The sequence below is a fragment of the Bufo bufo genome, chromosome 1 (assembly GCF_905171765.1).
Source record: "Bufo bufo chromosome 1, aBufBuf1.1, whole genome shotgun sequence".
NCBI classification, from domain to species: Eukaryota; Metazoa; Chordata; class Amphibia; order Anura; family Bufonidae; genus Bufo; species Bufo bufo.
In genome coordinates, this window is record NC_053389.1 from 814,360,847 (window position 1) to 814,649,204 (window position 288,358).

The following is a 288,358-nucleotide window of genomic DNA, read 5'->3' on the forward strand; positions in this document are numbered from 1 at the left end:
GCTTACAGTCATTTTCTACACCTAGATTCCATCTATAATTATTTGACCAATAGCCTTCCATTCAAAGGAGTCAATAAGGACAAGGACAAATCTTATGGTAGGTCTAATAGAGCAGTAGATGAAAAGTTGGGGGATTCAAGACCAAAATCCATGAATGGTGAACGGACATATTATGATTTTTTAAAATATAAATGTTACTTATTTCCATATATACATTGACAAAAAGTAAAGTATCATCTATATGAGGGTACATTCACAATTGTGGTTGCCAGATCCAGGAGGCGGTTCTGGAGTTTACTGGATCAAGCATTGCCAGATTCTAGTATTACCGCTGGATCTCTCTTGACTATAATGGGATGCAGTGGTAATACTCACACTTTCTGGATTAAATACCGGGTTTCAGATGGACAAATACAGCTGCATGAAGTGGCTTTTGTCTGACTGATAGCCATCCTTTATCCCCAAATGGGCTACAGGAAAATTCTGCTGGATTTAAACCGTAACTGTAAAAATACCTAGACAAGAATAATTATTACCTCCTATACCCCCTACCCACCCTTTCCTGCAAGCAAGAAGAAGCAAGGAGTAGCCGTGTAGCCCCAACCAGGAGTGGAGGCTCTTTCTTCAGTCTGCAGACTTGAAAAAGGAGTCTTATTACTCCGAAACACGTTGTCATCACTCTCGAAATAAAATCAAATGCCCCTATTACATGTTACTGTGGTTGTGATTTTGGGCCAAAGAGGTGTCTGCATTACGCGGGTCATCACTTGCCTGCATACCCCGTTTATTAACCTACATCCCTCCAAAGGGTTGGCAACCCCTTGAAGTGAGGATTGGACAACATCAGAAGCACCGACCACTCTCCACATATACTCCTACACTAGTGTTGTGGCTACTGTACGTTTGCACAACATAAAAAGGTGAGCTTAACCATTTTAGATTGCGTCTATTAGCTGATGCATATCACCCTATGAGCGGCTTTCCCCTCTTGTTTTTTCCAAAATCGCTGCAAGCAAGAAGGGAAACAATAATTGATATAAATCCTGGGGAGCCATGTTTTTTAACCATGAGTCTCAAAGTAGCATAAAAAGATTATAGTTGTCTTTTAAACTATAAACTTTCAAAATGTATGGCCCAAAATATATCTTTGTTTCCCAAAGTTCTGGGAGAATTACTGGAAAGCCAATGTTGGACTATGACATGTCGTACAATAACAAGAGGGCTACATACGAATAGGGTGGAAAATTTACCCATAGATAATAGGAAAAATAATTTCTCCTAAGAGACATAGTGTAGTATGGAGTCATATGGAACTGCTACCTGAAATGTCTCCTCTAAGTACGTAATAACATGTGAGATGGTGCCATCTTTTTCAGGTCTGAAAAAGTTTGGACATATATTTTTCGCAGTTTCCAAAAAATATATCTGAATAATATGGTCGGTGTAAAAGTATAAATTAAATCATTCTTTGATCACTGTCTGAAGAGATTGTTGGAATATACAGTCAGGTCCATAAATATTGGGACATCAAAACAATTCTAACATTTTTGGCTCTATACACCACCACAATGGATTTGAAATGAAACTAACAAGATGTGCTTTAACTACAGACTGTCAGCTTTAATTTGAGGGTATTTACATCCAAATCAGGTGAACGGTGCAGGAATTACAACAGTTTGCATATGTGCCTCCCACTTTTTGAGGGACCAAAAGTAATGGGACAGAATAATAATCATAGCTCAAACTTTTACTTTTTATTACTTGGTTGCAAATCCTTTGCAGTCAATTACAGCTTGAAGTATGAAACGCATAGACATCACCAGACGATGGGTTTCATCACTGGTGATGCTCTGCCAGGCCTCTACTGCAACTGTCTTCAGTTCCTGCTTGTTCTTGGGGCATTTTCCCTTCAGTTTTGTCTTCAGCAAGTGAAATGCATGCTCAATCGGATTCAGGTCAGGTGATTGACTTGGCCATTGCATAACATTCCACTTCTTTCCCTTAAAAAAACTCTTTGGTTGCTTTTGCAGTATGCTTTGGGTCATTGTCCATCTGCACTGTGAAGTGCCGTCCAATGAGTTCTGAAGCATTTGGCTGAATATGAGCAGATAATATTGCCCGAAACACTTCAGAATTCATCCTGCTGCTTTTGTCAGCAGTCACATCATCAATAAATACAAGAGAACCAGTTCCATTGGCAGCCATACATGCCCACACCATGACACTACCACCACCATGCTTCACTGATGAGGTGGTATGCTTAGCATCATGAGCAGTTCCTTTCCTTCTCTATACTCTTCTCTTCCCACCACTCTGGTACAAGTTGATCTTGGTCTCATCTGTCCATAGGATGTTGTTCCAGAACTGTGAAGGCTTTTTTAGATGTTGTTTGGCAAACTCTAATCTGACCTTCCTGTTTTTGAGGCTTACCAATGGTTTACATCTTGTGGTGAACCCTCTGTATTCACTCTGGTGAATTCTTCTCTTGATTGTTGACTTTGACACACATACACCTACCTCCTGGAGAGTGTTCTTGATCTGGCCAACTGTTCACCAGGGAAAGAATTCTTCGGTCATCCACCACAGTTGTTTTCCGTGGTCTTCCGGGTCTTTTGGTGTTGCTGAGCTCACCGGTGCGTTCCTTCTTTTTAAGAATGTACCAAACAGTTGTTTTGGCCACGCCTAATGTTTTTGCTATCTCTCTGATGGGTTTGTTGTGTTTTTTTCAGCCTAATGAAGTCTTGCTTCACTGATAGTGACAGCTCTTTGGATCTCATCTTGAGAGTTGACAGCAACAGATTCCAAATGCAAATAGCAGACTGGAAATGACCTCTGGACCTTTTATCTGCTCATTGTAATTGGGATAATGAGGGAATAACACACACCTGGCCATGGAACAGCTGAGAAGCCAATTGTCCCATTACTTTTGGTCCCTTAACAAGTGGGAGGCACATAGGCAAACTGTTGTATTTCCTACATCGTTCACCTGATTTGGATGTAAATACCCTCAAATTAAAGCTGAAAGTCTGCAGTTAAAGCAAATCTTGTTTGTTTCATTTCAAATCCATTGTGCTGGTGTATAGAGCCAAAAAGGTTAGAATTGTGTAGATGTCCCAATATTTATGGACCTGACTGTAATTATAGATTTTCCTCTAATTAGACTGAGTTGGTTCTCCCAAATCCTTCCTCCATTTCTATGTGACTTAATGAGACAGGACCAAAAAAATTTCTTGTATAAAAATCTGGATAGGATTCCCTGATCATTTTTATGGTCATTTATAAGGTCTAGCATCGGTCTGGGTTCGATGACTACACAGCATATACCATACAAAATCGTTGTCAGATAAATTAATTTCTTCATTAATCCTAGGGAACTCTATTATTTTAGCATTATGTAAAATTGCTAAATTTAAATTATGTGATATTTGAAATCTGTACAACTCCAGTGATCTACTCAGAAATTAAAATTCTGGTTGGAATCTAGTTCCTTAAAAAGTAGACAACAGCAAAGTGGGCAGAGATTAAAGGATAACTGTCACATTTAGACCCTAATTTCAATTTTCATATATGTAGTTACTAATAACATGATATTCCCGAATCAATAACTATTAGACTTACTTACCCCATATTTAATAAGATTCAGCCCTTAGCAACCAGTCTGCATAAAACTGCAATTTCACTATTCTTTTAAGATGGCCGCCACTGCCCTCACCCTGAGGCTAATCCCGCCTGCCCTCATTACCCTCATTACCCACAATGCATTGAGCTCCTCTCATGCACTAGCTTCTGCACCTCAACCAATCATTGCTCTCCCCACTTATACACGCCCTCCTCCTCCTTCTATCACATACACTTTAGGAAGTGGCTGGATTGTAGAGCCTCCATTTAGCTTGGACACAGAAAGCTGGAGCGTGCCTGCTGCAGCCTGGCTCTCTATGAATGAAACCCAGGCTGCTGCATAGTATTTCCTATGGAGCCTAACCTGTAATAGGCTCCATAGGAAATATGTGATTTTCTCATATATTCCAATGCTATTGCATTGGAATGTATGAGAATAGCAATCTAATGATTGCATGTTATAGTTCCCTATGGGAACTATACAAAAGTGTAAAAAAAAATGTTTAAAAAAAAAAAAAACATATAAAAGTTCAAATCAACCCCCTTTTGCCAAAATGAAAAAATAAAAATACACATCATGGGTGTCGCAATGTGCGAAAACGCCCATACTATAAAAATATGAAAAAAATTCCCCATACGGTAAACAGAAAACCGGAAAAAAAGTGTCCAAATGGCCGATTCGCCCTTTTTGGATGCTTCATTTCCTCAAAAAAAGTTTAATAAAATGTGATCAATAAGTTATACACACCCCAGAATGGCATCAATGAAAAAAATCAGATAGCAAAAAGTACAGCTCCGTACACATAATTACAAAAAAGTTATAGGGGTCATAATATGGCAACTATAAAGTAAAAGAGATTTTTTCACACTTTTGATTTTTTTTGTGTGCCAGTAAAATGTGCCCCCATAGATGCCCCCCAATCATGTGCCAGTAACAATAGCCCCCCTCAAATGTGCCAGTAACAATAGCCCCCCAAAAGTGCCAGTAACCAGAGCCCTCCCAAATGTTTGCATTGAACTGTGTACACAGATGGTACAGTATATATGGAACTTAAAGGGTTTCTACCACCACATTTTGACCTAATTAGCTGTCAGACACTAGTGATCTGCTAGTGTCTGCTGTACCTAACCATGCTATTGTAATTGCTTTCTCTGCAGCGGTTACCCTAAAAAAACGTAGTTTTATTGGTATGCAAATGAGCCTCTAGGTGCTATGGGGGCATCTTTTCAGCACCTAGAGGCTCCGTCCGCTCACCATTTCTGCCGCCCAGCGCGCTCCAGCCCGCCCTTCCGCTCTAGATTGACAGCCTACTCGCGCCTGCGCTGTGTGCTTCTGTATTCGGCGCAGGCACAGTGACTGTTGGACTGCTCCCTGCGCCGTAATCGGCGCAGGTGCAGTGAAGATGCCGGCGCAGGGAGACAGTCACTGCGCCTGCGCCGAATACAGAAGCACACGGAGCAGGCGCGAGAATTCGGCCGAGATGGAGAGAAGTAGGCTGTCAATCTAGAGGAGAGGGGCGGGCTGGAGCGCGCTGGGCGGCAGAAATGGTGAGTGGACGGAGCCTCTAGGTGCTGAAAAGACGCCCCCATAGCACCTAGAGGCTCATTTGCATACCAATAAAACTATGTTTTTTTAGGGTAACCGCTGCAGAGAAAGGAATTACAATAGCCTGGTTAGGTACAGCAGACACTAGCAGATCGCTAGTGTCTGACAGCTAAATAGGTGAAAATGTGGTGGTAGAAACCCTTTAAGTTCCATATATACTGTACCATCTGTGTACACAGTTCAATGCAAACATTTGGGAGGGCTCTGGTTACTGGCACTTTTGGGGGGCTATTGTTACTGGCACATGATTGGGGGGCATCTATGGGGGCACGTTTTACTGGCACACAAAAAAAAAATCAAAAGTGGGAAAAAATCTCTTTTACTTTATAGTTGCCATATTATGACCCCTATAACTTTTTTGTAATTATGTGTACGGAGCTGTGTGGGGGCTCATTTTTTGCTATCTGATTTTTTCATTGATACCATTCTGGGGTGTGTATAACTTATTGATCACCTTTTATTAAACTTTTTTTGAGGAAATGAAGCATCCAAAAATGGCGAATCGGCCATTTGGACACTTTCTTCCGGTTTTATGTTTACCGTATGAGGAATTTTTTTCATATTTTTATAGTATGGGCGTTTTCGCACATTGCGACACCCATGATGTGTATTTGTATTTTTTCATTTTGGCAAAAGGGGGTTGATTTGAACTTTTATATGTTTTTTTTTTTTTTTGTTATCCCCTCCCCTTTGCCTTCCCCCTTTAAAACATCTCGCCGCTCCATGCGCCCCCCCGCAAGCTGAGCACTCGTGCTTAAACTTGCACTTTGCCCCGAACTTGCATCCTCCCTCATTAAACAGGAAGCACAGCCCCTTTGCGGATGCTGTTGCAAAACCTGATTGGCCTCCTCCCCCCACCTCCACCCGAAAGGACTGTCCCCCTCTAACCGGCGCCGTAACTTTTAACCACAACGCAATATCTTTGTGGTCCCACCGGATCCCTTGCCGCACCGCCTTGCGCTGCCGGAACTGCTCATCGTAGCGCAGCCAAGCCAGCCCCCCATACACCCGATGGTTCCCCCTATCGCGTCCAAGTAACAAAAAAGAGCGGAACAACATTCCGGCACTTTCTCCCCTATAACACTGCCAGGATCGCAAACGCCTGCAACCAGTTTGCAAACGTGCACGGTATTAATCGATGTTTCCGCTTTTCCTACTCCTCTCTTTTCCCCTCATCCTTCCTTACCCTATCAAGATTAAACTTCTCAAGAGGGAGCAGGGAAAAAATATCCACATACTCCCCCTTCCAAATCCGATCCCTCACCTCCTGTTTCAGATGGGCCCCCAGCGGCCCCTCAAAGCAAACATAAACCTCACCTTTAGCCCGGTCATCTAACCGCGACTCCCCCACCTCCCCAACACCGCCAGCCTGATTCTGCACTGACACGCTGGAAGCCCGCACGTCCACTACTGTACCCCCCCGCTCTGTACCCCACTGGGACCCCCCAACGCCCCCCAAACCAGCAGCGGTGACAGGCCCCCGGCCCCCCAGCTAGCTGCCAGACCCGCCAAACCCCCCAGCAACTGCCCTAAACCTCTGCTCAAATCAAGGTGGGCCACCCCACCGCCACCCCCACCCCCTGCCAAACTAGCCCCCAACTGTACTAATGGTCCCCAAGGTGTCTCACCTGGCTGCGTGGGTGCTGTGACCCCACCAGCCGCAGGTCCTGCATCCAGACGAGCTGATCTCTGCGCCGATCCTCCAGGGGCATCTTCCTCCAGGCGTCGCACCCCTCCATTAGCCGTGGATCCACTGCTGCTGACAATCTCTTCCAGGAGGGCCAGCCCCTCCCCCTCTGCTCTGCTGTAAGTCACCGCCGGGAGCCTGCTGCCTCCTGCCGCGTGGCCTGCAGCAGCTCCGCCATGCTCTCCACCGCTCCCACGCTGAGAGGCCCCAGTCCCCTCTCCATGGACTGGGCCTGCCGTACCGGGTCCCGCCTCCACACGCCGACCGTCACGCCGGGCAGGCCTGGCACAGCCTGCAGCAGAGCTCCGCCGCTGAGCAGGATTCCTCCCACGCCTGGGCGTCCGGGGAGGCACAGGTACCGACGGCCCCAGGCGTGAAGGGTCCCTTCTCCTTTTCTCGTGACTAAGGCGCGCCGGCGGTACGGACCGCCGCGGCCGGGACGTCTGAGGCAGAGACAAAGCGGGAGCCTCTGCCACCCCCTGCAGCAGCTCCTGGACCCGACCTTGCAGCCAGTCCTCACCCTTCTCGGCTGCCGCTGCTCGAAGCTGTTCGATAATAACCTCCATGATGCGTTCGGATGGCGGTCAGTACACATCAAAATGGCCCCTCTCTCCTGCCTCGCTCCCCCTTTTAACCCCTCTGGCTCCCCCCTACTAAATCCAACCCACCAATCCCTAACTATCCACAAGGAGGGGTCTCCTTAAACCACCCCCTCTCATGCTCGCCTCCCCCTAGGCTGCGCCCTAAGTCCGGCTCCTTCTTTTCTCCTTTTCCATTTTTTCCTTTCCTTAATGTAGTTACATTTGGAAAATAATATATTTTAATATTTTTAACTGCAGTCCTCCTTCTTCAATACTTTCTTCAAAGCAATATGAAAAGTAGTGATGATCGAGCACCAAAGTATTCGGGTGTTAGCCCGAACACATTGCTATATTGGTGTGCTCGGCCGATCACCCGAGTATAATGGAAGTCAATGGGAGACAACCGGGCACCCCCTGCTCTGAAAAGGGGAGGGTGCCTGGTCCATTGGATGAGGTCAGAAAGTGACAAACACCACCGAAATGGATCGGAGACACCATGGGGACGATGTCTGGATGCATCTTGGACTCCCAGGTCGCTGCTGGGAACCATGTTGTCCGAGATGTATGCCACTTTTACAGACTGACAAAAATATGCACAAAACCCCCAAAAAAATGAAAAATGACATGAAAAATTGTTAGGAAACATTCTTTCCTGTATATTCAATTGTATATAAAGTGCAAGTGCTGCCAAAAATTACCAGGAAGAGGCACTCCGATACAACCTGTAAATCACATAAAGGAGGGCCTTATTCACATTGTGGTACAATTGTTCAGGTAGTGGGACTCCTACACTCATAAAGCCTATGCACTAAGTGAAAGGGCTGCCAAAAATTACAAGGAACCGGCACTACAATACATCCTTTGTTACACATAAAGGAGGGCATCATACGCACCCTTGAAAAATTATGATTGATTGCCTGCTGGTGACCCTCAAAAACATTTGGAGCAGGGGCCTGCTGATCTGACCATCTAAAACATTAGGGGCGAGGGCCTGCTGCCGCTTTGGTGACTCTAGATAACCTGGGGCCAATCGCACATCCCCGTGATGGCGTCGATCCATTCGGATGTCTGGCCTATCAACTTTCGATGTTATTGTCAGCGCAAACCATGGTGACTATGGCCAATGGGAAATCAGGGTTTGATTCCGGAGAGGGAGCCTGAGAAATGGCTATGGCTACCACATCCAAGCAAGGCATCATGCGCGCATATTACCTATTAGGTATAATTTGGTGAGGGCCTGCAGGTGAGTTGACCCTGTAAAAGATTTTAGGTGCGGGTCTGCAGGTGAGCTGACCCTGTAAAAGATTTTAGGTGCGGGCCTGCAGGTGAGCTGACCTTGTAAAATATTTTAGGTGCGGACCTGCAGGTGAGCTTACCCTGTAAAAGATTTTAGGTGCGGGCCTGCTGGTGAGCTGACCCTGTAAAACATTGTAGTTGAGGGCCTGCTGGTGAGCTGACACTGTAAAACATTACATGCGAGGGCCTGCTGGTGAGCTGACCCTCTAAAAAATTATATACGATGGCCTGCAGCTGAGCTGACCCTGTACAACATTATATGTGAAGGGCATAAATGTGAGGGCATTATATGCGACGAATAAGCATGTTGATATGATGAAAGAGGAGGATTAGGTTGAGAAAAGGAAGATTCAACCATATACCCTTGTTTGTGGTGGAAGGGGTGCATGGGAATACAGTGTATTCAGTACATTATGAACAACACATTTAAAGTGCCTTTATGTTCATAAGCTTTCCTCTAGTGGAGTCGAGAAGTCATCGTCAGCATTTTCAGTTGACAGGGGAATACGCTTATCTGTTATAATGCCACCAGCAGCACTAAATACCCGCTCAGACAAAATGCTGGCGGCAGGGCAGGCCAGCACCTCCAAGGCGTAGAGCGCCAGTTCGTGCCACGTGTCCAGCTTGCACACCAAGAAGTTGTAAGGCACTAAGGGATCATTGAGGACGCTGACACGGTCTGATATGTACTCCTTCACCATCTTGCAAAATTTTCCCTCCTTGTGACACTAGGCCGCGCATCAGGGTGAGGGTGCTGGCGGGGTGTCATGAAACTGTCCCAGGCTTTGGAGAGTGTTGTCCTACCTCTGTTGGAACTGCTGTGTGTTCCCCTTGTCTCCCCTTCTCAAGTGGCCAAGGAAGTACGGACTCTGCCGCCAGCGTTGTCAGCTGGAAATTTTTGGAGCAATTTTTCAACAAGGATCTTCTGGTATTGCACCGTTTTGCTCGTCCTCTCCACCAGAGGAATGAGAGATGAGAAGTTCTCTTTGTAGCGGGGGTCGAGAAGGGTGAACAACCAGTAATCCGTGCTGTCTAAAATGCGTATAACGCGCGGATCGCTGGAAAGGCAGCTTAACATGAAGTCAGCCATGTGTGCCAGAGTCCCAACAGGCAAGACTTCGCTGTCATCATCAGGAGGATCACTCTCAATCTCCTCATCCTCTTCTGCCCACGCACGCTGAACAGATGGAATTAAACTTCCATGGGTACTACCCTCTGTAGCGGAGGCAACCGTCTCCTGCTCCTCCTCTTCATCGTCTAGTTCGTGCTGAGAAGACAAAGCTGTCGATTACTTTCGGAAATGTGCACACACGCGGCGCACCTTCACCAGTAGCTCAGGCAAATTGGGGTAGGTTTTGAGAAACCGCTGAGCCACTAAGTTTAAGACGTGGGCTAGGCATGGGATGTGTGTGAGCTTGCTGAGCTCCAAAGCCGCCACCAAGTTACGGCCATTATCAGACACAACCATGACTGGTTCTAGGTTGAATTGCGAGAGCCACAGCTCAGTTTGGTATCTTATCCCCTGCCACAGCTCTGCGGCGGTGTGCTGTTTGTCCCCTAAGCATATCAGCTTCAGCACAGCCTGTTGCCGCTTCCCCACTGCAGTGCAACACTGCTTCCAACTACCGACTGATGACTGACTGGTGCTGCACGCTGATAATTCAGAGGTGGAAGTAGAGGAGGAGGCAGAGGAGGAGAAGTGGGGGTTGGAGCTACTTACATAGGTGCTGGCGGAAACCCTGATCGACGTAGCGCCCGCAATCCTAGGCGTCGGTAGCACCTGTGCCATCCCAGGGTACGACTCGCTCCCGGCCTCTACAACATTCACCCAGTGTGCCGTCAGGGAAATGTAGCGTGCGTCCCTGGCCGAATGCACTTGTCCATGTGTCCGTGGTTAAATGGACCTTCCCAGTAACTGCGTTGGTCAGAGCTTGTGTGATGCTACGGAACACATGTTGGTGTAAGGCTGGCACTGCACACCTTGAAAAATAGTGGCGCCTGGGGACTGCATAACGCTGGACGGCTGCCGACATGAGGCTGCAGAAGGCCTCAGTGTCCACAAGCCTAAATGGCTGCGCATTTAGTGCTGTGGCCTGTGGGTGGGTGGCTGGGTATTTGCCCTTGCGTTCAAATGCCTGGGGTAAGGACATTTGTACGCTGCGCTGGGACACGGAAGTGGATGTGTTCACTGACGGCGCTTGTGAAGGTCCAGGTGCAGGACGGGAGGCATCCGGGCCTGTGCCTTCGATAGGGGATTGGCCAGCACGTAACACAGGGGAAGAGTAGGCAGTGGTGTGACCCGCAGACACAGATTGTGGACCCAGGCGATTGGCCCACCTATTGGGGTGCTTTGATGCCATGTGGCGGATCATGCTGGTGGTGGTGAGGTTGCTAGTGTTCACGCCCCGGCTCATTTTTGTATGGCACAGGATGCAAATTACAATTATTTTGTCGTCCGCACTTTCCACAAAAAAGCGCCATACTGCGGAACACATACCCCTTGGCAAGGGAGATTTCCGCAAGGGGGTGCTTTATAGGAACAGTTGCGGGCCTGTTTGGTGTGGCCTGCCTTCTCCCTTTTGCCACCCCACTGCCTCTTCCAGCCCGGTCCTGCAGATCCCTATCCCTCTGTACTGCTATCCTCGCTCGGCTTTCCACCTTCCCAGGTAGAGCCAGTGACTTCATCGTCCACCACCTCCTTTTCCACTTCTTCACTCTGCTTATCCCTTATGACTTGTTGAACTAACCACAACCTCAGTGATTGACAACTGTGTCTCATCCTCTTCCTCAACCTCTTGAGACAGTAATTGCTGTTGAGTTATTGGCAACTGTGTCTCATCATCATCCACCTCATTAAACAGCAATTGCCGTTCCCCACCGTCATCTTCTTATGACTGTCGATGCTCAAGAGTTTGGGAATACAGGCACAAGATCTGTCCCACTTCAAGCGTGCTTGGCGAGAGGGCCAAATCAAGGAATGCGAGGAAAAGAGGTCCTCGGAATATCCGAGTGTGGGATCACTTGTTTCGCCAGACTCTCAATGGTGGGAGGAAGGAGTATCAAGATCTGCGCTGCCCTGCAAACTGGGACATGAAGGCTGCGGAAAAAGTGCACTGGATGTCACTGATATTTTAGGGATGCGCACACTTTACACAGGAGATGTGGTGCGGATAATTTAACCGTCCGAAGCGAACACCGTCTCTGGAAAAAGTGCACTGGATGTCACTGATATTTTAGGGATGCGCACACTTTACAAAGGAGATGTGGCGCGGATAATTTAACTGTCCGCAGCGGACACCGTCTACGGAAAAAGTACACTGGATATCACTGATATTTTAGGGATGCGCACACTTTACACAGGAGATGTGGCACGGATAATTTAACTGTCTGCAGCGGACACCGTCTACGGAAAACGTACACTGGATGTCACTGATTGTTTTACGGATGCGCACACTTTACACAGGAGATGTGGTGCGGATAACTTGAATGTCCGCGGCGGACACCGTCTGCGGAAAAAGTACACTGGATGTCACTGATATTTTAGGGATGCGCACACTTTACACAGGAGATAGATGTGGCGCTGATAATTTAACTGTCCGCAGTGGCCTATTAGACGCTATTTAGCGCAGGATGCTGTCACACACAATAGTCCTTAAAAGGATTTTTGGGTTTATGAAAAGTTTTTCTAATAAAAATCTTTCAATAACACTCCCTACACTCTGTCCCTTCCTATGCACAGCTCTCCCTAAGGCCTCATGCACACGGCCGTGTTCCGCGAGTGTATCACATAGCAACCAATGACGCTGTGCGCTCCTGCTGTCATAAGGAATCCAGGCCGGGTTACAACGGACCGCTCTCGGCCGCGGAACATGGCCGTGTGCATGAGGCCTAAGACTGAGCAATTTAGCGCAAGTTGCGCTACAAACATATATTACTGCTATCACACACACAATAATCCTTTAAAGGACTTTTGGATCTCTGTAAAGTTTTTGTAATATAAATCTTCCAATAACACTCCCTACACTGTCTGTCCCTTCCTATGCTCAGCTCTCCCTGACTAAGACTGAGCCGAACACGTGTCATCTTTATAGCACCTGATTATAGTTGAGCGAACCCGAACTGTAAAGTTCGGGTTCGTACGGAACTTTAGGGTTTTCGGCACCCGGACCCAAATCCGAACATTTACGTAAAAGTTCGGGTTCGGTATTCGGCGATTTTTATGGCGCTTTTTCAAAGGTTGTAAAGCAGCCAATCAACAAGCGTCATACTACTTGCCCCAAAAGGCCATCACAGCCATGCCTACTATTGGCATGGCTGTGATTGGCCAACTGCAGCATGTGACCCAGCCTCTATTTAAGCTGGAGTCACCTAGCGCCGCCTGTCACTCTGCTCGGATTAGTGTAGGGAGAGGCTGCAGCTGCTGTGAGGGAGAGATCAGGGAGAAATCTTATCAAGAACTGGTTTATGTACTCAGCGATCTACAGAAAAAGTGTTTTGTGGGTGCAGGGACAATTTTTTTAAGCCTGCCCTGAGCCAACTACTGCTGAAAACTAACTTTTTTTCTTCAGTTAGTCAATATCAATACATAATCGGCAGCCATTTTATGCAACGATAGTGCACCAGCATAGGCTATCTGCAAGTCCAGAAATACAGCTTTGGCATACTGGGGTGAAAAAACCCTCTAATATACTGCATATCTGGGATTAGACAAGCATAAGTGACTGTCACATTTAGGACAGAAATACAGCTTATTGGTTAGGGCGGAAAAAACCCTCTAATATACTGCACATCTGGGATTACACATGCATAAATCACTGTCACATTTAGGACAGAAATACAGCTTTTTGGTTAGGGTAAAAAAAACTCTAAATATATTGCACATCTGTGATTACACGTGCATAAGTCACTGTCACATTTAGGCCATAAATACGGCTTTGGCATACTGGGGTGAAAAAAGGCTCTGATATACTGCACATCTGGGATTACACGTGCATAAGTGACTGTCACATTTAGGACAGAAATACAGCTTTTTGGTTACTGGGGTGAAAAAACCCTCTAATATACTGCACATCTGTGATTACACGTGCATAAGTCGCTCTCACATTTAGGACAGAAATACAGCTTTTTGGTTACTGGGGTGAAAAAAACCTCTAATATACTGCACATCTGTGATTACACGTGCATAAGTCACTGTCACATTTAGGACAGAAATACAGCTTTTTGGTTAGGGTGAAAAAACCCTCTAATATACTGCACATCTGTGATTACACGTGCATAAGTCACTGTCACATTTAGGCCATAAATACAGCTTTGGCATACTGGGGTGAAAAAACCCTCTAATATACTGCACATCTGGGATTAGACATGCATAAGTGACTGTCACATTTAGGCCATAAATACAGCTTTTTGGTTACTGGGGTGAAAAAACCCTCTGATATACTGCACATCTGTGATTACACGTGCATAAGTCACTGTCACATTTAGGACAGAAATACAGCTTTTTGGTTAGGGTGAAAAAACCCTCTAATATACTGCACATCTGGGATAAGACGTGTATAAGTGAGTGTCACATTTAGGCCACAAATACCGCTGTCATATAGAGTTAAAAAAAAAATATATAGAGTGCAATACCCTACATCAGGGTTTATATTGGCGGTTAATTATTTTTAACATACTTAACCACTTTTTACTTTGCTTTGTGAACACTAACTATGAGGCAAACATCTAATAAGGGACGCGGTCATGGTCGTGGGGAAGGTGTTGGTGGAGCCTCTGGTGCAGGGAGAGGACGTGGCCGTTCTGCGACAGCTACACGTCCTACTAAACCTGGTATCTCGGGTCCCAATAGCCGCCAGAATCTACAGCGATATTTGGTCGGTCCTAATGCCGTTTTAAGAAAAGTAAGGCTTGAGCAAGTACAGGTGCTAGTCAATTGGGTGGCCGACAGTGGATCCAGCACGTTCACATTATCTCCCACCCAGTCTTCTGCAGAAAGCGCACAGGTGGCGCCTGAAACCCATGCCCATCAGTCTGTCACATCACCCCCGTGCATATCAGGGAACCTGTCTGAGCCTCAAGTCATGCAGCAGTCTCTTATGCTGTTTGAAGTCTCTGCTGGCAGGGTTTCCCAAGGGCATCCACCTAGCCCTTCCGCAGGGGTGGAAGACATAGAATGCACTGATGCACAACCACTTATGTTTCCTGATGAGGACATGGGAATACCACCTCAGCACGTCTCTGATGATGACGAAACACAGGTGCCAACTGCTGCGTCTTTCTGCAGTGTGCAGACTGAACAGGAGGTCAGGGAGGAAGACTGGGTGATAGACGATGCAGGGGACGATGAGGTCATAGACCCCACATGGAATGAAGGTCGTGCCACTGACTTTCAGAGGAAGAGGCAGTGGTGAGACCGAGCCAACAGCGTAGCAAAAGAGGGAGCAGGGGGCAAAAGCAGAACACCCGCCGCCAAGAGAGTTCGCCTGCTACTGGCCACCGCCACCTGAAACCGAGCACCCCAAAGGCAGCTTCAAGGAGTTCCCTGGCGTGGAAGTTCTTCAAACAATGTGTGACGACAAGACCCGAGTGGTTTGCACGCTGTGCCATCAGAGCCTGAAGCGAGGCATTAACGTTCTGAACCTTAGCACAACCTGCATGACCAGGCATCTACATGCAAGACACGGGCTGCAGTGGAGTAAGCACCTTCAAAACCAAGAAAGGGCTCAGGCCCCTCCTGCTCCTTCTTCTGCTGCTGCCTCGGCCTCTTCCTCGGCCTCTGGAGGAACGTTGCCACCTGCCGCCCAGCAAACAGAGGATGTGCCACCAACAACACCACCTCCGTCACCAAGCATCTCCACCATGTAACACGGAAGCGTTCAGCTCTCCATCTCACAAACCTTTGCAAGAAAGCGTAAATTCCCACGTAGCTACCCTCGATCCCTTGCCCTGAATGCCAGCATTTCTAAACTGCTGGCCTTTGAAATGCTGTCATTCAGGCTGGTGGAGGCGGACAGCTTCAAACAGCTCATGTCGCTTGCTGTCCCACAGTACGTCGCTCCCAGCCGCCCCCTACTTCTCCAGGAGAGCCGTGCCCTCCCTGCACAACCAAGTATCGGATAAAATCAGGTGTGCACTGCGCAACGTCATCTGTGGCAAGGTCCACCTAACCACAGATACGTGGACCAGTAAGCACGGCCAGGGACGCTAAATCTCCCTAACTGCACACTGGGTAAATGTAGTGGCGGCTGGGCCCCAGGCGGAGAGCTGTTTGGTGCACGTACTTCCGCCGCCAAGGATCGCAGGGCATCATTCTTTGCCTCCTGTTCCTACTCGGCTTCCTCCTCCTCTTCTACCACCTCCTCATCCGGTCAGCGACAGACCTTCACCACCAACTTCAGCACAGCCAGGGGTAAACGTCAGCAGGCCATTCTGAAACTGATGTGTTTGGGGGACAGGCCCCACACCGCGCAGGAGTTGTGGCGGGGTATAGAACAACAGACCGACAAGTGGTTGCTGCCAGTGGGCCTCAAGCCCGGCCTGGTGGTGTGCGATAATGGGCGAAATCTCGTTGCAGCTCTGGGACACACATCCCTTGCCTGGCGCATGTGCTGAATTTGGTGGTGCAGAAATTCATTCACAACTACCCCGACATGTCTGAGCTGCTGTCTGTGCGTTCCTCCGGCGTTCTCATCCTGCCACCGCTCCGCTGTCTGCGCTACAGTGTAACTTCGGCCTTTCAGCTCACCGCCTCATATGCGACGTGCCCACCAGGTGGAACTCCACCTTGCATATGCTGGAGAGACTGTGTGAGCAGCAGCAGGCCATAGTGGAGTTTCAGCTGCAGCACGCACGGGTCAGTCGCACTGCGGAACAGCACCACTTCACCACCAATGACTGGGCCTCCATGCGAGACCTGTGTGCCCTGTTGCGCTGTTTCGAGTACTCCACCAACATGGCCAGTGGCGATGACGCCGTTATCAGCGTTACAATACCACTTCTATGTCTCCTTGAGAAAACACTTAGGGCGATGATGGAAGAGGATGTGGCCCAGGACGAGGAGGAGGAAGAGGGGTCATCGCTAACACTTTCAGGCCAGTCTTTTAGAAGTGGCTCAGAAAGAGGATTTTTGCAACAGCAGAGGCCAGGTACAAATTTGGCCAGCAAGGGCCCACTACTGGAGGAGGAGGAGGATGGGGATGAAGCATGTTCACAGCGGGGTGGTATCCAACGCAGTTCGGGCCCATCACTGGTGCGTGGCTGGGGGGATACGGAAGACGCAGAGGATACGCCTCCCACAGAGGACAGCTTGTCCTTACCTCTGGGCAGCCTGGCACACATGAGCGACTACATGCTGCAGTGCCTGCGCAACGACTGCAGAGTTGCCCTCATTTTAACGTGTGCTGACTACTGGGTGGCCACCCTGCTGGATCCCCGTTACAAAGACAATGTGCCGTCCTTAATTCCCTCACTGGAGCGTGATCGGAAGATGCGCGACTACAGGCGCACGCTAGTAGACGCGCTCCTGAGAGCATTCCCGACTGACGCCGGGGGACAAGTGGAAGAAAAAGGCGAAGGCAGGGGAGGAGAGAGAGGTCGTCAACGCAGCTGTGTCAGCGCCAGCACCTCAGAAGGCAGGGTTAGCATGGCCGACATGTGGAAAAGCTTTGTCACCTCGCCGTAACAACCGGCCCCAACTGCTGATATGGAGCGTGTTAGCAGGAGGCAGCATTTGAACAACATGGTGGAACAGTACCTGTGCAAACGACTACACGTACTGACTGATGGTTGTGCTCCATTCAACTTCTGGGTCTCCAAATTGTCCACATGGCCAGAGCTTGCCCTGTATGCCTTGGAGGTGCTGGCCTGCCCTGCAGCCAGTGTACTCTCTGAACGTGTATTTAGCACGGCAGGAGGCGTCATTACAGACAGACGCAGCCGCATGTCTACAGCCAACATGGACAAGCTCACGTTCATTAAAATGAACCAGGCTTGGATCCCACAAGACTTGTCTGTACCTTGTGCAGAATAGACATTTATACCACCATCAAAAATACATTCTTGTACTCCAGTGCAATGATTCTTTGTTTTCTTTTTTTTTATTTGTCCCAATATTTTGGGGGCTACCTACCCCAATAAAAAAAAAAAAAAAAACATTGTTGGCTACCTCCTCCTCCTCCATTGCTGCCTCCACCTACAACACCACATTCACCGCCTCCTCAACCTCCGACTCCATATCCACCTCCTTCTCTGAGTTGCAGGTTAATAATTTGTAATTTTTAGTTATTTTATTTCATTTTAAGTTATTTCCCTATCCACATTTGTTTGCAGAGCAGTTGCCATGCTCTTAAGCACATTTTACTGCCTTTTACATCCCTCTAGCCTTTTCAAGGACTATTTTAGAGCCATTTTAATTTAAAAAGTGCCAATTTTAGTGCCCTAAATTGAAAAAATTCTTATTTTCAATTGTCGGGTGACATTTTACCATTTTTGGCGTATACAAACGACTGCTGTGCCTGGGTGACAGGGGCCTAAATCTCTCAAAATCCTCTGTTGTATTGCTGGGTGACATGAACCCCCTTTTGCCGTGAATGAACCCCTGCTCTGCATTGCTGACAGGGGCCTAAATCTCTCAAAATCCTCTGTTGTATTGCTGGGTGACATGATCCCCCTTTTGCCGTGAATGAACCCCTGCTCTGCATTGCTGACAGGGGCCCTAAATCTCTCAAAATCCTCTGTTGTATTGCTGGGTGACATGAACCCCCTTTTGTCGTGAATGAACCCCTGCTCTGCATTGCTGACAGGGGCCTAAATCTCTCAAAATCCTCTGTTGTATTGCTGGGTGACATGAACCCCCTTTTGCCGTGAATGAACCCCTGCTCTGCATTGCTGACAGGGGCCTAAATCTCTCAAAATCCTCTGTTGTATTGCTGGGTGACATGATCCCCTTTTGCCGTGAATGAACCCCTGCTCTGCATTGCTGACAGGGGCCCTAAATCTCTCAAAATCCTCTGTTGTATTGCTGGGTGACATGAACCCCCTTTTGTCGTGAATGAACCCCTGCTCTGCATTGCTGACAGGGGCCTAAATCTCTCAAAATCCTCTGTTGTATTGCTGGGTGACATGAACCCCCTTTTGCCGTGAATGAACCCCTGCTCTGCATTGCTGACAGGGAACTAAATTTAGTGAAAACATCTGTTACTGATCGGAAGATGCGCGACTACAAGCGCACGCTGATGATGGCATTCCCACCTGACAGCGGGGGCACAGTGGAAGCAAAGGCGAAGGCAGAGGAGGAGGAAGAGGTCACCAACGCAGCTGGGGCACTGCCAGCACCTGAGAAGGCAGGAATAGAATGGCCAAAATGTGGAAAAGCTTTGTCAGCCTTGGAGGTGCTGACCTGCCCTGCAGCCAGTGTATAGTGTGAACGTGTGTTTAGCACGGCAGAGAGCATTATCACAGGCAGCAGCCAATGTGGACAAGCTTACGTTTATTAAAATGAACCAGGCATGGATCCCACAGGACTTGTCCGGACCTTGTGCAGAATAGACATTTATACCAGCCTCAACCATCCATTCTTGTACTCAAGTGCACTTATTCTTTGTTTTATTTTGTTATATGTCCCAATATTTTGGGGGATACCCCAATTTAAAAATAAAAAATAACACAAATCAGTGTTGGCTCCCTATTTCTCCTTCACCGCCGCTTCCACCTACACCGCCACGTCAACCTACACCGCCACATACACCCATCCACCGCCTCCTCAACCTCCTACTCCTAGATCCAGATTGTTATTTTTAATTTTTCTGTATTTTATGTTATTTTAAGTCATTTCCCTTTCAACATTTGCTTGTAGAACAGTTGTCATGCTCTTAAGCACATTTTGATGACTTTTGCAGCCCTCTAGCCCTTTCCAGGACTATGTTAGAGCCATTTTAGTGCCCAAAAGTTTGGGTCCCCATTGACTTCAATGGGGTTCGGGTTCGGGGTCAAGTTCGGGTCAAGTTCGGGTCCCGAACCCGAACTTTTTTTTCAAGTTTGGCCGAACCTGCCGAACCCGAACATCCAGGTGTCCGCTCAACTCTACACCTGATAACGCTTTCCGGCCAGCCAATCACTGTAATGCCAGTAACCAACATGGCTACGGCATTACGGTGCCTGCCTATACCTCCCTGCACTTTTATTGCTGGGAGGAGACTCAAGCATTGCGCTTGAGCACATGCGGTACTTGGCCGAGTACCGCCATGTGCCAAGCATCGAGATGTTCGAGCCGAACAGGTGTTCGGCCGAGCATGCTTGATCATCACTAATGACCACACTTGTATACCTAGTCTATGGATGGGAGCACACTACTATACATTATGATAAGTTGCTAATTTTGCCTCAGCGTTTGGTAACTGTTTATCTAGAAGAGACCAGATTTTCTAGTATCGCAGTTGTCCAGCAAGAAAATAAAGATAAAATTAGGTAAAGATATATCCCCACTGTGGATGACATAAAGTACTTATGATGACATAAAGTACTAAGGGATAAAGTAAATGGAAAGGGAATTAGCAAACTTTTTATGCACCTTAGCCATGTCAAGCCTATTTTATTCCTTGACCTCAGAATTCACAGTAAAACAGTACCAAACATGAGGAACACTCAAGTATTTATCCACGCTTTAGCAGGAGAATCGTTTTAACAAAGTTTATTCAGCCAGTCATAGAAAGGGGTAAAGTAACAGTACCAAACATGAGGAACTCTTACTTATTTATACATACTTTGGAAGGAGAATTGTTATAATAATGTTTATTTGGCCAGCCACAGAAAGTAACAAAGTACTCCAAATATGAAATTTAACTCACCAGTAATCAAAAAGAGGATATACATTCAGGCAGTCTACAAGGTCTTATACCAAGAATACACCAAGATATACTGTAAATACATAAATATATTTGAAATGGGGAAACCACAGGCAGACCCCATAGTGTATCTGGTCAAAAGACATTCCATAGAGACATTATATTTGATTTTGTCTAGTTTATTCCAAGGTCAGAGTATAGACCAAATATGTCAATAAAAGTGATGGCACTGGGGATGGTGTTCTCCAACTGGGACATGAATAAAACAAGATCATTAACATACAGGGAGTGCAGAATTATTAGGCAAATGAGTATTTTGACCACATCATCCTCTTTATGCATGTTGTCTTACTCCAAGCTGTATAGGCTCGAAAGCCTACTAACAATTAAGCATATTAGGTGATGTGCATCTCTGTAATGAGAAGGGGTGTGGTCTAATGACATCAACACCCTATATTAGGTGTGCATAATTTAGGCAACTTCCTTTCCTTTGGCAAAATGGGTCAAAAGAAGGACTTGAGAGGCTCAGAAAAGTCAAAAATAGGGAGATATCTTGCAGAGGGATGCAGCACTCTTAAAATTGCAAAGCTTCTGAAGCGTGATCATCGAACAATCAAGCGTTTCATTCAAAATAGTCAACAGGGTCGCAATAAGCGTGTGGAAAAACCAAGGTGCAAAATAACTGCCCATGAACTGAGAAAAGTCAAGCGTGCAGCTGGCAAGATGCCACTTGCCACCAGTTTGGCCATATTTCAGAGCTGCAACATCACTGGAGTGCCCAAAAGCACAAGGTGTGCAATACTCAGAGACATGGCCAAGGTAAGAAAGGCTGAAAGACGACCACCACTAAACAAGACACACAAGCTGAAACGTCAAGACTGGGCCAAGAAATATCTCAAGACTGATTTTTCTAAGGTTTTATGGACTGATGAAGTGAGAGTGAGTCTTGATGGGCGAGATGGATGGGCCCGTGGCTGGATTGGTAAAGGGCAGAGAGCTCCAGTCCGACTCAGACGCCAGCAAGGTGGAGGTGGAGTACTGGTTTGGGCTGGTATCATCAAAGATGAGCTTGTGGGGCCTTTTCGGGTTGAGGATGGAGTCAAGCTCAACTCCCAGTCCTACTGCCAGTTTCTGGAAGACACCTTCTTCAAGCAGTGGTACAGGAAGAAGTCTGCATCCTTCAAGAAAAAGGATTTTCATGCAGGACAATGCTCCATCACACGCGTCCAAGTACTCCACAGCGTGGCTGGCAAGAAAGGGTATAAAAGAAGAAAATCTAATGACATGGCCTCCTTGTTCACCTGATCTGAACCCCATTGAGAACCTGTGGTCCATCATCAAATGTGAGATTTACAAGGAGGGAAAACAGTACACCTCTCTGAACAGTGTCTGGGAGGCTGTGGTTGCTGCTGCACGCAATGTTGATGGTGAACAGATCAAAACACTGACAGAATCCATGGATGGCAGGCTTTTGAGTGTCCTTGCAAAAAAAAGGTGGCTATATTGGTCACTGATTTGTTTTTGTTTTGTTTTTGAATGTCAGAAATGTATATTTGTGAATGTTGAGATGTTATATTGGTTTCACTGGTAAAAATAAATAATTGAAATGGGTATATATTTGTTTTTTGTTAAGTTGCCTAATACTTATGCACAGTAATAGTCACCTGCACACACAGATATCCCCCTAAAATAGCTAAAACTAAAAACAAACTAAAAACTACTTCCAAAAATATTCAGCTTTGATATTAATGAGTTTTTTGGGTTCATTGAGAACATGGTTGTTGTTCAATAATAAAATTAATCCTCAAAAATACAACTTGCCTAATAATTCTGCACTCCCTGTATATCTGAACCTTTTTTGCCTATTCCCAATCAAAATGCCCTCGTAACTCAGATTTCACTGAAGCTTAAAGTTCTATAGCTATAGCTAATAGTAATGGAAAAAGAGAATACCCTTGGTAACTATGGCCAATCAATGGAGCTAAAATCCTTAGCAGCATCAAAGGCCTATGTCTGCTACTTTTTGTGGAATCGCCTGAACCTATCTGATATTTTCTGAAGTCAACTTCTCAGGCATGAAACCTGATTGGTCAAGATGTATAACATGTAAGATACATTTATACAACCTAAAATTTTGTAGTAAATGTTAACTAAGGAATGACTCACAACTGATTGGATCTTTATCTGACTATAAAACAACCAATATTGTGGAATTATAGAGAGACGGCTTGCAGTGTGCACCTAGTGAATGCCTCCTTATACATGTCTAGTACCCCAGACCTAGAGTTAGTACAATTTGTATATTGTTTATATTGTTGTGTAATATGTATTTTATTGTTTGCTTCTGGCCATAGTTCGCAACAAGCAATGGTTGGCAAAGGCTGGCAAGGACAAATGCTAACCACCCTGTTCCTCCCCTCATGGTAAAAGTAGGCTTGGCCTGATCCCTACCAAAAGAGGGAGTTCCTGTCCAGAAAGAGAGAAGTGATGAAGCCACCTGCTGAGCTCCTGCTCCTGAAAACAATTTTCCAAAGAGCACCAAACTGATTACCTCTAATAGAGCCTTGAGATGAACTGCTACAATCAGCACTAGAGACACCGCTGGTAGTTGTGTGATTACAGTCAAGCCACCCATCACCAAACCACCACTAGGCCAGTATAACCTCAGTGCTGTAATGCCATAAACCAACTTGCCTCCATATCCTTACTGGTCCCAGAGAAGATTTTCACTTAAAGCTTGCTGCTTCTTTATGTATTTAAAGTTCTACGTTACACTTAGTAAAAAATACTTTGCTACTTTTAACTCTGGCCTCATTCTTCAGTACTATATTTCCACTGCACCCATCCCCAGGAACCAACAGCCTGAGGGAGTACACTGTGACACAACACTTCATCAGGGCCACTACCACTCCTAGGTCGTTGCACATACATTTCAGAGGGTCCACTAAGATATTTGCACATTTAGAGTAAGCCTGTAACGGGATACCATCAGGGCCTGGGGAATTTCCTCTAGCAAGAGCTGAAAAAGCCTCCGCAATTTCCTCAGAGGTAATAGAAGCATCTAACACAAATACATCCTCCAGAGACGGTAAACAAAAATCGACATCAGGGAAAAAATCATTAATATCATATGAATTAGCTTTGTTTTTATTTTATCATTAGCTTGAAGGCTATATTTATACATGGATGATAATGATCAGTCATTCCAATACTACAGACTTGTAGAAGTCTTGAGTTGCTTTCATTTTGCTCCCTTCTTATTTATGCTGGCAGAAGTCTGAGGCTGAGACGTCATTAAGAGATAGCACTCTGCTTGGTCTTTCATTGCACAGCAGTGGGGAAAGGCCCCAGCTGTAGTTGGTTGCCACACAGAAAAAGCAACGAGCCTGAGACCTAGTTTGTGACACTGATGAGAAGACAATGGCTGATCTCGTAGGACACATGAAAAAACAATATAAAGACATTTTTTCATTACTTTGACCTAATATCTTTGGATCCTCTCTTTATTACGCTGTAGGGAATGGACAAGAGAAATCAGTCAACAATCACAGAATTTCTCCTCTTGGGATTTGGAAACCTCAATAACTTCAAGATTTTAGTTTTTACTTTGTGTTTGATCATCCACATCATGGCTTTGACAGCAAATGCCCTGGTAATTGTCCTGGTTGGGGTTACAAAGAGCCTCCACTCCCCCATGTACTTCTTCCTCAGCCAGTTGTCCTTGTCTGAGATCCTGTTCACCAGTAACATTGTGCCCAACATGTTATGGCTGATACTGAAGGGAAGGGGAAAAGTATCAGTTGCCCGGTGTTTATCTCAGCTTTACTTATTAGCTGTTCCAACCATTGCCCAGTGCTTGCTATTGGCGGCCATGTCCTTTGATCGACATGCAGCCATCTGCAGACCATTGAGCTATACAACCATTATGACCTACACCCATCAACTTCAGATGGTCACCTCCTGCTGGTTGTTGGGCTTCAGTTTGGCCCTTAGTGTATGCATTTTATTAAGCAAATTAACATTTTGTGGTCATTACACTATTAACCACTTCTACTGTGACATTGCTCCTGTTCTACAATTGTCCTGCTCCAGTACTTCTTCTGTAGAACTGGTCATCACTGCGTTGACGTTTCCCGTCCTTTTATCACCATTCATGTTTATCATAGTCACCTACATTTCCATCATTCAGACCATCCTCAAGATTCCCACCAGCAGTGGAAAACATAAAGCCTTCTCCACGTGCAGCTCCCACCTGATCATTGTGTGCATGTACTACGGGACACTGTCATCCATTTATATCTTCCCACCAAGAGATAATTCCATAAATTTGAACAAAGGTCTATCTGTTCTATACACACTGGTGACTCCATTGTTTAACCCTTTAATCTACAGCTTGAGAAACCAGGACATTAGAGGCGCCATTTTTAAATATATTCAATATTTGAGGCTGTGAAAAGTAATACTCACTCAGGGATATGAATTAGAAATGAGCGAACCTGTTGAGAGTTGGCTTCAATTTTGGTTTTGTTTCAAAGATTGACAGCAGAAAAAGACCACCTGGTCCATCTAGTCTGCCCTTATATTATTTCTTTTTTATCCTGGGATAGACATGTGTTTATCCCAGGCATGTGTTGATTCACTTACTTTAGATTTCCCAACAACATTTGCTGGACGTTTGTTCCAAGCTTCAACCACTCTTTTAGTAAAATAATGTTTCTTGACATTGTCCCTGATCTAACTGCCAGCTAATTTCAGATTGTGCCCCTAATTGTGTTTAGCTTTTTTAGTGAGAATGTTTCCCTCCTGAACCTTGTTTCAAGTTGTTGAATTTTTCAAAAAGTTCTGTTCAGACCCGAATCGTTTCTACCCGAAACAAATTAGCTTCAATTGCCCAGAAAATTGGTATATAACTCCCTCTAGTCTCCTTGGACCTTTTAGAGAGATGTTTTTGTTAATTTTTTATGCATTTTTCCCCCCCCCCCCCCAAGCTCTGGAACGCATTGACAGCAATAGTAAATGATGTCTGAATGACACTGACATACATAGCTATAGATAAACGCATGTTTGATAGAATTAACTAACAGTGTGTTTAAAAACACATCACGTTGTCATGTGTTATGCTTTTCCATATTCCAAACTTCCAAAAATTGTCCCTTATTGGGGGCAGATGGTGTTTAAACACACACTGTTATGGAAAAAACAACAGTGGCTTGTTGAGGGACCAAACATCCAAACATGCTTTAACTGTGGCCGAATGAGACTGGTCAAGAAAAAAAGACAAAGAGCATACGGTGCCAGTTGGAGCCACTGTTGTAGTCTGCCTGCCTAGAAGTCCATGGGGTCAGGGAACAGGGTACGCGCTGGAGAAAGGCCAGAGTCCAGGTAGGCGTTGAGGCGGTAGGTCTCCGTTTGCTGATTTGCCTCAGCCTGGCACGGCACGTGAAAAAACCCTTCCATGATCATGATATTGAGGAGACTGAACTGGCTGCTACTGCTTCTGCTACTCTTGGCAGTGAAGATGCTGGGAGGTGGGTGACTCTGTAGAGCTGGAAAAAGGAGAGGGCAGTGAAGACAGAGAAGGAGGAGGAGCAGTAGGAATACTGTGTCCCCAGACTCCAAGGCACGGTGACTCAGAAGTGAGCTCTATGTCATCCTGCCATGACCGAGCAGAGGCGTGAGCCATTCATCCTCTTTGACCTCAATAATAATGTTGTGCCTTTCGGAAGCCAGGAGTAACTGTGGCCTACTAATACTACTCGTGGCTAGCTGGTGCTGCTGCTACCCACTTTCTGGCTCTGGAAGGGCCTGGGTGATTTTTTTCGAACTCTTCCATATTCCAAACATCTTATTATAAGGTCTAATGAAAGCTCACAATTTTCCTAAATGAAAAGTCATGAGTTTGGTACACAGTCACTCAAATTATAGAACATTTATAGCAATATTGCAAATAAGTTTTATGTAATTTACAGACAGAAGCGCAATTAAGTGTCCTCACCCCCCGATGCTGATAATAATTTCTGTCTACTGTATTATTTGCATTTAAACACATAGGTAAAAAAAGACCTTTCTTTAGGGTGTACTTGTAATGCAATTATTACCCACCACCGCCACCAATATAATGATGCAGGAAAGGCTGGTGAGATTTCTGTCTGTGTTTTTTTGTGCTTAAAAAACGCACATTCTAAAAAAGACCGTTGTTTACTATTAAGACACACGTTGCAAACCTGTAATGCAGTTAATCTATCACACTACAACACCAATATAACGATGCAGGAAGGGCCAGTAAGATTTCTGTGTACTGCGTTATTTGCGTTTAAAAACACAGGTTCAAAAGAGACCTTTCTTTACTGTTAATATAGTAAACATGTTGCAAACTTATAATGCGATTATAGCCCCCACCACCACCACCAATATAATGATGCAGGAAGAGCAATAATATTTCTTTCTATTGTATTATTTGTGTTTAATTTCACTGAAATAAAAATGGTGGAATTATTGTAAAATGCTTCTGTTATAATGCAATGCGCTGGAAAAAAAATGGTCAATTGCTTTTGCCAGAATGCTATTGGGGTGCTGTGCTGGCAATAAGCCTATATAGAAACTTTAAGTTTTGAAATAAAAAACTGCTGTCTCTCTGTTTAAGTGAAAAACAAACAAACATGTTTTCTTGGTGGCTAGCTTTGTAATGCAAAACTGCTAGGATGAGGTTCTGCACCAACTGTATTATTAAGCACTGACTGTTCCTCATCCAGCCACTCACTCCCTCAAGCTTTCCCTGATCAAAGTCCCTAATATTTTACACAATTATTTATTTCTATTCTTTCCTTAGACTGTCTTTGTTATGCTAGAATAGAGGCTTGTTTGTGACTCTGTATATTGTGTGAGATTGTTTTCTGTCAGACACTGCATACTTCCATCCAGCGGCCATTTTGTTTCTCCTAATGATTGCTCCCCAGACAAAATAAGCCATTATAACTAAGTAAGGTATTTGGGAATATATTTATAATGAAGGAATATTTAAGTATTTTCATTTTCTTAATTCCCGGAGAACCCATTTAACAGCTCAACACAGAATTACGTTCCTTGCCTGCTGCCCCGCTGATTGGCTGATACAGGCTCTTCCCCACCACTTCCTCCATGGGTCATGTGAGCATCCTTCTTCTTCCTTCCTTGTGGTTTTTCCCACCAATATGTGCAGTGAAATGGCGCTGTGTGCCATTTTACTGAATTCGTCCGAAGAAAACCTAAAATGCTTCAGGTTTGTTTGGGGGACAAATTTTAGTGAAATTCATAACGAACCCAGTTTGTTACGAATCAGCTCGCCGTATACGGAACCATTAATTTCAATGGTTCCGCAAAAAAAAAAATAACGACTGTACTCCATATACATGTCCTATTATTGCCCGCAAATCACGTTCCATGGCTCCATTCAAGTCAAAGGGTCTGCAAAAAAAAAACAGAACACATACGGAATGTTCTCCGTATGTCTTCCATATCCATTCCGTTTTTGCGGAACCATCTATTGATAATTTTATGCCCAGCCCAATTTTTTCTATGTAGTTACTGTATACTGTATATGCCATATGGAAAAACAGAACGGAAAAATGGAATGTAACCGGAAACACTACTGAAACAAAAGACGGAAAAACTGATCCGTTAAAAACGGACCGCAAAACACTGAAAATGCCATACGGTTGTGTGAACAAGCCTTTTATGTCAAGAATGCTTTTATGCTCCTTGCCAATTTGCTTTAATTTCTACCAAATGTTTAACTAGGTGGGGAATGCAATAAATCAGGCATGCTCAACCTGCGGCCCTCCAGCTGTTGCAAAACTACAACTCCCAGCATGCCCGAACAGCTACAGCAGGGCATTGTGGGAGTTGTAGTTTTAAAACAGCTGGAGGGCCGTAGGTTGAGCATGCCTGCAATAAATATTTTCCTTATTTGTAGACATTTGTTGAACAATTACATGCATTTTTTTTTTTTTTACTTTTGGTATTTTTCTTTTGTTTGAAGCTCCAGTGCATATTTTTATGTGTGACAAGTGTATTATGCAGTCAAATGGGCCTTCTTCTTTATTATATTTGTATTGTTATATGATATTTTTTTATGTCAAGACATCTAGCTAGGAGTAGTGCATACTGTAATTAGAGAGTCAATTAGAACAAACTCAGACGAGGCTACAGCTTGTGGGACCAATAGGTGATGACAAGTGATTTACTAATTGTGATTAAACACAGAGAAATCACATACAGAATAATAAAAAGTAAATAAACATCACAAGCCTATAGGTAGAGATTAGTGTTGAGCGAACTTCTGTTTTAAGTTCGGCGTCTAAAGTTCGGCTTCCGGTTAGCGGAGAATCCCAATATGGATTCCGAATTCCGTTGTGGTCCGTGGTAGCGAAATCAATAATGGCCGATTATTGATTCCGCTACCACGGACCACAACGGAATTCGGAATCCATATCGGGATTCTCCGCTAACCGGAAGCCGAACTTTAGACGCCGAACTTAAAACAGAAGTTCGCTCAACACTAGTAGAGATCCAATCGGTCATGCTATGACACATGGCTGTCTACCATGTTATAATGACCGACACCCCAGGGTGTACAAGAGATTGGGCAAATCCATACTTACAGTGCTGCCCATAATTATTCATAGCCCTGGCAAATTTTGACTTAAAGTTACTTTTATTCAACCAGCAAGTAATTTTTTGACGGGAAATGACATAGGTGTCTCCCAAAAGATAATAAGATGATGTACAAGAGGCATTATTGTGGAAAAAAAAACATTTCTCAGCTTTTATTTACATTTAAGCAAAAAGTGTCCAGTCCAAAAATATTCATACCCTTCTCAATAATCAATAGAAAAGACTTTATTGGCTATTACAGCAATCCAACGCTTCCTATAATTGCAGATCAGCTTTTTGCATGTCTCCACAGGTATTTTTGCCCATTCATCTTTAGCAATGAGCTCCAAATCTTTCAGGATGGAGGGTCTTCTTGCCATCACCCTGATCTTTAGCTCCCTCCACAGATTCTCAATTGGATTCAAGTCTGGACTCCAAAACGTTAATGTTATTGTCTGCTAACCACTTCTTCACCACTTTTGCTGTGTGTTTTGGGTCATTGTCATGCTGAAATGTCCACTGGTGCCCAAGGCCAAGTTTCTCTGCAGACTGCCTGATGTTGTCGTTGAGAATCCTCATGTATTGCTCTATTTTCATGGTGCCATTTACTGTGATTAGGTTCCCTGGTCCATTGGCTGAAAAACACTCACAAAGCATTAGGTTCCCACCACCATGTTTAACAGTGGGGATGGTGTTCTTTTTGCCAAATGAAGGAAACATCATTGTGACCAAACAATTCAATTTTTGTTTCATCTGACCATAACACAGAAGACCAGAAGTCTTCTTCTTTGTCCACATGAGCTTTTGCAAAGGCCAAGCGAGATTTTGTGTGCCTGGTCTGCATCCGTGGAACCCAGTAGTGTGCAGTGTCAGTTGGATTGTCTGCCTTGAGACATTGCCACCAGCAGAGCCCAGATTCACCAGGATGGCCTTGGTGGTGATCCTTGGATTCTTTTAACCTCTCTAACTATCCTCCTGGCCATCACAGGTGTCACTTTTGGCTTCCGACCACGTCCTCTGAGATTTTCCACAGTGCGGAACATCTTGTATTTTTTGCTCAAATGTAAATAAAAGCTGAGAAATGTTTGTTTTTTTCCACAATAATGCCTCTTGTACTTCGTCTTATTATCTTTTGGGAAACACCTACGTCATTTCCCGTCAAAAAAAAATTACTTGCTGGTTGAATAAAAGTAACTTTAAGTCTGAATAATTATGAGCAGCACTGTACATCCTATCTAGGATGAGGTTCCAAGTGGAGTCCCCTGAATGTATGTGTGCAAACCAGAGTTATTCCCATCTGCCTCTTCCAGTGTGCATCACGCATGTCTCTGAGATCACTCAGGAATCGTTAATTTCTAACGATAATTTGTTTTCCCTTAGTCCTAACAGCAGCACAGATGGGGTTAACCACCCCCAATGGACTGGTAGGACCGGCGGAATTTTAATGAGCCCAAGTAATGATTAAACACTTAAACCTCCCCTATGAAGGAGGGAATCACCTCCAGCACATTGTGTTATAGCAAGAAAAAAATAGTCTTACTAGGGTGGAAAATTTGTGTGCTGCTGTTAGGACTAAGGGAAAACAAATTATCGTTAGAAATTAATGATTCCCTTACGTCCTACCAGCAGCACAGATGGAGAGATAGCAAGAAGATCCCCTAGGGAGGGCCATCATGGCTGGCAGAACTAAGAATAGTCTGCCCAAAGGCAGAGTACTCAGCTAATCTGGCATCTAGTCTATAATGGGAGATGAATGTTGATTCAGAGCTCCAGGAGGCAAATTTACAAATCATGTCGAGCGGAAGAAGACCCCTCTCGGCAAAAGAAGTAGCTACAGCCCTCGTAGAATGGGCTTTTACAAACCCCGGAGGGTCTAGAGATTGGGAAACAAAAGGATTCCCCATTAGCCTCCTTAATCCATCGACTGATGGATGGTTTAGACGCTTTACGGCCTTTAAACTTACCGGCAAACAGGATTAGAAGATTTTTATCTTTCCTGAACTCCTTGATCTATCCACATAGATCCGGAGGCATCTCAAGACATCCAAATGATGTATAGCAGGTTCCTCGGAGGAGGTAGAAGGTCTAGAAAGAACCGGGAGGGATATCACCTGGTTGATATTCTGGAAAGAAGGAACCTTAGGCCTAAAGTACGGCAGAAATCTTAAAAGGACCCGGTCTTGCAAAAAAATGGTATAGGGCTCGTGCGCTGATAGAGCTTGAAGCTCAGAGACCCTCTTGGCCGAAGTCACAGCAAGAAGAAAAAACAAGTTTTCATGTGACAAACTTGAAATCTACCTCCTCCAAAGGCTCAAAGGGGGGAGATGCTAACCCCCTGAGAACTACTGATAAATCTCATTGAGGGATGGGTTTCAGTACTGTAGGCTTTAATCTTTCAGCTCCTTTAAGGAACCGTTTAATGAGCGGGTCCTGCGAAAAAGACTTGTTGAAACAAGCTGGAATGGCTGAAACTTGACCCCTCAAGGTAGATGGAGCAAGGCCTTTGTCACGGCCATCTTGCAGAAACTGAAGGATGATAGGGAGGGGCAGATCTGCAGACACCACCTCCTTTGAGGAACACCAAGAAGAGAATATCCTCATAATCTGTGAGTAGGCTCTCTTAGTAGAGTCTTAGTAGAGTCTGCTCTTGAATGAGACTCCGTTCTCAGGACCGACTCTGAAAGCCCTTCTATTCTGGGAAGGGACTGATCAACCTCCAGGCTGTCAGGTTGAACCTGTGCAGATCTGGGCAGAGGTGAGTGTCCTGGGGGGAGCCTCCAATAATGTCCCCGACTCATCTGAATGAGCTGGGTAAACCAGGATCTCTTGGGCCAAAACGGTATGATGGCTATTACCGAGGCCTGATCCTGACGAATTTTCATCAATACCCTCGGTATCATGGAAAAGGGAGGGAAGATGTAAGCCAGCCTGAACCTCCAGGATATTGACAGAACATCTATCGCCAGGGGGTTGTCCTCCCTGTAAAGGGAGCAAAACCTCTCCACCTTGGCGTTGAACCTTGTTGCCATAAGATCCACCTCTGGCATTTCACACTTGAGGACTATCTGCTTGAATATCTCCGGATGTAAAGACCACTCCACCGTTGGAAGACCGCGGCTCAACCGATCCGCTATCATATTGAGGGAGCCTCGAATGTGGATCGCAGATAAGTGTGAAAGGTTCAATTCTGCCCAATCCAGAATCACCCCGATCTCTGATGTGAGGGTAAGTGATCTTGTGCCTCCCTGCTTGTTGATGTAAAGTACCGCAGTCATATTGTCTGACTGGACTTTCACCGCTTTGCCCCGGATCTGAGGGGCAAAGTGAAGGAGGGCTAGCCGGATAGCTTGAATCTCGCGGAGATTTAATGAGAGGAGCCGCTCCTAAGGAGACCAGGATCTGTGCACTGGAGAATCGTCTAGATGAGCACCTCAGCCTACTTGGGACGCATCTGTTGTCAATATGACCCAGGTTGGCTGGGACATAGACTTCCCGTCTAAAAGATGGCTCCACCATCTGAGGGAATGCCGAGTTTGCCAAGACAGGGAGCACAGGGAGCACAGGGAGTTCAGCCCGGCGGGGCTGCCATTCCATTTGGAGAGAACCTCCGACTGCAGCGGCCGGAGGTGCCATAAATCCCAAGGGACTGCTTACGCAGACGCTGACATGAGCCCCAACATCTTCATGAGAGTCCAAATTGGAACTCGCCAAGGCACGGATAGGAATTCTGCCATGTTCTGTATTCGGGATCTTCTTTCTGGAGTCAACAGGAGAGATCTCCCAACGGAGTCGATTATGAAGCCTAAATATCTTACTGAAGTCGACGGGCTCACGTTCGACTTCTGCCAGTTGATGATCCACCTTAGGCGGAACAGAAAGGAAATCGCTATATGAAGATGGTGGGTCAGGACCACAAAGGAAGAGGCTTTTAAAAGCCAATTGTCCAGATAAGGAATGATGGTCAGTCCTTGGAGTGCTATCCGCCACCACAGAAACTACCACCTTGGTGAAAGTGTGAGGGGCAGAAGAAATGCCGAAGGGAAGGGCAAGGAACTGAAGGTGTCTGGTGACACCTGACACCTGGACCGCAATCCTGAGATATTTCCTGGAAGCAGGATGAATCAGGATGTGCAAATATGCATCCTTGAGGTCCAGGGTTGCCGTCACATCTCCAGGATTGAGAACGTGAACCACTGACCTGATGGTTTCCATACGGAACCTTACTTTCCTTACGTATCGATTGAAGAATCTCAAATCGATAATCATCCGGAGATCCCCTGACGCCTTGGGAACCAGAAACACTGGTGAGTAAATCCCTAAGCCCCGTTCCCCTGCCGGAACCTCCTCCAGAGCCCCCTTGTGGATGTAATGCTGAATGTAAGCCTCCAGAACCGACTGCCTTGCGGCCTGTGGAAGTTTGGTTCTGATGAACCTGTCCGGAGATAGAGAAAGAAGATTGATTGAGTACCCCTCTGATATGACATTCAGGATCCAGGGATCCGAAATCTCTCGGATCCAGATGTCCTTGAAGTGGGAGAGTTGACCTTCGATGGGAAGATGAGGCAGGGGAGTAGGGAAGTCTTCTGGCAGGGTGGCAGGAGTCACGGGAGTCATCCAAGAGCCTTGAGGAGGCCCGTAGTCAGGAGGTGGATTTTTTATCCTTGGCTCCTTCACGAGAGCGCCTCGAACCTCTTCGCTGTGCTCCCCAGTCCCTCCGGGCTCTTGACTGCTGGTCAGACCTACCACCATGGTTTTGTCTGCCCTGCCCCCGAAAGGACTGTTGGGGAAGACTCTTCCCCTTTTAATCTGACAGGTCTTCCATAATCTTATCCAACTCTGAGTCGAACAAACGGTTGGGCTCAAAGGGAAGGCTACATGGAATTGTCAGCGACCCAAGGCTTAAGCCACAAAGGCCTGCGAGCCGCTGACACCAGGGCTATGGTTTTGGCCGCCAACTTCAGCTGTTGTTGCGCTGTATCAGACAGTAAATTCATCGCCAGGTTGACAGTCTTGAAAGCCGCCAGAATGTCGTCCTGAGACACCTTCTGATCCACATCCATCTGGATCTGGTTTAATCAAGACCGGAGGAAGGTAGAAACTTCTGTAGCAGCGATGGCCGTAGACGCTGCAGCTGCCGTATAACCTCTCCTGAGTGTGCACTCTGCTCTCCTGTCAAGGGGATCCTGCAGACTCGACCCATCGTCCGCAGGAACCAGAGTGCGCTTGGACAGTTTGGAAATCGCCATGTCCGCCTTGGGAATGGAACCCCACGATTCCACCAAGGGTTTAGCCATCGGAAACATGGTTCTGAATCTTTTGTTAGAATCTGACCCCTTTGGGGTTTCTTCCACTCTGTGCGCATGACAGAGAGGAGGGTCTCATCCGCTTTAAAGACACGAAGTGCCAAACTAGCGGGATCAGAGGGCTCCCCCAGGTCAACATCATGGTCCCCCGACCTGATGGACTTAAGTAACTTTTGCGTCTTATCAGGAGGAAAGAAGCATGAAGTAAGCTCCTCCTCATCCGAGGAGGAGGAACTCAAGAAGACTACGGACGGTCTCTCTACTGGAGCCGAAGACTCCATAGGAGTCTGAGTAGGAAGCCTCTCATCCAACAGGCTTATAACCCCTTTGATGGATCCATCAACATAGGTCTTTACCCACTGATACATATCCTGCATCGTAGGTTCGGTGGAAGGTTGAACCCTCTGACGGCAGCCGTCACACCTGGAGTAGGGACAGCTATCCTCCAAAAGCGCGCTACAATCATAGCACGAAGAATGTTTCCGCTTGCAAACCACCTTTCTGCCATTCGAATCCCGTGGAGGCTTTTTTTTTTCTTAAAGTCAACAGAACAAGGGATTCCCAACCAGTCTCCCAAGCTGGTTCCTACCAAGCCCCAAGCTGCTTATCTTCTGCGATCTGACGAGTGCAGGTAAATTCAGCTTAGAATAACCGTTGACCGACCTCACTGCGGGAAAAAAGAAAAAAAGGATAAGTAAAACATTTGTAAACAACCAATAAATGTTTCAGGAGAAAGGTAAAAGAAAAGGCAGACTGGAGGATAGCTGAAAATGAGAACCAGAAATAAGGCACCAACAAGTGGAGGAACACCTGCTTATGGGACTCTGGGAGCTAGCTTAAAAAGCATGTGCAGCCAGAGAACGACCTGGTTCACAATGTTTCCTTAAATAGGGGAGGGAGTGGGCTAAGAGCCGAGTCCCCGCCCCCAGAGGAGAAAACACATAACAGTAAATAAAAAGGTTTCCCCCCAGGATGGAATACAATAATGACGCGAAATCGCGTCGCAAGGAAAAAATTCCGGAAATGACGTCAGATTCAGAACATCGCGGCTCCCAGTGGCCGCAATTGGAAAAGGACCGAGGACGCCGAAAAACGCACCGCAGCGAAGCACCGCAGCGAAGCACCGCTGCGCAGCGCCGGCAGCAGGTAAGCTGCCGGACAAGCCATAGTAGTAAAAGCGGAGGCAAAGCCCGCAAATAACATGAAAAAAAGATTCCCCCCTAAGAGAGGGGGAATCACCCCCTAGTCCACTTGTCCGGAGGACAGAAAAAAACACAATGGGCTGGAGGTGATTCCCTCCTTTATAGGGGAGGTTTAAGTGTTTAATTATTACTTGGGCTCATTAAAATTCCGCCGGTCCTACCAGTGCATGGGGGGTGGTTAACCCCATCTGTGCTGCTGGTAGGACGTAAGGGAATGTGTTCTTATCAGCACAATGGGGAATGGGTATTTCTCTAACCCACTACATTACAAGGGAATTACAAGGGAAACTTTATTATACAGAATATTGCAAGTAATATAAAAGAGACAAAATTGAAGGCGACAGAACCAATCAGTACTTAAAAGTACCCTTAGAATTGAGCCATAAATTGTTAAACAGATCATACGTGTTTAAAAATAATTTCTACTTCTCTCTATAACTGCTAATCTGTATTGTAATTTAGGATGTTACTACAGATTGCCCTTAATAAATGGATAATATATCAAAATGTAATTTTCTTCAGGAAGTATCTAACTTTTTAACTGTAAAAACAAATATCTGTAATCTAAAGGTCATGTGTGCATGTAGAATTCTAGTCTCATTTAAATAGATTTGGTTTATGTAGTGCACTAATATATTTATACACAGTTTTTTTATATACTGTTACCAAGTTCTGCTTAGAGATAACTCCTAAAAGCGTCATGTAATTGGATGAATTACAATCCTACACTACAAGGGAAAGAATTTTCATTATAAATAAAGAGAAAGCTTCTGTGGGCATCTCAGAAGACCTCAGTACATATTGCCAGGCATCCTTGTCATGTTTTATCTGGCCAGGACTATTCTCTTGCCCCTAAAGGGAAACTCAAGATTTTGACCTCACAGAGAATAGGTCAGGTCCCTTATTTAGGAATTATATATCTAAATTCTACCATGACAATGGCCACAGCATAAAAATCACACCACCAGTATGCTTACGCTACTGAGCACTCTCCCTATAGTTTATAAAAAGATATACCTGAGAAGCCAGGAGGAGAGATGAAGGAGAGAGGTAGAGATAGGTGGGAGATAGATACATAGAGCCAGCAAACTTCTGCTTGTAGCCAGCTAGCAAGTGGAGGTACCGTATTTTTTGCCCCATAAGACGCACTTTCCCCCCCCAAAAGTGGGGGGAAAGTGCCCCTGCGTCTTATGGGGCGAATGCTGGCAATTTACATTGCAGTCTGCGATGCTGCAGCATTGCAGACTGCGATGTATTAGTGAGTAGGGAGGAGGGACTGTAGTAGGCGGGGAGAGCGGCGGGGCAGTGCAGGCACTGTACTCTGGCCCCGCCGCTCAGTATGTACTGTATTATACGTAGTTTTTATCATCATATTTAAACTGAATAATGATGCGCTCCCCCTGCGTACCGTACTTACCGGTACACATGTCACGCTCATGTAGTAAGCACTTGCAGCTAGCAGGCAGGCCAGGCGGCCGTAACTCACTAAGGTCACGTGCCTGCTCTGCCTACTTTATGAATTAAGCAGGCGGAGCAGACACGTGACCTCCGTGAGTTACGGCCGCCGGCCTGCCTGCTAGCTGCTAGTGCTTACTACAGGAGCGTGACATGTGTACCGGTAAGTACAGTACGCAGGGGGAGCGCATAATTATTCAGTTTAGATATGATGATTAACGCTACGTATAATACAGTACATACTGAGCGGCGGGGCCAGAGTACAGTGCCTGCACTGCCCCGCCGCTCTCCCCGTCTACTACAGCCCCTCCCTAGGAATCTGTGGATGGGATAATGATAGGGGGGGTCTGTGGATGGCATTATGATGGGGGGATCTGTGGATGGGACTGTTATGGGGGATCTGTGGATGACACATAGAGCAGTGTCATCCACAGATCCACCACCCCATAACAGTGCCATCCACAGATCCCCCCATCATGCCATCCACAGATCCCCCCCACCATCATAATGCCATCCACAGACCCCCCCATCATGCCATCCACAGCTCCCCCCCATAACAGTGCCATCCACAGATCCCCCACATAACAGTGCCATCATCCACAGATCCCCCATAATAGTGTCATGCACAGACCGCCATTAGTTCAAACCCACCAAAAGCACACCTTTTGGTTAAAAATGTTTTTTTATTATTATTTTCCTCCTCAAAAACCTAAGTGCGTCTTATGGGCCGGTGCGTCTTATAGGGCGAAAAATACGGTACGTGGCGCTTGCCATTTGGTGCACAACCTCAGGGCCTAGACAAGGCAGACAAAAGCAACTGGGCACTGCAGTGGAGAAGGTAGCTAGTCCATAAGGGTAGTCATTTTGCCATCTTTCCTCTGCAATCTGAAGCAGCATGAGACATGTAAAGAAGACAAGTCTGTGATAAAAAAAGGAGCCAGTCTGCAACTGAAATTCCCATTAGTGAGATGCAAGGAGAGCAAGACCACAGCCTGATAGCTCTTGTGCACCTTGTGCTGAACTGTTCCTTGAAAATAAAAAGCTGTAAAATCCATCTTCATTGATGTCCTGCTATAGTAGACTTCAGCCAGAGTTTTCACACCCAGACAATTTGGCTGTTGGCTCTTGTAGAGGCTGTTTGTTTGCCGTTTATTGCCACCAATTAAGCCTGTGCCCTTTCTGAGGGTCCTAAATAGTAACATAGTAACATAGTTTATAAAGCTGAAAAAAGCCCTCTGTCCATCCAGTTCAGTCTATTATCCTGCAAGTTGATCCAGAGGAAAGCAAAAAAACAAAACTGTGAGGTAGAAGCCAATTTTGCTCACTTTAGGGGAAAAAAGATTCCTTCCCAACTCCAATCAGGCATCAGAATAATCAGTTATTACTTTAGTTGCCCTCCTCTGAACCCTCTCCAGCTCTGCTATATCTGCTTTGTTCACAGGAGCCCAGAACTGTACACAGTACTCCATGTGTGTATTAAGTAATGATGTGTAAAGTGGCAGGACTATGTTCTCATCACTGGCATCTATGCCCCTTTTGATGCAACCCATTATCTTATTGGCCTTGGCAGCAGTTGCCTAACACTGATTTCTGCAGCTTAGTTAGCTGTTTATAAAAATTCCTAGATTTTTTCCATGTCAGTGTTACCCATTTAGTATATACGGGTGACTTCCAATGTGCATTACCTTACATGTCAGTGTTAAGCCTCATCTGACACTTCTCTGCCCAAGCCTCCAATCTATCCAGATCCCTCTGTAGCAGTATACTGTCCTCTGTAGTATAAATATATATATATATATTTATACTACAAACTGTCCTCTTGTCCTCTGTAGTATATATATATATATATATATATATCCACTATACTGCCCTTTGTATATATACAGTATACTGTACTCTGTAGTATGTGTGTGTGTGTGTGTGTGTATATATATATATATATATATACACTCACCTAAAGAATTATTAGGAACACCTGTTCTATTTCTCATTAATGCAATTATCTAGTCAACCAATCACATGGCAGTTGCTTCAATGCATTTAGGGGGGTGCTCCTGGTCAAGACAATCTCCTGAACTCCAAACTGAATGTCAGAATGGGAAAGAAAGGTGATTTAAGCAATTTTGAGCGTGGCATGGTGGTTGGTGCCAGACGGGCCGGTCTGAGTATTTCACAATCTGCTCAGTTACTGGGATTTTCACGCACAACCATTTCTAGGGTTTACAAAGAATGGTGTGAAAAGGGAAAAACATCCAGTATGCGGCAGTCCTGTGGGCGAAAATGCCTTGTGGATGCTAGAGGTCAGAGGAGAATGGGCCGACTGATTCAAGCTGATAGAAGAGCAACGTTGACCGAAATAACCACTCGTTACAACCGAGGTATGCAGCAAAGCATTTGTGAAGCCACAACATGCACAACCTTGAGGCGGATGGGTTACAACAGCAGAAGACCCCACCGGGTACCACTCATCTCCACTACAAATAGGAAAAAGAGGCTACAATTTGCACGAGCTCACCAAAATTGGACTGTTGAAGACTGGAAAAATGTTGCCTGGTCTGATGAGTCTCAATTTCTGTTGAGACATTCAAATGGTACAGTCTGAATTTGGCGTAAACAGAATGAGAACATGTATCCATCCTCTGATGGCTACTTCCAGCAGGATAATGCACCATGTCACAAAGCTCGAATCATTTCAAATTGGTTTCTTGAACATGACAATGAGTTCACTGTACTAAAATGGCCGCCACAGTCACCAGATCTCAACCCAATAGAGCATCTTTGGGATGTGGTGGAACGGAAGCTTCGTGCCCTGGATGTGCATCCCTCAAATCTCCATCAACTGCAAGATGCTATCCTATCAATATGGGCCAACATTTCTAAAGAATGCTATCAGCACCTTGTTGAATCAATGCTACGTAGAATTAAGGCAGTTATGAAGGCAAAAGGGGGTCCAACACCGTATTAGTATGGTGTTCCTAATAATTCTTTAGGTGAGTGTATATATATATATATATATATATACACTTCTCAAAAAAATAAAGGGAACACTTAAACAACACAATGTAACTCCAAGTCAATCACACTTCTGTGAAATCAAACTGTCCACTTAGGAAGCAACACTGAGTGACAATCAATTTCACATGCTGTTGTGCAAATGGGATAGACAACAGGTGGAAATTATAGCCAATTAGCAAGACACCCCCAATAAAGGAGTGGTTCTGCAGGTGGTGACTACAGACAACTTCTCAGTTCCTATGCTTCCTGGCTGATGTTTTGGTCACTTTTGAATGCTGGCGGTGCTTTCACTCTAGTGGTAGCATGAGACGGAGTCTACAACCCACACAAGTGGCTCAGGTAGTGCAGCTTATCCAGGATGGCACATCAATGCGAGCTGTGGCAAGAAGGTTTGCTGTGTCTGTCAGCGTAGTGTCCAGAGCATGGAGGCGCTACCAAGAGACAGGCCAGTACATCAGGAGACGTGGAGGAGGCCGTAGGAGGGCAACAACCCAGCAGCAGGACCGCTACCTCCGCCTTTGTGCAAGGAGGAACAGGAGGAGCACTGCCAGAGCCCTGCAAAATGACCTCCAGCAGACCACAAATGTGCATGTGTCTGCTCAAACGGTCAGAAACAGACTCCATGAGGGTGATATGAGGGCCCGATGTCCACAGGTGGGGGTTGTGCTTACAGCTAAACACTGTGCAGGATGTTTGGCATTTGCCAGAGAACACCAAGATTGGCAAATTCGCCACTGGTGCCCTGTGCACTTCACAGATGAAAGCAGGTTCGCACTGAGCACATGTGACAGACGTGACAGAGTCTGTAGACACCATGGAGAACGTTCTGCTGCCTGCAACATCCTCCAGCATGACCGGTTTGGCATTGGGTCAGTAATGGTGTGGGGTGGCATTTCTTTGGAGGCCGCACAGCCCTCCATGTGCTCGCCAGAGGTAGCCTGACTGCCATTAGGTACCGAGATGAGATCCTCAGACCCCTTGTGAGACCATGTGCTGGTGCGGTTGGCCCTGGGTTCCCCCTAATGCAAGACAATGCTAGACCTCATGTGGCTGATGTGTTTCAGCAGTTCCTGCAAGACGAAGGCATTGATGCTATGGACTGGCCCGCCCGTTCCCCAGACCTGAATCCAATTGAGCACATCTGGGACATCATGTCTCGCTCTATCCACCAACGTCACGTTGCACCACAGACTGTCCAGGAGTTGGCACATGCTTTAGTCCAGGTCTGGGAGGAGATCCCTCAGGAGACCGTCTGCCACCTCATCAGGAGCATGAACAGGCGTTGAAGGGAGGTCATACAGGCACGTGGAGGCCACACACACTACTGAGCCTCATTTTGAATTGTTTTAAGGACATTACATCAAAGTTGGATCAGCCTGTAGTGTGTTTTTCCACTTTAATTTTGAGTGTGACTCCAAATCCAGACCTCCATGGGTTGAAAAATTTGAATTCCATTTTTTTATTTTTGTGTGATTTTGTTGTCAGCACATTCAACTATGTAAAGAACAAAGTATTTCAGAAGAATATTTAATTAATTCAGATCTAGGATGTGTTATTTTTGTGTTCCCTTTATTTTTTTGAGCAGTGTATATATACACTCACCTAAAGAATTATTAGGAACACCATACTAATTCAGTGTTGGACCCCCTTTTGCCTTCAGAACTGCCTTAATTCTAAGTGGCATTGATTCAACAAGGTGCTGATAGCATTCTTTAGAAATGTTGGCCTATATTGATAGGATAGCATCTTGCAGTTGATGGAGATTTAAGGGATGCACATCCAGGGCACGAAGCTCCCGTTCCACCACATCCCAAAGATGCTCTATTGGGTTGAGATCTGGTGACTGTGGCGGCCATTTTAGTACAGTGAACTCATTGTCATGTTCAAGAAACCAATTTGAAATGATTCGAGCTTTGTGACATGGTGCATTATCCTGCTGGAAGTAGCCATTAGAGGATGGATACATGTTCTCATTCTGTTTACGCCAAATTCGGACTCTACCATTTGAATGTCTCAACAGAAATCAAGACTCATCAGACCAGGCAACATTTTTCCAGTCTTCAACAGTCCAATTTTGGTGAGCTCGTGCAAATTGTAGCCTCTTTTTCCTATTTGTAGTGGAGATGAGTGGTACCCGGTGGGGTCTTCTGCTGTTGTAGCCCATCTGCCTCAAGGTTGTGCATGTTGTGGCTTCACAAATGCTTTGCTGCATACCTCGGTTGTAACGAGTGGTTATTTCAGTCAACGTTGCTCTTCTATCAGCTTGAATCAGTCGGCCCATTCTCCTCTGACCTCTAGCATCCACAAGGAATTTTTGCCCACAGGACTGCCGCATACTGGATGTTTTTCCCTTTTCCCACCATTCTTTGTAAACCCTAGAAATGGTTGTGCGTGAAAATCCCAGTAACTGAGCAGATTGTGAAATACTCAGACCGGCCCGTCTGGCACCAACAACCATGCCACGCTCAAAATTGCCTAAATCACCTTTCTTTCCCATTCTGACATTCAGTTTGGAGTTCAGGAGATTGTCTTGACCAGGACCACCCCCCTAAATGCATTGAAGCAACTGCCATGGGATTGGTTGACTAGATAATTGCATTAATGAGAAATAGAACAGGTGTTCCTAATAATTCTTTAGGTGAGTGTATATATATACACTTCCGTGTTAATTACTTTACACAGTTTAGTATCATATGCAAAAAAAAATTATTTTACTGTGCAAGCCTTCTACAAGATCATTAATAAATATATTGAAGATAATAGTGCCCACTACTGACCCCTGTGGTACCCCACTAGTGACAGTGACCCCTTCAATACTGACCCAATGTGGTACCCCACTAGTGACAGTGACTCATTCAATACTGACCCAATGTGGTACCCCACTAGTGACAGTGACTCCTTCAATACTGACCCCTGTGGTACCCCACTAGTGACAGTGACTCCTTCAATACTGACCTAATGTGGTACCCCACTAGTGACAGTGACCCAATCTGAGTGTGTACCATTAATAACCACCCTCTGTTTTCTATCACTGAGACACTTACTTACCCACATACAGACATTTTCTCCCAGTCCAAGCATTCTCATGTTATATACAAATCTTTTATGTGGTACAGTATCAAATGCTTTGGAGAACATCCAATGATTCACCGCGGTTAAGTCTAGAACTTACCTCCTCATAGAAACTGATTAAATTAGTTTGACATGACCGATCCCTCATGAAGCCATGCTGATATAGCATTATTTGCTTATTTTTATTGAGGTACTCCAAGATAGCATCTCTTAGAAAACATTCAAACACTTAACCCATGACAAATGTTAAACTTACTGGCCTATAGTTTCCAGGCTCTGTTTTTGGACCCTTTTTGGATATTGGCATCACATTTGCTATGCGCCAATCCTGTGGAACATTCCCTGTCAATCTGTTAAATATCATAAATAAGAGTCTGGCTATGATATTACCTAATTCTCTTAGGATACGGGGGTGTATGCCATCTGGTCCCGGCGATTTGTCTATTTTAATCTTTTTAAGATGCCGCTGTACTTCTTCCTGGGTCAGACAGGGCACTTTCTTTATGTTCATTGCACCATGTGAGACTGTAGCCAAACTGGTTGCCTCATCAACCACTAAGCCTTTTGCTTCCTTCGAGAAAACGATAACCATCAAGCATGTGGCCACATGAGTCCAGCAGTTGTTCATGTGTGCCCAACTGCTTCCTTCCACATTCCTTGAATGGGAGGCCACGTACAGATGTAGCAGAGTTAACACACAAACTCTTAACTCAAATTTCTTAACTCATTGCGTTATCTTGAAACAAAAGATATTGAAAAGCAATTGAAGGTGTTTGCTTAACGCATTTAGTTTAGATAACACATCTCAGAAAGCATGTGTGTTAACTCTACTACATCTGTACACTACTCACGGACTTGAATAATCCTGACCCCCTTACAAACTAAGGGGCCACCACCCTATATCAGATAAAAAAAACAGTATGGAACAATATAAACAAGCTTACTTCACAGTCATGAGATAATTAACATTTGTAGAATAAAAACAAAACCACTAATGAGTCTACCGAGAATATCTAGAGCCATGAAGACTCCTGGGATGGCTTTGTTTTATTATATAAAATGGCTTCATTTCAGTAATTGAAAACAACACCTCTGCTGTTCAGTACTACAGGTAAGGTAAGGTGCTGCATGGTTTACACTCAATTTCTACACCCAGATATCATCTATAGTTGTACACTATGACCAACAAGCTTTCATTCAAAAGAGTTAATGTGAACATGGCCAGATCTGATGAGAGGTCTAATGGAGCAACAGATGAACAGCTGGGGGAATTTAAGACCAGAAAGAAACCCTATATGCATAATGTAAAAGGTCATATTCTGGATTTGCCTTGTATTTGTCTGTAAGACATCTATTGAAATCAATGGGCCCCTACTATACTGTTCTTACAGTGGTATATGGAGATTTAAAAAAAGTTGTGTTACGTGCCACAAGATGCTGTGTTACAGAGGTGTGCTCCTCTAAAATCATTGCTACTATGGTACAATGCAGTGGCATGCATATGCACCATAGGATGGTACAAGATGTGCCTATGGATAAAGGGTATGTCTCATCGGAAACAGTGAATGCAGCTCAGGGTACCCCAATGCAAGCAGTGGATTTTGTCTATTTTATCAGGGGTGACTTTGTCCAGAAATGTAGTATTACATGGATGCCTTTCAGATGAAATGACAACCATGCAATACAGTTTGCAGTATATATAGAAGCATGTAATAACAGGGGCATACATACATCTATATACAGTATATATACTCTGGGATGCGGTTTTGAACAATACAGTGGGATGCGAAAGTTTGGGCAACCTTGTTAATCGTCATGATTTTCCTGTATAAATCTTTGGTTGTTACGATAAAAAATGTCAGTTAAATATATCATATAGGAGACACACACAGTGATATTTGAGAAGTGAAATGAAGTTTATTGGATTTACAGAAAGTGTGCTATAATTGTTTAAACAAAATTAGGCAGGTGCATACATTTGGGCACTGTTGTCATTTTATTGATTCCAAAACCTTTAGAACTAATTATTGGAACTCAAATTGGCTTGGTAAGCTCAGTGACCCCTGACCTACATACACAGGTGAATCCAATTATGAGAAAGAGTATTTAAGGGGGTCAATTGTAAGTTTCCCTCCTCTTTTAATTTTCTCTGAAGAGTAGCAACATGGGGGTCTCAAAACAACTCTCAAATGACCTGAAGACAAAGATTGTTCACCATCATTGTTTAGGGGAAGGATACAGAGAGCCGTCTCAGAGATTTCCGCTGTCTGTTTCCACAGTTAGGAACATATTGAAGAAATGGAAGACCACAGGCTCAGTTCAAGTTAAGGCTCGAAGTGGCAGACCAAGAAAAATCTCGGATAGACAGAAGCGACGAATGGTGAGAACAGTCAGAGTCAACCCACAGACCAGCACCAAAGACCTACAACATCATCTTGCTGCAGATGGAGTCACTGTGCATCGTTCAACCATTCGGCGCACTTTACACCAGGAGATGCTGTATGCGAGAGTGATGCAGAGGAAGCCTTTTCTCCGCCCACAGCACAAAAAGTGCCGCTTGAGGTGGGCTAAAGCACATTTGGACAAGCCAGCTTCATTTTGGAATAAGGTGCTGTGGACTGATGAAACTAAAATTTTGTTATTTGGCCATAACAAGGGGCGTTATGCATGGAGGAAAAAGAACACCGCATTCCAAGAAAAACACCTGCTACCTACAGTAAAATATGGTGGTGGTTCCATCATGCTGTGGGGCTGTGTGGCCAGTGCAGGGACTGGGAATCTTGTCAAAGTTGAGGGACGCATGGATTCCACTCAGTATCAGCAGATTCTGGAGACCAATGTCCAGGAATCAGTGACAAAGCTGAAGCTGCGCCGGGGCTGGATCTTTCAACAAGACAACGACCCTAAACACTGCTCAAAATCCACTAAGGCATTTATGCAGATGAACAAGTACAATGTTCTGGAATGGCCACCTCAGTCCCCAGACCTGAATATAATTGAAAATCTGTGGAGTGACTTAAAGAGAGCTGTCCATGCTCGGAAGCCATCAAACCTGAATGAACTAAAGATGCTTTGTAAAGAGGAATGGTCCAAAATACCTTCAACCAGAATCCAGACTCTCATTGGATCCTACAGGAAGAGTATAGAGGCTGTAATTTCTGAAAAAGAAGGATCTACTAAATATTAATTTCATTTCTTTTTTGTGGTGCCCAAATTTATGCACCTGCCTAATTTTGTTTAAACAATTATAGCACACTTTCTGTAAATCCAATAAACTTCATTTCACTTCTCAGATATCACTGTGTGTGTCTCCTATATGATAGATTTAACTGACATTTTTTATCGTAACAACCAACTATTTATACAGGAAAATCATGACGATTAACAAGGTTGCCCAAACTTTCGCATCCCACTGTATATATATGGGAGGAGATCCCTCAGGAGACCGTACGCCACCTCATCAGGAGCATGCGCAGGTGTTGTAGGGAGGTCATACAGACACGTGGAGGCCACACACACTACTGAGCCTCATTTTGACTTGTTTTAAGGACATTACATCAAAGTTGGATCAGCCTGTAGTGTGTTTTTCCACTTTAATTTTGAGTATGACTCCAAATCCAGACCTCCATGGGTTGAAAAATTTGATTTCCATTTTTTTTATTTTTGTGTGATTTTGTTGTCAGCACATTCAACTATGTAAAGAACTAAGTATTTCAGAAGAATATTTAATTAATTCAGATCTAGGATGTGTTATTTTTGTGTTCCCTTTATTTTTTTGAGCAGTGTATATATATATATCAAATATACAAATACATATATATACACAGTACAGATGTGTGCAGTATAAGGGGCATATACACATCTCTCTCTCTCTCTCTCTATATATATATATATATATATATATATATATCTATCATCACAGACCTGGGCCCATACTGGCCATACAGGGCCAATATACATATATATATATATTTAAATCTCACCCTTCCCTCTACAATCCCCCTGTTGTCGAGAACACAACAATAAATTGGTAATAGTTCAGGAAGGACTGAAGTATAATCTAGCCCTTAGGTACCTAGACATCACCCATCGCGGCTAACACCTCCGACCTTCCCTTCACCATAACCCAACGTCTCTACCCATAGAATGCACTGTCGTCTTCTCTCTGGCAACTGTCAGTGTCGATCTTCAGGTTTCAGCCACATACACTGTCGTCTTTTATGGGTCAGACTCTGGGATGGCTTCACCCTCACCATCTCTCCAGGTAGCAACCGTGGAATAGCCTTCTTTATAGGCACGACTTCCATCTGACTCTTCTCCTTTCATTCAGGTATCAGCTGCTCCCACTGTCATATTGGTCAGACTCTGGGATGGCTTCACTCTCACTGTCACCTTCTTTCTGGGGTACGGTCAACCGGGGAATGGCCTCCTTTTAGCATAGGCACGACTTTCGTCTGACACTTCTTCTTTCATCTTGATTGAAGAATCTATCGCTGAGGAGGTTCTCCCATGGATAGATACATAGGTCTTTACAAGGCAGGTCAGAATTTCTGGAGTAAGAGGTGATGTCCTAGTACCTAAATTCTAACTGCGGGAAAGAACACCGCACTATCTGACATTCAGTCCAACCCTTACGAACTTCCCCGTTCTTGGGGTTAAAGTGGCAAATAAACTTGTAAAGGAGGGGGCCTGTCCCTAGGGGATCTACTCTTTTTCCCATTTACACAAAACAGATCACATTCCTCCCCCTCCCAACACCACCAAATTAAATTTAGTGTGTGTACCCATAGAGACTCATGCAACCAGGCATTACTCTCTACACATCCAAAGGCACAGGTAGATCACAGACCTACGTGTCAATGGGAAACGACTATAGGATGCAAATGTGTGCACAGCCATATTCTAACTCACTGCTGTAAGTTGGGCGAGTTTCCCTGAGTATAGACTGTCACACATTTGCACGTAGAGTGTCTATGGGTACAAAAATTGACAAACATACAAATAATCAATATATGCACACAGTACTATGGGGTTCCAGGATGGCATAGATTATACATCCTGAACCCTCATAGGATACAAAGTATGTCCTTAAGATTTCTAGCTTCAGGACTTTGTTGGAGTTATGTCCTGAGCCTCCTCCTCCGGTTAGCTCTGTAAAGTTCTGTCTGGTTCTGGTGTGATTGGTGATCAAGTCCCTTGACCCTCCGGATAACCAGAACCAGGACAACTAACACCGGGTGTATCAAGAGATTGAACTCTCCCATCCGAACACCTCCAAGTCTTTCTCCAAAGCATGGGAGATCCCCTTTATCTTCTTAGTTCTCCGTCTCTTGAAGATCTCTGAGTGGAAGCGGGCTGACTGCCAAAACCTAGTGGGATCCTCTGGAGCCTCACAAGAGTGTCAGGGCAGATAGCAAGTCTCTTCTGTGGCGTCCGCTGGGTTTTTCCTTCTGCTCCATAGTAAACATACCTAAGACAGAAGAAAATACCAGGCACTCCTGTGGGATTTCTCCCCTCACGGTGCAATTAATTGACAAATACCATCACTAATACCTTTGACCCATAAGTAGAGAAAGGCATTGGGCTGACCTTCATCTAACAGGACCCCTCATTATCCTAACACGGGTGTGTGAACATCCAACTATCAGAGGATTGCGTCCTCTGCTACACATCCCTCTGCACCAACAGATAAGGATGACCACCCTAGGGGAGCTGTGGATGAAGCATCATCTTTTTCTTGATGGCACGGTATCCCTGTCTACTCATATGTAATAAGGCTGATTTCCCCCTGTCATCCTGTCTTGTGGAGGCCAGCAGAATCCATGGCATAAGTCATGCCCTGGCTCTTCAGGACTCCACAACACAAAAAACACAGGCTACACTCTGCTGCCAATCACTCTGTGTCCAATGTCAATCAGAGCTGTCTTACCTGATCGGACCAGAAAGTAAGTGCACAGTGCAACATCACTGATGTTGTCTGTCCGCCCCAGTCCCCAGTATAACAGAGCCCTACCGAAAACCTTGAGCAAAACAGTGTTACCTGTATCAATCAGAGACCTTGGTTGCTCGTCGTGATCCAATGTCACCTGTACCGCAAACCAACAACTTTCGCAGTCCACAGTATAACACAGTTCTACTCAAAGGGGACACAAGAATAAATCAAAAACAGCAGCGACTGGACTCACAGCGGGGAATGTAAACTACAAAATCAGCAGGGTGAAACACATTTGTAAACAAGGACTACCGCCATCAACATAAAGAAAAACACACAGTAGATAACAAAAACACATAACATGGACATACACGGGGAACAAATGGTGTAACAAATAGTACAGGGGTGTCAAATATTTCCTAGCCTAGATTGGCCATTCTGACCCCTCAGCACCTGGTGAGGCGTATGCCGCTGAGAGGTAACCCCTTTATGGCCAAGCTGACTAGACCCCACTGTACGATTTTCTTTACTAAGATCCCATTACTGGACACATTGCAATTACTTCCGCAAGGGCAATTACTTGCGCATGTCCTTTGTTCCCACACCTGAAGCACCTGACTTGGCTTTCTGTCCTGTGTGTTTTATAAAGGATAAAATAAGGCTGCACTAAAGTGTCAGACCATAGAACAGTGGTGCTCACAGCTGTATAGACTCAGCCACTATACAAAAAGAAAGCAAAATATATATACAACAATCTGGGCATTCACTAATTCTTGGAACCAGACAATATAATTTATTATACAGTACAATAAACGAAATAAAACTGATAAAAACCTCATGAGAGCAAAAATCCAGAATTCGCATATGGACCGATTACAGTCTGTAAATCTTATATAAAATTGTCCCGTGCAAGGATTAAGTCTCCATATAGTCTCTTGAAGGAGGAACTAAAATCCAACTTATCTTATAGTTTGAAAACAAAGTCTCATAGCAAGTGTGCGGCGTCCCGCTACACAGGCGCAATTTTGTCCACTTAAACAGGTTGCATCCAAAGTCACATCTCACAGCAACGTTCTTACAGGGGTATCATATTCATATGCCGTTTATGTGCCGTTTCTCCTAAGAAATGTGAAGGCTCTCATTTATCCAGGTCATGGTATATCTGTAAAGAATAAATCAAGGCAACTGGACGTACTGTAGATTTCTTGAAAACGTTTCACTCGTTCTTCCAACGAGCTTTCTCAATTCTGAGTGACTGTACAAGAATTCTCTGGGAATAAATATGTAACTGAATCAACATCTGGTAATTATACCCAGCATAGGGTCAGAGGTAGAGTTGAGCGAACATCTGGATGTTCGGGTTTGAGAAGTTCGGCCGAACTTCCCGGAAATGTTCGGGTTCGGGATCTGAACCCGACCCGAACTTCGTCCCGAACCCGAACCAATTGAAGTCAATGGGGACCCGAACTTTTCGGCACTAAAAAGGCTGTAAAACAGCCCAGGAAAGAGCTAGAGGGCTGCAAAAGGCAGCAACATGTAGGTAAATCCCCTGCAAACAAATGTGGATAGGGAAATGAATTAAAATAAAAATAAAAAAAATAAAAATTAACCAATATCAATTGGACAGAGGTCCCATAGCAGAGAATCTGGCTTCACGTCAGCAGAGAATCAGTCTCTTCATGCCACAGCAGAGAATCTGGCTTCATGTCAGCAGAGAATCAGTCTTCATGTCATAGCAGAGAATCAGGCTTCACGTCACCCACCACTGGAACAGGCCACTGTCACATATTTAGGCCCAGGCACCCAGGCAGAGGAGAGAGGTCCCGTAACAGAGAATCTGGCTTCATGTCAGCAGAGAATCAGTCTTCATGTCATAGCAGAGAATCAGGCTTCACGTCACCCACCACTGGAACAGGCCACTGTCACATATTTAGGCCCAGGCACCCAGGCAGAGGAGAGAGGTCCCGTAACAGAGAATCTGGCTTCATGTCAGCACAGAATCAGTCTTCATGTTATAGCAGAGAATCAGGCTTCACGTCACCCACCACTGGAACAGGCCACTGTCACATATTTAGGCCCAGGCACCCAGGCAGAGGAGAGGTCCCGTAACAGAGAATCTGGCTTCATGTCAGCACAGAATCAGTCTTCATGTCATAGCAGAGAATCAGGCTTCACGTCACCCACCACTGGAACAGGCCACTGTCACATATTTAGGCCCAGGCACCCAGGCAGAGGAGAGAGGTCCCGTAACAGAGAATCTGGCTTTATGTCAGCAGAGAATCAGTCTTCATGTCATAGCAGAGAATCAGGCTTCACGTCACCCACCACTGGAACAGGCCACTGTCACATATTTAGGCCCCGGCACCCAGACAGAGGAGAGAGGTCCGGTAACAGAGAATCTGGCTTCATGTCAGCAGAGAATCAGTCTTCATGTCATAGCAGAGAATCAGGCTTCACGTCACCCACCACTGGAACAGGCCACTGTCACATATTTAGGCCCCGGCACCCAGACAGAGGAGAGAGGTCCGGTAACAGAGAATCTGGCTTCATGTCAGCAGAGAATCAGTCTTCATGTCATAGCAGAGAATCAGGCTTCACGTCACCCACCACTGGAACAGGCCACTGTCACATATTTAGGCCCAGGCACCCAGGCAGAGGAGAGAGGTCCCGTAACAGAGAATCTGGCTTCATGTCAGCACAGAATCAGTCTTCATGTTATAGCAGAGAATCAGGCTTCACGTTACCCACCACTGAACAGGCCACTGTCACATATTTAGGCCCAGGCACCCAGGCAGAGGAGAGAGGTCCCGTAACAGAGAATCTGGCTTCATGTCAGCACAGAATGAGTCTTCATGTTATAGCAGAGAATCAGGCTCCGCGTCACCCACCACTGGAACAGGCCACTGTCACATATTTAGGCCCCGGCACCCAGACAGAGGAGAGGTTCATTCAACTTTGGGTTGCCCCGCAATATAATGGTAAAATGAAAATAAAAATAGGATTGAATGAGGAAGTGCCCTGGAGTACAATAATATATTGTTAAGGGGAGGTAGTTAATGTCTAATCTGCACAAGGGATGGACAGGTCCTGTGGGATCCATGTCTGGTTCATTTTTTGAAGGTCAGCTTGTCCACATTGGCTGTAGACAGGCGGCTGCGTTTGTCTGTAATGACGCCCCCTGCCGTGCTGAATACACGTTCAGACAAAACACTGGCCGCCGGGCAGGCCAGCACCTCCAAGGCATAAAAGGCTAGCTCTGGCCACGTGGACAATTTGGAGACCTAGAAGTTGAATGGGGCCGAACCATCAGTCAGTACGTGGAGGGGTGTGCACAGGTACTGTTCCACCATGTTATTGAAATGTTGCCTCCTGCTAACACGTTCCGTATCAGGTGGTGGTGCAGTTAGCTGTGGCGTGGTGACAAAACTTTTCCACATCTCTGCCATGCTAACCCTGCCCTCAGAGGAGCTGGCCGTGACACAGCTGCGTTGGTGACCTATTGCTCCTCCTCTGCCTTCGCCTTGGGCTTCCACTGGTTCCCCTGTGACATTTGGGAATGCTCTTAGTAGCGCGTCTACCAACGTGCGCTAGTACTCGCGCATCTTCCTATCACGCTCCAGTGTAGGAAGTAAGGTGGGCACATTGTCTTTGTACCGGGGATCCAGCAGGGTGGCAACCCAGTAGTCCGCACACGTTAAAATGTGGGCAACTCTCCTGTCGTTGCGCAGGCACTGCAGCATGTAGTCGCTCATGTGTGCCAGGCTGCCCAGAGGTAATGACAAGCTGTCCTCTGTGGGAGGCGTATCGTCATCGTCCTGTGTTTCCCCCCAGCCACGCACCAGTGATGGGCCCGAGCTGCGTTGGGTGCCACCCCGCTGTGAACATGCTTCATCCTCATCCTCCTTCACCTCCTCCTCATCCTCGTCCTCCTCGTCCTCCAGTAGTGGGCCCTGTCTGGCCACATTTGTACCTGGCCTCTGCTGTTGCAAAAAACCTCCCTCTGAGTCACTTCGAAGAGACTGGCCTGAAAGTGCTAAAAATGACCCCTCTTCCTCCTCTTCCTCCTGGGCCACCTCCTCTTCCATCATCGCCCTAAGTGTTTTCTCAAGGAGGCATAGAAGTGGGATAGTTACGCTGAAAATGGCGTTATCGGCACTGGCCATGTTGGTGGAGTACTCAAAACAGCGCAACAGGGCACACAGGTCTCGCATGGAGGCCCAGTCATTGGTGGTGAAGTGGGGCTGATCAGCAGTGCGACTGACCCGTGCGTGCTGCAGCTGAAACTCCACTATGGCCTGCTGCTGATCGCACAGTCTGTCCAGCATGTGCAAGGTGGAGTTCTACCTGGTGGGCACGTCGCATATGAGGCGGTGAGCGGGAAGGCCGAATTTACGCTGTAGCGCAGACAGGCGAGCAGCGGCAGGGTGTGAACGCCGGAAGCGCGAACAGACGGCGCGCACTTTATGCAGCAGCTCTAACATGTCGGGGTAGTTGTGAATGAACTTCTGCACCACCAAATTCAGCACATGCGCCAGGCAAGGGATGTGCGTCAAACCGGCTAGTCCCAGAGCTGCAATGAGATTTCGCCCATTATCGCACACCACCAGGCCGGGCTTGAGGCTCACCGGCAGCAACCATTCGTCGGTCTGTTGTTCTATACCCCGCCACAACTCCTGTGCGGTGTGGGGCCTGTCCCCCAAACATATGAGTTTCAGAATGGCCTGCTGACGTTTACCCCGGGCTGTGCTGAAGTTGGTGGTGAAGGTGTGTGGCTGACTGGATGAGCAGGTGGAAGAAGAGGAGGAGGAAGCTGAGTAGGAGGAGGAGGAGACAGGAGGCAAAGAATGTTGCCCTGCGATCCTTGGCGGCGGAAGGACGTGCGCCAAACAGCTCTCCGCCTGGGGCCCAGCCGCCACTACATTTACCCAGTGTGCAGTTAGGGAGATATAGCGTCCCTGGCCGTGCTTACTGGTCCACGTATCTGTGGTTAGGTGGACCTTGCCACAGATGGCGTTGCGCAGTGCACACTTGATTTTATCGGATACTTGGTTGTGCAGGGAAGGCACGGCTCTCTTGGAGAAGTAGTGCCGGCTGGGAACAACATACTGTGGGACAGCAAGCGACATGAGCTGTTTGAAGCTGTCTGTGTCCACCAGCCTGAATGACAGCATTTCATAGGCCAGTAGTTTAGAAATGCTGGCATTCAGGGTCAGGGATCGAGGGTGGCTAGGTGGGAATTTACACTTTCTCTCAAATGTTTGTGAGATGGAGAGCTGAACACTGCCGTGTGACATGGTTGAGATGCTTGGTGACGCAGGTGGTGGTGTTTGTGGTACATCCCATGTTTGCTCGGCGGCAAGTGCCAACGTCCCTCCAGAGGCGGAGGAAGAGGCCGAGGCGGCAGCAGCAGCAGAAGAGGCCGAGGCGGCAGCAGAAGAGGTAGCAGGGGGAGCCTGAGTGACTTCCTTGTTTTTAAGGTGTTTACTCCACTGCAGTTCATGCTTTGCATGCAGGTGCCTGGTCATGCAGGTTGTGCTAAGGTTCAGAACGTTAATGCCTCGCTTCAGGCTCTGATGGCACAGCGTGCAAACCACTCGGGTCTTGTCGTCAGCACATTGTTTGAAGAAGTGCCATGCCAGGGAACTCCTTGAAGCTGCCTTTGGGGTGCTCGTCCCAGATGGCGGCGGTCAGTAGCAGGCGGAGTCTCTTGGCGGCGGGTGTTCTGCTTTTGCCCACTGCTCCCTCTTTTGCTACGCTGTTGGCTCGGTCTCACCACTGCCTCTTCCTCCGAACTGTGAAAGTCAGTGGCACGACCTTCATTCCATGTGGGGTCAGGGACCTCATCGTCCCCTGCATCGTCTTCCACCCAGTCTTGATCCCTGACCTCCTGTTCAGTCTGTACACTGCAGAAAGACGCAGCAGTTGGCACCTGTGTTTCGTCATCATCAGAGACGTGCTGAGGTGGTATTCCCATGTCCTCATCATCAGGAAACATAAGTGGTTGTGCGTTAGTGCATTCTATCTCTTCCACCCCTGGGGAAGGGCTAGGTGGATGCCCTTGGGAAACCCTGGAAGCAGAGTCTTCAAACAGCATAAGAGACTGCTGCATAACTTGAGGCTCAGACAGTTTCCCTGATTTGCATGGGGGTGATGTGACAGACTGATGGGCTTGGTTTTCATGCGCCATCTGTGCGCTTTCTGCAGAAGACTGGGTGGGAGATAATGTGAACGTGCTGGATCCACTGTCGGCCACCCAATTGACTAATGCCTGTACCTGCTCAGGCCTTACCATCCTTAGAACGGCATTGGGCCCCACCAAATATCCCTGTAAATTCTGGCAGCTACTGGGACCTGAGGTAGTTGGTACACTAGGACGTGTGGCTGTGGCAGAACGGCCACGTCCTCTCCCAGCACCAGAGGGTCCACTAACACCACCACGACCATGTCCACGTCCGCGTCCCTTACTAGATGTTTTCCTCATTGTTCCCGTTCACCACAATAAGAAAAATATTATTCGGGCCAATGTATTGAATTAAAATTCAGGCCTTTTTTTACAGACACCTAACACTGTCTGGCTATCTATTTAGGTACCGTATTACACTAATACAGGCACAGCAGTAACGACAGATTTAGCTGAATATAAATGTGAGGCCTATTTTTTAGGCGCTGTGTGACAGGTATACGTTTAATCACAGAATTAGACTTGTATCTGCACTGTAGCGTGTGTGTTAAGTTTTTCAGAATGACACTATCAGCACCTTGAATCTAATCTACCCTTTTTGGGATAGATTTAAAGTAGGCCTGATACAGCAGAAACCACTAATTTTGAGAATTGTAAATTTGGGAATTGTTTTTCAACCCAGAACAAAAACTGTGCTTTTACGGTCACTACAAATACCTTGACCAGCTAAAACAGTACAGATTTGGATGAATATAAATGTCAGGCCTATTTTTTAGGCGCTGGGTGACAGGCTCAACTTGCCTCTGATGTAGTATATGGCCAAAAAATAACCACACTATTGATGGTTAAATGCACTTGATGAAAGCTTGACCCTGATGTAGGATATAGCAAAAAATAACCACACTATTGATGGTTAAATGGACTTGGTGGTAGCTTGTGCTGGCGCACCACAAGCCACAAAATGGCCGCCGATCACCCCAGAAAAAAGTGACTGAAAAACGCTCTGGGCAGCCTAAAAACACTGAGCAATTGAATAGCAGCACTTCAATGATCCACAGCTGTAGATCGATCACAGAATGAAGTCTTTTGGAGGAGTTAATCTGCCTAATCTCGCCCTAACGTCGCAGCAGCAACCTCTCCCTACGCTTGTATCAGCAGAGTGACGTGCAGCGCTACGTGACCCAAGCTTATATAGAGGCTGGGTCACATGCTGCACTGGCCAATCACAGCCATGCCAATAGTAGGCCTGGCTGTGATGGCCTCTTGGGGCAAGTAGTATGACGCTTGTTGATTGGCTGCTTTGCAGCCTTTCAAAAAGCGCCAAGAAAGCACCGAACACCGAACTTTTACGAAAATGTTCGGGTTCGGGTCAGTGTCATGGACACCCCAAAATTCGGTACGAACCCGAACTATACAGTTCGGGTTCGCTCATCCCTAGTCAGAGGTCATTATACCCAGCATTGGGTAAAAGGTGTTGATTCCATTATCCTAATTGGATACAACAGGTTTAAGTGGACAAAATTGCGCCTGTGTAGCAGGACGCCGCACACTTGCTATGAGACTTTGTTTTCAAACTATAAGATAAGTTGGATTTTAGTTCCCCCTTCAAGAGACTATATGGAGACTTAATCCTTGCACGGGACAATTTTATATAAGATTTACAGACTGTAATTGGTGCATTTGCGAATTCTGGATTTTTGATCTTATGTCTTTTTTATCAGTTTTATTTTGTTTATTGTATAATAAATTAAATAGTCTGGTTCCAAATATTAGTGAGTGCCCAGCTTGTTGTATATATATTTTCCTGTCTGTTTTGTGTCTTCCTGATTCGCAGAGTTTCACTATATGACCTAAGCCAGCACATGCAAAACATCTGATGTTTGCCCTGCATGGCTTAGGTCCGTCTACATTGCAGTCGTGCTCCCTTCTCCTGAACTGTTCCACCCTCAGGGACGCACTCTTCACAATATTTATTTTTCCCAAAGTCAGGGAAAAATCTCTTTTAGTCTGGCTTGGATTTTGGGAGATTTGGCCTGTCACAGACTAATCTTTCCCCTTTTTGCTCTGCACAGGGCAAAATTTTTGGAGATACCATTTTTGAATTTTTTTTTATGACCTGTTGCATGCCAGACATTAGCTGGGATCTTACAGCAACCTCATCCTTCAATTCGTCTACCGTCACTTCAGTAGAGGCAGTCCGTTCCTTGAAGGCCTTGATCTCAGCATAGGACTGAGTCAACTGAGCCTCAATCTCCTCCTCCTGTTTCTGCAACTCTACCAACTGTGACTCTATACTAGCCACCCGCGTATCTCGGTCAACGGTAGACTGTACATTCTCTGCCAGCTATGCCCGCAATGCTGAAACCTGGTTGGAATTACTGACACAGCACTGGCAATGAATGGTCGGAGGAATTGTCTCCATTGACGGAGACACAAGTGCAACTTGCTTTGGCTTGCAGATGCTAACCTCAAATGTATACACAAGTTTGGCTAGCATCCGAAGCCGTTTGGTGGCCTTGTTCAACACCATCCGTTTGTTAACACATAGCTTGTCGTAACTACAAGCCTGTGCCAACAAATCGGTACACAGCATTTCTGCTGACTTGTAAGTGGTGGGGAGGATGGGATTAAATGTACTGTGTCTTGCTAAGTGCTGTAGAGTGGAGTCCATACTTGCGATTTGTTGAGATGCCATCTTTTCTGGAGCTGACTTTTCCTGTCCTTGGATTGCTGCGTGGAGGAGGTCCTCTAGTACCCAGAACACCTTCTCCTGACCAGCCAAATGTCTTCTGTTCAGCTCTAATTCCACATGTGTTAATTCATAGTTTTGATGCCTTCAGTGTGAATCTACAATTTTCATAGTCCTGAAAATAAAGAAAACTCTTTGAATGAGAAGGTGTGTCCAAACTTTTGGTCTGTACTGTATATATATATATATATATACAGTCAGGTCCATAAATATTGGGATATCGACACAATTCTAACACTTTTGGCTCTATACACCACCACAATGGATTTGAAATGAAACGAACAAGATGTGCTTTACCTGCAGACTATCAGCTTTAATTTGAGGGTATTTACACCCAAATCAGGTGAACGGTGTAGAATTTACAACAGTTTGCATATGTGCCTCCCACTTGTTAAGGGACCAAAAGTAATGGGAAAGAATAATAATCATAAATCAAACTTTCAATTTTTAATACTTGGTTGCAAATCCTTTGCAATCAATTACAGCCTGAAGTCTAGAACACATAGACATAACCAGACGCTGGGTTTCATCCCTGGTGATACTCTGCCAGGCCTCTACTGCAACTGTCTTCAGTTCCTGCTTGTTCTTGGGGAATTTTCCCTTCAGTTTTGTCTTTAGCAAGTGAAATGCATGCTCAATCGGATTCAGGTCAGGTGATTGACTTGGCCATTGCATAACATTCCATTTCTTTCCCTTAAAAAACTCTTTGTTTTTTTTTTGCAATATGCTTTGGGTCATTGTCCATCTGCACTGTGAAGCGCCGTCCAATGAGTTCTGAAGCATTTGGCTGAATATGAGCAGATACTGCCCGAAACATTTCAGAATTTATCCTGCTGCTTTTGTCAGCAGTCACATCATCAATAAATACAAGAGAACCAGTTCCATTGGCAGCCATACATGCCCACGCCATGACACTACCACCACAATGATTCACTGATGAGGTGGTATGCTTAGGATCATGAGCAGTTCCTTTCCTTCTCCATACTCTTCTCTTCCCATCACTCAACATCACCAAGTTGATCTTGGTCTCATCTGTCCATAGGATGTTGTTCCAGAACTGTGAAGGCTTTTTTAGATGTCATTTGGCAAACTCTAATCTGGCCTTCCTGTTTTTGAGGCTCACCAATGGTTTACATCTTGTAGTGAACCCTCTGTATTCACTCTGGTCAAGTCTTCTCTTGATTGTTGACTTTGACACACATACACCTACCTGCTGGAGAGTGTTCTTAATCTGGCCAACTGTTGTGAAGGGTGTTTTCTTCACCAGGGAAAGAATTCTTCGATCATCCACCACAGTTGTTTTCTGTGGTCTTCGGGGTCTTTTGGTGTTGCTGAGCTCACCGGTGCGTTCCTTTTTTTTAAGAATGTTCCAAACAGTTGTTTTGGCCACGCCTAATGTTTTTGCTATCTCTCTGATGGGTTTGTTGTGTTTTTTCAGCCTAATGATGGCTTGCTTCACTGATAGTGACAGCTATTTGGATTTTATCTTAAGAGTTGACAGCAACAGATTACAAATGCAAATAGCACACTTGAAATAAACTCTGGACCTTTTATCTGCTCATTGAAATTGAGATAATGAGGGAATAATACACACCTGGCCATGAAACAGCTGAGAAGCCAATTGTCCTATTACTTTTGGTCCCTTAAAAAGTGGGAGGCACATATGCAAACTGTTGTAATTCCTGCACCGTTCACCTGATTTGGATGTAAATACCCTCAAATTAAAGCTGACAGTCTGCAGTTAACGCACATCTTGTTCATTTCATTTCAAATCCATTGTGGTGGTGTATAGAGCCAAAAATGTTAGAATTGTGTTAGAATTGGCCTATACAGTGTCTTGCCCCCCCCCCCTTGACTTTGTTCATATTTTGGTGGCACACAACCTGGAATTAACATGGATTGTTTGAGGATTTGCATTATTTAATTTACAGAACATGCCGACAACTTTGAAGATGTTTTTATTGTATTTATTGTGTCTCTTGGCAGGTTTGCTGTTGTGCCATGTTCTTTCCATTTGGTTATGATAGATTTGATGGTGCTCCTGGGGATCATCAAAGATTTGGATATTTTTTATAACCTAACCCTGACTTGTACTTCTCAACAACATTGTCCCTTACTTGTTTGGAGAGTTCCTTGGTCTTCATGGCAGTGTTTGGTTAGTGACGCCTCTTGCTTAGGTGTTGCAGTCTTTGGGGCTTTTCAAAAAGGGTGTGTATATGTAATGACAGATCATGTGACACTTAGATTGCAGAAAGGTGACATCATTTCACTAATTATGTGACTTCTGAAGGTAATTGGTTGCACCAGAGCTTTTTATGGGCTTCCTAACAAAGGTGGTGAATACATACGCACATGCCAATTTTCTGTTTTCTATTTCTAAACAATAGTTTTATTTATATATTTTTCTCATTTCACTTCACCGACTTAGACTATTGTGTTCTGATCCATCACATAAAATTCAGATTAACAAAACATTGAACTTAAGGCTGTAATGTAACAAAATACGAAAAAAGTCAACGAGGTGAATACTTTTGCAAGGCACTGTATATATATCCAAAGACCTGGGCCCATACTGGCTATACAGGACCAATATATATATATATATATATATATATATACAGTACAGACCAAAAGTTTGGACACACCTTCTCATTCAAAGAGTTTTCTTTATTTTTATGACTATGAAAATTGTAGATTCACACTGAAGGCATCAAAACTATGAATTAACACATGTGGAATTATATACATAACAAACAAGTGTGAAACAACTGAAAATATGTCATATTCTAGGTTCTTCAAAGTAGCCACCTTTTGCTTTGATTACTGCTTTGCACACTCTTGGCATTCTTTTGATGAGCTTCAAGAGGTAGTCCCCTGAAATGGTTTTCACTTCACAGGTGTGCCTTGTCAGGTTTAATAAGTGGGATTTCTTGCCTTATAAATGGGGTTGGGACCATCAGTTGCGTTGAGGAGAAGTCAGGTGGATACACAGCTGATAGTCCTACTGAATAGACTGTTAGAATTTGTATTATGGCAAGAAAAAAGCAGCTAAGTAAAGAAAAACAAGTGGCCATCATTACTTTAAGAAATGAAGGTCAGTCAGTCAGCCGAAAAATTGGGAAAACTTTGAAAGTAAGGGCTATTTGACCATGAAGGAGAGTGATAGGGTGCTGCGCCAGATGACCTGGCCTCCACAGTCACCGGACTTGAACCCAATCGAGATGGTTTGGGGTGAGCTGGACCGCAGAGTGAAGGCAAAAGGGCCAACAAGTGCTAAGCATCTCTGGGAACTCCTTCAAGACAATTTTCAGTTGTTTCACACTTGTTTGTTTTGTATATAATTCCACATGTGTTAATTCATAGTTTTGATGCCTTCATAGTCATGAAAATAAAGAAAACTCTTTGAATCAGAAGGTGTGTCCAAACTTTTGGTCTGTACTGTATATATATATATATTAGAAATAAATACATATATATATATATACAAATCTCACCCTTCCCTCTACAAAAGTGAATAAGGACTGATACTATACACACAATGATAGATCACAATAAGGCCATTTTGGATGGACACCAGAGCCCTGGAGTGCTCATGGTCACACAAAGGGCCCATTAATCTTGGACTGTAACTTCTTGCTGGAGCAGACTGTCAAGAAGAGAATCAGCTGCTTCCTTTCTGTAGGACAGGAAAGAATTAGAGGTTAAGTTAGAGAACCGGGTGAAAATAAGGTCAAGTGTGTGTACCTCTTTGTGGTTGACTGTAGGGGGCCATTGTGAGAGTTCAAAGAAGAAAATATAGATGTTTGAAAGAAGCAGAATTATGTGTGTCAATAGTAATGATGTAGTCCTCCCGTAATGGTGGTGGAAACTGGGTTGAAAGGAACTGTAAGAGCCAGATGCAGAAGTCATCAATAAAGGTGGTGGCAGAGACAACAATAGCCATTTGGAGGGTGGAGGGAAAGTGAATGTGGAAAGAGTGAACTTAAAAAGAGGGCAGGGTGAGAAAGTGTGAAGTTGACTTGAAGGAGAATTTGTCTGATAGGAGGCCAACACCTAGTAATGTTATGGAGGCACTGTGTCATTGATATGAGTGACTTCTGTCAATGTTAAGGAGATAATGCGGTACTGCACTGTTATGGCGACAACGTCAATGACACTGTTACAATGCCATTAAGACTATCTTTGTTATGGGAATACTGTGGTACGGTAATATTACAAGAAATGTGTGTTTGACACTCTTATGGGGCAACATAGCAACCGGTCTCCATGACTGTGAAGGTCTAATTGATGTAGTATAAAACTTTTAACAAGTGGTGGCTATAGTCCTTCCCTACTTTCAAATGTTACTATAGCCAAAGAAATTTGCATACGACTTGAGGATGTGTGGATTGGAAGATTTTCTTTTTCCACTCTTATTATTTGCTCTCACAGATATAATTACACGTGGTTGGCAATGCCTGGTTAATCCAACACTACAGACTTGTAGAAGTATTGTGTTACTTTTCTCCTGCTGTCGGAGGCTGAGGTGAGGGCTGCAATAAAACAGTGAGCTCTGCCTGGTCTTCTAATGCAAACACAGCAGTTGGGAAGGGCTCCTCTTGTAGTCAGTTGTCTTACTAAAGAAAAAGAAGCCTGAAACTACAGTAGACTTTTGGCATTTGAGTTGGAGGAAGAGACAGTGTCTGTTCTTCTGGGATATATAAAAAACTATATTATGATTTTTTCCATTTCTTTGGACTAATATATTTTCAGCTTGCTAATTGTTCTGCTCCGTAGGGGAATGAACAAGATGAACCAATCAACAATCACAGAATTTCTCCTCTTGGGGTTTGGAAACCTCCACAACTCCAAGATTTTTGTATTTACTTTGTGTTTGATCGGCCACATCATGGCTTTGGCAGCAAATGCAATGGTAATTCTCCTGGTTGGGGTCACCAAGAGCCTCCACTCCCCTATGTACTTCTTCCTCAGCCAGTTGTCCTTGTCTGAGATCCTGTTCACCAGTAACATTGTGCCCACCATGTTATGGCTGATACTAAAGGAAAGGGGTAAAGTATCGATTGTCTGGTGTTTATCTCAGTTCTATTTAATGGGTGTTCCAACCATTGCCCAGTGCTTGTTGTTGGGGGCCATGTCCTTTGATCGATATGTGGCGATCTGTAGACCATTACACTATGCCACCATTATGACCTTTATCCATCAGCTGCAGATGGTCACCTCCTGCTGGTTGTTTGGCTTCAGCTTGACCCTTTGTGTATACATTTTATTAAGCAAGTTAACATTTTGTGGCCCTAACACCATCAATCACTTCTACTGTGATGTTGCTCCTCTTCTACAATTGTCCTGCTCCAGTACATCTTATATAGAACTGGCCACCGCTGTGTTGACATTTCCCATCCTTTTGTCACCATTCATGTTTATCATAGTCACCTACATTTCAATTATTCGTGCCATCCTCAAGATTCCTTCCAGCAGTGGAAAACATAAAGCCTTCTCCACCTGCAGCTCCCACCTGATCATCGTGTGCATGTACTACGGGACACTGTCATCCATTTATATCTTCCCACCAAGAAATAATTCCATAAATCTGAACAAAGGTCTATCTGTTCTATACACACTGGTGACTCCATTGCTTAACCCCTTAATCTACAGTTTAAGAAACCAGGACATTAGAGGTGCCATTTTTAAGCATATTCAATATTTGAGGCTATGAAAAGAGTCCATAGCCCTGCTCTTAATGCAGAGAACCATTTCCTATATTGATATCTAAATCACTTTTTGTAATTAGAGAACACTTTCTTTCCACTTATTAGTCTAGTCTCCTGTCTTGGAACCTTTATTATCTGTCCTACATCCTTTTTAAAATGTGAAACCCAAAATTGCATCCCGTTCCCTGCAATCTGCCCGTCTAAAGGTGCAGCCAATCACCCAATGAATGAGCGAAATGCTCGTTCATCGGGTGAAACTGTCCTTCCTGTAGGCACGTAAATTATTGTTTGAACAGCACTCTGCTGCCCAGGAACAATGCCGCTGGATGAGGAGAAGCAATCGCAGTACCGATCCCTTGTCCTCATAACGTGGCAATGATCGCTGTTTGTAGATGGAAGGAACGCCATCTTCCCGATAATTGGAAATTTATCACAGTGTCACATGCAGGATAATAAATCCTGCACACCTTTAGACTGTCTTCTCTAACTTTACACCATCTATTTATACTGTCTATTTTGCTTACTTTGCTGCAGAATTTTGTGCCAGAATTTGCATTCCTCTTAAGCCATGGCCCATTTCCCACTTATCTGGTGCCTTTCTACGAAGCAATGCCCCCTTGCTCAAGGTGCATATGAGGTATAAACCTTTTGGACTTGGTCTTATAGGGAAGGGGCCCTTGTGGCACCATAAACCTGTGACCTTGTGCATGAATCCTGTAACCTGAATCTATCCCGTTCCCTGTAACCATGTACCTGGGTGTGGATCCTGTAGCCCAATATGGAGGACGAACCCTATTCCTGTGCGTTATGCATGTGTCCATTAGATAGAAAGTATTCTGATACTGTTTACTAAACTTCACCTTCAGCATTGCAAAGATTAAACCCTTCTGTGGCTCTGTGTGCAGGCACTAGGCTGTTTCTAGTGTGTTCATTAGCTGTTTGTCCCACTCTTTGTCTTAGTGTCATTGTTCTTTCCTGTGTGTTAATCTGTTGTCTGTCTCGTCTGTTCCTGACGGCAGCCTGGCTGGTCTTCTGCCACTCCTAGCCCAGCCACAGTTGTTCCTGGTCAAATCTGCAGCATCCTATCCCAAGAGTTGTGAATACTGCAAAGTGCAAAAATATTATTGTCATCTCATACAATATATGTATTTACTGTGTAAGCACATGGTAATTATATGCCATATCTCTTCACCACAACTGGATGGGGCTGGTGTCAGTGTGTAGTTCAGACAGTGTAGTGTTAGAGGAAGCATAAAGATGTGAAGCTGACATCTTAGCTCATCCCGGATCTGGTACTACCCAGGGATGAGCCATAACATCGCCAAAGCAGACCAGATGTAAAAGAGGTGTAGAGAAAGGCCTGCAGAGGTGACCAGTCTTACAAAGGTCTTATTTTACTCTATGGCACCCGTGTTCAAAAGAAGCCTCTGGTGCCTAAGAACACAACACACAGTTTGGCGCACCTGTATGTACCGCCACATCCCAAAGTGGAAACATGGTTAGCAACCTGTCAAATAATGTAGCAGAAGAGTATGCTTGCCACACAGGGGAACTCCCTTATTGGTTGCGAGATATTGTTTAAAATAAAGTAACACCATCTGGAAGCTGAAGTACAAGTCAGGTAGCAAAGTGCAGAGTAAGGAATATTGATTCAACTACATTAAAGAGACACTATTTTAGCCTAAGATTATCTGTGCAGCCGTGAGATCTGTAGCATCTGAGGAGACTGCATTCTATGTAATATCAGCTGGGCAATTACAAGTAAGACCTGTCCTAAATTTGAATTCTTCAGTAAAGAAACCATTCTGTTGCACCACTGTCATTGCTTCCTGCCCTACATTTGCACCACAAGGTGCAGGCCTCATGGCTACAGGGACCCTGCCTCGCACTGTAAAACCATTAACATCAAGGGCACCTCGACTGCCATCAGGCAGGAGAACACCAGAACCAACCAGAGTGTGCCCCAAAGGGAACAACCAATGCATCCTTCCCATCACTGTACGCCAGCACAGGGAGCTTCAGAACAGTGAGTATAACTACTGCACTCATCCGGCCACCCACAATGTTTGAAGACTGTTCCTGATGAAATTTTATTTAAGTAAAGCTGCTGTTCAACTATATACAAGGTCTGGACTTAATCATTTCTTCAAATCCCTCATTTATACACCCTATTTGTCTGCTTCGGAGCCAACACCTGGGGTCCAGCCGTATCCAGGTAGGAGCACCGTGACACACTACATTATAGGCCACCCTATACCACTCAGCCATTCCTACAACTGTACCCCTGTTCCACATCTAGTTCGGCCCTGGAAGGCGGCCCGTTGCACATTCATATCTTATGTTACTCTATGCTGAGTCAGAATTGTTGCTTATCATCTGTACCATCAGCTTTCAATAAAGTATCACAGAACCATAAGGCCTCATGAACATGGCCATTGCATTCACTTGACTGGGTCCGCAATCCGGAAGATACAGTGCAGAACGGAGGCACGAATCAGAAGCCCACTGAAGCACTACAGAGTGCTTCCGTGGGTTTTCTGTCCGTGCCTCTGCACCACAAAAAAGTAGTGCATGCACTATTTTTTTGCTGTGTAGCCTGTCGGATGCAGATCGCAGACCCCATTTAAGTTTAAGGGTCTGCAGATGGCGGTCACACAGCCAGTGCCCATGCGCAAATTGTGGTCAGTAGCATGGGCGCGGCCAACACACGTGTGCATGAGGCCTAACAGATGTGCAAAGTTGTGTCATAAATGTGCCAAATTTTGGAGCAATTTGTTTCAGAATTCAGGTACAGCCACCATAATAAATGTGAACCTCTGAGCCTCATATTGTGATGTATCCTCAAAGATTGTGCCTTTACTGTAGGCGTGCACCTCCTTGAGAGAAATAAAGATAGCTTAAGTAGTTCACCTCTTCTTGTCTTTGCACCATTTTTGTCAAGATATCTATTACATTCTGCACCAGCATAACAAACCCACCACCACCTTACTTACAGTAAGAAGGGCCATATTAAAAGAAGGCCAAAAAAGGTAAATGATAATAATCTTTATATAGCACCACCATATTCAGCAGCGCTTTACAAGTCAGAGGGTTCATGTACAAATCAAAAGACATCACAAAATTACAGGATAATGAACATTTAAAACACTAGGAGTGAGGGCCCTGGTCGCAAGAGCTTACAGTCTTTAAGAGAATGGAGGTCACACAAAAGTTAAAGTTGCTTGTTTTACACAGTGATCCAGCCACCTATGTATAATGTAAATAGAGTTGTGCAGGCCGAGCTGTATGAGCCAGTGCATTTGGTGTGGAGATTAGTGTCAGAAGATGGCGTTTAGTAAAGAATAAGGGTTGGGGGGGGGGGGGGATAAATAGTGAAGAGTCAGATTACTGAACATGATAAGCCTGTCTGTGTTTTTAAGGCACATTTGAAGCTAAGGAAGTTGGGAGTTAACCTGATTTCTGGGAAGTGTGTTCCAGAAAGCAGGTGCAGCTCAAGAAAAGACTTGAAGACGGGAGTGAGGGGTTCAAATTATGGAGGATGTTAATCTTAGATCATCGGCAAAATGGAGAGCGCAAGTAGGGTGGTAGATGGAAATAAGGGGGAGATGTATGGAGGTCCAGCACTGTGGAGAGCTTTGTGGGTGAGGGTGAGAAGTTTGAACTGTAGTCTTCGGTGGACAGATAGATGAGCCTGGCTGCTGTATTTAGGACAGACTGAAGTGGGAAGAGTTTAGTGAGGGGAAGACCAATCAGTAAAGAATTACAGTAGTCAAGTCGAGAATAAATCAAAGCAACCACAATAGTTTTGCCCTTTTCCACCATGAGAAAAGGGCAGATTTTGGACATGTTCTTGAGGTGCAGAAGACAAGAGCGTGCAAGTAATTTAATATGAGGAACAAAGGAAAGATCTGAGTCTAACATAACTCCATGACAAAGGGCATGCTGTCCAGGAATTATGATATCACAGACCAAATTAAAATGTCAAGTTTTTAGGTAGATTAGTAGATGGGGGAAAGACAAGAAGTTCAGTTTTTGAGAGGTTTAGTTTCATATAGAGAGAGGACAGAATGTTAGAGATGGCTGCCTCTCCAGACAGTCACTTGTGTTTTGTAGTAAAGCACGGGTTATGTCAGGAGATGAGGTGTATATTTGGGTGTCACCAGCATAGAGATGGTACTGAAAGCCAAATCTATTGATAGTCTTTGAGGCTGTGTAGAGAGAAGAGAGGAGAGGACCTATAACTGAGCCACGAGGAACCTCAACATGGAAAGGATGAGGAGAACAATTATTGCCAGTGAATAATACACTAAAGCAGCCAAGTTTGTGGTCTACCATATCGAATGCTGCAGAAGGATCAAGAAGAATCAGTAGAGAATAGTTGCCATTCCTTTTTGCTTTCAGAAGATCATTAGACACTTAGGTAAGGGCAGTTTCTGTAGAGTGGAGGGGGCGAGAACCAGATGGCAAGTGGTCAAGAAGAAAGATAGCTTATTAAAGATAAATGGGAGATTAGAAACATGTCAACTAGTAGCACTGGTTGGGTCAAGAGATGTTTTATTAGTAGTGGGGTAAGGGTACTTTCACACTTGCGGCAGAGGATTCCGGCAGGCATTTCCGTCGCAGGAACTGCCTGCCGGATCCGGCAATCTGGATGCAAACGGCTGCATTTGTGAGACGGATCCGGATGCGGATCCATCTCACAAATGCATTGCAATACTGCATCCATCTTTCCGGATTTTCATCCGGAAAAACGGATCCAGTATTTTTTTTTTCACAGATTTAATGGTCTGCACATGCGCGGACGGAAAGAACGGATACGTTTTGCCATAACACTTGGGACTGGATCCGGCATTAATGCATTTCAATGGAAAGTAATGCCAGATCCGACATTCCGGCAATTGTTCAGGATTTTTGGCCGGAGAGAAAACTGCAGCATGCTGCGGTATTTTCTCCGGCCCAAAAACGTAAGAGGGACTAAACTGATGCATCCTGATGCATACTGAACAGAATGCTCTCCATTCAGAATGCATTAGGATAAAACAAATAAGTTTTTTTCTGGTATTGAGCCCCTAGGATGGAACTCAATACCGGAAAACAAAAACGCTAGTGTGAAAGTACCCTACTAACAGAATATTTGAACGAATTCTTCATCAGGAAGGTTGTATTGTAATTGAAACTTCTTCATCCAGGGTGGTTTTGAGGGTATGGTTGTAATAACTGACAACTAGATCTGGACAAAGAAGGGAAGAGATCAGGGGCAGAGATAAATGTAGGGTCTCGCTAAGTTTCTGGGGGTTAATGATGTGTAAGTTTCTCATGAGAAGAGTGAGAGATATTTATTGTAAAGTAAAGAAGATTGCGGTCAGAGAGCATGAAGGATGAGTTGACAAAGTCAGAGATTGAGCAGCAGAGTAAGAAGACTAGATCAAGGGTATTGCCATCTGAAACAGCGGCTGCTGTGTGCCGCTGTTCCCCTGCTTACTGCCGCAGTCCCGGGCACCGTGTTCAGTGGTGATCTGCTGCCAGGGTTTCCTTTCAGCCCTGGCCACAGCATGCTTGCTGCTTGTTTCATGCAGCATTTCCTTAAGAGCCGGCGCGCATCACTTCCTGTGTTTTATGGGTTAGATCATGTGACCTCGCCAACCAATCCTAGTCCTCCTGCACATTCCCAGATGCCTCAGTGTCAAGGTCCTGGTGTCCAGCTAAGGTTCCTGATATCCGCTTGTGTTTCTGTGTTCCTGACTCATACTTGTGTTCCTGGACTCTGCTACCTGTTTGATCCCTGCCTGTTTGCCTTGACTCTCCTGTTGCCGATCCGGATTACCTGACCTGTACATGTGCCACCTGTCCTGACCTATTGCCTGTCTGACTTCACCTCTGCCTCATCCTTCGGTCCTGCACTGTTGCTCATGGTAACGACTCAGGCTGTACCTCTGGCACCTTTCTCAGGTACCTCCTGGTCCGCCTGGACCAGCTGCCTCGTGTGCATCTTCCTCCTCAAGAGGTAGCGACCTGGTGTTACCCCCGGGAAAGTCTATCCCCACCATCAGGGGTACTGTGAAGATCGAGGGGTTCACTTAGACAACGCCCTTAGAGGAGGTAGGACACCATCTTTGTGCATAATAGTAGAGAATTGCGGCACACAGTCTCTTTTATCTGCAGTTAATGATATTTATTGGTATTACATCACATAAAGTTCATGATCCAGTTATGTCATAGGATATTTACAGTGATCACATTCAATAGATATAGCGACCATCTTTGTGCATGAGTTGTGAGAGGCTGAGAGAGGAGGTTATATAAAAAAAGTAAGAGGCTGATGGGGAGATAGGATTGTCAATGGGGATATTAAAATCACTCAAAATAACAGCAAAAGCGATCCAGAAACTGGAGGGGGGGGGGGGGGGCTAATTTTGGCTAAATGTTGCCTGTAGCTAATAGCAGGAGAATAGAAACTGACAGCAGATGACTGAATTATTTGTGAGGTTGTTTCTTATGCTGCACCACGGAGGAAAATGGGTCAGGGTGTTGTACAGTTGTGTTCAAAATAATAGCAGTCAGACATCACTAACCTGATCAATCTCTGTTTTTGGTAGAAATTATATTTCTACATGGCAAATAATTTAGTAGCAGGTGTAGTAGAGTAATAGAAATCCAACAGACCCAACAGTCATGACATGCATGCTGCTAATTCTGTGTAATTGAATCACTAATTGAAAAGGGCATGTTCAAAATAATAGCAGTGTGGAGTTCAATGAGTGAGGTCGTTCATTCTTTGAAAAACAGGTGGCAATTGCCCTTATTTAAGGAAGGAAGGCAGCAATTGTTGTACATGCTGGTTAGAGTGCAGTTCTCTCTGAAATTCTGAGTTGATCGGAGAGGGGAAAACATATAAAGAAGTGCAGAAAATGATAGGCTTCTCAGCTAAAATGATCGCAAATGCTTTAAAATCGCAAGGAAGAAAGTGAAAAACTACCATTCAAATTGATAGAACAGCCAAAATTGCAAAGGTCTAAAGTTACCTGTGAGTACTGTTACAATTAGAAGACGCCTATGTGAAGGCAAGCTATCTGCAAGAAGCCCCCGCAAAGTCCCACTCCTGAAAAAAAAAGACATGTGCTGAAGAGGTTACAATTTGCCAAAGAGCACATTCACTGACCTAAAGAAACATTTTGTGGACTGACGAAAGTAAGATTGTTCTTTTTGGGTCTAGTGGCCGGAGACAGTTTGTCAGACGACCCCCAAACACTGAATTCAACCCACAGTACTCTGTGAAGAAAGTGAAACATGGTGGCTCAAGCATCATGATATGGGGATGTTTCTCATACTACAGTGTTGGGCCTATTTATCGCATACCAAGGATCATGGATCAGTTTGAATACATGAGAATACTTGAAGAGGTCATGCTGCCTTATGCTGAAGAGGAAATGCCCTTGAAATGGGTGTTCCAACAAGACAACGACCCCAAACACCCCATTAACAGGCAACATCTTGGTTCTAGACCAACAAGATTGATGTTATGGAGTGGTCAGCCCAATACCCGGTTATTAATCCAATAGAAAACTTGTGGGGTGACATAAAAAATGCAGTTTCTGAGGCAAAACCAAGAAATAGAGAAGAACTGTAGTTCAATCATCCTGGGCTGGAATACCTGTTCACAGGGGCCAGAAGTTGGTTGACTCCATGCAACACAGATGTCCAGCAGTTCTCAGAAACAGTGGTTATACAACTAAATGTTAGTTAAGCGATTCAAAGGAAAGCAAAATCTTCAAACATTTTTCAGTTTATATAGTGAATGTTTGAGTTTGTAAAGAAGAATACAAACACTGCTATTTTTTGAACAGTCTAATATTCACTTTTCTTAAATTTTTTAGAGGAACAACACAAATTTGATATATTTTTCTTGAGAAGGTTATTGGTTATTCTTCGGGCCCTCCAACCCCCTCTAATTTCACCACAGTGCCACCTTCCCCCAAAGAAACACACACAGCCACTGTTCGGAATAAATCGGCCACAGCAGCCATTTTATTAATAAATTCAAATATACACTCACCTAAAGAATTATTAGGAACACCATACCAATACGGTGTTGGACCCCCTTTTGCCTTCAGAACTGCCTTAATTCTACGTGGCATTGACAACAAGGTGCTGATAGCATTCTTTAGAAATGTTGGCCCATATTGATAGGATAGCATCTTGCAGTTGATGGAGATTTGAGGGATGCACATCCAGGGCACGAAGCTCCCGTTCCACCACATCCCAAAGTACAGTGAACTCATTGTCATGTTCAAGAAACCAATTTGAAATGATTCGAACTTTGTGACATGGTGCATTATCCTGCTGGAAGTAGCCATCAGAGGATGGATACATGTTCTCATTCTGTTTACGCCAAATTCGGACTCTACCATTTGAATGTCTCAACAGAAATCGAGACTCAGACCAGGCAACATTTTTCCAGTCTTCAACAGTTCAATTTTGGTGAGCTCGTGCAAATTGTAGCCTCTTTTTCCTATTTGTAGTGGAGATGAGTGGTACCCGGTGGGGTCTTCTGCTGTTGTAGCCCATCCGCCTCAAGGTTGTGCGTGTTGTGGCTACACAAATGCTTTGCTGCATACCTCGGTTGTAACGAGTGGTTATTTCAGTCAACGTTGCTCTTCTATCAGCTTGAATCAGTCGGCCCATTCTCCTCTGACCTCTAGCATCCACAAGGCATTTTTGCCCACAGGACTGCCGCATACTGGATGTTTTTCTCTTTTCACACCATTCTTTGTAAACCCTAGAAATGGTTGTGCGTGAAAATCCCAGTAACTGAGCAGATTGTGAAATACTCAGAACGGCCCGTCTGGCACCAACAACCATGCCACGCTCAAAATTGCTTAAATCACCTTTCTTTCCCATTCTGACATTCAGTTTGGAGTTCAGGAGATTGTCTTGACCAGGACCACATCCCTAAATGCATTGAAGCAACTGCCATGTGATTGGTTGACTAGATAATTGCATTAATGAGAAATAGAACAGGTGTTCCTAATAATTCTTTAGGTGAGTGTATAACATAAATAACGTTAATAACATTAAACCTGACGAGGGAGGTCGTAGAAATTTAACCTCCATAAACAACCACTATGGCGATTCCATCTTGCCTCTAGCCGTCTAACACCAGCTCGGAGACACCAACTGATGGACGCCTCTCCGAACCAACCAGGTGCTCCAACTATGAGTCCAGCCCCCATTGAGGCCCTCCCATTCACCCATACCATCCTGTACCACCAGCTTCTAGGACCTCCCACCGCCAACAACGCGCAGCTTGACTTTACCCCACTCAAGCTTGCGCATTCCTCCACAACCTCAACGCCCTCTCAATACCCCCTTGCAAACCCAGTGACCATAAATCAATGCCGACTGCGTTAAGGTGTACCCCATCCGTTCTCCAAAACCCACCACTGCCAGCCTCCAACTCAGGATGCCTCACTACCACTGCACCATTTCTTGCACAGAACCGCCCTATCGCCCTATTTAACTTAATCCTGCCTTATTTAACCGCTCCACCGATCCCGCCGTGACTTCCTCGGCACAATATCTGACCACACCATTATCAGGGCCGGGAAAAGGGACCACAAACGCAGAAGATCAAATTTAATGTATCTTATCAGTTCTCTACAGGGCCTAACTCCCAAATCATTGCCCCCAACATGTAATACTAGGATGTCGGGAGCCCGGTCCAAACGCGCATAACGATGCACTTCCTGCAACACAGAACCCCACAACTTACCTCTACGCCCGAGCCACCTGATTACCACGATGTCCCACTCAAACCCCAATTGCCGCCCGTTCGGCCGCACATCAGCTCTCAGCGCCCGCCAAAACACAAATGAATGACCTAAAATCCAAACAAGCACCACCGCGGTCCCTGAAACACAAAAACAAACAACACATATTAATCACAAAAACCCCTACCCCTCACATAACTCCCAACCTCACATATGATCTAAAACGGGCCGATTCCCACCTACAGATGTACCATGGTTAGCACTCCCACTGTTAACTCAAATTAACTCATTTCATTATCTTGAGACAAAAGCCATTGAAAAGCAATTGAAGGTGTTTGCTTAGATTAGATAACCAAACTCAGAAATCTCAGAAAAAAGTGCTAACCATGTTACATCGGTACCAATCCTTTTGATCACCTCGTCACTCATACCTAATCTAGACGCCTCCGTGGCCGCCCCGATCCGAAAGGAATGACCCGTAAAATCCCCAGAGTCCATTTCCAAAGCTCTCAAGCACTTTTTAAACACTGCATTCGGGACAAGAATGACCCATCCTCGTGTAAGAGAAGGGGGCCTCCCACAAAACTCGAACCCGACCTGTACTCTCTTAGGCACTTGACCGGACATAACAGGCACCCAAGAACCTCAAACAATGTAGCATTGCAACTCCTACCATCCCTGTCCGTTTTGGAAAACCGAATACGAACCACCACCCTGTCCATTGTAGCGGGATTAGCTCACAGGACCGCCGTCTCCTGGGATAGACGGGCGCTATAGGCACATAAAACACAGTCCAGTCCAAGCAAGTATGGTGCAACTGGCCTCAGCCAGTTTTATTGATTTTTGCAGAAAAAGAATTAAACAAAACAGTTCAAAACAAATGAAATACCTGGCCGTCTGGCCACTACTTCTAAACAGGCAGTAGTCCCTAACTACATGAAACTGAGCCTTGTGCCCAGCTCCATCAACAAAACACACTGTTGTTTTTCACTCACCCAGCAGGGTTCTTCCCAGGAGCAGAGAGATCAGCTAGTAAGCTGTTTGCCCTTTTATAGCACACTCAGGTTCCAAGGTGATTAGCCACAGTTAGGCTACTTTCACACTTGCGGCAGAGAGATCCGGCAAGCAGTTCCGTCGCCGGAACTGCCTGCCGGATCAGGCAAAATGTATGCTAACTGATGGCATTAGTAAGACTGATCAGGATCCTGATCAGTCTTAAAAATGCCTGATCAGTCGAAAAAATGCATTGAAATGCCGGATCCGTCTTTCCGGTGTCATCCGGCAAAAACGGATCCGGCATTTATTTTTTCACCTTTTTTTCAGTCTGCGCATGCGCATACCGGAAGGACGGATCCGGCATTCCGGTATTCTGAATGTCGGATCCGGCACTAATACATTCCTATGGGAAAAAATGCCTGATCCGGCATTCAGGCAAGTCTTCAGTTTTTTTAGCCGGAGATAAAACCGTAGCATGCTACGGTTTTCTCTTTTGCCTGATCAGTCAAAACGACTGAACTGAAGACATACTGATGCAAACTGAACGGATTACTCTCCATTCAGAATGCATGGGGACATACCTGATCAGTTCTTTTCCGGTATAGAGCCCCTGTGACGGAACTCTATGCCGGAAAAGAACAACGCAAGTGTGAAAGTAGCCTTACCCTGAATACCTGGAGTGGCTAATTGGAGCAGGGACCCACCCAACTCTCCCTGCTCCAAGCAGCCAGGCCCTTCTAACCAGGTTTTATAACAAAACCCTTGCAAAGAGAAAATCTAGTTTTCCTTGCTGTCAATTCCCTGGCTACTTTTTTAGAACGTATAGGAGAGGAACCTAGGTGAAATGTAGACTCCTTCTACCACTTTCCCCCTGGTCCTGTCACATATCCTCCCCCCCTGTTTCGACCTTGGGGTAGGAACAATCTGTGCCCTTAAACAGTACATCCTGGACAGGGCATCGGCGTTTCCAAGCTGACGCCCGGGCCTATGTTCAACTGTAAAACTATAATCTTGAAGAGACATGAACCATCGGGTCACTCGCCTGTTTTTCTCACGGTTTTGGCACATCCATCCATGGTCAGTTACCAGTTTGAATGTTCTCCCTACCAAATAATACCTGAGAGCTTCTATGGCCCACTTAACTGCCAAACACTCCTTTTCTACAATGGAGTATTTCTTTTCATGTTCATTTAACTTTTTACTCAAGTACACTACAGGATGCTCTTCCCCAGCCCTTTCTTGCGACAACACAGCCCCTATACCAACATCCGAGGCATCTGTTTGCACAATGAACTCCTTTTTAAAATCTGGTGTGACTAACACTGGGTGGGCACATAGAGCCTGCTTCAGGTTCTGAAAGGCCTGTTCCGCTTCTGTGGTCCATTTGACTATGGTTGAATCCTTCCCTTTTGTAAGGTCTGTTAAAGGGCTCGCAATGCTGGCAAAATTTTCAATAAAACGCCTATAATAACCAGTTAAACCTAGGAATGCTCTGACTTGTTTTTTGTTCAAAGGCCTTGACCAGCTCTGGATGGCTTCCACTTTGTTTATTTGAGGTTTTATAACTCCTCGCCCAATCATGTACCCCAAGTACTTTGCCTCTTCTTGCCCAATGGCACATTTTTTTGGATTCGCTGTCAACCCTGCTTCCCTAATAGAATTCAGGACGGCTTCTACCCTGGGTAGATGACTTTCCCAATCCGTGCTATGGATTATCACATCGTCTAAATAGGCAGCTGCGTATCTACAATGTGGTCTTAAAATTTTGTCCATCATCCTCTGAAATGTGGCCGGGGCCCCATGCAAACCAAAGGGAAGGACTACATACTGAAAATGGCCATCAGGGACACTAAAAGCAGTTTTTTCTTTGGCCCCCTCAGTCAACGGTACTTGCCAGTAACCTTTTGTAAGATCTAATGTGGTAAAGAACCTAGCATTACCAAGCCTATCAATCAGCTCATCCACTCGAGGCATTGGGTAAGCATCAAACTTTGAGACAGTGTTCAGTTTCCTGAAGTCATTACAGAAACGTATGGTGCCATCAGGTTTGGGAACCAAGACTATAGGACTAGACCAGTCACTATGGGACTCCTCTATAACCCCTAACTGAAGCATTGTTTGGACTTCTTGGGAGACAGCTTTACGTCTAGCCTCAGGTATTCTATAAGGCTTTTGGTTGACTCTGACCCCTGCTTCGGTTACAATATCATGTTTAATTATATCTGTTCGACCAGGTAGCTCAGAAAATACATCTTTATTTTTCTGTACAAACTCCTTTGTCTCTTGGGTTTGAGATCCCGACAAAGTGTCTGCAATTTTTACCTCTGGTATCTCAACGCTACATTCCTTTTTCCCACTGCTGTAAGCTGCTAACACCTCTCGGTCCTTCCAGGGTTTGATTAGGTTCACATGATAAATTTGGTAGGGCTTACGTCTACCTGGTTGGTGAACCCGGTAATTCACCTCTCCGACCTTCTCAACTATTTCCTAAGGTCCTTGCCATTTGGCCAAAAATTTACTTTCTACTGTGGGGACAAGGATTAATACCCTATCCCCAGGGTTGAAGTTTCTTACTTTAGCCGACCTGTTGTAAACCCGGGACTGACTCTCCTGGGCCTGCAGCAAGTGTTCTTTTACAATGGGCATTACTTTTCGAATCCTTTCCTGCATTTGGGACAAGTGTTCAATCACACTTTTGTAGGGTGTAGCCTCACTCTCCCAGGTCTCTTTGGCAATATCCAAAAGACCCCGAGGGTGCCGACCATACACTAACTCGAACTGAGAAAATCCGGTAGATGCTTGAGGCACCTCCCGTACAGAAAACATAAGATATGGTAAAAGACAATCCCAGTCTTTCCCATCCTGTGCCACCACTTTTCTGAGCATCCCTTTTAAGGTTTTGTTGAACCTTTCGACTAATCCATCCGTTTGGGGGTGATAAACTGAGGTACGCAAGTGAGTTATTTTCAACAGTTTACACAACTCTTTTGTAACCTTTGACATAAAGGGCGTCCCCTGGTCAGTGAGTACTTCTTTAGGTATGCCCACTCTAGTAAACATCTGGAACAACTCCTTGGCTATCACTTTTGCAGAGGTTTTCCTTAGAGGTATTGCTTCAGGATAGCGGGTAGCATAATCAAGGACAACCAAAATGTATTGGTGACCTCTGGCAGACTTAACAAGAGGTCCCACCAAATCCATTGCAATCCTCTCAAAGGGAGTTTCAATAATCGGGAGTGGCACTAACGGACTCCTAAAGGTCGCTACCGGGTTGTGTAATTGACACTCTGGGCATGAATCACAGTATTCTTTTATCTCTTTATGTACCCCGGGCCAATAAAACCTCTGCAAAATCCGGTCTTTGGTTTTTCCATAAGCCAAGTGCCCTCCTAGCACATGTGAATGGGCTAGATCCATCACCTTTTGGCGATGCGATTTTGGGACCACAAGTTGCTCCACAACTTGTCCATTTTGCTCATCAACTCTATATAAGAGTTCATTCTCTATAGAAAAATGGGGAAATATTTTCTCTACCCCAGTATCTTGAGGTACCCCATTGACCACTTTCACATTTTGCCATGCGTGGGTTAATGTAGGGTCCCTGAGTTGAGCTGTCCCAAAGTTATCATTGGAGACTGGCAAGTCAGGGAGACCAATTTCCGGGACATCATCAGTATCACCTGCAAGCACTGCTAAGGGAAAATTCTCGTTTTCAATCTGGGTCACCCCTACTGTTTGCACATTTTCAGTCTCAGCCAGGGGAATGGGATCTACAGCAGACCCACTTAAACACTTATCAAGCATATTCCACATTTTCCAAAACAGAGGAAAATCACACCCCACAATGACAGTATGCAACAGACTGTTTACAACCCCCACTTCATGGGTTACTTTCCCGCACGGGGTTTCAAAAGAGACTATAGCAGTGGGGTACTCTTTTGTATCCCCATGTATGCAGATTACCCCCATCTGTCTCTTTTGCAGCTTCCTAGTGTCCACCAGGCTGCCATGCACAAGAGTCACTAGACTACCAGAGTCCAACAGAGCTTGAACGGAGTGTCCTTCAATCACCAAGCTGCAAGTTTGTCGCTCCATATCTGGGGTCGGCAAGGCAGAGTAGGCAGGTCCCGCAAACAATGACCTCCTCCGCCCACTGTCACACTCCATAGGCTCATCAGCCAAAGGACAGTTGGCAGCCACGTGGCCCAGTCCTTGACATCGCCAGCAAACAATATTTTTGATCGCCCAAGGCTGTCTAGGGCTAACTGGCTTAAGAGGTCTGGCTAATAGGTCAGTCTCAGTTCCTACTTTACGGCCCTCCCTCGCCCCCTTTAGATTAGGAACAGTCTTACCGCGATCAGTAGACTTCTGGCTCCCTGGGGCCGGCCAAGTAGGAGAGAGGTCTTGGAGATACTCCTCTGTGTTCAGATACCGCTCCACTAGGGCAACGAGTTGATCCACATCCCTGGGGTCCGCTTGTCCCACACAGCGCTGTATCCGAACTGGTAGAGCACGAACAAACCGGTCCAGGACCACTCTTTCCACCACCTGAGTGGCTGTAGATACCTCTGGCTGTAGCCATTTTTTAGCCAGGTGAAAAAGATCATACATTTGCGACCTCGCTGGTTTATCCAATTGGAAAGTCCAGTTGTGCACTCGCTGGGCTCTGACCGCAGATGTTACACCCAAGCGAGCGAGAATTTCTGCTTTCAGTTTTGGGTACTGTCTGGCATCCTGCTCACTCAAATCATAGTAGGCTTTCTGTGGCTCCCCACTCAGAAAAGGAGCAAGGGTGTCTACCCACTGTTCGGCTGGGAGTTTCTCTCTTTCAGCGGCTCTTTCAAAAATGGTGAGGTAGGTCTCCACATCATCCCCTGCTACCATTTTTTGAAGGGAAGCTTGCACTCTCCTCCCCACAGAGATGGATTCCTCCTGGACATGGGGCCTTTCAGCCAGCACCGCTATCTGCTCCACCAGACTTTTATTAAGCGATTGCTGTTCTCTGAAACCAGCTTGCGTAGTCTCCATGAACAACCGATTGGTTTCCTGCTGGTTAGCATTCGCCTTTTGGAGCTGTATGTTAGCCTGGATCAGCTGTTTCAGCACTTCCTCCATATCTGCACTGTTTGTTTTTTTCAGAACAGCAGACTTAACCCAGGACATAAAACTTGCTGGATTTTTGTGCCAGCGCAGCCTCCACCATATGTAGCGGGATTAGCTCACAGGACCGCCGTCTCCTGGGATAGACGGGCGCTATAGGCACATAAAACACAGTCCAGTCCAAGCAAGTATGGTGCAACTGGCCTCAGCCAGTTTTATTGATTTTTGCAGAAAAAGAATTAAACAAAACAGTTCAAAACAAATGAAATACCTGGCCGTCTGGCCACTACTTCTAAACAGGCAGTAGTCCCTAACTACATGAAACTGAGCCTTGTGCCCAGCTCCATCAACAAAACACACTGTTGTTTTTCACTCACCCAGCAGGGTTCTTCCCAGGAGCAGAGAGATCAGCTAGTGAGCTGTTTGCCCTTTTATAGCACACTCAGGTTCCAAGGTGATTAGCCACAGTTACCCTGAATACCTGGAGTGGCTAATTGGAGCAGGGACCCACCCAACTCTCCCTGCTCCAAGCAGCCAGGCCCTTCTAACCAGGTTTTATAACAAAACCCTTGCAAAGAGAAAACCTAGTTTTCCTTGCTGTCAATTCCCTGGCTGCTTTTTTAGAACGTATAGGACAGGAACCTAGGTGAAATGTAGACTCCTTCTACCACTTTCCCCCTGGTCCTGTCACACCATGTATAGATCAACATCATCCCCATATAATCCACCCCACACCGCACACTTTTGCTAACTAATTCCCCCAAGCGAAATGCTCCGAAAAAAGCCTGTGAAAATGCTAATCTAAACAACTGCCCCTCGCTGGGTGACCGACACACCAAAACCGCCTGAACACCAAAGCGTAACAACAAAGAAAAAGACACTGGCCGCCTAGAATCCACTGTCCGCCTAACCCGCCTGCACCCCTTCAACACTTGCCTGACCAAGAATGCCTTATTAACATCCTGCAATCCCCGCAATTTAAAACGAAACGCCAAACCCGCCATGCAACTATTTATCTGCGCTACCGACCAACCCTTTTCTTCAACATTCCCAATGAATAACAACAAAGGTATCTCACCAGAATCCACTCCCACCTCCAACTCCCCACACCACTGTTCCCAACTACGCCACACCCTATCGTAAGCCCACCATGTCCCCTGACTCAAAGAGTTCCTCAAAAGTCCCGCTACCGTACCTCCAAGAGCTCCCACAGAGACTCCGGACACACCAACCCTTCTGCATTCACTTCTGGGGCCAGCTGATGAAAACGATCCCACTGCAAACGAGAAAGTGCATCAGCAATGCCATTGGAAATCCCCGGCACATGGACAGCCACAATCCAAGCGTTAAGCGACAAACAACGTAAAACTAAATGCTGCAATAAATGAACTACCGGTTGGCGAAGATGCCATCAAACCATTAATCGCCTGCACCACCCCAGGATTGTCACAATGAAAACAAACTTTTTTTTTTCTGAACTCACTACCTCAAAGCGTCGTCGCCAACACTATCGGAAACCGTTCTAGCAGTGCCACATTCCGCACCCAACCCCTCACAATCCAAGACTCCGGCCATCTCCCCGCGCACCACTGCCCCTGACACTATGCCCTAAAACCAGCCCCCTTGCTGCATCTGTAAACAATTTCGAAATCAAAATTGTCGACCACAGCACCCATCACCAACGCCCTGCCGTTAAATTGCTGTAAAAACCCATCCCACACCGCCAAATCCCCTTTCAACTCCTGACCCAGCCTGAGAAAATGATATGGAGCAACAACCCCTCCCATGGCCGACGCTAACCGCCTACAAAAAATACGGCCCATAGGAATAATCAAACAAGCAAAATTTGATTTCCTCAGAAGGAACTGTAAGTCTCTCAAACGTATTTTCTTCGCCCGCAACGCTTTTGCCACCACTACCCTCAGATCCTGCAACTTGTCTTCTGGCAAACGACACTCCATCTTAACCGTGTCTATAACTATACCTAAAAAAACTCAACTCAGTCATAGGACCCACCGTCTTACCCTCCGCCAAAGGCACCCTGAACAATTTAAAAAGCGACTGCAAAGTAGACAACAAGAACGTACAAACGCGCAAATCCGCCGGACCTAAACAAAGAAAATCATCAAGGTAATGAATAATAGAGGAACAACCTGACACATCCTCCACCACCCATTCCAAGAAGGAACTGAACATGACACAGAGCACCCCATCGGCAAACACCTATTAACAAAATACCCGCTATCCCAAAAACAACCTAACAAATGCAAACTCTCCGGATGAATCGGTAAATGCCGTAATGTCGACTTAATGTCAGTCTTTGCCAACTGGGTTCCTGGACCTAATTTTCACACCCACTCGACAGCCGCATCAAAGGAGGTATAGACCACCGAACAAAGCTCAGGATTTATACCTTCATCGACCGACGCACCTTTTGGAAACGATAAATGGTGAATGAGCCAAAATTTATTTGCCTCCTTCTTGGGAACCACCCCCAACGGGGAAACCCGTAAATTCGCTAACGGCAGCTCCAAAAAAGGCCCATCCATCCTCCCCAACGACACCTCCTTTGCAAACTTATCCGTCACCACCTCCAGGTGCTCTAACACAGAAAGCAGATTTTTTTTCTCACCTCCCCCACCGGCAACGGGTTAGATGGAATACGAAAACCCTCCGAAAAACCCATTTCCAAAAACACCGCCGCCTCCTGTTTTGGATATTTATTTAGATACCCCAACATCTCTTCCACCCAAACTGGGCTCCGCCCCTTTTGCAACGTTCTCCCCTTTCTGCCTGCCGCCCCTAAAACACTGGCTAGCCCCATGACCGCCCCCACAGGATGAACACTCATGTTTAAACTTACATTTCTGCCAGAACTTGCAGCTCCCCTCGTTAAACAGGAAGCACAGGCCCTTGGCCGATGCAGCCGCAAAACCTGACTGCCCTGCTCCCCCTGTTTCGCCCCGAAAGGACTGCCCCGGCCTTCCCGGCGCAGTCACCCTCATCCACAACTTACTTGTAAGACAAAAGTAATCACGGACCCGCCGAGCCATCGTCTGGCTTTTCAGCAGAAACACAATGGCTACAATGTCAATTGGGTTATCCCTCAGCTGAGGTGAGGGGATGTGTGGCATACAACTTTTGTTCGTGAAACTAGCATAGGAATGCCATCAGTCTTGTAGAGTGTAAAATTGACACAGGAACCCAGTCTTTGATATACCGAAGTGGCTAGGTTTGCCACAGCCTGATTACCGCCTGCCCTGACCCTGATCTACGTTTATGGACTTTGCCTGACTAAGCTTTTGTCTGATCAGCCTCTGGCCTCCCAGCATCCACTGGGTGTATTGTGTCACCTGGAGGTCAGTCCAGTGGGTTAACACTCTGGTCCCGATTCCCTCGTGTTCCAATTCCCATCTGAGGTAGCACCTGGTACACCCCTCGGGAAAGTCGTCACCATCAGAGGTATCATGTGAAGAATGAGGGGTGTGCTTAGACATCGTCCCCAGGGGGAGTTGGTCATGTGGGGCAGCGGTTTCTCACCCGCTGGTCATAACAGCTACCTCTTGAGGAAGAATGGCACACGAGGCAGTTGGTCCAGGCGAACCAGGGAGGGAGTACCAGTGCAAGGTACTGTCGTAGTCAGCACGCCGAGTCATAAACAGGAGCAACAGTACAGGCCTGAAGGATGAGGCAGCGGCCAAGTCAAACAAGCAATGGGTCAGGGCAGGCAGAACAGGTCAGACAATCCAGGTCAACAGGAGAGTTGAGGCAAGCATCAAACAGGTAGTGGAGTCCAGAAACAAGCATGAATCGGGTATACAGGAACACAAGCATAAATAACAGCAATCTTTGGAGGGCACAAGAACCTTGACGCTCAGGCATCTGGGAAGGGGGCTGGAACACACTTATAGGTGCAGGAGGGCTACGATTGGTCAGCATAGTCACATGTGCTAAACCCACAAATCAGAAGAAGTGAAGTGCGCTGGCCGTAAGGAAGTGCTACAGAGAAAAAGTTGGAAGCATGCTGTGCCCAGGGCTGTAAGGAAACCGTGATGTGGATTCCAGGGCGGATAATGGCTGCAAGGACAGATCCCAGGACTGCGGAGGTGAATGGGGAAACATCGGCAGCAGATCACCGCCGAACATGGAGCCCGGGATCGCAGCGGAACATCGGCGGACAGCAACCGCTGTAGCTAAAAATACTGTATGTTATACTGCTTTTACATGTTACATGATTGTATCGCTGCGCTGGGATCCTAGGATCTAATCCAACCAAGGACAACATCTGCATGGAGTTTGTATGTTCTCTGGGTACTCTGGTTTTCCTCCCTCAGGCACACTGATATGGACCTTAGATTGTGAGCCCCATTGGGGACAGCTTGATGCTCATGTCTGTAAAGTGTAGCGCTATATAAGTGCATAAAATAAATAAATTGCACTGTACACTAGTGGTAGTAAAAGGATAATGGACAGAGCTGAACTGAGTCAGAGGTCACATCACCTGTGACCTCATGCTAGTGAACAAGCTCCCCATAGTAAATAAACAGATCTGCCTGAGAAGACAAGAGTAGAGGCTCAGGATCAGAAGAAGGGGAGGGAGAACTGGGAGATGCCTTATCTGAGATTACAGTAACCTGTTGCCTCCTGTGAGAAACTTGTAACCGTCAAGTTTGTTGCCCATGAGTCCAGTAAAAATCTGTTGTTGAAATGTAACTGTGCCCGACTGCTTCCCTCCACCATTATTTAGTGGGAAACCATGTATACAGGTCTAAAAGATCTTCCATAAGAACTGACCACCTTACAAACTAGAAGGCCATCTCCACAGTCTATCATAAACATTTCAAGCTTAGGCTAATATGAACAATATAATTTCACAAATATGAGATAATTAATATTTCTAGAATATGGATAAAACCACCAACGAACTGGTCTTCTGACAATAGTGCGTGCGATGAAGATTCCCAGGAGGGCCTCTTGTCATTATATAAAATTGCTTCATTTCTGTAATTGGAAACAACACATCTGCTCTTCAGCATCACAGGTCATGTCAGGTAAGACACAGCAGGGTTTACATGAAATTCCTACACCCAGATATCATCAGCTTTTCATTCCAAGAAGTCAACCTGGATATGGACAGATCTGATGGTCATCTATGACGAATGACTACAAACTATTATCATTTGTAATATTCTGTACCTCACTGTATTTTGTGTAAAATACAGCAAACCTATTGACGCTGCTTCCATAGTATCTTCTTTTTTTAACCATAGGACAAACTGTGTAGCTCCCCTGCAGCATGTGACCTGTTCATTATTTTCTATTGATCCCTCAATCTGCTGGTAGCTAGTTTAGGAGCTGTGAGAGACATGACACTGGGTTGCTGGTCCTGAGTGACTGCTGAATGATGTGCAGAGGACAGGCGTTAAGTGGCTCTTACTAGAAGAGTAGGTGCTCAATTTCTCAGGTTCCTTCGTCTCCGACCTTCTGCAATTCTATACTTGGTGCAGGTGTAGTTACGATTGCAGGGTAGTAGCTGTAGGTTATCGATTATTTGGAGTAAAATAACCTTATTTAGGAGCTGTCTGCAGAATCATGAAGACTGGTAATTCACCAGTCACCATGTACTTAGAATGGCAGGTGAGTAGTAATGACACTATCAGAGAACACAGCACCAGCGATCAAACACATGGCTCCATCTTCAATGGTCTGGATGATGAGAGAGGTGCACAGCTAATCACAATAAGCTGGCAGACAGTGTTACATACAGGGTTAAAAATGACTATGGTACAGAGCAGTTTGTCTATGGGGGCATCTCCCCACCAATGTCTACCACATGTCGCTCTGCCCTAAAGCTCCTAGCCCCCAGTCACTACCACCACAGACATGCCACATTCCATGAGTTAGTAGTATTGGGACCACAATGGGAGAAAACGGTTTTCAGAGGCGCTAATTCGTGACCAACAGGTAGAGTATGAATGAGACTGAGAGTTACAGGTATCACAAGTGTGGGGAATTACTCTGGTAGACAGGGGTGCGGGTGCAGTATAGAGGCAAATGGAGTCCAGGCAATAAAGAAAAAAGAGCATTTATTTCTCAGTTGCTCAAACAGAAAAAACAGAACAGTCACTTGGTGTTAATTCACACACAAAATAACAGTGAGCTTCACCTGGCTCCTTTATTGGAATGAGTCCTGTCCTGGCCGATCGCACAGCCATATAAAGATTTCCCTCAGGATGCTGTACGCCTGTGTCGGGGTCCAGGCCTCAGCTCCCCACACTGCAAACAACCACCCAGGCTCACAGTGACTTCCTTCCTTCTCCTCCCAGCTGAAGTTGCTGCCTGGGAATTGAAATCCCAGTTCCAAAACCTGGTCCTAGAATGTGGGGAGTAGACACCCGCCCAACTCTTTACCTAATCCCAATAAAAGCCGGCCCGGATTTGGCTTTGCAGCCACACTAAGTATTAAAGGTGTCAACAGCTTCTGCTGTTAACACATAAAATCCGGCTCTTACCTCAACGAGGCCAGGAATCTCGGTGACACGTATCTGCCATCCATTACGATACCCTGCACCTTACCACATACCCCCCCCCCCCCTTTGTTCAACCCTGAGGGGGTGGACACATGAAAAACAGTGAACCCGGTAGAGGGCATTCCCCTCTTTGGCCTGGCTCATCCACTTGAGAGGGGAGTGGTCAGTCACCAGGCGGAAGCTTCTGCCCAACAGATAGTAACGGAGAGCCTCGAGTGCCCATTTGATGGCGAGGCACTCCCTCTCCACTATACTATACCTGGTCTCGGCAGGGGTGAGTTTACGGCTGAGAAAGACAACGGGATGCTCCTCCCCGTTGACTTCCTGAGACAGTACAGCCCCAAGGCCAACCTCAGAGGCGTCGGTCTGAACCATGAACTCCTTCTTGAAATCGGGGGTTACCAAAACCGGGGACCCACACAGGGCCGACTTCAAAGAGGAGAAAGCCTTTTCTGTCTGTTCATTCCAGTGGACTGTCCCTGACTTACGCCCCTTTAATAACCCTGTCAGTGGCGCAGCTATTGTGGCAAAGTGGGGCACAAACCTCATGTAATATCCCACAATTCCCAGGAACAATTTTACCTGCCGAGTAGTGATGGGCCGGGGCCAATTTCTGATTGCCTCAATTTTGTGTACCTGAGGTTTTATAACTCCACGACCAATTACATATCCCAGGTACTTGGCCTCCTCTAACCCTACTGCGCATTTTTTTGGATTCGCGGTTAAGCCTGCCTTCCTAAGGGAGTCCACTACAGCCTGCACCTTAGGTAAATGAATGACTCTCCCAGTCGGTACTGTGGACGAGGATATCGTCCAAGTAGGCCAAGGCGTACTCACGATAGGGTCGCAGCACAATATCCATTAACCTTTGGAAAGTGGCGGGGGCTCCATGCAGACCAAAGGGTAACACCTTATACTGATACAGGCCTTGCGGTGTAACAAAAGCCGTTTTTTCTTTGGCAGACTCCGTTAAGGGTACCTGCCAGTACCCTTTGGTGAGGTCTAGCACAGAAAAATACCGGGCTTGTCCTAATCTCTCAATCATCTCATCCACACGGGGCATAGGGTACGCGTCAAATTTGGAGACTTAATTTAACTGTGCAGTTCGGGTTCGCTCAACACTAATGGTGGCCACTCATGAAATGCCATGCAATACAGTTTGCAGGAGTGGAAGCGGCTCTTATAAAATGTCTTTTCATTCTGTCCTACATAGGGGGTCACAAGCAAACAGTCCAAAATCTGACTATACGTTTTCTGATACTCCAGCTCAAGTAAATGGGGCTGTTTTTGGAACTTAACAACCATGTTTTTCTAATCCTGGCCTAATGGCCATGCCAATAATATAGTATTGAAGAAGTCTTGAGTTACTTTCATCCTGTTCCTCTTATTTTTAGGCTGGCAGGAGGCTACGATGGGGGCTACATTCAAAGATGGATCTTTAAGTGCTAGGTCTGCCATTGCAGGCAGATAAATGGGGGAGGGCTCCTGTTGCAGCCAGTTGTCTTACAGGAAAAGCTAAGCCTGAAACCAGATCTGAGTTGTAGGCCTCATGGATACGGCCGTTGTCCGGCCGTGGCCGTATTGCGGCCAGCAAACAGCGGGTCAGCAATATGCGGGCAACGGCCATGTGCTCCTCACATCACCGATGCGGACTCATTCACTTGAACTGGTCCGCAATCCGGAGCTGCGGTGCGAAACGGAGGCACAGAAGCACTACGGAGTGCTTCCGTGGTGTTTCTGTCCATGCCACCGCACCGCAAAAAAATAGAACATGTTTTTTTACAGTGCGGATGGATCATGGACCCATCCAAGTTGAAAGGGTCTAGATCCGTCCCGGCCATCGCACGGATGTTGCCCGTGCACTGGGACTGCAAATTGCGGTCCGCAATGCACGGAATGGCCACACAATGGCCGTGTGCATGAGGCCTTATGAGGAGGAAGATAAAATGGTTTATTTCTTTTAGTTTTCCTCTGTCTTCTGCTCTCTAGGAAATGGAAAAGAGAAATCAATCAACAATTACAGAATTTCTCCTCTTGGGATTTGGAAACCTCCACAACTTCAAGATTTTAGTTTTTACTTTGTGTTTGATCATCCACATCATGGCTTTGACAGCAAATTATCTGGTAATTGTCCTGGTTGGGGTCACAAAGAGCCTCCATTCCCCCATGTACTTCTTCCTCAGCCAGTTGTCCTTGTCGGAGATTCTGTTCACAAGTAACATTGTGCCCAACATGTTATGGCTGATACTGAAGGGAGGAGGAAAAGTATCAGTTATCCGGTGTTTATTCAAGTTCTACTTATTGAGTGTTCTAACGGTTGCTCAGTGCTTTCTATTGGCAGCTATGTCCTTTGATCGGCATGTGGCCATCTGTAGACCATTACACTATGCAACCATTATGACCTTCACACATCAGCTTCAGATGATCATCTCCTGCTGGTTGTTAGGTTTCACCTTGGCCCTTTTTGTATACATTTTCTTGAGCAAGCTAAATTTTTGTGGCCTGGACACCATCAATCACTTCTACTGTGACATTGCTCCTGTTCTGCAATTGTCCTGCTCCAGTACTTCTTCTGTAGAACTAGTCCTTGCTCTGATAGCATTTCCCGTCCTTTTATTACCATTCATGTTTATCATAGTCACCTACATTTCCATCATTCAGACCATCCTCAGAATTCCCTCCAGCACTGGAAGACACAAAGCCTTCTCCACCTGCAGCTCCCACCTTATCATTGTGTGCATGTACTACGGGACACTGTCATCCATTTATATCTTCCCACCAAGAGATAATTCCATAAATCTGAACAAAGGTCTATCTGTTCTATACACACTGGTGACTCCATTGTTTAACCCTTTAATCTACTGCTTGAGAAACCAGGATATTAGAGGCGCCATTTTCAAATACATTCAATATTTAAAGCTGCGTAAAGCAATGGACACCTAGGGACATGAGTCCATAGTCCCGCTCTTACTGTAGAGAACCCTTTCCCATATTATTCTCTGAAGTACCTTACTCCACATGTCATGAACATTCCACCACTAAGGCATATTTTTTCATGGGCTGTGCAAGCTTAATATTTTGAACCCTGCCCAGATCTCTTATGTCTTTTTTACATGGTGGAGCTTAAAAGTGAATCCTGTATTTTGAGATGGCCCAGAAGCGGGTGAATGGACACATGAATTTGCTGCAGAAAATTTCTGCAACTAAAAATCAGCTTCATGTATGTGAATGGGGTTGCTTCTGCTCATGGATTTCTGCAAAGTAAGTCCCATTCAGATAAGCGGAAGAGTCACAGGAACTTTTGACTGAATTCACCTTTAAGCATCTATTGACAGTCTACATCGGAGGTTGGCTTCATCAGTGAAATTTCAAAGATCCGAGCAGCACTGCTCTTATGGAAGTAACACAATATGAAGGTTGACTGAAAGAAGGAGGATAGCCAAGAATCTGTAGGGAGAGGTTCTACAATGGGCGATGGTCAAAGTAATGATGGGTCTGGGGATTCGAGGTCTATGGGAAAGTAAGAGATCATGCTTATCTAGATCGTAAAGAATAACATTACATATATTCAAAGGTCAAAATTTCCACTAACAAAAGCAAAGAGCATAGTCCTCCTCAGGGACCCTGCACTGCCCCTTTGTTTTTGAACCTAAGGACTAGTTCCTACATCAGTGATTTGGTCAATGTTTTCCATTAGTTATTGTGAGCCAAAACCAAGTGAGGGTCCAGAACAAAGAACAGGTCCAAATCTTTACATTATACCTTATCTCTGTGTCGTCACCACTCCTGGTTTTGGTTCACAATCGCTGATGGAAATCAATGTCCAAATCACTAAAGTGTTTACTTGGCCTAAGGTTCAAGAACAAAGGGGCAGTACCGGGACCTTGAGGAGGACTATGCCCCTTGCATTTGTTGACCACAAACGTCATACAGCCACTTACCACATGGTTTGCCACTCTCTTGGACAGCACACCCATCTTCTGAAATATTCAGTGTTCAGCAAGCACCTGAGGAGGCAGTGAAGTGAGTTACATGGAGGGGATCCGTGTGGGATATGCAATACCCCAGACCTTAGGGTATCTGCAATGGTTATGTTATAAATTGTTATAGTAAGTACACCAGTAGATGGGGTATGGATGGTGTGGTTGGCAGGGACATGGTTAACCACCCTGTTTGTCCCCTCTAGGTAGCAGTGGGCTGGTCGGGCTTCCTGCCATGATGGGGAGTTCTAGCCAGGACAGCGAGGAGGGTCTTAGGGATCATCAAGAGATCCAATTCTCCTAGGAGACCACTAGTCTAGAGAGACTGCAAGAGCACCAGGATAACTGAAAAGCTTCAGCAGAGAGACCAGTGCAGCGTCCCACATATGTGTGTGTAAAAGGGACACTTTAAACATCTGCCTATTTATGAATTTATTTTCATTGTATGGTATTTCCTATTATCACATAATATATATGGTTGGAGTGTGCTAGCTTAGAGGAGAGTTAACAGGAAGTGAAGTCAGTTAGTACAGAGTGGATTGTAGAGAGGAGAAGCAAGTGTATGGAGAGAAACAGGCATCGTCCACCATGTAGTCCGCTATTTCTACCCCTTTGTCATGGCCAGGCTAAGGGAGTACAGCGAACATTTATCTACAGCAGCCAAGCACCAGACAGTAAGTCTATGTCTAAATATGAAGCAAGCCTACTGAGGGTTACAGCTGAATCCAGCCGATGGACCTCACCAGCACAAGTGCCTGAGAACAACTTTCCAAGAATGGATAATTAGTGCGCAGAATTGTCCTTATTCACTCAAAGCCTTCTGGGATATAGTGGAAACCTAAAAACCTGATTACTTCAGGAGAGCATCCTGTAGCAGAAGACTGATGTCTGCCACGAGGGAAAATACCCTTATTGGATAGCTCAAGATAAGTAGAAAACAGCATATTTAGTACCAGAGTGCTATAGTTGGGACTTAAAGAGGACCTTTCACCGGAGACTTAGGGCACTTGGTTATAGTAGGTGGAGTCTGCCCTTGTTCTGCTGGGCGTCTCCTTCTCTTAGGCTGTAGCGCTGGCCAATCGCAGCGCAGAGCTCACAGCCTAGGAGGTTTTTTCTCCCAGGCTGTGAGCTCTGCGATGCGATTGGCCAGCGCTACAGCCTAGGAGAAGGAGATGTGTAGTGTCCCACTAGGTGAAGGTGGGCACTGCACAAAAGGGGTTAATGTGTCTGAATTGTATTTAATGTCATGTGTATGCATTTTCCCTATGTTAACTGGGTGTCAGGCCTATTAGGGTGTAGTTTAGCCTCCCAGACGTTAGAGGGAGCTAGAGAGCCCTAGATATATATAGGAAGGCCCAGGCAGGGGAGAGTTAGTTCATTCCAGGGGACTAGAGGAGTTACTTCGTCCACCTGAAGCTCCTGAGGCTAGAATTAGCTCAGTAGAGACACCCCAGTCGCAGGACAGAACCTCCTGGGAGAAACCACAGCCCTGCAGCAATAAAGCAAGTATACTACAGGCAAAGATAAGTAACCCTGATAGGCAGATGCTTTAGGAAGAAAAGCAAGGATTTAATACGAGAGGAAGATATATATATACCAAGGATTTAAGCCACCATTTAGGCATCCGGGCCTTGGGATTGAAACCAGACAGGAGTTCTAGAAAGGAACAGTGTACGCTATTTCTGAGGAAAGGTACAACCTGATTCTGAGTGCATTGTGGATTTACCCTCTGAGTATCTTGCATAATTAATACCTGCCATCTTGTGGAGTAAGCCTGCTTGTAAAGCTGTAATCTAAAGGACTGTGTTACCATCTATATGTACAAAGTTGGACTGTTCAGTAAAGCAACGTTTGGTTCACTATACCACCTGTGCACCTCAATTATTCCAACTATAAATCGGTGTGCCACCGTCACAGGCACTGGCGTCACGAATCCAAAAGGGACCTTGCCCCAGGCACTTAAAATACTTGTAACATCCAGGGCACCTCACACAACATCAGGCCTGGTCCCCACATACCGAGTGTGCCCCAGAGGAACTGTGTCTACCTCTCTTTCACTGCTGCATGCCTGCCCAGGGTTCTCCAAATACAGTGAGCAACCCTCGAATGCCCGTAACCTCGACCTCACTTCGCTATACCCTGCAGGTCTGGCGTGCTGCATAAATTGGCGTCACGAACAGGATTTACGGAACATTCCTGCGCCATTGCGGATATACAACGGTGTGCTAAAAATTGCCTTAAAAGTGACAAAGCCCTATTGTTTTATTCAAAATTGCCAAGGAACTGAAAAATTTGCGGTGTGAAGATAGTATTTTCTGGACTGTGTGCTGCTTGTTTAAGCCACCGCTTGCTGTCAGTGAATAGACAGCCATTTTGCCACTTAAACCTGAGGTGGATTGCAAGTGCACCCGGTGAACTGTTTGGCGCGAAAAAGAGGACTTTGGCGCCAAAAGAACCAGGCGGAGTCATCACCCAGCCGGCGAGAAGGAAGAACACCGCCCTGTCTGGAGAAAAAGGTGCCGCCTACCTGAGTCCCGGAGCTACGAGAGGCCGCGCCCACCTGCTGACGCGGTACGCAAGACGTCCGACGCCCGTAGCCACGCATCTCGCGAGACTTGGAGCGAGCACCACCGGAGTGAGTACCAACGTAGAACTGTTGTCGGCTCTTCTATTTACCTTACCGGAACGTTCTCGACCCCTGCCAGGGCACCAGAGGGACTCCCGTTAGTGACCAAAGGCTTCTCTGTGAAAAAAAAAAAGTTATTACCATTGCCGCTCGGTCCGCTCCGCTACATTTAAAGGGCCATACCCACCTAGCAGCATCATGTCCACCCCTGAGGAAATCGGACAGGTGGCCCCAGTCTCCTGAAGTCTCCCCAGCCCACCCTAGGGCCCCTGCCGCCGCGGCACCGCCAAGCCTGATGCCGCTAACTATGCCGTACTATTTTGGGGCCCCCTGGTTCCCCCGTTATTCCGGGGAAGCTCACAAGTTAAAGGACTTTAGGGAGCAGATATTGGCCTTGTTCCGGTTTTACCCCATAACTGCTGAACAGCAAATGGAGATCCTCCTAGCTCAGTTGGAAGGGGCCGCCCGCAGGGAAGTCATGTCGTGGCCCCGCTCTGAGAAAAGTAGCCTGGAACAGATCTTTGATCGCTTGGGCACCACATTTGAGGCCAGAACGGTGTCAGAAGTTAAAATGCGTTTCTTCAGCAGAAAGCAGCAGCCTGGAGAGTCGCTCCGTGATTTTGCCCTGTCCTTACAAGAGACACTGAGAGCTGTAGTCCAAGTGGATCCTAAAGAAGCTGAGGACCAGGACCGGACTCTTAGAGAGCAATTCATTGCGGGCGTAAGTAATGAGCATTTAAAGGGCCAGCTACGCATGTTGTCAGCTCAACCCCCCCACTGTGCATTTCTGGACTTTAAGGAATTGGCCATCAGTATATTAGGCCAGAACCCTGCTCCAGGGCCAGCAGCCTCCTATGAACCCCAGGCTTGTCAGCCCAAGACTGTGAATGTGGGGTCTGCAGGGGTCAGTCAGGCCACCCAAGCTCTAGTCACAGATGTAGTGGCAGCCCTCATGGAGCAAGTGAACCATCTTACTCTAAGTCTAGAGAAGGTGTGTAAGAAGATAGAGGAGTGGGAGAGACCATTGTTACTAGAAGATGAAGGTCCTTTTCCTCCAAGGCTCCCACCTGCATATGGAGACGTATACCCAAAAGAGCCTGATGGGCGACCGAGTTACCGGTCCAGAAGTAGAAAGCAGCCTGTCTGTCATCATTGTAAGAAATATGGACATACTGAATCCATGTGCTGGCAGTTAAACTGGGCAACCCCTGAGGCAGAGGTCCGCCCCTCGGGAGGTAGAACAGTAGGTACAAAGGATCCAAGCTGGATGCCTAAGTATGTAGGATCCCGTCCAAAAATTAATATATGTATCAACGGGATATCCTTTGAAGCCCTGTTGGACACTGGGTCACAGGTCACCACCATTCAACGGCCTGCCTTTGACAAGTTCTGGGATCCAAGTCTCCTCACCCAGCCACCAGAGTCCTGGCTAGATATCATTGACAGAAACGGTAAGCCAGTGAAAGTGCATGGGTATTGGGAACCTACCCTTCAGGTGGGAGAAGCCACCCTGCCACAGCAAGGCGTGATTGTGGTACAAGCAGGAGATAAAGGAGGACACCCTGTGATATTAGGGACTAACGTTCTGAAAAATTGTTACTCTGAAGTGCTTGACGCATTGAATCAAACTATATCTTCAGCCTCACCTGCTTCCAGAAGAGTTATTCAAAAGACTATTAGTGTGCTGTGTGCTCAACAAAAGTTCGCCAACAAGAAAGGAGAAATTTGCACTGTCCGGATCCGGGATAACCGACCGGTAATTCTGCCTCCAAATTCCCAGATCATCCTGTGGTGCCGTGCGGTGTTAGGGATCCAGGGCCAGGACTATCAAGCCCTAGTGGAACCTATTCCCTTTGAAAATCATCCCTTCGTACGGACAGCCAAGAGCATGGTGACTGTGTCTCAAGGTAAAGTGCCTGTCCGTTTAATTAACTTTGGTGATCATCCCGTTACTCTCCTTAAACACTGCCCCGTTGCTCAGCTTTTTCAAGTGTCTTTCCAGGATGTGATCCGTCTGCCCGCCACGGAGGCGTTCCAGACCACACAGAGCAGCAGCACCCCTTCAACATCCTGGTGGGAAGAACTACATGTGGGGGACGAATCCACCCCAAAGGAGCAGATAGAGGGAGTCCTGAAGCTGGTGAAGGAGCACCACCAGGCTTTCAGCAAGCACTCCACGGACTACGGAGAGGTCAGTGTAATCAAACACACTATACCCACTGGCTCTCATCCTCCTATTAAGGAGAGGCACAGACCCATACCGCCTACTACCTATCAGTCTGTGAAAGAGATGATAAAAGAGATGAAAGACTCTAATATAATCTGGGACAGTCATAGTCCCTGGGCTGCGCCCCTAGTACTTGTCCGTAAAAAAGACGGCAGCATAAGGTTCTGCGTGGATTACAGAAAAATTAATCAAATCACCCACAAAGATGCATATCCATTGCCACGCATTGAAGAGTCCTTGACTGCCCTGGGGTCATCAGCCTATTTCTCCACCTTGGACTTAACCAGCGGGTACTGGCAAGTACCCATGGCCCCAGAAGATCGAGAAAAGACTGCTTTCACTACACCTATGGGCCTGTTTGAATTCAATTATATGCCGTTTGGACTATGTAACGCTCCAGGAACGTTCCAGAGGCTGATGGAACGTTGCTTAGGCCATAGGAATTTTGAGACTGTACTCTTGTATCTGGATGACGTCATTGTATACTCCAAGACGTATGAGGACCATCTAAAGCACCTGGGTGAGGTGTTTCAAGTTCTTGCTAAATATGGCCTCAAAATCAAGCCGTCCAAGTGCCACCTACTGAAACCAGCGGTCAAATACCTTGGGCACGTTGTCAGTGCCGAAGGAATACAGCCTGATCCTGATAAACTTGCTGCTGTCCGCAACTGGCCTACTCCAACGACCGTGAAAGAGGTGAGAAGCTTTCTCAGTTTTGCAGGGTACTACAGGCGTTTCATCCTGCATTTCGCACAAATTGCGGATCCCATCCAGGAACTGTTGAGGAGGCATCCAAAGAAGAGCCCGAAAACTCCTATTCCTGTTGAATGGAACCAAGAACGAGAAATTGCCTTCCAACTCCTAAAGAAGAAGTTGACTGAACCCCCTGTTCTGGGTTACCCAGATTATCAGAAGCCATTCCTCCTCTACACGGATGCCAGTAAAAGAGGCCTGGGGGCCGTGTTGGCTCAAGTGCAAGACAACAAAGAAAGGGTAATTGCCTACGCCAGCAGATCCCTGAAGGGAGCTGAAAAGAATGACCAGAATTACAGTTCTTTCAAGCTGGAGTTTCTTGCCTTAGTGTGGGCTGTGACTGAAAAGTTCAAAGACTATCTCGCTGCCACACCATTTGTTGCCTTCACGGACAATAATCCCCTGGCGCATCTGAACACGGCCAAGTTAGGGGCACTGGAGCAAAGATGGGCCTCCCGCCTTGCCAACTATGACTTTACTGTGAAGTACCGGGCAGGCCGCTCCAATGATAATGCTGATGCCCTGTCGCGGCTTCCCACTACAGAGGCCCCAGATGAGCTGAAAGATGCCTGGGAAGAAGTGGAAATGCCCGCATTCTACAATAAATTCGCCCAGCAGGATAATATCCGTACTGAAAATCTCCCTGCTGCTGATCCTCCCTCATCAGATGATCCTGAGTCCAGAGGCGATCAAGAAAGATGGTTTAAGCTCCAGTCTGAAAGTAGAGTCCTCGGTGAACTGCTCGACTTCCTTACCAGTGGGAAAATCCCTGAGAGAATCCGCAGGAAGAGTGCAGACCTAGAACTAGTGAGACACTAGTGAGACTGTGGAGACATCGCCACCAACTATTCCTTCAAAGAGGCCTGTTGCTCAGAAGGAGTCTGGATCCAGTGTCCTGTGATAGAGTTTACCAAATTCTCCTGCCACGTCGGGATGCCAGCCTGGTACTGGACATGTACCACAACCAGTCCGGACACTTCGGTGTACAGAAGACTGAGGAGATTCTATTGGATTGGGATGAGAGAGGATATCGAAAAATGGTGCCGAGAATTCACTGCCTGTGCTGTGGGGCGGACTGAATGCCATGACCAGAGGGCGCCTCTCCATCCTATTGTAAGTACAGCTCCTTTAGAACTTGTCGCGATTGATCATGTGAAGTTGGAGCCGAGTCGCTCTGGGTATACTTATGCCATGACTATAATTGATCACTTCACCAAGTTTGTCGTAGCAGTTCCTGTGAAAGACCTGACAGCCAAGACCACAGCGGAGGCGTTCTGGAAGCATTTCCTGTTGCCCTACGGCTGCCCAGAGAGGATCCTCACGGACCAAGGGTCTGCGTTTGAGTCCCAGCTGTTCCAGGAGATGTGTCTGCTGCACAACTGCCAGAAAGTCCGGACCACCGCCTATCATCCGCAAGGTAACGGACTCTGCGAAAAAATTAATAAGACTCTCATTGAAATGTTGAGAGCAGTACCCCCTGAGACGAGGGGTGATTGGCCTACTCTGTTGCCGCAGCTCATGTACACTTACAACAACACCATCCATTGTTCCACCGGCTACACCCTGTTCTATTTAATGCCGACAAGGGAGATTGCCTGCAGATCACTCCCTGGGTGTCCAGGTGCCGGATGTAATCAACCCACTGCCCAGGACCGATTGGGTAGTGGAGCATCAAAGGCGTCTCCTCAATGCTAAGGAGATTGTCCAAGAACGGATGGAGATTGTTCGTGAGAGGCAGCAGAAGGACTATGACCAGACTGCCCATGCGGGACCCCTGGCTCTGGGAGACAAGGTATGGTTGAGAAACAACCACCGGACCAGCAAGTTGGACAGCAAGTGGGAAAGGATTCCCTACCTTATTACTGCCATACCCAATGCTGCAGCCCACATATACCAAGTCTCCAGAGAAGGAAAAGGTCCCCAAGTCGTTCACAGGAACCGTCTCAAGTCCTGTATAGAAGGAGAACCAGCGGCGGAGGAGATGGAGCCTGAGCCTTCTGAGGAAGAATTGCCGGCTCCACCTATGGACCCTATGCAGGCTGTGGAGAACTTGATCCACGATAAAGAGCCACTCCACTGGGCCCTCATGCCTTGGCTGAATTTGCTGGTTCCTGCTCCTGTTCCTGTTGGTCTCCCGTCTCAGGAGACTTCACCTCCGAGAGCTCCTGAAGAAGTTCCAGAGGCGGTGAGTTCCCTTGACCTTCCTGAGTCCAGGCAGGAAGGATCTCCGCCACTAAGGAGGTCTACACGTTCTACCAGGGGACGCCCACCTGTGAGGTTTGAGGACTACATCATGGGCCCAGGTAGCCCCTCACGGGAAACCCCTGTTTAACTCTGTTGCAAACCTGGGTACGGACTCATATTTGTTCCTTGAGCCTCCAAGAACTTTTAAATTGTTTTACCTTTATCTATTGTTCTATTATGGACATTTTGCACTTATGGACTATCCTGGTAATACTGATACGCTGCACCAGGTCAGCGCCCCTGTTCCCTCACACTATCCTGAGAGAAGAGAACGACGCCCCTTTTCACCGTTACTTGTTCCTAAGCCAGTGGAACTGCCTGATTTATGCATATAATGTATTTTTGCAAATGTAGATGTATTTTTCCTGCTTTGCATTATTTTCTCTTTTTCAGGTGCAGTATCCAGCTGGGCAGGGCCCCTCCATGTTACGCCGAGGACGGGCAACGTTATAGCGTGGTTGTATGTAGTGTCCCACTAGGTGAAGGTGGGCACTGCACAAAAGGGGTTAATGTGTCTGAATTGTATTTAATGTCATGTGTATGCATTTTCCCTATGTTAACTGGGTGTCAGGCCTATTAGGGTGTAGTTTAGCCTCCCAGACGTTAGAGGGAGCTAGAGAGTCCTAGATATATATAGGAAGGCCCAGGCAGGGGAGAGTTAGTTCATTCCAGGAGACTAGAGGAGTTACTTCGTCCACCTGAAGCTCCTGAGGCTAGGATTAGCTCAGTAGAGACACCCCAGTCGCAGGACAGAACCTCCTGGGAGAAACCACAGCCCTGCAGCAATAAAGCAAGTATACTACAGGCAAAGATAAGTAACCCTGATAGGCAGATGCTTTAGGAAGAAAAGCAAGGATTTAATACGAGAGGAAGATATATATATATACCAAGGATTTAAGCCACCATTTAGGCATCCGGGCCTTGGGATTGAAACCAGACAGGAGTTCTAGAAAGGAACAGTGTACGCTATTTCTGAGGAAAGGTACAACCTGATTCTGAGTGCATTGTGGATTTACCCTCTGAGTATCTTGCATAATTAATACCTGACATCTTGTGGAGTAAGCCTGCTTGTAAAGCTGTAATCTAAAGGACTGTGTTACCATCTATACACTGTGCGCAGAATTATTAGGCAAATGAGTATTTTGACCACATCATCCTCTTTATGCATGTTGTCTTACTCCAAGCTGTATAGGCTCGAAAGCCTACTACCAATTAAGCATATTAGGTGATGTGCATCTCTGTAATGAGAAGGGGTGTGGTCTAATGGCATCAACACCCTATATCAGGTGTACATAATTATTAGGCAACTTCCTTTCCTTTGGCAAAATGGGTCAAAAGAAGGACTTGACAGGCTCAGAAAAGTCAAAAATAGTGAGATATCTTGCAGAGGGATGCAGCACTCTTAAAATTGCAAAGCTTCTGAAGCGTGATCATCGAACAATCAAGCGTTTCATTCAAAATAGTCAACAGGGTCGCAAGAAGCGTGTGGAAAAACCAAGGCGCAAAATAACTGCCCATGAACTGAGAAAAGTCAAGCGTGCAGCTGCCAAGATGCCACTTGCCACCAGTTTGGCCATATTTCAGAGCTGCAACATCACTGGAGTGCCCAAAAGCACAAGGTGTGCAATACTCAGAGACATGGCCAAGGTAAGAAAGGCTGAAAGACGACCACCACTGAACAAGACACACAAGCTGAAACGTCAAGACTGGGCCAAGAAATATCTCAAGACTGATTTTTCTAAGGTTTTATGGACTGATGAAATGAGAGTGAGTCTTGATGGGCCAGATGGATGGGCCCGTGGCTGGATTGGTAAAGGGCAGAGAGCTCCAGTCCGACTCAGACGCCAGCAAGGTGGAGGTGGAGTACTGGTTTGGGCTGGTATCATCAAAGATGAGCTTGTGGGGCCTTTTCGGGTTGAGGATGGAGTCAAGCTCAACTCCCAGTCCTACTGCCAGTTTCTGGAAGACACCTTCTTCAAGCAGTGGTACAGGAAGAAGTCTGCATCCTTCAAGAAAAACATGATTTTCATGCAGGACAATGCTCCATCACACGCGTCCAAGTACTCCACAGCGTGGCTGGCAAGAAAGGGTATAAAAGAAGAAAATCTAATGACATGGCCTCCTTGTTCACCTGATCTGAACCCCATTGAGAACCTGTGGTCCATCATCAAATGTGAGATTTACAAGGAGGGAAAACAGTACACCTCTCTGAACAGTGTCTGGGAGGCTGTGGTTGCTGCTGCACGCAATGTTGATGGTGAACAGATCAAAACACTGACAGAATCCATGGATGGCAGGCTTTTGAGTGTCCTTGCAAAGAAAGGTGGCTATATTGGTCACTGATTTGTTTTTGTTTTGTTTTTGAATGTCAGAAATGTATATTTGTGAATGTTGAGATGTTATATTGGTTTCACTGGTAAAAATAAATAATTGAAATGGGTATATATTTGTTTTTTGTTAAGTTGCCTAATAATTATGTACAGTAATAGTCACCTGCACACACAGATATCCCCCTAAAATAGCTAAAACTAAAAACAAACTAAAAACTACTTCCAAAAATATTCAGCTTTGATATTAATTAGTTTTTTGGGTTCATTGAGAACATGGTTGTTGTTCAATAATAAAATTAATCCTCAAAAATACAACTTGCCTAATAATTCTGCACTCCCTGTATGTACAAAGTTGGACTGTTCAGTAAAGCAACGTTTGGTTCACTATACCATCTGTGTACCTCAATTATTCCAACTATAAATCGGTGTGCCACCGTTACAGGCACTGGCGTCACGAATCCAAAAGGGACCTTGCCCCAGGCACTCAAAATACCTGTAACATCCAGGGCACCTCACACAACATCAGGCCTGGTCCCCACATACCGAGTGTGCCCCAGAGGAACTGTGTCTACCTCTCTTTCACTGCCGCATGCCTGCCCAGGGTTCTCCAAATACAGTGAGCAACCCTCGATTGCCCGTAACCGTGACCTCACTTCGCTATACCCTGCAGGTCTGGCGTGCTGCAGATGCCCAGCAGAACAAGGGCAGACTCCGCCTACTATAACCAAGTCCCCGAACATACCGGAGGACATAACGGGATAACGGAGCGGCGCCCAGGGATAATAGTAAGTGCAGTGAGATCCCCGGGCGCCGCTGTATATGTCAGGATACTTAGTTCACAATGTCAGGATCGGTGAAAGGTCCTCTTTAAAAGTAAATATACTCAGTCTTTGCCTGTCAAGTAACAACATTAGAAAATCCGTCCATTGACAATTGCCTAAACCTGATATAAGGATTACAATTACCTTAACATCTGAATCATTACTGGTGCCATATGGATGCACTTTATTGATGCACTGTAACATCTGCCTTGAGACTATTAATTCAAGTAAATGTTCAATTGTTTTACAACAACTGACTCTTCATTACTACTACTACACTCCAGATTTGCACCTTACGGTGCTGGCGTCACGAACACAGGGGCCCAGCCACCAAAGCACCTTAAACACCTACACCATCAAGGGCACCTCAACTTCCATCTGGCTGGTGTTCCCTACAATAGAGAGTGCCCCGGAGGATTTAGTGCTGTCTTCCCATCCACTGCACGCCTTAATTGTGAGTACTACTATCCTCGGCACCTCATCACTAGTACACTCACTCAACCACTACACCCCTGTGGTTCGGACGTTGCACCAGCGAGACACAACTTTCCAGACCCTGCTGCAGGTGAGGGACTACGGTTCAGACATCCACCATCTATATAGCAACCAGGCCATAACAACTCAAAACCTGCATTACTCAGTGGACATATATATAATCATGGGGAAGCTTACAGCTGTTAGCCAGAAGGGCAAAGTAGAGTTATCTGCAACATAGCATATGTGAGGTGCCATAAATTGCCACCTGACACCATACCTCATCATCTGCGCACACAAACTGCACTTTGTACCTACTACAGTTGGATGTACTACCAGTTATATTTTGCACTGAGAAAAGATAGAATTGTATTCTTTTACTTCTGGCTTGAGTCTTTAAACCAGTTTCCACTGCACCGATCCTGAAGGAGCAACAGTCTGGGGGAGTACACAGTGACACCACACCTTATCAGGGCCACTACCACTCTCATCCTCTGCACCAGCTCCTCAGGGATTTGTTGCAGATTCTAAGTGGTGTACTGCATAGATATACAAGCAGTGATCTGTACAGGATAGAGCTGTGATCTAGTGGGGAGTACAATACAATACATATAACAGATAGGTGGTCTTTTGGGGAAATGATGTATACATAGCAATGATTTTTGGATAGAGATAGAGCTGTGTTCTCCTAGGGATACTGTGCACAAAAAGCAGTGATCTGTTGTGGATATTGTATACACAGAGAAGGGATTCTCGAATTACATTCCCTAGTAAGTATGAGCAAACCCAAACTTCACCGGGTTCGCTGTTCAGGTGGGTTAGGAATTCTAGGTTCCGTTATAACGGAATATAACGGAATATTTCAACGGAATACAAAAATAGGCATTATATTTTGAGCAGTCATAAAAGAAGTCTTTGGCGAAGCATAAAGGATCCGTCTGGTTTCTGTTTTGCAGGACTTTGTTTTCCGTCCTGCATAACGGAAACCAGATGAATCCATTATGCTTGGCCATAGACTTCTATTATGGCTCCTGGAGCTTCACTGAACGTCCACCTAGCGCTTGGAGCATCATTTACATGTCATAGGATGCTTTTTGGAAGTGTCTCTTGACTCAACATCTGTGGGTGCTTTCCCATGGAAGACGCTCACAGTAATAAACCGGATTGTGTAAAATTGCAGGAGGAGGAGGTGACCAGGAGAGCCAAGCGTGATGATGACCATGCTGAGATCCTTCTGCACATGAATCACATCCTCTCTCAGGAGCATAACTAGAAGGCTGAGCCCCACAGCAAAAATGTCCCCCCCGCTGAGCAACTTCCCTGCAACCCTACTCCAATGGCTAACCAAGATCTCCCACACTTGCCAAATTCCCCCACGCACTCAGTAGTTATGTTTTCTCAATCCATCCTCACAGTAGTACTCCTCCTTAATACCCCTACAAAGTAATGCTCACCCTTAAAGGGGTATTCTGGTTGTTTCAAGTTATCCTCTATCCTCGGGATAGGTGATAAGTATTAGATCAGTGTGGTTCCTACCCCTGGGACCCCCACCAATCCTGAGAAAGGTGGCCCCGTACCTCCTGCAGCCCCCCCTGAAAAAACAGAGTGGACGTTTGGGCATGCGTGCAGCCACTTCATTCATTTCTATGGGAGTTCTGGAGTCAGCTCTTCAATATCTCCAGAATTCCCATAGAAATTAATAGAGCGGCCACACCCATGCCCGACCGCCAGCTCTGTTCATTTCAGGGGGCTGCAGGGGGGTATGGGGCTCCCATTCTCGTGATCAGTGCCGATTCCTTTGGTAGTACCCCCACCAATGTAATAGTTATCCCCTATTCTGTGCATAGGGGATAACTGGAATACCCCCACACAGTAGTGCTCCCCCTAATATAAATGAAGGCCCCCAATGTTGTGAATAAAATACAATTCTGTATTATTTATCCAGCCCTGATGAGAGGAGCACATCCCACTCTTCCCAGCAGGCACCATGCAGGGGCATAATGAGGACAGGCCGGGGATGATCATCTACTCAGTCCAGCAGATAATGTCACTACATCACCCCTGCTGGAGAAAGCACAGCCAGGGAATGAGGACCGGGCTGTAATGGATGACAGACATTGGCTGGGCCTCGGCTGGGCACACACACTGTAGTCATGATTACTGTGTCTGCACAGGAAGTAGGTGGGCCACTTTCAAAACCCCAAAAATGAGGACATCACACTCTCCAAGAGAAGGACATCACACCCTCCAAGAGCATCTGGTGGCATTAGAGGCGGAGCTTGTTAAGAGCTCATTTGCATAATTTCTCCCAGAATTCCAGAGGAACATGCATGGCCTATAAGTCTCTTCACACCGACTAGGGCGCTCTCTCCCCAAAGAGAGATAGTACCCCCCAAATCCTCCAAGAGCAGGACATCACACCTTCCAAGAGGAGTGTCAGGACCAGAGGATGTGGATGCTCTGGGTCAGCTGATAGGTGACTAGGAATTAGCCCAATATTGCTGACTCCCAGAGTCAGGACACTGGTGTTTACACCATTCACCCAGAAAGCAGCTAACTGCAGGAGTCCAACAAAGGCAGAGTAACGGAACAGATGCTCTTTACTGGCAGAAGGTAGACAAAAGTCACAAAACAAAGTTCAGAGTAATACGGTATACTGGTTCAGGTGGACTCACAGTCAGGCAGTGCATGGTCAGAGATCCAGAAAAACTTACAGATGACGGCAGGCAGAATCGAAGTCAGGCAATGCAGGGGTCAATAGTCCAGGTAATCCAAGTAGCAGACAGAAGGCAGAATCTTATTTAGGCAATACAGGGGTCAAGGCTGGAGGAAGACAGGCAAGGAAGGTCAGGGTTCATTGGCAAAAGTCCAGTACATAGCAGGGCAGAGCAGCAAGCTTTAGCAGAGGTTAGCAGGTATAACAACAATGGTTGGGTTCTTTATGGTCAGTGAAGCCGCCTTAAATACCAGTAACCCTGCCTCCGGACGGAGTCAGTAATCAGGAAGTGTGCTCTCCTATAACTAGGGGAGCGGTGCACGCGCGTGTGCTACAGCGCAAGACGACACTTGGCAGTTAGGGCGGATGCGACTGTATGCTGGCGGGCACCTGCCCTCGAAGTAGGCCAGAGCTGGGACCTATGGCACTGCAGTGTGCAGACAACGGTCTGCCACACTGTTGTGACACCACAGCACAGGCCGAATACTGACAGTACCCCCCCTCTTACGTCCCCTCCTCCACACAGCCAACTTGGAGAGGAATTCAATAAGAGAGGGCATGAATATTCTCCTCAGGTTCCCAAGAGCTCTCTTCAGGCCCGTAGCCCTTCCAGTCCACCAAATAAAAGTTCTTACCCCTGATGATCCGGCCTCCACAACGTTCACCCAGTGTGCCATCAGGAAAATGTAGCGTCCCTGGCCAAATGCACTTGTCCATGTGTCCGCAGTTAAGTGGACCTTCCCAGTAACTGCGTTGGTCAGGGAACGTGTGATATTTCGGGACACATGTTGGTGTAAGGCGGGCACGGCACACCTTGAAAAATAGTGGCGGCTGGGGACAGAGTACCGCAGGACGGCCCCTGACATCAGGCTGCGGAAGGCCTCAGGGTCCACAAGCCTAAATGGCAACATTTCCAGGGCCAGTAATTTTGAAAGGTGTGCATTTAGTGCTATGGCCTGTTAGGCTGGGTATTTGCGCTAGCGTTCAAATGCCTGGGGTAAGGACATTTGGATGCTGCGCTTGGACAGGGAAGTGGATGTGGTCGCTGATGGTGCTTGCGAAGGTCCAGGTGCAGGGCAGGAGGCATCCTCGCCTGCGCGTTTGACAGCCAATTGGCCAGCACGTACCATAGGGTAAGAGGAGGCAGTGGTGTGACCCGCAGACACAGATTGTGGACCCAGGCGTTCGTCCCACTTATTGCGGTGCTTGGATGCCATGTAGCGGATCATGCTGGTGGTGGTGAGGTTGCTAGTGTTCACGCCCCGGCTCATTTTCGTGTGGCACAGGTTGAAAACTACTATTCTTTTATCGTCCGCACTTTCCTCAAAAAAGCACCATACTGCGGAACACATACCTCTTGGCAAGGGAGATTTCCGCAAGGGGGTGCTCCGTTGAACAGTTCTTCTCCTTTTGCTACCCCACTGCCTCATCAACCTCTTGAAACAGTAATTGCGGTTGACTTATTGGCAACTGTGTCTCATCATCATACACCTCATTAAACACTAATTGCCGTTCCCAACTGTCATATTCTTGTGACTGTGGATGCTCAAGAGGTTGAGAATCAGGGCACAAGATCTCATTTCCCTCTTCAAGTGTGTTTGGTGAGAAGGCCAAATCAAGTAATGGCGATTAAAAGAGCTCCTTGGAATATCCGAGTGTGGGATCACTTGTTTGGCCAGACTCTCCATGGTGGGAGGAAGGAGAATCAGGGTGAATATTCTGTTGACCAGACTCTTGGCTACCAAGAATGTGGAAGCTTAACCGACTGGAAGTATTATCTGCTGCAATCTAACTGACTACCTGGTCGCACTGGTCTAACTTCAAGAGTTTTGTCCTGTGACGACCTGCAAACTGGGACAGGAAGCCAAGTATTGTGGATGATTGTTTTTCTTGTGCTCTGGCAGCAGGCACAGATTCAACACGCCCAGGGCCAAGGCCTCTGCGTGAACCATCAGCATCATGGCCACTTCCCAGTCTCTTAATTCTCGCCTTCCTTATATTAAATGTTATATGCACGCTTCATACACAAGATGTGGCACAGATGTCACAGTTCACAGCAAGCACGGTATATGGAAAAAGTACGCAAAAGTAAGAAAAAAGGAAAATAGATTTCACTTATATTTTTTCCATCTCTTGTCCTGACACACAGAAGGTATTGCACAGATGTCACAAGTCACTGCAGACACCCTCTATGGAAAAGTATGGAAAAAAATAATTGATGGCTATAATAAAATGCCTGCCACCACACACAATAGTCCTTCAAAGGACTTTTCGGCCTTTGAAACGTTTTTCAACTAAATAGATTGCAATCATACTCCCTACACTATCTGTCCCTTCCTAAGAGCAGCTCTCCCTGACTAATAATGAGCCAAACACTCGCCATCGGGTGCCATATAGCACCCGATCTCTTGTTGCGGCCAGCCAATCACTGTAATGCCAGTAACCAACAAGGCTACGGCATTACAGTGATGGCAGTACTTACCTGCATGTTTATTGGCTGCATAGCAGCCAAGAAACGTGCGGGGAGGAGACTAGAGCAGAGCGCTCGAGCACATGCGGTACTGGGCCGAGTACCACCATGTGCCGAGCATAGCGATGCTCGAGCCGAACAACCTAAAGCTCAGGAACCGTCCTACGAAGGTAGGCACCTTAAGTATCCAGGCAGAGCCAGCCATTGGCTGTAGACACATTTGGAAGTAAAGGTGCATGCCGCAGGCAACAAGCCAGGAGGCCAAGCAGCACATGCAGCCACCAGCGCCTGGAAGCGCTGCCGCCTAAAAGGAGATGAGAAAGTGCGGCAACAGGTGGGGATAAGCAGGGTAAGAGGTGTGGTATCAGTGCGAATAGGATCGAGCGTGAGCATGGACCCCTGGCATATGGTGGATTTTGCCAGGTGGGTGTCAGGAGTTTTTATCTGGCTAATAATGTAAAATTAGTTGGCACCGACTCATGAATGCCATGTGTGTTATACATTTTGCTGCAGTGGAAGCGCCTCCTATATGGGGGTCACAAGCAAACAGTCCAATATATGAGTGCAAGTTTTCTGATAATGCAACTCAAGTAAATGGGGCTGTTTTAGGAAGTCAACAGCCATATTTTTTTTTCGTTTCTTTGATCCTGTTCCTCTCTATTTTAGGCTTGCAAGAGGCTACGATGGGGGCTGCATTCAAAGATGGATCTTTAAGTGCTTGGTCTGCCTTTGTGGGGGAGGGCTATTGTCGCAAGCCAGGTGCCTTACAGTCTGCCTTGGATGTGAAACCAGATCCAGGTTTTTTTGAGGTGGAAGAGAAAATGGCTGTTCTTTTTTGTTTTGGTCTAATGTCTTTTGGTCTTCCTCTATCTTCTGCATCTTAGGAAATGGACAAAAGAAATCAATCAACAATCACAGAATTTCTCCTCTTGGGATTTGGAAGCCTCCACAACCTCAAGATTTTAGTTTTTACTTTCTGTTTGATAGTCCACATCATGGCTTTGACAGCAAATGCCCTGGTAATTGTCCTGGTTGGGGTCACCAAGAGCCTCCACTCCCCCATGTACTTCTTCCTTAGCCAGTTGGCTTGTCGGAGATCCTGTTCACCAGTAACATTGTGCCCAACATGTTATGGCTGATACTGAAGGGAGGAGGGAAAGTATCGGTCTTTGGATGCTTATTTTAACTGTACCTATTAGCTACTCCAACAGTTGCCCAGTGCTTGTTGTTGGCAGCCATGGCCTTTGATCGGCTTGTTGCCATATGTAGACCATTACACTATGCCACAATTATGACCTTCACACATCAGCTTCAGGTAATCACCTCCTGTTGGTTGGTGGGGTTCACCTTGGCCTTCTTAATATACATTTCATTGAGCAAGCTAACATTTTGTGGCTTCAACACCATCAACCACTTCTACTGTGACATTGCTCCCCTTCTACAATTGTCCTGCTCCAGTACTATTTCTGTAGAACTAGTCACCGCTCTGATAGCATTTACCATTGTTTGGTCACCATTTATGTTTATCATAGTCACCTACATTTCCATCATTCAGACCATCCTCAATATTCCCTCCAGCACTGGAAGACAAAGCCTTCTCCACCTGCAGCTCCCACCTGATCATTGTGTGCATGTACTACGGGACACTGTCATCCATTTATAGCTTTCCACCAAGAGATAATTCCATAAATCTGAACAAAGGGCCATCTGTTCTATACACACTGGTGACTCCATTTTTTAACCCTCTAATCTACAGCTTGAGAAACCAGGACATTAGAGGCGCCATTTTTAAATATATTCAATATTTAAAGGCTGTGGAAAGCAAAGGACACGTAGAGACAAGAGTCCATAGTCCCGCTCTTACTGTAGAGAACCCTTTCCCATATTGTTGTCTGAAGTACCTTCCTCCACACGTAATGAACATTCCACCTTTAAGGCCTCATGCACACAACCGTTGTTTTTTGCATCCTTTTTTTGGGGAGGATCCGTTTTTTTCCACTGATCCCTTGTAATAAATGCCTATCCCTGTCCGCAAATGTGAAAAAAGTAGGACATGCACAAATGGATGAACTATCAGCATTTTTTTGCCAACCCATTGAAATGAATGGGTCCCCATCCTAGCTGCAAAAAAAACGGAACGGAGGCTGAGAAAAACATGAGGGCTAAGGCATATTTTTTCACAGGCTGAACAAGCTTAATATTTTCAGGCTCTTCAATAGGGCTCTGGTGGCCTCTGACTTGCCTAAATTTGTGCAATATGTGAGATGTGACACTAGAGACAATATCCTGGATCTCCTATTTGCCAATGTAAAGGATGCATATGTAGCAAAAGCATTGCCCCCAATAGGGAAATTGGACCACAACCAATGCGCAGACCAGCAATCCTAAAGCAGCCGGTTAGGGTTAAGCATGTCAGGCAGTGGTCTGCAGAATGGGTGAAAGAGTTGAAATGCTGTTTCAATACGATGGATTAGGAGGTGCTGTATGGATCGGGTGACAGGGGCATTAATGGAGCTGTTGAACAGGTGACGGACTACATAAACTTCTGTACTGAAACCATTGTGAGGGTCAAAAGTCCTGGGTTACAAAATAAATGAAAAGTGCTATGAATAGGAAGAAAGAAGCCTTTAGAAAAGATAAGGCACAAAGATAAGGCACGGGACATAAGAAGGCACTAAAGAAGACCCAGCTGGAGCTGAAGGTTAAGGAAGGGAGGGAGGCCTATAGAGAATGGAGGACAAGCTGGCAAGCAATGACATGAAGACACTGAGCGGTTATGAAGAAAATTACTGGCATCAACATGAAGCCAGAATTTGGGTTGGAGAGAAGGGTATAGTGAATGAGCTGAATGACTACTTTAACAAGTTCAGTTTTGGGAGCGCTCCAGTGTGAGCTGGTCTGAGGCAGGTGAGGGCTATGGAGAAGGAGGAAGTGGAGGGTACCCATAGGAATATAACAATGGTGGTGAATAGAGAGCTGGTGATGGATGTACTAAGGAAGGTGGGGGTAGGTAAGGCGGCAAGCACTGACGGAATTGTATCGGGAGTACTATAGCGATCAGTTGTGTGATGTGATAACCTACTTGGTCTATAGTATCTAGTTAAATATGACTGTACCAACCATGCGGAAGACAACATACATCATTCCTATCCCGAAAGTAGCCCTTCCTGATAGTCCCAATGAATACTGTCTAGTAGCACTCATATCACAGAACAAGAACGTGTTGAAAGGGCTAATGTTGGGGAAGATGGTAGCCAACATTGACCCTGGTAATGACCCCCTCACTTTTTTTTTTACTTCTCTAGCACTTTCCAGCCTGAGCTACTTAAACGGAAACTAGTGAATCTAGGTTTCTCATATCAACTAAGGACATGGATTGTAAACTATCTGACCTGTAGACCGCAACATGTACCTTGGGGAAAGACTAAGCGGATTTCCAATAGTGAGCTCTGCCATCTACAGAGGTACTCAGTACTTTGTGATAATGGGCTGCATCAAGGAGGGTGAGAGACTAAATACAGAAGGGTGGTTGACGTGTTTGTGGAACACAAACATATCAAAACCCCAAGAGATATGGGTTAACATTTGTCAAGTCAATGGCACTGAAACACCACCAAGGAGTGGGCTTAAGTAGGGCTTAGAATACCATCCATGAAGCAGGGCCGGCGCTTCCATAGAGGCAAGGGGGGCAATTGCCCCCGGGCCCCCGAGTCCTTAGGGGCCCCCCGCGCCGGCCTGCAACTAACTTTAGGCAGGACAGTCACACGGAGATGAGCGCTTCCATTGTGGAAGCGCTCATCTCCAGTCATCTGTATTGCCGTCGTCAGGACAGCGATACAGATGGCTGTGCGGCAGGGGAGGGAGAGGTGTGTCCCTTTCCCTTCCTCTGATAGGCTGCAGGCACTAGACCGGCAGCCTATCAGAGGCCGGCAGGCGGTGCGATGACGTCATCGCGCCGCCTGAGCCCTGAGTCGTACACAGCGCAGGACACAGGCCGGAAAAGGCCTGCATCGCATCGCTGCCAAGGAGGTAAGTATGTGTTTTTTTTTTTTTTCTGTACAATACTGGTGGCTACTGGCAAATGATAGGGGGGGCCCTATGGCTAGTGGCACATGATAGGGGGGGCCCTATGGCTAGTGGCACATGATAGGGGGGGCCCTATGGCTAGTGGCACATGATAGGGGGGGCCCTATGGCTAGTGGCACATGATTGGGGGGGCCCTATGGCTAGTGGCACATGATAGGGGGGGCCCTATGGCTAGTGGCACATGATAGGGGGGGCCCTATGGCTAGTGGCACATGATAGGGGGGGCCCTATGGCTAGTGGCACATGATAGGGGGCCCTATGGCTAGTGGCACATGATAGGGGGGGCCCTATGGCTAGTGGCACATGATAGGGGGGGCCCTATGGCTAGTGGCACATGATAGGGGGGGCCCTATTGCTAGTGGCACATGATAGGGGGGGCCCTATGGCTAGTGGCACATGATAGGGGGGGGGCCCTATGGCTAGTGGCACATGATAGGGGGGGCCCTATGGCTAGTGGCACATGATAGGGGGGGGCCCTATGGCTAGTGGCACATGATAGGGGGCCCTATGGCTAGTGGCACATGATAGGGGGGCCCTATGGCTAGTGGCACATGATAGGGGGGCCCTATGGCTAGTGGCACATGATAGGGGGGGCCCTATGGCTAGTGGCACATGATAGGGGGGGGCCATATGGCTACTGGCACATGATAGGGGGGGCCCTATGGCTACTGGCACATGATAGGGGGGCTGCCTATGGCTACTGGCACATGATAGGGGGGGCCGCCTATGGCTACTGGCACATGATAGGGGGGGCCGCCTATGGCTACTGGCACATGTTGATGGGGGGCTCAGGCTACTGGCACATGATTGGGGGGCATCTATGAGGGCACATTTTACTGGCACATTATTGGGGGACATCTATGGGGGCACTTCTTACTGGCACATTATTGGTGGCACTATAGGGGCATCTACTGAGGCCACAAAGAACGGTTATTTTATATGGGGGCTCTGTATAGGGGCATTTTATACTGGGACACATTGTGGTGGGTACTATGGGGAAGGGGGGAGAGGAGTACTATGGGGTCATCTACGGGGGCACTAAGAAGGGGTATTTTATGCTTACAAATTATGAGGGACACTGAGGGCATCTACTGGCGCACTATATATTGGGCATTTTATACTGGTACATTATGGGGGCACTAGGGGGGAGAGGAGCACTATGGGGGCATTTACTGGGGTCACTATATAGGGGTATTTTATACTGGCACATTATGGGGGCACTATGGGGACATTAGCTCAACTGGGGACATTACAAGGGGGTATTTTTTGCACTGTCACATCTAAGGAGAATTATTTCTACTGGGGGGCATTATGGTGGGCTTTATTACTCCCCATGGTATGACCCCCTAGTAGCAGCACCAGCCTCTCCCTGCTCTGTTATCCCTCTGCCCCTTCTCCAAATCCTTATTATGAAATCTTTCTCATTAGGATAAAACGCAACATCAGCTCCGCCGAGCCCCCGGCCAAAGTGTGGAAGTGGCGTCCGAGATCCCCAAGGGCCAAGCCAAGTAACTGTAAGTTTTCATATGAATTATGTTTATATTATACACATATAGCCTACACCGTGCCCCACAATATACAGTATACCGCTACACTGTGCCCCAAAATATACAGTTTCGTCTGTAAAAGTCATCAAGTGTCATGGGGGGGGGGGGCCCCTTATTGTTTTTCGCCCCGGGGCCCCATTTCACCTAGAACCGGCCCTGCCATGAAGTAGGAGGTTTGATCATTACATAACTTACATGTATAGACAAGTATTTATGCGATTAAGGGAGGGAAAAAGATCATAAACACCCAAAAGAAGGATTCACTATAGGATCAGGGTAACCCCTGCCCAAACTGATTATTAAATCTCAAACATATCCCAGTTCAATGGGGGAGGTAAATTGTTCCATTGTGCACCAACTTCTTCATCTTGGCTTTTCCTTATACATAGTCTGGTCCCTTGATGAACCAACTATGTGTTGAGGAAATGCGTTCGGACACCCAGGAAAACAAGCAGGGGCACTGGAGGAGCAGGTGAGGGTATAGCCACCGAGAGGTGGGGTCGCCCCTTTCGGACGGGTGCTCATCCCGTAGCCAGGAGTAGTGCGGGGACACTGAAGGGGCAGGAGTGGGGTTCGTGGCTAGGAGACGTCATCAACTCTGCACCCCCCAATCAAGAGTATCAACCGTATCACGTGAGCGATTTCAATTGCTAGAAGTAAGATGGACCATGTATGCCCAAGTGCAGTAGCCCCACCTGTGTCTAATTGATTACCTCCGATAGTGCCTATTATCGTGCTTTGTTATATTTGCTTCAGTTATTTTTTGGGGGTCTATGTGAATCTCTAGTTTATTAAAAGTTATGTTTTAATTTAGGGTTTTTGTAGAATTTTTGGTGATTAGACAGGAGATTGAAACCGGTTGGAGACTTCTAAATACCCTGGTCTGCAGGTGGATAACAAACTGAACTGGAAACCACATGCAGAGGGTTTCTACAATAAGGGACTAAGCAGGATATACCTCCTAAGGAGACTGAGGTCCTTCATTGTGTGTAGTAGGATGCCTAAAATATTCTACCAGGTGAGCGTAATATTCTTTGCAATGGTGACATTGGGGGCCTGCATGAGAACCTGCGACGAGAATAGGCTGAAGAAGCTAATCAGAAAAGCGGAGAGTGCCGTGTACCATCGCCTTGAGAACTATGGCGGTGTTGTGGAGGAAAGAATATTGAAGGAGCTGGGTATGATAGCTGGTAATACAAGCCACCCACTTCACAAACTCGTTATGGGCCAACGCAGCTCCTTTAGCAATAGACTTATCATTGTTAGGGGATACGGCCACCACTTTGATCTTGAAGTGGTGGCCGCGCTTGTGCAGTGAGATTGAGTTCTTAGCTTACTGCAATGGCTGAAAAACGCAAAAACACACAATCATGGATGGCAACTGCAGTCCGGGCCACCACCCTACAACATATCGTGTTTCAATAGAACATCTCCACGGCATGCGGAGAAGTCCTGGAGCTGGTCTATACAGCTATGATAACCCAGCATTAGGATCGCGCACGCACAGGCAAGTGGCGCAGTGAGGTCATTACAGTGCCGCTTGCCTGTGCTTTCAATTAAATGGATCGAATCTGTCCATTGAGTTTCCAGGAAGTGCTGAGCTTCAGAGCAGCTGTGGAGGTGAACAAGGGAGATGGGATAACCCCTTTAAGCATCTGTTGACAGTCTTTACAGTGGGCAGTTGGCTTCATCAGTGGAATCTCGAGGAAGGGTGACTGAAAGGAGGAGAATAACCAAGAATCTGTAAGGAGAGCTTCTACAATGGGCGATGGTCAAAGTAATGATGGGTCTGGAGATTCAAGCTCTATGGGAAAGTATGAGATCTCGCTTATGGAGATCAAAAAGAAGAGCCTTACAGGTGTACAGAAGTAAAAAATTCCACTATGAGGTTCAAGAACAAAGACAGGCAGTACCGGGATCCTGAGGAGGACTATAGTAGACCACAAAAGTCATACAGCCACGCACCAAAAGGCTTGTCAGCACACCCATCTTCTGAACCACTCAGTGCTCTTGGAGATCCTACTCCAAGATCCTACTATTATTTACAAAACCACCCGCAAGATCAGGGCACTCCAATCCTGAAATACTCTGTACTGCTGATCATGAAGACATCTTAGCGGAGTTCCAAGTGACAAAGTAGAAGATAAAATACAAAGAGTGTTTATTGGTAGTGCAGGATCCAGTTATTACATTGATAATTAGTGTTAACCCTATAATACCACAGTTCTCTCTCTGCAGCATGGAAGACACTGTACCATAGAAGAATGCATAGTCAGGCTCTCATTATAGTGTGCTACCACAGAGGAAGCTGAGGTGTCAGTTCACTGTCATACAACATTGGGGAGGTTTAACATGAGATGGATGTCCTCTCTGAGTGAATCCCAAGTCTTAAGACACAGACATGTCCCGAGAACGACTGATGTGTAGTGTCCACCATGTACGCCAGAGATCAGGAGGAAGAGAAAAGGTGTCTGGAAGGAGGTAGTACTGAGGGTATTAGAGGGGATCCGTGTGGGCAGTAAGTGGTGATCTGTTCTGGTACTGTACAGATATAAAGTAGGGATCTGTACAGGACAGAGCTGTGATCTATTGGGGAGTACAACACAGTACATATAACAGATCTGCGGTCCTTTGGGAAAACAGCACACAGAGCAGGGGTCATTTGGGTATACTAGGCATAGAGGTGTCATCTCTTGAGGATACTGTGCACAGAAGAGTGATTTAGGGATACTCTGAACAATAAGCAGGGATCTACTGGGGATATTGTATACACAGTACATTGTGTACAAAGCAAGGTGATTGGTTGGCATATACTGTAGAGGAGCAATCTTTTTGGATACCTTATACACAGAAGAGAGATCTCTTTTGAGATACTATGTAAACAGAGTAGTGATCTACAGTATTTGGGATACTGTGTATGCTGAGCAGTGAGCTCTTAGGGATATGGTGTATACAGATCATTAATCTCTTGGGGATATGGTGTATACAGAGCAGTGATCTCTTGGGGGTATGGTGTACACAGAGCAGTAATCTCTTGGGGGTATGGTGTACACAGAGCAGTGATCTATTAGGGATATGGTGTACACAGAGCAGTGATCTCTTGGGGGGTATGGTGTACACAGAGCAGTGATCTCTTGGGGGGTATGGTGTACACAGAGCAGTAATCTCTTGGGGGTATGGTGTACACAGAGCAGTGATCTCTTGGGGATATGGTGTACACAGAGCAGTGATCTCTTGGGGGTATGGTGTATACAGAGCAGTGATCTCTTGGGGGTATGGTGTACACAGAGCAGTGATCTCTTGGGGGTATGGTGTATACAGAGCAGTGATCTCTTGGGGATATGGTGTATACAGAGCAGTGATCTCTTGGGGATATGGTGTATACAGAGCAGTAATCTCTTGGGGGTATGGTGTATACAGAGCAGTGATCTCTTGGGGGGTATGGTGTATACAGAGCAGTGATCTCTTGGGGATATGGTGTATACAGAGCAGTGATCTCTTGAGGATATGCTGTATACAGAGCAGTGATCTCTTGGGGATATGCTGTATACAGAGCAGTGATCTCTTGGGGATATGCTGTATACAGAGCAGTGATCTCTTGGGGATATGGTGTATACAGAGCAGTGATCTCTTAGGGATATGGTATATACAGAGCAGTGATCTCTTGGGGATATGGTATATACAGAGCAGTGATCTCTTGGGGATATGGTGTACACAGAGCAGTGATCTCTTGGGGGGTATGGTGTACACAGAGCAGTGATCTCTTGGGGGGTATGGTGTATACAGAGCAGTAATCTCTTGGGGGTATGGTGTATACAGAGCAGTGATCTCTTGGGGGTATGGTGTATACAGATCAGTGATCTCTTGGGGGGTATGGTGTATACAGAGCAGTGATCTCTTGGGGATATGGTGTATACAGAGCAGTGATCTCTTGGGGATATGTTGTATACAGAGCAGTGATCTCTTGGGGATATGCTGTATACAGAGCAGTGATCTCTTGGGGATATGGTGTATACAGAGCAGTGATCTCTTGGGGATATTGTGTATACAGAGCAGTGATCTCTTGGGGATATAGTGTACACAGAGCAGTGATCTCTTGGGGGGTATGGTGTACACAGAGCAGTGATCTCTTGGGGGGTATGGTGTACACAGAGCAGTGATCTCTTGGGGATATGGTGTACACAGAGCAGTGATCTCTTGGGGATATGGTGTATACAGAGCAGTGATCTCTTGGGGATATGGTGTATACAGATCAGTAATCTCTTGGGGATATGTTGTATACAGAGCAGTGATCTCTTGGGGATATGGTGTATACAGAGCAGTGATCTCTTGGGGATATGGTGTATACAGAGCAGTGATCTCTTAGGGATATGGTGTACACAGAGCAGTGATCTCTTGGGGGGTATGGTGTACACAGAGCAGTGATCTCTTGGGGGGTATGGTGTACACAGAGCAGTGATCTCTTGGGGGGTATGGTGTACACAGAGCAGTAATCTCTTGGGGGTATAGTGTATACAGAGCAGTAATCTCTTGGGGGTATGGTGTATACAGAGCAGTAATCTCTTGGGGGTATGGTGTATACAGAGCAGTAATCTCTTGGGGATATGGTGTATACAGAGCAGTGATCTCTTGGGGGTATGGTGTATACAGAGCAGTGATCTCTTGGGGATATGGTGTATACAGAGCAGTGATCTATTAGGCATACAGAGTATGCAGAGCAGTGACACAATCTGGTAACTGTGTAAACAGAGGGGTGATCCGTTTTCGATCCTGTGTATGTGCACAGTGGTGATCTGGTTGGGGTTGTTGCACAGACATTGGGGTTTTCTTGCGAGAACTCAGAAGGGATCATGGTCGCACACTGACTGATAGTTCTGTAGATCGATTAGATCTTCTGTAATATTGTCCGAGATGTGAAAAATGATGCAGATCCTCTCTCTGGTTAGGTCACGTCCAGACTTCGGTAGGGATCACCCCTTCTTTGCTATTGAGAGGAGGCAGAAGATACTCTTCAGCCAGAAAGTACAAAGGGAACTCCACCAGATGTCCCCTCACCCTCGCCAAGATCTCCTGGGAGAGGATGGGATCAGTATTTGCCAGATGGGGTACGCAGGTGTAAGTCTGGCGTACTCGATGACTTGGCACACCGTTAGTCGGAAGACATCGAAACACCTTGTAGAGGGTAAGACAAGAAGAAGGAGACATTAAAAAAATATATCTAACAGTTTGTGTCATCTACAACAATCAACTGTAAATGCAGCTCTGGCTGTGACTGGAGTATGAGATCATGAGAAGGTAATGAGTAAGACAATATTAATACTGATACCTGATCATAAAGTGCGGTATTATTCAGTGCTATCTGATTCCAGACATTACTAAAGAACTCATCGGATATTGGATCGGAGACATCCAGACATGGCGGCTTCTGTGCACCCAGGAGAGTACTAAAAGATAGAAAGAGAGATGACGGAGTAGTAGTAGTATGAGGAGGAGGCAGGTATGGGATGTGTAGCAGTAGTAGTATAAGGTGGAGGCAGGTATGGGATGTGTAGTAGTAGTGTAGCAATAGTATATGGAGATGTAGTAGTAGTAGTGTAGCAGTAGTATAGGGAGATGTAGTAGTAGTGTAGCAGTAGTATAGGGAGATGTAGTAGAAGTGTAGCAGTAGTATAGGGAGATGTAGTAGTAGTGTAGCAGTAGTATATGGAGATGTAGTAGTAGTGTAGCAGTAGTATATGGAGATGTAGTAGTAGTAGTGTAGCAGTAGTATATGGAGATGTAGTAGTAGTAGTGTAGCAGTAGAATATGGAGATGTAGTAGTAGTAGTGTAGCAGTAGTATAGGGAGATGTAGTAGTAGTGTAGCAGTAGTATAGGGAGATGTAGTAGTAGTGTAGCAGTAGTATAGGGAGATGTAGTAGTAGTGTAGTAGTGTAGCAGTAGTATAGGGAGATGTAGTAGTAGTGTAGCAGTAGTATAGGGAGATGTAGTAGTAGTGTAGCAGTAGTATATGGAGATGTAGTAGTAGTGTAGCAGTAGTATATGGAGATGTAGTAGTAGTGTAGCAGTAGTATATGGAGATGTAGTAGTAGTGTAGCAGTAGTATATGGAGATGTAGTAGTAGTGTAGCAGTAGTAGTATATGGAGATGTAGTAGTAGTATAGCAGTAGTAGTATATGGAGATGTAGTAGTAGTGTAGCAGTAGTAGTATATGGAGATGTAGTAGTAGTGTAGCAGTAGTAGTATATGGAGATGTAGTAGTAGTGTAGCAGTAGTAGTATATGGAAATGTAGTAGAAGTGTAGCAGTAGTATAGGGAGATGTAGTAGTAGTGTAGCAGTAGTATATGGAGATGTAGTAGTAGTAGTGTAGCAGTAGTATATGGAGATGTAGTAGTAGTAGTGTAGCAGTAGTATATGGAGATGTAGTAGTAGTAGTGTAGCAGTAGTATAGGGAGATGTAGTAGTAGTGTAGCAGTAGTATAGGGAGATGTAGTAGTAGTGTAGCAGTAGTATAGGGAGATGTAGTAGTAGTGTAGCAGTAGTATATGGAGATGTAGTAGTAGTGTAGCAGTAGTATATGGAGATGTAGTAGTAGTGTAGCAGTAGTAGTATATGGAGATGTAGTAGTAGTGTAGCAGTAGTAGTATCTGGAGATGTAGTAGTAGTGTAGCAGTAGTAGTATATGGAGATGTAGTAGTAGTGTAGCAGTAGTATATGGAGATGTAGTAGTAGTGTAGCAGTAGTATATGGAGATGTAGTAGTAGTGTAGCAGTAGTATATGGAGATGTAGTAGTAGTGTAGCAGTAGTATATGGAGATGTAGTAGTAGTGTAGCAGTAGTATATGGAGATGTAGTAGTAGTGTAGCAGTAGTATATGGAGATGCAAGGAGTAAATGAGGATGGGATACTGGAATTGCATTTGTATTGTCGGCAGGAGGACCATATATAAAATTATCTCTTACTTAAAACAGTCCATGCGCAGGCTGAGCGCATATTTTCCTGCCTGGTATGGCTCCCCATCCATAAAGGACTGCTGATATTCTGTATCTTCCACCATGACGGCCAGTTCACTGTCCCTCTTTCCCAGCATGCTCCTGTCATTGATATTAGCCGAGCCTACACAAAGAGGCAGAAATGGAGGCCATCATACACTGCAGTGTCCTGGACTGGAGATGGGTGGAGAGGCTTGTCTAGGTTGTACTGGTCACCAGTAACAACATTATTACGCTCTACCACAGAACCTACCTATGATGACTTTTCGGTCATCCACAATCAGCATTTTGCTGTGTATATAAACAAGTTCTGTGACCAGAGACCCATCCGGCATCTCCCCGTGTGTCCGCAGGCCACAAACTGACAGGTACTGGCGCCAGACGTCTCCCACTACAAGAAGAAACAGGTAAAGGCATAGTACTAGCGACAGGACACAAGACTAGATACAGTACTAGCTACAGGACACAAGACTAGATACAGTACTAGCTACAGGACACAAGACTAGATACAGGACTAGCTACAGGACACAAGACTAGATACAGGACTAGCTACAGGACACAAGACTAGATACGGTACTAGCGACAGGACACAAAAGACTAGATACAGTACTAGCTACAGGACACAAGACTAGATACGGTACTAGCTACAGGACACAAGACTAGATACGGTACTAGCGACAGGACACAAAAGACTAGATACAGTACTAGCAACAGGACACAAGACTAGATACAGGACTAGCTACAGGACACAAGACTAGATACAGGACTAGCTACAGGACACAAGACTAGATACGGTACTAGCGACAGGACACAAGACTAGATACAGTACTAGCTACAGGACACAAGACTAGATACGGTACTAGCTACAGGACACAAGACTAGATACGGTACTAGCGACAGGACACAAAAGACTAGATACAGTACTAGCAACAGGACACAAGACTAGATACAGGACTAGCTACAGGACACAAGACTAGATACAGGACTAGCTACAGGACACAAGACTAGATACAGGACTAGCTACAGGACACAAGACTAGATACAGTACTAGTTATAGGACACAAGACTAGATACAGTACTAGTTATAGGACACAAGACTAGATACAGTACTAGTTATAGGACACAAGACTAGATACAGTACTAGTTATAGGACACAAGACTAGATACAGTACTAGTTATAGGACACAAGACTAGATACAGTACTAGTTATAGGACACCAGACTAGATACAGTACTAGCTACAGGACACAAGACTAGATACAGTACTAGCTACCAACCCCAGAAGTACTCCAGAGGATAACATGCGCTGATAACATAGGCACATGTACCATGCAAGCAAGATACAGTGTTGGTATGGTGCCAATGGAGAGTGCCCATAGACCTTATAGGCCATTCAATAGAATTAAGCATATAATGGTGGCTCTAAACAACCTATTGGAGGGCGCAAGCACTGGGCCCATCTGCCTCCGGACAAAAGGTTATGGGGCAGGGTAAGCCACCACCACCACCACAGCTCACACTTACTTTCTTCCTTCAAACGATAAATTATAGAATTATCTCCGCGGCAAATAGAACTGCAAAAGAGGAAAACAGAGTCAAAAGAACAAGAAATAGTTGTCAGTGGTCCAGCCACAATTCAAAGGTTCCATGTGGCAAACTAGTGGGTTTTATCACATTTTATTAGTCCAAAGTCGCAAATGAATGTAAGAAATATCCGCTATTGCTGTATATTATTGAAGATAACCCCAATAAAGCAGAGTGCACATAGCGGTGCGATCTACACTCATGTCACAACGGGCATGTATATAAGAAATAAACAAAATTATAAAAAATATATAATAATCTGTCCAAAATTGTGCAAAAATATACCTGAAATAAGTGATGTAGTATAGTCCCCCTCCAGTCTAGCGGTATGATATTGCACACTCATCATGTCGCAGGGTACAGAATGTACTGCTTGTATTGATTTTTTCGGTCTTGATTTTTTTCTTTATTTATTTGGGGATTTGTCTAATTTTTTATATCCCCAATATCATCCTGTCAATCTTTGTGCATTTTTGTATTGGGAAGTGTGATCCATCATTGATCTGCTGTTACCACACACCAGGTCGCAGCAAGGTTTCCTCCCATTCATCACTTATTTCAGGTATATTTTTTCAAAATTTTGGACAGATTATTATTATTATATATTATTTTGTTTATTTCTTATATACAGGGAGTGCAGAATTATTAGGCAAATGAGTATTTTGACCACATCATCCTCTTTATGCATGTTGTCTTACTCCAAGCTGTATAGGCTCGAAAGCCTACTACCAATTAGGCATATTAGGTGATGTGCATCTCTGTAATGAGAAGGGGTGTGGTCTAATGACATCAACACCCTATATCAGGTGTGCATAATTATTAGGCAACTTCCTTTCCTTTGGCAAAATGGGTCAAAAGAAGGACTTGACAGGCTCAGAAAAGTCAAAAATAGTGAGATATCTTGCAGAGGGATGCAGCACTCTTAAAATTGCAAAGCTTCTGAAGCGTGATCATCGAACAATCAAGCGTTTCATTCAAAATAGTCAACAGGGTCGCAAGAAGCGTGTGGAAAAACCAAGGCGCAAAATAACTGCCCTTGAACTGAGAAAAGTCAAGCGTGCAGCTGCCAAGATGCCACTTGCCACCAGTTTGGCCATATTTCAGAGCTGCAACATCACTGGAGTGCCCAAAAGCACAAGGTGTGCAATACTCAGAGACATGGCCAAGGTAAGAAAGGCTGAAAGACGACCACCACTGAACAAGACACACAAGCTGAAACGTCAAGACTGGGCCAAGAAATATCTCAAGACTGATTTTTCTAAGGTTTTATGGACTGATGAAATGAGAGTGAGTCTTGATGGGCCCGTGGCTGGATTGGTAAAGGGCAGAGAGCTCCAGTCCGACTCAGACGCCAGCAAGGTGGAGGTGGAGTACTGGTTTGGGCTGGTATCATCAAAGATGAGCTTGTGGGGCCTTTTCGGGTTGAGGATGGAGTCAAGCTCAACTCCCAGTCCTACTGCCAGTTTCTGGAAGACACCTTCTTCAAGCAGTGGTACAGGAAGAAGTCTGCATCCTTCAAGAAAAACATGATTTTCATGCAGGACAATGCTCCATCACACGCGTCCAAGTACTCCACAGCGTGGCTGGCAAGAAAGGGTATAAAAGAAGAAAATCTAATGACATGGCCTCCTTGTTCACCTAATCTGAACCCCATTGAGAACCTGTGGTCCATCATCAAATGTGAGATTTACAAGGAGGGAAAACAGTACACCTCTCTGAACAGTGTCTGGGAGGCTGTGGTTGCTGCTGCACGCAATGTTGATGGTGAACAGATCAAAACACTGACAGAATCCATGGATGGCAGGCTTTTGAGTGTCCTTGCAAAGAAAGGTGGCTATATTGGTCACTGATTTGTTTTTGAATGTCAGAAATGTATATTTGTGAATGTTGAGATGTTATATTGGTTTCACTGGTAAAAATAAATAATTGAAATGGGTATATATTTGTTTTTTGTTAAGTTGCCTAATAATTATGCACAGTAATAGTCACCTGCACACAAAGATATCCCCCTAAAATAGCTAAAACTAAAAACAAACTAAAAACTACTTCCAAAAATATTCAGCTTTGATATTAATGAGTTTTTTGGGTTCATTGAGAACATGGTTGTTGTTCAATAATAAAATTAATCCTCAGAAATACAACTTGCCTAATAATTCTGCACTCCCTGTACAGTACAGACCAAAAGTTTGGACACACCTTCTCATTCAATGAGTTTTCTTTATTTTCATGACTATGAAAATTGTAGATTCACACTGAAGGCATCAAAACTATGAATTAACACATGTGGAATTATATACATAACAAACAAGTGTGAAACAGAAAATATGTCATATTCTAGGTTCTTCAAAGTAGCCACCTTTTGCTTTGATTACTGCTTTGCACACTCTTGATGAGCTTCAAGAGGTAGTCCCCTGAAATGGTCTTCCAACAGTCTTGAAGGAGTTCCCAGAGATGCTTAGCACTTGTTGGCCCTTTTGCCTTCACTCTGTGGTCCAGCTCACCCCAAACCATCTCGATTGGGTTCAGGTCTGGTGACTGTGGAGGCCAGGTCATCTGGTGCAGCACCCCATCACTCTCCTTCATGGTCAAATAGCCCTTACTTTCAAAGTTTTCCCAATTTTTCGGCTGACTGACTGACCTTAATTTCTTAAAGTAATGATGGCCACTCGTTTTTCTTTACTTAGAATTTGTATTATGGCAAGAAAAAAGCAGCTAACAGTCTATTCAGTAGGACTATCAGCTGTGTATCCACCTGACTTCTCCTCCACGCAACTGATGGTCCCAACCCCATTTATAAAGGCAAGAAATCCCACTTATTAAACCTGACAGGGCACACCTGTGAAGTGAAAACCATTTCAGGGGACTACCTCTTGAAGCTCATCAAGAGAATGCCAAGAGTGTGCAAAGCAGTAATCAAAGCAAAAGGTGGCTACTTTGAAGAACCTAGAATATGACATATTTTCTGTTGTTTCACACTTGTTTGTTATGTATATAATTCCACATGTGTTAATTCATAGTTTTGATGCGTTCAGTGTGAATCTACAATTTTCATAGTCCTGAAAATAAAGAAAACTCTTTGAATGAGAAGGTGTGTCCAAACTTTTGGTCTGTACTGTACATGCCCGTTGTGATATCAGTGTAGATCGCACTCTGCATTATTGGGGTTATCTTCAATAATATACAGCAATGTCCGATATTTCTTACATTTATTTGCGACTTTGGACTAATAAAACGTGATATTTTTATATTTTGGCTCGCTCTGTTTATTTTTTATTATTTTTTGTGTGGTTTATGACCCTCTAGACTTTGGTCAGATAAATGGGACTGACTGAGGACCGACCAGCAGGACCTCGCAGACTAAGGTCCGACCATAGACGAACATGAGAATTAAGGAGATTCTGGAATAAACCAATAAGAATTGTGGAGTAAACTTTAGGATTAAAGTACAGTAACATCAGAGGAGGTTCATGGTCAATGTTAGATTGGGGAATATTCTAGAGTCATGTCCGACCAATGAGAGTTCAGGGCCCATGGCAGGCCAATAGTCATCTTAGATTTAAGTAAAACCAATGGGTGTCAGACTAAACAGTCCTTAAACCAGTGAGAATCCTAGAAGAACCACCGATCAGTGTACAAGGTTAGTATTAGACCAGAGGACAGTCGTAGGCTAATGGTGGACAAGCATATGTAGACTATCCCCAAGAGACCACAATTTCAGGATGTGCCACAAAGAGAAGCCAGTGGCCAATTAAATTAACAATAATCATACCCTACCGCATCTCTTTATATCCAGATAATGTTTTATTTTTTTATAGAGCATACTAAAACAACACTTCCAAGACTCATCCAAATAGGTAACTCTTTTGGTAAGGTCTCCGGTTTAGATATTAACTGGTCAAAAACCACTCTTATGCCAGTGGATATCTTTATACTCTCTGCTGAGCATACTTTGAGTATGCTGAAGGTTTCAGATTCTTTTCAATATTTAGGTATGACTGTCTCCCAAGATTGAGGATTATCTTCAGATGAATTTGATTCCATTATTAACTAAGCTGAGGTCCAAAATTGGGATATGGCTCCGACTTCCTTTGTCTAGAGCTGATAGAGTTTCCATGGTTAGGATAATGATTTTGCCCCAATTCATTTATATTCTTAGGAATTCACCTATTTGGATAGAAGATACGTTTTTTAAGCTTATCGAGAGAATTATTAATGATTTGTTGTGGGGACGAAAGCGGGTGAGGCTTAGACTGGAATATTTATATAAGCCGGTGTAAAACAGGGAGGACTGAAGCTTCCCTATTTCATGGCCTATTTTACAGCTGGCCAATTATGGCTTTATCGTGAATGGGAGAAAAGTGTACTGTGTAGCATCTTGGTGAGGAGATCCCCATATAATAACTTACTTATATTGTTGGAATCTGGGCAATTGACTTATGTGCAACAGGATTATATAGAGAAGCTAAAAATGTATTATCTAGGGCTTGGGATACTATTAGAAGATGGCAGGGAATATAAGGATCTCTTCAGTATACTCCCCTTTGGCGTAATCTTCAATTTCAGGCCATGGATAAATTAACTGGGACCAGTTTTGGCAAAATAATAATAATAATATTTTTTGGTGAAGAACTGAGAGATACTTCCGTTATCGGTGTTCGTACAAAGGGAGAATATGGATGGTTTGTCTTAGTCTTCATGCGGCCTAATCTGGAATATGCAGTTCAGTTCTGGGCACCAGTCCATAGAAAGGACGCTCTGCAGCTGGAACAAGTACAGAGAAGAGCGACTAAACTGATAAGGGTCATGGAGGGTCTTCGTTATGAGGAAAGATTAAAAGAATTGAATTTATTTAGTCTTGAGAAGAGACGTCTAAGGGGGGACATGATTAACCTATACAAGTATATAAATGGGCCATACAAAAAATACAGCGAAAAACTGTTCCATGAAAAATGTGCTCAAAAGACAAGGGGGCACTGCCTCCGACTGGAGAAGAAAAAGTTCAGTCTCCAGAAGCATCAAAGCTTCTTTACTGTGAATCTGTGGAATAGACTTCCTCAGGACATGGTCACAGCTGGAACAGTGGACAGTTTCAAAAAGGGTTTAGACAAATTCTTAAAAGTAAAAACATTAATGCTTATAAAAACGTGTAGAAATCTGAGTCTCACTTCCTTCTGGGATTCGCGTCCCCACCTATCCCTTGGTTAAACTTGATGGACGTTTGTCTTTTTTCAACCGTATTAACTATGTAACTATGTAAGATATTTTCAGTTATATTCGCCACTCACTAGTGTGAAGAACAAATCACTTTTGGAGATTGATACTTCTACTTTTTTTAATGATTTGATAGGGAACTTAGATCAGAAGTTAAAAATTATATATTTTTATAAATTATTACTTAGGGTACTATTCACCAAGATGCAATCACCAGGACAAGGGGCTTGGGAAGCGGATTACCCAAGGATCTAAATAGAGGGATGGGGAAATATATTTGCCAATTTGAGTTCTACATCTCACAATTTTGATCACGTATTGGTAGAATTTAATATTTTACATAGATTATACATGTTTCGCCTAGAGATGAGAGAATTTGCATAAAACTTCCTTCTAATACTGTACGGAGCAGGAGCTCAGTACAGTATTAGAATGTATTGAATCTAAAGAGCCAAAGTTATTACTTCAGAAATTAATTTATACTGTAAAAAATAATTTCCCGAACTCTGGTTCGGTTCCAAGGTACCACTTGGAACTGAACTAGAGTTCGGGAAATGTTTTTTTACAGTACAAATTAATTTCTGAAGTTATTATGCAAAGTCTCGCGAGACTTCGCAAAGTAATTAATTTGGCTCATCAGAGCAAATACATTCTAATACTGTACGAAGCTCCTGCTCCGTACAGTATTAGAACAAAGTTTTATGTGAATCGACTTCAGATGTTTCATCCAAAGTCGATTTGCTCATCTCTAGTTACGCCCTTATGGCTTGATAAATTAGGGTTAAGAGACAGTTCTAAGTGTCCACGGTGTGATTTTCTTGGGGTTGATCATTCATATATGCTCTGGTCCTGTCCAGAACTAAAACAGTATTGGACTGCAATCAAAAATTTTGTTGCTAAGGAGTTAAGATTCCTGATTCCTTTCGCGGTTGAGTGTTGGATATTGAGTGATCTCTCCAAGGTAAATATAAAAAGATTCTCCTGAACATAATACTGTTCCTGCTGAGACTCTTGATCTCCCGAGTTTGGTTTTCATGAAATATTCGAAATTTGAACAATTGGATAAATCTGGTCAATAGGGTTAAAAGTTGTGAGTATTTCTTGTATAAGCAAATAAATAGTCAGGAGAAATCGACCAAGATATGGGAGGCTTGGAGGTTTTGACCTCCTCCCTCAATTCTCCATGGCATTCATCGTTCTTCTCCTAATTTATTTAATTCATTTGATTTTTATTTTCTTTATCCTTGAGATGCATCACAAGGGTAGGGAGGGTTGGGACCTGGGTGGTTAAAATAATAATGATTTTATGTTGTATTATTGTATGAAAAAGACTGTTTGTACATTTTTTTGGCACTTTAATATAAAAAAAAAAATATAAAAAATCATACCACCAGTGCCTGAGGGCATGACCTGGTGGAGCATTACAGGAATGAGTTCAGAGACCTTGTTCTAGACAAAAAATGTAAGATCATCAGTTTCATATGGTTGGACTTTTCCAATTGGAGAAAGATTAAGGAGTATCCATGAGAAACAATTGCTGAACCATCCAACATCCCAACCCAATGCCAGATTACAAGAATGTTATAGAACTAAGAAAGATATGTCAACCATAACAAAAAAAACTCTCCCCATCTCCAACACTTCTGGAACAACTGCTGACCTGACTGCGGTGTTACCTGTATGTAAAGTGCAGGATGGCCTGGATGGAGTTTCCACCTCCCAACTCAATATTGCCCTCAAAGCCAGGTAACAGAGGGATCACAATGAAGACCCGGAATTTTCTGCCTTCCCTGTAATGACAGGCGAGTTAGTAGTGGGGACAATGAGAGGCACAGTTCTTGAATCTGCAGGGAGTAGAGAGGGTCTATGGCACAAAGAACAGGATGAGGGCCTCAAATTTGTTTAAAATTGTCATTTATTCAAAAGGTATCTGGAGGAACTGGACTGAAAATGTGGACCTTCAGGTCCCTCATCCCCCAGCTAAAACTAGTCACACTGACACAGACAAGGTTTGTGTCATTACCCTGTACCCCAAGTGTCAGTGTGTCAGCGCCCTGTACCCCAAGTGTGTCATTATCCTAGGTAAGTTTAGGGAAAAAATGGCAGTACTACCGGGGCGCTAAGATTTAACCACACTTTATTTTAGTATACAACTAGAAAAACAAAGTGATTGGGTCTTATTTTAGCTACGCGTTTCACCAACGCTCCATCGGCTTCTTCAGCCTGACCCAGAGGAATGGCACACACCAGAATTTACATAAAAAAACAGGAAATTACATCATTAGATTGCAAGTTCAGTCCACAAATAAGTTTAGTAGCATAAATAATTAATTTAAAAAAAATGAATAAAACATTGTGAAAATAATAATATATATATATATATATATATATATATATATATATATATATATATATAGCAATATACTATTTTGGTAAATTATAATTGAATACTAATAGTAAATTATTAAGTGAATAAAACAAAAAACAAAAAAACACAAACAGATAACTGACATAAAATCATTATTTATAATAGAAAGCTCAGTTAAAAAAAAAGCTCTGCTAAAATCGTTATTTATTCCTCTATAGTGAATATTTATTCCTCTATAGTAAGTACTTGTGGTAGGAAGCCTGAATACTGTTTATTTAGTATGTTCTATGACTTCATTGAGACCTTCAGGTACCAGCATCTGCAGGTGAAATATCCAGTAGGGTTCTTTATTTACTAATTGTTGGAATCTATTTTTAGTGTTTGGAGGAATCCAGTCGATGATGGTCAGTTTTAGGACAGATATATCGCGATTGTGCTGTGTATCGAAATGTCTAGAAATGCTATTGAGTTGTTTTCAGTTACTTATATTGCTTCTATGTTTTTTTTTATCTGGTTCTCATACACAGAGTTGTTTCGTCCTACATATTGTAGGGACGCTCCAAAAAGGAGATCTTTGTATGACTTACCAGTAAAATCTCTTTCTCGCTCTTCATTGGGGGACCTCTTGGAGGCGTTGACACTAGTAAAAGCTGTTAGCTCTTCCCCTGGCAGCTATACCCCCTCCAGTCTGGAGAGAGAGCTTCAGTTTGTGAGAAGGAGTAGGAGAAGCAAGAAAACCAACGAAAAAAACGTGTAACAGCAACAATGCCAAGAACCGAACCAGGTTCTAACCAATTAACTGGGTGGGTGCTGTGTCCCCCAATGAAGAGCGAGAAAGAGATTTTACTGGTAAGTTATACAAAAATCTCCTTTTCTCGCCCATATTCATTGGGGGACACAGGAACCATGGGACGTTCAAGAGCAGTCCACAAAGAGGGAAAAACCACAGACCCATGGAAGCAAGTGCCCCTGCTGGTAGCTAAGAAACTGCCGCCTGCAAGACCTTGCGGGCTAAGCAGCGGCCTCAGATGCATAAGAATGCACCTGGGAATTTTTTTTTGAATGTGTGTAAGGAAGACCGGAAGCAACCTCTGGATGACAAAAAAGGGGGGTTCCGTACGCCGGAAGGGACTGGTGGCTGCCAATAATGACGAGGCTCCCTGCCTTAGGGAGTGAAGGAGAGGGGCAGTGAAGGAAGGACAATTTCTACATTGAAGTGGAAGACAGAGACCACCTACGGGAGAAAAAAGGAATGGGCCAGAGAACCGCCTTATCCTTGTGAAGACCCAGGAAGGGTTCTCTGCAAGAGAGCACCCCCAACTCGAAACACCAATCTGATTGATGAGAGCCACAAGAAAAAAAAACTAACTTCTAGGACAGGAGCCGGAGAGAAATGTCTCCCCAAGGGCTCAAAGGGATAAGACTGGAACTCTGAGAGAACTATATTCAGATCCCAAGGCGGTAAGGGACGGTACGGAGGAACCGTATGTGCCACTCCCTGAAAAAAGGTTTCCATGGGCACCAGGGGAGGCCCCGCCGTCAACCAAGACCCTAAATGCCGATGTAAGACCGGACCCTAAAGGAAGGTAGTCTCTGAGTGGCAGTGACAAGAGACATCTCCTAGAAGGAGAACGAGATCAGCGTACAACGCGCGACGGGGCCAATCCGGAGCGACTAGCATTAGTCGGAATGCCCTCCATCTGATCCTCCGTAGAACCCTGGGTAGGAGAGAAGAAACACGTAAGGAGGGAGAAACTCCCGCCAAGGAGATGTCAGGGCATCCATGTCGTATGTTTCCGGAACTCCTGCTCGGGAGAGAAGGTGGGGAGCTTTCGTATAGATACCGTTAGCACACCCAGACCAATGGAAGGAGTACCTATAGAAGGAGGGATGTGGAGGGCGCCACAGCCCACCAGTCGGGACCGGAGCGTGCCTGGAATGGAAGGCCACTAAAAGAATACCCCATGCAGGTGCAGATGAGGGAAGGTAGTAACATAGGAACTACCAAGGCATGCGGGATGTCTATGAATCATGATCCAGAGGAGGAAAGGGACAGGAGAAGAATAGGTCAGGTCCAAGCCCATTTCCCGCAGAGACTGGCGCTATACAGAAGTAGCCAAGGATTTCAGTTGTAGAAAAGTCCATCACCTGAAGAAAAAAACTAAACAGACAGACCTTTAAGTATGTAGTTGTATGCAATACCGCTCCCACAGTAATAGCCAGTGCTCGCCCCGTCAGCGCAAAGAAACTGAGAGGGAGGCCTGAGACTATCCGTAGAAGCCACGTACCATACTGCCCCAGTTTAAGTAGAACAACCTTAAGAACTCTACCTGGAACTGCGCCGAACAGGAGCAACTGCCAAGCTGGCGCCAGGGTAGGGCCCCTACCTGAGGGGATGTCCCATTGCAGCGACCACGAACTCGAGCACTAGCGAAAGGCTGAACCTGTGGAGGGAAACACGCTGTAGCTGCTACCAGAGCGCCAGCATAACCACTTTCCCAGAGAAGGAGAAGTGGTGGATAGAGAATACAGTCAGTGAGCACTTGACTCGTTGGAACGCACTCACCATATATGTGCAATGGTGTACGCACTACTACTGATGCGGACAATATCATGACCGACTGGAACAATGAAGACCCATGGAGATGGGAGTCTCTAGGACACAAGTGATGCTAGTAAACCCACTGAGAAGATAGAGGAGTTATAATCATGGCCAAAACCAGTACCAAAAAGAACAGAATGAGAATAGCCACCGTATCCACTGGTGGCACTCATATAGCACTAAAGTAAGAGTACCGACTGTTGAATTGCCGTATCTAAAGATATTCAGTTATTCCCCCGCTAGTGGATCACTTGCGAAAGGGAGTAAGGCAGGCAGGCAGGAAGCACAGTGATGTGTAACACTCCGGCTATGGGAGGATAGTGCGACAGTCGGACCGTATCCAATGGTGGTGCAATTACCCCACCTATGGAAGGTGGAATGCGTACGGAGTACTTAAGCCAGTGGTAGGTAAAAGACCCCACCTATAAAGGAGGGTTAATGCTCACGGCGAGAACTAGTGCATATGGCGAGTCCTGTACCCTGTGGGAGTGCAATTAGCATCTAAGTAAGGGGGTAATGCATACAGCACACCTTGTAACCAGTGATAATGTCATCCTGGCACCTGTGGAAGGAGCTATTGAATACGGCAGGTACTAAACCCAGTGGAGATGCAATTCCGTCACCTACAGAAGGGGGAATGTATACGTCCGGCACTGAAATCAGTGTCATTGTACTTAGTCCACCTATGACAGGGGACATTGTATAAGGTCAGTATTGTAACCCAAAGTAGTGTAATTACTCCGCCTAAGGAAGGGGGTAATGCCTACGACAAGTGCTGCTGGTCACCGTAGACGCAAGGCAATCTTAGGAGATTGCTTCGGATTCATTTCAGGGACTGAACCAGTGATTCTCTGTGAGAGGGTGCGCCTGAGCGTGACCCGGGGAGGAAGGGAGGGGGTGCGGAGATGTTTGAGGATAAGATGACCTGATGTGGTCTGCTAGCGCGCAGGTCTGCCCCTCAGAATCTCACCCCTGGCAGATGCGGACTGCGTAGGAGGGGGCTTAGCAACCAAACCACCCAGGGGGTGGAATGGGAACAGAGGTCCTGTATAAAATCGCGCCGGCTGAGAATCATCAACCAACGACCCGGGAGGGTGGATTGGGTACAGGGGTTCTGTATAAAATTGCGCCAGCAGAGAACTATCAACCAAACGACCCCAGAGGGTGGATTGGGAAGTTCCAGTTGCCTCCCACTGGAATTGCGAAGGTGGCGAATCATCAACCAAACGACCCAGGAGGGTGGATTGGGAATCCAGAGGTTCTCCACTGTATGGCGCAGGTGGAGAATCATCAACCAAATGGCCCTGGAAAACGGATTGGGAATCCTGCGGAGATCCTTCCTGAATTGCGCAGGTGGAGAATTAGCAACCAAACGACCCAGAGGGTGGGTTTGGAATGCTTCAGCTGTCCTCCACGTGATGTACGAAGGTGGAGAATTATCAACCAAATGACCCCGGAGGGTGGATTCGGAATTCCAGAGGTTCTCCGCTATATTGAGTAGTGTTGAGCGCGAATATTCGAATTTCGAATTTTTTTCTCGAATATCGCAATTTCGAGATTTTGCGAATATTTAGAATATAGTTCCAAATATTCGCGAAATCGAATTAATTTAATCGTACGATTTTTTTTTTCCTGTATAAGGCAACGTTCCTATGACTATGGCTAGGCTAATAATCTTAGGATTAAATTAATCGTACGATTTTTTATTTTATTTTTTTCCTGTATAAAGCAAAGTTCCTATGACTATGGCTAGGCTAATATGTGTATTTTATGAAATTTCTTAATATTGCTCTAACTTCGTCTTTTAGAATATTCGTAATATTCTAAAAGACGGAGTTAGAGCAATAATACGAATATTCTAAAAGACGAAGTTAGAGCAATATTAAGAAATTTCGTAAAATACATATATTAGCCTAGCAATAGTCATAGGAACGTTGCCTTATACAGGAAAAAAATAAAAATAAAATCGTATGATTAAATTAATCGTACGATTATTTTATTTTATTTTTTTCCTGTATAAGGCAAAGTTCCTATGACTATGGCTAGGCTAATATGTGTATTTTACGAAATTTCTTAATATTGCTCTAACTTCGTCTTTTAGAATATTCGTAATATTCTAAAAGACGGAGTTAGAGCAATATTACGAATATTCTAAAAGACGAAGTTAGAGCAATATTAAGAAATTTCGTAAAAAGCACATATTAGCCTAGCCATAGTCATAGGAACGTTGCCTTATACAGAAATAAAATAAAAATATTATAATCGTACGATTAAAAAAAATCGTACGATTAATTTAATCGCATATTATTCGCGAAAAATAAAATAATTTTGAATATTCGATTTCGACAAAAATAATACGAATATTCATTCGAATATTCGCGAAATATCGCGAAATCGAATATGGCACCTCCCGCTCATCACTAATATTGAGCAGGTGGAGAATTATCAAAGAAAACAGCCCCGGAGGACGGAGTGGGATCCTGCAGTGGTCCGTCACTGGACTGCGCAGGTGGAGAATAATCAACCAAAAACGGCCCCGGAGGGCAGATTGGGATCCTGCAGTGGTCCGTCACTGGACTGCGCAGGTGGAGAATCATCAACCAAAATGGCCCCGGAGGACGGATTGGGATCCTGCAGTGGTCCGTCACTGGACTGCGCAGGTGGAGAATCATCAACCAAAAACAGCCCCGGAGGACGGAGTGGGATCCTGCAGTGGTCCGTCACTGGATTGCGCAGGTGGAGAAACATTAACCAAAACGGCCCCGGAGGGCGGATTGGGATCCCGCAGTGGACCGTCACTGGATTGCGCAGGTGGAGAATCAACCAAAACGGCCCCGGAGGGCAGATTGGGATCCTGCAGTGGACCGTCACTGGACTGCGCAGGTGGAGAATCATCAACCAAAACGGCCCCGGAGGACGGATTGGGATCCCGCAGTGGACCGTCACTGGATAGCGCAGGTGGAGAATCATCAACTAAATGGCCCCGGAGGACGGATTGGGATCCTGCAGTTGTTCTTCACTGGATTGCGCAGGTGGAGAATCATCAACAAATTGGCCCCGAAGGACGGATTGGGATCCTGCAGCGGTCAGTCACTGGATTGCACAGGTGAAAAATCATCCACCAAACGGCCCCGGAGGGCGGATTGGGAACTATTAGAAGCGGGGGGGCCTCTCTATGTGTGACCGAGCGTCTCGTTACCAGCGGTGCGCTCGGTCCCCACAAGCTCCGCCGGCAGCCACAGCCACCAGGCAAAAGTCACTCACTCCATGGCATTGCGCCGCAGGCAACTCCCTCCACTAAGCAACCCCTGCAGCCGCCCGTCTCAGTTGCTCTAGGCCTCCGCTGGAGTCGCTGAGCTTAGGCACATCGCAGGGGAGGTGGGTAATATCAGAGATGGTTGCCGACCAGTGACTATGTCGGACAACATCTTTCTGTATAATGGCACAGGCATTGCCATTAACGCCCGATGATCTGATCAACCAATTGGCCCCTGCCCTGCCTAGTAAGGGGGGAACTAGAAAGCCGCCACAACAGAGACTGCCCCTGGAAGGGTCAAACTGGCTAGAGATACCAGGAGGTAGGTGGCATGCCTTAATCGTAGGTGTGCTTGGAGCGGGCCCCTGAGTGATAATGAACGAGGGAGGGAGGGGGAAGAGGGTTGATACTTACCTATTCCCGTGTACTCACCTCATCCTGCCGCCATCTTCACCCCTCCTCTGGTCCAGCAGGGTCACCCCTTCAGCTACTGGCACCGTAGTGGCAGTACGCTGGAAAAAGGGGGCTTGGATGGGTGACCCCTAGGCTGGCGGGATGCAGGGGAGCGAGGCTGCCCTGGTCCACCATGTCTTCTGTGGGGGAGGCAGCAGTGCGGGTGACCAGCACTGGCGCAACTCGACCCTGGGAGAACAGGGAGGCGAGGCGACCACTGTTTTCCCATCTGAAAAAGAAGGAAAAAAATAAACTAAAATAAAAAAATCTTCTGGAGATCTTCAGGAAGGTCTTGCCTCCTATTGACACTAGAAAAAACTGAAGCGCTCTCTCCAGGCTGGAGGGGGTATAGCTGCCGGGGGAGGAGCTAACAGCTTTATCTAGTGTCAACGCCTCCTAGAGGACATAGCTATACCAACGGTTCCTGTGTCCCCCATGAATATGGGCGAGAAAGATAGATAAAGGATGAGCCGCAGTCCAAGTGTGTCTTTATTTTCACATTTTCCCCTGTGATAGATGAAATAAAATCTGATTGACCGGGGGAGATGTTCCTGCAGCATAAACATTTTATGTGTTTGCATCGGTAATTTCCCATGGTATCCTGAGTATTTGTGGGCCTGCTTAGTTTTTTATTCACCATACTAGGTGCCAAGATATTTTTTAAGGTTATGTTTCCTCTGTATGTGAGGTTTGGTTTTTTTGGTAATATATATTTTTCAGAATTCAGTAAAATGTCCCAGTTTTTTGTGAAGATATTTTTTATTTCATTATGGGCAGTTTTATAAGTGGTGATAAAATTATATTTGAATTGATCTCTATTTTTATTGATAATTTTTTTATTCCCTGTTAGTCATTTTGAGTCAGGAGACAAGTTTTTTTATATACTGGGGATAAAATTTTTGATGGGTATTTTTTCTCTTTAAATCTTTTTTTTTGTAAGATTTTGGCTTGTTTGGTGAAATCTTCAGTTGAGGTGCAATTTTTCCTTATCCGGCGGTATTGTCCGTATGGGATATTCTTCAGCCATTTGTGGTGATGGCTGCTTTGAAAATATAAATAACTATTTGTGTCAACTTGTTTAAAGTGTGTTTTGGATCCAATTGTGTTTTTATAGGACCACACGAGTGGCACCAAGTTATGCCAATCTCTTTATGGGCCGGTTTGAACAACACCACATTGCACAGTCCCCGACTTTTTCTCCACTCATCGTGTACAGTCGTGGCCAAAAACTTAGAGAATTACATAAATATTGGAAATTAGAAAAGTTGCTGCTTAAGTTTTTATAATAGCAATTTGCATATACTCCAGAATGTTATGAAGAGTGATCAGATGAATTGTATAGTCCTTCTTTGCCATGAAAATTTACTTAATCCCAAAAAAAACTTTCCACTGCATTTCATTGCTGTCATTAAAGGACCTGCTGAGATCATTTCAGTAATCGTCTTGTTAACTCAGGTGAGAATGTTGACGAGCACAAGGCTGGAGATCATTATGTCAGGCTGATTGGGTTAAAATGGCAGACTTGACATGTTAAAAGGAGGGTGATGCTTGAAATCATTGTTCTTCCATTGTTAACCATGGTGACCTGCAAAGAAACGCGTGCAGCCATCATTGCGTTGCATAAAAATGGCTTCACAGGCAAGGATATTGTGGCTACTAAGATTGCACCTCAATCAACAATTTATAGGATAATCAAGAACTTCAAGGAAAGAGTAAACATTCTTGTTAAGAAGGCTTCAGGGTGTCCAAGAAAGTCCAGCAAGCGCCAGGATCGTCTCCTAAAGAGGATTCAGCTGCGGGATCGGACTGCCACCAGTGCAGAGCTTGCTCAGGAATGGCAGCAGGCAGGTATGAGCGCATCCGCACAGTGAGGCGAAGACTTTTGGAAGATGGCCTGGTGTCAAGAAGGGCAGCAAAGAAGCCACTTCTCTCCAAAAAAGACATCAGGGACAGATTGATCTTCTGCAGAAAGTATGGTGAATGAACTGCTGAGGACTGGGGCAAAGTCATATTCTCCGATGAAGCCTCTTTCCGATTGTTTGGGGCATCTGGAAAAAGGCTTGTCCGGAGAAGAAAAGGTGAGCGCTACCATCAGTCCTGTGTCATGCCAACAGTAAAGCATCCTGAGACCATTCATGTGTGGGGTTGCTTCTCATCCAAGGGAGTGGGCTCACTCACAATTTTGCCCAAAAACACAGCCATGAATAAAGAATGGTACCAAAACACCCTCCAACAGCAACTTCTTCCAACAATCTAACAACAGTTTGGTGAAGAACAATGCATTTTCCAGCACGATGGAGCACCGTGCCATAAGGCAAAAGTGATAACTAAGTGGCTAGGGGACCAAAACGTTGACATTTTGGGTCCATGGCCTGGAAACTCCCCAGATCTTAATCCCATTGAGAACTTGTGGTCAATCCTCAAGAGGCGGGTGGACAAACAAAAACCTACTAATTCTGACAAACTCCAAGAAGTGATTATGAAAGAATGGGTTGCTATCAGTCAGGAATTGGCCCAGAAGTTGATTGAGAGCATGCCCAGTCGGATTGCAGAGGTCCTGAAAAAGAAGGGCCAACACTGCAAATACTGACTCTTTGCATAAATGTCATGTAATTGTCGTTAAAAGCCTTTATATTTCACTACATCACAGAAACAACTGAAACAAAGATCTAAAAGCAGTTTAGCAGCAAACTTTGTAAAAACTAATATTTGTGTCATTCTCAAAACTTTTGGCCACGACTGTACTATAAAAAATACATAGATGATTTGTTCATCATTTGGAAAGGCGCACAAAAGGATGCCCTTGACTTTGTTTTCATTCAATGACAAACCAACAGATAAAGGGCTGTGTGATGGGCACACGAGTGGCACCAAGTTATGCCAATCTCTTTATGGGCCGGTTTGAACAACACCACATTGCACATTCCCCGACTTTCTCCACTCATCGTGCTCTATAAAAAATACATAGATTTGTTCGTCATTTGGAAAGGCGCACAAAAGGATGCCCTTGACTTTGTAGAAGAACTGAACAACTCCTCCTGGGGCATTCATTTTTGCCCAAATTTTTCTAGAGATGAAATTATTTTCTTAGACTTCACACTATTTCGGTCCGATAAAAACACAATTGGATCCAAAACACACTTTGAAAATATAAATAACTATTTGTGTCAACTTGTTTAAAGCAGCCATCACCACAAATGGCTGAAGAATATCCCATAGGGACAATACCGCCGGATAAGGAAAAATTGTACCTCAACTGAAGATTTCACCAAACAAGCCAAAATCTAGAGAAAAAATACCCATCAGAAATAGTATCCTCCGCATATAAAAAACTTGTCTCCTGACTCAAAATGACTGTCTAACCGGGAATAAAAAAAATTATCAATAAAAATAGAGATCAATTCAAATATAATTTTATCACCACTTATAAAACTGCCCATAATGAAATAAAAAATATCTTCACAAAAAACTGGGAGATTTTACTGAATGACCCCATTCTGAAAAAATATATTACAAAAAAAAACAAAAAACTCACATACAGAGGAAACATAACCATAAAAAATATCTTGGCACCTAGTATGGTGAATAAAAAAAAAACTAAGCATGCCTACAAATACTCAGGATACCATGGGAAATTACCGATGCAAACACATAAAATGTTTATGCTGCAGGAACATCTCCCCCGGTCAATCAGATTTTATTTCATCGATCACAGGGGAAAATGTTAAAATAAAAACACACTTGGACTGCGGCTCATCCTTTGTTATCTATCTTTTGGCGCGTCCCTGCAATATGTAGGACGAACAACTCTGTGTATGAGAACCAGATTAAAAAACCATAGAAGATGTGATTTTCACACGACTTTGCTGACGTCCTGAGTCTCAGGGATGTAAAAGATACGTATGGCAAATTTCTATTAGATTGGGTAATATTTCGGGGTTGCGCACATTGATCACTGTTATTACTACTCTCACTTCTGTACCTAGGAGGTTGGTCTAAAAACGACTTCAGTTTCAGGATCCCAGGGGCTGGACGGCAAAGGCAATATAGGCACTTAAAATTGTCCTCTTCACTAAACAGTTAAATATTCCTTAACGAGAATTGAAAGGAATGAAGCGGGTTGTACATTTTGTCAGCCTCATATAGGTTCGCTTTTTGCACGAGGCAATTGTAAGTCGATGGGCTCCAAAGAATTATTTGGATATGCTACAGCTTCTGAGCACTTACCCAGATGCAGACATAAAAAAAAAGTGCTCTCACAGTTGCTAAGAGACACCTGTATCTGTTAGAAACAAACGTAGGATTGGCTTTTTTTGGACAAACGCATTACTCAGGCTGTTAAGGAAAATAGGACTAAAAATTCTGAAACCAAACCTGCAAAGAAAGAGGAAATGAAACGATTAGAGGGTAAAAACCTAGTTTTTGAAGGAAAAGACCTGAGCCATTTCATTACTAATAAAACAAAGACGTCCTTTGAATTATTTGGGATCCACGAGGCGACAGAATACTGCAGTGATTATCTAAGAAGCCATGTGACCGCTCTTAAGGTGGTCAGTGATACCGCAGAAAGAGGAATTGCTCTGAAAAGTTTAACGAATCGGTCAGGGACGAACAAAAACAATTCTTGTTGAGGGTCGTCGAGCATCACAGAAAAGTCGTCACCAAGCGAACAAAAGAAGGGATTTCATCGTTCAAAGTTGATTAATATAACACATGTTTTGCCCATCATACTACCTATTAATCTTAGTGTCAAGTTTTAATAATATTTTAAGTTTGTGATTTCTAGTTTTCCCAATAAAAGTAATTAACATTGAAAAATCATATTTTTTGCCTAAAGTGTGCAACCTCTAAATATTATCCAATCTTCTTGAAATTTGGCATATATATCTCTTACATCACTGAGACTCGGGGCGTCAGCAAAGTCTGCAAAAATTGAACATCATTTTTTTTTCCATTACAAAATGAAACCCTAATATATATAATTTATATATTATTTATTTGTATTTATATAATATATTTGCACAATGTTTTATTCAGTTTTTAATTATTTATGCTACTAAAACGTATTTGTGGACTGAACTTGTCAATCTAATGCCTGTTTAGTTTTTTGGGTAAATTCTGGTGTGTGCCATTCCTCTGGGTCAGCCAGAAGAAGCTGATGGAGCGTTGGTGAAACACGTAGCTAAACTAAGACCCAATCACTTTATGTGTCAGCGTGTCATTATCCCGTACCCCGAGTGTCAGCGTGTCATTATCCAGTACCCCAAGTGTCAGCGTGTCTTTATCCCATACCCAAAGTGTCAGCGTGTCTTTATCCCGTACCCAAAGTGTCAGCGTGTCTTTATCCCGTACCCCAAGTGTCAGCGTGTCATTATCCCATACCCCAAGTGTCAGCGTGTCATTATCCCATACCCCAAGTGTCAGCGTGTCATTATCCCATACCCCAAGTGTCAGCGTGTCATTATCCCATACCCCAAGTGTCAGCGTGTCATTATCCCATACCCCGAGTGTCAGCGTGTCATTATCCCATACCCCAAGTGTCAGCGTGTCATTATCCCATACCCCAAGTGTCAGCGTGTCATTATCCCATACCCCAAGTGTCAGCGTGTCATTATCCCATACCCCAAGTGTCAGCGTGTCATTATCCCGTACCCAGAGTGTCAGCGTGTCATTATCCCGTACCCCGAGTGTCAGCGTGTCATTATCCCGTACCCAGAGTGTCAGCGTGTCATTATCCCGTACCCCAAGTGTCAGCGTGTCATTATCCCGTACCCCGAGTGTCAGCGTGTCATTATCCCATACCCCAAGTGTCAGCGTGTCATTATCCCATACCCCAAGTGTCAGCGTGTCTTTATCCCGTACCCCGAGTGTCAGTGTCATTATCCTGTACCCCAAGTGTCAGCGTGTCATTATCCCATACCCCAAGTGTCAGCGTGTCTTTATCCCGTGCCCCGAGTGTCAGCGTGTCATTATCCCGTACCCCAAGTGTCAGCGTGTCATTATCCCGTACCCCAAGTGTCAGCGTGTCTTTATCCCGTACCCCGAGTGTCAGCGTGTCATTATCCTATACCCCAAGTGTCAGCGGGTCTTTATCCCGTACCCCAAGTGTCAGCGTGTCTTTATCCCGTACCCCGAGTGTATGTGTCATTATCCCATACCCCAAGTGTCAGCGTGTCATTATCCCGTACCCCAAGTGTCAGCATGTCATTATCCTGTACCCCAAGTGTCAGCGTGTCTTTATCCCGTACCCCGAGTGTCAGCGTGTCATTATCCCGTACCCCAAGTGTCAGCGTGTCATTATCCCGTACCCCAAGTGTCAGCGTGTCATTATCCCGTACCCCAAGTGTCAGCGTGTCATTATCCCGTACCCCAAGTGTCAGCGTGTCATTATGCCGTACCCCAAGTGTCAGCGTGTCATTATCCTGTACCCCAAGTGTCAGCGTGTCATTATCCTGTACCCCAAGTGTCAGCGTGTCATTATCCCATACCCCAAGTGTCAGCGTGTCATTATCCCATACCCCAAGTGTCAGCGTGTCATTATCCCATACCCCAAGTGTCAGCGTGTCATTATCCCATACCCCAAGTGTCAGCGTGTCATTATCCCATACCCCAAGTGTCAGCGTGTCATTATCCCGTACCCAGAGTGTCAGCGTGTCATTATCCCGTACCCCGAGTGTCAGCGTGTCATTATCCCGTACCCAGAGTGTCAGCGTGTCATTATCCCGTACCCCAAGTGTCAGCGTGTCATTATCCCGTACCCCGAGTGTCAGCGTGTCATTATCCCATACCCCAAGTGTCAGCGTGTCATTATCCCATACCCCAAGTGTCAGCGTGTCTTTATCCCGTACCCCGAGTGTCAGTGTCATTATCCTGTACCCCAAGTGTCAGCGTGTCATTATCCCATACCCCAAGTGTCAGCGTGTCTTTATCCCATGCCCCGAGTGTCAGCGTGTCATTATCCCGTACCCCAAGTGTCAGCGTGTCATTATCCCGTACCCCAAGTGTCAGCGTGTCTTTATCCCGTACCCCGAGTGTCAGCGTGTCATTATCCTATACCCCAAGTGTCAGCGGGTCTTTATCCCGTACCCCAAGTGTCAGCGTGTCTTTATCCCGTACCCCGAGTGTATGTGTCATTATCCCATACCCCAAGTGTCAGCGTGTCATTATCCCGTACCCCAAGTGTCAGCGTGTCATTATCCCGTACCCCAAGTGTCAGCGTGTCATTATGCCGTACCCCAAGTGTCAGCGTGTCATTATCCTGTACCCCAAGTGTCAGCGTGTCATTATCCTGTACCCCAAGTGTCAGCGTGTCATTATCCCGTACCCCAAGTGTCAGCGTGTCATTATCCTGTACCCCAAGTGTCATCATCCTGAACCCCAAGTGTCAGTGTCATCATCCTGTACCCCAAGTGTCACCAGACCACATCTTCTAGCATGCCATGGAGAGCCCCAGGTTCCCAGATGTAAGGACACACTGTCTGGCGACGTCTTACTTGTGAGCGTGGCATATCCTCTGTACGATGGCGTCCGCTATCATGTTCTGGATTATTCTTCCATCTGTAGAACTGATGAAAAACTGGTTCTATGAAGAGAAAGAGAAGATGGGAGAGCGATGCATCCCCTGCACACACGTCAGGCCACATCCACCAACCACTGTTGAGAACTGGCCTCATCACCTCACATCACTTTTGTCATTTTTGGTGATTTTTTTATGTTTTGGACCACATGTGTTCATGCAGCAGATTAGTATCAGAGGGTGCGGAGGGACAATGTTAGGTTGGACACTGCTCTGGCCCAACGGCGTGAGCAGAAATCTTTAGGGGTCCATAGGAAAAGCAGGACATTTCTCAGGCAAGGAAGAAAATAAAAAAACATAAAAACATGACTTTTCGCTGTCTAGTGGTGTTATGTGAGGCTCCGGGCCCTGAAGTGTGTCATTTATAGGACCTCGTCTTGTGTGGTTATGTCCCTGTAGAAGCATCAGCTTATAAGAACAGCGTTGGTTTGTAGAGGAAGGTGGGACCCATTATAATTTTCTTCCCAGTGTGAGCATGAGTCACCTGTACTGGTGCCAGGAATACGAGGTGGTAACTGGTGGGGTCATGGGCCTCACAGAGAAGATAGCCTGTAGATCACAAGGCCTCATGTCTGAGACATGGGGGACGGACGGACGTACTACATACACAATGTTGGCTCCAATGTGAATTGAACACGGCACCGATCATACATGTCACACAGGCTGCCCGAGACCTCACCTCTATGTACACATAGTGCTCAGCGTGGGATATACAGTCCAGGTAAGCATTGAGGATGGAGCATTCATTACATCCGGCTGACCAGCGATCGACTGACCGCAGCACCTGCAGAGAAAGGAAGCCACCCGGTGAGAAGACACACCATGGTTGCCTTCAATCACACCACACACTACATCTCCAGCTCTCTGCTATTCCTGCACCCACACAGCACGCATTACATCCCCAGGTCGGGGATTCCGGGCGCTGCCTTAGGGGCCCCGCCGCAGTGCGAGAGAATTGCTGGTCTCTGTATAGTTGCAGTATGGCACTATGTGGGCACCGAGTGGTACTCCGGGCAATGAAGGGGAGCTGTATGGCGAGAACATCTACAAAACATCCAGGGCCTATATGAGAAGGAATATCAGAGAGATTTTGAAATGGTCGTATAAAGAGGCGAATCACCGAGTAACATCTGGGACTGATGCCGCATCCATTTATATACAGTAGGAAATAATGCGCTATAGCAATAGATGCAAACACAACATGTGGACTAAGCCCTCACTCTAAGGAAAAAATCTGAGACTCTTAGCCAATATATTTTGATCAAAACACATCTGTGCCAACCTACCAGCGCCAAGGTGGTCTCAGGGCAGGCATACCTATACATTCAGGAGAGCAGACCCTGCACGTATAGTGTGCTGCTCCTAGTTACTGATGAGAGGAGGAGCACGCGCCGCTATATGTGCCGCCGAATCAAGGTCGCCTGTTAGATAGGTGGGGAAAAAGTGCACATGAATGCTACTCCCAAGATAGGAGCGTATTCACACATGAGGGTGCCACTCCTTCAAGGCAACTAAGAAAAATCATGGAAAAAAGATAAAAAACATCCTGCACGATATGATAGTAAATATGCGGATGTGCATGGCTACATGTATAAAGTCTAACAGGCGACCTTGATTTGGCGGTACATATAGCGGTGCGTTCTCCTACTCTCATCGGTAACTAGGAGCACCACACTATACCTGCAGGGTCTGCTCTCCTGAATGTATAGGTATAGCGTAGGTTCTGCCTGCCCTGAGACCACCTTGGTGCTGGGTAGGTGGGCACAGATGTGTTTTGATCAAAATATATTGGCTGAGTCTCAGATTTTATCAGAGTGGGGGCTTAGTCCACATGTTGTGTTTGCATCTATTGCTATAGCGCATTATTTTCTGTAAACGTAGCCATGTACATCCGCGTATTTACTGTCATATCGTGCAGGATGTTTTGTATCTTTTTTTCCATGATTTTTTTTTATATAGGAAATGCCCTCAATATACAAAAGACCCAAAAGTAGAACCCCTAAATTATACACAGACCTCAGAGCAGAAACCCTGAATAAAAACAGAAGACTGACCACCATGCCCTGTAGTACAGAGCCCATAGCGGGGCATGCCATACGTACAGAGCCCAGAGCGAGGCATGCCATACGTACAGAGCCCAGAGCGGGGCATGCCATACGTACAGAGCCCAGAGCGGGGCATGCCATAAGTACAGAGCCCAGAGCGGGGCATGCCATACGTACAGAGCCCAGAGCGGGGCATGCCATACGTACAGAGCCCAGAGCGGGGCATGCCATACGTACAGAGCCCAGAGCGGGGCATGCCATACGTACAGAGCCCAGAGCGGGGCATGCCATACGTACAGAGCCCAGAGCGGGGCATGCCATACGTACAGAGCCCAGAGCGGGGCATGCCATACGTACAGAGCCCAGAGCGGGGCATGCCATACGTACAGAGCCCAGAGCGGGGCATGCCATACGTACAGAGCCCAGAGCGGGGCATGCCATACATACAGAGCCCAGAGCGGGCATGCCATACGTACAGAGCCCAGAGCGGGGCATGCCATACATACAGAGCCCAGAGCGGGGCATGCCATACGTACAGAGCCCAGAGCGGGGCGTGCCATAAATACAGAGCCCAGAGCGGGGCATGCCATACATACAGAGCCCAGAGCGGGGCATGCCATACGTACAGAGCCCAGAGCGGGGCGTGCCATACGTACAGAGCCCAGAGCGGGGCATGCCATACGTACAGAGCCCAGAGCGGGGCATGCCCTGTAGTACAGAGCCCAGAGCGGGGCGTGCCATACGTACAGAGCCCAGAGCGGGGCATGCCATACATACAGAGCCCAGAGCGGGGCATGCCATACGTACAGAGCCCAGAGCGGGGCGTGCCATACGTACAGAGCCCAGAGCGGGGCATGCCATACGTACAGAGCCCAGAGCGGGGCGTGCCATACGTACAGAGCCCAGAGCGGGGCATGCCCTGTAGTACAGAGCCCAGAGCGGGGCGTGCCATACGTACAGAGCCCAGAGCGGGGCGTGCCATACATACAGAGCCCAGACCAGATAACACCTCTCACTATTCCTGCTCTTTCAGGGGAAAGAATCCAGAAACAGGGAGATGCGCCTGCTCTGCCAGGAGTCCTACAGACATTATAATGAGAGCTGACAGTATACAGTAGATATATAGAGCATGCATATACATTACTGATCATCGAAAATCCTCATTTCTGGGCAGCAGATAGTCCTGTGTAAACAGCAATCTACTGCCCAGAACCAAAGATTCTCTAAGGGGATGAGCCAACACAGTAGCAATCACTTGTTAGAAAAAAGAGGAGATGATTGCTGCATGCAAATCCAGCTCTCACCTTAGGCAATTATCAGGAATGAACGGTTAATTCCTATAATGGCCTGCTAAGTCAGCCCATGTGCAGGGCCCTATTAGACATGTTGCTCCAGCTCAATGCGATTCCTGGATCCATGCAGTACTCCTATCACTGCACACAGAGCACACTCTCACACTCACACTCAGTACCGCACCTGTACACTGGCACTGCAACATCCTGGTACTGTGTAATTATACCGCTCTGCCGAAAGAGACTTGGGAAGCAAATATGGATACTCCGGCCCATTATATTTTCTTGTCTACGATACAGAGAAAGGGTTAATGAGCAACATGAACAGCAAGTGTTAGAGGAATATTATATATACATATACACACACAGTGGTTAGCACTGGTGCATTGCAGCGCTGGACAACATCTGCATGGAGTTTGTATGTTCTCCCCATGTTTACGTGCGCCCTTATTGGGAACAGTTGGATGCTAATGTCTGTAAAGCGCTGCACAATATAGAAGTGTCATAAAAGTGTGTAAAATATATATATATCTCATTGTCACCTTGTTAAAGTTCCACCTCTGGATGAAGTGTCTGGAGGCATCTCTAGCTGCTTTACCATGAATCACAGCACCCACGTCCCGCCACGGCATTCTGGGATTTTTCATGCGATCAATAAAATCTGCAATTAAACACAGACGATCGTAAACTATGAGTCTGCCCCTCCTCCTGCAGGGTGATACATATAGAAGGAGCTATGAGTCTGCCCCTCCTCCTGCAGGGTGATACATATAGAAGGAGCTATGAGTCTGCCCCTCCTCCTGCAGGGTGATACATATAGAAGGAGCTATGAGTCTGCCCCTCCTCCTGCAGGGTGATACATATAGAAGGAGCTATGAGTCTGCCCCTCCTCCTGCAGGGTGATACATATAGAAGGAGCTATGAGTCTGCCCCTCCTCCTGCAGGGTGATACATATAGAAGGAGCTATGAGTCTGCCCCTCCTCCTGCAGGGTGATACATATAGAAGGAGCTATGAGTCTGCTCCTCCTCCTGCAGGGTGATACATATAGAAGGAGCTATGAGTCTGCCCCTCCTCCTGCAGGGTGATACATATAGAAGGAGCTATGAGTCTGCCCCTCCTCCTGCAGGGTGATACATATAGAAGGAGCTATGAGTCTGCTCCTCCTCCTGCAGGGTGATACATATAGAAGGGAGCTATGAGTCTGCTCCTCCTCCTGCAGGGTGATACATATAGAAGGAGCTATGAGTCTGCCCCTCCTCCTGCAGGGTGATATATATAGAAGGAGCTATGAGTCTGCTCCTCCTCCTGCAGGGTGATACATATAGAAGGAGCTATGAGTCTGCCCCTCCTCCTGCAGGGTGATATATATAGAAGGAGCTATGAGTCTGCTCCTCCTCCTGCAGGGCGATACATATAGAAGGAGCTATGAGTCTGCTCCTCCTCCTGCAGGGTGATACATATAGAAGGAGCTATGAGTCTGCCCCTCCTCCTGCAGGGTGATACATATAGAAGGAGCTATGAGTCTGCCCCTCCTCCTGCAGGGTGATACATATAGAAGGAGCTATGAGTCTGCCCCTCCTCCTGCAGGGTGATACATATAGAAGGAGCTATGAGTCTGCTCCTCCTCCTGCAGGGTGATACATATAGAAGGAGCTATGAGTCTGCCCCTCCTCCTGCAGGGTGATACATATAGAAGGAGCTATGAGTCTGCTCCTCCTCCTGCAGGGTGATACATATAGAAGGAGCTATGAGTCTGCCCCTCCTCCTGCAGGGTGATACATATAGAAGGAGCTATGAGTCTGCTCCTCCTCCTGCAGGGTGATACATATAGAAGGAGCTATGAGTCTGCCCCTCCTCCTGCAGGGTGATACATATAGAAGGAGCTATGAGTCTGCTCTTCCTCCTGCAGGGTGATACATATAGAAGGAGCTATGAGTCTGCTCCTCCTCCTGCAGGGTGATACATATAGAAGTAGCTATGAGTCTGCTCCTCCTCCTGCAGGGTGATACATATAGAAGGAGCTATGAGTCTGCTCCTCCTCCTGCAGGGCGATACATATAGAAGGAGCTATGAGTCTGCCCCTCCTCCTGCAGGGTGATACATATAGAAGGAGCTATGAGTCTGCCCCTCCTCCTGCAGGGTGATACATATAGAAGGAGCTATGAGTCTGCTCCTCCTCCTGCAGGGTGATACATATAGAAGTAGCTATGAGTCTGCTCCTCCTCCTGCAGGGTGATACATATAGAAGGAGCTATGAGTCTGCTCTTCCTCCTGCAGGGTGATACATATAGAAGGAGCTATGAGTCTGCCCCTCCTCCGGCAGGGTGTTACATATAGAAGGAGCTATGAGTCTGCTCCTCCTCCTGCAGGGTGATACATATAGAAGTAGCTATGAGTCTGCCCCTCCTCCTGCAGGGTGATACATATAGAAGGAGCTATGAGTCTGCTCCTCCTCCTGCAGGGTGATACATATAGAAGGAGCTATGAGTATGCCCCTCCTCCTGCAGGGTGATACATATAGAAGGAGCTATGAGTCTGCTCCTCCTCCTGCAGGGTGATACATATAGAAGGAGCTATGAGTCTGCCCCTCCTCCTGCAGGGTGATACATATAGAAGGAGCTATGAGTCTGCTCCTCCTCCTGCAGGGTGATACATATAGAAGGAGCTATGAGTCTGCCCCTCCTCCTGCAGGGTGATACATATAGAAGGAGCTATGAGTCTGCCCCTCCTCCTGCAGGGTGATACATATAGAAGGAGCTATGAGTCTGCCCCTCCTCCTGCAGGGTGATACATATAGAAGGAGCTATGAGTCTGCTCCTCCTCCTGCAGGGTGATACATATAGAAGGAGCTATGAGTCTGCCCCTCCTCCTGCAGGGTGATACATATAGAAGGAGCTATGAGTCTGCTCCTCCTCCTGCAGGGTGATACATATAGAAGGAGCTATGAGTCTGCCCCTCCTCCTGCAGGGTGATACATATAGAAGGAGCTATGAGTCTGCCCCTCCTCCTGCAGGGTGATACATATAGAAGGAGCTATGAGTCTGCTCCTCCTCCTGCAGGGTGATACATATAGAAGGAGCTATGAGTCTGCCCCTCCTCCTGCAGGGTGATACATATAGAAGGAGCTATGAGTCTGCCCCTCCTCCTGCAGGGTGATACATATAGAGTGGAGCTATGAGTCTGCCCCTCCTCCTGCAGGGTGATACATATAGAAGGAGCTATGAGTCTGCCCCTCCTCCTGCAGGGTGATACATATAGAAGGAGCTATGAGTCTGCTCCTCCTTCTACAGGGTGATACATATAGAAGGAGCTATGAGTCTGCTCCTCCTCCTGCAGGGTGATACATATAGAAGGAGCTATGAGTCTGCTCCTCCTTCTGCAGGGTGATACATATAGAAGGAGCTATGAGTCTGCCCCTCCTCCTGCAGGGTGATACATATAGAAGGAGCTATGAGTCTGCCCCTCTTCCTGCAGGGTGATACATATAGAAGGAGCTATGAGTCTGCCCCTCCTCCTGCAGGGTGATACATATAGAAGGAGCTATGAGTCTGCTCCTCCACCTGCAGGGTGATACATATAGAAGGAGCTATGAGTCTGCCCCTCCTCCTGCAGGGTGATACATATAGAAGGAGCTATGAGTCTGCCCCTCCTCCTGCAGGGTGATACATATAGAAGGAGCTATGAGTCTGCCCCTCCTCCTGCAGGGTGATACATATAGAAGGAGCTATGAGTCTGCCCCTCCTCCTGCAGGGTGATACATATAGAAGGAGCTATGAGTCTGCCCCTCCTCCTGCAGGGTGATACATATAGAAGGAGCTATGAGTCTGCCCCTCCTCCTGCAGGGTGATACATATAGAAGGAGCTATGAGTCTGCTCCTCCTCCTGCAGGGTGATACATATATTAGGAGCTATGAGTCTGCCCCTCCTCCTGCAGGGTGATACATATAGAAGGATCTATGAGTCTGCTCCTCCTCCTGCAGGGTGATACATATAGAAGGAGCTATGAGTCTGCCCCTCCTCCTGCAGGGTGATACATATAGAAGGAGCTATGAGTCTGCTCCTCCTCCTGCAGGGTGATACATATAGAAGGAGCTATGAGTCTGCCCCTCCTCCTGTAGGGTGATACATATAGAAGGAGCTATGAGTCTGCCCCTCCTCCTGCAGGGTGATACATATAGAAGGAGCTATGAGTCTGCCCCTCCTCCTGCAGGGTGATACATACAGAAGGAGCTATGAGTCTGCCCCTCCTCCTGCAGGGTGATACATACAGAAGGAGCTATGAGTCTGCCCCTCCTCCTGCAGGGTGATACATATAGAAGGAGCTATGAGTCTGCCCCTCCTCCTGCAGGGTGATACATATAGAAGGAGCTATGAGTCTGCCCCTCCTCCTGCAGGGTGATACATATAGAAGGAGCTATGAGTCTGCCCCTCCTCCTGCAGGGTGATACATATAGAAGGAGCTATGAGTCTGCCCCTCCTCCTGCAGGGTGATACATATAGAAGGAGCTATGAGTCTGCTCCTCCTCCTGCAGGGTGATACATATAGAAGGAGCTATGAGTCTGCCCCTCCTCCTGCAGGGTGATACATATAGAAGGAGCTATGAGTCTGCTCCTCCTCCTGCAGGGTGATACATATAGAAGGAGCTATGAGTCTGCCCCTCCTCCTGTAGGGTGATACATATAGAAGGAGCTATGAGTCTGCCCCTCCTCCTGCAGGGTGATACATATAGAAGGAGCTATGAGTCTGCCCCTCCTCCTGCAGGGTGATACATACAGAAGGAGCTATGAGTCTGCCCCTCCTCCTGCAGGGTGATACATATAGAAGGAGCTAGGAGTCTGCTCCTCCTCCTGCAGGGTGATACATATAGAAGGAGCTATGAGTCTGCTCCTCCTCCTGCAGGGTGATACATATAGAAGGAGCTATGAGTCTGCTCCTCCTCCTGCAGGGTGATACATATAGAAGGAGCTATGAGTCTGCTCCTCCTCCTGCAGGGTGATACATATAGAAGGAGCTAGGAGTCTGCTCCTCCTCCTGCAGGGTGATACATATAGAAGGAGCTATGAGTCTGCTCCTCCTCCTGCAGGGTGATACATATAGAAGGATCTATGAGTCTGCCCCTCCTCCTGCAGGGTGATACATATAGAAGGAGCTATGAGTCTGCTCATCCTCCTGCAGGGTGATACATATAGAAGGGAGCTATGAGTCTGCTCCTCCTCCTGCAGGGTGATACATATAGAAGGAGCTATGAGTCTGCTCCTCCTCCTGCAGGGTGATACATATAGAAGGAGCTATGAGTCTGCTCCTCCTCCTGCAGGGTGATACATATAGAAGGAGCTATGAGTCTGCTCCTCCTCCTGCAGGGTGATACATATAGAAGGAGCTATGAGTCTGCCCCTCCTCCTGCAGGGTGATACATATAGAAGGAGCTATGAGTCTGCCCCTCCTCCTGCAGGGTGATACATATAGAAGGAGCTATGAGTCTGCCCCTCCTCCTGCAGGGTGATACATATAGAAGGAGCTATGAGTCTGCCCCTCCTCCTGCAGGGTGATACATATAGAAGGAGCTATGAGTCTGCTCCTCCTCCTGCAGGGTGATACATATAGAAGGAGCTATGAGTCTGCTCCTCCTCCTGCAGGGTGATACATATAGAAGGGAGCTATGAGTCTGCCCCTCCTCCTGCAGGGTGATACATATAGAAGGAGCTATGAGTCTGCTCCTCCTCCTGCAGGGTGATACATATAGAAGGAGCTATGAGTCTGCTCCTCCTCCTGCAGGGTGATACATATGGAAGGAGCTATGAGTCTGCTCCTCCTCCTGCAGGGTGATACATATAGAAGGAGCTATGAGTCTGCTCCTCCTCCTGCAGGGTGATACATATAGGAGAAGCTATGAGTCTGCTCCTCCTCCTGCAGGGTGATACATATAGAAGGAGCTATGAGTCTGCCCCTCCTCCTGCAGGGTGATACATATAGAAGGAGCTATGAGTCTGCTCCTCCTCCTGCAGGGTGATACATATAGGAGAAGCTATGAGTCTGCTCCTCCTCCTGCAGGGTGATACATATAGAAGGAGCTATGAGTCTGCCCCTCCTCCTGCAGGGTGATACATATAGAAGGAGCTATGAGTCTGCTCCTCCTCCTGCAGGGTGATACATATAGAAGGAGCTATGAGTCTGCCCCTCCTCCTGCAGGGTGATACATATAGAAGGAGCTATGAGTCTGCTTCTCCTCCTGCAGGGTGATACATATAGAAGGAGCTATGAGTCTGCCCCTCCTCCTGCAGGGTGATACATATAGAAGGAGCTATGAGTCTGCCCCTCCTCCTACAGGGTGATACATATAGAAGGAGCTATGAGTCTGCCCCTCCTCCTGCAGGGTGATACATATAGAAGGAGCTATGAGTCTGCTCCTCCTCCTGCAGGGTGATACATATAGAAGGAGCTATGAGTCTGCCCCTCCTCCTGCAGGGTGATACATATAGAAGGAGCTATGAGTCTGCCCCTCCTCCTGCAGGGTGATACATATAGAAGGAGCTATGAGTCTGCCCCTCCTCCTGCAGGGTGATACATATAGAAGGAGCTATGAGTCTGCTCCTCCTCCTGCAGGGTGATACATATAGAAGGAGCTATGAGTCTGCCCCTCCTCCTGCAGGGTGATACATATAGAAGGAGCTATGAGTCTGCTCCTCCTCCTGCAGGGTGATACATATAGAAGGAGCTATGAGTCTGCCCCTCCTCCTGCAGGGTGATACATATAGAAGGAGCTATGAGTCTGCCCCTCCTCCTGCAGGGTGAAAACTGAAGTGCTTGTAATGTTTTGGTCTCTTACCCTCGAACGGTTTGTCCAGTTGTACCCAGTCTCTGAGGATGAGATTACTGTAGTCTTTGCCCATCCAGGTCTGGCACTCCATAGATGGTTCTTCTGTAGGATGTTCGGCAGATGAGGTTGCTTTCTGGTGAGAGACAGCAGGAGTCCACCTTAAACGAGCAGGAGACAACCAACAAGAAGACAGACAGTGAAAGAGAAGAGAGATCAGAGAAAGAATGGAGACATAGGAGGATTACATGAGGTTACTGGGAGTATTATCAGCAGTTATATGGTAAGAGAAGTAATAGGAAGGTTTTAAGGACAAGTACAGGAGAAGTTATATGGGTTATTTGGATTAATAGGATAGATGGACTATGGTGGACTAATACAAGCATGGAGCAATAGGCATAATCTCGTATTATTTTATAGTAGAGCATTGACGTGGTAGAAGAATAGAAAGTGTCTGGGATTAACATCGGTAGAATATTGAGTCATGGGTTCTGATCTCAGTTGATTGGTACCTGTTGCTGCATCTCCGTAGATCTTGCATCAGTCAGTCGATAGTCATGATCATCCCATCGGCCATAGGCCAAGTCTAAACCACCCAGAAACACAACAGACTGGTCAATGGCTACCATCTTCTCATGGTGAGCCCAGAGGAAGACTATGGAAGACAAGTGATCCGGGTGACGCATCACCTGAAAGACAAAAACTGGTGAGGAGACCCCAAAGCTTCCCATGGCCATGAAATATGCATAGAGCTTAAGGTGCTCACCTTAATATTGGGGTGCAGAAGCATTAACGCTCGTTTGCTGTACCCACTGTTAATACCGAGAGCCATTTCCATCTCCTTAAAGAGTATGACACAAACTTTTACCCCAGCTTCCTGCAATAAAGAGAGCAGTGAAACCAACATCAAGATTCAACGATGTATCAAGATTCAATGGTAATGAGTGGACTTGACCCAGAAGACCTTTAGGGCTGTGCCGAGAAGCCTTGAGGAACATGTTCTACATCACTATAGAGTCCTATATTATGTTGGAGGCCTACATGTATGATAATGAACTTCAGGTTTTGAGACAATTGTTACCAAGTCTTGGTTGGAAGCACAATGTTGAACCTCTTTTGCAACCAACTAGCTTGGTCTCTTTTGCCTACAGTAAGTTGCCTTCATTTTACTTCTGTCAAGATGGATCACCATCTATGATCACCCCCTGCCATGGCATAGAGAAGACGGTCACCAATGACCAGAAATAACACTGCGCAACAATGATTTTGCTACCGAGAGAAAAACCATGTGATTTATACTAAAATGAGCGTGCCGATTCCAAATATGAACTCGGAATTTGCCTGACATGTCTAGATTTTAAGTTATACATGACAGGCCTATTCAGTTATAATATTAACCCCTTAAGGACACGGCCATTTTTCACCTTTCTGCCCAGGCCATTTTTGGCAAATCTGACATGTGTCACTTTATGCAGTAATAACTTTAAAATGTTTTTACTTATCGAGGCCATTCTGAGAGATTGTTTTCTCGTCACATATTGCACTTCATGACAGTGGTAAAATTGAGTCAAAAAATTTCATTTTTAATTTATAATAAAAAATACAAAATTTATCAAAAATTTTGAAATATTAGCAAAATTTCCAAATTTCATTTTCTCTACTTTTTTAATAGATCGTAATATCTCCAAAAATAGTAATTACTTTACATTCCCTATATGTCCACTTCATGTTTGGATCATTTTGGGAATGCCATTTTATTTTTTGGGGACATTATAAGGCTTAGGAGTTTAGAAGCAAATCTTAAAATTTTTCAGAAAATTTCCAAAACCCCCTTTTTAAAGGACCAGTTCAGGTCTGAAATCACTTTGTGAGGTTTACATAATAGAAATCATCCAAAAATGACCCCATTTTAGAAACTACACCCCTCAAGGTATTCAAAACTGATTTTAAAAACTTTGTTAACCCTTTAGGTGTTCCACAAGAATTTATGGAAAATGGAGATGAAATTTCAGAATAACTTTTTGGGCAGATTTTCCATTTAATAAAAAAAAATTCTGCTAACAAAGCAAGAGTTAACGGCCAGAAAAACTGTATTTATTGCACCGATTCTGAAGTTTACAGAAACACCCTATATGTGGTCATAAACTGATGTACGGGCACACGGCATTACACCGAAGGAAAGGAACGCCATATGGTTTTTGGAGGGCAGATTTTACTGCCATGTCACATTTGAACACCCCTAAAGTAGAAACTCCAACAAAAGACCTCATTTTGGAAACTACGTGTCACCGCCAGTTCTGCGAGAAGCTCTGGCAGACGTTCTTCTCTACCTCTTGTATGATGTTCTTTGTTTTGGTTTCACTTTCTCATCTCCTTTCCTTCTGCCAGGTGTCACTTATTTAGACATAATCGTCTTCCTTTATATTCCCTCCCATACTGCCTCACTTTGCGGTTTATACTACTTCCTGGATGAAGTGTTCACTGCTGGAGGCTGCGTCTGCTGTTTTCTCAGATAAGTCCTTATACTTTATTGTATTTGCTTGCTGGCTTGATTCTAGGTGACCCTGACTCCCTCTGTATTAAGTGCAGGGAGACGGTGGTCGTGTCCCCTCACTATTATAGGATTTTCAGGTGTCACACAGGCTTAGGTACGTGGGCATGCAATAGTCTACCATCGAGACCCTTGTATGTGCATAGCAGTCAGGGAGAGCTCTTAGGGTTTTATAGGGCTCACCTATAAGCTCCTTAGTTTGGGATCAAGCCAGTCGCTCGTTTATTTATAGGTTCCAGCTATCTGCAAATCTCATCCATGACACTACGGGATAAGGTGGCAGTTTTGTTGGTACTATTTTAGGGTACATATGATTTTTGGTTGCTCTATATTACACTTTTTGTGAGGCAAGGTAACAAAAAAAGCTGTTTTGGCACCATTTTTATTTTTTGTTATTTACAATGTTCATCTGACAGGTTAAACCATGTGGTATTTTTATAGAGCAGGTTGTTACGGATGTGACAATACCAAATATGACTTTTTTTGGTTGTTTGTTTCAGTTTTACATAATAAAGCAGTCTGAGAGACAGTGTTTTAAATTTTTTGGGCGATTGTCCTAGGTAGGGTATCATTCTTGCGGGATGAGGTGACAGTTTGATTGACACTATTTTGGGGGTGCATATGACTTATTGATCGCTTGCTATTACACTTTTTGTGATGCAAGATGACAAAAAAATTGCTTTTTTGGACACTTTTTTTTTTTATTACTCAGTCTTCACCTGAGGGGTTAGTTCACATGGTATTTTTATAGAGCAGGTTGTTACGGATGCGGCGATACCTAATATGTATACTTTTTATTTATTTATTCATTCATGTTTTACACAATAACAGCATTTTTAAAACAAATTTTTTTAAAAAAAAATCATGTTTTAGAGTCTCCATAGTGAGAGCCATATTTTTTTTTATTTTCTGGGCTATTGTCTTAGGCAGGGGCTCATTTTTTGTGGGATGAGGTGACTGTTAGATTGATACTATTTTGGGGGGTATACGCCTTTTTGATCACTTGGTGTTGCACTTTTAGTGATGTAAGGTGGCAAAAAAAAAATGGTTTATTTAGCACAGTTCTTTGGACGGTGTTTATCTGAGGAGTTAGGTCATGTGATATTTTTATAGAGCCGGTCGATATGGACGGGGCGATACCTAATATGTCTACTTTTCATTTTTTACAATTTTTTTTTAACTTTATTTTGGGAAAAGGACACTATTTTTTTACTTGAAACTTTGGAACTTTTTTTTTTACTTTATTTTTTGTCCCATTCTGGGACTTCAACTTTTGGGGGTCTGATCCCCTTTACAATGCATTACAATACTTCTGTATTGTAATGCATTGGCTGTAAGTGTATTACCAGTGTAATGCACTTACAGCCTGCTTGCCTGTGAGATCCAGGGGGCTGGATCTTTCAGGCTCTCCCGGAAGGCAGCGCGATGCCTAAGGTAGGCATCGGGCTGCCTTCCCTGCCTTCGGGTCCCCGTCACAGCAGCGCGGGGACACGATGGCCACCCAAGCCGTACGTGCCGCGGTCAGCGCTGACCGCGGCTGTGCAGGGATTAATACGCCTGCTTCGGTGATTTCACCGATTCCGGCACATACAGCAGGGGTCCGGCTATCAGCGACTGCCGGACCCCTGCCGCTGATTGGGCGGGCGCAGCCCCTGCACCCGCCCGATCACCATGACGTACATGTACGTCACTGGGCTTTAAGTCACGTCCAGCTATGACGTACATGTACGTCATCGAGCGTTAAGGAGTTAATGCATTATATTGGAGATATTCCAATGGATATGTCCAGACCTGTCCGGACGCACTCAGGCTGATGTCAGCACTAAGTATATAAGGCAAGCTGGACAGATTTTGATAAAGTGATCTGTTATAGTGCTATCAGTTTTGAAACTTAAGATGGATAAACACAAACGTGTTAACGATGCAGACAATTTCTGCTACATATGTGGCAAATACACTAGTTACGATCAGCGCAAGAATGCGTCTTGCAGCTCGGGATGCGTTTGTGCTAGTAGTGCAGAACTTCTTTGGGAACAGACGAGCTGCAAACTATGCTGAATTAGTAGACAACGTGCTTACAGCATATGAACAACTTGGCTGCCGAACGTCATTGAAAAGGCATTTCTTACATGCCCATCTTGACTTTTTCCCACCCAATTTGGGACTCGTTTGGGAGAGCGGTTCCATAAAGATATTTCTACAATGGAGAACAGGTATCAAGGCTGCTGGAATCCCAACATGATTGGGGGGGGGGGGGGGACTACTGCTGGTTTTTGCAACGGAAGAATATGACCGTTCACAAACGCAAAAGCAGATGCCTGAAGCACTTTTAACAGTACTGGGCCTCGCTCAAGTAAGACTTTCAAACTGAAAAACGAGGCTTTGAAAGTTTGTTATTCCATTCCATTTTCATACACTGTTTACTACGCAAACTTTGATGTAGATCAGGCAATTGTTGGAGTAAAACTTGTTCTGTTCAAAATTATTCAATGCTTTCCAAGTGCTTAATTCATTTAGGCATACTTATGCATACAACAATTCTGACTTCGGATTTGTAATCCGCACACTCGATTTAGTCAAGGACAAGTGGTTTTTGCCCAGTGGCAAACAAAAAGTTTTTTGTTTTTTTTGTTGCGTGGTGCAATCTATGAAAATAAAGGCTTTGTTGCTAAATAATGGTTTAGTAAGGTTCAGGAGATGGAAACCTTTAGTACTGACCGCCTTATGTTTCAGGATAATGTCCAGTCTAAACTGGTCATCAAACGCTGGGCGCTTCAGGTGGATTTCTGGGCTGAGCCTATGCAGGTGAGAAGAGAAAAAAAACTATATCAGAACTTCAGTAGGTGTCGCCAGTCCACACATGGCACATTTATATATGTACCCATGATGTTGTCAATGCACAGTACCAAGTAGGAAGAATCATATATGGCAGAAATACTTGTGATCCTTGTGTAACTACAGAAAAATCTCCCGGCCAAAGTGGAGACCTGCGCTGCGGAAGACATCTAACAAACTATACAGGAACCATTTTGGGCTAGACTTTAAGATGTTTTCCAGACTACCATACTTTGTTTTGGATTACTCTGCCTGGGATCTACAGTAGGCTTCCCCCTTCATCTCTGATCTAAATCCTACCCTGGGATCTGTAGCCCTCCCACCTGCGATCTAGAACATTCCCCCAACTTGGGATACAGATCGCTACTCTCTACTTGGTACCTAGATCATTCCACACACCCACCTCTGATCTAGAAGTCTCCCCTGGGATCTACAGTGCACTCTTCCACCACTCATGTAAAGATATGCCCCAACCTGCCTGGGATCTAGAAAATGCCCCTGACCCGAGATACAGATCGCCCTTCTCTGATTGAAACCTAGATTGCCCCATTCCCCCACCTCTGAAGACTCCCCTGGTATCTACAGTGCACTCCTCCACCTGTGATGTAAAGACATTCGTATGAGGAACAATTTCTAGATAGTCTTGTCACTTACTGAGCTGAAGAAGTCAAAAGCATCTGGAGATAAAGACTTTGAGCCACTATTGATGTCCCCGTCTTGTAGAGCATTTGTGCAGATGTTCTAGGTAGTCATAACATTATAGACACTTCTACTGTGTAAATGCAGACCTCGTGACATGCATACTCTAACAGCTCATGGTACCTGAAGCAAAACTCATGTCAAAGAGCCTTAAGCAGTCACTTACCATAGTAACGTTTTCCATGTATGCAGCCTGTGGGCCTTCGAGGCCCCTCCAGGCAAGAAGAACTCACGTGTGCGCAGCAGCTGCACCAGTTCTAACAGCCTTCCATCGGGGCCATATTCACTTCTCACACTGCACTGAGGCGGCATATAATCCATTTCACTGGCTGAATATTACTCAATGCTACAATAACTATACTCTGTACACCACAATACCCGGCCAGTCATAACAGAAATAAAAACATGACAATGCTAAAAATAAGGGCTCAGAACAGCACTGTAGACAGGCCCCATACACTCGCGTGTACAGTGTGCCAGCATAAGGGGTTAATGTGATGTCAATTGTGCACTTTGTATCTCAAAGACTTTGTATGGGGAGTAGGGAGTTAACTGGCCAGCCGGCCCCTTGGGATTAGCTGCTGGGTGTGGATTCTTCCCATCCCTTCCTCTAGTGGGAAGCAGTTCAGTCTGGTGTAGGCTGTGTGCTTGTGAGCAGCAGGAGAACTAAACAGGGGCCAACCAGCAAAGTACCAGCTCCGAAAGAACATACTGCTGGATATAACAGAAGGTTTAGCGGCCATACATGGAGAGCGCAGAGTATCCTCCAGAGAAGGTAATGCATGTACTTTGGCTATAGACTTCCCTGCATCTGGGTTGGGGAAATAAACCACAGGTCCTCTGCTATACTGAAGAGACAGGCTGGCCATCTGTTGTAAGAGTGTACCCTGCTGAGGACACTCTGCGTCCATGGATCTCAAGTAGGAGAATTCGTACCCTTTGGCCAGATTTCTGGAGAGGGACTTGCACCTCCTAGACACAGCCTTGGGAAAAGACCTATGCAATACATGGGATAAGAATTGCGCCTACCTCCGCCAGCACATGTATTTGTGAACTGCAGAAGTTGCTAATAAAACGGTTCACCCGTTACCTACTAAACCCCCCTCCTCATCATCGCACCAACACCTGCAATGCCACAGTACTGCATTGCCTCTCCCTTAACATATTTCATGGGAACCATGCCTTGCATCCTCAACGCCCCAAATCCAGGGTGGGCCCAGAGGAAAAAGGGTGTGCCTTTCCTTCATTGTGCACGCGGCCCAGGGAGCTTCAAGGACGACCCAAGCAACCATGGGTAACTACAACCACCCACATTCACAACGACTCCACTCCCATCCTCTTGTCTCCTGCCTCAGCTCAATGCACATTACACATGCAAACAACAACCTGGAACACACACGTGCACCTATAGACATGATTATTTATACACAATCACGGCATACATGCCATGCACATTCATTAACGCGCACACACACCTACATGCGCACACACACCTATTACAGACATGAGCACACACACCTATTACAGACATGCGCACACACACCTATTACAGACATGAGCACACACACCTATTACAGACATGAGCACACACACCTATTACAGACATGCGCACACACACCTATTACAGACATGCGCACACACACTTATTACAGACATGAGCACACACACCTATTACAGACATGCGCACACACACCTATTACAGACATGAGCACACACACCTATTACAGACATGAGCACACACACCTATTACAGACATGCGCACACACACCTATTACAGACATGAGCACACACACCTATTACAGACATGCGCACACACACCTATTACAGACATGCGCACACACACCTATTACAGACATGCGCACACACACCTATTACAGACATGAGCACACACACCTATTACAGACATGCGCACACACACCTATTACAGACATGAGCACACACACCTATTACAGACATGAGCACACACACCTATTACAGACATGCGCACACACACCTATTACAGACATGCGCACACACACCTATTACAGACATGAGCACACACACCTATTACAGACATGAGCACACACACCTATTACAGACATGCGCACACACACCTATTACAGACATGCGCACACACACCTATTACAGACATGCGCACACACACCTATTACAGACATGCGCACACACACCTATTACAGACATGAGCACACACACCTATTACAGACATGAGCACACACACCTATTACAGACATGCGCACACACACCTATTACAGACATGAGCACACACACCTATTACAGACATGAGCACACACACCTATTACAGACATGCGCACACACACCTATTACAGACATGAGCACACACACCTATTACAGACATGCGCACACACACACCTATTACAGACATGCGCACACACACCTATTACAGACATGCGCACACACACCTATTACAGACATGAGCACACACACCTATTACAGACATGAGCACACACACCTATTACAGACATGCGCACACACACCTATTACAGACATGCGCACACACACCTATTACAGACATGAGCACACACACCTATTACAGACATGCGCACACACACCTATTACAGACATGCGCACACACACCTATTACAGACATGCGCACACACACCTATTACAGACATGAGCACACACACCTATTACAGACATGAGCACACACACCTATTACAGACATGCGCACACACACCTATTACAGACATGCGCACACACACCTATTACAGACATGCGCACACACACCTATTACAGACATGAGCACACACACCTATTACAGACATGAGCACACACACCTATTACAGACATGAGCACACACACCTATTACAGACATGCGCACACACACCTATTACAGACATGAGCACACACACCTATTACAGACATGCGCACACACACCTATTACAGACATGAGCACACACACCTATTACAGACATGCGCACACACACACCTATTACAGACATGAGCACACACACCTATTACAGACATGCGCACACACACACCTATTACAGACATGCGCACACACACCTATTACAGACATGCGCACACACACCTATTACAGACATGAGCACACACACCTATTACAGACATGAGCACACACACCTATTACAGACATGAGCACACACACCTATTACAGACATGCGCACACACACCTATTACAGACATGAGCACACACACCTATTACAGACATGCGCACACACACCTATTACAGACATGAGCACACACACCTATTACAGACATGCGCACACACACACCTATTACAGACATGAGCACACACACCTATTACAGACATGCGCACACACACACCTATTACAGACATGCGCACACACACCTATTACAGACATGAGCACACACACCTATTACAGACATGAGCACACACACCTATTACAGACATGCGCACACACACACCTATTACAGACATGCGCACACACACCTATTACAGACATGAGCACACACACCTATTACAGACATGCGCACACACACCTATTACAGACATGAGCACACACACCTATTACAGACATGAGCACACACACCTATTACAGACATGCGCACACACACCTATTACAGACATGAGCACACACACCTATTACAGACATGCGCACACACACCTATTACAGACATGAGCACACACACCTATTACAGACATGAGCACACACACCTATTACAGACATGCGCACACACACCTATTACAGACATGAGCACACACACCTATTACAGACATGCGCACACACACCTATTACAGACATGCGCACACACACCTATTACAGACATGCGCACACACACCTATTACAGACATGAGCACACACACCTATTACAGACATGCGCACACACACCTATTACAGACATGCGCACACACACCTATTACAGACATGCGCACACACACTTATTACAGACATGAGCACACACACCTATTACAGACATGCGCACACACACCTATTACAGACATGCGCACACACACTTATTACAGACATGAGCACACACACCTATTACAGACATGCGCACACACACCTATTACAGACATGCGCACACACACCTATTACAGACATGCGCACACACACCTATTACAGACATGAGCACACACACCTATTACAGACATGCGCACACACACCTATTACAGACATGCGCACACACACCTATTACAGACATGCGCACACACACCTATTACAGACATGAGCACACACACCTATTACAGACATGCGCACACACACCTATTACAGACATGAGCACACACACCTATTACAGACATGAGCACACACACCTATTACAGACATGCGCACACACACCTATTACAGACATGCGCACACACACCTATTACAGACATGAGCACACACACCTATTACAGACATGCGCACACACACCTATTACAGACATGAGCACACACACCTATTACAGACATGCGCACACACACCTATTACAGACATGCGCACACACACACCTATTACAGACATGCGCACACACACCTATTACAGACATGCGCACACACACCTATTACAGACATGAGCACACACACCTATTACAGACATGCGCACACACACCTATTACAGACATGAGCACACACACCTATTACAGACATGCGCACACACACTTATTACAGACATGAGCACACACACCTATTACAGACATGAGCACACACACCTATTACAGACATGCGCACACACACCTATTACAGACATGAGCACACACACCTATTACAGACATGAGCACACACACCTATTACAGACATGCGCACACACACCTATTACAGACATGCGCACACACACCTATTACAGACATGAGCACACACACCTATTACAGACATGCGCACACACACCTATTACAGACATGAGCACACACACCTATTACAGACATGCGCACACACACCTATTACAGACATGCGCACACACACACCTATTACAGACATGCGCACACACACCTATTACAGACATGCGCACACACACCTATTACAGACATGAGCACACACACCTATTACAGACATGCGCACACACACTTATTACAGACATGAGCACACACACCTATTACAGACATGCGCACACACACTTATTACAGACATGAGCACACACACCTATTACAGACATGAGCACACACACCTATTACAGACATGAGCACACACACCTATTACAGACATGAGCACACACACCTATTACAGACATGCGCACACACACCTATTACAGACATGAGCACACACACCTATTACAGACATGAGCACACACACCTATTACAGACATGAGCACACACACCTATTACAGACATGAGCACACACACCTATTACAGACATGCGCACACACACCTATTACAGACATGCGCACACACACCTATTACAGACATGCGCACACACACACCTATTACAGACATGCGCACACACACACCTATTACAGACATGAGCACACACACCTATTACAGACATGCGCACACACACCTATTACAGACATGCGCACACACACACCTATTACAGACATGAGCACACACACCTATTACAGACATGCGCACACACACCTATTACAGACATGAGCACACACACCTATTACAGACATGAGCACACACACCTATTACAGACATGCGCACACACACCTATTACAGACATGCGCACACACACACCTATTACAGACATGAGCACACACACCTATTACAGACATGCGCACACACACCTATTACAGACATGAGCACACACACTTATTACAGACATGCGCACACACACACCTATTACAGACATGAGCACACACACTTATTACAGACATGCGCACACACACCTATTACAGACATGAGCACACACACCTATTACAGACATGAGCACACACACCTATTACAGACATGAGCACACACACCTATTACAGACATGAGCACACACACCTATTACAGACATGCGCACACACACCTATTACAGACATGAGCACACACACTTATTACAGACATGAGCACACACACCTATTACAGACATGAGCACACACACCTATTACAGACATGCGCACACACACTTATTACAGACATGAGCACACACACTTATTACAGACATGAGCACACACACCTATTACAGACATGCGCACACACACCTATTACAGACATGCGCACACACACCTATTACAGACATGCGCACACACACCTATTACAGACATGCGCACACACACCTATTACAGACATGCGCACACACACCTATTACAGACATGAGCACACACACCTATTACAGACATGAGCACACACACTTATTACATATACACAGTATATAATAGGGATCGACCGATATTGATTTTTTAGGGCAGATACCGATACTTTGTAAACTTTCAGGCCGATAATTTATACCGATATTCTGGGAATTTTCATTTTTGAAAAAATAATAAATAACCTACACAAATCTGCTGAAAATTAGATGTTTATTGTTAACGTGTATTTTTTTAGGTAAATCTTTCTTTTTCATTTATTCTTAATATTTTGGTGTTTTTTTTACTAACTTTTAGCCCCCTTAGGGACTAGAACCCTTGTCCTATTCCCCCTGATAGATCTCTATCAGGGTGAATAGGATCTCACACTGTCCCTGCTGCTCTGTGCTTTGTGCACACAGCAGCATGGAGCTGAACATGGCAGCCAGGGCTTCAGTAGCGTCCTGGCTGCCATGGTAACCGATCGGAGCCCCAGGCTTACACAGCTGGGGTTCCGATCGGAGGAGCAGGGGAGAGGGGATCCTGTGGCCACTGCCACCCATGATTAAAACTGGGGGGGCTTGGGTGGGGGGGCGCACTGCGCCACCAATGATTAATACTGGGGGGCGCACTGCGCCACCAATGAAGACAAATCTCTCATTTATTCATATACAGGAGGCGGGAGCTGGCTGCAGAATCACATAGCCGGCTCCCGACCTCTATGAGCGGTAGCTGCAATCCGCGGCACCTGAGGGGTTAACTACCGCAGATCGCAGCTACTGCTCATAGAGGTCGGGAGCCGGCTATGTGATTCTGCAGCTCCCGCCTCCTGTATATGAATACATGAGAAATTTGTCTTAATTGGTGGAGCGGTGGCCACAGCCCCTCCCCTCCTCTTCTCCTCTCATTGGCGGCAGCAGCAGCACAGGGGGAGGAGACACTGCTTCCTTCTCCCCTGTGCTGCTGAGGGAACACAGAGAGCGCCGTCAGCAGCGCAATCTGTGTTCCCAATAAGTTATCGGAATATCGGCAAAATAGATGCCGATAACTATCAAAATCCTGAATATCGGCCGATAATATCGGTAAAACCGATAATCGTCGATCCCTAGTATATACTCACACACAAATAACATCTCCTTAGCTTTGCCGTAAACAAGGAGTACAGGGATGCAGTACGGGTAGTGGGCAGCATTGGAAAGGGGCCACCAGGAGAGTTGGAGGCAGCTTCTGTGCAGAGATCTCCTTTGTGTGAACTATGCATTGCGTGTAGGTCCCTGGACCAACAGAAAGCAGTATTACCTGTATCACCCATCTGCTGTTCGATTGTGACATGAAATGTTTGTGCTCACCAGTTATTAACTTCAACCTTCCTTCACCTCTGGTGGAGCCTGACCTTGGGTGATGGACACATTATGGTGTTGCCCCTTAAGTTCTGCTGCTCTAGGTACCTGCCCTGGTTCCAGTGGTGTCAAAGATAGGCATGTGGCTGCCACCAATACAGTCCATGTGCCTGTCCCCAGGATGCTTGGGAAAGACCCAGCACTGGGCTGAAGCATTGCCGCCGAGTAGTGTTGAGCGAACTTGTGTTTTAAGTTCGGGTTATCGAAGAATCGAGTTATGGATTCCACTACCACGGACCATAACAGAATTTAGAATCCATAACGCGATTCTTCGATAACCCGAACTTTAGATGCCGAACTTAAAACACAAGTTCGCTCAACACTACCACTGAGCACAAAGTTCTCTGCCTTCATCATCCAGAATGCTGGAATCTCTTTTTTCCATAATATGTTGGTCCTGCCAACCAGTACGGTGCATTGCATTGCATCTACTTGAGTATAGGAATGCCAACGGACTGTGCTGCTTGTATTATATCATACCCCCCTATTTCATGTGGCCGGCCCCCCTAGACTGACAGGATGGCCCCATTCCCCCATGCAGTCCACATGGCAGCTTACCACCAGTCAGTGATGAAGATCTCCTCTCGAGCCTGCAGCAGGGCATCAGCAACCGCAGCAAAATAAGTGGCGCCATTAACAAACCTGGTGGGGGAAGGAAAGAAGATGACAACCATGGACAATGGCATGAAGATGTACCATGGGGGGGGACTGCAGAGTCTATCCTCACCACTTCACTTGGGTTTTATGCCTCACCGGTGCATGAGCATCAAACCGATGAAGACTCAGGAAGTCCTTCCCCTGATCCTCAGCAATCTGGGTGATCTGCTGCGTCCACCAGCGAGCCTGACGATACCCACTGAACTTCAGGTTCAGCGTCCTGTAATGTTTACAAGAAGAATTTAGCACCGGGGGAAGGGGGAACGGACAACGACAAATAGTGGAATACTACCAGATAACAGTACTAGTTACTCCCAAGAACATTGATGAGTATATATAGCATTGAGCAAGTTGAAGCCAAAAAAACTGACTTTGATCCGAATCTCGATTCGATGCATAACTAAACATCCTCGCGCTTCTTGGTAACAAATCTATTTTTCCTGAAATGGCGGTAAAAAATAAATCCATACTCACCTCATCCATTTGCGTGTGAAGAGGCCTTTGCGCCATCTTGATTACAGAAATCTCGCGCATGGTGACGTATGATTCCACCACGCCGGCGGTGACGTCATCACATCACTGTGCGGGTTTTGCGCTGTGTCTTCAATCAAGATGGCCACGACGGCCTCTACGCGAGCAAATGGATAAGGGGAGTATTTTTTATTTATTTTTTTTACCCCGATTAACCCCTTAAAAAGGTCTCAATTGCAACCTCAGATGCCACAGTCAGCGATGAACGCAGTACCTGAGGGGTTCAGAGAGGAGGGAATGCGGAGGAAGTGTCTGTGACCGAGTTACAACATGAAATTCAAGATGGCTGACAGTTGTCACAACTTCCCATTACAGTAGGAGTTGCAGCTCTGGAGCACAAACTACTGCTCTCAAAAATGCTGTGAAAACTATTTTGGCATGTGTAGATCCTGGAGTAATACTTTCAAGAAAACTATAATTAAGACAATTTATAAATCTTTGTAAAAAGAAAATTGGCATGTGTAGATCCTGGAGTAATACTTTCAAGTTCCTGCACAGTTTTTTTTCAAAGAAAAGAATAAAAGTTGGCATCGGATGGGGTTAAAAACCTATTCATAGACACCCTTATCGAGAAGTCATGGCTGGGATAAGAAGGCCACTTCATACATGGAAAGTACAAGGTCACATTACTCAGATTAGGGAGGTCACTTGATTTTCTGAGAATCCGAGCTACAAAAAATGGATTCTGGGAAGGACGCTGCCCCCCCCCCCCCCCCCCGAGGGTCTTGGCACTGACTGAGAGATGGGATGGGCAAAAAGACAAAGGGGAGAAGTCATTTCACTTCTGGACCTGCAGATTTATTACAGTAGTACATGAAGGAGAGTGCTCGCCTAACTACAACCTGGGGCATGCTGGGAGTTGTAGTTTTGTTTAGAGTAGTTCCTTGCAGGCAGTATCTCAGGTCAGCCTGTCTCTGTATAAATCGTGGTGATCGTGACGTCGGGGCTCACAGTCAGGCACTTTAATAAAAGGAGACCCACACAATTTTGTCACAAAGCAGTAGGCTTTATAATCTACTTTGAATTTCCAGAGCTCTGATTGCTGTCAGTAAAAAATAAAACGGACACAACAGACAGCTAATACCTATACACTGCAACAAACTCTCAGCTGTGTCAACAGGACTAGGTTCAGATGCAAGGCTTGTGACTGGCTGGCGGGCCCGACGGGTGGATGGAGGAGTAGCTTTGGGGGAAGTTAAATATTGGGGGTAAGGGGGCAGGGTCGTTGTAAAGTGGCCTAGGTCCGGGAGAAGGTTACCGCTCTGGCAGGTTACACACACGGCTCGTTAGTCAGGGTCTCTTACCGCTGATAGCTCTGTACACTGACCCCGTATTTAGCCTCCGTTGCTTTTTTGCCAATCTCAGTTTTAAATAAAGGATCAAAGAGAAGAACAAATGAAATTTCTCCAGAGTCCGGTTTTATGTAGAGAAGAAAGGAGTCTTTTACCACAAACCACCTGAATAAGACATTGACGACACCATGAGAAGAGCATAATAATCCTATATAAGAGCATAGTAATATACAATACAAGAAGAGTATAGTAATACTGTACAATATAAGAAGAGCATAGTAATCCTATAAATCTAAGAGCATAGTAATACTGTACAATACAAGAGCATAGTAATACTATAAATACAAGAAGAGCATAGTAATACTGTACAATCTAAGAAGAGCATAGTAATACTGTACAATCTAAGAGCATAGTAATACTGTACAATACAAGAGCATAGTAATACTATACAATCTAAGAAGAGCATAGTAATACTGTACAATCTAAGAAGAGCATAGTAATACTGTACAATATAAGAGCATAGTAATACTGTACAATACAAGAGCATAGTAATACTGTACAATACAAGAGCATAGTAATACTGTACAATCTAAGAAGAGCATAGTAATACTGTACAATCCAAGAAGAGCATAGTAATACTATACAATCTAAGAAGAGCATAGTAATACTGTACAATCTAAGAAGAGCATAGTAATACTGTACAATCTAAGAAGAGCATAGTAATACTGTACAATATAAGAGCATAGTAATACTGTACAATACAAGAGCATAGTAATACTATACAATACAAGAGCATAGTAATACTGTACAATCTAAGAAGAGCATAGTAATACTGTACAATCCAAGAAGAGCATAGTAATACTATACAATCTAAGAAGAGCATAGTAATACTGTACAATCTAAGAAGAGCATAGTAATACTGTACAATATAAGAGCATAGTAATACTGTACAATACAAGAGCATAGTAATACTATACAATACAAGAGCATAGTAATACTGTACAATCTAAGAGTATAGTAATACTATAAATACAAGAGCATAGTAATACTGTACAATCTAAGAAGAGCATAGTAATACTATAAATACAAGAAGAGCATAGTAATACTATAAATACAAGAAGAGCATAGTAATACTATACAATACAAGAAGAGCATAGTAATACTATACAATACAAGAAGAGCATAGTAATCCTATACAATACAAGAAGAGCATAGTAATCCTATACAATACAAGAAGAGCATAGTAATACTGTACAATACAAGAAGAGCATAGTAATCCTATACAATACAAGAAGAGCATAGTAATCCTATACAATACAAGAAGAGCATAGTAATACTGTACAATACAAGAAGAGCATAGTAATACTATACAATACAAGAAGAGCATAGTAATCCTATACAATACAAGAAGAGCATAGTAATACTGTACAATACAAGAAGAGCATAGTAATACTATACAATACAAGAAGAGCATAGTAATACTATACAATACAAGAAGAGCATAGTAATACTATACAATACAAGAAGAGCATAGTAATACTATACAATACAAGAAGAGCATAGTAATACTATACAATACAAGAAGAGCATAGTAATCCTATACAATATAAGAAGAGTATAGTAAGGCCTTGCAAGGAGAAGATGTGAAAGAACCGCCATGCAGGGTGAAGTAACCAGAGACTAAGAGGAGAATGATGAAGATAAAAGGAAGGAAACACGAGTAAGGACAATGAGGACAATGAGGACAATGAGGACAGTGATCTACAGGAGAAAGTCAATAAATTAGAATATCATTGAAACGTTAAATTTATTTCAGTAATTCAAACAGTGAATCTCCTATATTCCACAGATTCATTCCACACAGAGAGTGATCTATTTCAAGCCTTCGTTTCTTTAAAAGTAGATGATTATGGCTTACAGCTAATGAAAACCAAAAAGTCAGGATCTCCAAAAATTATATTATGAAAAAGTTCGATCTTGTAGACTCATGGGGTCACAATCTCATCAGCTAAACACAAAACACCTGCAGAGGATTCCTAAGCCTTTAAATGGCCCCTCAGTCTGGTTCAGGAGGCTACACAATCATGGGGAAGACTGCTGACTTGACAGTTGTCCAGAAGACAGTCATTGACACCCTTCAAGGAGGGTAAGCCACAAAATATCATGGCTGTTCACAGTGCTTTATCCAAGCACATTAATGGAAAGTCCAGTAGAAGGAAAAGGTATAGATTGGTGCTCAGTGGTCCACAGTCATGTTCAGATGAACCCACGTCCAGGGTAGTTTCCACAGTCAGTGATGGTTTGGGAAGCCATGCCATCTGCTGGTATTGGTCCACTGTCTGATATCAAGTCCAGACTCAGCGCAGCCATCTAGCAGGAAGTTTTAGAGCCCCTCATGCTTCTCTCTGCTGAAAAGCTTTATGGAGATGCTGATTTCATTTTCCAGCAGGACTTGGCACCGGCCCACACTGCCAAAAAGTTCCAATATCTGGTGTAATAACCCCGGTATCAATGTGCTTGATGGGCCAGCAGACTCGTCTGACCTAATCCCCATAGAGAATCTATGAGAGACACCAGACCCAGCAATGTAGACGAGCTGAAGGCCTCTATGAAAGCAACCTGGGCTTCCATGACACCTCAGCAGTGCCACGGGCTGATCTCCTCCATGCCACGCCGCACTGGCGCAGTAATTCATGCAGAAGGAGCCCCGACCAAGTACTGAGGGCACATACAGACTATTCAGTACGTTAGATTGCCGCGAGCTCACGCATGCGCAGTTCCTTCCCCGAGGCTGATGTCAGCACAGGGAAGGAACACTGCCGTAATCTCGCGCATGCGCAGTGCCGGTATAATCTAACGGTGACAAAAGGAGGAGATTCGGAGGACGCAGGCGGTGCTGGGCTCCTTCACAGGGGGGCGCGGCTGGGCACCAGGAAGGTTAGTGCAGTCCCTTGGGCACCTTACAAGGCTCATTTACATATCTCTAAAATAATTTTTTTAACAAAATAAAAGGACACAGCCCTATAGGACATGTATATTGCGGACATGCTAGCGGCGATCTAGCCGTGCATGTCCACAGCTCTATAACCGAAAACAAGGTGACAGAATCCCTTTAAATAGATCCCTCTGTGTAATAATTCTGTGGAATATAGGAGCTGCACTTTTTGAACTGAATTACTGAAATAAATAAACTTTTCGATGATATTCTAATATATTGAGATGTACCCATAGAAAGGAAGGATAAGTAAGAAGAATGCAGTCATTATGTACAGCACAGAGATGAACAACCTCCTTCCACCCCGATCTCAAGGACAAACAAATAAACGGACAATATCATGTACATCACACCTTATGAAGGTCAATGTGATAGGACCATTGACAGAAGCGAGAACATATTTGCTGCCCAGAGGTTTTACCTTTTTGACCAACGGTAACAGATTCTGTGATGGCCGAAGCAATTGATACCTTGAATTTGATGACCACCGGATCTCTTAAGTATGAAACCTTCCCTAAAAGAAAAAGGAAAAAAAATGGGGTACGAGACAGTGACACGCTGACACCACTCGGGGCTACGGGACAGGGACACGCTGACACTCGGGGCTACGGGACAGGGACACGCTGACACTCGGGGCTACGGGACAGGGACACGCTGACACTCGGGGCTACGGGACAGGGACACGCTGACACCCGGGCTACGGGACAGGGACACGCTGACACCCGGGCTACGGGACAGGGACACGCTGACACTCGGGGCACAAGACAGGGACACGCTGACACTCGGGGCACGGGACAGGGACACGCTGACACTCGGGGCACGGGACAGGGACACGCTGACACTCGGGGCACGGGACAGGGACACGCTGACACTCGGGGCACGGGACAGGGACACGCTGACACTCGGGGCACGGGACAGTGACACGCTGACACTCGGGGCACGGGATAATGACATGTTCTTCATGATCTTAGACACAGAATACTCACAATCCTTTAATCCCAAGGTCTGAAATGAAGGAGAACTGACTGACCTCCAGAAACTCCCTCTGTAAAAGAGAAACTCCTGGGGTCAGATGAGGACATCTGACATTACATATCATCCCATCACTATTACGGACCTCAAACCTCACTAGATAATGGTACAAATAAAAGGTACAGATGTGGTACCATACCACAGACCTTATGACACTTGAGCTCGGAGACCAGAAGGTAACCATGTATAGAGCTACTATGGTCTACACTAACCAACTGGAAGGCTCTCCACACAAAAGGGGCACTTCTCTTCGAGAGAGCTTTTATTGTATTTTTACCACCAGCATTCTCTTGAACCGGAGATTCTGCAGATCAGACATTAATATGCTATTCCTAACTTGGAAGTATCTGGGGATGGAGGAAATATTTTCATTCTGTGGTCTTCTAAATATAAGAGCCTCTGTAGGAGCTTAACAACGAGAACGAGCTTCAGTTATTCTAATGACTGTACACTAAACAGATCATCTTATGACAATAAAAGAAACATCTCAGGAGGTTTTTTCAGTGGATCCCCCGTAGGATAAGCAATCTTTTGTCCTCTACTGGCATCTCTCACCATAGCATGGTAGTTTCGGTAGAAGGCCTTGGCCAGTAGCACATTGAGGTACTCTGCAAGGTATTTCTGCAAGATAAAACATTTCCGATTGTTTATTTAGTAAAGCACAGGAATATACAGATATAATAACTCTACTGATGGTGTATCTAAGCCTGAATCAAATCCTATCCTGTGTGATACAGTCTGCTGAGCTGTGTATCTAATCCGATCCTGTGTGATACTGTCTACTGAGCCATGTACTAATCCTAACTTGTGTGATATTCTCTGCTGAGTGGGTGTATCTAATCCTATCCTGTGTGATATCGTCTGCTGAGCTGCGTACCTAATGCTATCATGGTGCTATTCTCAGCTGATCTGAGGTATCTAAGGCACTTCTGTGTGACACTGTCTGCTGAGCTGGTGTATCTAAGTCTATGAGAACATAAAGTACACACCTGTTTACTTGGGGTCCTTCGTGACGACTCTCCAGAAGCATGAGGCAGGGAGGGCATTTCTTCGGAGGTGGTTTCAGCTCGTGACCGAGTCACATTAAACCTGGAGATGAAACGACTGATGAGACCTACATGACTGGACCATCAGGTTTCAGACCCTAATGTACGAGTGTGACCTGGCGAATACCCGGGTGATTCTGGGTCCATGGTGGCATTTGTCCCATTGGTGAATGGGGTCATCACAGGATGTAGATTAGGTCTCAAGCATCCTGGTCAGAACTGTTCAGGACGATGGGGACCACAGGTCTGACCACCCTTCTGAGGAGATTGATATTTTTGGTATCCTGTGGTGACGTCAAGGAATGCAGGGATGCCATGGCATTTATGGGGCAAGGACCTATGATGGCACCAGAATCACTTGTGGGCTTGCAGGGAAAAAGAACAGAGAGCAGCAGAGAGCGCGCCTGTGCCATGTGCCTTGGTGATACCGGGATCAGAGGGACAAGCGCCACCACTTGACGTTATTGTGTCCACATTCTTCCCGTGGAGGAGGATATTCTCATAACTGCTGCTCAGCGTAAATAGGCGGGACACAATCTCATCATCATCCTCTGCAGCGAGCGACACCTTCCACGCCCCATTATTTTCTGGTTTACTGTGCCTGTAGTTGTGAGTAACCGGCAAGTCATGTGCCTCTGTGAGCGTATCCAACAAGATTAGCGCCTCCCGGGGAGATAATCAAAGACGTTCTCTAAATCACATGGCTACAGCCCGAAACATAACCCCCCGACACAGAGCACTTCTTACCGAGAGAGTGGGTTCAGGGGAAGGAGTGAGACAAATATTTTGTGTCTTAGAAGATCACGGTGAAGCTCCTGAAAATGTTTGAACTTCTTTTTAATGATCCATTGGAACGGGCCGTGTGTCAGGGCTACAGAATATAAAGTGCTGGTCCGAACCTGTTATAAAGAAGATACATTGTATCAGAACCAGTAACATCGATATATAATGTGTATCCATAACCTATCACCCTGCAGGAGGAGGGGCAGACTCATAGCTCCTTCTATATGTATCACCCTGCAGGAGGAGGGGCAGACTCATAGCTCCTTCTATATGTATCACCCTGCAGGAGGAGGGGCAGACTCATAGCTCCTTCTATATGTATCACCCTGCAGGAGGAGGAGCAGACTCATAGCTCCTTCTATATGTATCACCCTGCAGGAGGAGGGGCAGACTCATAGCTCCTTCTATATGTATCACCCTGCAGGAGGAGGAGCAGACTCATAGCTCCTTCTATATGTATCACCCTGCAGGAGGAGGAGCAGACTCATAGCTCCTTCTATATGTATCACCCTGCAGGAGGAGGAGCAGACTCATAGCTCCTTCTATATGTATCACCCTGCAGGAGGAGGGGCAGACTCATAGCTCCTTCTATATGTATCACCCTGCAGGAGGAGGAGCAGACTCATAGCTCCTTCTATATGTATCACCCTGCAGGAGGAGGGGCAGACTCATAGCTCCTTCTATATGTATCACCCTGCAGGAGGAGGAGCAGACTCATAGCTCCTTCTATATGTATCACCCTGCAGGAGGAGGAGCAGACTCATAGCTCCTTCTATATGTATCACCCTGCAGGAGGAGGGGCAGACTCATAGCTCCTTCTATATGTATCACCCTACAGGAGGAGGAGCAGACTCATAGCTCCTATATGTATCGCCCTGCAGGAGGAGGAGCAGACTCATAGCTCCTTCTATATGTATCACCCTGCAGGAGGAGGGGCAGACTCATAGCTCCTTCTATATGTATCACCCTGCAGGAGGAGGAGCAGACTCATAGCTACTTCTATATGTATCACCCTGCAGGAGGAGGAGCAGACTCATAGCTCCTTCTATATGTATCACCCTGCAGGAGGAGGAGCAGACTCATAGCTCCTTCTATATGTATCACCCTGCAGGAGGAGGGGCAGACTCATAGCTCCTTCTATATGTATCACCCTGCAGGAGGAGGGGCAGACTCATAGCTCCTTCTATATGTATTACCCTGCAGGAGGAGGAGCAGACTCATAGCTCCTTCTATATGTATCACCCTGCAGGAGGAGGGGCAGACTCATAGCTCCTTCTATATGTATCACCCTGCAGGAGGAGGGGCAGACTCATAGCTCCTTCTATATGTATCACCCTGCAGGAGGAGGAGCAGACTCATAGCTCCTTCTATATGTATCACCCTGCAGGAGGAGGAGCAGACTCATAGCTCCTTCTATATGTATCACCCTGCAGGAGGAGGAGCAGACTCATAGCTCCTTCTATATGTATCACCCTGCAGGAGGAGGGGCAGACTCATAGCTCCTTCTATATGTATCACCCTGCAGGAGGAGGGGCAGACTCATAGCTCCTTCTATATGTATCACCCTGCAGGAGGAGGGGCAGACTCATAGCTCCTTCTATATGTATCACCCTGCAGGAGGAGGGGCAGACTCATAGCTCCTTCTATATGTATCACCCTGCAGGAGGAGGAGCAGACTCATAGCTCCTTCTATATGTATCACCCTGCAGGAGGAGGGGCAGACTCATAGCTCCTTCTATATGTATCACCCTGCAGGAGGAGGGGCAGACTCATAGCTCCTTCTATATGTATCACCCTGCAGGAGGAGGAGCAGACTCATAGCTCCTTCTATATGTATCACCCTGCAGGAGGAGGGGCAGACTCATAGCTCCTTCTATATGTATCACCCTGCAGGAGGAGGAGCAGACTCCTAGCTCCTTCTATATGTATCACCCTGCAGGAGGAGGGGCAGACTCATAGCTCCTTCTATATGTATCACCCTGCAGGAGGAGGGGCAGACTCATAGCTCCTTCTATATGTATCACCCTGCAGGAGGAGGGGCAGACTCATAGCTCCTTCTATATGTATCACCCTGCAGGAGGAGGGGCAGACTCATAGCTCCTTCTATATGTATCACCCTGCAGGAGGAGGAGCAGACTCCTAGCTCCTTCTATATGTATCACCCTGCAGGAGGAGGGGCAGACTCATAGCTCCTTCTATATGTATCACCCTGCAGGAGGAGGAGCAGACTCATAGCTCCTTCTATATGTATCACCCTGCAGGAGGAGGGGCAGACTCATAGCTCCTTCTATATGTATCACCCTGCAGGAGGAGGGGCAGACTCATAGCTCCTTCTATATGTATCACCCTGCAGGAGGAGGAGCAGACTCATAGCTCCTTCTATATGTATCACCCTGCAGGAGGAGGAGCAGACTCATAGCTCCTTCTATATGTATCACCCTGCAGGAGGAGGAGCAGACTCATAGCTCCTTCTATATGTATCACCCTACAGGAGGAGGGGCAGACTCATAGCTCCTTCTATATATATCACCCTGCAGGAGGAGGGGCAGACTCATAGCTCCTTCTGTATGTATCACCCTGCAGGAGGAGGAGCAGACTCATAGCTCCTTCTATATGTATCACCCTGCAGGAGGAGGAGCAGACTCATAGCTCCTTCTATATGTATCACCCTGCAGGAGGAGGGGCAGACTCATAGCTCCTTCTATATGTATCACCCTGCAGGAGGAGGGGCAGACTCATAGCTCCTTCTATATGTATCACCCTGCAGGAGGAGGAGCAGACTCATAGCTCCTTCTATATGTATCACCCTGCAGGAGGAGGGGCAGACTCATAGCTCCTTCTATATGTATCACCCTGCAGGAGGAGGGGCAGACTCATAGCTCCCTTCTATATGTATCACCCTGCAGGAGGAGGGGCAGACTCATAGCTCCTTCTATATGTATCACCCTGCAGGAGGAGGAGCAGACTCATAGCTCCTTCTATATGTATCACCCTGCAGGAGGAGGGGCTGACTCATAGCTCCTTCTATATGTATCACCCTGCAGGAGGAGGGGCAGACTCATAGCTCCTTCTATATGTATCACCCTGCAGGAGGAGGGGCAGACTCATAGCTCCCTTCTATATGTATCACCCTATAGGAGGAGGGGCAGACTCATAGCTCCTTCTATATGTATCACCCTGCAGGAGGAGGAGCAGACTCATAGCTCCTTCTATATGTATCACCCTGCAGGAGGAGGGGCAGACTCATAGCTCCTTCTATATGTATCACCCTGCAGGAGGAGGGGCAGACTCATAGCTCCTTCTATATGTATCACCCTGCAGGAGGAGGAGCAGACTCATAGCTCCTTCTATATGTATCACCCTGCAGGAGGAGGAGCAGACTCATAGCTCCTTCTATATGTATCACCCTGCAGGAGGAGGAGCAGACTCATAGCTCCTTCTATATGTATCACCCTGTAGGAGGAGGAGCAGACTCATAACTCCTTCTATATGTATCACCCTGCAGGAGGAGGGGCAGACTCATAGCTCCTTCTATATGTATCACCCTGCAGGAGGAGGGGCAGACTCATAGCTCCTTCTATATGTATCACCCTGCAGGGGGAGGGGCAGACTCATAGCTCCTTCTATATGTATCACCCTGCAGGAGGAGGAGCAGACTCATAGCTCCTTCTATATGTATCACCCTGCAGGAGGAGGGGCAGACTCATAGCTCCTTCTATATGCATCACCCTGCAGGAGGAGGGGCAGACTCATAGCTCCTTCTATATGTATCACCCTGCAGGAGGAGGAGCAGACTCATAGCTCCTTCTATATGTATCACCCTGCAGGAGGAGGGGCAGTAAACTTTACGATTCATCACCTTGGAGCCGCTGGTATAACGCTCGGTCTGTAATATATTTGCAGTAACGGAGACACCTTTCAGGAAAACAGACCCTTGTTGCTTTAGTGGCTTCAGATCATAGACGGTCAGGAAAGCTGGAGAGAGAGAAGGAATATAATAAAAAGAGGCCGCGCCAATTAAAATGCATAATTCTGTGCTGGCACAGAGGTCAGTGAGTAGTTGATGAGACTCAGCTTTGTAAAGTATCAAATTAAACATCAACATAGGTTCTTGACTGCCATTTAATATTTCACCAGTTCCTCCATGGAGGGGGATGTGCTGCTGCACTTTTGCCCTCTAGTTCTTACGAGATCAACCCAAGGCGTTTGCAGGCAGACTTTATGGGTTAAACATCACATCTGACAATCAGGTGACATTTTACAGACTTTGTAATGTCATGTGAAAGTCTGGGCAAATACAGCTAAAGTGGAGAACTTTGCATTGCTACCTCCTAGAGTGCATGTAGTTCCCTAGAGCGGGGACCCCTGTTTCCCCCATGCAAACTCATCAACTCCTTACTTTATTTCACTTGAAAGGGTTAAATTGCATTGTCTTATACTGTTTAATACTGTGTAACTGCATTTTATATGTATGTTGTGATATATATGTTGCTGTACATCCATTTGCACAGCACTGTGGAAATAGTTAATCAACATTGAGAGACTTGTGGGACTTTCTAGCAAATAATAAAACACTGGTAATTTTTCACAGCTACCATAAGGGTTAAAGATGATCATGTTTTGGACGGAAAAAGCTAGAATTGTTTACCACCAAAACCAGACAGAATGACCTTTTGAATGTCTGGTTTTAGCCATGTTATTATGTCTGAAAACCTGTTTGTGTCTGGAAAAAACTGCTGTGTCTTTGCCATTATTATTAAAGCTCTAATGTAAGTCTATGAGATACGGGAGGTGTAACATTGTAACTGTTTAGGCAGTGTTTCTCCACTCCACCCCTCCCACTAGAATGCTCCAGTCTAGCTAGAAGTAGTATATAAGATGAGCAGTCAGAGCCCATGGTGTTCTGCAGTTAGGGAACATTTCTTAGAAGAGTAGACTGCCAGACTTGAGTGACCAGAAGAAAATGCTGAGACGAGGATACGCTGCCACAGACCCTGGATCACCAGCCTTGGAACAGGGTACCAGCCTTCTGAAGAGAGAAAGGGACAGCTAGCTCAGGCCTTTCTTCAGCATCAAACCCTTCTCCTGCCAGGGAGGAGACTGGAAAAGCCAACTTTATTCCTCGCCTGTATTGTTTTGCACTTGAATTCCAGTAAAGAAGCACCCTGGTTTACTGCAGACCCTGACTCTCTGGACTTATTTTCCATTGGGGTGTATCACACCTTGCCATACCTTCCGGAAAGCAACATGTGGTGACACGTAGACGGTGTCCGGGGGACCCAGCGTAGCGTCTGGGCCACCCCAAACCTGGCCACTGCATGTGTGTGGGCTGTCATGTGGATGTACCTGTACAACATCTCCCGTTTATACTAATAATTTACAGTAACTAAGCACAGAAGGCATTGGGCAGTGGTTACAGGAGTCAGATCAAATCACTTTGCGGTACTTCTGTTTCTATTAATTCGATGGGGATTTGGGACCCCACAGAAAATTTGTAATTGGTGGAACCATTGAAGGAGGGGGAGACCAAAGAAGTGACCTTGTCTATTCCAGAGGAGAGACAGTTGAATAGCGATGACCCAACTTTATAGCCCTATAACTATTTACGCTTCTAACTTGCTGCCTTCACCAGCGACACACTGTGCAGGCACAGAAGAACATTTTTCAGCACACAGAAGGTTTAAAGTTTGGCTGCAGATGCTCTAAATAAGAAATTTTTTGGTGCGGAGTACCTTCATCATCTCCAGCATCCAGCTCATCAACGTCCAACTCTAGGGCTGCAGCGTCCAGGTGTTCAGGCAGGAAGCAGCCATCGGGGGAGTCTGGAGTCTGCATGTTAGAAGACACCTGAAGGATACAATAAGAATTAAGTCAGGGGGAATGTATTAGGACACAAGGACATCCAATAGATTGTCTGTGAAGGTTCTCATTTATCCAGGTCATGGTATATCTGTGAAGAATAAATCAAGGCAACTGGACTTACTGTAGATTTCTTGAAAACGTTTCACTCGTTCTTCCAATGAGCTTTCTCAATTATGAGTGACTGTACAAGAATTCTCTGGGAATAAATATGTAACTAAATCAACATCTGGTAATTATACCCAGCATGGGGTCAGAGGTCATTATACCCAGCATGGGGTCAAAGGTGTTGATTCCAAAAGGTGCTGACTCCAATTAGGATAATGGAATCAACAACTTTGACCGCATGCTGGGTATAATGACCCCTGACCCCATGCTGGGTATAATTACCAGATGTTGATTCAGTTACATAATTTATTCCCAGAGAATTCTTGTACAGTCACTCAGAATTGAGAAAGCTCGTTGGAAGAACGAGTAAAAAGTTTTCAAGTAATCTACAGTAAGTCCAGTTGCCTTGATTTATTCTTTACAGATATATCCAATAGATTCATTTTCTTCACAAAATTAGGACATGAAAGTGAGGAAAGCAACATTTCCAGGCTGAATGGGTTTGATAAGTGACAACCAATTTTGAGCTCAGAGCAGGTGTCATTTCCCTCCCCCCATTCTTCTTTGCAAACTATACATTGTTGGACTGGCTCACTAGAGTACCAGAGGATCCTCTGGTGGTCCCAAACTTTGATACCATAGTGGGACCCAAAGTTCGAGGAGTAAAAAAAATAAAATTGGCGTTGCTTTTGGAGACAGCAAATAGCTACATACAGTCCTGATCAAAAGTTTAAGACCACTTAAAAAATGGCAAAAAATCATATTTAGCATGGCTGGATCTTAACAAGGTTTCAAGTAGAGCTTCAACATGCAACAAGAAGAAATGGGAGTGAGACAAAACATTTTTTTGAGCATTCAATTTAATGAAAACAACGAATAAACTGAAACAGGCTGTTTTTCAGCTGATCAAATGTTTAGGACCACACCTCCAAAAAAAAAATTAAACCCCCCCAAAACAGAAATCCAACTTCCAAACATGAACTCAGTAATGAGTAGCTCCGCCGTTATTGTTGGGGACTTCAAAAATTAGTTTCGGCATGCTTGATGCAAGCGTTTCCATGAGGTGAGTGGGAACATTTCTCCAAGTGGTGAAGACGGCCGCACGAAGGCCATCTACTGTCTGGAACTGTTGTCCATTTTTGTAAACTTCCCTTGCCATCCATCCCCAAAGGTTCTCAATTGGATTTAGATCAGGGGAACACGCAGGATGGGCCAAAAGAGTGATGTTATTCTCCTGGAAGAAGTCCCTTGTCCTGCAGGCATTGTGTACTGTAGCGTTGTCCTGTTGAAAAACCCAGTCGTTACCACACAGACGAGGGCCCTCAGTCATGGACATAGCCAGCGGCCGTTTGACGCCCCTGCACTTCCTGAAGCTCCATTGTTCCACTGAAGGAAAAAGCACCCCAGACCATTATGGCGCCCCCTCCACTGTGGCGCGTAGAAAACATCCCAGGTGGGATCTGCTCGTCATGCCAGTAACGTTGGAAACCATCAGGACCATCAAGGTTACATTTTTTAACATCAGAGAATAAAACTTTCTTCCACCTTTGAATGTCCCATGTTTGGTGCTCTCTTGCAAAGTCCAAACCAGCAGTTCTGTGGCGTTCAAGGAGACGAGGTCTTTGAAGATGTTTTTTGTTTTTGAAGCCCTTCAGTCTCAGATGCCGTCTGATGGATATGGGGCTGCAGTCAGCACCAGTAAGGGCCTTAATTTGGGTCGAGGATCATCCAGTGTCTTGACGGACAGCCAATTGGATCCTCCGGCTCAGTGCTGATGAAATTTTTTTGGGTCTTTCACTTGACTTTTTTGTTCCATAACCCTCAGGATCATTTAAGAAATTCCAAATGACTGTCTTACTGCGTCCCACCTCAGCAGCGATGGAGCGCTGTGAGAGACCCTGCTTATGCAGTTCAACAACCCGACCACGTTTAAAAAGTGAGTTTTTTTGCCTTTGCCATCACAACGTGTGACTACCTGACAGAAAATGACAATGAATCCACATCTTTGCACAGATTTGGCTTTTTAAAAGGCATGTGGTCCTAAACTTTTGATCAGCTGAAAAACAGCCTGTTTCAGTTTAAAGGGTTTCTATCACTTCATATCACATAATTAGCTGTCAGACACTAGCGATCCGCTAGTGTCTGCTCTGGCCAACCATCCTACTATAATCACTTGTGGGGCAGCGGTTTTGCTAAAAAACTAACTTTTATAAATATGCTAATGAGCCTCTAGGTGCTATGTGGGCGTCATTAGCACCTAGAGGCTCCGTCTACCTTCATACACAGCGGCCGCCCAGCACGTCCCTCCAGCCCGCCCATGTCCTCCTCCGTGTGACGCAGCGGCCGAATTCTCGCGCATGCGCCGTGCGCGGCTGTATTCGGCGCATTTGAGATGTCTGAGCTCGGAGCGGTCAGACATTCAATGCGCATGCGCGGATGTATTCGGCGCATGCGCATTGAATGTCTGACCGCTCCGAGCTCACATCTCAAATGCGCCGAATACAGCCGCGCACGGCGCATGCGCGAGAACTCGTCCGCTGCGTCACACGGAGGAGGACATGGGCGGGCAGGAGGGACGCGCTGGGCGGCGGCTGTGTATGAAGGTAGACGGAGCCTCTAGGTGCTAATGACGCCCACATAGCACCTAGAGGCTCATTAGCATATTTATAAAAGTTAGTTTTTTAGCAAAACCGCTGCCCCACAAGTGATTATAGTAGGATGGTTGGCCAGAGCAGACACTAGCGGATCGCTAGTGTCTGACAGCTAATTATGTCATACCAAGTGATAGAAACCCTTTAATCGTTATTTTTAATTAATTGAATGCTCAAAAAATGTTTTGTCTCACTCCCATTTCTTCTTGTTGCATGTTGAAGCTCTACTTGGAACCTTGTTAAGATCCAACAATGTACAATATGATTTTTTGCCATTTTTCAAGTGGTCTTAAACTTTTGATCAGGACTGTATATACTAAACATGCAGCTACCACTAGGGGGAACTCCCTGTATACAGATTTTCACTTCTCACAATGGGTTCAACACTGAGCTCCATCTAGTGGTGATAGCAGGCAGACAGAATGCATTTTATCTAGTCAGAGGAAATACTTTAGTATAGACCTAAAAACACAATATTTTGCATCATCAATAGCACATTACAGTAAGTTTTGGAGGGGTGTCAATCCGAGCTTTGCTATGGGGCCCTATTATTTCTGTGCACTAGCTGCAACTTACTCAGTACCCTTTTTTTCACCACTGCTGGTAGTCAACATTTTCATAGGAATCAATACAACATTACCATGCATTGACAAAAAAATTCCAAATGCCCTTTATCATTCCAACTCCTCCATGACTAGTGTCTTATAAACTCCTTAAAGGGTAACGGTCATGTTTTTATAAAAACATTTTTTTACCATATGTTACTGCTGCAGCAGCATTATGCATAAAGCAATCTTTAGTTTCTTCACATACCACTGTTTTCCTTGAGTTTTTCCCTTAGTTACAGCTGTTTAAACATTTACAATGAGGACCTTCTCAAGATGGGTCCTCTGCCAGTTCTCTGAGGCCAAAACTGCTGTCCCTCACTTCCCATACACACTTGCTGTAGCCAGCAGCTCCCTGCCAGCCAATCAGATTTCATTACTGAGAGACACACCTCCTTACTCTGAAGCTTAATGCAGGAATGCAGTGTGAAGGACCGCCCCTCCGTCTTCTGTTTAGTTGCAAGACAGACAAGCCCTAGTAAAGGTCTTTTAAAAGGGAGCAATGGAAAGGGACAGAGGACATTAATGAAAGCTGTTATTATAAAGGTAATTACAATCATTGACAGACTAACTCAGGTATACATGCCTAGCTCTAATAAACTAGTGGTGGATCAACACCACCAAATGAAAACACAACACCAAAACTGAGAAGTAATCTCCTGCGTCAGTCCTGGGAAATGCGGAGAAAATATTTATATCATAAAGTGATTACACAATGGAGAGATGCCAAGACGTGCCTGCCAACCAGACACTACAACAGCACAGCAGAGAGACCATCCCGCAAGCTCCTCTCTACTTATTCTCGGGGGTAAGTATTGCAGCACAACTAGGAAGGCTTGCCTTTCAGGAGTCTCAGAAAGCTGGGCGACAGCATGTTTGTCAGATACCAGGACCTCTGGTGTGGCTGCTATCTCTGCACCTTCTATAGTTAAACCCCTGAATCATCACAGCAGCAATATACATTTAAACCTTGAATGCAGGAGTGTACACAGATCACATAGGGCCCCATACCAAAACTTAGTATGGGCCCCGTTGCCCCACCCAGTTTCCCAGTATTCGTGCATCAATCACTCCGAGGAAACGCAAAGTGCAACTCCCGAGATTTCTAATCTACATTTATTTTAATTTTTTTTATATAAGAAAAAAAAAAATTGTGATAAAAAAAGTTGCCCTCCACCTCACCCACTTAATCTGACTTTTAGGTCATAAAGGTGGAATAGGTGCTTCATAACTATAGCGCTCATTGTGAACAAGATATTTCTCAATGTAGTTACACCAGACAACTTCCATGAATACATCGATATATCTCTTGCTTCCCTTCATATTAGAAAACTAGCTGCCTAAAGCCACCACTAGGAGGAGCTCTAGGTATTGGAATGAAAGATTAAATAATATTTTTGCATTGAGCTCCCTCTGGTGGAGGCTGCATGAAAATGCAGAGTTTTCTTGTCTTGAAAAGGAGTTCAGTGCCAAATCCTCCTCCATCGCGGCCCCGTCGCAGTTGCATGATCTACCTTCATTGACGGTACGCCACTGCTCGAAGGAGTTGTCCTTGATTTAACAAGTGATAGCTTATCCCCTATCCCCAAGACTTCCTGCACCCTTCATCAAACTGCTGTTCTGCATAGCCCCGTACGTCAGCAGCTGAACTATACAGCTTCGTCCACTACGTAGGTCAATCAGATAGTGATGGCCCATCCTGAGGATTGATCATCACTTGCAAAAATCATAGACAACCAGGAACGTTCACATGTAACAGACTAAAACATAGAAAACTGACCCCATACTCTGACACCCCCACACTAAATTCACCATCTTAAAACACTGCACTGGTGTCTGGACGCTCAGAGACTCTCAATGTGACCAAAGAGAAAATCCAGGGCAGCCGAGTCTTGTGTAATGTCCAGCCTCCTGCCAAGAGTCCTAAGTCAAGCCAAGTTTCAGCAGTTCTCTACCAAGGAACCTGGCACAAAAACAGGAAATACGGGAGAGGAATTACTGAGCTACAGAGGCAATCCAAATATTACACATGGGAGCTGCCCATCACCACAAACAGTGATAACAGTGTAATCCATCCAACATAGTCAACTACATACAATAATACCCTCAGGCCTTAAGGATGGGCGAGCCCTCAACGTAGGTTTCACGTATGGTATCTCTAGGAGATGTATGAAAAACAAAGGCGGAGGACTCCCTAGTCTCCAAGCTAGAGGGAAATATATAGTTTACCATATGCATAACACTATAGCTATGTACAGAGGATGCCCAGGTTATACCAGCATGCTCCATATCACCATATACAGAATATACCTATGTTATAGTTGCAGGTCCTGACAGATTTTTGCCTGATTCACCTGTGTACACACACTCACATAATACGTTACTATTACTCACTGGAATGCAAATATCACTTTGAATAGCACTTGTAGGGATAGTCAGGGGAAGTAAACGTTATTTTAAAGGGACTCAGTCATCAGATAAATCGTTATGAATCCATCGGACATGTGAGATGCACACATCAGTACACTGTAAGGCTCTTGGTCCTATTTCGATAGGCTGCCTCCTTGTTGAGAAATAGGCTTTTTTTCTTGCACCCAAGGCTCCCCTCCTTTCCAAACCGCTGACTACTAGAGACGTACTGAGGCCTGGCCCTGAAATCTTGTGGCGGTGCGTTCGGTGCACATGGATGGAGTGCTTAGTAATCTCTGGCCATGTACAGCATATCTGGAGGTGTGTTCTACAGTCCAACTAGTAGATTTGTCAAGAATAAGGTGCACCATTCCCACAAAACCGTGAAGACCACACCAGTTCCAATGCGCCTTAATCATTCAAGTTCCAGGTTTTGGTGACCAAATCTCTGGTGTCTAAGGAAGCTTATATCCTATGGCTTAATATCCAAGTTTGGCACTAGCTTTCAATGACTATGTCCCAAGCTGGCACTTCAGTCTAGCATCCATTTTTTTTTATGCCCCAGTCTGATCCTGGTGTCCAGTGGTTTGAAGACCCAGCCTGGTCCTGGCATCCAGTTCTCTGATGCCCCAGCCTATCCCTGGTGTCTAGTGGTATAATTTCATGACCCAAACTACTGCTCGTATCCAGAGTTTCATGCACCAGCCTGTCCAGGGCATCCAGTTTTAATGCTCAAGCCTACCCTTGGCATACAGTGGTTTGATGCACCAAACACTGCCAGGTATTCAGCTTTTCTTAAGTACCAGACTGTTGCTGCCAACCAGTTTTGCGATATCCTTGATGTCCAGTGGCAAGGAACCCTAGGCTGTAACTGGTAACCAGTGGTTTGAAGGCCGGGCCTGTGCCTAGAGTCCACTGTCTTAATGCCCTGCCTGTCCCTGAATTTCCAGCGAGACTAAAACAGTGACAATAAAATAGGGATGTGAAGACGCATCTTGGTCGCAAAGGGAATAGTTTCTTCGAAAAGCTGTGATAACAAGCTTGATGGATTCCTCCTCCAACTTCCGCTTTACAATTAAGTTGCTCCAGAAATATCAAGTCCGTCGACCGATAACAACCTTCGGTTGCGCTGGGAATGATAAAGATCCCGAAATAGACCTCGGTTCCTCTTTGAGGAAAAGGAGGAGAGTAGAGCGCACATAGGGAGTAGCGTAGGGACTCTAATTGAGGTGCCCAGAGATCAGGTACTTACCTGACTTAGAGAAGAAGAGAAGAATTCTAGGACATCAGATGCCTGGGTCTCATCAACCATCAGGAGGGGCTAACATCAACTGGAGGAACCCCGACGTCATAGTGCATGCTTTTGGCTTCTTCTTGGATTTGAGGCTGGAAAACCGATTCCTGCTATAAAACCCTGTTGCTTATCTGCAGATCTTAAGCTTCTTCTAAAACGATCTGTTTAGGCAACAAATAAAAACCTACCGGTGGTCTTTGCTTACGAGAAAAGACTGACTTAGGCCTGTTTCACACTTGTGGCAGGAGTTCGGGCATGGACCAGCTCTCTGGATTCGACATTGTCAGATGATACCAGAATGCCCGCCGTCCACATTGACTATAACTGGGTCCAACAGAGATCCGGCCTCTAGCCGGCAAATATGCAGAGATTCAGCAGGACAAATACTACTGAACACGCTTCAATGGGAAAGAGCAGACAGAGTGCAACTCCTCCTTCCCATTGAAGGGAGTAGGATGGAGATGCTGCAATTACACCTGCTAAGCAGTGACGGTAAGGCAGGGCTTGTACGAGCACTGCGTTCTCTTCAAACAGCTGACTGGTTTTACTTGCACTCCGATTCAACTAGTGAGCAACCTTCTTCTCCACTACTTCAGGTCCCAGCTGGACCCAGAGTGTTACATGCTGTCTATGAGCACCTCACCGCTGCGGCCAATCAATGGCCTCAGCAGTAGCAGTGGTCCCATGCTGTGCCTACACACATCACCGCTGACTGGCCTGCAGCAGTGATGTCTGTGTAGATGGCACATCATACTTTCAGTCCTGCGGGGACCTGAAGCAGTGGAGAAAGGAGCTGGGCACTGGAACCAGAGCACTGCTAGCAGGAGGGGGCACGGTCATATCCAAAGAGGTTCCCAGTCTCAGAGAACTCCTAGAAATCTATATTGAAGGGAATACATTTCTACTTGCAATCAGGGACTAAACTATAAAACCAGTCTCCGGATGATGCAGAACGCCTGACCCATTACACAAGATTGACTCCAGCCCGTCACCCTCATGTTAGCAGCGTGATGGGCGCTCCGCTTCATATATGGAGATCTTGTCCCATAAATCACCTATTCTGGAACAGCTTCCAAGAGATTATTAAACTCTGCATGGGAAAAATTCTTCTCACTCCACAACCAATATGATTTTATTTGGATGTCTCACGTGAATATTTAAGCCGTACCTCAATAATACCTTATATGTTATAGCGAGGCACTGCACAGCCCTGGGGGGAGATTTTATCCAAAGGGGAATATATGAGTCTGCGTTGTGTACTTTCCTCCAAATTTATCAAACGTTGCACATTTTTGATAATGGTCTAGAAATGCTACAGTAGTTTCTGTATGTCACCCCCAGCCCCACCCTACGGTTAGGCAATCTTGCAAAAAAATAAAAAATAAAAGATTAGCAATTCTTCCCGATTACTTTTTTCTGGCAATAACTTTTTTTGTGCTCTGTATAGAGGGGGCATCCTGCATATAAGGGGGGGGGGGGGGGTGCAGCACTGTATAGAGGGGGCATTCTGCATATATAGGTGGTATCCTGCATATAGGGGGGTGCACTGTATAGAGGGGGCATCCTGCATATAGGGGAGTGCACTGTATAGAGGGGGCATCCTGCATATATAGGTGGTATCCTGCATATAGGGGGGTGCACTGTATAGAGGGGGCATCCTGCATATAGGGGAGTACACTGTATAGAGGGGGCATCCTGCATATAAGGGAGTGCACTGTATAGAGGGGGTATCCTGCATATATAGGGGGTATCCTGCATATAGGTGGGTGCACTGTATAGAGGGAGTATGCTGCATATAGGGGGGTGCACTGTATAGAGGGGGCATCCTGCATATAAGTGGGGGTGCACTGTATAAAGGGGTATCCTGCATATAAGGGGGTGCAGTGTATAAAGGGGGTATCCTGCATATAAGGGGGTGCACTGTATAAAGGGGGTATCCTGCATATAAGGGGGGTGCACTGTATAGAGGGGGCATCCTGCATATAAGTGGGGGTGCACTGTATAAAGGGGGCATCCTGCATATAAGGGGGTGCAGTGTATAAAGGGGGTATCCTGCATATAAGGGGGTGCAGTGTATAAAGGGGGTATCCTGCATATAGGGGAGTGCACTGTATAGAGGGGGTATCCTGCATATAAGGGAGGTGCACTGTATAGAGGGGGCATCCTGCATATAAGTGGGGGTGCACTGTATAAAGGGGGTATCCTGCATATAAGTGGGGGTGCACTGTATAAAGGGGGTATCCTGCATATAAGTGGGGGTGCACTGTATAAAGGGGGTATCCTGCATATAAGGGGGTGCAGTGTATAAAGGGGGTATCCTGCATATAAGGGGGTGCACTGTATAGAGGGGGTATCCTGCATATAGAGGTGTGCACTGCATAGAGGGGGTATCCTGCATATAGGGGGGTGCACTGTATAGAGGGGTTATACCAGATATACTGGTATATGTATATGCCGTTGTGTGTTCATATAGCCCTGACAGCTTACACCCCTCCCCAGTCTTATACCATACCACCTTCCATTCTCTGTGGTTCCTCATTCATTGTCACATAGGCCATTATTTCTTCGATTCCCTATAGCACCTAGGCACATGTCCTTGCCCAACAGTTCTCCCTAGCCTATTATTTTCTCCCCTTGTACACACCAGTCAGGCCTCCTCTATAGATCAGCCCTGTCCAGTCTTCTCAGTCCTGCATTGCCCCCCCTCCCCTACCCTCCCCCACATACTGGGCCCGCTGCTGTGGGTACTGGAAGCTGCGTGCACTCAGTCTGCACATCGAGGTTCAGCTATGGTTGGGCTGGATGCCGGTGACTCCTATCCCGATGGCCGCCATCCCGCTCACCACACTTCCCTCCTTCAGCAGGCTCCTTTTTATTCAGATTGCAGCAATTTGAAGGACTCCAGCACGACTCCAATGTGTTTGTAGCAGTAGCAAGTGTAGACAAAAAAATAACACAATTTGAGTTTCAAACAAAGAGCAGCCTTATCAGAATGTACCAATATGAGGGATATAAAAATCAAGATGGCGGATAAGGGGGGGGGCGTGGTAGTGATCAGTGATGGTCAGTTCACAGTGTTCGCCAACGAACACATGGTGGCTGCCATCTCGACTCACCCGTCCAGCGATGCACAGGTAAGCCCTTACCTGTACCTGTGCCGGTCTGAAATCGAATGCGGTCACCGGGAGCAGGCAGTTCCGAGAACAGCCGCCGGGGGCCTTCATCGGGCTGTTCTCGGAACTGCCTGTTCCCGGTGATCGCATTTTATTTCAAACTGGCTCCCGACACAGGTAAGGGCTTACCTGTGCATGGCCGGACGGGTGAGTCAATATGGCAGCCCGCATGTGTTCGTTGGCGAACACTGTGAACTGACAATCACTGATCACTACCATGCTCCCCCCCCTTATCCGCCATCTTGAACTGACCATCACTGGTAGTGATGAATAAATCAGATTATTAACACCAGATGATAGCACTGCTGGGTGATGAATGTGTATATGACAAACATAGTGGTGATCCCCTAATCAGGTTTCGCTAAATTTACAATGACCTGGTATCCAAAAGGTACAAATAAGGGAATATTCACACACTGAGTTTTAGGATATAGAATCACCAGTAACGCCGATCATTCATGCACTGCCCAAGGTGCATCCGACCTATAATATTAGGGATAGGGTCGCTCAATGAAGTTTCGGGGGAATGGCTAGATACAATTTTGCAGCCCCTTGTGAAAAGGATCCCAGGGTACATTCGTAACACGTCTAAAGTTTTGAAACGTTTTTTCGATAAAAAAATGGTAAAGTAACTATGTATAGTTGACGTGTGATGTCACAGCTTTATATCCCTCGATACCACACAGAATAGCAATGCTGGCTTTAGAGTATCATTTGTATAAGTACAGCAGATATTCGGAAGAATTTATAGATTATATAATAGAAAACAACAGAATACTTGTTTCTCCTTCAATGGTCTCTTCTATTTGGCGAAAAAAGGAGTTTCAATGGGGGCAAAATTCTCCCCATCACTAGCAAATTGTCACGGATGATGTTGCAGATAGCTGGAAGTTATGAATAAACGTCCAACTGGCTTGATCCCAAACTAAGGAGCATATAGGTGACCCCTATAAAACCCTAAGAGCTCTCCCTGACTGCTAAGCACATACAAGGGTCTCAGAGGTAGACGATTGTATGCCCTCGTACCTAGACTGTGTTACACCTGAAAACCCTATAATAGTGAGGGGACACGACCACCGGCTCCCTGCACTTCATACGGAGGGAGTCAGGGTCACCTAGAATAAAGCCAGCAAGGAAACACAATACATGAAAGGACTTATCTGAACAAGCAGCAGCAGAAGCCTCCAGCAGTGAGCACTTCAATCCAGGAAGTAGTATAAACCGCAAAGTGAGGCAGTATGGGAGGGAATATAAAGGAAAGAGGATTAGTCTAAATAGGTGACACCTGGGAGAAGGAAAGGAGATGAGAAAGTGAAACCAAAACAAAGAACATCATGCAAGAGGTAGAGAAGGACGTCTGTCAGACCTTCTCACAGAACTGGCGGTGACACAAATGTAGTGATGTCCTATTGGGAGGAGAAATATATATACTGTGATGCCAATAGTATGGCAGGTACATCGATGACCTGCTGATAATATGGGGGGGAGGGGGGGGGCAGGTGTACCGGTCATACCAGACTTTATACAGTATTTAAATGACAACTCATACAATTTGAGATTCACTTACAACTATGATCCTGTTACGATCAGTTTTTTTTATCTAAAATTAACTGGAGAAGAAGTGCAGAAAATCATACAACCTCAAACCTATAGAAAATAAGTTGCGGGGAATACCGTATTAAGTAGACACATAGCGCATACTATTAAAGGAATACCGGTAGGCGAATTAATAAGGGCTCGACGCAATTGTAGTTCATACCAGGCGGTTGTAGAGGAGAGCATAATTATTATGACGAGATTGCGGAAAAGAGGGCACCTGGAATGGATGTTAGAGCGTGCGGCTAAAATAGCTAAAAATAAGGATAGGAATAATCTTCTATTTAAAACCAATCCTAATAAAAATAATCACAATAATACAAAAAGATATGCACAAAACAAACCAGTCCTGGTATTAACATATAGTCGTCAATTCGAAAAAATAATAAAATACAAAATGCCTTCCAATACTGTACGAAGACCCCGCCCTTCGCACCATACAAAAAAAAATTGATGTAATATAGTCCCTAGAAGAGCACAAAGTTTAGGCAACATACTCTCACCATCAATGTTCTCTGCGGCACCCAAAGGTCCCCCCAAAACATGGCTGACATATCAGGGGTTCTATAGATGTGGAAGCCTGCGTTGCAAAACCTGTAATTATGCAATTCCTACAAAAAGTTTTCAGGATTCGAACGAAAAAAATGATTATGAGGGTCCCTACACCGGGGTACAACCCCAAGGAGGATCCACACTCGATGCACCCCCATAGAGAATACACATACTCTGACACCCTCCATAGGGAATGCAGACACGTGGATGTACCTGTATCTCTAAGATTATAAGACACCCAGAGAATAAGGAGCGACAACATTTATAGCAGACAAACCGGAAATACTTCTCCGGATGATTCACAGGATTCAAAGGAATTCTTTTCAATTTTTTTTTTTAAAGGGAACCTGTCATCAACGTTATTTTGACGGGCAGCATAAAATAGTGATAGAAATGCTGATTTCTGTCGTGTTTTACTCATGATGAGCTAAAAGTAAGTGGTTGCTGAGAACCAGCATCATAATCATTGCAGCCCAGGCCTTGAAAGGAGTCAAATCTACCTGAGAAGAGTCCTGGTTATTCCTAATCTCCTGCTCTCTCTCCCACCTGCTGATGATTGGCAGTTCTCTCCTAGAGAGAAAAGCGAGAAAACTAGGTAGAAGACTGTCAGCCATCAGCAGGAGAGCAGGAATTCATGAATAACCAGGACTCTTCTCAGGTGGCCGTGACTCTTTTCCAGGCCCAGTCTGTAATGATTGTGATGTTGGTTCTCGACAACCACTTACTTTTAAATGACAGACCGCTGAAATCAACTTACCTGTCTCTTCTACTTCATGCCGCCGTTAGTATGGGCAGCATAAAGATGGTGACAGGTTCTCTTTAAAGCTCAAATAGGGAATCCTCCCGTTATATCCTGCCAGGGAATCTATGACTGGAAACTCCAGAACATAGGATACGCCTGGACAACTCAGCACAGAGAACGTAGAGTACACGTGGCTGCACCGGGCATTGGGAAAGTCACATTTCGTTATGTTATGGTCTTGTGCTATAAAATCAGGATTCCCATAATTCTGCCCTTCTCCAGCATAGTGAGAACAGAAGAAGGTTAGAAATCTCCGCTTATTTATCGAAAAGGAAAAACAAAACTCTCACATGGACACAAGTCTTCAGCCCCTTTACTCGGGACACAAGGCCCTTGAGGCCTCATGCACACGACCGTTGTGTGCATCCGCGTCCGTTCCATTTTTCACAGTTTAGTGGAGGTCCCATTCATTTCTATGGAGCTGTGAAAAAAAAAAACTGATAGTCCTCCGTTTTTTCTCCGTGATTCCAGTCCGTCAAAAAAATATAACCTGTCCAATTCTTGTCAGTGGAAAACAGAGGACGGACCCATTCAAGTCAATGGGTCAGTCAAAAAAAAACCTCTAGAAAGATTCCTGGTTGACCCAAATGTCTTCCATTTAAAGAATTCTGGAGGTCACTGAGCTCCTGGGAACTTTCAGGGCAGCAGAAGTGTTTCTGTTCCCTTCTCCAGGTCTGTGCCTCCACACAATCCTGTGTCTGAGCTCTACAGGCAGTTCTTTCCTCCTCATGGCTTGGTTTTTGCTCTGATCTACATTGTCAGCTGTGAGATATTTCCAAATCATGTCCAATCACCTGAATTTAACCAAAGGTGACTCCAATCAAGGTGTAGGAACAGAGATGATCCACAGAACTGGGAGGCCCTAGAGCTAAATGTCAGGTGTCATAGCAAAGGGTCTGAGGACCTGTCCAGGCAAAGTTTTGGTTTTTTCATTTTTATAAATTTACTAAAATTTCTAAAATTCAGTTTTTTGACTTTCTCATTATGGTGTATTGAGTGCAGAGCTATTGGGGGGGAACGTGATTTTTTTGTTTTAGCACAAGGAGGAACATAACAAAATGTGAGAGAAGTGAACGGGTGTGGAGAACTTCTGAATGCAGTGTAGAAGCCTCAGCTGGCATAGACTAGCCTAGAGAACATGTACATCAGTCCAGACCTGCATGGACCTAAACTACCACGCCCCCTCCTGGAGGACGGGCCGGGCTCTGGCAGTAAAGGGTTAAACCAGGCACAGGTGTGGCAGCACTACATGAATAATGGAAAGTCTGTACAGTGACGGGGTATATTGTCAGACCGCACACACGTAACAGACTCCGCTTCATTCCCGCCTCATGCAGATTACAGCAGTGGAGGGTCAGATATACCTCGTGTAGAGGAACAACAATGCATCACCAACACTACACCAAACCAATATATACAGCCTGCTATTAGAATAATATATACTATTCCTGTGCTGATAATATTACAAACCACGAACGCAACTTCTACAGTCAAGCACTGATACTACAGCTACCTCCACTGCTCTGCTACTACTGCACTGATCATATAATAGACATTACACTGCACACCACAGCTCTGCTATACCTGCACTGCTCACATCAAGGGCACTACATCCAGCACTGCTATATCTGCACTGATCACAGACACCACACTGCAGATCACTATATTAAGCTCTGCTATTCCTGCACTGATCACTGACACTACACTGCAGATCACTATATCCAGCTCTGCTATATCTGCATTGTTCATATCATAGACCCTACACTGCAGACCACTATATCCAGCTCTGCTATACCTGCACTGCTCACATCAAGGGCACTACATCCAGCTCTGCTATATCTGCACTGATCACAGACACTACACTGCAGATCACTATATCCAGCTCTGCTATATCTGCATTGTTCATATCATAGACCCTACACTGCAGACCACTATATCCAGCTCTTCTATACCTGCACTGCTCACATCAAGGGCACTACATCCAGCTCTGCTATATCTGCACTGATCACAGACACTACACTGCAGATCACTATATCCAGCTCTGCTATATCTGCATTGTTCATATCATAGACCCTACACTGCAGACCACTATATCCAGCTCTTCTATACCTGCACTGCTCACATCAAGGGCACTACATCCAGCTCTGCTATATCTGCACTGATCACAGACACTACACTGCAGATCACTATATCCAGCTCTGCTATATCTGCATTGTTCATATCATAGACCCTACACTGCAGACCACTATATCCAGCTCTTCTATACCTGCACTGCTCACATCAAGGGCACTACATCCAGCTCTGCTATATCTGCACTGATCACAGACACTACACTGCAGATCACTATATCCAGCTCTGCTATATCTGCATTGTTCATATCATAGACCCTACACTGCAGACCACTATATCCAGCTCTTCTATACCTGCACTGCTCACATCAAGGGCACTACATCCAGCTCTGCTATATCTGCACTGATCACAGACACTACACTGCAGATCACTATATCCAGCTCTGCTATATCTGCATTGTTCATATCATAGACCCTACACTGCAGACCACTATATCCAGCTCTTCTATACCTGCACTGCTCACATCAAGGGCACTACATCCAGCTCTGCTATATCTGCACTGATCACAGACACTACACTGCAGATCACTATATCCAGCTCTGCTATATCTGCATTGTTCATATCATAGACCCTACACTGCAGACCACTATATCCAGCTCTTCTATACCTGCACTGCTCACATCAAGGGCACTACATCCAGCTCTGCTATATCTGCACTGATCACAGACACTACACTGCAGATCACTATATCCAGCTCTTCTATTCCTGCACTGCTCACATCAAGGGCACTACACTGCAGACCACTATATTCAGCTCTGCTATATCTGCACTGATCACTGACACTACACTGCAGACTACGATATCCAGCTCTGCTATACCTGCACTACTCACATCATACACACTACACTGCAGAGCACCAAATCCAGCTCTGCTATACCTGCATTGCTCTCTCTACAGTGCAAACAACTCTGCTACTCCTGCACTGGTTACATTACAATAACAACTAAGCATTACATCCAGCTCTGCTATTCCTACATTTATTATATGACATACACTACATCTCAGACCATTATATCCTGCTCTGCTATTCCTATACTATACACTGATGTTCCACTATCTGCTATTCCTGCGTGGATTACATCACTGATGTTTTGGTGCAGGAATAGCAGAGTTATCTGCAAGGGTTTGCAATGATCACATCACAGATGCTGTTCCTGCACCAATTACTGAAACCATTCCCTCCAGTACAACCATCTACTTTACACAGATCTCTCTGCTACTCCTGTACTGTACACATCACCTCCACTACATCACCCTACACTATATCTAACTCTGCTACTCCTGTGCAGATCACATTACCGCCACTACATCACCCTACACTAGATCTAACTCTGCTACTCCTGTGCAGATCACATTACCGCCACTACATCACCCTACACGATATCTAACTCTGCTACTCCTGTGCAGATCACATCACCTCCACTACATCACCCTACACTATATCTAACTCTGCTACTCCTGTGCAGATCACATTACCGCCACTACATCACCCTACACGAGATCTAACTCTGCTACTCCTGTGCAGATCACATTACCGCCACTACATCACCCTACACTAGATCTAACTCTGCTACTCCTGCGCAGTCTCCATAGAGTGCAGCACTCTGCAGTGCAGTATTGATGGCACCCCACAGTCCGCACACCCGCCCGTGCAGACTCTGACACCCCTCTCCGCACATCTGGGCCTAGCACTAGTCACCTCTGATGTAGTCCTTCACTTCGTGTCACTGCTCCTCCATCCCGAGAACCTCCATCGTCCTGTGAGCTCTAAAGCCGCCCCTCCCTGTGACATCCAGCAACGCCCAGACAGGGCGAGGAGAGGAAGAGCCTGGAGTGCCCACACTACATCACACATGACTTCACCACCACATGTGCAGATGGAGCAGAGCTGAACTAGTGACTACAAGGCAGAAAACACAGTTACCGTATAGCCCGCCGGAAAAAGAACGACTAGACCGAGTAAAGACAAGAAGGGATTTTTGTCTTCCTCTGGATCAACGTGCAGGAGAACAGGCTGGACTGGACAGACGTCTCTTTTCAGTCTCATAGACTACAGATGTAGCAGGGTTAACACTCAAACTCTTAACGCATCGTGTTATCTTGAAACAAAAGCGATTGAAGGTGTTTGCTTAACGCATTTAGTTTAGATAACACATTTCATAAAGCACGAGTGTTAACTCTACTACATCTGTATGTTACTGCTGACTGGGTGTTGGTGAAGTGTCTCTGCGTTCACCAGATGGATCCTTCCACCATTTGTGCAATTTACAGAAAAGAGACGAATAGTGAGACTTTCGAGAAGCTCTATGGTCCAGCCGTCAAGAGTTGGAAGAGAAGTCTCTGTAGTGCGGACAGTGGTCAGAGGGGGGCGCTCACACATGTGGAGGGGGTTCTGGACGGTCAAGACAGACAGATGATCGCCAAGATGGCTGCTGTATCTGAAAGGACAGACACGGGGTCACAAGTTGCTTCTGCAGTAGTCCCTGCAGTGACCACATGGGATGGTCAACCTGCGGCCCTCCAGCTGTTGCAAAGTTACAACTCCCAGTATGCCTGGACAGCCTACAGCTATTAGGAAATGCTGAGAGTTGTAGTTTTGCAACAGCTGGAAGGCCACAGATTGACCATCCCTGGTACTAGAAGCAGGACTTTATTCACACACTGCAGTCGCTTCACTTCCACTGACCTCTCATCATCGAGGACGCCCGCACTGGTGTCCCAGCAGAGCCCACTGGGGAGGCAGGAATGGTGGACAACAGTGTTCAGTGATGAAAGCGGGTCCTGCCTGGTGATAATAATGGCCGCATCAGAGTTCACAGGAGGGATGGAGAGCGCCTGCTGCCATCATACATAATGTGGAGACTCAGAGGACCAACACCAGGAGCACCATTACCTACCAGCCCGTGGAGGGAACACTGACCGCCCTTCACTTATTCACCTTCATTTATTACTCCTGCTAGAAGTTATGAATAAATTGCTAGCAGTCTGCAGTAAGGGCACAGAGGGGCCTGAAGGGGGGTGAGTACAGTCTGAAAATGGCAGCACCGATTGGATAGAGCGAGTCTTCCAGGAAAAGAACATCACTCTTTTGGCCCATCCTGCGTGTTCCCCTGATCTAAATCCAATTGAGAACCTTTCGGGATGGATGGCAAGGGGAGTTTACAAAAATGGACAACAGTTCCAGACAGTAGATGGCCTTCGTGCAGCCGTCTTCACCGCTTGGAGAAATGTTCCCACTCACCTCATGGAAACGCTAGCATCAAGCTGCCGAAACAATAACGGCGGAGCTACTCATTACTGAGCTCATGTTTGGAAAGGTTTTTTTTGGAGGTCTGGTCCTAAAATTTTGATCAGCTGAAAAACAGCCTGTTTCAGTTTATTAGTTGTTTTCATTAAATTGAATGCTCCAAAAATGCTTTGTCTCCTCCCATTTCTTCTTATTGCATGTCGAAGCTCTACTTGGAACCTTGTTAAGATCCAGCCATGATACATAGGATTTACTGCCATTTTTCAAGTGGTCTTAAACTTTTGATCAGGACTATATATACACACAGTCCAGATCCGGTATATACACTACTACACCATGACATGTATATACACACAGTCCAGATCCGGTATATACACTACTACACCATGACATGTATATACACACAGCACAGATCCGGTATACACACTACTACACCATGACATGTATATACACACAGCACAGATCCGGTATACACACTACTACACCATGACCTGTATATACACACAGCCCAGATCCGGTATATACACTACTACACCATGACATGTATATACACACAGCCCAGATCCAGTATATACACTACTACACCATGACCTGTATATACACACAGCCCAGATCCGGTATATACACTACTACACCATGACATGTATATACACACAGCCCAGATCCTGTATATACACTACTACACCATGACATGTATATACACACAGCCCAGATCCAGTATATACACTACTACACCATGACATGTATATACACACAGCCCAGATCCGGTATATACACTACTACACCATGACATGTATATACACACAGTCCAGATCCGGTATATACACTACTACACCATGACATGTATATACACACAGCCCAGATACAGTATATACACTACTACACCATGACATGCATATACACAGATCCCAGATCCAGTATATACACTACTACACCATGACCTGTATATACACACAGCCCAGATCCAGTATATACACTACTACACCATGACATGTATATACACACAGTCCAGATCCGGTATATACACTACTACACCATGACATGTATATATACACAGTCCAGATCCGGTATATACACTACTACACCATGACATGTATATATACACAGTCCAGATCCAGTATATACACTACTACACCATGACATGTATATACACACAGCCCAGATCCAGTATATACACTACTACACCATGACCTGTATATACAGACAGCACAGATCCAGTATATACACTACTACACCATGACATGTATATACACACAGCCCAGATCCGGTATATACACTACTACACCATGACCTGTATATACAGACAGCACAGATCCAGTATATACACTACTACACCATGACCTGTATATACACACAGCCCAGACTCAGTATATACACTACTACACCATGACATGTATATACACACAGCCCAGATCCGGTATATACACTACTACACCATGACATGTATATACACACAGCCCAGATCCGGTATATACACTACTACACCATGACCTGTATATACACACAGCCCAGATCTGGTATATACCCTACTACACCATGACCTGTATATACACACAGCCCAGATCCGGTATATACACTACTACACCATGACATGTATATACACACAGCCCAGATCCAGTATATACACTACTACACCATGACCTGAATATACACACAGCCCAGATCCGGTATATACACTACTACACCATGACATGTATATACACACAGCCCAGATCCTGTATATACACTACTACACCATGACATGTATATACACACAGTCCAGATCCAGTATATACACTACTACACCATGACATGTATATACACAGCCCAGATCCAGTATATACACTACTACACCATGACCTGTATATACACACAGCCCAGATCCAGTATATACACTACTACACCATGACATGTATATACACACAGCCCAGATCCAGTATATACACTACTACACCATGACATGTATATACACACAGCCCAGATCCGGTATATACACTACTACACCATGACCTGTATATACACACAGCACAGATCCAGTATATACACTACTACACCATGACCTGTATATACACACAGCCCAGATCCAGTATATACACTACTACACCATGACCTGTATATACACACAGCCCAGATCCTGTATATACACTACTACACCATGACCTGTATATACACACAGCCCAGATCCAGTATATACACTACTACACCATGACATGTATATACACACAGCCCAGATCCAGTATATACACTACTACACCATGACATGTATATACACACAGCCCAGATCCAGTATATACACTACTACACCATGACATGTATATACACACAGCCCAGATCCAGTATATACACTACTACACCATGACCTGTATATACACACAGCCCAGATCCAGTATATACACTACTACACCATGACCTGTATATACACACAGCCCAGATCCGGTATATACACTACTACACCATGACCTGTATATACACACAGCCCAGATCCAGTATATACACTACTACACCATGACATGTATATACACACAGCCCAGATCCAGTATATACACTACTACACCATGACATGTATATACACACAGCCCAGATCCGGTATATACACTACTACACCATGACATGTATATACACACAGCCCAGATCCAGTATATACACTACTACACCATGACATGTATATACACACAGCCCAGATCCGGTATATACACTACTACACATGACATGTATATACAGACAGCCCAGATCCAGTATATACACTACTACACATGACATGTATATACACACAGCCCAGATCCGGTATATACACTACTACACCATGACATGTATATACACACAGCCCAGATCCTGTATATACACTACTACACCATGACATGTATATACACACAGTCCAGATCCAGTATATACACTACTACACCATGACCTGTATATACACACAGTCCAGATCCGGTATATACACTACTACACCATGACCTGTATATACACACAGCCCAGATCCAGTATATACACTACTACACCATGACCTGTATATACACACAGCCCAGATCCAGTATATACACTACTACACCATGACATGTATATACACACAGTCCAGATCCAGTATATACACTACTACACCATGACATGTATATACACACAGCCCAGATCCAGTATATACACTACTACACCATGACATGTATATACACACAGCCCAGATCCAGTATATACACTACTACACCATGACATGTATATACACACAGCACAGATACAGTATATACACTACTACACCATGACATGTATATACACACAGCCCAGATCCAGTATATACAGTACTACACCATGACATGTATATACACAGATCCCAGATCCAGTATATACACTACTACACCATGACATGTATATACACACAGCCCAGATCCAGTATATACACTACTACACCATGACATGTATATACACACAGCCCAGATCCAGTATATACACTACTACACCATGACATGTATATACACAGATCCCAGATCCAGTATATACACTACTACACCATGACATGTATATACACACAGCCCAGATCCAGTATATACACTACTACACCATGACATGTATATACACACAGCCCAGATCCGGTATATACACTACTACACCATGACCTGTATACAGGGAGTGCAGAATTATTAGGCAAGTTGTATTTTTGAGGATTAATTTTATTATTGAACAACAACCATTTTCTCAATGAACCCAAAAAACTCATTAATATCAAAGCTGAATATTTTTGGAAGTAGTTTTTAGTTTGTTTTTAGTTTTAGCTATTTTAGGGGGATATCTGTGTGTGCAGGTGACTATTACTGTGCATAATTATTAGGCAACTTAACAAAAAACAAATATATACCCATTTCAATTATTTATTTTTACCAGTGAAACCAATATAACATCTCAACATTCACAAATATACATTTCTGACATTCAAAAACAAAACAAAAACAAATCAGTGACCAATATAGCCACCTTTCTTTGCAAGGACACTCAAAAGCCTGCCATCCATGGATTCTGTCAGTGTTTTGATCTGTTCACCATCAACATTGCGTGCAGCATCAACCACAGCCTCCCAGACACTGTTCAGAGAGGTGTACTGTTTTCCCTCCTTGTAAATCTCACATTTGATGATGGACCACAGGTTCTCAATGGGGTTCAGATCAGGTGAACAAGGAGGCAATGTCATTAGATTTTCTTCTTTTATACCCTTTCTTGCCAGCCACGCTGTGGAGTACTTGGACGCGTGTGATGGAGCATTGTCCTGCATGAAAATCATGTTTTTCTTGAAGGATGCAGACTTCTTCCTGTACCACTGCTTGAAGAAGGTGTCTTCCAGAAACTGGCAGTAGGACTGGGAGTTGAGCTTGACTCCATCCTCAACCCGAAAAGGCCCCACAAGCTCATCTTTGAGGATACCAGCCCAAACCAGTACTCCACCTCCACCTTGCTGGCGTCTGAGTCGGACTGGAGCTCTCTGCCCTTTACCAATCCAGCCACGGGCCCATCCATCTGGCCCATCAAGACTCACTCTCATTTCATCAGTCCATAAAACCTTAGAAAAATCAGTCTTGAGATATTTCTTGGCCCAGTCTTGACGTTTCAGCTTGTGTGTCTTGTTCAGTGGTGGTCGTCTTTCAGCCTTTCTTACCTTGGCCATGTCTCTGAGTATTGCACACCTTGTGCTTTTGGGCACTCCAGTGATGTTGCAGCTCTGAAATATGGCCAAACTGGTGGCAAGTGGCATCTTGGCAGCTGCACGCTTGACTTTTCTCAGTTCATGGGCAGTTATTTTGCGCCTTGGTTTTTCCACACGCTTCTTGCGACCCTGTTGACTATTTTGAATGAAACGCTTGATTGTTCGATGATCACGCTTCAGAAGCTTTGCAATCTTAAGAGTGCTGCATCCCTCTGCAAGATATCTCACTATTTTTGACTTTTCTGAGCCTGTCAAGTCCTTCTTTTGACCCATTTTGCCAAAGGAAAGGAAGTTGCCTGATAATTATGCACACCTAATATAGGGTGTTGATGTCATTAGACCACACCCCTTCTCATTACAGAGATGCACATCACCTAATATGCTTAATTGGTAGTAGGCTTTCGAGCCTATACAGCTTGGAGTAAGACAACATGCATAAAGAGGATGATGTGGTCAAAATACTCATTTGCCTAATAATTCTGCACGCAGTGTATACACACAGCCCAGATCCAGTATATACACTACTACACCATGACATGCATATACACACAGCACAGATCCAGTATATACACTACTACACCATGACCTGTATATACACACAGCCCAGATCCAGTATATACACTACTACACCATGACATGTATATATACACAGCCCAGATCCAGTATATACACTACTACACCATGACATGTATATACACACAGCCCAGATCCAGTATATACACTACTACACCATGACCTGTATATACACACAGCCCAGATCCAGTATATACACTACTACACCATGACATGTATATATACACAGCCCAGATCCAGTATATACACTACTACACCATGACATGTATATACACACAGCCCAGATACAGTATATACACTACTACACCATGACATGTATATACACACAGTCCAGATCCAGTATATACACTACTACACCATGACATGTATATACACACAGCCCAGATCCAGTATATACAGCAATACACCATGACATGTATATACACACAGCCCAGATCCGGTATATACACTACTACACCATGACATGTATATACACACAGCCCAGATCCAGTATATACACTACTACACCATGACATGTATATACACACAGCCCAGATCCGGTATATACACTACTACACCATGACATGTATATACACACAGCCCAGATCCAGTATATACACTACTACACCATGACATGTATATACACACAGCCCAGATCCAGTATATACACTACTACACCATGACATGTATATACACACAGCCCAGATCCAGTATATACACTACTACACCATGACCTGTATATACACACAGCACAGATCCGGTATATACACTACTACACCATGACCTGTATATACACACAGCCCAGAACCAGTATATACCCTACTACACCATGACATGTATATACACACAGTCCAGATCCAGTATATACACTACTACACCATGACATGTATATACACACAGCCCAGATCCAGTATATACACTACTACACCATGACATGTATATATACACAGCCCAGATCCAGTATATACACTACTACACCATGACCTGTATATACACACAGCCCAGATCCAGTATATACACTACTACACCATGACATGTATATACACACAGCCCAGATCCGGTATATACACTACTACACCATGACATGTATATACACACAGCCCAGATCCGGTATATACACTACTACACCATGACATGTATATACACACAGCACAGACCCAGTATATACACTACTACACCATGACATGTATATACACACAGCCCAGATCCGGTATATACACTACTACACCATGACATGTATATACACACAGCCCAGATCCGGTATATACACTACTACACCATGACATGTATATACACACAGCCCAGATCCAGTATATACACTACTACACCATGACATGTATATACACACAGCACAGATCCAGTATATACACTACTACACCATGACATGTATATACACACAGCCCAGATCCAGTATATACACTACTACACCATGACATGTATATACACACAGCCCAGATCCAGTATATACACTACTACACCATGACCTGTATATACACACAGCACAGATCCGGTATATACACTACTACACCATGACATGTATATACACACAGCCCAGATCCAGTATATACACTACTACACCATGACATGTATATACACACAGCCCAGATCCGGTATATACACTACTACACCATGACCTGTATATACACACAGCACAGATCCAGTATATACACTACTACACCATGACCTGTATATACACACAGCCCAGATCCAGTATATACACTACTACACCATGACATGTATATACACACAGCCCAGATCCGGTATATACACTACTACACCATGACATGTATATACTAGAGTTGTTGCGATACCAAATTTTTGATTCGGTTTCGATACCATGAAAAAGTATTGCGATACTCGATACCATTCGATACCACGCGAAAAAAATAAACAAAAAAAGCCACGTGCATTCCTCATTTTTAAAAATGGCGAATCGCGCAGTTTTTATTTTATTTTTTCTGTTCCGGCATTCACCACCTAGATTTTTTTTTATATTTTAATAGTTTGGACTTTTCTGACGTGGCGATGTAATATGTTTATTTATATATTTTATATGTGAAATTGGGAAAAGGGGGGTGATTTATACTTCATATTTTAGTGTTTTTTTTTTTTCACTTTTTATTTAATAACTATTTCCCCCCTTAGGGGCTAGAACCTGGGATCTTTCATCCCTTGTCCTATTCACCCTGATAGATCTCTATCAGGGTGAATAGGACTCCACACTGTCCCTGCTGCTCTGTGCTTTGTGCACACAGCATCAGGGATGTTACCATGGCAACCAGGGCTTCTGTAGCGTCCTGGCTGCCATGGTAACCGATCGGAGCCCCAGGCTTACACAGCTGGGGCTCCAATCAGAAGCTGCCACTGCACCACCAATGAGGGGGAGTGGAGAGGTCCCTGTGGCCACTGCCACCAATGATTTTAATACTGGAGGGTTGAGAGGGGCCGGCGCACTGTGCCACCAATGATTTTAATGGGATGGGGGGATTGAGGGGGGGGGCACACTGCACCACCAATGATTTTACCCCTTTATACAGGAGGCGGGTACTAGCAGATCAGCGGCAGTTAACTGCCGCTGATCGCAGCTCCCTGTCAGGGGCAGGGTGCCGGCAATGCGATTCTGCTGCCGGCACCCGCCTCCTGTATGTGTTAAAGACTGACTACTGTATATGAGTCCAGACTTTCACTATTAGGCCACACAGAGCGGCGCCCAGCGATGTCTCAGCACTCACCATTTAGTCCTGGGCGCCGCTCCGTTCGCCCGCAGTGCCCCATTACTGTCTCCTCTCCTGCTCCACATGCTGCTGATTACTATCGGAGCGATGGGAGGAGACATCAGTTTCACTAGTGGGCGTTCCTTCTCCCTGGCTGTAGCGCTGTCCAATCGCAGCGCAGGGAAAAGGAACGCCCACTAGTGAAGCTGATGTCTCCTCCCATCGCTCCGATAGTAATCCTATCATTGGTGGCGCAGTGCGCCCGCCCCTCCTCCGCCCCTCTCTTCTCATTGCCGCCCCTCCTCCGCCCCTCTCTTCTCATTGCCGCCCCTCCTCCGCCCCTCTCTTCTCATTGGTGGCAGCGGCACAGGGGGAGGGAGGACAGCTTCCTTCTCCCCGTGCTGCTGAGAGAGAACATGAGCGCGCCGATAGCAGCGCGCTCATGTTCAGAGATACTAGACTGCGCAGAAGCGCAGCCCAGTATCGAAAAAACGGAAATCCCGGTATCGTATCGATACCGGGACAAAAGTATCGATTGGGTATCGAAATTTCGATACCCGCAACAACCCTAGTATATACACACAGTCCAGATCCAGTATATACACTACTACACCATGACCTGTATATACACACAGCCCAGATCCGGTATATACACTACTACACCATGACATGTATATACACACAGCACAGATCCGGTATATACAGAACTACACCAGGACCTGTATATACACACAGCCCAGATCCAGTATATACACTACTACACCATGACCTGTATATACACACAGCCCAGATCCAGTATATACACTACTACACCATGACATGTATATACACACAGCCCAGATCCAGTATATACACTACTACACCATGACCTGTATATACATACAGCCCAGATCCGGTATATACACTACTACACCATGACCTGTATATACACACAGCCCAGATCCAGTATATACACTACTACACCATGACATGTATATACACACAGCCCAGATCCAGTATATACACTACTACACCATGACATGTATATACACACAGCCCAGAACCAGTATATACACTACTACACCATGACATGTATATACACACAGTCCAGATCCAGTATATACACTACTACACCATGACATGTATATACACACAGCCCAGATCCAGTATATACACTACTACACCATGACATGTATATACACACAGCCCAGATCCGGTATATACACTACTACACCATGACATGTATATACACACAGCCCAGATCCGGTATATACACTACTACACCATGACATGTATATACACACAGCCCAGATCCAGTATATACACTACTACACCATGACCTGTATATACACACAGCCCAGATCCGGTATATACACTACTACACCATGACCTGTATATACACACAGCCCAGATCCAGTATATACACTACTACACCATGACATGTATATACACACAGCCCAGATCCAGTATATACACTACTACACCATGACATGTATATACACACAGCCCAGATCCAGTATATACACTACTACACCATGACCTGTATATACACACAGCACAGATCCGGTATATACACTACTACACCATGACATGTATATACACAGCCCAGATCCAGTATATACACTACTACACCATGACCTGTATATACACACAGCCCAGATCCAGTATATACACTACTACACCATGACCTGTATATACACACAGCCCAGATCCAGTATATACACTACTACACCATGACCTGTATATACACACAGCCCAGATCCAGTATATACACTACTACACCATGACATGTATATACACACAGCCCAGATCCAGTATATACACTACTACACCATGACCTGTATATACACACAGCCCAGATCCAGTATATACACTACTACACCATGACATGTATATACACAGCCCAGATCCAGTATATACACTACTACACCATGACCTGTATATACACACAGCCCAGATCCGGTATATACACTACTACACCATGACATGTATATACACACAGCCCAGATCCAGTATATACACTACTACACCATGACCTGTATATACACACAGCCCAGATCCAGTATATACACTACTACACCATGACATGTATATACACACAGCACAGACCCAGTGTATACACTACTACACCATGACCTGTATATACACACAGCCCAGATCCGGTATATACACTACTACACCATGACCTGTATATACACAGTCCAGATCCATTATATACACTACTACACCATGACCTGTATATACACACAGCCCAGATCCAGTATATACACTACTACACCATGACATGTATATACACAGTCCAGATCCATTATATACACTACTACACCATGACCTGTATATACACACAGCCCAGATCCAGTATATACACTACTACACCATGACATGTATATACACACAGCCCAGATCCAGTATATACACTACTACACCATGACATGTATATACACACAGCCCAGATCCAGTATATACACTACTACACCATGACATGTATATACACACAGCCCAGATCCGGTATATACACTACTACACCATGACCTGTATATACACACAGTCCAGATCCAGTATATACACTACTACACCATGACATGTATATACACACAGCACAGATCCAGTATATACACTACTACACCATGACCTGTATATACACACAGCCCAGATCCGGTATATACACTACTACACCATGACCTGTATATACACATAGACCAGATCCGGTATATACACTACTACACCATGACCTGTATATACACACAGCCCAGATCCGGTGTATACACTACTACACCATGACATGTATATACACACAGCCCAGATCCGGTATATACACTACTACACCATGACATGTATATACACACAGCACAGATCCAGTATATACACTACTACACCATGACATGTATATACACACAGCACAGATCCAGTATATACACTACTACACCATGACAAGTATATACACACAGCCCAGATCCAGTATATACACTACTACACCATGACCTGTATATACACACAGTCCAGATCCGGTGTATACACTACTACACCATGACATGTATATACACACAGCCCAGATCCAGTATATACACTACTACACCATGACATGTATATACACACAGCCCAGATCCAGTATATACACTACTACACCATGACATGTATATACACACAGCCCAGATCCAGTATATACACTACTACACCATGACATGTATATACACACAGTCCAGATCCAGTATATACACTACTACACCATGACATGTATACACACACAGCCCAGATCCAGTATATACACTACTACACCATGACATGTATACACACACAGCCCAGATCCGGTATATACACTACTACACCATGACCTGTATATACACACAGCCCAGATCCAGTATATACACTACTACACCAGGACCTGTATATACACACAGCCCAGATCCAGTATATACACTACTACACCATGACATGTATATACACACAGCCCAGATCCAGTATATACACTACTACACCATGACATGTATATACACACAGCCCAGATCCAGTATATACACTACTACACCATGACATGTATATACACACAGCCCAGATCCAGTATATACACTACTACACCATGACATGTATACACACACAGCCCAGATCCAGTATATACACTACTACACCATGACATGTATATACACACAGCCCAGATCCGGTATATACACTACTACACCATGACCTGTATATACACACAGTCCAGATCCAGTATATACACTACTACACCATGACATGTATATACACACAGCCCAGATCCAGTATATACACTACTACACCATGACATGTATATACACACAGCCCAGATCCAGTATATACAGAACTACACCAGGACCTGTATATACACACAGCCCAGATCCAGTATATACACTACTACACCATGACATGTATATACACACAGCCCAGATCCTGTATATACACTACTACACCAGGACCTGTATATACACACAGCCCAGATCCAGTATGTATATACGGTACTTACAGATATGGCTGGCCATTTTCAATAAGTGACCATGTTCTTCCTTTCGGGTTTTTCACCCGTTAGATGCCGTGATCTCACTTGATCACGGTATCTAAAGGCTTTAATGAGTGCGATCAGCATTAGCCGCGATCTCTGCTGTTTGAAACAGCGAAGACCTGCCGGGCCATGAGGCCTGCGCGCACGTGCCATATTTGGCCTTCGCTCCTGCGTCGTACATGTACGGCACTGGTAGCAAAGGGGTTAAAAGTAATCAAAACAACAACTATTATAGTCCTCTTTTGGTACTATTAAATGGTTAAAAAGGAAAAAAAAACACAACATTAAATAAAATAAAAAATTCCAAAAAAAACAGCGCTTTTCAATGGAAAAAATTGCAAAAATAAAACCTCCACAACATATTTGGTATTGTATCCATAACTACCCCAACTATACAAAGATCATGTAAATTATCCGGTATGGTGAACGCCGTAATAAACAAAACAGCTACACCCTTAGGCCCCTTTCACACGAGCGAGTATTCTGCGCGGATGCGATGCGGGAGGTGAACGCATTGCACCCGCACTGAATACTGACCCATTCATTTCTATGGGGCTGTGCACACGAGCGGTGATTTTCACGCATCACTTTTGCGTTGCGTGAAAATCGCAGCATGCTCCTCTTTGTGCGTTTTTCACGTAACGCAGGCCCCATAGAAATGAATGGGGTTGCGTGAAAATCGCAAGCATCCGCAAACAAGTGCGGATGCGGTGCGATTTTCACGCACGGTTGCTAGGAGACGATCGGGATGGAGACCTGATCATTATTATTTTCCCTTATAACATGGTTATAAGGGAAAATAATAGCATTCTGAATACAGAATGCATAGTACAATAGGGCCGGAGGGGTTAAAAAAAAATAAAAAGTCATTTAACTCACCTTTATCCACTTGCTCGCGATGCCGGGCATCTCCGTCTGACTCTTTTACTGTCTTAGGACCTGTGGAGAGCATTAACTATAGTTTAAGGACCTGGGATGACGTCACTCCGGTCATCACATGGTACGTTACATGATCTTTTACCATGGTGATTCACCATGGTAAAAGATCATGTGACGTACCATGTGATGACCAGAGTGACGTCATCCCAGGTCCTTAAACTATAGTTAATGCTCTCCACAGGTCCTAAGACAGTAAAAGAGTCAGACAGAGATGCCGGCTACGCGAGCAAGTGGATAAAGGTGAGTTAAATGACTTTTTATTTTTTTTTAACCCCTCCGGCCCTATTGTACTATACATTCTGTATTCAGAATGCTATTATTTTCCCTTATAACCATGTTATAAGGGAAAATAATACTATTTACAGAACACCGATCCCAAGCCCGAACTTCTGTGAAGAAGTTCGGGTTTGGGTACCAAACACGCGCGATTTTTCTCACGCGAGTGCAAAACGCATTACAATGTTTTGCACTCGCGCGGAAAAATCGCGGGTGTTCCCGCAACGCACCCGGACATTTTTCCTTAACGCCCGTGTGAAAGAGGCCTAAGGCTTTTCACATCTGCGTTTTTCCTTGATCCATCAGGGGGATCATCAAAAACACATCCAGTCAATACAACTATCTGCATCCATTCTGAATGGATCCGGTTGTATCATCTCCACAATGGACGAAACGTGTCAGTTTTTGCTGCGGATTTGAGACCCTGTGACAGATCTCAAAACCGTACAGCAAAATGCAGAAGGGAAAGTAGTCTAATGTATGACCAGCCTAAGGCCACTTTCACACGGGCGTGTGCGCCCCGTTGCCGTATTGCAGACCGCATTTGCCGATCCGCTATACACGGGTGCAGTTCCGTGGGCATTGCGCATCACAGGTGCGGACCCATTCACTTCAATGGGTCCGCAAATTCGGAGATGCGGAACGAAACCCTACGGAAGCACTGCGGAGTGCTTCCGTGGGGTTTCGTCCCGTACTTCCGTTCCACAAAAAGATAAAACATGTCCTATCTTTTTGGGGAACAGCCGGATCGCAGACCCGTTAAAGTGAATAGGTCCGCGATCCGCTGCCCCACGGACTGTGCTCGTGCATTGCTGCACGCATTTTGTGGGCCGCAGCATGACCACGGGGCGCACATGCCCGTGTGAAAGAGGCCTAAAGGTCCTTTTCTGTGGGCGATTTACACATTTCCACCTAGAACAAGCCCCGACTTACATTATGACAAGTCAACTGGAGCTCATTTTAGGTGGGACGATGCAAACTGAACGGGGGGGGGGGGGGGGGGGGGATGAATGATCGTTCATACAAATGTTCACCCCACACAGTTTCAGTCCGTCCGCTGTATATATGGGGAGATGTGCTGCCGACCAGCGAGCATTTTTAGGTCTGCATAAAAGATCTTTTCAGCTGACAAAGGATTGTTTGCTCAGCTGCTCTGTATACAGCAGGCAATGAGGGGGACGTAACCCTCTGGTTACCTATGACTGATCACATACCTATAGTCTACTGCAGAGCAATGAGAAGCCACAAAGATAACACTGTGTAACCAAGAAAAGTAAGTGGTCATATAGTGAGGCAGGAGATACACTATCTGCTAGCACCCGCTGATAACAGCCACTGTTTTGATGTTACTGTGAACACTAACCCTAAGTTCACACCTGAGCGTTTTACAGCGCGTTCCTACGCGCTGTAAAACGCTCAACAAGGAGAAACCAATGCTTCCCTATGGGAATGGTTCTCACCTGGGCGTTTTACAGCGCGTACGATCGCGCTGTAAAACGCCCGACGCTCAAACAAGTTCTTGAGCTTCTTTGGGGCGTTTTGTCGTGCGTTCCCGTACATAGACTTTAGGGAACGCGCGACAATGAGTGTTCGCTTTTCTCTGTATGCGCGATTGTAAACGCCCATACAATCGCGCATACAGAGCGCTCCTTTCAGAACGCTCAGGTGTGAACCCAGGGTAAGGGCTCATGCACACGACAGTATTTTGCGTTCAGTATACTGGACGTTTTTTGAGTTCAGTATGTGGAACATATACTGAACCATTCATTTCAATGGTTCAGCTGAAGTGTCTCCGTGTGCATTCCGTTTCAGTATTTCCGTACCGTGAAAAGATAGAACATGTCCTATTCTTGTCCTCAAATCACGGTGCTTGGCTCCATTCAAGTCAATGGGTCCGCAAAAAAACGGAACACATACGGAAAAGCATCCGCATGTCTTCCGTATCCGTTCCGTTTTTGCTGAACATCTATTGAAAATGTTATGCCCAGCCCAATTTTTTCTATGTAATTACTGTATACTGTAGATGGCATATGGAAAAACAGAAAGGAAACGGAAACACAACGGAAACAAAAAACGGAACAACGGATCCGTAAAAAACGGACCACAAAACACTGAAAAAGCCATACGGTCATGTGCATGAGCCCTAAGGCTGGGTTCACACCTGAGCGTATTCGATAAGCGCTTTTTACAGGCGTTTTTAAGGCGTATTTTGGGGCGTTTTTGTATTTTGGAAACGCGCGAAGTACGCGCGTTTGTGTGATTAATCCAATGATAAACTGCCACAATACGCCCCAAAGAAGCTCCTGTACTTCTTGGGGCGTAGGGCGTTTTACTGTAAAACGCTCAGGTGAGAACCATGCCTATAGGGAAACATTAGTTTTTGCCTGTTGAGCGTTTTACAGCGAGTAGAAACGCGCTGTAAAACGCTCAGGTGTGAACCCAGCCCTAGGCCTATTTCACTCGGGCCGGATAGGATGCGTTCAGGGAAAATCGTTGCATTCTTCAGTTTTTTCCGCGCGAGCACAATGCGTTTTGCACACGCGTAATAAAAAAAAACTGTATGTTTGGTATGCAGACCCGAGCCCGGACTTCTTCACTGAAGTTCGTGTTCTGTAGATTTTATTATTTTCCATTATGACATGGTTAGAATGGAAAATAATAGCATTCTTTAATACAGAATGCAAAGTCAAATGTCAATTGAGGGTTAAAAAATAATAAACACATTACTCACCCCATCCACTTCTTTGTTCTTCTTGAAGGACCTGCAAAAGGACCTTCCATCTTCATTCAGCAGGACCTGCACCGACATCACCCGGCTCACCACATGGCACTAATATACACTCACCTAAAGAATTATTAGGAACACCTGTTCTATTTCTCATTAATGCAATTATCTAGTCAACCAATCACATGGCAGTTGCTTCAATGCATTTAGGGGGTGGTCCTGGTCAAGACAATCTCCTGAACTCCAAACTGAATGTCAGGATGGGAAAGAAAGGTGATTTAAGCAATTTTGAGCGTGGCATGGTTGTTGGTGCCAGACGGGCCGGTCTGAGTATTTCACAATCTGCTCAGTTACTGGGATTTTCACGCACAACCATTTCTAGGGTTTACAAAGAATGGTGTGAAAAGGGAAAAACATCCAGTATGCGGCAGTCCTGTGGGCGAAAATGCCTTGTGGATGCTAGAGGTCAGAGGAGAATGGGCCGACTGATTCAAGCTGATAGAAGAGCAACGTTGACTGAAATAACCACTCGTTACAACCGAGGTATGCAGCAAAGCATTTGTGAAGCCACAACACGCACAACCTTGAGGCGGATGGGCTACAACAGCAGAAGACCCCACCGGGTACCACTCATCTCCACTACAAATAGGAAAAAGAGGCTACAATTTGCACGAGCTCACCAAAATTGGACTGTTGAAGACTGGAAAAATGTTGCCTGGTCTGATGAGTCTCGATTTCTGTTGAGACATTCAAATGGTAGAGTCCGAATTTGGCGTAAACAGAATGAGAACATGTATCCATCCTCTGATGGCTACTTCGTGCCCTGGATGTGCATCCCTCAAATCTCCATCAACTGCAAGATGCTATCCTATCAATATGGGCCAACATTTCTAAAGAATGCTATCAGCACCTTGTGGAATCAATGCCACGTAGAATTAAGGCAGTTCTGAAGGCAAAAGGGGGTCCAACACCGTATTAGTATGGTGTTCCTAATAATTCTTTAGGTGAGTGTAGTTATGTTCATCTGATATCAGCACATCACCAGAGGTCGCGCAACATTTTTTCTGGAAGAGTAAAAATACTCCTCTTACCATTTTTGAGGAGTATTTTTAGCCGATGAGGAGTACGAAAGTTACAGTAATTCAAATAGTTAATACGAAGGCCTACGTAACATTAAGGGTTTGCCATTTATGCAGGGAAACCATTACTAGTATCTAGAACTGTCGTCCATGCATAAATAGCAAATTTAGACAATTTCAAATTTAGCTGACATCATATACTACTGCAGGGTCAGGTTGGCACAGTGAGGCTATGTAGGCTTAGTGTGGCACAGAGAGCTCTGCAGGGTCAGGTTGGCACAGTATGAGGCTATGTAGGCTTAGTGTGGCACAGAGAGCTCTGCAGGGTCAGGTTGGCACAGTATGAGGCTACGTAGGCTTAGTGTGGCACAGAGAGCTCTGCAGGGTCAGGTTGGCACAGTATGAGGCTATGTAGGCTTAGTGTGGCACAGAGAGCTCTGCAGGGTCAGGTTGGCACAGTGAGGCTATGTAGGCTTAGTGTGGCACAGAGAGCTCTGCAGGGTCAGGGTGGTAGGCTTAGGGTAGCACAGTGTGATTGTGTACTGTTATACTGTACATAGTGGGATAATGTACTGTATATACTGTTATAGTGTACATAGTGATACAGTATACGGTATATAGTGTCATGGACTATAGTGCACATTGTTTAATAGTGTACAGTATATAGTGGGACAGCGATGCTTTTCCTTGGTCACTACTGTCTGTGTGTGAACCCGAACCCATGGTGCTTGCAGCCTCCTCTCTTCTCCCCTGTTATCTCCAGGACTTGCATTGGCAATGAGAGTAGGGAAATAGAGATGAGCGAACTTCTGTTTTAAGTTCGGCGTCTAAAGTTCGGCTTCCGGTTAGCGGAGAATCCCGATATGGATTCCGAATTCCGTTGTGGTCCGTGGTAGCGGAATCAATAAATCGGCCATTATTGATTCCGCTACCAGGTACCACAACGGAATTTGGAATCCATATCGGGATCCTCCGCTAACCGGAAGCCGAACTTTAGACGCCGAACTTAAAACAGAAGTTCGCTCATCTCTATAGCGGAAACATGTAAGGCTACTTTCACACTAGCGTTCGGGTGTCCGCTTGTGAGCTTCGTTTGAAGGCTCTCACAAGCGGCCCTGAACGCATCCGTACTGCCCCAATGCATTCTGAGTGGACACGGATCCGCTCAGAATGCATCAGTCTGGCAGCGTTCATCATCCGCTCCGCTCAGCAAGCGGACACCTGAACGCTGCTTGCAGCGTTCGGGTGTCCGCCTGGACGTGCGGAGGCAAACGGATCCGTCCAGACTTACAATGTAAGTCAATGGGGACGGATCCGTTTGAAGTTGACACAATATGGTGCAATTTTCAAACGGATCCGTCCCCCATTGACTTTCACACTTAGAATTTTTTCTAAACTATAATGCAGACGGATCCGTTCTGAACGGATCCAAACGTCTGCATTATAGGAGCGGATCCGTCTGAGCAGACAGCAGACGGACCCGCTCTGAACGCAAGTGTGAAAGTAGCCTAAGTCAGTCATGCTGTGACATCTGTGTATCAGCCAGGAGGCTCGTGCTGGGCCCCGCAGCGGGTACACGGGCACATCAGAGTCTGCTGCACCTATAAGAATGACCTGCCCTGAGGGTCTCCCACCCGTGTCCTCGCTGCCTTGCAGCTGGCGGTCAGACCCAAGACTGAGGTTGGTGTTGCTTGCTGCTGGTCTCCTGTTGGCGTGTCTAGCGCTGAGACCCCCGCTGACTTCTATAAGCAGGAGTCTGAAGGGCTCCGCCACTTTTCCTTACTGCTAAGCGCGGTAGTGAAGAGGGTCCCCTAGACCTTCTATTGAGGCCGTCTTCAGTAGCGCACTCAGCAGGGAGGAGAGACGGCGCTCGGCTGAGCGCTTCAGACTTAGAGAGGAAAACAAGGCACAGCAAGGCCACTTACCCCGCCAGTGAGGATCGTGCTCTTGCTTCCTTACTTCAGAGCGGTGTGTGGCATAAGCTCTGGCAGCCCGCTCAAACTGACCAATCACTAAGCTCCTTACTGTAAGGAGCTTTGTTATTGGTTGTTTCAAGCAGCAGCAGCAGCATCGGTGCGCTGCCCTTGCCCTTCACAGCGCTCACTGCGCTGATGAATGGCAGGGAAAAGTCTAAGGTGTATTGGTCTATGACGCTTGTACAGGCGTTATTGCGACCTCTGCACATCGCTAACGTCAGCCAGGTTGATACGCATTTTTCTGATGACAGAAACCCTTTAACCCTAACAAAGGGTCAAAGTTATCTAGGAGCTCAATTCTCCTTGGGTTCCCATACTTTTTTCACTCAAATTGAACAAAACCAAAATAATTCACCGATATTGCTTTAAATATTCAAAAGTGTGTTGGATCTTTATAGACGATGTCTCTTCTCCCTGTTACTGAGGTGAGAGGAGACATAGTCCCAACCACCCGCCGGCTGGGAAACAGCAGAGCGCGCCGCGGCTTCTGTAGCTTACATTGAGGTGTAGGAGAGCTATGGAAATAGAACAGTACAGCAAGTCATTCTGCTTCCCTAACTCACAAACATCACATCTTGCTGCGCTACAGACAACCTCCTTTCACCTTCACAGTAATATATATTTACACCCACTAAATAAAAACTAAATGAAAAAAGTGGTCATACACTCTAATAGGGTTTTTTTGGGCCGTTCTGTGCATTGGGGACCGCAATTTGCAAGGGAAACATCTGTGCAGCAGCCGGGACAGATCGAGACCCATTCAACTTATATGGGTCCGTGATCCGACCACACAAAAAATTATTAACATGTCGGAGGCACGGACAGAAACACCACGAAAGCACTCCGTAGTGCTTCCGTGGGGTTCCAAGACTTTGTTCCGCACCGCAGATCCGGATTGCGGACTCATTCAAGTGGATGGGTCCGTATCCATAATGCAGGGAGCACACAGGCGGTGCATGCATATTGCGGACCCGCTGTTTGCGGGCCGTGTGTATGAGGCCTAATACAGTACAAATAAGGCTATTTTCACACTAGCGTTAGAAGAATTCCGCAGGCCGTTCCGGATTCAGAAATCTGTGTGCAAACCGATATCTTTTTTCCCGGATCCGTTAGACTTATGCATTGAAATACCGGATCTGTCTTTCAGGTATAATCTGGAATAACGGATCCGGTATTTATTTTTTTCAAAGCTAGAAAGAACTGTGCATGCGCAGAACAGAAAACCGGATCCGGCAATTTACGGAACACTTAGTACCGGATCCGGCATTAATACATTTCAATGGGAATTAAATGCCAGATCCGGCAAGTGCGGTCAAATAGTGTACAAGAGACGGAACGGAAGACATCTTGATGCACACTGAACGGATTGCTAGCCATTCAGAATGCAAGGGGAAAAAACGGATGCGTTTTTTTCCGGTACCGAGACCCAAGACCGGATTTCAAAACCGGAAAACAATAACGCTAGTGTGAAAGTACCCTAAAAGTAAGCGAGATCAGACAGATCTTATGTACGCTTTGCTTTTTTTTCCCCCATGCGGAAATTGACCTGCCGTGCAGATTTAGAAAACCGCAGTATGCAAGTACTCTAAGGGTACGGCTACATGAGGACATTTGTTGCGCGACAAAAGGGTACAACTACACTGCGACATATGTCGTGCAACATTTTTTTTGTAATGATAGTCAATGGTTTCGCGCTGCAACATGCTGCGACTGCCTCACACAAATCCAATTTGTGCGAGACCATTGGCTATTGTAACAAAAAACGTTGCGCGGCATGTTGCAGTGTAGTTGTGCCCTTTTGTTGCGCAACAAATGTCGTCATTTAGCCCTAGCCTTAAGGGCTCATGCACATGAACGTATTTTTTTCATGTCTGTTCCGTTTTTTTGCGGAAGTTTTCACTTCAATGGGACCGCAAAAAAAAAAAATAAACGACTAAGTGTGCATTCCATATCCGTATATCCGCATGGCTGTGCCGAAAAAAAATAGAACGTCATATTATTGTCTGCATTACAGAGAAGGTTAGGACTGTTCTATTAGGGGCCGACCGTTCCGCAAAATACAAAATGCACACGGCCGGTATCCGTGTTTTGCAGACCGTAAAACAGCCGACGGTGCGCACATGAGTCCTAAAGGGGTTATCCAGCCCCATATCAGTTTTTAAAGCCCCATCCCACCCTACGGGAAATGTTGGGGAGCAGGCGAGTATGCTTCACCCGATTCTCAGTTCGGCAGGTAAACGCTGCTGGTTTTCTCAGCACAGAAACCGCCTTACATTGTTTTTAATGTGATTCCATGCTGCAGTTGATTTCCTGTGGTTTCAAAGCGGACACAGGGGGTCTGCTGACGGATTAGCCCCTTCAGTGGCGCTACACGGGGATCTTGGCGGTCACTGTGTAGCACTGCAGCCAGTGCACTAAATGGCGTAACAACACTAATCTCAACTTGCCGCAACCCCAGAATCACGAAAAACGCAGCACGAAAGATCCTGGGGTTGTGACAACTTGAGTTTTTTTTCCCACACAAATTTCAACTGTGGAAAAGGAGCAGCATTTACACCATGTGTGAACGCTGCCTGAATGTCTTTACAGCGATTGCTGCGGTTTTATGATAATGTGACCGTCCACGTGTTTTTTTTTCCATGTGAAAAAATGTGTTTCATCTTTAAAAACCAACGTGGGCGAGTACCGAAATGCAAAACCATGGCAATCAAAGTAAGGGTCCATTCACATGTCCGCAATTCCGATCCCGAAAAATATAGAACATGTCCTATTCTTGTCTGCAATTGCGGACAAGAATAGGCCTTTTCTATTAAGTGCCGGCGATGTGCGGTCCGCAAAATGCGGAACGAACATCGCCGTATCCGTGTTTTGCGGATCCGCAAAACACACACGGACGTGTTGTAAATGTTTCTAGTGTGTTTTTTTTACCAGCCAAACTGGAAGGGAATCTGAAGGCAAATCTCTAGCGACACCCATATACACACCCCTCCGCTTTCCTGCGTTTCCATCTGCTCCCAGGATCCGCAGATGAGGCACCGGCAACAAGCGGAAGGAGCAGAACCATCCGCACTGCGCCCAGGAGCTGAGGGACAAGAGGTGAGGAGCTGGATGAGGGAGGCGCGGCCAATCAGGCGGCTTCATCCTGCTGAGTGGCAGGTGTGGGGGCAGGACTTAGCAGGCAGTTATCTGTGAGGTAAAGCTGGAGAGTTGGTCCTGTCACAAGTGTGAGGGGAAAATGTGAGGTAAAGCTGGAGAGTGGTCCTGTCACAAGTGTGAGGGGAAAATGTGAGGTAAAAAGTGTAAGAAAACATGTGCTGAAGGGAAGCATCATCAAGGCTAGCCATATACCGTACAGTAGATGTGCACTAGTGCGGTCAGCGCATACATGAAAGTGTATATGTAAGAAGGAGAAGCGCGAGGGGAAAACTGAGAAGTTATGAGGTAAAAAATTTGAGAACACACATGCCGGAGGCAAGTATCACCAAGACTAGCTGTATACAGTACATGTGCACTAGTGTGGTCAGTGTACAATATACACTGTCAGGAGAAGCGTGAGGGGAAAATGTAGAAGTTATGAGGTAAAAAATGAGAGAAAACACGTGCTGGAGGTAAGTATCATCAAGACTAGACACATACATGTACACTGGTGTGGTAAGTGCATACATGAATGTCTATATCCAAGATATATCCTGGAAATGGATAAATTCCCAGGTAAAAAGAGTGAGAAAACACATGTTGGAGGGAAGTTACTTGAAGACTATCTGTGTAAGTATGTACGCTGATGTGGTTAGTGCTGACTTAAATGTTTATGGTGTCATTTTGGAGAAATGCGAGGGAAAATATTTAAATTCTGAGGTAAGTAGTGTCAGAAAATGTGGGCTGCAGATAAGTTACGTCAAGACTAGCTGTATGTACATGTAGACTGGTGAGGTTAGTACATACATGAACCTGTGTATGTATGAGAGATCCTGTCAGAAGTGTGAAACCATTGACATTCTGAGGTAAGTAGTGCAGGACCTTCACCTATCTTTCGCAGAGCTGAGGCCCGGATCGGAAGCACTGCTCTCCTGAATTCTGGCATACATATGCAGACATCCCAACCTGCAAAAACTCATTTCAGGGAGGTTTTCTTTTTTTTTTGTCCACTAACTTTTTATGACATTTTCCAGACATCTGCAGTATCTGCACACTGTGCTCTATGGTGTGGAGGACGGGGCTCATTACCCTGCCCCAAATTATCATATTTATGTATATGATTAAAGGGATTCTGTCACCACCTATAAGCCCTGTGAGCTAAACATCTGCTCATGTCCAGGGTGGCATTCTGATTTCTAAGGTGGCCTTATAAAAGCCATTTGTGGCTTTATTCTGCGGAAAAACAGGTTTTACTAACCTGTCAATCATTGAATTAAGGTGCCCAAGCAGGGGAGGTCTGTGGATGCATGGTGCCCGGCCGCACGCATCGCTGTTCGTGCCCAGCGCCGCCTCTCCCTCCCTCCCCCTCCTCCTGCTTTGAGATCCTGCGCGTGCGCACAGGCTCAGCCATTGCGGACTGCTGGCATCGGCTTCTTCTTGCACTGTGCGCACGCGCTGAGAAGGGGACACTGCTACAGGTTGCTGGAAAGGTTTACTGCGAGTAAACTAGAGATGGGAAGTTCGGATCTTTCACATGAATCGGTTCATTCGCTGAGCTGACAAGAAGCAAGTGAACCCTGTGTGTAATTATCTACCCCACTGTAGGAAAAAAAACAAGCATCCGGGGGGGTATTTAACACTGGGGTAAATAATATAATTAAAATGGAGGGTTAAATGTGTAAATGTATTTAAAAAAAAATACATCTCTCTCAATAGTTCTACAGCTACTGAATGAGACAGAAGAAGGGATGCCTTTAACATATATATCTCCTTGAGAAGCCAATTTGACCCTAAAGGGTTAATTCAACCTGTAATCTAAACTCTGTCCTGTCACTTCTCTTATCTCTCTGCTCTGCTATCAGTGAACCTTTCCGGGATATATTGTCTCACATGTGGGTGTCAGGGAGCCGCTATCTAATAGCGGGAGACTCCCTGAACTTCAGGGAGACTTGAGATCCCTGCATTGCGGACTGCTGGCATCGGCTTCTTCTTGCACTGTGCGCACGCGCCGAGAAGGGGACACTGCTACAGGTTGGCGGAAAGGTTTACTGCGAGTAAACTAGAGATGGGAAGTTCGGATCCTTCACATGAATCGGTTCATTCGCTGAGCTGACAAGAAGCAAGTGAACCGAAGCTTAGGTTGCGCAATGCGCATGCGCGGATGCTTCCATTCACTCGCTGAGTCGGCTCTTGGTCTGAGTCAGGACGTTTATTCTTTAAAACCCTGTGTGTAATTATCTACCTCACTGTAGGGAAAAACAAGCATCCAGGGGGGGTGAGGATTTAACACTGGGGTAAATAATAGAATTAAAATGGAGGGTTAAATGTGTAAATGCATTTAAAAAAATCCATCTCTCTCAATAGTTCTACAGCTACTGAATGAGACAGAAGAAGGGATGCCTTTAACATATATATCTCCTTGAGAAGCCAATTTGACCCTAAAGGGTTAATTCAACCTGTAATGTAAACTCTGTGTCATCTGTCACTTCTCTTATCTCTCTGCTCTGCTATCAGTAAACCTTTCCGGGATATATTGTCTCACGGGTGTCAGGGAGCCGCTATCTAATAGCGGGAGACTCCCTGAACCTCCGGGAGACTTGAGATCCCTGCATATGCCTAGCACATTGCTCCTCTGCCCGCTCACGGCAGACTCCTGGGGGGCTCTGAGGTGCACAATATCCTTAGGCCATTAAAAACGGACGGTCAGTTTTTCATGGCCATTTTGCATCCATTTTTCATGGCAGTTATAAATAGCTATGAAAAGCAGGTGAATTTCACTGGCTTTTTTTTTTAAATGCAAATACCAACCCCTGCAAATACCAACCCCTCAGTAGACATATTGTCCCCCAGCAGTAATAATGTCTCCCATAATGTTATCCCTGGTGGCCCATAATTTCCCCTGTAGTGGCACGCCATCTTAGTCTCTTAAAAGGGTTTTCTGAGACTTAGGTCATCAGTATCTGATCGTGGGGGTCCGACAGCCGGGACCCCCACCGATCAGCTGTTTCAGAAGGCACCGATACTCGCAGTAGCACCGTATATTATATAGCGGCTGTACTTGGTAATGCACTCAGCCCCATTCACTTCTATGGGTCTGAGCTGCACCTAGGCCACATAACTGATGAACATGGCATCACTTGGCCTAGGGGAAAGCGGAGAGTCAGACACTAATGACCTATCCTGAGGAGTAGTCATCAGTATTTAAATTTCAGAAAACCCCTTTAATTAATTGAGACTCTTCGCACAATAGGAAGATCCATTTGATCATAATGGTAAAATACATATTTCCTAATTCTAGTTATTATAAATAAATCATTTGTGTTATTACTGCCTGAATAGATGATGAAATAGTTTACTTCTAGTGTTCTGCCTTCACAGAATTCACCTGCGTCCTCAGACTCCTCCAGGAATCTCTTATATTAGGGCTTGTTCACACGACCGTGCCGTTTTTTGCGGTCCGCAAAACACGGATGCCGCAATTGGCGGAATGGAACTGACAGTCCTTTATAGAAATGCTTATTCTTGTCTGCAAAATGGACAAGAATAGGACACGACTTAAAATCCGGGGGCCACGGAACGGAGCAATGGATGCGGACAGCACAAGGAGCGCTGTCCACATCTTTTGCAGCCCAATTGAAGTGAATGAATCCGCATCCGAGCTGCAAAACATGCGGCTCGGATGAGGAACAAAACCACGGTCGTGTGAACAAGTCCTTAACCTGTAACCTAGTTAGCTTTAACCCCTTCAGTACTGAGCCACTTTTCACCTTAAATCCCAGGCCAATTTTTGCAAGTCTGACATGTGTAACTTTATGAGAATGGAGGTGAAATTTTGAAATTTCACTTTTTGGTAGATTTTTTATGTTTTATGTATTTTTTTTCTTGCAACACAGCAAGGTTTAACAGCAAAATAAACCTCAATATATATTACTGTGATTCTGCAGTTTACAGAAATACCCCATATGTGGTGGTCAACTGCTCTATGGGCACATGGCAGTGGTCAGAAGGAAAGGAGCACCATATGGATTTTGGTAGAATAGGTTTTAGGCCCCATTTCGTATTTGAAGAGACCCTGACGTACCCCTACAGTGGAAACCCTCAATACGTGACCCCATGTTGGAAACTACACCCCTTAAAGAATATCTTAAGGGGGTACTGACCACTTTGACCCCGTTAGCGTTTTGCGGAATTTGGAAACACTTAGCTGTGAAAGTGAAAAGTTTCATTTCTTCCAATAAAATGTTGCATCAGCCCCAAGTTTTTCATTTTCACAAGGGGTAACAGGAGAAAAAGCACCCCATAATGTGTTACCCATTTTCTCCTGAATACGGCAACACCCCATATGTGGTGGTAAACTGCTGTGGGGACACATGGCAGGACTCAGAACAGAAGGAGCGCCATATGGCTTTTGCTGCTCAGATGTTGATGGATTGGTTTAGGGGTGCCATTGGTTTTTATTTTTTAAGTGATTGTTTTATGTGGGGGCTCATTTTTTGCAGGATGAGGTGATGTTTTCATTGGTACCATTTGGGGGTACATAAGACTTTTTGATTGCTTGGTATTACACTTTTTGTGAGGCAAGGTGAAAAAAATGGCTGTTTTGGCATAGTTTTAAATATATTTTTATTTTTTTTACAGCATTCACCTGAGGGGGCATATAATGTGATATTTTTATAGAGCAGGTTGTTACGGGTGCGGCGATACCTAATGTGTATCATCTTTATTTTTGTTACACAGTGAAAGCCTTTTTGAACAGAATAAAATATTGTTTTTGTGCTGCCATTTTCTGAGAGCCATATTTTTTTTATTTTTTGGCCGATTGTCTTAGGTAGAGTCTAATTTTTCCCGGAATGAGATGACTGTTTGATTGGTACCATTTTGGGCCAAATACACCTTTTTGATCGCTTGGCATTACCCTTTTTGTGAGGCAAGGTGACCAGAAAATGGTTGTTTTGACACCGTTTTTATTTTTTTACGGCGTTCACCTGACAGGGCGGATCATGCGATATTTTTATAGAGCCGGTCGATACAGAAGAGGTGATACCTAACATGTCTACTTCTCTCTTTTTTCTTATTTAAAAAAATAAAAATATGTACTTTATTTTGGGAAAAGTACGCTTTTTAAAAAAAAAAAAAATATATTTTTTTTACAGCTTTTTTTACTTTTTTTTTTGTCCCACTCTGTGACTTCAACTTTTGGAGGTCGGATCCCCTTTACAATGCATTAAAATACATTTGTATTGTAAGGCATTGGCTGTAAGTGTATTAGCAGTGTAAGGCCTCATGCACACGACCATTTTTTTTTGCGGTCCGCAAAAACGGGTTCTGTAGTTCCGTGATCCGTGTCCGTTTTTTTTGTTCTGCGGGTCTTCCTTGATTTTTGGAGGATCCACGGACATGAAGGAAAAAGTCGTTTTGGTGTCCACCTGGCCGTGCGGAGTCAAACGGATCCGTCCTGACTTACAATGCAAGTCAATGGGGACGGATCCGTTTGACGTTGACACAATGTGGTGCAATTGCAAACGGATACGTCCCCCATTGACTTTCAATGTAAAGTCAGGAGTCCCTATTATACCATAGGATCAGAGTTTTCTCCAATCCGATGGTATATTTCAAATTGAAGCGTCCCCATCACCATGGGAACGCCTCTATGTTAAAATATACCATCGGATTTGAGTTATATCGTGAAAACTCAGATCCAACAGTATATTCTAACACAGAGGCGTTCCCATAGTGATGGGGACGCTTCAAGTTAGAATATACTAAGAACTGTGTACATGACTGCCCCCTGCTGCCTGGCAGTACCCGATCTCTTACAGGGGGCTTTGATCCGCACAATTAACCCCTCAGGTGCCGCACCTAAGGGGTTAATTGTGCGTATCATAGTTCCCTGTAAGAGATCAGGTGCTGCCAGGCAGGAGGGGGCAGACCCCCCTCCCTCCCTCCCTCCCTCCCCTGTATTACATTAATTGGTGGCCAGTGCGGCCCTCCCTCCCTCCCCTGTATTACATTCATTGGTGGCCAGTGTGGCCCCCCTCCCTCCCCTGTATTACATTCATTGGTGGCCAGTGTGGGAGGGAGGGGGAGGGAGGGGGGCCACACTGGCCACCAATGAATGTAATACAGGTGAGGGAGGGAGGGGTGCCGCACTGGCCACCAATGAATGTAATACAGGGGAGGGAGGGAGGGGGGCCGCACTGGCCACCAATGAATGTAATACAGGGGAGGGAGGGGGGTCTGCCCCCTCCTGCCTGGCAGCATCTGATCTCTTACAGGGGGCTATGATACGCACAATTAACCCCTCAGGTGCGGCACCTGAGGGGTTAATTGTGTGGATCGCAGCCTCCTGTAAGAGATCGGGTGCTGCCAGGCAGCAGTCATGTACACAGTTCGTAGTATATTCTAACTTGAAGCGTCCCCTTCACTATGGGAACGCCTCTGTGTTAGAATATACTGTCGGATCTGAGTTTTCACGAAGACGGATCACGGACGCGGATGACAATCTTGTGTGCATCCGTGTTTTTTCACGGACCCATTGACCTGAATGGGTCCGTGAACAGTTGTCCGTCAAAAAAATAGGACAGGTCATATTTTTTTTTGACGGACAGGAAACACGGATCACGGACGCGGATGAACAACGGTGCATTTTCCGAGTTTAACGGACCCATTGAAAGTCAATGGGTCCGCAGAAAATCACGGAAAACGGAACAACGGACACGGATGCACACAACGGTCGTGTGCATGAGGCCTCAGGCCGAGTTCACACGAACGTGTGTGACCCGTGCTGCGGCCCGCGAATTGCGGGCCGCAATGCACGATCGCCGGCCGTAGGTCAGCCGCATCGGATCGCGGACCCATTCACTTTAATGGGTCCGCGATCCGCCCGTTTCGCAAAAAGATAGGACATGTTCTATCTTTTTGCGGAATGGAAGTACAGGACGCAACCCCATGGAAGCACTCCGTAGCGCTTCCGAGGGGTCCCGTTCCGTGCGGCCTTTCCGGATTTGCGGACCCATTGAAGTGAATGGGTCCGCATCCGTGATCCGTGTGAACTAGGCCTAAGGCTAGGGCTACACGACGACATTTTGTTGCACCAATGTCGTCAAACTATTTTTATAATGATAGTCTATGGGACCCGATAGACACGAGAACCCGTCAGGATACCGCACTTGCCGCGGTCAGTGCTCAGTGCAAGGGTTAATGCGCAGGCATCAGTCTTTTCACCAATGCCGACGCATACAGCAGGGGTCTGGCTTTCAGTGACTGCCGGACCCCTGCAGCTGATTGGGCAGGCGCAGCATCTAGCTGTACAGCGCTGAGATTTCTGGCCCAGTTCCCAGCACCGTACATATACGGCGCTGGTATCCTACTGGTTAAAAGGAGTTGTTCACCTTCCTGAGCTTTTTTTCAATATGGGAAACAGTCCAAGGTCAGGGCTGGCAGTGAAGAGTTAATACATTAGTCAAGCAGACGTCACATCAGGAGGCGGAGGGTCACCATCCAGGCAATGGGCAAAAAGTCAGTTCAAAAGCAGACGTAAAATGCAGCACACCTTTACAGGATACGAGCAGGCAAAGAACCTATTGCACAGGCACCCTCCCACAGGGAAAAGTGCCTTAAGTACACCTAGATATCAATTCATAGGCTGAAGCAGGTCAGGGTGCGCATGTGCTGGCCCCTTAAGGGCTCATGCCCAAGAATGTAAGGGCTCGGTGCCCGTGCTGTGGGCAGCCGTATTCACTTGAATGGGGTCCGCGATTTGCATCCTACAGTCCGCACCACAAAAATGCAGTGCATGCACTACTTTTTTGCGGTGCGGAGGGACATGCAGTAAACCCACGGAAGCACGTACTGCTTCCGATCCGTGCCTCCGTTCCGCATCTCCCGGATTCCGCACCCATTGAAGTGAATGGGTTCGCGATCCGTGATGCACACGGCCAGTGCCCGTGTACTGCGGACCCGCCGTATGCGGGCTGCAATACAGCCACGGCCGGTCAACGGCCATGTGCAAGAGCCCTAAGAGTGCGCACAGCCCACAGGATGGACGGGGAAAAGCAGGAGCCGGGTTCGCAAGGTCAGGATACAGAAACCAGGAACAGGCGAGTACAGCAACAGTGGCCGTGGGTCTCCGCTGTAACAGGTGGCACCCAGGAGTGGAGTAAAGGGCAGAAATGGTTAGAGGTAAGTAGCAAAATGGCTGGTAATAGGTGTTTAAGGGTATGGTAGGTTTAGGCGCCCTATGATTACCTGTGCACGTTGTGGATGTGCTATTTGTGATTCACATGCTGTAGTGTAGGCAGAAGAATAAGACTTTGGTAAAGTCCTGCACATGGGACCATCATCTGAGGCTCGGAGCGGATCAGTCTCATAGGAAGAAAATCCCTCTTCAGAATCTCCCTGAAATCTTAGTCAGCAAGTGTTATCTACACATGTACACACAGACCACGGGACACTACCATGTCACATGTGTGTATATAGATCCCCAGTACATATAACACATGTACACACAGACCACGGTACACTACCATGTCACATGTGTGTATATAGATCCCCTGTACATATAACACATGTACACACAGACCACGGTACTCTCCCATGTCACATGTGTGTATATAGATCTCCAGTACATATAACACATGTACACACAGACCACGGTACTCTCCCATGTCACATGTGTGTATATAGATCCCCTGTACATATAACACATGTACACACAGACCACGGTACACTCCCATGTCACATGTGTGTATATAGATCCCCAGTACATATAAACACATGTACACACAGACCACGGTGCACTCCCATGTCACATGTGTGTGTATATAGATCCCCAGTACATATAACACATGTACACACAGACCACGGTGCACTCCCATGTCACATGTGTGTGTATATAGATCCCCAGTACATATAACACATGTACACACAGACCACGGTACACTCCCATGTCACATGTGTGTGTATATAGATCCCCAGTACATATAACACATGTACACACAGACCACGGTGCACTACCATGTCACATGTGTGTATATAGATCCCCTGTACATATAACACATGTACACACAGACCACGGTACACTCCCATGTCACATGTGTGTATATAGATCCCCTGTACATATAACACATGTACACACAGACCACGGTACACTCCCATGTCACATGTGTGTATATAGATCCCCTGTACATATAACACATGTACACACAGACCACGGTACACTCCCATGTCACATGTGTGTATATAGATCCCCTGTACATATAACACATGTACACACAGACCACGGTACACTCCCATGTCACATGTGTGTATATAGATCCCCAGTACATAGAACACATGTACACACAGACCACGGTGCACTCCCATGTCACATGTGTATGTATATAGATCCCCAGTACATATAACACATGTACACACAGACCACGGTGCACTACCATGTCACATGTGTGTATATAGATCCCCAGTACATATAACACATGTACACACAGACCACGGTGCACTCCCATGTCACATGTGTGTATATAGATCCCCAGTACATATAACACATGTACACACAGACCACGGTGCACTCCCATGTCACATGTGTGTATATAGATCCCCTGTACATATAACACATGTACACACAGACCACGGTACACTCCCATGTCACATGTGTGTGTATATAGATCCCCAGTACATATAACACATGTACACACAGACCACGGTACACTCCCATGTCACATGTGTGTGTATATAGATCCCCAGTACATATAACACATGTACACACAGACCACAGTGCACTACCATGTCACATGTATGTATATAGATCCCCAGTACATATAACACATGTACACACAGACCACGGTGCACTACCATGTCACATGTGTGTATATAGATCCCCTGTACATAGAACACATGTACACACAGACCACGGTACTCTCCCATGTCACATGTGTGTATATAGATCCCCAGTACATATAACACATGTACACACAGACCACAGTGCACTACCATGTCACATGTATGTATATAGATCCCCAGTACATATAACACATGTACACACAGACCACGGTGCACTCCCATGTCCCATCTGTATAAGTTACACACACATTGACACTTGTGTATACTGTAGGTAACACGTACATTCTCATACGACACCTGTGTATACAGATTGCATGTATATTTGTATATCAGCCCCATTATTACCTGACCGCGATGTGCCCTCACTTCCTGCAGCCGCACACACCTCTCCAAATCTGTGACTCCACCCTGCCCTCCCCTAACTCTGCTGTGCACAGCTCCACCCAGTACTAAGTATGCGGCCATCCTCCTCCACCCCAGTACTAAGTATGCGGCCATCCTCCAGCCCAGTACTCAGTATGCGGCCATCCTCCACCCCAGTACTCAGTATGCGGCCATCCTCCACCCCAGTACTCAGTATGCGGCCATCCTCCACCCCAGTACTAAGTATGCGGCCATACCTCCAGCCAGCACCAGCTTCCTGCCTCCTTCACTCTGTAGTCCTGAAAGCTTTCTGTGCGCTCTGCTGATCTCTGGTAACCTGAGTAGTCAGAAGACCTGCACGTCTGACCCCAGCATTGTACTCAGCATCAGATGGATCTCCCCTGAAATCACCAGCCTACACTGTAATACCTGTGCAGCTGGCCTGCTCTGGCTGTGGAGTCTCCACTGCACCTTGCACCGACTGTGGACTCTAATGCACCCTGCACCAGCTGTGGGATCTTCACTGTACCCTGCGCCTGCTGTGGGGTCTGCACTGCACCCTGCGCCAGCTGTGGGGTCTGCACTGTACCCTGCGCCAGCTGTGGGGTCTTCACTGCACCAGCTGTGGGGTCTGCACTGCACACTGCGCCAGCTGTGGGGTCTGCACTGTACCCTGCGCCAGCTGTGGGGTCTTCACTGCACCAGCTGTGGGGTCTGCACTGCACCCTGCGCCAGCTGTGGGGTCTGCACTGTACCCTGCGTCAGCTGTGGGGTCTGCACTGTACCCTGCGCCAGCTGTGGGGTCTGCACTGCAACCTGCGCCAGCTGTGGGGTCTGCACTGCACCCTGCGTCAGCTGTGGGGTCTGCACTGTACCCTGCTCCTGCTGTGGGGTCTGCACTGTACCCTGCGCCAGCTGTGGGGTCTGCACTGTACCCTGCTCCTGCTGTGGGGTCTGCACTGTACCCTGCGCCAGCTGTGGGGTCTGCACTGCACCCTGCGTCAGCTGTGGGGTCTGCACTGCACCCTGCGCCAGCTGTGGGGTCTGCACTGCAACCTGCGCCAGCTGTGGGGTCTGCACTGCACCCTGCGTCAGCTGTGGGGTCTGCACTGTACCCTGCTCCTGCTGTGGGGTCTGCACTGTACCCTGCGCCAGCTGTGGGGTCTGCACTGCACCCTGCGTCAGCTGTGGGGTCTGCACTGCACCCTGCGCCGGCTGTGGGGTCTGCACTGTACCCTGCGCCAGCTGTGGGGTCTGCACTGCACCCTGCGTCAGCTGTGGGGTCTGCACTGTACCCTGCTCCTGCTGTGGGGTCTGCACTGCAACCTGCGCCAGCTGTGGGGTCTGCACTGCACCCTGCGTCAGCTGTGGGGTCTGCACTGTACCCTGCTCCTGCTGTGGGGTCTGCACTGTACCCTGCGCCAGCTGTGGGGTCTGCACTGCACCCTGCGTCAGCTGTGGGGTCTGCACTGTACCCTGCTCCTGCTGTGGGGTCTGCACTGCAACCTGCGCCAGCTGTGGGGTCTGCACTGCACCCTGCGCCAGCTGTGGGGTCTGCACTGTACCCTGCTCCTGCTGTGGGGTCTGCACTGCACCCTGCGCCTGCTGCGGGGTCTGCACTGTACCCTGCTCCTGCTGTGGGGTCTTCACTGCACCCTGCGCCGGCTATGGGGTCTGCAATGTACCCTGCGCCAGCTGTGGGGTCTGCACTGTACCCTGCTCCTGCTGTGGGGTCTGCACTGCACCCTGTGCTCTCTATGCATCCATTCTGCCCCTTTCCCTGCTCCTCTCCTCTGTGTCTCTCTTGCTGACCCCATGCTTTGTTCTCCAGTCTCTGCTGCATTCCAGCCCCTGACAGAGTGATGTAAGACTCTGCTCTCACGTACATGGACAGTGACATTCCCACAGTTCGCTTTGCTGGGATTCACCCCCACAATTCCTGCCTGTCATCCCAATAAAAACCTCACTAAACCCTGAATTCTAGCTTTCCTTCTTCTCGTGTATATAATCAGTCTCACTCATGTGCAAAGTGGCTGACAACAGAGAAGACACATTGTATAGCAAGCAACTGTGTGTTCACCCACCAGTGGTCTACCAGGATCTGTAGTCTACTACTCCACCCAGCAGCCTCCTGCCAGTCTTCCCAGTGACTGTTTTTAGAAGCTGCAGAGCTCATAAAAAAAAAAAAAAGCCATTGAAAGTCACACGCAGGATAAGTGATTTGCGTGACTTTCACACTGGCATTTTGGCTTTCCGTTTGTGAGATCCGTTCAGGGCTCCGATCAGTCACCATTCCGCTCTGGAGACGGACACCAAAACGCTGCTTGCAGCTTTTTGGTGTCCGTCTGACGAAACTGAGCCAAACGGATCCGTCCTGGCGCACAATGTAAGTCAATGGGGACGGATCCGTTTTCTATGACACAATCTGGCACAATAGAAAACGGATCCGTCCTCCATTGACTTTTAATGGTGTTCAAAACGGATCCATCTTGGCCGTGTCCGCCAGTTGAGCGGGGTCCATGCCCAAACCAGGAGCAAGGAATGCCACAGACGCGCCTAATTTATGAAGAGTCATAAATTAGACAAATCTAAGGGCAGCGCAAAGGGGGAAACTAATGAGCGAATCGAAGTTGACAAAGTGGAATTTGATTCGTACGGGAGTCGAATTTCCTTGCGCTTCGTGGTAACGAATCATATTTTTTCTAATTTGGCTGCTGCATATATTAGAACGAGATGTTGTTATTGTCGTGAAAGTGCTGTCTGATACCACCAGTTTTGGGGTGTATTTAGGTGAAAAATAACTATTTCCATTCACCCATGCTTCTTTAAGGAAAGTGCGGTTTGATACAGCTAGTTTTGGGGTGTATTAATAGCAAATCTAAGTACATCCATTCGCTGTTCTGCAGTGAAATTACAATGTGCTACAGCCAGTTTTGGAGTGTATTAATAGCAAATATAGGTACGTCTATTCGCCGTTCTGCAGTGGTTAAATTGCAGTCTGAAAGAATTGCCAGACAGACACTATGCCGGACAGACACTATGCCGGACAGACACTATGCCGGGCAGACACTATGCCGGACAGGCCCTTCAAAGGAAACGGGTAGTGGCCGCAAAAATTTTCTGGAGCTGGCAGAAGTAGCAGCAGAAGAAGGGGGTGGTGTGTGTGGCAGCAGCAGTCGCAGCAACAGGCCTGAGCTCCCAGTGTCATCTAGTGGTCGTGTCTTGACCAGCAACCCAGCGGTCCTTGAATGGTTGACACGGTCTTCTACTTCGTAGCAAGTGACATCAGACACCCCTAGCCAAGAGTCGGTGGGTTCCACTGACATGAATCTTAGTTGGCATGGCCGGAGAACAAGCTCTGTGCCCCCACCTGTCTTCAACCTGCCTCTGTCATTTTCTGTTCCCTCAGCTTGAGAAGTATTGTATGCCGTCAGCTCGGCTCCACTTTTCAGCGAGGACAAGATTCTAGAGGACAATCAGCAGCTACTGCCCAGCCAAGATCTGGAGGAGAGATCCGCTGCTTCTTCCAGTAGGTGGGCAAGTAGTGATGATGACAGTCACGCGGGAGCTGGTGTTGCGAGTGGTCAGGCATGTGGCCCTGAGACTGGTGAGGGTGACATCAGTAACGTGCAGACAGTAGTGGACGATGATGTGGCAGATCACGCGTGGGAGCTGGGTGAACAGGGGGCTTCATCTTCATCATCAGGAGAAGAGGGTGGCAGCCTGCACATGAGGCAGCGGCTGAGCCAGCAGGGTGGTCACGTGGCCGTGAGTCAGCAGGGTGGCAGCAGTGGGAGGTTGGGAGCCAAACGTGCCCGGGGTAGAACGCCCACTACGCAGGAGCCTACCTGTCCGGAAAGAAGTAGCGGTGCAGGGGTTCACGGAGGCAGCGGTAGCAGGCAGTCAGCATGGAGTGGTGACGGGAAGATGTCATACTCGGAGGTGTAGCAATTTTTCATAAAGCTGCCGGAGGACGTCAGCATGGCCATTTGCAGAATCTGTAGGCAGAAGGTGAAGCGTGGCCAGGGTGCCAATGTTGGCACCACGGCCCTGCGTCAACACATGCAGCGTCAACATAAAGTAGCCTGGGAAAACCGTGGTTCTAATGTAGTGGTACAGCCTGAGGCAGCAACAGCTGTATCACCAAGTAGCCCACACCCCCTCTTCCACAAGTCAAGCCTCCACCACCTCAGCAGAAGGGAGCAGTGTTTCCTTCCCATCATCTACTGGTACTGATGCTTCTGCTCCTACTCCCCGTCAGTCATTTCGTCAGCAATCGATCCCAAAGACGATTGCAAATAGACAATAGTATGCACAAACTCATCCAATGGTGCAGAAGCTGAACGTGCTCCTGGCCAAGTTGCTGGTACCACAGTCCCTCCCTTTCCATGTGGTGGACTCTGCACCTTTCAGAGAACTGATGGCTTGTGCCGAGCCCAGGTGGAGAGTCCCAAGCCGTCATTACTTCTCCAAAAAGGCAGTACCAACCCTGCACATGTATGTTGAACAAAAGGTGGGCCAGTTCTTGAACCTGTCGGTCTGCTAAAGTTCACGGCAGTGCTGACGTGTGGAGCTGGTACTACGGTCAAGGACAATATATGTCCCACTGGGTAAATGTGGTTCCTGCCCAGCCACACCAGCTACTTGGCCAGGTGCTGCCTCCACGTCTTAATATTTGAGTCCTGCGCCAATGTCCTCCACTGCATCCTCATCCTCCACCTTGTCCTTAGCCTTCACTGGAGGCACAATTTGAAGTGCTCCTTCAGCATACCACATGTGCAGGGCACTGTGGTGTCACGCTGTTCTACACCTAGTTTGCCTGGGCGAACAGAGTCACACAGGGGAGGAACTGCTCCGCGTCCTCCATCAAGAAGTCGAATCCTGGCTGTCTCCTCGCCAACTTAAGATCGGAACCATGGTCACCGACAACGGGAAGAACATCATCTCGCACGTGGTCAATCTGGTTGTAAAGCGGTTCCTGAAGTCTTATACCCATCTGCAAGACATCCTGAAGATGGCCAGGAAACTGTGCATGCACTTCAGCCACTCTTACCCTGCTAAGCACACCCTTCTTGAGCTGCAAAGGCAGAATGGCATTCCCCAACATCACCTCATATATGACGTTTCCACCCGTTGGAACTCCACCCTCCACATGTTGGACCGACTATATGAGGAGATAAATGTCATTTTGATGTCTTGATGATGCAGGCGGACATGAGCACTCCCCTGTGTAACTTTGACGTTAGCCAGTGGCAGCTCATGCGTGACACCTGCAGTTTGCTCAGGCCTCTCTCTCTCTCATCGAGTAATCTAATAAGAAAATCCTTGAAATAACGTATTGCTTTATAAAAATGTCCCCCTTTTTCAGTGCCTCCTATGCCATCCACCATGTCTCCCACTCCCCCAGTGCCATCAGATCAGCAGCCCCTCCATGCCATGTCCCCTAGTGCCCCCATGATGGCACTGCCATATCAATCCTTCCATCCAGATTGCCATGATTTCCCCCTTCCCCAGTGCCTCCTATGCCATCCACCATGTCCCCCAGTGCCATCAGATCAGCACCCCTCCATGCCATGTCCCCTAGTGCCCCCATAATGGCACTGCCATCAGCCCCTCCATCCAGATTGCCATGATGTCCCCCTTCCCCAGTGCCTCCATGCCATCCACCATGTCCCCCACTCCCCCAGTGTCATCAGATCAGCAGCCCCTCCATGCCATGTCCCCCAGTGCCCCCATAATGGCACAGCCATCAGCCCCTCCATCCAGATTGCCATGATGCCCCCCTTCCCTAGTGCCTCCTTGCCATCCACCATGTCCCCCAGTGCCATCATATCAGCAGCAGACCCTCCATGCCATGTCCCCCATCGCCCCCATGATGGCATTGCCATGATGTCCCCCTTCCCCAGTGCCTCCATGCCATTCACCATGTCCCCCACTCCCCCATGTGCCCATCACAGTTGCCCCCATTAACCCCTCTCGCCCTGCCAATAACGTTATACATCCCAAATCACAGGTGCCCCCCCCGCCAATAACTTTATACATGCCAAATCACAGGTGCCCCCATTTCCCCATGCCAAATCACAGGTGCCACCATTTCCCCACCCTGTCACTGCTGCCGTCTCTGCTTCTGCCTCTGCTAACTTTATACTTACCTTTCAGTGCAGAGTGCGCCGACACATGGAGTCCGCAGGAGACGCGTCTTCATCCCAGTATGCGCTGGGAACCTGACGTCACACACAACGTCAGCCAGCGCGCTAACGATGTGTGAACACAAGCTCCTGCAGCGCGGTGCCGAAGGGAGGCAACGGAGCGGTGAGTGAGAAGCTTCATTTCACTCACGCTTCGTGGTCCTGGGATTTAAACGAATCCTTGATGCAGAAAAACTGCATCGAGGATTTTTTTGCCTCGATTACATAGATTAAATCGATGAATCGTTTCAGCCCTAGTGAGGACTAGTGCTCCCACCACCCTACTCACTACCTAAGGCTTATTTCAGGGTAAGCCAGTGACAAGGCTCGTGATCGGTGTACGGGTTAGCAGCCCATCTAGGGACGTCAGGGCAGCCAGGTGCCAGTGCTAGGTGAGTTAGGGGTCACCACTCCTCCCTCCCCCTAGTGAAAGGGTCCTCCCCTTCCCTCCGCTCTGCGCCGCACGTCTGTTACCTGCCATATCAGATGTGATAAATGGGTGGTTTTTCTGTACAAGTGACAGAAGAGGAGGAGCAGGAGGAGGTAGAGGTCGATGAGGGAGACTAGGCAGACGACCCCAAGACACAGTGGCTGTATGCAGTGGAGATGGAGGCAGGGACCGATGCATGCTCGGTTGCTTGCGTAGTTACAGTTGAATTGTCACAATTCGGCAGAGGGATGGCTACTGCCTCTCCAGCATGTTAGACTTTCACTACTGGTTCAAAATGGTGGCGATTTTTCCACCCGCTGAAAGAGAGGATGAAATGAACTACTATCGAGACATCCTTTGTAGTCAGTTGGCCACTGCCTATGTGCACCATCGCCCATCCTCACGAAGGTTTGACCATGGGGGCCTCTGCGCTCACGTTTCACTGCCATTGCTGTCGGAGGGGGGTGGGGGGAGAGGAGCAGTATCAGCTCCATCAGCAGCAACTTACAGTAAGTCTAGAGTCTCTGATGAGCAGTTTTCTTCACCCGCCTAGTGAAGAAACCACCCACCAGCAGCAGCAAGACATGGAGCAGAACCTGAACTAGCAGGTGTTGGCATACTTGGACTGCACCCTGCCATCCCACATGGAAGATCCCCTGGACTACTGGGCAGCCAAACTTGATTTGTGGCCGCAAATGTCCGAGTTTGCCCTGGACAAGCTTTCCTGCCCGGACCAGTAGTGTGGCATCAGAGCGGGTGTGTAGTGCGGCTGGGGGCAGAGTTACTCCGAGTCGCCTTTCCAGCCAAAATGTGAAGACACCGACCTTTGTGAAGATGAATCAGGCGTGGATCAGCCAGGATTTCCATACTCCAGTGCCTGATGCATCAGACTAGATCATTCTGGGTGCCGCACCCAAACTGTTTAAAAAGACACCCGATTCTTCTGGCAACCTGCTTCAGCCACTATTCGGATGATGCCTGCTGCCATCCGCTCCTACTGCCACCCACCATCTTGTGCTGTTACTGCCACTGCTTTTGCCCCCCACCTCACCACTCTGTGACTGGGCCACTTTGTTGACTCCTCATTCTGTTGTCACCTCACCACTCTGTGACTGGGCCTCTATTATCTCTGTTTGGCCTTGTTGACATCACCACTTATTTGACCCTTCTTCTGATCTGTCAGAAGGTCGAAAAAATGAGAAACACAATGGATCCTGTTTATGTACAGTAGCAGCTGTAAGACCTGTATCACACAGTCCCTATTTTGCATCAGGATTGGATCATGATTTGGAAGTCAAAAGCAGAAGTGGGTACAAAACACAGAAGACATCTCTGTTTTGGATCCACTCCTGTTTTTTTTTTTCTTTGGCTTTAGTAATGCTGATGGATTACTGACCAAATGCTGACCGTGTGAAGGCGGATGCTTAAAAGACAGGACCCGGTTTTACGGGGTTCTCATCACTGATCATAAGAAGGGCAAAAGAAACCGTGACGTCAACACAAACTTACTGCTGACACCCTCTCCACTCTGTCGGGGGGCTCTACTTGTATCAGCGTTTAATAGAACAGGTTATGTAGACATCTATGTGGAATCAGCTGCCGACGGTGTAAAAGGAGCGCGCTCTTAAACGCTATAGTAAGATTTTGGGCCACTACACAGTACTTTATACCTGGTGCTAACATTGACCTGTAAGGTTGAGTTCACACAAGTTATTTGGTCAGTTTTGGCCCCGTGACTGACTAGTAGTGTTGATCGCAAATATTATAACCGCAAATTTGTATTGCGAATTGCGAATATCGGCACTTCGAGAATTCGCGAAGATGTAGAATATAGTGCTATATATATTCGTTATCGCGAATATTCTAGATTTTTTTTTTTATCAGTAACCTCCCTTCTTGCTTGTGGGCCAATGAGAAGGCTGCAATTTCTTTGTCAGAGCTTAGCAACATCCCTAGCAACCAATAGGAAAGTTGCCGACCCCTTACTATATAGGAAACTTCCCAGAAGCCATTTTCTGCTGTTTTTTTTGCAGTTTTGAGAGAGAGAGAGAGCAGTGTCATTGGATCATCTGGATCCTATTCCTTATCCAAATACATTAGATAGTTAGTTAGCTTATACACACACCTAAAGAATTATTAGGAACACCTGTTCTATTTCTCATTAATGCAATTATCTAGTCAACCAATCACATGGCAGTTGTTTCAATGCATTTAGGGGGGTGGTCCTGGTCAAGACAATCTCCTGAACTCCAAACTGAATGTCAGAATGGGAAAGAAAGGTGATTTAAGCAATTTTGAGCGTGGCATGGTTGTTGGTGCCAGACGGGCCGGTCTGAGTATTTCACAATCTGCTCAGTTACTGGGATTTTCACACACAACCATTTCTAGGGTTTACAAAGAATGATGTGAAAAGGGAAAAACATCCAGTATGCGGCAGTCCTGTGGGCAAAAATGCCTTGTGGATGCTAGAGGTCAGAGGAGAATGGGCCGACTGATTCAAGCTGATAGAAGAACAACGTTGACTGAAATAACCACTCGTTACCACCGAGGTATGCAGCAAAGCATTTGTGAAGCCACAACACGCACAACCTTGAGGCGGATGGGCTACAACAGCAGAAGACCCCACCGGGTACCACTCATCTCTACTACAAATAGGAAAAAGAGGCTACAATTTGCACGAGCTCACCAAAATTGGACTGTTGAAGACTGGAAAAATGTTGCCTGGTCTGATGAGTCTCAATTTCTGTTGAGACATTCAAATGGTGGAGTCCGAATTTGGCGTAAACAGAATGAGAACATGTATCCATCATGCCTTGTTACCACTGTGCAGGCTGGTGCTGGTGGTGTAATGGTGTGGGGGATGTTTTCTGGGCACACTTTAGGCCCCTTAGTGCCAATTGGGCATAGTTTAAAATAAATGCCACGGGCTACCTGAGCATTGTTTCTGACCATGTCCATCCCTTCATGACCACCATGTACCCATCCTCTGATGGCTACTTCCAGCAAAATAATGACTTGAGATCACAAATTCTAGAATTTGCAAATTCATTGCGAATATTATGCGAAAAATTCGCGAAATATTGCAAAAACGAATATTGCCTATGCCGCTCATCACTACTGACTAAATAAGTGAAGTGTGAACTAAATCTTAGAGCGACGCCTGTCAGCTGCATTTCATACTGACTCACAGTATTGTTTCACTACCACAGCAGACTCCCTATGCGGATCAGCAAAACACGGACACTGGCAATGTGCGTTCCACATTTTGCGGACCGCACATCGCCGGCACTCTCATAGAAAATGCCTTTTCCTGTCTGCAATTGCGGACAAGAATAGGACATGTTTCAATTTTTTTGCGAAACGGAAGTGCGGATCTGTTAATGCGGATGCGGATAGCCCATTCTGGACCCATTGAAAATGAATGGGTCCGCACCTGTTTTGCAAAATTGCGGAACGGATGCAGACGTGTGAAAGGACCCTTACTGCAATTCACAGTGTCCTACACCACGTCAGTATGGAGGAGGATTCTGGATGGCTGTGATGCCTTGGATGCCGCTAAGGGGGGGGGGGGGGTAATGCGTCTCTGTAAAGAGACCAGTTCTGTATGAAACCTACCAGAAGTGCTCCATAGTATTGAGACTTATTTCCTCCGAGGCATCGCACCTAGCCATCCAGAACACTACTTCATATTCCAAGGCTTAGATCTTGACTCATGGGGAGTCATCTCCACAAGGTGGCGCCAGCAATATTGTTCTCTTTCCTTGGGAGTAGTGTTGAGCGAACTTCTGTTTTAAGTTCGGCGTCTAAAGTTCGGCTTCCGGTTAGCGGAGAATCCCGATATGGATCCCGAATTCCGTTGTGGTCCGTGGTAGCGGAACCAATAATGGCCGATTATTGATTCCGCTACCACGGACCACAACGGAATTCGGAATCCATATCGGGATTCTCCGCTAACCGGAAGCCGAACTTTAGACGCCAAACTTAAAACAGAAGTTCGCTCAACACTACTTGGGAGATCTCTTTGCGTGTTCTTTTCCCATGGAGCATTGTCAATAAGTCTCCATACCATGCACTTCCAGTGGTCTCATTACAGAGATCCAGCACCCTGCCTAAGTCACGTGTGGACTGTGCAGATTTTCCTACTAGAGCATCCCTGTGCAGTACCAGCAAAGTGGGCGATATTTTAAGAAATTTCATCCACATGCTGCTTAAAAAGTCCTTAGCATAAGGCCCCATGCACACAAACGTATTTTCATTCCGTGTCAGTTCCGTTTTTTTTTTTGCGGACCATATACGGAACCATTAATTTCAATTGGTCCGCAAAAAAAACGGAAGTACTCCGTGTGCATTCCGTTTCCGTATGTCCGTTTCGCAAAAGAATAGAACATGTCCTATTATTGTCCGCATTACGGAAAAGGATAGTACTGTTATATTATGGTACAGCTGTTCCGTTCCGCAAAATACGGAATGCACACGGATGTCATGCGTATTTTTTGCGTATCCGTTTTTTGCGGACCACCAAATACATACGGTCATGTGCATGAGGCCTAAATTAGTTACCTGACAGATCCTGTGCTCCAGCCCCTGTTCTCCCGGCCAGGCCCTATTCACGCTCCTGCAGAGGTGCCCCCAACGAGGCCAGTGATTGGCTGCAGTGGTCACATGTTGTCGACGTAATGTCACCACTTCAGTCAGGTACAGTACAGACCAAAAGTTTGGACACACCTTCTCATTCAAAGAGTTTTCTTTATTTTCATGACTATGAAAATTGTAGATTCACACTGAAGGCATCAAAACTATGAATTAACACATGTGGAATTATATACATAACAAACAAGTGGGAAACAACTGAAAATATGTCATATTCTAGGTTCTTCAAAGTAGCCACCTTTTGCTTTGATTACTGCTTTGCACACTCTTGGTATTCTCTTGATGAACTTCAAGAGGTAGTCCCCTGAAATGGTTTTCACTTCACAGGTGTGCCCTGTCAGGTTTAATAAGTGGGATTTCTTGCCTTATAAATGGGGTTGGGACCATCAGTTGCATTGAGGAGAAGTCAGGTGGATACACAGCTGATAGTCCTACTGAATAGACTGTTAGAATTTGTATTATGGCAAGAAAAAAGCAGCTAAGTAAAGAAAAACGAGTGGCCATCATTACTTTAAGAAATGAAGGTCAGTCAGTCAGCCGAAAAATTGGGAAAACTTTGAAAGTAAGGGCTATTTGACCATGAAGGAGAGTGATGGGGTGCTGCGCCAGATGACCTGGCCTCCACAGTCACCGGACCTGAACCCAATCGAGATGTTTTGGGGTGAGCTGGACCGCAGAGTGAAGGCAAAAGGGCCAACAAGTGCTAAGCATCTCTGAGAACTCCTTCAAGACTGTTGGAAGACCATTTCAGGGGACTGCCTCTTGAAGCTCATCAAGAGAATGCCAAGAGTGTGCAAAGCAGTAATCAAAGCAAAAGGTGGCTACTTTGAAGAACCTAGAATATGACCTATTTTCAGTTGTTTAACACTTGTTTGTTATGTATATAATTCCACATGTGTTAATTCATAGTTTTGATGCCTTCATAGTCATGAAAATAAAGAAAACTCTTTGAATGAGAAGGTGTGTCCAAACTTTTGGTCTGTACTGTATATCTCAGCTGGTGCGGGATATGTCGGGTAAGTACTTACCTGTTCTTTATTGCAGTTGGATCCCGAGGGTTGTCTGGTTTCTTCCTGACAAATAGTCACAAGACCCCTTTTTATGACTTTTTAATGCCAGTGTGACAGTATCTTGTCGCATAGGCAGTTTTATGCTACGCTCTCCACTTGGGAGTGGCGGGGGCCGGGGCATCGGTCCTGGCAAATTTACCAACATTTACACTTGAAAACCGTCAGAAATGTGGTGTAAAACTACTCCAGTCAGGGCCAGGCTTAGTTTTTACTCCGGCTGAATAGAACTCCGAAATTAGCACGGGGAAGGTGTGCAGAGACTGGCGTAAAAAGCCTCTCCTTGTAAATGGCCCCCAGTATTTTTCACCAGAGCTTGTAAACCTGAAGTGGCGCTTACAGAGAAGGGGGCACATGTACTAAGGGACTTGTGAGACTTTTAGATGTAAAAAGTGTCACAAGTCCGCTTTTCACTCCGGTCCTGTGACAATACTGTGTCGCATGGCCGGTTTTGCGCCGTGTACGCCAATTGGGCGTGATAGGGGCATGGGCAATGTCCAAGCTCCAGCAAATTTACTTACATTTGCACCAGGAAACGGGTACAGAGACTGCCACTGATGTGCCTAATTTATGACGAGACGCACACTGTAACTGCGGGGAGGGCTAAGACCGACATGAAAAGCCAGTCTTAGTAAATGTGCTTCAAGGTATTTGGAAAGATTTCTGTCCCTTCCATGTTCTGGGACTGGTTTAAGCTTACAAATACTGACCGCGTGACGGTGGCTGTACAACTACTAGGCGGGGGCTACATGGCGATATGTGTGGTGCCACAACAAGTCACACAGAAATAAAAAAATATGTACGACTTGTCTGCAGCTTGCTGCAGGGTGGCCTAAATGTCCCTTTATGTTGGTGTGCATGTGTCACGGTGCTCCTACCTGGATATGCTGGAATCCCAGGCATTGCCTCCAATGCAGAAAAGGGATAGTTGATGAATAAATTGAGTCCAGACCTTGTATATAGTTGAACAGCAGCTTTACTTTGCATAAACGTTTCTCCAAACGGTTTACAGACTTTGTCTTGGCTTCCAACAGGCTTTGGCATTAATGGTGGCAGGCAAACTCCTCTTTCCTATACCTGTTGCTCTCTGGCTCTGCTGTGCTGACAGGCTTGCTATACGTCTCTTTCTGTGGTCTGATCTGTCTCTAGCTTTATCCAGGGAACTTTACTCCTGGTTTCTGAGGCTTTTAGCTTCTGCTTTCAGATGCAGGTGAGCTGAAGGTGCTCTAGCTGTTCTAGGCAAGGCTCACCCAACAGGGACGGCTCCTGCTTTCTTCCCCTAGCAGGGGGTAAGCTAGACTCACTCCTTACTAAGTGCCTCCCTCCCTGCAGCCAGTGGGAAAAACGCCCACCACACCACAGAGGGGGGCTAGAATAAAAAGGAAGGTTCCACTCTAGGTAAAATAGCGTTGCCATGTTTGCTGCCACCTGCTGGTGAACCAGGCACATCACATTATAACATAAACAGTTGCATAGAAATAGATATGCACATTATGCAGGACCTGGAAATTAATGATGTTATGTTAACCATAGGAGACAGTAGCAAGGTGCAGAGATGGTAACGGGTGTTACACGTACAACCTGCGACACTAAATCCATCCACGTGACACCATTGACAATCATTAGATACAATGGGGGCAATTTATCAAAACTGGTGTAAAGTAGAAAATGGCCTAGTCGCCCATAGCAACCAATCAGATTTCAGCGCTCCTTTGGAAAATAAAAAGTGGAATCTGGTTGCCATGGACGACCAAGCCAGTTTTCCTCTACATCAGTTTTGATGAATGATGTCGCCTTGTACCTCGGCCTTTTCTTCTTTGTTGGCGGATGGTGCACCTCCAGCAGTCCGTACCCCTAGACCGGATCCTGTCTGGAGTCGTTTTTCGCCACGCTTATGTCTGTTTCCAGAGTCAAAGTCCCAACCCCCGACACTCCTATGTGTTGAATGAGGCGCAAAAACACCTGTGCGACAAAATATTGTCACACCAGTGTTCAAAAAGACACAAAAAAAGGGGTTGTGCAGCATTTTTACGCCATCAAAATGTTCATAATTGACCCTCAGAGTGTAGCACTAGAGAATTTGATATTGTGACGTGTCACAGAGTAAAAGGTCTCAAGCAGCACAGAGGATTTAAGGAGAAGGATGTGCTGACCTGATGGGACGTTACAGTCTGCGAATTACATAGTGAAAAGAGCAGGTTCTTTCCAGCAGCACGAACGTATTTCCTTTCCGTGTGCGCTCAGTTTTTTTTGCGGACCGTATACGGAACCATTCATTTCAATTGGTCCGCAAAAAAAAATGGAAGTTACTCCGTGTGCATCCTGTTTCCGTACGTCTGTATTTCCGTTCCGCGAAAAAATTGAACTTGTCCTATTATTGTCCGCGTTACGGACAAGGATAGGACTGTTCTATTAGGGGCCGGCTGTTCCATTCTGAAAAATACGGAATGCACACGGACGTCATCCATATTTTTTCTGGTTCCGTTTTTTGCAGACCGCAAAATACATACGGTCGTTTGCACGAGGCCTTAGGGCAGCTCATGCACACTGTGCCTGTATTGCGAAAAGCCCATTCATTAGAATAGGTCCGCAGTCCTCAAGATACGGAGAGCAGGCACTGAGTAGAAGCCCAGGGAAGCGCTACGGAGCCATTCCTCCACACTGCAAAAAAAAAATAATTGTTTTAAACACGTTCTATATTTTTTTTTGCGGTGTGGGCTGTCTCTTGCCGATCGTAGACCCATTCAAGTCTATGGTGCCACAAACGGTGTGCACACGGACGGTGCCCATGCATTGCGGACCTCATAGGGCACACATGCTCGTGTACGTGAGCCCTTAGGCCTCGTTCAGGCAGCTGTATTGTGAAACATTTTATTGTCTGTATTACAGCCACAAATTCCATGCCCGTGCCAGGTTTGCCACTTGGGAGTGACCCGGGCCCCTGGGACAGACGCATTTACTGGGGATCATTTATCAACTCAAAAAGTCACAGGTTTCTTTTTTGACAGTTCATGAGACAATATTTAGTTGGACAGACGGTTTTATATCACGTGTGGCTGGACGGGGGCTTCTCAGGGGCAGGCAAATTTACCAATATTTATGGCAGTCTTAGTAAATGACCCCCATTATCTTTTACACCTGGAAACAGGTGTAAAAGTGGAGTGAAAACCACTGCAGTCAGGGGTCATGCCCAGGTATCTCAGTGTAGAGGGGCTACCACAGGAATAATTGGACTCGCATGTTTTCTGCGACCACAACACGCGAATCACCAAAAAATTTTTTGTAATTTTTGTAACTCGCATCAAACATTGTGCAATGACCCCATTTTCTCCTTTGACAGCCCCGCTACGCCGCCATCTCAGGTTTGTGACCCTTGTCGAAGCCAAAATCACTGTGTAGACGTCCCCTCATATCGCTAATTTCTTTATGGATTTCCCCCTTTCCAGCACAGAGAAGGAGATCTGCTTTTAATCTAAAGCATTTCACAAAAAATCTGTGAGAAAAACATTTTTTTTCTGACGCAGATTACAAGCTGAAAATAAGTCACCTGTGACCCTACCCTAAAAACGCATGGGACCACATGTCCACGTCTCAACCACGATGCACTGGTGGAGTTCTGAGCTTATTGTAAGGCTACATTCACACGAATGTATTTTGTTTCCATGTCCGGTCCGTTTTAGTTTTTTTTACGGATTGGATGAGGACCCATTAATTTTAATGGGTCCGCAAAAAATGCGGACAGCACACCGTGTGCTGTCCGCATCCATATGTCCATTCCGTAGCCCCACAAATAATATAGAGCATGTCCTATTCTTGTCCCTTTTGCGGACACAATGGACCCTTAAATAAAGGATGCAATGCGGATGCCAAAAGGACGTCATCCGTATTTTTTGCGGATCAGTGCTTTCTGGACCACAGAACACATACGGTCATGTGACTGTAGCCTAAGGCTAGGTCTACACGACGACAATAAGTCGCGCGACAGATAGGGCGCAACATTTCTCGCGCAACATTTTGTTGCACCAATGTCGCGCGACAATTTTTATAATGATAGTCTATGGTGTCGCACTGCAACATGCTGCGACTGCGACGCGACAGTCGCAGAAAAATCCATCTCAAATGGATTTTCTGCGACTGTTGCGTCGCAGTCGCAGCATGTTGCATGTCGCAGTGCGACACCATAGACTGCCATTATAAAAATTGTCGCGCGACATTAGTGCAACATATGTCGCGCAACAATTTTTATAATGGTAGCCTATGGTGTCGCACTGCGGCGTGACAGTCGCAGAAAAATCTCTTTTTTGCAACTGTCGTGTCGCAGTCACAGCTTGTCACAGTGCGACACCATAGACTACCATGCGACAAATGTCGTCATGTAGACCTAGCCTAAACCTAAGATGTTAGCACAAGGCATACGGTTTCAGCTCTGCTACACCCACAGGAGGCAGTGGTTGGTTCATTGATTATGACTGGCTTGTTAATATCTGAGCTCCAGCTGTGACTAATAGGACCCTCAGATGAGCGCAGGGGGATGTAGTGATTGGCTGCATTGTGTGTAGTAGGTGGTGGTGGTGTGCGGCAGTATGGCTGCTGCAGGCAAGGTAGAGTCCTATGTACAGGTGCGGGGGCACCAATGTATGTCTATGTGTCTGTGTGTTGGGATCACTTTATGCTTTCTCTTCTCCTTTACTATGTTGAAGTTATATTTATGTGGAGGTTTCTATAACTGATTTTGATGGGGGTTTTCTCCCTAAAATTTGCCTTAAAAACTGATTCAAACTTTCTCCCTGATTTCAATTGTTGCATCGTGATGACTAGATTTTCCTTGCCCTTTATTTTAAACAGTGTGAGTGCACCCTATAGGAAAGGCCACACGAGGTAGGTCTGATGTGGACAGAAAACCGCTGGCTCACGTTTACTAGAACCAGCTTTTTATGCCAGTCTTGGTTTTCCCCCTTTTTGTGCGGCCGCTAGATATGTTTAACTTCTGATGAGGCATGTGCAGCGTATTACAGGGCCAGCAAAGTGTATGACATTACATGGGTCTCACGTACACTGCAGACTTTTCCTGCACGGAAATTCACCTGCTGTGTGGATTTCCACAAACCCACAGCATGTCAATTATGTTTCTAGTTTAGCTGCGAATTTCACCCTTTTTTCAATGGAAAGGCGAGATCTGCACCAAAAACCGCTGTTCGAAATTTGTGGATTTTGGTGCAGAAATGCAGGGATATTTGCGCGGATCTTATCATGCGCATTGACCCGCAGTCATGTGCAGGTGGACTAAGGGAGCCTTCACATGCGGCAGGTCAAACTTCTGCAACTGAAAATCGGTGTCGTTCTTGTGAATGGGGCTTTGGTGACAAGCGTGTGGATTTCTGCAAGCCCCATCCAGGTGAATAAAAATGATTGTTGCTCTTCAGTTCTTTATAAGACATGAAAAAGCAAACACACTGAACACAGTCACAGACAAACCTGACTGAACTTGGGTGCAAAATATATATTAACAGAATAGATCTTGACACAATCTGTATCGTTCGTGTGAAAGAGGCCTAAGGCTACATACACATCTGCACTTTCCCCTTTCCGCTATTGAGATCCGTCATACAGTAGGATCTCAATACCGGAGGAAAAGGCTTCTATTTAGTCCCCATTCATTGTCAATGGGGACAAAACTGAACGGAATGGAGTGCACCGGAATGTGTTCCGTTTGGTTGCATCCTCTTCGCGGACAGAATAACGCCGCAAGCAGCATTTCTCTGTCTGCGATGTGGTTCGGAGCAAGATGGATCCGTCATGACCCGCAATGTAAGTCAATGGGGATGGATCCGTTTTCTCAAACACAATAGAAAACTGATTCGTCCCCAATTGACTTTCAATGGTGGTCATGACTGATCAGTCTTGGCTATTTTAGAGATAATACAACCAGATCCGTTCCGTACAGATGCAGACGGTTGTCTTATCAGTAACGGAATCGTTTTTTAACTGATCCAGCAAAAACGCAGATGTAACTGTAGCCTTAGACTACCTGTACACCGGTGATTTTCATGCTGATTTGTGCATTTCTGCCCCATATCCACACCAAAATCTGCAATTTCTAATATCTGTTTTTGGTGCGGATTAGATGCGGTCCTGCCGCAGATCACACAGTTCACTCGAAAAGGGTGAAATCGGCAGCTAAATCCGCAAACATAATTGATATGTAGTGGTGAATTTTGAAATCCGCAAATCTGCGGAGCGTCCATGAGATTTGTTATCTCGTACACTTTCCTGGTTCTGTACTATGCTGTGGTTTTTCTGCACGGGAATCTGCGCAGAAAAAAAAACACCTTCCACAATGTGTGCAGGCGGAATAAGGGTGCGGCCACATGTTCAGTGTTTATTTTAAAGAAAAAAATCATGTGGGGGTCATGAAAGTATTATGGGCAGGTGTTTTTTTATTTTTTATTATTATTTTAAAAATCCACTCCTGGTTTTGATGATTATATCCAAAGCTTGCAGGGAACAAGGCAACACCTGCAAACCGCACAGTCAGTAACAATGGATGCGGAAAAAGAATCAGCTCCTTTGGACTAGGACTTGCGTGGCTGTGTGGCGGCTGCTTTGTGTGGCCTTACCTTTTGGCTGGGATTCAAGCTGCACCTCTAGGACATTATAGCCGTGACTCTTGAGGAATGTTCTTATGATGTATTTTGATCATGTCAGAACCTGTTACGTGTCCTATGACAGAAATCGCTGTGGGTTTTCATCTTGAATGGTGTGGACCCGTCCTACTCTAGGTCCACTGAATGGAGCTAAATCACCAGCAGATGATGCCACAGCTTCCCGATGTCTGTGCTGAGACTGGGCCTTCACATTCTTAGTGCAAAACCATGGAACAAAAAAGAATTCCTTAGGGCTGTTTCACACGAGCGGATGCCATGCGTGGCATCCGCTCCGTGAAAGAGTGCCAAGACCTGAGGCAGACTGCAGAGGCACGGAGCATTAACATGACTGATAATGCTCCGTGCCTCTCTGTGATCTCTTTACTATGAAATCACAGTGACAACTGTGATTTCGTAGTAAAGAGGTCACAGAGAGGCACGGAGCATTATCAGTCATGTTAGTGCTCTGTGCTTCTGCTGTCCGGAGCGGGGTTTGGCTCTCTTTTATGCAGCGGATTACCCACACAACATCTGCTTGTTTGAAAGGCCCCTTACACAGCTTGGGGGTCAGAATGTGGCGATTGTAAGTAATTTAAATTTTTTATTTTGTTTTTCTTAAAGGGTTTCTACCACCACATTTTCACCTATTTAGCTGTCAGACACTAGTGATCTGCTAGTGTCTGCTCTACCTAACCATGCTATTGTAATCCCTTTCTCTGCAGCGGTTACCCTAAAAAACGTAGTTTTATTGGTATGCAAATGAGCCTCTAGGTGCTATGGGGGCGTCTTTTCAGCACCTAGAGGCTCCGTCCACTCACCACTTCTGCCGCCCAGCGCGCTCCAGCCCGCCCCTCTACTCTAGATTGACAGCCTACTCGCGCACCTGCGCTGTGTGCTTCTGTTGGGAGAAGTCCAACAGTCACTGCGCCAAATACAGAAGCACACAGCGCAGGAGCGAGTAGGCTGTCAATCTAGAGTAGAGGGGCGGGCTGGAGCGCGCTGGACGGAGCCTCTAGGTGCTGAAAAGACGCCCCCACAGCACCTAGAGGCTCATTAGCATACCAATAAAACTATGTTTTTTAGGGTAACCGCTGCACAGAAAGGGATTACAATAGCATGGTTAGGTAGAGCAGACACTAGCAGATCACTAGTGTCTGACAGCTAAATAGGTCAAAATGTGGTGGTAGAAACCCTTTAAGTATTTGGCTGTTCTATTACTGGGAACTGTATTATGTATATGCAAATGACCTAACTGGAGCACCAAGGGGCTGTCCAAAGCCTATGGAGCACCAGTTTTACACCCCCTTTCCCCTTCAGCTTCCGTCCCTTTCCCCTGGATTTACAGGGCTAGTCTGCTAGTGCCTGCTGCAGCCTGGCAATTGGCAGTAATCCGTGTGCATGTCCGGCAGCCGGACCACGGCGAGTACAGGCGTTGTTGGACGTGGGCTCCTGTCTGTACGGATCCCTCACATGTCACTTAGTTGTGTTAGCAGAACTAAGCCCTTCATGAGGCCTCATGCACAGCACCTGCACGGTACAGTTTCCATCATGTATGGTTATAATTATTTTTTTATTTTTTTGTACCTCTAGGGCTCATGCACATAAAGTTGTCTCCCCCCTCCCGACAGTTCTGTTTATTTTGCAGGCTGTATGCGGAACCATTCACTTCTATGGGGCGACAAAAATGCAGAAATGACTTAATGTGCATTCGTTGTCTGTATGTCCGCAGTTCTGTTTTGCAAAAAACACACATGTGCTGTTGTCTGCATTACAGACAAGGATAGGACTCCGTTTATGGGCCTTCTGTTTCGCAAAATGCGCAACGCACACGGCCGTTATCTGTGTTTTTGTGGCTCCGCAGTTTGCATACTGCATAACATGGGTTGTGTGCATGAGCCCTTCTCTGTGTAGAACATATTTGCACCTTTCTTAGGCCTCATTCACACAACAGTGAAAAATCGCCATCACACAACCATTTTCCAAACCATTGCAGTCTACTAGTCACATGACTCGATTAATTTTTTTTTTTATAAACTGCCGTTGCGTAGCGGCCATCATATTGGATATGCCCTGTTTTCATGGGCAGGTGAACTCAATAATTGCTGTGTAGACAGGAGTGCATCCGTCTAAAGCCTCATTCACACGTCTGTGTTCAATGTACATGTTCTCCACGGACAGCACGCGTCCCCGTTTGTTATAATGCGTGTTTTAACACTGTCTGTGTTATTAGCGCGGCTGCATGCTCTATTTTGTCTGTGTTCACACATCCATCATGCTCATTATAGGCTATGGGTCCGTGAAAAAAACAGACACTGATCCTTTATGGGCATCACTGACCACCTCTTCGTGGATTTGAGCATGGACATGAGAATGAGGCTTAGACTTTTAAAAAGGATGCACTAGGGATAAAAATGAACTGTCGGGGTTTAAAACAAAATAGACTGTATTTTTCCCCAAAAGTAGGGGGGAAATAGTCATGTGTCTTATAAAGCAAATACTAGTGAGCGCATACATTATGGAAGCGCTCACTAGTATGCCTTGGGTGCCGGCAGTGGGGGAAAAAGCGCTGCAAGCTCTTCCGATACTTGCTCTCCCTGCTCTTTTTGCTCGGGCCCGCTCTCCACTGTCCTGACCCCGTACGACCTGATGCTGCATGCGGTCAGGTGACGGTGTACCGTGGGCCGGAGAAGACAGGGGAGCGCAACGCCGTAGCTGCAGTGCAGGAGAGGTATGACGTTTTTTTATTTTGGTCTGATGGGGGTCTGAAGAAAAAAAAAATTCTCTTATTTAAAAGGTATATGGCCTCATGTACACGACCGTTGTGTGTTTTGCGGTCCACAAATTGCGGATCCGCTAAACACTGATGGCGTCTGTGTGCGTTACGCAATTCACAATTAATATAACTGCCTATTCCTGTCTGCAAAACGGACAAGAATAGGACTTTTTTTTTTTTTTTTTTTTTGTGGACCACGGAGCAACGGATGCGGAAAGCACACGGAGTGCTGTCCGCGTCTTTTGTGGCCCCATTCAAGTGAATAGGGTCCACATCCAAGTCGCCGAAACTGCGGCTCGGATGCGGTTCCAAGCAACGGCCGTGTGCATGAGGCCTAACAAAGGAAACCTAATTGGCCAGCTAACTGACACGCCTATATTTCTTCAAAGAATTTTCCTCCATTGTGGTGATACAATCAGCCTGGTTGTTTCATAGTAGACTAAGCAATGTGCGGGTGATTGGACTATGACCCTCATTATGTTATCTGGTGTATCTGATGGGTTTCTGTTTTCAGAATCTGGTCCTTGGAGCGATCCTCTAGGGCAGGGATGGCCAACCTGTGGCTCTCCAGCTGTTGCAAAACTACAACTCTCACCATGCCCTGCTGATGGCTGTAGGCAGTCTGGGCATGCTGGGAGTTGTAGTTTTGCAACAGCTGGAGAACCTCAGATTGGCCATCCCTGCTCTAGAGCTGAGAATCTGGAGACATGACGAATGTGGAGGCTTCTTATCCCTCTGCTGCCACCTACAGGACTGTATCCTGTACTGCATCATAATCGTTAACTATCCTATTTTACAGTATCTGCTACTAATAACTATGGTCCTCTTATTTGTAGGCTTTACACAAGTGGTGACTGGAGATGCCCCTTCACGCTCTGTTCTTTGGATGGCCTCGCTGTGTCAGAATCTGTAATCGCCCGGTTACATTCATGTATAAGTTATGGTGTCTGTGAATATTACTATTTCCTTACCCCTTTCCTGATTGCTCCACGTGAATATACGGTATGTGATGGCTGTATGAGGTATACTCACAAGGTGAGCTCACCCCATAATTAACAGGTGCCAGCTGTGTAATACAATGCCCCAATGCTGCAATCTGAGAATCTGATCCTGGTTGTTTAACCCTTCAGATACTGCATTCAATAGCAACCTGCATCTGAAAGGTTGGAGGTAGTGGAGGCTCCTTCTGGCACCCCTGTGGTGAAATCTGAGTGCTGATTGCTTGGTATGGCAGCCTGGGGCCTTGTGAAGGCTCCCAGACCTGCCACAGTAAACTGCCTATTAAGCTGTACATGCAGCAGGGCTTAATAGGAGGCCTGTAAAAATCCACAACTATTGCAGTCTATGGTGTAAGTGACCATGTTACGTAGCTGCTATCACTTTCTGAAAAAACGACTGATCTATTGGAACATAAAGGTAATAATCCCACATGGGCAATGCTGGAAGCGAGTTGTCTGGGGGTCGGAAGGGGGGGGTGTAGGGAATTCCTGAGATTATAATGTAATTCTGTTGACGGTCAGAATATGGTGACACAAACTTTAGTCTTGTCAAAGGTTTTTATTTTTGTCAAAGTAAAACTATAAAAATTAGCATCGCAAGAAGAGTACTGACCCACAGACTGTTGGCACCATAAGGAATGGGAAGGGGAACACCGAACCTTCCTCTAGCCCCAACATACCAACCCCAACTAACCCCTTTAATAACGACACTTAACCCGTTCCACTTTTAACCTTTTATTTTGTTGGGTGGTAATCGGCCACAGCTTTATTCAAACGGAAAAACCATAACCTAGAACCGTGCTCTCCGCCAGCCGCTGGTCTCCCAGCGGGCGGATACGCCCATTTTACCTCCAACACCTTTACGCTACAATAACTAGCCGCCAGCTGTGACTTTAAACATTCCAAGGAGGCACTTTGCCTATATAACCATTCCCCCGAATCACTTCTGATCACACCATCCGAACGAAACACCACACTATCAACTCACAGGGGAGGGAGGGACAAAGCGCTTCCGCTCAAAGAGGAAGAGGGAAGGCGGGACAGAGGCATATATGCCCTCCTGGCTGACCGCCCACTCTCCTAACCGGATCCCTACATTAACCCCTGCATGCCCCACCGGAACGGGCATCAGAGGAAGTATATATTAAAAGGAGTAGGAAAACAGGGGGGGGGGGGGCAACCAGTCCCTGCTCACCCTCCCTAAGCCGTCGGGTGGCCACCAAAATATTTTTTTTTTTTTTTTTAGGAGCAGTGACTGCTGTAAAGGTCCAGGAAAAAAAGAGACCTGCCATGTGGTTGAACAGAATAATGGCCTGTACCTTGGAGGAGAATGCAGGAGCACATGGAGACTCCTACAGAACCGTATGAGCTCTGCCATCATGTGTACAGACATCTAATAGAATGGAGATTACCAGTTTCCAGAGAACTTCTAGGAACCATTCCTACAAATGCTTCCCATCGGTCTGTGTTAGCGGACCCTAAAGGTGCCTGTTCCTTGGGTTCCTGAGGATATCTGTGGGGGGTTAGAGGAGTTGTTTAAATGTATTCACTGTGTGATTTGTCTCTGATTTCAGGATCCACCGTCTTCTTCTTTGCTACATGCGTCCATCCCTCTGACAAGTGTTGATGCTTCATTACCAAGTGAGATGAATGCCACCTCAAGTATCCGGTGATGTCTTACACACTATTATACAGTACGGTCAATTATCTGTTACACCCTGATTTGGGCAGATTAACCGCCCGTGAAGCTTTTTCAATTTTTCAAAATGGATGAACAATGTGTCTCGGGCCAGAGTCAGTGGTTCAGATGTTGAGTCTTGGGCTGCCGTATAATGGTCCAGTTAGCCTGGGTGATTCTGGTTAACCATTTGGAAATGTACAAGAGAAGTCTTGTGTGTACTGGTCACCAGTCATCCAGAGGTTTCCTCTTCATGAGGTCCACAATATCATGAATTTTCTGATGGCTCCTAGTAGATCAAATTAACTTATAAGTACTTGGTACCTTTTTCAAAAAACTCAGGACATGACCAATCATGGACTACTAGAGTTAAAGGGGTTGTCCTATAACTATGTAAAATGAAGATTCCATGTTACAGTAAATGACAATTTGCCATCTCTGACAGCTGGAACCAGTCCTGTGCCTGACATGACTCCAAAGCCTCCCTACTAGCTTTATCTTAAGCTGGCAGCTCAGTAGGTGTGCCCCCCCCCGTCTGACAGTAGCTAAGACTGGTGGCAGTTGAAAGATGTAACTGAGCACGTGTGACCACCTCAGTGGATGTATTACACTTCTGATTACATTCAATGACAAGTGTGCAGAGTCAGGTTTTGCGACTGTTTGTCGGACAATCCTTTTAAGGATTCCTTCTAACATAGTTGGTCCTGGATTGATCTTTTATTTATTTTAAATTGGTATTTCTGTATGTGCACCTATGTAATGTCACTGGTTCTGTAGAGCCTTATGGGGGGGAAGGCACTGGTTAAAAAAAAAAATAAAAAAAAAAAATGCAAAGAAATTGCCAAAGTAAGACGAGCCTTAATCTGGTTTACCAGTTTTTGCCACCAGATTTAGATTCTTTAAGGGGATTTAATTTTTCTGTTGTCCCGGGTGTCCCTCTATAAGGTATCTTATCTTATGATCTTTTATTGTTCCACAATGACTTTAAGGTTATGTGTAATGAACTCTGTACTTGAAATCAGCAAGTCAATAAGTAGGTTATGTAAATATCAGTGTTGCCTGTATCAGTCACTAGACATTTGCTGCTGACGTCCATCCTGAAGCATTAGGCCTCATGCACAGGACCATATTTTTTTCATCAACTTCTTTTTTTTCTTCTAATGGCACACTGACCGCTTCATTTCAGTTGGGCCATGCACACATCAATTATTTTTGCGGACCTGTGTGGCTGTTGTGCAAATGATAGGACATGTTGTTTTGTCCATAATGTGGAATAGCATAGCCCTTTCTGTGAAAGGAAGTAAGAAAAATACAGAATGTGCACAGAAGGAATCTAGATTTTACTTATCTGGTTGCCGACTATAAAATATTGGCATGTGCATGAAGCCTAAGGCCTCCTTCACACATCGGTGAAGATGTATGTGACTAAATGGTCAGTTGTGTGTTTGTTTTTGTTTCCCCCCCCCCCCCATCTGTGTCATCCATTTGCTCGTGATTTTAATGGATCGTTGCAAGGAAAACACTGACATCATGTTGTATTGTAGTTTTCATATACCAATAGACTTTAATATGTGTGAGGGATCCATAATCTCTTACAAAAATAGGGCGTGCTTCTGTGGTGTCACTACAGACCCGCGGTCCGTTGAAAAGCACGGATGTCTGAATGCACACCTTAGAGACAGTGGGTACGTAGCTGTCCGTGGTACACTGACACACATGAAAAGGTGCTTAAGGGAGGGGGTGTAGGGAAAAACTGTCAGTGTCCTAGCCATAAAGCTTGATAAGGATTACAGCGCCATGATTATTAAGTCTAGTACCATGTTGGCCATTAGCATGATCTTTTATATGGGAGCTAAGTACCTTGTTGTAGTATGGTATACCTTATGTGCATGGTAGGGTTGCTGTGTTGTAGCACCGCCACATTTTGTTTTCTATCCCCTTTCCGCTCTCTCCTTTTTTCTCTTTATATTGAGTCTCACAGGTATGATACTTTTATTAACAAATTTATTGATGAACTTGCTCTATAAGGCCAGAGACACACAAGCGGGTTGAATGTGATAAACTCCCAGCGTGTGTCGGTGAGAAGTCCTGGCCTCCGCTCCTCGGACAGGATCGCACAGCATTATACTGATTTATAATATTGTGTAACCCTTAGTCCTGGAATTGACTATATTACACTGAAGGCATTATGTCTATTTTTAATTCAGCAGATTTCAGGACTCTATGGCCCCCTGCACACCGGTTCGGGTGAGCGCACATAGGCTCTGCACAAATTTATGTGCGTTTCAGCATATCTGCACCAAAATCCACAATGTCTAAGTGGTTTTTAGTGCCGATTTGATGCAGTTTTGCCGCAGATCTCACCCTTCCTTCTCAAGCTTTGCTGGTGCTCTAATACGCTACAGTTTTTACACACTGGAAATGCATGTATTCCACAACATTTTCAGGTGACCTAAGGGTTACACAGCATTATAAATCAGTATAAGGCCTCTTTCACACTACCGTGTTTTTTTTTTTTTCTTTTTTTTCGTTTTGCGGTCCGTTTTTTGCGTTCCGTATACGGAACCATTCATTTCAATGGTTCCGCAAAAAAAACTGAATGTGTTCCGTATGCATTCCGTTGTTCCGTTGAAAGATAGAACATGTCCTATTATTGCCCGCAAATCACGGTGCTTGGCTCCATTCAAGTCAATGGGTCTGCAAAAAAAGGAACACATACGGAAATGCATCCGTATGTCTTCCGTTTCCGTTCCGTTTTTTCTGAGCCATCTATTGAAAATGTTATGCCCAGCCCAATTTTTTTTATGTAATTACTGTATATGCCATACGGAAAAACGGAACGACGAAACGGAAACACAGCGGAATCAAAAAAACTGAACGGATCCGTGAAAAACTAACGCAAAACACTGAAATCGACATACTGTAGTGTGAAAGAGGCCTAACACTGCAATACTGGAGGCCAGAGTGGGACCTCTCGCTCACTACACTACAAGTTTATCGTCTTGAACTCGCTCGTGTATCTGGCCTGAGGTTGGTTTGCGGTTATATTTTTTATATCGCAGTGCTGAATTTCTCTTGCGCTACAAGTTGCCGTAATTGTAAAATCCAAGCTCTGAACAGGCTGATGATGAGCCCAAGCGTCTCTCCTGTAAAGTGTGTATTTGGTTGGCTTCTACCTCAAGATCCAAGCTCTAATTTATCTTCATTAGCCATTGCAATGATCGGACTCGACACTGAGCAGCCCATCATATCCTGTGCACACTGGCCATCTCCTCAACATAAAATGGAGTAGACTGCACACTTGTGATGTAGGTAGAGGTCCCTTACATCTTAATTTAAAATACTGAGCATGAGGCTAATGAGCAATATTATATTTATGTGCCTTGGAGGCATTGCTATAGACAGTAGTGTTTTGATGACCATCTGGGTTAATGGATCAGTGGGACACAACTGAATTTTTTTTCTTGCATGTGGTTATTTCTTGTAATCTGGAATGGGGTGCGGGTTTTACATGGTAAGATTGAAAGGCATTGTGTAACTTTGATCCGGGTAATGTTACCTCATGCTCTAGTAAGACCTCAGACCTGCAGTGATGTCTATAGTGTCACTGCTCTTACAGTAAAGAATCTGAGGAGCGTGAAACCATTCCACTAAATGTAGAAGATGCCCATATTAACACTACAGCGCGGGGTATTGGTATCATTAGAAAGATCTCTGTACTGTTAACTCATGTATTTGTGCTTGTTAATGTAAAAAGTCACTTTTACATTTTTAGACCACTCATCCATATGTGGCTGGAAAGTGTTAATGAGTTTCCCTCGTGATTTATTACTCAAGGTGGGTTTACACGTCCCAATGTAACATCTGATGGTCAGAAAGGAAGCGTTCCTTCCCGACAGTCTCCTGCTCATTCAGTGAAGGAGACCTCACAGTAGGAGGACGAGGGATCAATGTTGTGATCGCTCGTCCCTGTACAGAATCATTGTTTCTGGACCGCAGATTACTGTTCAGACCGCACAGTCTGACGATGACTGGTGTGCCTGCACAAACTAATGTTTTTCTCGTTCATTTGGGTGATCGGTGGCAGATTGTTGGGAACAATACACTGCCCGACATTTGGGCAGATTAAATCCACCGTTATACTTTTCGAAAAGTCCCAATCTAACTTCAGTAGAGGCGGTGGAGTAGTGTTTCTAGGTAAGCTTTAGGTTTAAAGATGTCCCAAATTTATCAAACCATGTTGCAACATTTGATAAATTTGGCACAAGTACTCCAACGCAGATTACTACAAATATTACCATCATAATAAATTACCCCCCATGTCTAGTTTGCATTCCACAACTTTATTTGACTGTGTGGCAGCTGCCTGACATTGGTTGTTGAAGGTCAGTTTACTGTGTCTGCCAATATTCAAGTGTTTTTCGGGGCTAGTTTTACCTAATATCTTATTTAATGGAGTTATTCAGGGATTTGGTATTGATGGCCTATCCTCAGGAACTGTGCCTAGGCTGTATGACCGATGGACATCACTGCCTTAGGGAGAGACTTAAGGGCTCAGACTTCTGCGGCCTCCTCGAGCATCTGAATCTTGGGGACCCCTGCTGAAGTAGATGATCGACTGGGGTCCCAATGATAAGATACCGATGACCTAGCCAGAGGATAGGTCATCAGTTAGATAGTTTTGGAAAACCCCTTTTTAATTTTTACTGTTAAGGATCCTCCAAGCCACTTACTATTTGACAAGCATCTAAGGCTTGTTTACATGGTGACTTAGTATCTGCTATCGCTACCTACTATAGGGTCGGGCATTCCATAGTCTAACCACTCTTACTGTAAAGAATCCTCTCCTCCACATGTAGTGAATGCCCCCCCTGGTTCTCTGGAATGAGCAAATCATGTGTGGTCAGAAGAACCGAGCCATGGATTTTATACATTGTAATGAGATCACCTGTGGAGCTCAAAACTGAATCTAGTATTCAAGATGTGGCTTCATAACTGGGTAATGTTACTTTGGAATTGCAGGTTTTTAATGTCCTAAACACCCTAAAATTGTATTTCCTTTTGTAGCTGCTGCCTGACATTGAGTACTGTTGCTTAGCATACTTGTAACCAGAATACCCAAGTCCTTCTCTTGTTCGGTTTTCCCCAGTTTTATTATATTTAAAGTGTATGCAGCCATACAATGATTGTGGCCAAGGTGCGTTACTTACCCACGGTAAAGGGTGTATTAGACACCCCGGTCATGCAGATGATTGTTGGGAGGGAATAAGCTGTAACAGTACATGGCGGTACTAAAAAATGTTTTGTTATGCGTCGTACTGTTCAGAGAGGAAACTAGCAAGATGGATGTCGCCAATCTTTCAGACAGGGGTCATCTGCAACCAGTACACGGTCACCAGAATGGAGAAGTATATCCCAACATGAAGGGATGTCTGGGGGGGGATGCTACGCTAGTCCTAAAAGACCCAACCATGGAGCCCCCACCCCGAAAGGTGCAAACCTCACCCTACAAATAACTTGCCCTGCTGTACCCTAGCTATCATCTTTACATGCAGGTTTCAAATAAAACTCAGGGAAATGAATAGACTGCGTGGGTTAAACAGAAGGGCCAGTGGTGAGTGTAAATCAAATACCCGAAATACGCAGGAGGTCTACAAAGTAAGCACAGAGGCAAGAAAACAATCTGCAGCAGCAAATTCCTGCATGAAATAGGTTGTGCTACTTCACTATTGCATATTTGCGCTCCCAGTGAGATCCGGTGATGTCATTGCACTGGATCTCGCAATATTTTCACTAGAAGGAAAGCGTTTCCCAGCAGTACTGAATGACCAATCTAAAAAACGCTGGTTGAAGACTTGCAGCATTACTGAGCCGTGATACAAATACCTTCTGACTAGAGGTAACAGACAGTACTAAATATTTAATGGATACTGGAAGTGTGCTTCTAGCTACAGCAGATGAAGACCTGGGTAGAGGTGGTGTCTGATTTAAGGGGTGGGGGGGAGATGATGCATGGGGGGGGGGGGTGTAAATTTTTGCCATTTATACTTGTTACCTAAAGGGATACATTTTTGCGTGCAATTACTCAATGTGGATTTAAAGCTCTCCAATGTATCCTCAGTATTATGTGACAGTAGCTGCTCCCAGCCCTCCACCCAGGGAAATTAGCCTTTTTGATATTTTGTGTCTCTGCTCTGCCTGACAGTCTGCTTGTAAACCCTCATGCAGACGTCCGTGAGATACCGGACTGGCATTGCAGGAGCAGGACGTCTGCATGAGGCTTTTTAGATTAGGGGAATATAATTATATTGTGGTCACTATTACCTAGTGTTTCTCGAACAGTAACATTTCCAACAAGCTCTGCATTGTTAGAAATGACCAGATCCAACAAAGCGTTGTGGTCCTGCACTAAGTAGAGGAATCTTCTCCCATTTGCAGTTGAGGCAGAACAATGACCCCAGTCAATGTCTGGGAAGTTGAGATCTCCCATTATGACCACTGTACCAGCCTGTGCCGCCCGCTCTATTTGGTTATACAGTTGTGTTTCTATCTCCTCTGTGATGTTAGGGGGTCTATAGATTTCACCAAGTTTTTTATTTATTTTCAGTGTTTATATCCCTTTGAACTTCCATCCATGAGGTTTCCACATCCTCACCCACAATTGCCTCTTTCACTCTTGTCTTCAGATCTCTCCTCACATACAGGCACACGCCACCTCCTTTTCTTTTTACCTGGTCTTTCCTAAATGGTATAAACCCCTCAATATTTACAGCCCAGTTATGTGAAGAGTCCGACCATGTCTCAGCCATACAAACTACATCTATGTGTTCTTCTAGTACCATAGCCTCCAGCTCCCCCATTTTGCTTGCTAGACTTCTGACATTTGTGAAAATACATTTTAAATGACTATTACCTGTAAAGTGAATAGCTGGGATTTTTGGTTACCTTGGTTGGTTTGTAACAGGTTCTTGTTACCAGCAGTTCTATTTTTCATCGGTGTACAGTTCTGTCCAGTCTTCTCCCTACTTTCCTCACTAACCCCGGCCCCCACTAAATCCTCACTGTCCCCTCCTATATCTCACTCTATCTCCCCCCTTATTAGTACGACACCTCCCCCCCCCCCCCCAGATCCTAGTTTAAAAGCTCCTCCAGCCGTCTAACAATTTTTTTTTTTTCCCCAGAGCAGTTGCACCCTCCCCATTAAGGTGCAGCCCGTCCCTACTGTAGAGCCTGTAACCGACAGAAGTCGGCCCAGTTCTCCATGAACACAAACCCTTCCTTCTTGTACCAGCTTCTGAGACACTTATTTAACTCCCTAAGCTCCCATTGTCTCTCTGGTGACGCTCGTGGCACTGGTAGTATTTCTGAAAACACTACCTAGGAGGTCCTGGACTTGAGCTTCTCTCCTAGTTCCCTAAAATCATTTTTAAGGACCTTCCCTCTCCCCTGTTATCCTCCTACCAGCCCAGGAAGAGATTGGCATATAGAGGGGCTCCATGAGCTGGTGGTAGAACAGTCTAAGGGTGTATTCCAGAAGCGTGATAACTAGTTGTGCATATTACAGTATGTCCCTCTTGTGCGTATATACTCAGCCACCGCTAGAAGGCCCTTATGTGGAATACTGCTGTACAGTGACTCCACATCTCTACTTGCCAGGAGACACGAGGGATCAAAGTTTAGGGTTTCGATCTAATTCAAAAAATCCATAGTGTCTCTGGTATATGATGGAAGAGACAAAACAAACTGCCGTAATACCTGATCACGATGCCACAATTTTGTGTGATAGAGTTCACCCCTGACACAATTGGGCGACCCTTTAATGGGTTTGTCCCTTTATGGACCTTAGGTAGGCCATAAAATTTAGCAGTTTGTGGTGTCGCAGGTAACAAGGTCTTACTCCGTTTGATTACCCTTAACCCAAGCTCTTAGTCCAGAATGGTTTTAAGTTTCAACAAAAAGGTAGCAGTGGGGTCCAGTGACAACCCTATATCCGTCCGGTTCTTTTAGAAGATCCAGACACCTATCCCGGTACTAGTCATAATCCATGACGACCAGATTACCGCCCTTGTCAGAGGATTTCATAATTATGGACTTATCCCTCCCCAGTGATTTAAGTGCCTCATGTTGTTCAATAGACAGGTTCCTATGACGTGTGGATTTGTTGTTCGGTGGTCACTAATTGTTGAAATATCTCTATGTTCATAATTGGATGGTGGAGGTGTCTTAGTGCTCTTTAGATGTAATTTAGTAAATGGGCTATGCCCAGGATTCCCTCCTCAAACAATTCCATGAACACATTAAGGTCAGGTACATCATTTTCTTGTATCCCTAACTTGGCATATGATTGTATATTGGCATTATCGAAAAACTTCCCCCACTTTAGCTTCCTACAGAATAAATTAAGGTCCTTGACCCACATAAAAGATTTAAATACCGTGGTAGGGACAAATAACCCCTTTTTTCAATACTAATAACTCGGTCATTAAGCTGTCGTGAAGAAAGATTCAGTACCTGCAATTCATCACCTAATATGTGTCTTGGATTTTATTTGTTTGTCGCGTAACTGGTATGTAGTTTGTCCTGACGCCAGAGGTGGCTCTAGACTTTGTGAGGCCTTAGGCGAAACTCAAACATGAGGCCCCCACGAAGATCGTTGGGATGCCCGTTATCTCCCGTACGGCACCCCGGCTCAGTCCTCAAGAAATAAGCTGTGTAAACCACCACACGGAGCAGTGGTGTGGTCAGCACTCCCCCTCCATGTATCTCTATGGAAGACTCGGAGATACACAAGTGCTGAATCTGCGGCTCTCCCATAGATACATGGAGGGGGAGTGTTGACCACTGCTCCGGGCACAAGGAGATCCGGAGTACCATACAGGGGATCGTGGGGGATCCCAACTGCCAGACCCCCCCCGATCAGACACTTATCTCCTATCCTTTAGATAGGGGATTTATTTTCCTATCCCGGAGTACCCCTTTAATATGCAGTGACATCACAGTAAAGGGTTAATATGCACAGTGACAACACAGTACAGGGCTTATATTCACAGTGCATATTAACACTTTGCATTAACCCTGGCCCAGTTCTCTAAATTGACCCTCCCCCCACACCGCATTTTGTTGTACTCGCTATACAGCAGCACATACCTGTCACATCCAGGGCCTCCAGGTGACGTCTCCTCGGATGTAGATCTTCTCTGTCATCGTCTTCTGCATTCAGTTCGGACACTTCTTTCAGCCGCACCTCGTCTCTGCAGAATGTGACACAGACATCTTAGCTTCCTCACATTTCTATAATCGTGCCCCAACCTGGAGTCCCTACAGTGTTATCTTGCTGCTTGATGTGCCCCCCAATACCCCCAAATACTATACAGAAGAAATGGTGCTCCTCATAGTCCCACCAATAGTAATCCCCTTCTAGAATGCACTCATTAGTAACACTGCCCCCATTAAGTAATTTGCCCCATCATGTAATTTACCCCCCACACTGTCCCATTAAGCAATTTGTCTGCCACACTGCCCCCATCATGTAATTTGCCTCCAACACTGCCCCATTAAGTAATTTACCCCCCACACTGCCACCATTAAGAAATTTATCCGCCACACTGCCCTCATCATGTAATTTGCCCCCCACACTGCCCTCATGTAATTTGCCAATTTTTTGGAACAGGGCTTTTTCCTCGTCTAACAGAATTCTCATAAAGCTCAGGGAGCTACGAGCAAGTTCTTCCTCCCACTTTTTAGTCTGGTTGGGAGATGAGATCCTTGGTGCTGGAGTAATAGACATCCGAAGACCTTTTAGGAACTATATTATGCTCCAGATAACTCAAGTGATCTGATCTTCCACCAGGATTTAATATTATCCTTAAAGCCCACATACAATTCCTGGAAGGCCAATTTACAAGAGACAGTAGAAGTCAATCCTGGTACCTCCTTCTCTGAAGAGATGTCCTGTGCCTCCTTAATTCCTCTGTAAAAATAGTGCCGCTTAAAAAAACTTGCCGTACTCTTATTTATTAAACAAAACATGTTCAAACTCAAATATTTGCTTAGTGATAATGGTGTCCAAACAACTTATTACTCAGGATTATTACTATTATTATTATTTGGGGGGAAACTCATCAGGGAATTTGTTTGTAAGTCCGATATCACAGGGACACCGAGGGTCATCTAGGTATAGGTACGGGGACGGAGCAATCCCACCATCAGGGGTTGTCTCCGGGCAGAGGTTACAATAGGGCTGGGTCAGGGAAAGAGCAAGGATCATCCGTTGTATGTTTGGACTGATTCGGCCCTCACTGTCTCTTTTTTTTTTTTTTTTTTTTTTTTCTTCACCTCTGCTATTTTTTTCACCTCCTGGGTATTGTCCCTTGCTTTATGACTCGTATGTATGGTATCAATTTGGCAGCAATATTATAATATACCCTGTCTGATTTAAGTCTGTTTATATGTGGCTTTAGAGGTAACCCATAATCTTTAGGGTTCTCTTTCTAACTATTGATGTATTAAAGTAACTGTTTTTAGGCGTCCTTTTGTTTTGAGTAATAAGGTTACTAATGTAACGCTCAAAAGAATTGGTTAATGACCTACATACAAAAATAAATTTTTTACTCTATCTATGCTTAATTACAAAAGGATCAAAAGGAGGCAGCCAAGTAACAAAATTGACAAGTTGTAGGTGGAATAATGTAAAAACAGGAGAGACAGTGTGTGTGTCCTACATACTGTAGTCTGCAAGGACAGAACCGGATAGATCACAACTGGATTTGCAATTAAAAAAATTTAATCTGATGGATTATGTTCAGTTATTTCTGCAGATGAGGTTCTGGCTTAACTATCCGAGTCATGTTTAAAGGGTGGAACATTGACTTATAGGATAGCTGCCTCACATCTGGTGGTATCAGAGGTGGAGCTTGTTAAGAGCTCATTTGCATCCCTTTCTTCCCAGAACTCCAGAGGAGCATGTAAGGCCTAGAAGTTTCCTCACACTGATTAAGCTGCTCTCTCCCTAAGGAGAGGGAGAACCCCCACTCCCCAATCACTACATTGGCATCTACGGTTTCCACACCGGTAGCTACCTGCCACAGCTTGTTGGCATGGCTAAGTGGTAGCAGGTTTTCTGCGTTAACTAATTGTTGGACTTCTTCTTTTTTTTTATTTATTTTTTTAGGAAGGGTTTGTTTTTTCAGATAAGGGTCAGTTAGGAGGGCCAATGATTGGTTGGTATGTTTTAACCTGCTTATGTGATATAGAGAATGTGGTAATATACCATAATTTTCTTGTTTACTAGATTTCTTGTACATATCCCTTGGGTGAAGGCATTGAGTGGCTGAGTTTTTATTTTTATTTTTGTCTTTTTAAGGCATTCCAAATTAGGTAGGGGGTATCCCTTCTCTTGGAAACTTTTCTACAAAATATTAGCTTCCTTGTGAAAAGTTGTATCCTCCTCTGTAATGTTTAGATTCCTTGAGATTGGCTAAATGGAGTTCAGTAACCATATGCAGAGGTTGTTTTTTGCCCCTCTCCCTAGAATCCGTGTTGCTTCTCATACCAAGGGGGGGGGGGGGGGGGGGGGGCGCAGCAGCCCGTAGCAGGCTGCAGCGGAAAGAGGCTGATGCTACGGAGGCTCATTTCCTTCGCAGCCTGCTATTGGCTGACCCCCTCTACCACCACCCGATGGATGTTTTCATTCACGTGAGTGTGAGATGCAACAGTGTCTGTACCAGAAGCGACACGGGTGCCAGGGAGTGTGGCAATCAATATTACACTGGTGTATACCCAGCACACGTAGAGGCACTTTTTATTGTGTTTTACATTTAGTCGTGAGACTACTGATTGCCTACTCTTGACGTGCGCTTTTTTTGGATTGGTGATTTTTATTTGATAAAAATTTACTTTTATTGGGTTTTAATTAAATAAACAGTGATAACTTATACCTAACCTACCTAAATAATTAAAACTCTCAACAGTGGACTTTGACAGTGCTATACTGTATAAATTCGTCTGCTGACAATCTTTTTTGCATTAGCAGTTTAGCTTTGTGTAGCTGGCTATTTGTTTGTCTGCTGAGAGATACTTTGTATCTGCTAAATTGTAGCGATGACTTGCTACCTTGTCAGCAGGCTGTTTGGTAATTGTGTCGGTCGGCTCCATATAGTGACGTTTTGTGGTAATGGGTTTGCTGCCTACTGCCTGTCTAAATGCTTCGGTTCATTCCGTTTATATTCTGATACCAGCACAGTCTTTACTATGCTGCCTTCAGATGACGGCGCAGTGACTTGCTAGATTGCCGACTCGTTACTCAGTAGCTAGCACTATCTAATTCTGTCCACTGTGGCCTAAAAACTTAGCGCTGCCCCCCGACATGTTTCGCCATAGATATGGCGTCCTCAGGGGATCAGGCAGTCTGTGGAGAGTGGCGTTGCCGGATGTATTTGATACCTCCTACTGGTGTGACGCGGTGCTTTGCCAACCAATGACTATGCTCCTTATTGAGCTTATCCCTACTGTTTCTTTGATCTTTAATAGGCTGTTCGTATCGCCCTGCTCTGACGTCAGTAGTAGCGCGATCTTTACTCAGATCTCGCGCATGTCTTCATACTTAGAGCTTTGGAGTGTGGCAAGTACAACCTCTGTGAGGGACCCGGACATATGTGGGGGGGTCCTTATAGAACTTGGATAACCCCTTTTTTAAAATGAGTAGATGTAATGAACTGGTTGTTTTTATGAAAGATCATGATATCGGGAACTTTCTGTACGGCTAGATAGTTTAAACAATAAATGGGGCATTTTTTATTTTTATTTGGTTTAGTAGAGCTAGGGTTACCTAGCTAAATCAAATTATCTATCTTTTTTTTTTATTTTTTATTCTAGTGTTCTTGCTGAAAACAGCAAAAATTCAAGGGTTTCAATTTTAAGAAAGACCTCTGCTTCATGGGCATGTTGAGGTCTGTGCCAAAGAAGTTGGAGGCCTAAACTATAGGAGATATGGAATATAATGTAGAATCCATTGTAACCAGAGAGACTGTCATTCCAGGTTATGTTATGAATTAGCTGGGTGGAAACGTGTAGATAACTTGGCAAGTTGATGGCGAATTAGATCCTAATGACTAGTGGCAGAACTGTTAGAGGGATATATATTAAACGGATTAGCTCCCATAAAACTAAAAGTAGGACACTCGCAGCAGAACTGCTGGATAGAGTTCAGACTACAGAAGCTAATTAAGTCTTTAACCCTTCTTTAGAAAATACTTTGCATTGGACGGAAGCGCAGGATCTACTAAAGGGACATTTGATTAGTAGAGCTGGGGACAAACAGTTTTTTAAAACCCAACATTATTTTATGAAAGGGGAAAGTACAGGTCGCTTACTAGCTACTATTAAGACCCAATCAGGCCCATCTTGTGTGTCGGTAATCACTAATACGCTGGGTGTTCAGGTACCTGGAGATCATAACACAATAAACATATTCCATGACCATTATGAAGATGTCTATAGGTCCAGGTTAAGGATTGACTGCAGAGAAAGGGAGCAATACCTGCACAATATCCAGATGCCCAGCCTGTCCAATGAAGAGATGTTATTACTAGATGGGGACATTCAACTAGAAGAGATGGTATCGGCGGTACAATCGCTTCCTAATGGGAAAGCACCTGGGTCAGACTGTTTACCTGGGGAATTCTATAAAAAACATCAAGAAGTTTTGCTCTCGCATCTCCTACAGGTGTTTAATGAATCTTATAGGACAGGTATTTTACTGAGCTCTGAGAGAAACATTGGTGGCGGTGATCTTTAAACTGGATAAGGATCCCAATATGGTAGATTCATATAGACGTATCTCTCTTTTAACGGTAGATATAAAAGTGTTGGCCAAGGTACTAGCTAATAGGCTCCAGATGTTATATCCCACATTATTCATGATTTGGGAAGGGGGGCAGTGGAGGAACGATTCAAGGTTTGGGAAGGGGGGCAGTGGAGGAACGAGTCTCGCTATACGCGGATGATATGTTATTGTACGTGGGTGATCTGGCATCAATAGATCCCATTATATCATTAATTTCAGACTTTGGAAAACAGCCTGGTTTACTAATTAATTGGAACAAGTCAGTTATTCTTCCACTGTCCCCTCTTCCGGAGTCTGTTTAAATCACATTAACTTGAAAGTGGTCTCCTCTTTTAAGTATCTTACAGTCAATATTTCAGTAAAGCCCTGATCATATGTAGTGGATAACCTGGTACCACTAATGGCTAGATTTAAACAGAAAGCGGTCACCTGGCATAAGCTTCCATTATCGGTGATAGGTAGAGGTAATCTTAAAATGATCTGGATGCCGCAGTTGCTCTACATATTGCATAAATCACCAGTATGGATTCCCATGCATTATTATAAGCTACAGCAAATATTGGTGAAGTGGGCGTCTGGTTTTTGTTCTCCTATATCGATCTTGGAGAAAGATTTACCCGATTTCTTTTAAACCCCTCCCAGTTGTGGGATTAATGAGGAAAAGCCAGGGAAATTTTGGGTGTTCTGGAATTATTAGACTTGGGTCTGGAATAACTGTCCAAGCTGCAGGGATTCTCTGATTGGGAGCGTAAGGGGTTATGGAGTATAGGTCTATACTCCACACGTGAATTTTCAGCAACACTTTGCTTCGCTTTGCATATACAAAGGCAGCTGTCACACGTCTATGTTCCACAAGCGATGAACCTGTTATCCGCTTCCAACATGTAGTCAGATCTTGCCTTGAGCCACCGACCGCCCACTCCAAACCGGTCAGGATTACCTTTACAAAAGGACAAAGATGGTGCAATACCCTCAACACTTAGAGGTAAGAGTTTTATTCTACTCACAGATTTCACAGTTTTCACATGCGTATAAAATTGCCCGACCCGGGTTTCGCACTTAGCTTCGTCAGGGGCTGCGGTGCAAATGCCGCTGAAAGTCAACAGGTATATAACAACCCTTAACCCCGGAACAAGTACGTTAAACATTTATATATTGTAATTATATTGCCATAAATACAAATACTAAAAAGGTAGCTCTAATAACTTACATACAAAACATCCTATCAATATTAGTTTCATAAAAAAAATGCATTAGATATAAAAATTTAAATTATAATATATGTATATAAAAATATTCACAAAATTTGCTTATAGATGGAAGCAAAATATATTCTAGAGGATCAGACCATGCAGACCGATTTGATGTCCCATTCAATGTTATTGGAGTAGGTAGTACAAAATAAAGAAAAATATAAATTTGCATTTTCTATTATGATCTTCAGACGCCTTCTCTTTTATACTTGGATTTTCTAGCTTGATTTCCTCCTTTTGATTTTGTAAAACTTCCTTTTTTAGATCCTTTTTCTACAAATCTATTCACTATAATATCACTTTGTTTCTCATAGTCCTCAATATTAGTACAGTTTCTTTTTTATACGTTTCAACTGTCCCTTCGGTACATTGCAGATCCATGGTTCATGATAACTACTTCTTTCAATATATCCGTTACGGTCAGTTGGTTTGAAATGGGTGACCGTTTTAATCTTTCCTTCATCTACCCTGATCTCAAGATCTAAAAAATGTATGATATTTTTACTCACATCCTGAGTGAAATGGATGTTCCACATATTTGAATTAATTCGGGATATAAATCCCGTTAATCCTATCTCTGTCCCATACCAGATACCAATGCAGTCATCTATGTACATTCTCCAAAGTTGGAGAATGCCACCCTCCATCTCTATGATGGGATCAATATGCAAATGTTTCCAATAAGACATGAATAAATTGGCGAAGCTGGGTGCGAATTTCGCACCCATCGCCACACCAGACACTTGTCGAAAATAGCTCTCATCATACCAAAAATAATTATGTCCCAGACAGTACTGTGTACAGTCCAGGAGAAAGATTTTTTTGTTCTCACATTTGATCATCTCTGTCCAAATAAAATTTTATCGCCTCCATACCTATATTATTTGGTATGATAGTGTATAATGAGGTAACATCTAGAGTCATCAGAAAGGCATTTTCAGGAATATTGACTTTTTTCAAAACCTCCAAAATGTGCCCTGTATCCCGTAAATAAGAGGGTGTGGTGATCACATATTTTTGTAGGAAAATATTGATGTACTCTGATACACGGCTGGTGATCGAGTCAATCCCTGAGACTATAGGCCTCCCAGGGGGGCGTTCCGCATTCTTGTGTATCTTAGGTAAGTAATAGATGGTGGGAGTCTTCGGAGATATATTGTTTAAGTATTGATACTCTTTATCGTTCAACACTTTTTGCATCAGTCCCCTATCCAAAAGTGTTTTAAGTACTTTTTTATATTCAATAATAGGATCCTATTTTTAATTTTTTATATGTAGTCGTATCACTAAGGATTCTCTGCATTTCCATGTTATAGTCAACTTGATTCAGAACTACCCCTCCCCCCTTATCTGCCGGTTTAATAATTATTTTTTCATTTTTTTTCAAGGGTTTTCAAGGCTTCTTTCTCTTTTTTTTTTTTTTAGTTAAATTATTCTTTTTTGAACCCCCTATATCCAAATGGTCTAGTCCTTTTTAATACCCCACGTTTAAAAGCTTCTATACACTCATTCTCCTTATTGTCTTGGAAAAAAGTAGATTTATTTCTCAGATTCGTGTATATTCTAGTATCTTGCGCATTAGGGATTTTTATTTATTTTTTTTGTCAGATATTTGCAAATATATTTAATTTCCTTATAAATCTATGAACATCTAGGTAGGTTTCGAATTTATTCCCTCTATACATGGGTGCGAATTTAAGACCCTTATTGATCACTGATAGTTCATCAGTAGTTAAGACATGTGTGCTTAAATTGTATATACCTATGGAATCCCTCTGCCTTTCTTCGCTTCTGGACTTAATGTGTCTTTTTCCTCCACTTCTTCCCCTACCTCTTATGTTGGAGGCGGATAACAGGTTCATCGCATGTGGAACATAGACGTGTGACAGCTGCCTTTTGTATATGTGAAGCGAAGCAAAGTGTTGCTGAAAATTCACGTTTGGAGGATAAACTTGTGACATCTGTCTCTGTACATGCGTAACACGGACTTGTGACAGCCACCTTTGTAGCAGAATATGAACTCTGCTTTCTACTTTCATGGTTCTAAGTAACAAGCACTTTCATACACTGCTTTAGATATAGCGCGGTACCCGTATCTTGTTTTATTTTGTATTAAGGAGTTTTGAACCTACCCCAATAAGGGCACCGCTGCTCTAGTCCATCAACTATTTTCTGTTTTGTCATGGAGTATAGGTCCACTATATTCACAAGGTATCCTGAAACAATTTGCACAACTTTGTACTGAATATGGTTTAGTGTCTACCCATTTCTATAAATACCTTCAGTTAAGGCACGCTATATGCAATTTGTATCTCCACATATAATTAAAAAATTTATAGAACCAGGTCCTGTAAAAGGAGCTTTTTCGGGCACTTATAATGCTTTGCAATATGAACAGCTGAAAAAATGTCTGCTCAAGGTTTAAGTTTAAGTGGGAGAGGGATGTGGGTCCCATCTCAGACACCCAATGGGAGGACGTCCTTGCACGAACTACTACTCTGTAGTGGAATTCGGCTTCCTCACTGGTTAATCATAAATAAGTGGAAGCGGATTTGGATATCTCGGATTGCTGTTCTGCTGATGGTAAGTGTATGCACTTCATATGATATAAAGTTCGATTTCTTGGTCACATATGGCGTACTGGCTATCTTATTCCCCTCCTAGCCATGTAGTTTGGATATATAAAAAGGTATAGATCCGAAAGTCGATGGTCCATGAAAGATGTGGTAAAAAGCTGGATCGGACTTTACCTAGTTAATTGACCAGGCGATCATATCCAAATCCCATAGGAAAACGCTCTTGTTTTTAAATATATACCGGAGTGTAAACATGTAAAGATATAAATATAGAAGTATTAATATACAGGGTGGGCCATTTATATGGATACACCTTAATAAAATGGGAATGGTTGGTGATATTAACTTCCTGTTTGTGGCACATTAGTATATGTGAGGGGGGGAAACTTTTCAAGATGGGTGGTGACCATGGTGGCCATTTTGAAGTCGGCCATTTTGAATCCAACTTTTGTTTCAATAGGAAGAGGGTCATGTGACACATCAAACTTATTGGGAATTTCACAAGAAAAACAATTGGTTTTAACGTAACTTTATTATTTCATGAGTTATTTACAAGTTTCTGACCACTTATAAAATGTGTTCAATGTGCTGCCCATTGTGTTGGATTGTCAATGCAACCCTCTTCTCCCACTCTTCACACACTGATAGCAACACCGCGGGAGAAATGCTAGCACAGGCTTCCAGTATCCGTAGTTTCAGGTGCTGCACATCTCGTATCTTCACAGCATAGACAATTGCCTTCAGATGACCCCAAAGATAAGTCTAAGGGGGTCAGATCGGGAGACCTTGGGAACCATTCAACTGGCCCACGACGACCAATCCACTTTCCAGGAAACTGTTAATCTAGGAATGCTCGGACCTGACACCCATAATGTGGTGGTGCACCATCTTGCTGGAAAAACTCAGGGAACGTGCCAGCTTCAGTGCATAAAGAGGGAAACACATCATCATGCAGCAATTTCGCATATCCAGTGGCCTTGAGGTTTCCATTGATGAAGAATGGCCCCACTATCTTTGTACCCCATATACCACACCATCAATTTTTTTTGTTCCAACAGTCTTGGAGGGATCTATCCAATGTGGGGTAGTGTCAGACCAATAGCGGTGGTTTTGTTTAACTTCACCATTGACATAAAAGTTTGCCTCATCACTGAACAAAATCTTCTGCGTAAACTGAGGGTCCTGTTCCAATTTTTGTTTTGCCCATTCTGCAAATTCAGTGCGCCAATCTGGGTCATCCTCGTTGAGATGCTGGAGTTTGTAAGGGTGCCATTTGTGAGTAGCTAATATCCGCCGAAGGGATGTTCGACTAATGCGACTCTCCAGTGACATGCGGTGAGTGCTACGCTGTGGGCTCTTGCTGAATGAAGCTAGGACAGCCACTGATGTTTCTAAATTAGAGACCGATTTCATGCGTCCACATTTTGGCAAATCCAACACTGAACCACTGTAGTATATAACCCCTAAAAAAGTAGCATATAGGTAAAATAAAAAATGTGTAGATGAATCCTAAAATATAAAATCAATTGGTGAATGTCTCAGTAAATTGTGATTGCATTATCTATGCCATTTGTGTGCGTTTCTTTTAAAGTCCTCAGAAAAACTAAACGTAGTAGAGTGATGGGATATCTTCATGAAATGAATAATGAAGTCTGTTATTAGGGTGTTCCTAAATATTCCCATATTGTTGTTTTTTTATATTTTGAGGTTGGATGTGTGTAGTGAAGGGATGGGGGCCCTCCAAGGAGGGGAGATGGAGGTGCTGATAGACAGCCAGGCACTTGAGGTCCCGTCCTCAAAGGGCCCCCACCCCAGGCTTACAGAGAGCCAAAAAGTTCCATCTCCGCATTCAAGCCTCTAGGGATCATAGCATCAAATTAGAAGATTCTCCTAGATTCAATTCTAGACCTATTTGTAATGTGGCTCCCACCTCTCCAATGTCTTCAGTTGTGTTTTTTTTTTTTTTTTTTTTTTTTTTTTATCCGAAAGCCACAAATGTAGTTACTGAAGGATCTTGATTGTGGTAGTCCTTGAAATGTTTCAATACTGAATGTTGTTCATAGCCTTCTATAATATTTGAAATGTTTTCAGCTACCCTTTTTCTTGAAAGGTCTTAGTTCTTCCTATGCACTGTTTGTGACATGGACATTGTAATAAGTAGATGACATCAGATGACTTACAAGATAGGTGGTCTCTTATATAATGTGTGGGAATTGCGTGTCGATTTAATCATGGTTGTTGTTTTTTTCGAGAAGTTTGTGATCTTACAACTTTTTACATCTAGCACATCTGAAAAACCCCTGACTTGTCAGACAACTGGATTTAGTTCCCGATGGTATCTTTTTTTTAATTGAAGGTGCTACTTGCAGGCCTAGGTTGGGAGCTTTCATGTATGTGATTGAGGGGCTTGTTGGTAATAAAGGTCCTATCAATTTATCTCCCAAGAGATGCCAGTGTTTTCTATGGTCTTATATTGAGCATTAAATGACAATTATACAAATTAGATCTTCTTTTTTAGTATCCTTTTTGCTCTCGTTAGTTGAGATAAAAAAAAATTGCTCCTATTCATCATTCTAACTTTGTTTAATGAGGCATTAACTATTTCTCTTGGCTAGTCTTTAGGTTAGGATTTGTTTTAGATCATTAGCTTATTCAAATTGATTGGTTTCTGTGCAATTTTGTTTCAGTCTGAATTGACTAGTTGGAATGCTAGCCATCTGGGAAGTTGGCAGCTAGAATATAAGATGTCATTTTTCATGACCGTTTTCTGTGTTGCATATAAAAAAAAATTTCCCCACAGATTTTCATTGTCAGATCTAAAAATTCAACGTGAGTGCAGCTAATATTTGTAGAGAAATTCAGATTTCTGTCACTCTAATTTATTTTAGGAACTTTTGTAGATCCTCCTCCATATAAAAATATCGTCTATGTACCGACGCCATAGCACCATGCTCACTCCACCCCCACCCCCCCCCCCCAACCTTGGCTGAATGACCTCTAATTCCCACTGTGCCCTAAAGATGTTTGCGTAGCTAGGGAGAACCTGGTGCCCATGGCAGTACCTTGTTTCTGTAAAAAGTCAATCCGGTTCAAATTTGAAATGTGTTATAAAATGAAATTGACTCCCTGTATAACAAATTCAATTTGAAATTTATGTAAGGCCTCATTGAGATTGAGCTGCGTTCTCAGTGCATCCATTCCCTGGTTGTGGCCAATAATGGTATAAAGGGAGTTCATGTCTATTGTACCTAATAACCAATGGTCCTGATGATCAATTTGTTCAAGGGTTGCTATGATGCCTGTAGTATCTTTTATGTAAGATGGTAATTTTTTTGACAGTTGGCTGTAAAATGTGGTCTATATATTGAGAGACATTGGAGGTAACTGATCCAATACCTGTGATTGTGGGTTTGGTAACTTCTTATGTATTTTGGGTAGATAATAGGACATTGGTAATCTGTTTTGAGATCCTGTAATAAATCTGAATTCCTGTTTGTAAGGAAATTGGACCCTTGCTAGATACCCCTAGTACCGGACTTCAGTGGTCAGCGTGGGTTAAGTCTTATCTGGCGCCAGGAGAATGAACTTGTCAGATACAACACAAACACGTGTCTGTTTAAATTCACTCAGATTTTATTGTCCTTCGGTTCAGCCTTTTTTATAAGGCGGAGAGTATAATTTACATAGTAACAGCATTAACCAATCATATGTAGACACATATAGGCCGGTAAACATTAAGCCGGAATGACCTTGTAAAGCGTGACGGTCTCCACTAGAATTTAGGAATTTCAAGAAACTGGGACAGGGAAAGAAACCCAAATTCCAGTGGGGGAACTTGAAACGGTGTATGAACAAGATGCTATCATGTTTTTCTTGAAGGATGCAGACTTCTTCCTGTACCACTGCTTGAAGAAGGTGTCTTCCAGAAACTGGCAGTAGGACTGGGAGTTGAGCTTGACTCCATCCTCAACCCGAAAAGGCCCCACAAGCTCATCTTTGATGATACCAGCCCAAACCAGTACTCCACCTCCACCTTGCTGGCGTCTGAGTCGGACTGGAGCTCTCTGCCCTTTACCAATCCAGCCACGGGCCCATCCATCTGGCCCATCAAGACTCACTCTCATTTCATCAGTCCATAAAACCTTAGAAAAATCAGTCTTGAGATATTTCTTGGCCCAGTCTTGACGTTTCAGCTTGTGTGTCTTGTTCAGTGGTGGTCGTCTTTCAGCCTTTCTTACCTTGGCCATGTCTTCGAGTATTGCACACCTTGTGCTTTTGGGCACTCCAGTGATGTTGCAGCTCTGAAATATGGCCAAACTGGTGGCAAGTGGCATCTTGGCAGCTGCACGCTTGACTTCTCAGTTCTTGGGCAGTTATTTTGCGCCTTGGTTTTTCCACACGCTTCTTGCGACCCTGTTGACTATTTTGAATGAAACGCTTGATTGTTCGATGATCACGCTTCATAAGCTTTGCAATTTTAAGAGTGCTGCATCCCTCTGCAAGATATCTCACTATTTTTGACTTTTCTGAGTCTGTCAAGTCCTTCTTTTGACCCATTTTTCCAAAGGAAAGGAAGTTGCCTAATAATTATGCACACCTGATATAGGGTGTTGATGTCATTAGACCACACCCCTTCTCATTACAGAGATGCACATCACCTAATATGCTTAATTGGTAGTAGGCTTTTGAGCCTATACAGCTTGGAGTAAGACAACATGCATAAAGAGGATGATGTGGTCAAAATACTCATTTGCCTAATAATTCTGCACTCCGTGTGTGTATGTATGTGAATGTGTGTGTGTGTGTGTGTGTGTGTGTGTATATATATATATATATATATATATATATATATATATATATATATATATATATGCATCGCATCAGCAGTCAGACCACATGCACTGGGTGCAATTCCTCACAGAGGTAGGCTTCTCCTCCACGATATGTACTTGGCAAATAACGAGGCAGCACTTCCAGCTTTTGGTGACAGGGTGACGACCCCAAAACTTTATTCCCAGCAACGTTTCAGCCTACTCAATGAGGCCTTTGTCAAGCTATACAACAGTGCTTGCAATTGGGTATATATACCCACAATTCATTACAAACTCAGTGCAATCAGTGAAAACACATGTTAACAAAAGGGTCACATGATCATTAGAAACCACATCATCACATGACCTGTGTATATTACATGTTAGTGTCAAAACAATATTTCCCATATACATGATCTATAAAACAAATCAACAGTGCACAATATGCAGTCTGTATACAATTCATTTGTACATTACAATTTAGTATGCACAGTGTCCCTTAAGTACAACACCCAATATTATAAGTGAAGTGCAGACATACTCTGTACATTAAGGGTTAAAATTCCTTGTATATGATGCAGCTGCATCATATTAGACGTTAAAAACTGATGAAACTCGCCGCCTATGGACCCGCCGAGTCAGCCAGCATTGGCGTCCCCCCCCCCCCCCCCCATCTGCTCTGCGCATGCGCCGGGCCAGATGTCTCTCACCCAGTGGGGAGGTGGGTGAGAGACGTCTGGCCCGGCGCATGAGCAGAGCAGATGGGGGGACGCCAATGCTGGCTGACTCGGCGGGTCCATAGGCGGTGAGTTCCATCAGTTTTTGCCATAAAATGGATTCTCCTAGCAACTATAGGGTCAGCATATGTTTTAATTTATTCACTTAGCATCTGACGAGACACAACCTAAACCAGATCACTATATAAACAAAAGATGATCAACTGTTATAAAGCCGGTCAACTGTTATAAAGCAGGCATTGGGGTACGGTGTCCTCCAATGTGGCAGATCAGTACCACATACATTTTGCTCCTTCTTGTATAATATCAAATAATCTATAAATGAAACCGATGAAAAAAAGAGAGAAGGTTAGAATCATGAGTTAGAACTTGTACAAACACTTATGTCTAACATCACCTACTCCGAGACATAGGACAGAACAGACAACACAGGAGAACATTATAGGGCAAACCACTCTTTATGAATATACCCCTAAATTATAATCTACGTTGAGACCATTAGGTCTCAAAGTATTAAGTGTATATATCCAAAAAAGTTCCTTTTTTAGTAACAGGTTTCTATTGCCTCCACGCCGGGGCTGTGGAATATGGTCAATCCAACACTGTAGTTGGTTTTCAGAATGATTGTTCTCCACAAAGTGCTTTGGAATAGGTAGATCCTTACGTTTTTTTCTTATTGTAGAGCTGTGATTATTTAAGCGAGTTTTGAGGTCTGTAGATGTCTCGCCTACATATAGTAGTCGACAAGGGCAACTCAGAACATAAATGACAAAATTGGAGTTGCAGGTAAGATGAAAGGAAATTGGCTACCCTACATTGGTCGTTGGATGTATAAACATCTTACTCTTGCAAATGTGTTTACGATAGACACAGTTGAGACATGGGAAACATCCCTTGCTCCGCTGTGTCAATGTACTGTGTCTCAGCCAATGTTTACTAATGACCCGGTTAATAATAAGGCTATGTGCAGTATATTTTGTAATGAATGGGATCCTACTCTGAGGGCCCTTCTTTACTTTCCTTTTCAATAAATCACATCTGTCTTTTATCTTGTCAATTTGAGATTGAAGCATTTTGGGGGGTAACCTCTTTGTTTAAATTTATTGACCATGGTCTCCAATGATTTTTCCAAGTCCCCAGGGTCAGAAGTGATTCTTTTGGCTCTGAGGAATTGGGAGAAAGGGAGGTGTTCAACCATATTCCGTGGGTGGCTACTCTCAAAATGTAAGAGTATTTTTATCAGTGGGCTTGGTAAATAAGGTAGTGTACACATGACCATCCTGAAATTTAACAGTTGTATCCAGAAATTGTATCTCTGTATCTGAATGGACAAGAGTAAACTGCAAATCCTTAGTGATGCTGTTAAGATAACCCTGAAAATCGACAGTTCAGAACAATCATCAATCCAGATGAGGAAGATGTCGTCAATGTAGCTCCACCACATCAGAATCTTGCTGCGGTGGTGGTATACATGAACGACATCCTTCTCAAAGCACCACATGAAAATATTGGCGAAAGTGGGGGCCACATGAGACCCCATCGCCACACCCTTTATTTGTTTGTGTTAGGTGCTTATGGTAGTACAGAGAAGAGCCCTGGGAAGCAGGGAAAGAAATGCAGTCGGTTGTGGTGTGCCGAAACCGAGGACGAGGTAGGCCTAAGAAAGAAGAGGGCCCACCCAAGGAAAAGACATAAAAGAAATGAGTTGTAAATGAGTGGAGTGGTGGGAGGGACAAAGCTCAGACCTCAGACGGTGCAGGAGCCAGGTAAGGGGGGTGCCCTAAATAGGCTGGAGGCGGACCTCAGCCCCTCCCACAAATCCAGGCAAATGCCTTAATACTTGTGTTAGGTGCTTACGGTAGTACAGAGAAGAGCCCTGGGAAGCAGGGAAAGAAATGCAGTCGGTTGTGGTGTGCCGAAACCGAGGACGAGGTAGGCCTAAGAAAGAAGAGGGCAAAAATGGAAATAAACCAGTTTATTTGTAACCAATAAAACATGTAAACAGCTCAACCCGACATGCTTTGGAAAGCCACCCTTAACTCTTGCGCTGGATTGGGAATGTATCGTGCGTAAGCGGACGACTTCCAGCGTCCCAATTTCTTGATAACATGGGCAGGGATGTTGGCACTGGAGGCCGTGGATGCAGCTCCGATGCGAAAGGAGTGCCCCGAGTAGTTGGCCGCGTCAAGGCCCAGTTGGGTGAGAAATGATCTGACATGGATCATGAAGGTGGTCGTGGTGAGCACCGATCCATGAAGTTGAAGTAGCGGTTGAGAGGGTAGGAACCTGTGAAGCTGACTGTATGTGTCCAGCACCCTCACCGGACACCATTTGTTGTGCGTGGGGTAATATGAGATGTTGACAGGTGAACGCTGACTACTCTTGGAGTGAGGTAAGGTCAGGACGTAGTGATCCAGGTGTTTAGATAAGTGGGAGACAAGGAGACAAGATGAGGTTTGGTATGTGGAGGTGGTAGTGAATTCCCCGGGCCTCAGGAACCCGTAGAAGGCCAAGTAAATAGCAGCTTTGATGACCGCGTTGGTATTTGTATCAAAAGGCGTGGCGTCCAGCAGGTCGGATAATGCCTTGAAAACATGACTGTTGATGGGCAGCCTTTGGGCTGGACGTGCGGGTTCCGTCTTCTGAATGCCTCTGAGTATTGTTTTGATTTGGTGGGAGGCCATGAAGCTGGTGTAGTTAGGGTGCAAGATTAGCATATGATGTTGAATGCCAGTAAGATACAGTTTGATGGTGTTGTATGACATTTTTAGTTTGAGGTGGCAAAAAGAAGCAAATCCCAAAACAGACGTCATGATGAAAGGGTGCGTGATGTTGTGTTCTACCAGGAATCTGTTGAATAGCGTGAATGCTCTGTTGTATGCTCTATGTGTATTGACTGATAGTGAAAAGTGGGACAAAGACTGGCTATGCCGCATGATGGCCTCTAGTCCAGAATGAGTTGCTGAAATGACGGGGTGCTGGAGGCAGTGGGTGATGCTGATGGGAGATCCTGATGAAAAGCCTGAAATTTGAAGCGAGATAAATTGTCAGCAGCCGAATTGCACACCCCTGGGACATGGAAACAATGCAGGAAAAAATTGTTGCAGGCGGCCAGCCAAGTAAGTCTTCGCATGAACCTCATGATTGTGAGGGATTTAGAACGACCTTTATTTATAATCTGGCAGGTTGCTTGGTTGTCCGAGTAGCAGCGGACCGCCAGATTTGCCCATAAATGACCCCACGCCACGGCAGCCGCTACGATGGGATAGATCTCAAAAAGCGCTGAGGTAGTGGAGAATCCTTCCAGACCCTGGACCTCAGGAGGCCAGCTGCCCCACAGCCAATCGTCCCCAAATATGGCCGCAAAGCCTGTGGTAGATGCCGCATCTGACCAGATAGAGGGGGAAGAGTCCGACAGCTGAGGGAGAAACAAGCTCCTACCATTCCAGGTGGACAGAAATCTCCTCCACATTCCCAGATCCGCCGCAGCGTGGGCATCCAGGGACAATCTGTGCGAGTCGTGTAGGAACAAGGGGAAGAGGTGCAGAAGCCGTGAAATAAACGAGCGACCCTGGGGTATGATGCGCATGGCAAAGTTCAGGGAGCCCAGCAGGGACTGTAGTTCTCTGCGGTTGCAGGTGCCAAGTTGAAGATAGCCGTCTATGTGGGTGAGGATGTCCTGGATCTTCCCGGACGGCAAACTGGCTTGCATTGAAGCTGAATCCAACTGGATACCCAGGAAGGTGATGATCGTGTCCGGCCCCTCTGTCTTCTTGGTGGAGAGGGGGACCCCCAGTTCCTTGAACAGCTTGATGGTGGCTCTGAGGCTGGAAGGAGGGGAAGTGTTTTCTTCCACCAATAGGAAGTCATCAAGGTAATGTAAAACCAGCGGGCACCTTGCTATATTCAATAGCAACCAGCATAATGCTTCCGCAAACACGTCGAAGATGGCCGGGCTGCTTTTGGACCCGAAGGTCAATCGGGAGAAAAAATAATAATCCCCAGACCACTTGATGCCATGCAGGTGCCACAGTGTAGGGTGAATCGGAAGTAATTTGAAGGCGTTGGCGATGTCGGTTTTGCTGAGCCATGCCCCCACCCCTGCTTGACTGATGGCCGTGATGGCGTGATCTATGGTGGTATACTGCAGAGAGAATTCCTCCGAGGGAATGAGTGAGTTGAGACTGGGGTTGCCCGTCCCGTGAGGTGCCGATAGGTCGATGATGAGCCTCTGTTTCTGGGAAGATTTCCCAGTGACGACGCCAATGGGGTTGGTGCGCCATGTGGCGAATGGGGGAGTCTTGAAAGGACCTAGCACAAAACCCTCTGTTACCTCTTGGGCTATGAGGGCGTCAATGGCGGTGGGGTTGTGTAGAGCGGATAAAAGATTGGGACATTCCAGGGTGCCTGTTGGCATATACAGGATGCCCGTGTGAAATCCTTCTGTCAATCCTGAAACGAGGAAATCTGATAGATGGCTGGAGTGGTGTTGCGACATGAGCGCGGTAAAAACTGGCATGTTGATAGTTGTTAGATACGGTTGTGTAAACATTTTATTTGGACACATGGACTTGGCATGTGCCCGGAAACATTTGGTGCATATGTGTAACAATTTACATCCGTTATAATTACAGGACCCCTCATTGAAATTATTGCAAATCATCGATTTGCCTAGAAATTTGATCGGCCGACCCAGTTTGTCCCGGGCCAGTCTCTCCGGGACCCCGGAGGGACCAGCTGCCTGGGAGGGGCCCTGTCTGACCGACGTGTTCGGGCAAAAATTGGTGGTGTGGGCCGTGGAGGAGCAGTGCGCACAGGCTGGGGTCCTAAGGCCTGCGAAGTGGCGACAAAAAATGACCGTGTCGATCCTCGCCCAGTTGGAGCGGACTCCGTACTGGGAGAAAGCCCCTGCCACCTTTGCCGAAAAAGACCTGTGATAGTCATAAAACGCTGACCCTCCGTATTTGTTGCCCAAATCCACCAGTTTGTGTAAGTAGAGGTCGAATTCCTCCCTTCTGTTGGGGTAGACCGCACAGATGACCTCTCTGTAGATTCCGAAGGCCAACACGAATTCGGGAATGGTCAATTTCCTATTGAGCCGGGCATCCCTGGACTTGACCACAACTGACACCTCGTCATAGGCGTACGTCGTGTTTTCGACCACGTCCTGGGAGGCAATCAGAAGGGAGGCCAGGTTTATATCCTTACCTTCCAGGATATCCCGTTTCAAGTGCTCAGGAATCATATGCGCCGGGTTGACTTCCCGGTCCTCCACGCTAGTGGATGGTGTGACCACCGGCAAACCGACCGGTGCCGGTGATGCCGCCGGTGGCGGACCCGCCAAGGAGAGGGTCGTGGTGACCGTTTCCAGCCTGGCGTTGATTGTTGACATGGATGTCATCAGAGAGGCCAGCATGGCATGGATGTCCCCGGTGCCGGACTGGCTGGGTCCTTGCCCCGCATCGCTAGTATCGGTTGAAGCGCGTAACAGCCGGAACAGCTCCGCTTTCCTAGCCGTGGCGGGGAAGGGAACATGCCGTTTCCTCAACTCCGCCGTGATGCGAGGAATTGTCCAGGACCGGATGGACGCTGGACTGGCTAGATCGTCTCCCGAAGTGGCAGTGACAGATCTAGCAGGGGTGCCAGGTAGGGAGAAGTTTTCCAACCCATCCAGCGACATACTACAATAAAAAAGTTGATTAATTTGAGGCCATGCAGGATCGTGCTGGCTAGCTAGGCCAAATGGCGAAAAATTACACTTGCATGGTGACAGATGAGGCCCTGCTAATTGCCAAGCGGCTTTGAGAGGCTCTATCTATGATTTGGCGCGAGGGGGTAATGAGGCCACTCGTGGTAGCGGCAGGAGCGTTGGCCTCTCGGTGACTGTAAGACAGGACTAGGGGAAGGGAGTGACAGGTGAGGCCCTCTCTATGCAACATGCGAGGCGGCTTACTAACGAGGTGGCGCGTTGGGCAGGTGCCTCCGTACGTTTGAGGCGGGGGGCCGGCCTCGCGGGACCACTAACTGTCGGCGAAGCCAAGAAAAGGGGGGGGGGGGTTACCTAGTGGGATGATCGTGCCCCTAAAGCCAGCACGCTGACCCTAACGGGACCATCCGAAATGTAAGGAAGATTTTGGTAAATGAGCAGGTGAACGTACCTGGTACCAAGAAAAATTCTCCGGATACACGGTAGTGTAAAACAGTATAGGTTGACCGCCTAAAAAATAAGGGGGAGGGTAAACATGACATAGCGTGATGAAAAGCGTAAATGCATGTGGTACATATGTATGACCGGGAGGATCATGGCGGTTACACATGAAATGATAGCTTGAGCCTGATGTGAACGAGACCAGTGCGTGCCGTGGCCATGGGCAGGCGGAAAGTGTGCGCCTGCAAAATATTTTCCTTTTTTGGAACATTTCTGGACCGTGCCCCCGCAATTCCCACATGTTTATTGAATATGAAGCAAAAATATAAATATTATATATTATTATTTTTTTTTTTTTTGAACATGGTTGTGAAAAGGTGACGACCCCTTTAGAGACAGTCACTTGTAGCTGAATGCGGATGGGAAGTCTATGCCCCTCCGGCGATCAGCATGGTGAGATCATGTACGATTTTGGCAAAGAGGGGCCTGCTCATGATTCCCTGTTTATTTCATGGGTGTGATGTGTTTCACTGTCTTTATTGGGGCTCCTGGGGAATGTGTAACAAGAGGGGCATGTTGTGGCCTCCGGCCCCCCGGACACAGATGCCGCGCGCACGGCCGCCGGGACACTGCGCATGCGCCGACGAGCCGTCGCGCATGCGCAGAACCCCGGCCGCGCACGCGCAGATCAGGCCCCAGGACGCGGCCGGCCGCGCGGCAGGGGGAGCGGCAACCAGGCAGCAGGTGGTGAGGGGATGTTACGGCCGCGGTGAGCCCAGTGCAGGTAATGAATGGAAAAGGGGGGGGGGGGGAGATTGTGCGGTTGCACTGCTGCTGGCCCCCACGACTGCGCACATGAATGACCGGGGGGGGTTTGTGACTGAGGAGTGACATGTGGAGGCTGGGAAGAATCCGTGTGTTGAACACCAACGTCCGGAGGCGTCGGGACACTGCGCATGCGCCATCGAAAAATGCCGCGCATGCGCAGAACCCCCCGGCCGCGCATGCGCAGACCAGGCCCCAGGACGCGGTCGGGCGCCATCGGCCGCGCGGCAGGAGGAGCGGCAACAGGCAGGAGGCGACAGGGAAGGGACGAACGGCAGCCCAGTGAAAAGTGAAAATGAATGGGGGGGTGCACGGCAGCAGCCCACTGTGCTGTGCATGATGAATGTTTGTTTGGGGTGAACCAAACCGGGGAATGTGCTGGGATCAGCAGGTTGCTGGCCGGCATGACGGCCCTGTGGAGACGCCAGAGGGCCTAAAAAAGGAGCTGCTGGTGACATGGGTGCAGCGTGTGGACAACAACAGAAAAGGGGGGGTGTTTGAACCAGGAACCATGCCGCATGCTGCCAGTGTGTATGACCAACTGGTGGTGCGGATCGTAATGAACGCATGAACAGGTGTGACAGAAATGAATGATGGTGACTTGCATGAAACCGTGACATTGGTGTGCCTTGATGAAATGAGATGAACCGGTGCTGGGGCAACCGTGAGGCCCTGCAGACCCGTACGAAATAACTCACAGTTTGACGGGCAAACGCGACCCACAGTGAACCGAGAGAAACTGGGAAAAGAACAGCAATGCTCCACAACCAGAACCAGACGGCGACGAAAAAAAGCTCTCAGAAAATCAGCGGCTCGCAGGTAAATTCCTCAGAACTCCAACAAGCGACTTCCTCTCACAAAGCTCAGACCTCAGACGGTGCAGGAGCCAGGTAAGGGGGGTGCCCTAAATAGGCTGGAGGCGGACCTCAGCCCCTCCCACAAATCCAGGCAAATGCCTTAATACTTATCAAATGTATCCTGAAACAGAAAATAATTCTGTCTCAAAATAATATTTAGAAGATCCACCACAAAATCACAGGTATGTGTAGTCAGAGATGACAGCTCCAGCATACGTCTAACTGAATTGACTCCAAGGTCCTGATCGATAGACGTATACAGAGATGTCACATCAAAGGATGCCAAAATAATTGATTGTGTATCACCAAAGTCAACCTCTCCTAATTTGCATAGAAAGTCAGTGGTGTCCTGAATATATGATTCTGCCCCACATGCATAGGTCTGTAACAATTTATCAAGGAAAATTGAAATATTGCTGAAAATAGATTCGGACCCCGATACAATTGGACGACCTGGAGGGTCGACCAATGATTTATGTACTTTTGAAAGCACATACAATACCGGTGTAACCGGATGACTAACAGTACAAAACTCTACAAGATCATTGTCAATGATGCCAGCTAGAGCCGCACTAGTTAAACATCTATCAATCATTCTGGCAATTTCAAATTTAGGGTCCAATTGCAGTGCCAAATAGACCTCAGTATCATTAAGTTGTCGTCTGATCTCCCCAATGTATTTTAGAGGTGTCTAGAACCACTATCCCACCACCCTTATCTGCGGGTTTCACAGTAAAGAGGGGGTCATTTCTTAATTGCTCAATTGCCTCAATCTCCAAACGCGTGAGATTGGGGTTCTTGAGTGTGTTCACACTTGACAATTCAGATCTTACTGCGGCTATATAGGCATCAATGGCAGATTCACTGATCATGGGAGAAAAATTACTCTTTAGACGCAGATCAAGACTGCCCAATGTGAGTTCACTCAGTTGGGCAGTGTTGGTCCGCGCCTTATTATAGAACCAAGTTTTTAAGCTTAATTCTACGAAAAAAAGCAGTTAAGTGTAGTGGAAGGGCAGAACGTTAATACTCTACTCATGACACTTACTTGCATCGGAGTAAGGACTTTGGAAGATAGATTAAAGACCGTTATTTCCTTTTGGGCATCTGTGCTTTGCCCACCTGTGTGCGGATCTTGTTGCGCAGTTTTGGGGGGTTCGTCAGTGTCTGCGGCCACCACGTCTGGTGCGGCCTCTCTTTGGTGCTGGTTGGTGATTCTGCCTCCTAAAAAAGTAGAGGAAGCAGGCTGTTCCGTTCCTGATATCTGTATTTTTCTTTTTTTATCCTTGGAATAGGACTGGTTGTTTTCAAACTGCCACGCATAGATGGAACCTCTTTTATAATCCTCCAAATCGCGAGTCCATTTTGTTTACCCTCCTCGTTCAGTTTTTAATTTGGAGACGTGATGTGATACACTGTCCGAGTATAGGGTAAATTCCTCAGGGGATAGGGATGTCTGTAATGCCCGTTCAACATCGCTTATTTCAACAGAAGGATGAAATCCAAAGAATA

At 45.6% G+C, this 288,358-nt stretch overlaps 4 protein-coding genes across 5 annotated transcripts; 2 read left to right on the top strand and 2 right to left on the bottom strand.

Annotated features, from left to right (window-relative positions):
• Positions 1-63,056: 63,056 nt before the first annotated feature.
• Positions 63,057-63,881, top strand: LOC120989042 (olfactory receptor 10A5-like). Its single transcript, XM_040416894.1, has one exon. It carries the CDS (start codon positions 63,057-63,059, stop codon positions 63,879-63,881), a length of 825 nt encoding a protein of 274 aa, XP_040272828.1.
• Positions 63,882-88,261: 24,380 nt separating this feature from the next.
• Positions 88,262-89,212, top strand: LOC120989049 (olfactory receptor 11L1-like). The gene has a single exon (XM_040416906.1). It carries the CDS (start codon positions 88,262-88,264, stop codon positions 89,210-89,212), a length of 951 nt encoding a protein of 316 aa, XP_040272840.1.
• Positions 89,213-114,687: 25,475 nt separating this feature from the next.
• Positions 114,688-117,395, bottom strand: LOC120989057. Its single transcript, XM_040416918.1, has 3 exons — positions 117,360-117,395; positions 115,979-116,902; positions 114,688-115,408 (listed from the first exon to the last, which is right to left on the bottom strand). The coding sequence occupies exons 1-3, from the start codon at positions 117,393-117,395 to the stop codon at positions 115,385-115,387; spliced, it is 984 nt and encodes a 327-aa protein (XP_040272852.1). The 3' UTR covers positions 114,688-115,384.
• Positions 115,493-231,451, bottom strand: PLD2 (phospholipase D2). 2 transcript variants are annotated; one of them, XM_040415268.1, is made up of 25 exons: positions 231,351-231,451; positions 180,419-180,533; positions 178,546-178,661; positions 174,651-174,802; positions 173,847-173,946; positions 173,413-173,478; positions 172,812-172,870; positions 172,247-172,339; positions 168,843-168,995; positions 167,078-167,227; positions 166,909-166,992; positions 158,007-158,085; positions 153,504-153,614; positions 153,250-153,426; positions 152,750-152,873; positions 146,463-146,581; positions 146,105-146,209; positions 143,263-143,367; positions 142,501-142,589; positions 128,005-128,118; positions 121,058-121,107; positions 119,788-119,925; positions 119,505-119,658; positions 117,870-117,987; positions 115,493-117,715 (listed from the first exon to the last, which is right to left on the bottom strand). In XM_040415268.1, the coding sequence occupies exons 2-25, from the start codon at positions 180,519-180,521 to the stop codon at positions 117,491-117,493; spliced, it is 2,784 nt and encodes a 927-aa protein (XP_040271202.1). In that variant the 5' UTR covers positions 180,522-180,533; positions 231,351-231,451; the 3' UTR covers positions 115,493-117,490. The 2 variants fall into 2 exon arrangements, with proteins under 2 accessions (XP_040271202.1, XP_040271201.1); XM_040415267.1 differs by lacking the exon at positions 231,351-231,451 and adding an exon at positions 197,565-197,659.
• Between the last annotated feature and the right edge of the window lie 56,907 nt (positions 231,452-288,358).

Bases quoted from the DNA above. Each gene is read 5' to 3' on its own strand.
- LOC120989042 (XM_040416894.1), top strand. From the start codon at position 63,057: ATGGCTTTGGCAGCAAATGCAATGGTAATTCTCCTGGTTGGGGTCACC.
- LOC120989049 (XM_040416906.1), top strand. From the start codon at position 88,262: ATGGAAAAGAGAAATCAATCAACAATTACAGAATTTCTCCTCTTGGGA.
- LOC120989057 (XM_040416918.1), bottom strand. From the start codon at position 117,395: ATGATCCCTTCTGAGTTCTCGCAAGAAAACCCCAAT. The intron at 116,903-117,359 runs GTCTGTGCAACA...TATCCCTAAGAG, and splicing joins TCTCGCAAGAAAACCCCAAT to ATCACTGCTCTGTATACACC. The intron at 115,409-115,978 runs CAAGAGATCACT...ATAGTATCTCAA, and splicing joins TCTGTATACACCATACCCCC to AAGAGATCTCTCTTCTGTGT.
- PLD2 (XM_040415268.1), bottom strand. From the start codon at position 180,521: ATGCAGACTCCAGACTCCCCCGATGGCTGCTTCCTGCCTGAACACCTG. The intron at 173,479-173,846 runs GTGTGTACTTTA...TTTATCTTGCAG, and splicing joins GAAGGACCCCAAGTAAACAG to AAATACCTTGCAGAGTACCT. The intron at 153,427-153,503 runs GTGAGCACCTTA...TTTGTCTTTCAG, and splicing joins TTCTGCACCCCAATATTAAG to GTGATGCGTCACCCGGATCA.